Source organism: Eurosta solidaginis, chromosome 2, assembly GCF_040869045.1.
Source record: "Eurosta solidaginis isolate ZX-2024a chromosome 2, ASM4086904v1, whole genome shotgun sequence".
Classification (NCBI taxonomy): Eukaryota; Metazoa; Arthropoda; class Insecta; order Diptera; family Tephritidae; genus Eurosta; species Eurosta solidaginis.
In genome coordinates this window covers 74,325,057-74,613,414 of record NC_090320.1, presented here as the reverse complement: position 1 = coordinate 74,613,414, position 288,358 = coordinate 74,325,057, and the positions used below count along the sequence as shown (strand labels likewise).

Below are 288,358 nucleotides of genomic sequence, written 5' to 3'. Positions count from 1 at the left end.
ACGCAAATTGGAAGAGAAGCTCGGCCTTAGATCTCTTCGGAGGTTATCGCGCCTTACATTTATTTTTATTTTTTTATTATTTTATTAAATCTTATTTTATTTCATTTTATTTTTGGTATATTTAGTTTTAATTTTATTGTATAGTATTTTCTTTTTATTTTAATTGATCTAAAAAAAATTTTGTTATCTTTCTGATTTTAATAAATATTATATATATATATATTTAAATATATATTCCAAATATATGTATGCAGTACCGCAGTTAGGTATAGTAACAGGCTTAGTTTTTGGAGAAATGGAAATTTAAATTATTTCGCTCATTTAAAGGAGCATAAGAAGTTAGCAGCTGTGTCAAATATGCTTATCTACCCCAATTTTCTCATTTTATTATTTCGTCTGCTAACTATTAGTAAGTTAGTGTAAAAACTTGCTCGAAGGTATGTTCAAAAAGTGCTAGTAGATTATTCAATGCGCGCGAATGTTTTACAATTTAAATTATGCCATTGCCAATTTCGAAATTAACTTAGAAAGGCTTTTCAAAATTTTGAGCTTTCGAAGCTAGGTTCGTACAACTATTCAAATAATTTTAAACTGTCTAATATTAGGTTTGAAAATTCGAAATTAGGTTCGAAATGATAAAAAAAATTCCATTTCCTTATTCTGAAATCTTAATGTCATATTAGGTGAGAATATAACATAGTACTAACAAGGGTGTATGCACATACATAGGCTATGTTGCTGATACATATGCACATAAGTTTCGAGCAGTTCTTGTAATTGATATCAACTATGAGCCGGGGTGGGCGTGAGCTTAGCACCTGCTAAGCGACCATATATGTATACGATAAGCTAGAGCACAATGGCTACTTCGTCAAAATCAACGACAGCTCTTTTAGTTGGATTTCGATGGTCGAGCAGTGAGGAAGTGTAGCACGCGCGCTTAAAACGGAGTACCAAAGAGTGCGTGTGACACGTTTTCACCGTTCAAGCATTTAAATCAAACAAAATAAATAATTGATTTTGCTTCTGTGCTCGCTACGTGTTCGTGTTTACTAACACATTCTCAATTTGGTAACCGTGTAAATGTAGTGGTGCCCACCGCTGACTATGAGTAAAAGATGAAAGTATCGTTAAGCAGATGTACATACGTGAGTGCATCGAATGGTATTGTGTGTTTTTATTCTACTAGGTATGTATGTTTATAAAATATGCTAGAGCAACATTATAATAAAATTGAATTTTATTAAACAAACGCCATCAAAACCGAATGAATGAAGCAAATTTCGAAAAATTTACTGACAAATTTTAAAAATTAGTTTAAATTTCTGTGTTTTCATGTGCGTATGTTGGGTTGCTGGTACGCATGCACACAAATTTTAAGTATTTGTATAATTGAGAATAAGCATATTTAAAAGGTGACTGTATTTCTATGTCTATGTATATACGCAAGTGTATGATAAAGTATGGGTGAGTTGATTCTACTAGCAACTATGAATAGATATGTATGCTTATAGAATATGCTGAGTCAAAATTATAATAAAATTGCATTTTATTAAACAAATGCAATCAAAGCCGAAAGATTACTGAAGTAAATTTTGTTTGTTGCTGCCAACCGCAAAATTTACTTACAAATTTTAATCTAAGCCTTAGAAAAAAATTTGCCATATGCTGAATGCGAGCAGCGATTAAACACGCCTCAAGTTTTGCGTTTAATGTAACATAAAATTAGGCGTAATTCTTATTACATATTTGGATGTTAACTATACTTAAATTCAATTATTAATTTAAATTCGAAGAAAAAGAAAAAGGTGTAAATTCCTAACTCGCCCGTATTACGGAACGAACCCACCCCTTAGATGTTGTTCTCGTTGTCATAGCTGGTGCTGTTGTAGATGGATGGTGCTGCAGGAGGCCGTTTAGGTGGGCCTCTGCCTTATGATGTCACTGATGGTGTTGCAGGAGGCCGCGTAGATGGGCCTCTGCCTTATGATGTCACTATTGGTGGTGCAGGAGACCGCTTAGGTAGGCCTCTGCCTTATGATGTCACAGCCGATGCCGCAAGAGGCCATTTAGATGGGCATCTGCCTTTTGGTTGTCACTGTTGGAGTTGCAGGAGGCCTTTTAGATGGGCGTCTGCCTTTTTATTGACACTGCTGGGGTTGCAGGAGGCCTTTTAGATGGTCGTCTGCCTTACTATTGACACTGTTGGGGTTGCAGGAAACCTTCTATATGGGCCTCTGCCTTTTTATTGACACTGTTTGGGTTGCAGGAGGCCTTTTAGATGGGCGTCTGCCTTTTTATTGACACTGTTGGCGTTGCAGAAGGCCTTTTAGATGGGCCTCTGCCTTTTTATTGACACTGTTGGGGTTGCAGGGGGCCGTTTAGATGGGCCTCTGCGTTTTTATTGACACTGTTGGGTTTGCAGGAGGCCGTTTAGATGGGCCTCTGCCTTATGATGTCACTGATGGTGCTGCAGGAGGCCGTGTAAATGGGCCTCTGCCTTATGATGTCACTATTGGTGGCGCATGAGACCGCTTAGGTAGGGCTCTGCCTTTTGTTTGTCACTATTGGTGGTGCAGGAGGCCGTTTAGGTGGGCCTCTGCCTTATGATGCCACTGCCGATGCCGCAGGAAGCCGTTTGGATAGACCTCTGCCTTTTGGTTGTCACAGTTGGAGTTTCAGGAGCCCCTTTAAATGGGCCTCTGCCTTTTTATTGACACTGTTGGGGTTGCAGGAGGCCTTTTAGATGGGCCTCTGCCTTTTTATTGACACTTTTGGGGTTGCAGGAGGCCTTTTAGATGGGCCTCTGCCTTTTTATTGACACTATTGGGGTTGCAGGAGGCCGTTTAGATGGGCCTCTGCCTTATGATGTCACTGATGGTGCTGCAGGAGGCCGTGTAAATGGGCCTCTGCCTTATGATGTCACTATTGGTGGTGCATGAGGCCGTTTAGGTGGGCCTCTGCCTTATGATGTCACTGATGGTGCTGCAGGAGGCCGTGTAAATGGGCCTCTGCCTTATGATGTCACTATTGGTGGCACATGAGGCCGCTTAGGTAGGGCTCTGCCTTTTGTTTGTCACTATTGGTGGTGCAGGAGGCCGTTTAGGTGGGCCTCTGCCTTATGATGTCACTGCCGATGCCGCAGGAGGCCGTTTGGATAGGCCTCTGCCTTTTGGTTGTCACTGTTGGATTTGCAGGAGGCCTTTTAGATGGCCTCTGCCTTTTTATTGACACTGTTGGGGTTGCAGGAGGCCTTTTAGATGGGCCTCTGCCTTTTTATTGACACTGTTGGGGTTGCAGGAGGCCTTTTAGATGGGCCTCTGCCTTTTTATTTGCACTATTGGGGTTGCAGGAGGCCTTTTAGATGGGCCTCTGCCTTTTTATTGACACTGTTGGGTTTGCAGGAGGCCGTCTAGATGGGCCTCTGCCTTTTTATTGTCACTGTTAGGGTTGCAGGAGGCCGTTTAGATAGCCTCTGCCTTTTTATTGCCACTGCTGGGTTTGCAGGAGGCCGTTTTGATGGGCGTCTGCCTTTTTATTGACACTGTTGGGATTGCAGGAGGCCGTTTAGTTTGGCCTCTGCCTTTTGTTGCAGGTTTTGGTAGGTGTGGTAGTTGATGTTCCTGGGAAAAGGAAAAAAAGTAAAATAAGTGGTATTTATTATTGTAAAGTATTAAACCTTTTTATTATTAAATTAAAGGCTTTTATTTAGTTTCACTTTTGTTGTCTGTAATGGAATCTTGCAAGTTAAATTTGATACACTTCCCGGTGTCCGATTGAGCTGAAATTTTGCATACATGTATAACTCCGATGACAATGCAATATTACTTTGTTATAATTCGATAAATTAATCGATAACACAGTTATCGGAAAGATTTGTATTTACTTTGGCATAACAGCCTAAGTCCCATACAAACCCGCCGGTACCTATCTGTGGATTGTGATATTTGGACGTGGTGAATCACGCGTGTCACACGTGGTGAATCTCAACGCATGCAAAAAGCGGAGACACAACCCTCTGTTGTATTTCTGTGTATAACCAACATAGCTGAATTTTTAAGGCTGTTTAACTCTGTAAAATTTTCTGTAATTTATTTTGCTTTTGGAAAAATTACCTATTTGAAAAAAGCTGGCTGAAAAATATTGGCATAACAGCTTAAGTTAAATCAAGAATGGAAAAACTTGGAAAATTTGACCAGATGTGGTAATTTCGCGTGTCCGTTGAACGAAATATTGACAATCTATTGATCATCGCTAGGAAATTAGCGACATTCCATCAACTTAGCAGCACTTTAGCAATACTACTGTTATTATTTGGCCGCTTAAACAAACCCATATTAATTGTGCATTAAATTTAAAATATACAACTCAAAAATAACTCCGGTTGTTATGTCCGCAGCATTTATTTGGTGCAAATACAACATAATAATTTACACGGCCAAAGCCATAATAATTTGCACGGGTCATCAATTCTTTCTCTGGTTCAAAAGCTGAACTACCAGCGCTACCGCCATCAGCTCAGTGTCATCATTGCCAGTAGCGCCAATAACACCAAACTCGTGCCTGACACACAAAATTCGTTTCACTCAATAGCGCAAGTGAAATGTACTACGCACTCACTACTAAGTAGCGTCAAAAATTCGATTGGGGTCATTTCGCCAATGAGCTACCATTGAGCTGGCACCGCATTGGCTGGCGCCATGCAATTTACATCACTAAAATTGCGCGAATGTCCAGGCTCATGACTTTGTTAATTCAGATGGTGAAAACGAAGACTCAAAGGAATGCAACCTTACAAACAACAGCCGTCATTTTCAAAGTGTAAAAATTCTGTGATACAACGAACGCTAACGCCGTTAGGCTGTTATCGGTAAGTGTTGCATACTTTTCTGCGCACTTGATTTTGTTTTACAGATTTTTGGCGATGGAATTTTAGCTAAGCGAAAGTAGGAATTTTATTTTAAAACAGATTTAACCCACCGATGAGAGATCTGCAATAAGTAGTTGTAAATTGAACGCGGCATAGGCAAAGTTAAGTTATTTAACACTGTTTGACACAATTTTATATGTGCTCTCTGTCAAAAATACTTCAACTAACTTAGCCACATTTTATTTCGATTATGAATATGCCCCAATATATTCGGATTATGATATAATAAAATTAAAGAAAAAAATAAAATTAAAGAAAAAAAACTTTTTTTAAAACTAAGCTTTTATTATTGGTTAATAAAATTAACTTAAAAGTAAGTTGATGCATTAAAAGAAATGGATAGAATGAGAAACGTTACAAATAACTAAGTAAAGATTACGTAACTAATTTAAACAATATTTTACCCTACTAAAAATTTAAAAAAATTCCTATTTAAATTAAATTTAAGAAAAAGGATTTTCTAAGAACAAGCTTCTATTACTTGTTAATAAAACGAACTAAAAAGTAAAAAATAAAATTAAAGAAAAAAACTTTTAGAAATAAGCTTTTATTATTGGTTAATACAATTAACTAAAAAGTAAACAATAAATTGACTCTAAAGAAATATAACACTTTATAAGTTCATTGTAAGCTTTAACGATAATTAGGCTTTTTCGTCTGCGACAAAAGAATTCTATATTGTACATAATTATATGTTTTTAACATTAAAACTTTACACCTAAATTATTAAACCTTACAGTTTATATCACAGTCCTAATTGTTCTAATAAAAGCGTGTTACATTGCGATAGCAAGAAAAGGAGATCCTAAATGTTCTTAATTATACCATCAAAATTCAACACGTTTTTTTATTAGAACAATTAAAACTGTGATATAAACTGTAAGGTTTAATAATTTAGGTGTAAAGTTTTAATGTTAAAAATATATAATTATGTACAATATAGAACTCCTTTGTCGCAGACGAAAAAGCCTAATTATCGTTAAAGCTTACAATGAACTTATAAAGTGTTATATTTCTTTAGAGTCAATTTATTGTTTACTTTTTAGTTAATTGTATTAACCAATAATAAAAGCTTATTTTTAAAAAAGTTTTTTTCTTTAATTTTATTTTATAGGCACCTTCGCAAATTTTGTCGGGCTTCTCATTTGCCACAGCGATTTGCTATTTGGCCCTTTTGCCAGTGTTTTGCAAAAAAAAAACTTCGTTTCGATGGGACGCGTTCCCACGCAATGCGGTACGTAACACACACTGCAGAAGCCGCGTTTCACTATATCAGTGCCTCAGCCTCTACTTTTTTTTTCTTTTTGGTAGGCTTCTACGGAAATGTTTTTTTTTCGGATGGAATCTTTCTTTTTTTCTTTTTTTTCACATTACAAAACGATTCCACTTAGGGGCATTATTAGCACCTTATTGCATTATTCACAGGTTACTCGGAATATTTCGAATTTCCCGGTCGACCACGCACTTGAGCTACACGTTTCTTTATGATTTCTAAAATGGCGCTTTCGCCTTCATGCCGTTAGGAAGCCAAAATTTCTAGTCCTTACTGCGACTGCGCCATGGAGAACCGCCGTTAAGCATGATTTAACTGTGGTTGCCATGGTGGAACCATACAAGGTGGTGGCCACGGCGACATGCCTACGCCTTTATTAAAAGCTCCATGTACCCTGTTTTTGTGAACCGATGGACTAATGTCAAAATCATACTGCGCCAAAAGTTGATGTGTCAAATCCTATAAAAACTTGCGAGTGCGCTGCCACCTTGTATAATTACGCTATGGTGGTTGCCGTTAATGGGAATTTTTCGACACCATTGGTATCTTTGGCGATGCCTCCCACGCGAAATTAAAGAAAATTTGTTTTGGCCACCCCAGGAAGACATGAATGAGGGTGAATCCTACCTTTTTCCCTATCACTAGCCAACTGGTACGTTCCAAGGGTGAATCTCCAAAGTGGACCATAACAACTTGTATGAAAAATCTGTAAAAAGTAATTGAATTTAAAATGGCTCAAAAGTATGTAAGTATAAATTGGTAAAAATCTCAAAATGTGGTAATCACGGACGCACCGCTTTATTCAAAAAATCGAATTTGGTTTTTCACGGAACCACCGCATATATCAAAAATCTTATCTGGTTTTTCACGGAACCACCGCATGTATTAAAAAATGTTAATCGGTTTTTAACGGAACAACCGCATATATCAAAAAAATTAATTGATTTTTAACGGAACCACAGCATATATCAGAAAAAGTTAATTGGTTTTTACTAACAAACCACCGTTATATCAAAAATCCAAAATTTATATGAAATTCTATTGAAACAATCCAAGTATATTATATAAATTTTAAATACATACATATATATACTTAATTTTCGCTGCTGCTAGTTTCCGTTACTGCTTCTGCTGCGCTCGCAGACCGGAATCGCTGCTGGTATTGTTGCTGCTGCTGGTGGTGGTGACAAAATGGGGATGTTTTGGGTGGAGTGGTGTTTCGCGTTCCGTTATGCGTGACGTAGCGGGGCGTGACGTGGCGTTAAGTACAGCCCCGCTGGTTTTACCAAAGTTACTATTTTATTTTGGTCGATTAGATTTTGGAATTGCAGTTTTATTAAATTTGCTTTAGGTGTTAGTAGTTTGGTTAAGTTAGGTTTAGAAATTGTGGTTTTATTAAATTGTTATTTAGAAGTTGTAGTTTTAATGAATTTGATTTAGAAAATCGTTAAGTTTGCTTTAGAAATTCTATTTATATAGAATTTGGTTTAGAAATTGGAGCTTTATTAGAATTTTAACTTTTGATTTTGAAAATTGTTAAATTTGCTTTATTACTTTGGTTAAATTAGATTTAGAAGTTGTAGTTTTAATGAATTTGATTTAGAAAAAATGATAGTTTATTAAATTTGGATTTAGAAAATTGTCGAATTTGTGTTGGAAATTGTAATTTTATTAAATTTTTTGATTTTATTTAATTTTATATTGAACACCACGCACTTTATTCTTGATTTCGCTAGCAAAAGACTGTCCTCATTTTAAAAAATGTTCACACTCACCACCAGCCCTTCGTCAAAAAATCCGGTTGACTGCCGAGGCTCCAGCCACACGGTCGCCATGTGAGGTTCCCTTTTGGAACCTCTGCAAAATTGATGAATGTGCGCTTGGCACGTCCAACACTCACTCCACATAAAACACGAGTTATTAGTTTAGTTTCGATTCTTTATTAAGTTTCTTTGTAATATAATAAAATGTTGTCTTATAATTTACTTTAACTTATTTTAGTTTTTATCTTTAGTTTTTGCAAATAAATTATTTTAGGTTAGTCACACTTGAAGCCGAAAATTATTGTGTCAGTGTCTCATTTCTATTCAGTGACGTGGGCCGCAGTTGTATTTGACATGCGCGTTGCCACCTGTACGCGCCTGTCAAATACAACTTAAGGCCCAACCACATAGAATACTTTTTATATTTTGGCGTAAGGCTTATGTTCCTTATAGCTAGTACCCTGCTCTTGCCAGGATAAGACTCTAGCTATTAGGAGTGATACAGCTGTCAGATCTAGAAGCAGCAAGTGGCTTAAGTCCTAGGAAGCTTCTAGTATTTGCCAAGAGGACGGATTTATTTTATAACATAGGTCCTGGTTTTTGATAGGGTTTTTCAGTTTCGTCGTTAAAACAAACTTCTGGTAACACTGCGGACTCAATCAGTCTATGTGAGGTCCTCATGGACCGGCCAGTTTAACCTTACCTAACCTCACTGTGACATGGGCAGAAAAGCGTATTTGTACATTCAGAATTAGGTACCTGCTCTCATGTATTCATAAGGTGTGACGCAGTTAAACAAGTTTTACTGCAACCATACGACGGTCCTTTCAAAGTAATTTCTATAACCAATAAAATTTTCAAGATTCAAGTATACGGAGAAAGTAAAGTAATTTCAAAAGATCGTTTGAAGCCAGCTGTTCTTTTGGGTAGTCAAAAAAATTTTGAGGAAGATTTTAAACGTTATATTCCTCGTAGAGTTACTTTTAAAACAAAGCAATGATCATGGTACAATAAGCAGGTAAAAGCATCAGAGTTGCATTTTACATGTTTTTTCATTCGAAGGTGGTCATAAAATGTCAAATTTTGTTTATGTTTACATTTTTTGTTTATTTACTTTTGATGTGAAAATATATTAGGTAATTCTTTACTTTAGCTCACAACTACTAAAACTCGTCCAAAAATATCGGGAGAGGTGTCAAAAGACGCGCTTCGGACCCAGGACCACGAATCCGAAAACGGAAATTGAAAATTTTATTTCTTTCCAGATATATTTACAAAGTTGAAAATTTTCATGTGGCTGTTGTAATTTTGATGGTGTTGGGTACCCACAAAAAAACTGTGGGTAAAAGTGTTTTGCGTGGATATAGATTTGGTCTCCCATGATAATTTTTTATAAGTGCGGCCGAAGGCCGCTAACGCAGAAAGGTGTTCTGCGCAAAATTACTATGGATCCCACCCCCGGTTTCGGAGGTACCCGCGGGGCTTTTTTCGGTTTTAATATCTTTTGAACGAATTAAAATTTTTATTTTCCGCCTTCGGATTATTAATACTGATGTCAAGACGCGTCGTTTTACACCTCTCTTGATATTTTTGGTAGCGTATTAGCAGTCGACCCCTCAACTAGACTATTACCTGCGCAAAAATACTATGGATTCCACCCCCGGTTTCGGAGCGCTCCGGTGCCATTTTTCAGTTTTTTGGGAATATTTTTTGACAGAAATACAATTTTTAATTTTCGGTTTCGGATTAGTCATCCTGAGTCCAAAACGCATTTTGTTGAACCTCTCCCGATATTTTTGCAGTTGTGAGCTAAAGTAAAGAATTACCCCGCAAGATCAAGGAAGAGGAAAAATTTGAAAAAGCTTGTGGCGTTAGCTTCCCTAAAATGGCTTAATTTTTTCGCTCCGTTTTCAGGCCTGTGACCTTATTGTGGGAGCTCAGAGAGTAAATTTGATGCCCAACTCCACTCCATTGCTATATTTACCGTCTTTGATGTAAATATTGTTTCCCGAATGTTGTAAGATAAAAAATATAATATAATTTTATGTATGACTTAGCAGTGCTAATCAAGAGTTTGTAAAAAACGGAAGTTGTCTCATCGTCCCCAACGGTCATTCCTACAGTTATCTACCAAAATATCGGACAATACTTTCGCCGCTGTAACGTGAAGGAAGGACGAATGATAAATAATAAAGTCCCTTCTACATGTTGGTTTTTTCTTTTAAGTGACACCGTTGGAGCAAAAGGTCAATACTTCGCACGGAACAGCTGCAGCACACAAACGGATATGCATGATGTACCACGAATAAGCCGTGAAACCCAGACGCAGTAACCTCCCCTAGTTTCAGGGCCACCATTAGCTTACAAAGAGCGAAAATATGTTATACAAGTATACGCAAAACGGCCCTTATCAGGGCCACCACTAGTCAACAAAGAGAAAAAAATGCTAAACAATTATACCTACGAAAAGCTGCCCTTATCAGAGCCACAAACAGTTTGCGAAGAGAAAATATTGCGAGACAATTATGTTTTACATGCTATAGATTTACTTTTGGATTATTTATATCATCCATATGATGACAAGAAAAAAACTGGAGTATAACCGATACTGGAGTTGAAAACGGAAATATTCCAAGCCGAACTTTTACCGTAACAGGTACCGATACCAGATCCAACCTAAAGCCGAAATTGCTACAAAAGCCTCCTGGCTAGTGCCAGAAGGAAAACCCGGAACCGTAATTGAAGTCAGTACTACAACCGAACTAGTATCCAAAAATTAAGCCGAAAGAAAAATCAGTTCCGAACAGAGGAGCCAAAAGAAAAATTGGATCAAACCATCCATGCAATGGCGCTGAACCCGAAAGTTCTGTGGCATAGCGACTCATTTGAAATTTTCAACACAACCGTGCTTTTTTTAATTAAAAAAGATTACATCTAAAGACATGGAGTACATATCCTTCAAAGAAATCTGCACCTCAAATACCGACACGACGAGTTTCCAACGTTAGGTTACTAAATTACTTAATTTTTACTTTACAAAATACATGAAATTTTAAAATAAATCAGTACTTATTCATGAACATACTATTAACTCAGCATTTTATATACAAACTCATCCCAAATTTTCAACATCTCTTGGAGACAGTAACGTTAGTACTCATACATACATGTATTGAAAATAAGGTCCACTACAAAAAACATTTAGCAATAGCATTTCCCAATATAATTTTAATACTACAAAATAACGACCTTAGGCAGATAAAGTAGGAACAATATAATTCCTAAAAACTTGTATACACTAAAAGATGCATACAATACAAAACGGTCCCTTATTTACATATCATAAACAAAATTAATGTTGCGACCATTGGATATTTTTCAAATCAATTGGTTCTAGCACCATCTCCCATAATGAAGACATTTCACGTAAACGTTCGACATGTTTGATGCAGGTATCGGTAATATACCTCTTCAATGGTGGTAAAACAACCAATACAAAATCTTTAAAAATTTAACAATAAATTACTTTCAAATCAACTAAACAATTCAGTACGGTAAACTCGTATACCTTATTGAACTATGTGCCAAATCCTCATCAGTTCCAATCGCACGTAGGTTCCAGTGATGCAGAAGTACATGCTGAGGCACTAGAAAACGCCACATCTTTTAAGGCCATAAGTAATGATAAATTTAATAAACCACTATACATTTGCTCTGGATCACCACTACATATACCATGTGATAATCTTGAAGTGATGCGATCATATAAACATTTCGACAGAAAATCTATAAATTTCTTATCATATTCCATTTCTTTGAGTGCAAGATAACATGCAGAAACAAATCCAATAACAATAATCTGAAGGCGGAAAAGGAAAATTTTAGCTCGTTCAAAAGATATTCCCAAAAAACCGAAAAATGACCCCGGAGTGCTTCGAGACCGGGGTGGGATCCATAGTATTTTTGCGCTGGCGGCCTTCGGCCGCGCTTATAAAAAATTAATCTTGGTGGGTCCAACACCGGTTTGGAGACCAAAACTATATCTGCGCAAAACACTTATGTCCACAATTTTTTTGTGGGTACCAAATATCATCAACATCACAACGCGCACATGAAAATTTCAATTGAAAATTTTCAATTTCTTTTGCAAATATCTCTTGTCCAACACAAAATATTTTACCTCCGCCTTCTGATTATTGTTGTCGAGGTCAATGCGCGTCTTTTAACACCTCTCTCGATATATATGGACGCATATTATCAGTGTCATGCTGTCGTATACAATTACCAAGAGTTGATGCGCTGGAAACGTTGAAGAAGTGATTCAGCTGCTATATCTAAATAAATAATAACAATAAATTAAATGTATATCATTTAAAAATCAGCTAATTACCGTTATTTTCCATTAAAAATGCCTTTTTCCTCCAGCTTCATCAGCAAACCAACTTTTTTCTTTTTTTCTTTTGGCTTTGTTGACGACAATTACATGTGACATTTTTCTTCTTCCATCACTTTTGACAGAAGAAACTGAAAGAATGATTGACAGTTTATGTACAATCGGCAACAACAAAAATCACGGAAGGGTTGCATTTTCGCTAATGCTTCTACCTGGTAATTGTACAATGGCAATGTTGTAGATATATGTCGTTATCACTAGGAAGGCGGTACTGTGGCATACCTACCTGTTAATTTTCTACTTTAACAATTATTCGATTTAAACTAAAAAAAATTAAATTCATTTGCTGTCATAGAAGAAAATTTTTTCAATTAGTTGAAGAAAATTATTTTAGGGAACGGAACATTGATTAAATAAAAAAAGTGTTTTTATATAAAAATTAAATTGTGTAATAATTCAACTTTAGGCTAAGTTTATGGTCGAGCGTAATCGCATCGCGCGATGCTACGAGAATCGCTGTTAACGATCAATTATTTTAGTGCATATGGAGATGTTTATGACAAAGCGATTTAGCGTAAAGCGAATTGAGCGATTACAAGCGACAAAAGCGACGAAAATTTGCAACCAAAATATTTTGATTTAGTTGATCGAAATTAGCGAAACAATATGGATGTTTTTATTGAAAGCAGTGTTTGTGGAATTTGCGTCATGCAGTTTACCACAATCGCGATTGGATGCACTTGATATTTTTTTCTTATGTATACTTTTTAAATATTTTTTTCGTAACAAATAACTATTTTCTAATAATAAAATTTTACGTATTAATGTACGCATGTTACTTTCTCTACACTGCCACACCGTCAATGACCCTACAAGAATACTGACTATCATATGACTATCATTTGCTTGTCAGCAATGTCAACCTAACGATCAGCGCCTCATACAAACTTTCTATCACAAACTTAAGGGGACTTGCGCAAATGTGATGTAAACAACTGTGTACGTGTGAGTTTTTGTCTCCTTCTTATACACCAACATGGCCTACTGATTAAGTATATAGCCGTACTGCTCACTCTCATTCCTTTTCCTGGATCAGTGCTGACACTCTAACTATCAAAAAGTGTCATAAATGATAGTTTACTGTAGATATCAGGTTTGACTGTTATACTATCATAAATGGCCATTGTTATATCCGCCAAAAATGAAACAATGCTTTTTGCTTTTTATTTACTTTATTTCATTACGTTTTTAATTTTGTACGTGATAAAAGCACACGTGTTTCTTATTTGTTTAAAATAAATAGTTTTATAAGAATTCGAGTTCAGAATGTTCAATTTAAATTCAGAAAATAACAAACCAACAGAAGACCGCTTCCCTCATACGGAAACACATTTAAAAATTAATCACCACTAACCACTATTATTTTTCGCGTATCAATTTTTTGAGTGCGCCCCATACATTCCGACAGCTTTTGGTATTTTTTAATATTATTTTCGATTTTTTTTTATTTTAGCATGGAGCTTTGAAGTGCTCTCTTTTTCATTTTTTAAACTTATTTTTTATATGGTTTTCGTCGGTTGAAAATGGCGGAATTTAAAAATAACAAAACAACCGTGATAATCATTTGATTTTCATATGACAGTCAGTAGTGACAACATGATTAAATCGGATAAACTGTTGTCGCATACATAAAATTCCGTTGAGAATTATGTATCTGTCTCACATGCATAATGGTATCTGCTGTATGTTCTTTTGTTCTGTACCAGGTGTCCGAAGCTTTCCCAGTTTGAGTCCTTTTTCATGATTATGGGCTGTCGTTGGGTACATGCGGACATGCGTGTGCGAACAAAGGAACACACATAAATTTGAGTATCGACGTTTACGTCATCGCACGATCAGCATTGTCAATTACAAGTGTGAGTGTATTAGTAAAACTATCAGCGTTTCTTGTAGGGGAAAAGATGTTGAGTTATATCGTTGAGCATTCCATTGCTTGCGATTTCGCTCTACTATAAACACTAAATCGCCAACAATAACGCTAGCGAAAATGTAACAAGCGATGGAGCGTTTCTCGTCGCATCGCGCGATGCGATTATGCTCGATCATTAAATTAGCCTTACACGTCTATTATTTCACGTCCAAAAATGTCGGGAGGGGTACCAAAAGAAATGCTTTGAACTAAATAGCTTTCTTCCCAAGGCTGATATTAAAACTTTTACTTTGTGCACATTTTGTTGTGGTACTTGTACTTTTGATATAAATATGTATAGTTTGTAAAGATCATATTACGTTGAAGTACCACGAGTCACTCTATGGTTTAGAATATTAAGATATATGAAGTACCCTGTTAGTAAAAGAAACAACGCTGGTGTGTTATATTAATTAGACAAGGCACCCTGTGAAAAGCAACCATTCAGCCGGATTTGGACAGCTGCTTTTTTTCCGGTTTGATCAAGAAGAGGAGAAGACGAAAATAATGCAGCCAGAAAATAAAATCAACGTTTTACTGTTCAATCCTTTTTGCTTAAATTTGTTAAACTAGGGGATATTAAAAGTTTTTCTGTCAAGATTTAAATTGAATGTAATGTAATTATTTTATAGCCTTAAATTAGTTTTCAGACTTAAAGTTTAAATTTATGGGTTTTCGAGTGGAAAAATGTCAGGGTGGGTGTTCCCCACGTTTGGGCGTCTGCAAGATATACGCTACCTTGGACCGCTCGTGACGCATGGGGTGGGGTGGCCGTCATGGAAAAACACCAGGTTGATGTTGTTGTCACCTCCATGGCGTCTTATCCACCACCCAAGACAACATGGTCCATAATTGAGCTGATTGTAGCCGAGTTTACAGGCCATTCTGTTTTATAAGTCTTCAGACACATCAGTGATTCCACGTCAAATAGCTTTGCTGCTGCATCTTTGGATGCAGTAACAAACAGAATACCATTTTTTATTTACCTGCTTATCGTTTTTAACAGCCGTATGATCACTTATTGAGGTAATCTTACGACCACCCTCCCGTATATCCCAAACAGAAATTTGTCCATTTTCGTGCCCTATGATTGTTGTTTCATCCAAGGGTCTCCACAGCATAGATGTGATTGTACATGCCAGCATAGGTATACGTGGCAATGGGCTTTGCTCGGCAGTACTTTCATCGGCTATGCGTGCATTAATTGCGAGCCTCCGTTCTGGATTTTGTCCCGTGTCCTTGTCCGGGGAGGGGCCGCTGGTTTGCCGGAGTGACTGAGGCCGCATGTCCTCGTCTGCGACTTTGTATATTTTTACATATTTTATTTACTTGTTTTATGTAGGGTTTGTTTTTTTTTGCCGTGAAATGTCAAAACAAATGACAGCAACAACTTTCTCACCACAAGTAGGTTAAAAGCTCTATGCCAGAAGGTTGCCATATGACGAAATGTAGGTACGGTGGGCTAGGGCTTAGGAAAAGGATGGATATAGGGAGACATGGTCGTTGTTGGCTGGAATGTAAAACAATAGAAACGGCAACTAGAAACGGTGTTGCTGTTTAGCTATTGCCTATATAAAGGGGTTAGTTAACATTAAAAGAATAGAATAGCTGTGTCATTAAAGGTGATTATGTTGACTGTGCGCAGAATCGCGTAAACGATTTTTAATAATTTGTTTAGATATACATATATCCCTGGCGCGAGGTCCAGTAAGGACAAAATCGTAGTGTTTTTTTTTGTGGTGTTCAAAATTTATGTGCGGCGTGGCAAAACGTTCATAAAGAAACCCGCGGTCGTCCGGAAAAAGCAATTTTAAAGGCTAAAGGCCTAGGATTCCGGCCGGCATGAAAATTACAGATTTTTTGGCTAATGCGCATGATGGATGTGGAATACGCAGGGACAGCAGTTAAACAGTGGTAAGTCGGTGGATTTAATTTTTTTTTGATACATATTGTCCCTTCTTCTTTTTTTTTTTTTTGCGCCTTTTGGGGGTTCATGTACCTAAAGTTTTTATTGCGGTGACTTGTCACTAAATTTCTAATGTCTCTCTGCAAGCCCCAGGCAAACGTTTCATAAGTGTCTTCCTGTAAAATTCTTTTTGGTAAAATTTTTTTTGATAATTTTATTAGTTGCCGGGGTCACGAAATTCCCAACAAACAATTTAGTTTAATATCGACTCGATATGCCCTTGAGATCAAATTCCTTCCTCAAATCTTTAACGTTAATTCTCTGCATCATCGCAAAGACTATTCTCTATTTGGGATCGAAGGCCATTAATTTTCTTTGCTGGTATTCACTTTTGTACTTAGGGTATACTTATTTATGATATGCAGATTGTTCGAATAACAAGTGTACATATTTTTTTTGGCAATAAAAATGAACGAAAAATAATTTTATATATATGTATTACATATATGTGGAAGTGCGGTTAGAAAGTTGTTCAAAATTCCTCAACTTCACCTCAAATACCGCGTAAGGTGATAACTTATGTTCGAGAATAAACTTGGCTGTGTTTGTTGGGTGTCTTCACATATTAATGAGTCAAGTGCACCCTCGAAGACTACGCGAGGTGCATGAACGCCAAACGGGCGCAAAAGCACCAGCCTTTTTTGTACCAGTTTAAAATATAGTTTCTATCTGTTAGTTGAACACCACCTCGTCAATAAACAAAAGCTTTTGGTCTGCGCCAGGGAAATTTTTTTCGGAAATCTACCATGATCACTTTTCACCAGCATACAGGCATACAACAGTGCCTCTAAAACCACGTGAGGTGAAGACAGCAAAATTCGTGTAAAAAAGCTTTTGGTTAATGTAACCCAACAAGCAAATGAAGGCAGTTTCTGTTAAGATAAATAAAAATATATATATGTATGCGTAGTGTATTAATTGTTGTAATTTTTGGTATTTGATGTCAAATTGATGATAGTCGGACACATGAAATCACCAAACCGGGGTCCCAAGATCGCAAGAGTGTCCTTATCGCTGGAATATCCAGCTGCCCCAAATATCCATTTTCCACCGAAGAGAGCTCTTGTAGGTAGGCTGTAGGATTTGGGTGTTGTATTCAAAGTAGTGCTCATCTTGAGCTAGGCGAAGGGTTTGGTTTTTTTTTGTGCTAACACAGAAGAAAACAAACGATTGTAATATTTTATATAAGTTTTCTTTTGCATGACCATGGATGTAAAGTAATTTTTTTTGTTGCTGTGACAGAACTCATGGTTAATAAATCACATAAAGAAAATCCGTTGAAGAAATTTTAAAATAATATAAATATATGCTGTAGGATTGTAAATCCACTTATACATATGTGTTATGCGTAGGCATTTGTGATTAAATATAAATGTCTGTTTAATTTATAATTGTAAGAAGATAAATCTGTTAAGCATGTTTCTGGTCGTGTTAATATACCTGTTTGAAGCATGAAAAGAAACTGGAATATGGTTTGCTGATTTAATCGGTTGGGGATGGGGATGATGGCGAAAGGGTAGGTAGTGTGGAATCGCGAGGAGCAAAGGTAAGAAAGGGGACCTGCTGAACTCCGAACTAAACGAGCGGTCCGAGGTAGGGGGGGCTTCTGGTGGGATGTATGGAGGCGTATGAGGATGATGATTGTAACACCCGCCTCGCATCAATGTGGCAAAAGGGTTGAGGATCCCGCCTTTAAACTGAGCTAGCTGAGGGTAAATCCACATTGATCGCGCAAAGGGGCGGATGCACTTTCAAGGTGTACGTTACAAAAAATATGTTAAATATCGGAAACCCTAGTGATGATATAAGGATCATAGCATTGTTGTTGCATTTGCATGTGTAGTGTACGTGAGTATATCTACTGTAGTCACGTTAGATTATATCCCAGCAAAAATTGTTGGATTACGTGTTCCATTTTTTTCATGTTCGAGTATTGTTAGAGTAATATTGCTTTGCATTGCGTTTGCGGCCCACCATCAGCCGATCAATTCTCCTGTTTTAACAACCGTGATCACGCCACCATTGTACAGGTTTACAAGTATGATATGTATGAGAGGGAAACAATTTCTTTCCCTTTCTAACACACGGCAGTTTGACACTTCGGTCAGTGTCAAACTAGCGTGGAACCTGCGTGGAACATGAGTTTTGACACTGAACGAAGTGTCAAAATTACCGGGGTTGCTTCGTCGAAAGCGACACAGGGAAGCAAAAAAGGGATCGGAATATCAGATATGGGTTGCTGTGATGGTAAATTTCTTTTAACGAATTTAGTAGGAAATTTTAAGTGCACCCATGTGGGTCCTTCAGAAAATTATAAAAAAGTCTTCAATTGGGGTATATGAGGACGCGTAGTTATTTCAGTATTAAGAATACAAACACGGGAGTTAAGTTTTTCTACCCGTTCAAAAGTTCTCGGCGAAAAACAGTTTGAAACCGAGGTCGACTGCAATAACCCGTCCAAAAAAGCGGAAAGAAAAATGAATAGACGCGTTTTGTCCTGTTGTCAATAGTCCGAAGAGAAAAAGTATTCGAATTATTGGAAGCGAGGCAAAAACGCGTCTATTAATACCTCCCCCGACGGTTTTGGTCGTGTTTTAGCAATCGTCCCCGTAAAAAAGTATCACAATTTGTTAATTAAAATTGTCCAAAATATATGGTTATTAAAGAGAGATGTAATTAAGTGCTCGTTTGAAAGTAAATAAGTATATTTCTTTGTAATATAAGAAAAAAAAATTTTAAGCAGTTTTCGATAGCAGCTACTAAACTTTGTTTGGTCCTAAGAAGTACAACAGTGCCAAATAGCATCCACAAAAAAAACGAACAAGAACAAGCATTTTATCAGGTGAGCGTGGCTGTGTATGTGCGTGCTGCTACATATCCTACTTCCCAGCAAAAATGTGCCCGTAAATTGACTAGGAAAATGACTAACAGCTGTGTCGATGGAACACGTAAATCGCTAAGTAGCATTTGTACAGGGCAGCAGTAACATTTGTGACCAGTCCATTCCGTCGTACCTATTTATGTGATTGTCCATACTGCTCACACATATACGGTTTTAGGTTATCGAAAAGTAAACAGACTATAGTGCTGTACTGTTCTTACATTCACGTTCTGGCAATCATTTTTTGAGTTATATACCTGTAACTTTACGAGTATTTTTACGTTAATATGACCGTCTTTTGACTAGTGTTATGACCGTTTTTTTACTTGGATTATACTGCTATATAAATAAAATATTTCTTTAATTCAAATCTATTAACATTTCTTTTATTAAACATTTTTACAATATATTACATTATTTATAATAGTTGTAAATTATTAACTATAAGTCTTAAGGAATAGTTTTTCAGTCTTGTTGGTGACCCATAAATACAAATTTTATTGTATGCGATTGTATGCGATTGTATGCATACAAAGTTAAGGGAAACTTAAATAAATTAATTAATGATATAGAAAACAAAAGAAAAGAACTAACAGAACTATTTGTTGCAGTAAACCATCAAATCGTGAGTAGGCAATTCACAATTTGGGTAAGTTGACTTGTAATTCGCCAATTTTAATGCTATAACTTTTTTATTTTAGTTCAGAAAGCTGCAATTGAGGTTCGAAAGTTACAATTGAAGTTCAAAAATTTCAATTCAAGTTCAGAAAATTAAATTCAAGCTCAGAATTTCAATTTGTAGTTCAGAAAATTAAAATTGAAGTTCAGAATTTCTGTTTGTAGTTCAGAAAATTATAATTGAACTTAAATTGTTATTTTCTGAACTTCAGTTGTAATTTGCTGAACTGCAGTTGAAATTCCTGAGCTTCAATTATAATTTACTGAACTTCTATTGAAAATTGTGAACTTCAATTGTAATTATTTGAACTTCAATTGAAATTTCCGAGCTTTCAGAACTTCAATTGCAACTTTCAAATTTTTTTTACATAAAATGAACAATTTAACATTTTTTTGACAGTTAAATTGGTGAATTGCCTACCAGTGGTTTGAAACCACTTACATTCGTATTGGCGCTTCTCTATATCATTAATATAACAATATCTTTTTAATAATTCAATTAATACACAAATATAAATTTTTTCCCTTTACATTTTAGAACTGTGTACAAAAATATGTAATTTTACATATCACAACCTAAACCAAAAAGTATTTCAACTCATAATCAGAGAAGATTTGTGTTGAATGTTGATTTATACCACGAAAATAACAAAATTGGTAACAAAACCAGGCTAAACGATAACGTTAACTACCAAAAAAAAAGTTATTTCACGATGCTTTCATGGATCGATTTACACTTAAATACCGATCTGAAATTTTTTTAAGTTTTCATATTTTTTAGTTTAAAATGCGATATATGCATTCTGTGGCATAATTTTAGATTGAATGTACTTCATGCAATTTTCTTTCTTCGTGATTTTGCAATAATAAACGTAGGTACTCATAGTAATTTTTTGTTTTGAATTATGTGATTACAATATTTATAAGGACTATTTAGTTGATGGTATTGGTACTGTCAGTTAAATTCATCAGCAATTATTTATATTCAAAATATTTTTTTGTTATACATCTATTTTATAAATTTTGGTTAAAAATTATTGACAAATTCGTTGCAATTAGATTGCTTTAAAAATCTTTGCAAACTTTGTGCGATTGTTGAATATTCAGGCAGGTTCTGAAATTCGAGTATTATTTTAATTAGAGCATAAAAAGCTTAGTAACGTAGGAAAAAACTTAGAATTATTTCAGTTAAGTTCATCACAAATATTTATATTCAAAATACTTTTTTCTTATACATCTAGTTTATAAATTTTTGGTTAAAAATTATTGACAAATTCGTTGCAATTAAATTGCTTTAAAATTCTTTGCAAACTTTGTGCGATTGTTGAATATTATTTTAATTAGAGCATAAAAAGCTTAGTAACGTAGGAAAAAACTTAGAATTATTTCAGTTAAGTTCATCACAAATATTTATAGTGAAAATACTTTTTTTGTTATACATTGCATTTAAATTGCTTTAAAAATCTTCGCAAACTTTGTGCAATTGTTGAATTTTATTTTAATTAGAGCATAAAAAGCTTAGTAACGTAGGAAAAAACTTAGAATTGTTTCAGTTAAGTTCATCACAAATATTTATATTCAAAATACTTTTTTCTTATACATCTAGTTTATAAATTTTTGGTTAAAAATTATTGACAAATTCGTTGCAATTAAATTGCTTTAAAATTCTTTGCAAACTTTGTGCGATTGTTGAATATTATTTTAATTAGAGCATAAAAAGCTTAGTAACGTAGGAAAAAACTTAGAATTATTTCAGTTAAGTTCATCACAAATATTTATAGTCAAAATACTTTTTTGTTATACATTGCATTTAAATTGCTTTAAGAATCTTCGCAAACTTTGTGCGATTGTTGAATATTATTTTAATAAGAGCATAAAAAGCTTAGAATAGGAACGTAGGAAAAAAATAATTATTAGGTTCTTATATAATTTTTAATCAAGATTATTTCAGTGTGTCTTGTTCGTTTGTTGTAGGTAGGTTTATGCTGTTTCAGTGCTGGATTTATGGGTCAGATACCGCCTTTGTTTATGCCGATTGTGGCTCAGCGTTAAACACCGTCTCATGCTGTCTTCGAAGTCGATCCTGCCTTGCAGTTTGAAAACGTCTAAATTAATAGGAATGGACAATGTTAGTAATAACATTTTAAAACTATTTAAATTACACTACCAAAAAGTACGCTGTTCACGAGTTTCAGTTTAGATAAAGATCGTTTGCTCTGTACTCCGTCCCAGTTAAAATTGAAAAGAACGTTGTCAGAGAAAAATTTTCTCATTACTCCAATAATGTCTAATGATGCACCTTTCAGCATAAAGATATATGATTTCTAAATGAAAACCACCAATTTAAGTTATGAAACACAATTAAAAATATTCAAAAATACCATTGATTCTTGATAATCATCTGAGTCCAACTTTTTCTCAATGTCATAAACTGAATCCAGCGATGTTAGTGGCATAACGATAGAGAGCTCGGTGTGAGTATCATTTTCCGTTTCTCCGCTGATACGGCATACTATTTTGTGCGTTTTCTTAATCAGAACTTTTGAGTCACGCATGACCTTATAGATAGCCATGACTTCTGCCAATTCTGGAAGCTGAAATGATAGCATAAATAATAATTAAAGAGAATCAAGGTATTGCGGCTACAATTGCTAGGGTTTCACAAATAACAGTTCAATATTTCACTACGCACCTTTTCTTCAATCTTAGTCAATCTAAATTCCAGGTCGATATGCTTCTGTAATATTGTTTGTAGTATTGCCATTATATTTTCGTTTGTTGTAGGGAATGCTCCTTCGTTGGTTAAGGAAGTAGCCGCATTATTCAAAACGGTACTCGTTGTATTTAAGGAAGAGTGATAAGACGCGCTGTGTTGTGCTACATCGATGAAATCGGCGTTTGCTGAATCGGAATTGGAGGGAAGTAAATCAATCAATTTGTTGTGTGTTTGGTTGGTACTAGAGCTGGACGAATTATTGAAATTGTTTTTTATAGCTCTTGAGCTAGATGTGTGTCTGTCCACCATAGTCAAGGACTTTTCACCTCCTTCTCCACGTTGAGATTCCATGAAATCTGAATATCTAGAGGGATTACTATATACTTTTAAACTATAAGTTTGCGCACTTTAAAATATACATATATATTTGTGATCGGGAGAACTCCCTGGGGAATTCCGAAACCGGGGGTGGGATCCAAAGTAATTTTGCGCAGAACACCTTTCCTGGGTGGGTCCAACACCGGTTTGGAGACCAAAACTATATCTGCGCAAAACACTTTTACCCAGCTTTTCTTGTGGGTTCAACAAAAGCATCAAAATTACAACAACCACATGAAAATTTTCTAATTTGTGATTCTGGGCCCAAAGCACGTCTTTTGAGACCCCTCCCAATAATTTTGCACGAGTTTTAGCAGTGAGCTAAAGTAAAGAATTACCCTATGATTTAATCAAATTATATATTTGAAACAATGGAAACAACTGAAAATTTTACATGAATACCACTCTTATGATTTGCCCAAGTGAATCTGTAGATGGTGTTCTGGGGACATAAGAAGATAGCCCGTGGCGGTTCTGAGAGCAGTATTTTGGCAGGCCTGTAGCTTCTTCCAGTGAGTAGTTTTTAGGCTTGGCGACCATAGAGGGGACGCGTAGCATGCAATCGGCTGGCCAATTGCTTTGTATGTGGTAATGAGCGTTTCTTTTTATTTTCCCAAAGTACTGCCAGCAAGGGATTAGAGGATTTTTTTACTGCTCTGGATTTTAGGTATAATTGCGGCTGCATGCTCACCAAAACGTAGATCCTGATCAAACGTCACACCCAAGATTTTGGGGTGTGGGACAGTCGGCAGCCACGACCAGCGCTAGTACTTCAACCACTTACTCATCCATAACGTCTGCACCAAAGAACAATAAGATTAACTCCAATATTGAATTTTACGCACTACTTTGGTTGTTGCTTTTTTCATTTATTATTGAAGTTACTTTCCATTCCATAGCTCTACTTTACCTGCGTTGTTGCCGATGATACACCAGTCAATCTGTCAATGCCAACCCAATTTACAACTTTCAAGTTTTATTTCTATTATTTTCACTTTTTTCTTTTCTTTGTGTTAGCAAATTCACTTCAAATTTTCAACTCATTCTAATTCTTCTAACACCTTTTCATAAGCAGTTAATGCTGCAAATGCTAGTTTGTTGTCTATATTTTCATTTGATCACATAAATATTGTTTTTTGATTATAGATTTTTTCCTTAGCAAACTTACCTGCAAAGCATTAGAAGTCTCAGCAGAAGCATAAATTAATTTTGTCTCCACTTTCTGCGTAGCCGACAATTTCTTAAATTCTTCATCTGAACGACGAGCTACTTGTTTGAAATTATATGCTGCCTGCAAATTATCTGTACAATTTACTTGTTTGAAATTATATGCTGCTTGCAAATTATCTGTACAATTTATGCATACAATTTTTGGAAGATTATCAATTGATGTTGCGTGCAACTATGGTAAACGGAATGGCTGATTCGCAGAAAATTTTTGTGACGTATTTGAGGGTACATAGCATGTAAGAAAAGGCAAGCATATATGTATCGGGCATTTCAATTAGGCCATCTCATTCTGCCATACTAACAATTGTGGAACAATGTGGGATATTTTGTTGTTGGTCGCCATCTTTGGTCACTAGATTTTTGCTGGGTTGTAGACCTGTACAATGCACGCCAAGATGACGATCGAACAGAGTTGGCAAAAGTGAAATATTGCATACAAATAACTGCAACGGCGTAACTGGTTTTATGTATACATACCACCACCACAAATCACACACAGAAGATTGTGCATTCACAAGTTCAAAATTGCTTCGTTCTGCGCAACAACGTCACACTTCACTGCTTGAGCGAATGAAAAAGAGAGAGAAAAACAAGAGCTAAAGGAAAATGACGTAGAAATTGCCCATAAAAAACAGCTGATCTTTTGTTTACATGCGCAATGCGCAATCTTCGGTGTGTGATTTGTGTATATATACTATATTATAGAGAAATATTCAAAGGGGAATTGTGTCGGAAAGAATTATCAGAATGAATGAAATGAATGAATTAATCAAAATGAACTTTGGAACGTACTCTCACGTGTACAATGGAATACTCACAAACAAAGCGATAGTGGGATCACCTACTCCTCTCCTAGGACATCGCAATTTTAATTGGAGCACATTTTTTGTATGAATACAGATTAGTTTTGGAGCATTACTATACTCCTAAAGGAGTACACCTTAAAGCCCCGACACATAAGCACTTTTTCATATAGATGAGTTTAACACAAGCTTATGCATTATGAATAGATTATACGCATTTTTATCGAGAACGGTAGAATGAGCGACACTGGCGCCATCTGATATTGAAAAGTAGCCATCTCCCAAATTTTGTTACAAGCAAAGCATAAGAAGAAGAATGTGACATTTGTTTTGGTTAAAGGTATTAACACACTTCGCAAGTGAAATTATTTTTCCCACTGGTTGGTAAATTTCCAAAAATATTTCGCAAGTAAAAACTGTAATATAAGAAATGAATACGACACAAAATATGTTAGTAAGTATCTTTGTTGAATAGGGATAATGTTTATACCAGTGCTTTGCGAAATTTTTTATGTGAATGGGCAAGGCGAAATAAACTTCAATTGTCAAGCCTGAAGTTCTTTCATATTTACAAACGCAATATCTTGCTTGATTGTGGCGATGTTATTGGAATGCATAAGCTTGGTTTAGCGCATCTTTATGAAAAGGGTCATTGTGTCACGGCCTTTAGACTATGGAGTACTCGCGTTTTTTGAAGGGTAGTCTTTCTCACAAATCACACACAAAATATTGCGCATTCACGAGTTCAAAATTGCTTCGTTCTGCGCATCTACGTCACACTAGACTGCTTGAGCGAATTAAAGAAAGAAAGAAAAAAGCAAGAGCTAAGGGAAAATGACGTAAAAATTGCCCATAAAAAACAGCTGATCTTTTGTTTACATGCGCAATCTTGTGTGTGTGATTTGTGGGTCTTTCTAGATTGCCGTTTCATTTCACATGTTGCTCCGTTATTCACAATAGCTCCATTATTCACATTAGCCCCGTTATTCAATATTTAAATTCAGTTATTTCTCGAAATGTTAATTTTTTGGTTATTAAATGGCAGCACCCCAGGCAAAAAATCAACAGTAATTTGTTTTTTAAATGGCACTACGCCAGGCACAAAAAAAGCAATATGTGTTTCAAAGCTATTTGTCACACTGATTTCTGTTAGGAGTGCAAAAACCCCACCCTGAACCCAGGTCAGGGAAGCATTGCATCTCCCAACTCCGCCAAAATGCCAGAAGGAAGCACAAAGCCAACCTTGAAGCCTATTTAAATTTTCAGCTCAACCAAAAAACCCCAACAAATTGCAATTGAGCCGAGGATACTGCACGACCACTCCGACGAACTGACTAGAACGGAACGGTAAACGCTCTTCCTTATAGCGGAGTCATGGGTGCCGTTTGTCCTATCGCTGTAGTCGTATCCCTAACGTAACCCTATACGATACATTGTTATCGATTAATGGTGCCTTAAAAATGAAGTGAAAGTGAAAATTTCATAAAAATGAAGAAAACGCAAAAAATTACAAACATATTCCACAAAAAATAAGTATCCTAGTCATAACGTATCGTAAACAATGTGTTTAGGCCAACTGCCCAAAACCTCAACCTTGTGAGGTAGCCCACGTACTTTCCTATACGTATTTTTCTATACTTAAATTGTTAACAGAGGTGGTCGAACGGTGCTAGTTATCCATGTTAAAACATCGCACGAATAAATTAACCGTTCGACAGCAACCGGCGTTAACAATTTTTTAATGTTAATTCGATCACTTGGATTTCTTACCGAACGAGTTAACACGCATCCAGCCGCCGTCCTGTTCCTGAGAGTTTAAAGGTAACCTGAAATTAAATATATATATGTACATATTAATATATGATTAAGATTGACTTGTAGGTTATAATACTCACGTATATTAAATATTTGAATATTAACACGGGTCTTTTTATTTCTCGTTTTTCCTGCTAAACTTGAGCGGTTAAAATCCTGGAGATTTTGACTGTCGTGTCAAGACATTTTGGTCCATTCAGATCCGTCTTTTTTTAGACACCAGTGACCTATTTTGTGTGAAAATATTGCGAGCCATCATTATCTTCATCATTTGTGCACAGAAGCAGCTAACACAAGCAGCAGTACCAACAACAATAGCATCACATTCTTAAAACACCAGATACAGTCCATTCCCAACAACAACTACAAATAAAAGAAAGTGGTTTTAAATTTTCAATGTGCACAAAATAAATAAATAATTAGTGATAATTTGTTTAAATTAATTAAAAGTGTAACGCGAGTGATTTTGTGTGAAGTGGCGAAAGAACAAGTGAATTCAGTGAGTGTCAATTTGTACGAGTAACCCTTTGACCATCGAATATTACTCCCCACCAGTGGTAAAGAATATTTGACACGGTTTAAGGGTCGTCAGTGTAACAAGCACAAATATTCGTACAAATCAGTGTTGGGAAATTAAAAAATCAAGTTGCCAATAATTCTCTAGAGGATTCATTTTCATTTCATACGTGGCTTGGACTTCTTTTTTTTTTTATTAATTTCCCACAACAACAACACCGCACAGTGACCATAACCTCACTTTGTTCGTTAATTTATACTTCACAGTTCTTTGCACAAATACAACATAACCGAAATTCACTCGCTTGCTACACTTGTTAAACATTTATTTGAGGTTTTTTTTGCGTTGATTATAGAAATTGTCGTAGTTCAAAAAAAAATAATAATAAGCACTAAAGCTGCATTTTACACACTATAAATTGTTGCACTTGTTTTTTTGTCTTTCGTATTAAATACCACACACATAAATACATATATACCTTTTTTTGCTTGGCGAGCAATATTAACATATATATATAACCAAATTTTGAGTTTGGTACACCGCGCTAAGGGTGGAATTAATAATAAAATTTGATTGCGAGTTAATTCGAAATTTTTGAAAAGAAAAATTTACTAGAATACGGTGGGCAGCATTTGCTGATATTTTTGGGTTACCTAGTCACAGATTCTGTCTCTGTGCCTTCTTATAGAGTTTAAGTCCCGTGCATTTGCAATTTGGTTTGAGTGTAAGCACATCTTTTTATTCCAATATGGACCATGTCAATTCGTTAGCTGACATTGTCGTTGAATTCGAAGTCAAATTCCTCAGCATCCCCACAAGTGACCACTCCAAATATTCGCTGAAAATTCGGCAGGAGACATTGAAGTCAAAGTGAGACAAAGCCTCAGATGCTTTTGACAACCTGATAGCTGCAGGAGAAACCTCCTCAAAAGATTTAGCTATAGTGAAGAAGAAGAATAAGTCAGCCTATACAGTTTATGTGAGGTGCATGACTAAAATTAATGACCTCACCGAAAAAATAGAAAAAGTAGAAAAAGAAAAAGAGATTGTAAGTAATCCACGCAACCTACCACCTTGTGATACAGATGTATTCAAGGGGGATTATTTGTCATGGCCAACTTTTCGTGACATGTTCACGGCCATTTATGTACTTAACAAGGGGCTTACTCCAATACAAAAGCTATACTACTTGAATCTAAAGACTCAAGGCGAGGCCAGAGAAATTGTCAAGAAGTGTGACTTGACAAACGACGGCTTCGAAGTAGCCTGGAAAAATCTCTGTGAGCGGTATGAAAACAAAAGAATTCTAGTAAATACCCAGTTGAAGATTCTCTTTAACCTGCAAACAGTCGAAACTGAATGCGGCACATCAATAAAGAGATTACAGCGGGATATTAATAATTGTATATCCTCATTAATTAGTCACAAAATTGACATATCGAACTGGGACCCTATTATAATATATTTCTGTTCGACCAAATTACCTGACGTTACCCTTTCACTTTGGGAACAGTCAGTGGAAAATAAAACAGAAACCTCCAAGTGGGCGGATATGGACCGATTTCTATCAAATCGGTTCAAAACATTAGAATCCGTTTCTGGGTTAAGAGGAACTAAACCTTTAAAACCTTCGAAGGTACAAAGCCATAAACAGTCCTCTGATCCATCGCATAAAAAGCTTGGATCTTTCCAAGTCCGCGTATCTAAATACACGTGTAAAATGTGTCCAAGCAGTGAACATAAAATACAAACGTGCCAGAAATTCAAGAATCTCGCCATCGCTGTTAGAATTTCTTTTGCCAAAAGCAACAGATGTTGCCTTAACTGTTTATCTTCGGGGCAGTCTGTGTCAAGATGTCACAGCTCATACAATTGCAGCATTTGTCACTTAAGGCACAATACCCTTTTGCATTTGCAGCCAGCTAAGGCGACAAATACCCCTGCGACTGCGCCAACGGATGCCAATAACGATCCATGCACGTCCAAACAGGCTCAAGTTCGAAACGAGTCTGCGAAACAAAAGAAACCAAATAAAACAGTTAACTTAAAGTCCAATTTCGCCAACACAAGTAAAGGCGTATTATTAGGAACCGCTCGTATAGCCATTCATTACAATGGCACGAATTATTCGGCCAGAGCCCTCATTGATTCTGGATCTGAGTGCTCCTTCATCACGGAAAGACTCAGACGAAGAATCAACTTGCCAACTAAAAAGATGCATGCCCAAGTTTCGGGCATCAATAACACTGTTTCTGCGCAAGTCAAAGAGGCATGTGCCATACAATTGCGGTCACCCGTTGACCCACTTATTTCAATTGACGTTTTGGTATTAGTCTTACCACAGGTAACTGGAAACTTTCCCACTTGTGATGTTAGTGCTCTAACACAACAGGCGTTCCCAGACCTTGTACTCGCGGACAAACGATTTTTCGTCAATGATCAAGTCGATCTTGTTTTAGGCGGAGACATTTACCCGCAAATTATCTTAAGCGATATTAAGAAGAATATTCTTAATACTCTTCTAGCACAAGAAACGGTGTTCGGTTGGATACTGACTGGTCGTGCCGACGCAGCCAGCCCAACTAACCATAATCGGGTATCATTCTTCAATGAAGTAGCGTTAGACAAACAGCTAAGCTCCTTCTGGGAAATTGAAGAAATCCCTAAAGCAAAAGCCCTCACAGTCGAAGAAAAACAATGTGAGGAGTTATACAAATCCACAACGCAGCGTAATCTTGATGGTAGGTACATCGTGTCCCTTCCTTTTAGGACGGATTTCCCTGCCAACAATTGCCTAGGTCCGTCTTTAAGAATAGCGTGCTCTCAATTCTACAAAAACGAGACACGACTCAACAAAAATCCTGAATTGGAGGGCGAGTATAATAGGGTTATTATGGAATATGAAGCAATGGGGCACATGTCAAAAATAACCGGGCTTCAGTCGGCCGATGCAGTCGACTGTTATTATTTACCGCATCATGCGGTCATCAAAGCAGAAAGTACCTCAACGAAAGTTAGAGTAGTTTTCAATGCATCTTCACGTTCTTCAAATGGTACCAGTCTGAACGACGTTCTTTTCCCTGGGCCGGTACTCCAGTCTGATTTATCCATATTAATTCTTCGCTGCATACTTTTCAGATACGTCTTCAATAGCGATATTGAGAAGATGTACAGACAAATCTTAGTAAATTCCAAGCAAACCAAGTACCAACGAATAGTTTTCCACTCAAGCTCAAACGATCCAATCAATCTTTATGAACTCAAAACGGTAACTTTCGGGATTAATTGTGCTCCTTATCTGGCAATAAGGACTTTACTCCAACTAGCTGATGATTCAGAAGCTTCTCATCCAATAGCTTCGAATATTTTACGCAAAAATATGTATGTCGACGACGTCCTCTCAGGGTGGCATTCCATTGAGTCCGCGATAGAAGCTAGGGATGACATATCTACTGTTTTAAAATCACCTGGTTTCCCATTGCGCAAATGGACCTCGAATAACAACGAAATATTAAAAGGAATTCCAAAACCTCATCTTTTGAGTGAAGATTTTCTAGAATTTGAGGATTCAAGTAGCGTGAAAGCACTTGGAATTAGGTGGAATGCACATTCCGATAAATTCTATTTCACTATCAAACCAATAGAAGAAGATACAAGTCTCACCAAAAGAGCGATATTGTCGACGATCGCAAAACTTTTTGACCCGTTAGGTTGGCTGGCACCCACAATTATAATCGCGAAAATTATTATGCAAAATATATGGCTAGAGGGTACTGGGTGGGACGAATCCGTATCTCCCTTAACATTGGAGAGGTGGAAAAATTTTACCGGAACTTACAATGAACTCGAGAAATTACGAATTCGCCGATGGGTCTCCTATTCCCCGACAGAAAAAGTAGAAATTCACGGGTTTTGCGATGCTTCCGAAAAAGCATACGCTGCAACGGTCTATTTGCGGGTCGAAAAGGATGACAAAGTACTTGTCAACCTGCTTTCGGCGAAAACTAGAGTGGCTCCAGTTAAAACCATTCCACTTCCGCGACTGGAACTTTGCGGGGCGGTATTGTTAGCAGAAATCATCGAATCAATTTGCAGCAATCTGGATTTAGGTCATCTCAATATCCATCTGTGGACTGACTCGACGATAGTGCTGGCGTGGATCCGCAAACCCCCATGCTCCTGGTCCACTTTCGTATCTCATCGAATAATCAAAATCATCGATAAAGTGGGAAGTTCATCTTGGTACCACGTAGATTCAGATACAAATCCAGCAGATTTAGCCAGCAGGGGCATATTAGCTCAGGACTTGGTCGACAACTCTCTATGGTGGCAGGAACCGTCTTGGCTCCAAGAAGACAGAGGAAAGTGGCCAACTCAAGAAACGGACTTCACAACAAACGTAGAAGAAAAGCGAGTACAGGCACATGCAGCAGCAGTCGCAGATAACAGAAGTGACATTCTCGAAAGGTTTTCCAAGCTACCGCGCGCCTTGAGGGTACTATCATACGTTTTTAGATTCATTCATAGGACCCACCTGAAAGAGGAAGCTCCTATCCAGGAATCTCACTTCATCTCATCTGATGAAATTTAAAACCACGTCTATTTTTTACAGTTTTTTTTGTCTAGAGTAAGTCCATAATGAAGACGGGGAAGCTGTAAATAGTTATAAGTTAACCTTGGTGGAACACGACGGCTGAACTACGCGGTTATGTTTTCAAGGTTGCGTCACGCAACGGGGGCCGGCATGTTTAGGCCAACTTCCCAAAACCTCAAACTTGTGAGGTAGCCCACGTACTTTCCTATACGTATTTTTCTATACTTAAATTGTTAACAGAGGTGGTCGAACGGTGCTAGCTATCCATGTTAAAACACCGCACGAATAAATTAACCGTTCGACAGCAACCGGCGTTAACAATTTTTTAATGTTAATTCGATCACTTGGATTTCTTACCAACGAGTTAACACGCATCCAGCCGCCGTCCTGTTCCTGAGATTTTAAAGGTAAGCTGAAATTAAATATATATATGTACATATTAATATATGATTAAGATTGACTTGTAGGTTATAATACTCACGTATATTAAATATTTGAATATTAACACGAGTCTTTTTATTTCTCGTTTTTCCTGCTAAACTTGAGCGGTTAAAATCCTGGAGATTTTGACTGTCGTGTCAAGACATTTTGACGTTGCTCGAACGCATGACCACCATATCTCCTACCTTGATGTTTGATTTTGGATGTTTCCACTTTGTCCTCTTTTGTAGCTCCGATAGGTATTCGGTTTTCCATCTTTTACAAAAGTTTTGATGCAATGCCTTGAGTTTTTGCCATCGATTCACGATTGAGGCCGGGTTTTCGTTGATTTCTAGCTCTGGTGGAGCTAATAAATGTCCGCCGACTAAAAAGTGACCTGGAGTCAGGGGTTCTAGATCCGAAGGTTCGTTGGAGGCAGGGCTTAGAGGACGTGAATTAAGAGAGGATTCAATTCTGCAAAGTAGCGTGTTGAACTCCTCGAAAGTAAATTTCGAGCTCAACGCGATTTTTTTTTAAAATGTGTTTTAAAGCTTTTCACATCGGCTTCCCACAGCCCGCCCATATGCGGAGCGCGGGCTGGTATGAAATGCCAGGTTAATGCCTGATATGCAAATTTCGAGAGAATTTGTATTCGGGAATCGGCGAGAAAAGCCTTAAATTCTGCCTTTAGTGCGCGTGAAGCTGCGACGAAGTTGGTCCCATTATCTGAGTAGATATTCCTTGGGCATCCTCGTCTGGCTACGAATCGCGAAAACGCTGCTAAAAAAGATGAGATGCTCTAATCGTTAGTGGCCTCTAAATGTATGGCCTTAGTAGAAAAACAAACGAACAGACAGGCGTAACCTTTTGAGGTACGACAGCCGCGCCCCCTATAACTCTTTATGTCGAACGGCCCTGCAAAATCCACCCCTGTGTTAGTAAATGCGCGCGAAAAAGTTGTACGCTCTAGTGGTAAGATTCCCATGAGTTGACTTTGAACGTGCTTTTTGTAGATCGTACAGATCTTACAATTATGAATTGTGGCTCTGACCATGGTTTTTACCTTTGGGATCCAGTACTGGGTTCGAATAATTCGCAGCATTAGTTGGTTTTCACCGTGGAGAGAAAGTTCATGGACAAACTGGACGAACAGACGCGACAACCTACAATTGTATGGTAGTATTATTGGGTGCTTTTCGCCATATGCCATATCGGTGGATGCTCCAAGCCGCCCCCCGTCCTAATGACTCCGGTTTCATCGATAAATGGATTTAGGGAAAGTATTTCGCTCCTAGACTCAAGCGGCTCTTTGACTTTCGGTTTCGCTACTTCATTACCGTAATGTTTCTCCTGAGCAAGTTTAATTAAACAGATAGTCGTTGCGTTCATTTCTTTGCAAATATTTTTCACAAATTTTTTTTTGAAGAATGGAAAAGAAGGATATTACAATGGCAAAGGTAGCGTTACGTAGAAGAAAATTCATCCGCTACCAATTCCATTGCATTAACCCTTTCTAAACAAAACAGTGATTTAACAAAAATTTATCAGAAATCTAAAAAAGAAAGCGAAAAGAAAATTTTTTTCCTTGGTACACCCGAATGTACAATACACGCGCTACTCCGATCGTTTTTTTTCATGATGGATTATCCATCAACCTGAAAAACAATTACACACAAACACGAACAATTCAACACCACCTCTTGTATCATTTAACTTTTTTGAGGAAATATTATGAATAATTATTTATATTATTCTTCACTTTAAATTCATTTCCTCTTTTTTTCTTATACACTAACACCACACTTCCGACACTCCCGAAGTAACATTTTTCGCCCGCCTAGACGGCTTAGTCGTCTAGTGAAATTTCCATACGAGCCGGATAACTGGGTAAAAACAGTGAAAAATAACGAAATTGCAAACTTTTCCCAACACCAAAAAATTTTTTTCTTTTTTGAAATGACGCATTATCAACCAAACAATCCGCTCTTAATCTTAATGTAATATTTCGAAAATTTATACTTGACACAAACCCATGTGGAAAAATTCCGGTGACCGGAACCAAAAAAAATGTGCATTGTGGTTTGGCCTAATACCCATACCGTATTGTGCCTGTTTGTACAAATTAAACCGGCGTGTACCTACCGTATAATCGTTCTGCATGGGGGCATGTAAAAAGCCTCTTAAAGGTGAAAACGTGGTTTTGTAACCAAGAAACACGAAATGTGAATATGCAATAGAATATCACGCCGTGATTTGTACAAACATACACATGTACTTTAGGGCGGGTCGAAAAGAAAAAAAATTCTCCAAGATAATTTAGTAAAACTTCCGAAAAAACTCCTACACTCGTATTAGATATGAATTGTTGTTCACATTAGGCTGTGTCGACTAAAGTAAGACAAAAGTTTTCTACTTCTAGTTTTTTAAAGGGAATGATGTATTTTCTTTTTGGTTTTCTTCTAATTGTGAGATTGTTGGTTTTGAGTAGTGGTTAGATTTGTGTCATCTGTTTGTGAGATGGTTACTTTGCCAGATTTGTTTCTTCTGATTGTGAGACAAATGATGGTAATAATACCAGTTTGACAAGTGGTCTTGTCACTTGGCCCCTCTCTGTCCGAATGTCTACGACGCGTACCCGGTTGTCGTAACCAGGATAAACATTGACCACTCGTCCCAGTCTCCATTCATTTGGTGGTAAATTGTCCTCTTTGATGACCACCATATCTCCTACCTTGATGTTTGATTTTGGATGTTTCCACTTTGTCCTCTTTTGTAGCACCGATAGGTATTCGGTTTTCCATCTTTTACAAAAGTTTTGATGCAATGCCTTGAGTTTTTGCCATCGATTCACGATTGAGGCCGGGTTTTCGTTGATTTCTAGCTCTGGTGGAGCTAATAAATGTCCGCCGACTAAAAAGTGACCTGGAGTCAGGGGTTCTAGATCCGAAGGTTCGTTGGAGGCAGGGCTTAGAGGACGCGAATTAAGACAGGATTCAATTCTGCAAAGTAGCGTGTTGAACTCCTCGAAAGTAAATTTCGAGCTCAACGCGATTTTTTTAAAATGTGTATTTAAAGCTTTTCACACCGCCTTCCCACAGCCCGCTCATATGCGGAGCGCGGGCTGGTATGAAATGCCAGATTAATGCCTAATAAAATCTACAAAAAGTTATTAAATTCACCAACTCAAATATTTTTAGGTTATGGATATGGCGAAAAACCAAAAACCAATTGGTTGGATACGATACAATTACGATCTTAACCTTACGATATGGCACCAATAATCGATTACATTGGTTGGTCGAATCAGCTGTTATAAGGTTACTGATACGCGGTTACTGATAGCGCACAATTGTCTGCAGCTTTGAACGTCACAAATCACACACAGAAGATTGCGCATTGTGCATGTAAACAAAAGATCAGCTGTTTTTATGGGCAATTTCTACGTCATTTTCCTTTAGCTCTTGTTTTTTCTCTCTTTCTTTCATTCGTTCAAGCAGTCAAGTGTGACGTAGTTGCGCAGAACGAAGCAATTTGAACTCGTGAATGCACAATCTTCTATGTGTGATTTGTGTATAAACGTGTTGCGCGCCGTTCGTTGCGTTCAAGTATCTATCGTCAGCCCAAAACGGGTTGCCGATCCAGAAAAATGAGCATATTCCCACAGTAGCCCCCCAGGAGTTACTTCAATACACCTAAGAAGTCACGGATCGTTGCGCTGCCGTCTTCTGGAGTATTTCTGTGGTATATTTGGACTCATGGAGTTGCTCGTTGAGGGCACTACAGCTGAGTTACTTGTGCCATTCGTATTCTGATTTTCTGTTTAAATGCAGGCTTAAGCATTTCTGTTGATACTGTGGTTGCCTTACCATCGACGTCAATCTTGAATACATAGTCCGATATGCGCTCGAGCAAAACATATTGAGCTCGATACGGTTGTTCAAGTGGTTTTTTTACTTCGTCTACTCGCATGATCTATTGAGAAGAATTTAACACAAATCGCAATTCAACGGACAGATGATAGCCTCTGATGCTAGCGTTGCATGTTTTAGGTTGTACATATGTTAATTAACATTGTATAAGCTTTTATAATTAAAAAAAAAATGTGTTGCGCGTCGTGCGTTGCATTCAAGTAGCTGTCATCAGCCCAAAACGGGTTGCCGTCATTACGAAAAGTGAGCATATTGCCACACGTTAAATTTCTATTCGTATCTGGATCACGCTTCATTGGAACAAACTAATAGCCATCATCCGGTGGCAAAGAGCTTGAGCCGGATAAATAATTTTGCATGTAAATGCAACAACAATCTGAGCCAGATAAATCCAGATAGGAGTCTGGTTCAATTTGTAAGCCAGATAATTTGTTAATTACTTGTCTTTAGTTTGGCAACGCTGCCTTTAATAACCCTACTTTTTCAAAAATAGATGTCGCTACTTAGCCTTTCGCCGTATGAGTTAAATGAAAAACAGCGGCGACATCTGCCTATCACATTTTACGTGTGCGAAAACATCACGACATCTGCTTCTCAAGTCTCTAAATGATCCAGAACACTCCCGTGAGAATTGAGCGTGAGCCGGAGCTGTAAAACTCACTGGATCACGGCAAATATAACCATAGTGTCATGGCTCAATTATATGGTTGGCTCATCTCATCAGGTGATTTTATTTATTTCATTGCATGGTCGATGGGATTGTCAAAAGGAGATGGCGAACTCAAAATGAAGCCAACACATTGACAACATTTTCCTACACATGCAAAACCTGCTAAATTTTATGTTTCTATTCCATACCATTCGCACCAACATCAATACACAGATTTTGACAATTTGAACAGACATATTTTGTTATTGGATGTGTTGTTTTTCTCATCTATATACGTTTACGCTTAAACTTTGTATGGACTGCTAAGCGACAAACTTTAAATACACCTCTAAAATTGCTACGTATAAAATTAGTACTACTAAATTTCAATATGCATTATACTCAGATGTAACTGAAATATGTGTCTATGTCACACCCTCTGCACTAATTCTATGTATTCTATGCGCATCAACTATTTATCACAACTGATTCAGCTATATGTTATACACAACAGAGGGTTGTGTCTCCACTTCTCGGCACACCCTGTTGCTGTAGCTAGTTGTTTAACCACAGCCGCTAGATGGGTCTCCCAAGCATTATCTAAATGATAGGATTTTTTTCACGCGCAAACGAAACGTATACGCGTGTAAAAAAACACGGCTATTGTACAGATGAGCCAACAATATAATTGAACCATGCATAGCATTGTGAATGATAGCAAAGTGTGATATCTTCTGCATAGACGTCAAAATTCCAAAGTGATTGGATCACCTGATTTGTAATTGACTATCGCTATCTCATTCTGTATCTCTTTCTATCACCCGCTGAAGATAGGCGCCGCCATATTGAACACCCTGTTAAAACGCTAAAAAGTAACCATATTGAACAGCCTGTCAGGCAGTTGACAGCTAAGATCCCTGCAAAAATTGTTGGATTACGTGTTCCATTTTCTTCATGCTGGAGTACTCTAACAATACTCCTTTGCAATGCGTTTGCGGGCCACCATCATCCGATCATTGCTCGTTTTTTAACGACCGTGATCACGACACGATGACGATCGAACAGAGTTTCCAAAAGTAAAATATTACATACAAATAACTGATAATAAAATTTTACTATGACAACTCTGATAAAATGCAACCGCGCACTAGTTTTATGTATACATACTGTAGTATAGAGAAATATTAGTTTCTTATTCACGCAAATGCTAAATAACATAAGAATATTCGTAGTAAAAAATAGAAAAGTTGTATTGCCCCTCTTCATTTACTTTCATTTTAAATTAAATTCACTCCGATAATTCTTTCCGACACAATTCCTCTTTAGTACTTTGGCATATGATCCTCTGTGGGTGTCCATGGAGTACTACAGTGAAAGTACTTTGGAAACTACTCTCACGTATGTACTCTATGGAATACTCACAAACAAAGCGAGAGTGGGATCACCTACTCCTCTCCTAGTACATCGCAATGTTAATTGGAGCAAATTTTTTGTATGAATACAGATTAGTTTTGGAGGAGTATTCCTTACATTTTTTATGCAGTACTCGCGTTTTTGAAGGGATATCACATTTAGTTATCATTCACAATGACGCATAGTGTACAACATAGCGGAACGATACTAGGTGAGAGCATGGTGACATACCTACAAACATAAATAAAAATACCATGTACTTGTAAATTCGATGGACAAATGTCAAAATCGTACAGCGCCGGAAGTTGATGTAGCAAATCAAATAAAAAAAGTTTAAACTCAGTTGTTCCATGCTGCCACCTTGTATCGGTCCGCCATGGTGTACAATTACACAATGAATATAACACCCCGTGTTTGAGTCCCATAGTGTTCCAACATTTTTTTTACAGTATTGCTTGGCATTAATTATAGTTTGTTTTTACCGCAAGAGATCAATTAATAAAACAAAAATGAAGATGAAACTTATTGACTCGGTTATAAAAAGTTTTAAGGTGGCGAAAGTTTTTCGTGAAAATACCGATAAAATAAATGCGATTGACTTTTCTCCGAATGGCGAAAATTTGATTTCATGCAGCGAGGATGATCAAATTGTTATTTACGATTGCGAAAAAGGGACACAGTCTCGAACGGTTAATTCAAAGAAGTATGGCGTTGATTTAATACGATTCACCCACGCCAACAATACTGCAATTCATAGCTCAACCAAAGTTGATGATACCATACGTTATTTAAGTCTCCACGATAATAAGTACTTACGATACTTCCCTGGTCATACCAAAAAAGTAATATCCCTATGCATTTCGCCTGTGGAAGATACTTTTCTCTCCGGATCTTTGGATAAAACTTTACGATTATGGGATTTACGTTCTCCCAATTGCCAGGGTTTAATGAATTTACCCGGCCGCCCTGTTGCTGCATACGATCCAGAAGGACTAATTTTTGCAGCTGGTGTCAACTCGGAAAGCATTAAATTGTATGATTTGCGCTCATTTGACAAAGGACCTTTCGTCACCTTCAAACTATATCAAGAAAAAGAATGCGATTGGACTGGTTTAAAATTTTCAAGAGACGGTAAAATAATATTAATAAGTACGAATGGATCTATTATACGACTAGTGGACGCATTTCATGGTACTCCTTTACAAACATTCACTGGTTACCCAAACAACAAGGGCATTCCTATTGAAGCCAGTTTTAGTCCTGATTCACAATTTATATTTTCCGGAAGTACAGATGGTCGTGTACATATATGGAATGCTGACACAGGATGTAAGGTATGCGTCCTGAACGGAGATCATCCCGGACCCGTACAGTGTGTTCAGTTTAATCCGAAATATATGATGCTTGCATCGGCATGCACAAATATGGCATTTTGGTTACCAACCGCTGAGGAGGACCTATAAACCGGGATGGCCACAATAATAAAAAAAAACACTATTTGAACCTAAGCCGTTAGGTTAGTTGTAGTTATAGAAAGTTCACTGTATAAAAAATAAAATCAAAAGCTAATTATGCATATGTTTTATTTATTTATGGTGTTCGTAATACTCCCGCATAACAAATAACAGCGTTGAAATGTTTGAACCTGTTTTTGCACTGATCGGAATAACTTTTACATCGAGGTTATTTTGAAGATTTTCGTAGTTTTCTTGGGCTTTTGGTAAATCCATCTTATTTGCCACAACTATTTTAGGACGTTGTGCCAAATATGGACTGAATTGCTTTATTTCATGTAACAATTGCTCGTACTGGATAATAGGATTTTCTGAGCTGGCATCCAAAACAAAAAGTAATACTTTGCATCGTTCTGCATGCTTTAGAAATTTGATTCCAAGACCTCTATTTAGATGTGCATCGGGTATTAAGCCAGGTAAATCAGCAACTGCTAGTTGTGTGAAGTCATCATATTGTACCATTCCAATAAAGGGTCGAACAGTAGTAAATGGGTATGGTGCGATTTTCGGTTTTGCTCGACTAATTGCGTTGAGCAAAGTACTTTTGCCTGCGTTTGGATGGCCAATGAATCCTACATCAGCTATAGTACGTAATTCTAAGAAATATGTTACATCTTCACCTTCCGGACCATATTCGCAAATTTTTGGGCTTTTGTGAATTGCTGTTGCAAAAAAGCGATTACCCTTTCCTCCCATGCCCCCACGCGCAGCAACAAACATTAAATTCACTTCACTCAAATCGCCTACTATTTCCCCCACATTATCACGAACTATAGTCCCTACAGGTACTTTTACACTTGTGTGCTCTGCATTCTTTCCATGACAATTCTGACTACCACCTTTTTCACCAGGTATGCCACGAATTGTACTTAAGATATGGTTGAAATTGCTAACATCTGTAGAAGATTGCAAAATTACATGACCACCATTTCCACCATCTCCTCCATCTGGACCCGCACGTTCATTGCACCACAATTGCAGAAACGAAATACATCCATCTCCGCCCTTGCCGCCGACTACATGCACTCGTTTCGAATCCAAGAAATATATTGGCTAATAAGAAAGAACTAAATTAAAAAAAAAAGGTTAAAAGATAATAGATAACCTCTTTCCTGTTAGATTTTGTTTTTATGGGTCGCAGAGCATGTGGTGAAGTTTGTTGGCTTCTTTTTAATATACATAGTAGTAGCAGTTCCTTTCGTGGTGCAGCAATTGAAGTTGCCTTTTGAAAGGACAACAGAAATCGAGAAAAAACCATTACGAACTAGGGCCGCAAAACTACCAATGGTTTTTGTTTTTAAATCATCGATTTATTCTCTGTCGATATCGATTTCTTCAGAAAGTTTTTGGACACCACCACAAATCACACACCTTCTCTAATTCCATCATGGGACACCACCATCACAAATCATACCCCTACAAGACAGGTACCCGTTACCTAATCGATTTCTTAATCGTTACCAATAACTTGGTCACCAATTATCGTCTTAATGACTTTTACATTGCTGTCGTGAAAAAGGTTACGCATGCGCTCTCTCAAAATAGTGTACGTGTGACTCGCTTTCTCGCTCTTACCTATTGTTTTCGACATTCCTTCTCGCTCGATGTTATTTACATTTTTGAGTTACTTTATTAGGTATGCTTTTGTTATCGCTAACCAAAACATATGCAAGAACAACAATACAGGTAACTGGCCTATCGGTTACCCGTACCGGTTACCTTCTGTCAATTCGCTTTTTATATGAATGAAACGCGTCCCTTTTGTTTAAATAATATTTAATTATGAATAAATTATGTATACAATGGTTTTTACAAATAATTTCCTAGTAAACCTTACATATGTGCATATTTATATGTACAAACTACATATGTAAAGACATAAACTCATTCGTAGTCGTGCCCTTTCTGAAACCATTTTGAGTTTCGAAGCTCACACTGATGGTGCTCAATATTTCCTGCGCGGGTGGTGTTGTTAGTATCAGTTTGCGTAGATATGAGTGTTGTAGATATAATACCGGAATATATGCAGCCCCATTTCGTGCTATCAAAGTCGATTTGCAGGTGATGTTGAGCCTTTGAACTTTACCCTTTCCCATAATATGCGTGGTAGGGCCTTATATGTGATACTAAAAAGGCCGAGGGACAGTTGTCGCAGTTTTCTTGTAGTTTAAGTTTTTAATATAACCGGAAGTGCTTAATAAATACAAGATACTCAAGGGGATTTCAGATAAACAGAATCAGGACCTGTAAAGTAAATTCAAGTGAACCTCCACCATGCCAAGGCATCTTCCGGTAGCGGGGGTACCCGAAGATTATAACAAGGGATAATTGATAGATGTTGGGGTAATAGATAGTAAATTAGGCGTGCTACAAAAACAAAAACGAATAAATGCAGATGACTGTTTAATCCATTATGCGAAGTTCTTTGAATGGATGTGCAAATTGAAACGCTCAAAGTACTGCTAAACCTGCTTTCCCCGAGTAACCCGGGAACGAATTGATATGACTACGTCTATTCTTCTTTAGCAGCAGTGCCGAGCACCAATTCCCTTTTGGTCAGGAAAGTAAACATTTGGTTGTCTGCAAGTTTATCATATGCCAGTACAGAACATACTCGTTTGCTGGATCTGAGCAGTACATCTAATTTTCCCAGATTTTCTGGGCTCAGCGAGGGTATCCTTCGGAATGGTGCATGTGTATCCTGCTGCCTTGCCTGGCCGCTCACCCAACAACACCAGGCACGACGGAACTTGCCTTGCGACACCCAAAGTGCACTCACGCTTCTCATGGCTCCAGCGGGTTAGTGGGCTTAGAGTATACCCGTGGTAGCTATGCCTGTCGTAAGAGGCGACTAAAATACCAAATTGATTCAAGGGGTTTTGTAGCGCAATCCTTTCAATGGATTGCCAGCGCAATATATAGCCTCTCCAACCCAATTGTCAACGTCACCTACCCGTGGCGAATCCTGTTTCTTTAACAGCCGAGGCTCTGGCGACCTCATGTTCCTTATGGATCTACATTTGAAGGCGCTAGCTGACATCGCTTACTTAACCGGTAAATTCTAAAGTAAAAACCAAAACAAGAAATATAGGTTAGGTTGAAGTGGCCGGTTCATGAGGATCTCACATAGACTGAATGAGTCCGTAGTGTTACCAGAAGTTTTTTTTAACGACCAAGCTGAAAACCCTATCAAGAACCAGGACCTATGTTATAAAAAACTCCGTCCTCTTGACAAATACTAGAAGCTTCCTAGGACTTAAGCCACTTCCTGCTTCTAGATCTGACAGCTTTATCACTCCTAATAGCTGGAGCCTTAGCCTGGCAAGCGCAGGGCACGATATTTCTCAGCGGGCCCGGTATTTCTCGGGGGGCCCGCGATTTAGAGGTACTAAGACATTTTTTTTTAATTCAGGAGAGTCTTTAGTTGTTCCATGTGGAAATTTTAAGCCGAATTTCAAAAGCAACGAATATTGATAATGATTTTTTACCTGGTCCCTCGAACAGTGAGGAGACAATAAAAACATCAAACAAAAATATATGTTTACATGAATCCGAAATCGTAAAGTTTTCGTGGTAACACTGATGAAGGTTCATCTTCAAAAAGCCTTCCAACAATACCACCAACTCTGTATCAAAGTCTAGATTATTTAAACGACTTCGATATCGGTACCGTGAATAATGAGTTTTTGCGATCTGAAGAAGTCAACGAAATAATTCGTCGAGGTCATCAAAAGTGCTCTGTTATTTTTCCACGTGATTGTCATGACGAGGCATTTCCTACCTCGTTGTTAAACAGAATCTTGCCAAATGGAGAGAAAGTGGAGCGTCAGTGGTTGGTGTGGAGTGCCAGTAGCAATGCTTTTTATTGCCTACCATGTCGTCTGTTAAGCACCAATACTTTAAATCGACCTAAAATTTGTTGTCCTGGCGAATATTCGAAATTCCAGGTATGGAAGAAGCTATACGCTAAACTGCCATCACACGAAAATACTGAAGATCACATTAAATGTTATATTTAATGGCGATCTTTACAAAACCTAATTCGAAAGGAGGCTACAATTCATACACTTATCAATGAACAGCTAATCACTGAAACTCAAAAGTGGAAAGAAATTTTATATAGAATTTTGGACACAATTTTTTTTTTTTCAAAAAGCGAAAGGATGGACATTTTTTGGGCATCTAAGTTCTCATAAGCCATTATGATCCGATACTTAGAGATCATTTGGAGAAAGTTAGGATTTCACAATAGCAGTACAAACGTTTACAAGTTCACTCACTATCTTTCCCCAGACATTCAGAACGAGTTTATAGAAATTTGTGCAAGGCATGTGAGGGAAACTATATTAGATCAAGACAAGAAAGCTAAGTATTTTGCTATTATCGTTGATGCTATGCTTGATGCTAGTCACGTTGACTACGTTCATTTTGCGCTCACTCCATTTCAATTCGAAAGCAACAAATTTACAATTCCAGAACAGATTTTGGCTTTCGTGAATTGTAACCAAAAAACTGCTCAGAAAATCGCTGATCTTATTTGCCATACATGATTGAAGATTGTCGTGCACAAGGGTACGATAACGGCGCCAATATGAAAGGAGCTTACAACAAACTAGCACTACGTCACATTCTCGACAAAAACTCGAATGCTGATTACTCGCCTTGTGCAACCCGCAGCTGTGATACCGTTTTCTTTTCTGGATAAAGTGTTACGCAAGCGTTGTTGTTCTGTTCTAAAAAACAGGCAACGCCTTTACGGGGTATTTCGTTCTTTTGTGAAAATTCTTGCCTGCTCGCAACGCAAAAGCGTTACTTTTTTATCCTGTATAAAATGGCGGTGTGGCAGTGCAACTTTGTGGAACTCTCAATTCGCTCTTAAGTTCCACATATACTCTGTTAATATGAGTGAATTTGGTGAGTTGAAATGTTCTTTGTATGCACAATAAATGTTGACCATTTTCTGGGGTAGGAGTAACTCTATTGTTGTTGTTGTTGTTGTAGCGATAAAGTTGCTCCCGAAGGCTTTGAGGAGTATTATCGATGTGATGGTCCTTTGCCGGATACAGATCCGGTACGCTCCTGTACCACAGCACCATTAAGGTGCTAGCCCGACCATCTCGGGAACGATTTATGTGACCACATTAAACCTTCAGGCCATCCCCTCCCTCCCCATCCCAAGTTCCATGAGGAGCTTGGGGTCGCCAGAGCCGCGTCTGTTAGTGAAACAGGATTCGCCGCGGATAGGTGAGGTTGACAATTAGGTTTGGGGAAGCTATATATTGCGCTGGCAACCTGCAGGGTTGCGCTACACAGCCCATGGAATCTGATATTTTAGTCCCCTCTAACGCATACGACAGGCATACCTACAGCGGGTATATTCTGACCCCCTAACCCGATGGAGTAGAGTATTACCATTTACTTAGGCAACAATTTATTTCAGAAAAGAAAACGCTATCAATTTATGTGGTGTTGATGCTGCAGAATGTTGTACGGCTGCAATTATTTTCTTCGGTAGCACTCCACAACGATGTGACATCCTCAAAAAAATGTACCTAGCTCTCTTCATAGTCTTTCAGCCAAAAGCCAAATTTGACTGCGCAAGCATACGGCGATGTTACCGGCATTCTCAAGTACATCAACAAGTTCGAATGTATCTTGCTGTCCTCAATTTGGTTCAAAACCCTACCATTAATGAAAGAAGCGTGGTCCTCCAAGCGAGAAACGCCACCACAGATGTTGAGGTCCGACATCTAGATGCCTTATTAGCTGATTTGAAGTTGATCAGGAACCAATGGGAAACAATTTTAAACAAATGCAAGACAGTTGCTATTCAATTGAACATCTCACCAAAGTTTCCGGACATTCGAAAGAGAAAACCCAAAAGGCGTTCTGAAGATAATTTAAATGAGATGATTACGGATGATTCAGAGTCTGATTTCAAAAACAATACATTCTTGGTGATCGTTGATTCGGTAATCACTGGCATTACTGAACGATTTGCAGCTATGAGAAATTTGAACAAAAAGTTTTCCTTTTTGTGGAAATTTAAGACATGGATGAAACTACGGTTCGGGCGAGCGCAGCAAAATTTGTCGAAAAATACAAGTTGGATATTTCTCAAAGCTTAGAATGTGAAATAGTTCACTTGAAACATATTTACGAAGCAAATTTTGATAAAGGTCTGTAAGATACTGTGTCACATGATTTGATAAAATACTGTATCACAGGCTATGAAGTAGACTACGAAATTTGAATTTAGGTTTTGTCATAATTTTTCAGTTAATTGTTTTTTTTTCCAATTTTATGTTCAAGAGAATTTGCTGATTTCAATAAATAATTTTTATTAAACGTTCGACGTTCATCCTTGACAGAATCAGAAGTGGTTCGAACGCTCGTGAAACACTATTAGCCGTGTTTTTTAACACGCGTATATCCGTTTACGCTTAAACTTTATATTGACTGCTAAGAGACAAACTATAAATACACCTCTGAAATTGCTGCGCATAAATTTTGTCCTACTAAATTTCAATACGCATTATACTCAGATGTAACTGAAATATGTGTCTTTGTTTCACCCTGTACACTAATTCTATGTATTATATGTGTGTCCACAATTCATCGCAACTGATTCAGCTATATGTTATACCCTATGGCCATCAGAGCGTTGCGTCTCCGCTTTTCGGTACACCCTGTTGCTGTAGCTAGTTGTTTTACCACAGCCGCTAGATGGGTCTCCTAAGCATTATCTAAGCGAAGATAGGCGTTTTTTAACACGCGCAAACGAAACGTATACGCGCGTGTTAAAAAACACGGCTATTATTAAAGAAAAACGGTTAACGGTTAATGTGTAACGTATAAAACGGCTACGATTGTACGATGGAAGGTACATTCAGGCAAAACAACCAACGGCGTTGCAAAACCAACAGCAATCATTGGGGAATACGTTGGACGAAGCTCAACGTGAAAGAGAACATTCAACGTATTCAAAAGAACAATTCGTGAGTTTCACAAATTGTGCTCATAACGCACATTAAACATTTATACAACGTAAACGGTATAGTACGATGGTGAAATTATCCAGCTTAAATGTAGCTCAATAAACGCACTATTGCGTCAAAACGATATCGTGATTAGTGGTACTAAAACACATAAAGTTGCGGCTTTGTTGGAAGTGTTGGGTTCAGATGAAGTAGAGATTGAGGAGATTTCTTCAGCGGAGCCATGGGAGCAGCCATTAAATCAGCTACAGGAGTTAGTATGCAGTTTGGCAAATTCGGTGAAGGCTATTGAAGCTGCAATTAAGCCAGCAGCGCTAAGAAACGATGGAGTCGATTCGGTAGAAATGGCAAGTGCACAGGAAAGTGGGCGAATTTCTGATCCTTTATCGCAGCGTAGTTTATCAATGCATGTAGTGCATACTCAGAATGTTCAGGAAGTGGTAGGAGTTCTTCCTGAATTTGATCCAGTTCGGAAGACAATTTCAGCGCATCAGTTTGTGGTAAAAGTTGAGCAGTTACAAAAGGTGTACATGTGGAAAAATGAAACTGTGCTCCTTGCTGTGCAGCATAAGCTTAAAGGTGTTGCAAAAATGTGGTTGGATGCTCAACCAGTGTTCAAGTCTTGGACAGAGTTTGTCCAAATGTTGTTACGTGATTTTCCATATGCATTGACTTCAGCTGATGTTCATCGCGAGTTAGCAGCACGGCGACGTAAGCCAAATGAGTCCCTTATTGAGTATTATTATATAATGCTGACTATTGGAAGGCGAGGGGATGTTGATGAGCAATCAATAAACTCATACACTATCGACGGTTTAGACGACAGTGGGCTTACTAGAACGCTATTAGCGATGAGTTTACGAACCAGCAATGAGTTGAGACAATGTCTTGAAAGTTTACGCTCAACGGCAGAAAGAAGCGGACATCGAAACATACTATGTGGGAGTTCATCGGAGTACAGCCCGTTAACAGTCGACACTAAAGAAAAACAGGTGAAATGTTATAATTGTAATGTTTATGGGCATGTGGCAGCGAAATTCCCGCAACCTCAAAAGAAGCAGCGATGTACTAAGTGTTCAAAAGTTGGGCACGACGCAAAAAAGTGTTCAGCAGAATCTAAACATACTGTTGCAAAAATAGATGGAAATGAAAATATACAATGAATGGTTCCGCCAATTGTCGAAGAGGTCGAGTGTGAAGGACGGAAGTACCAAGCCCTTATAGATACTGGTAGTGATCATTCACTTATAAAGAAGTCAGCGGTGTGGTTTAGCGCAAATCGAATGCCAACATATCAACGATTGAAAGGTTTTGGTGGCTCTATAGTTGAGGTTACTTACGTTGTAAATACTAAGATTAAATTTGCAGACAAGGTTATCAGTGCCAAATTGTATGAGGTACCAGATAACATGCTCAATCATGACTTTTTGCTAGGAAGGGATGTGCTATGCGGTCAAGATCGTCGTTTGATAATTGACTCTGGATCAATAGTATTGGAAATTAAAAGCGGAACACAGTTCAATGTAAACAAGAACTTAGTTCAGAAGCAACAGCAGGAAGTACTCAAATTATTAAATGATTTTGACGAATGTTTTGCAGAAGGCATATCTACTCTGGGAAGATCCAAAACTACAATAATGGACATACGTGTTTCTACTGAGAGCCCTATTGTGGGTAAACGGTACCAGGTACCATTTGCAAAACAACATGAACTTTCAAGAATATTAAAAGAACTCTTAGACAATAACATTATTCGACCCAGTTCTTCTCCACACGCCGCGTCTGTAGTGATGGTAGCAAAGGCCAATGGGGAGAACAGGAGGTGCGTAGACTACCGTGCATTAAATACAGTTACTGTAAGGAAACATTTTCCCATGCCAGTGGTTGAGGAGCAATTGGCTAAGTTAAGTGGCGGACAATTTTTTACAACTTTGGATATGACTAGCGGATATTATCAAGTCCCGATTCAAGAAGATTGTAAGAAATTTACAGCGTTTTTGACGCATGAGGGATTGTATGAACATAATGTGATGCCTTTTGGGTTAGTTAATGCACCGATGGTATTTCAAGAAATGGTAGTACGAGTAATGTCGTCATTGAAGCACAGAGACAATGTAATCAGTTATGTGGATGAAGTGATCATAGCCACCCCATCATTCGAGGAAGGAATAATAGTTTTAAGAGAGGTGTTGGAAGCGATTAAGCAAGATGGTCTTACGTTACGACCTTCAAAGTGCCAATTCTTGGCGAACGCTGTTATTTTCTTGGGTCACGAGGTGTCTAAAGCAGGTATAGCTCCGGGAAAAAAGAAGACGATATGTGTTGAAGAGTTTCCTCAGCCGACAACTGTTACCCAGGTAAGGCAATTTCTTGGATTAACAGGATTCTTTCGCAAATTTGTTGAAGGCTACAGTCATATCGCAATTCCACTCACTATGTTGTTAAAGAAGGATGCCGGTTTTGAGTGGGGTTCTTCACAGCAACAAGCTTTTGATCAGTTGAAGGGTGCCATATCAAGCAAGCCAGTGTTGGCGTTGTACGATTCTCATAAGCAGCACGAGGTACACACTGATGCTAGTCATGTGGGCCTTTCTGGGATTTTATTCCAATATGGAGATGAAGGTATAAACCCAGTTTTCTTTTATAGTAGGCAATGTAGTGACCCTGAGTCGAAATTTCCGAGTCACGAGTTGGAAGTATTAGCGATAGTTGAAACGTTAACACGCTTCCGTATGTATCTTTTGGGAAAAACATTCACAGTAGTAACTGATTGCAATGCCACTGTTACAACGAAAGCTACAACACCACTTCTTCCACGTATTGCGAGATGGTGGTTGAGATTACAAGAATTTGATTTCAAAACGATTCATCGACAGGGTCATAAAATGCAGCATGTAGACTGTATGAGCAGATCACCTAGTTTACCACCAAGCGAATGCCAGACGGTTGCAGAGAATATTTTAGCTATCACAACAGAAGGAAGCCTTGATTGGGTGTATACAATGCAAATGCAAGATAAGAAACTTCAGGATATCGTGGAAGCATTGAAATCTAGTTCAGTATCAGCAAAGCAAATTCAACAAGATTATGAGTTACACAAGGGTAGGTTATACCGCAAAGCTGAAGGTGGACGACGTTTGGTAATTCCTCAGGCCGTAAGATGGCGTATCACGAAGACTTGTCATGATGATTCTGGGCATTTTGGTGTTGAGAAGACATTACAACGACTTCAACGAGATTTCTGGTTTCATCGTATGAGGCGTTATGTTAAAGGATACATAGCGGCATGTCCAGAATGTTGCATATATAAGGTACGTGGAGGCAAACCCGAGGGGCAAATGCATCTCACAGAGATAACACCAATACCGTTTCGGTCAATACATATGGATCATTTGGGGCCGTTTCCCAAGAGCAAGAAAGGGAATCAGCATATAATTGTTTTGGTGTGTGCGTTTTCAAAATATACAATTTTGAAGGCGGTGCGAAATTCCAAATCAGCTCCAGTTATTGGCATGCTACAAGAAGTGATGTCGACGTTTGGTCAACCAGTTCAGATAACTACGGATCGTGGTACAGCATACACTTCAAAAGATTTCGAGACGTTCTTACAAACATATGGTATTCGACATATTAAGATTGCAGTACGGACTCCGCGAGGAAATGGTCAAGCCGAACGTGTAAACAAGACCATTTTGCCAGCCATACACACTATGATGAAAACTACAAAAGAATGGGACTCTATATTACCCTCTGTACAATGGAGTCTAAATTCGCAGCTAAATGCAACGACAAAAGTGAGTCCGAATGATGTCATATTTAACTACGACATGCGTGACTATAGTTTGAATAGGCTTATACAGTCAATTCACGACGAGGAAAACCAGGAAACAAATACCAAACGAGGTGACTTATATTTACAAACGAAAGAGCAAATTGAAAAAGAGAGAATAAAGTGGCAGCAGCGATTTAATCAACGCCATCAGCAACCGACACGATATAACAAAGGCGACTTAGTTATGATTACCAATGTATCAACAGCCACAGGGGAATCACACAAGTTAGATGCAAAATACAAAGGCCCATATATGGTTATAAAGGTTTTGGATTATGACCGATATATTGTAGAAGATATTCCCGATGTACCTGTAACTCAAAGACGTTATTGCGGAATTATTTCAAGTGATCAAATGAAGCGTTGGTGCCAGCTTAGTCCAGAACTTGAGACAGAGGACAGCGATGATAGTTCAACCGACGATTAATCGAGGCCGCTTAATTGAAGTCAGGAGAGGCCGAACTGTAAGATACTGTGTCACATGATTTGATAAAATACTGTATCACAGGCTATGAAGTAGACTACAAAATTTGAATTTAGGTTTTGTCATAATCTTTCAGTTAATTGTTTTTTTTTTTCCAATTTTATATTCAAGAGAATTTGCTGATTTCAATAAATAATTTTTATTAAACGTTCGACGTTCATCCTTGACAGGTCTGTCACCATTGGTATTGCTAAATGCCGTCTATTTTCAAAATATGTATACAATTTTCCCCCAACTTTTGTATTGGTTTACGTACCTTATGCACTTTACCTGTCACTGTATCTAGTGCAGAACGTTCCTTCAACGTCCTTTCAAGAATGAAAGCCTTTCATAGATCGTGTTCATCTAAAGAGCGAGTTTTACGACTTGCCACGCTTTGTGTTGCGTCCGTTTTAGTTAAATTTTGATATTATTATAAAAAATTTTGCAGCGAAAAAATTACTTGCTATCCGAACATTCTATATTGAATAATTAAAATTTATAATCATCATTAAATTTATCAGAAATGTATGAAAATGTTACCAATAACTACATTATTTGAAATAATATGTGGCTGTTAAAAGAGAATTTTATTTCTACGTTACAATAAAATAAAACAAATAGTAAATATTCTGTGTTAATTTTATTGTCATCTCTTAGCCAAAAATCATTTAGTTGATGTGGCAAAAATCTTTTTTGATGTAATCCATCAATAATGATTTATGAATGAAACGTCATTAATTCACGTTAATCAAATGTATTAGTGGATTTTTTTATAGGAGGACCGTAAATTTTTTTAATCCCGGGCCCGGATTTTCTCTCTACGGCCCTGGTTCGAAGACGCCAGAGGGAATTGAAGCCAGAGTCTCCGGACCCAGAGCCAAAATATCAGTACCTCTAAAAGCACATACGAGCAGCTTTCAAGCGGAAGTATTCGCCATATGTTGGTGCGCTAAGCTGAACCTTCAGCGCTGATACTCCAATGAAACAATTGCCATACTCAGTCAGACAGTCAGGCCCCACTAAAGGCAATTGTGGCCTTCGAAATAAAGTCAGCACTGGTCCTTGGGTGCACAACGTAGTACTGTTGCACTGGGTCCCAGGCCACAGGGGAGTACAGGGTAATGAGCAGGCGGGCTCTAGTGTTTAGTTTGTTGCGTCCCTCCCACAAATTATCATCCTCCCAGCAGATCCATGCAGCGGGTCTGCGCCATACTCTCCTCCTCCGGGAGCTATCGAACCCAATCCGTGTCCTTCTCCTGACCCAGGTCATGAGAAATGGTTTTGCTGCGTTTGCCGGAAAATATCTTTTTAGGACGGTCATACTCTTGTCAGTGTGTCACGTACAAGGGATAGTTGCATCGGACAGGTTGCTATGGGCTTGATCCCAAAACCCGACGTCCTCGTAACTTTTACAAATCTTTTGTGGCTTCTTGTTGTTCACGCCCTCATTACATTATGAGAAAATACGGCACGTGAGAACACAGCCGTATGAAGCTGAAAAATACAAGCAGGTCCTGAGTGAACTCCACAAACAGGCGTCGGACCTCTATGCCAGGAATTGCCCGGTGAATCCTGTACTCAAAGAAAAAAAACTAGCAGATATTTATATTTATGAGCATAAAGGTTTTGAAAGATGTGTAAATTGTAAGTGAGAGTGCTATAGAAATTTGCTAAATTTGCAAACTTTAACATCAAATAACTCGTAAGCTATAAGTCTGCGCACTTTAAGTTATATATATTTGTGATCGGGAGAACTCCCTCTTTCATTTGATACCAAGTTTAACCCTGAACTCGGGTGGTGCTAAACTAAATCGCTGCCAACCTTTTATCGATAGCAATATATGATTTTTCCGTAATATTTTATTAAACGAACTGCAATTTTTTCCTTTTTGCGACCACCACCACCTTTGCCACACTTTTTGTTCTCCTTTTGGCCACACACGCCATTGTGTTGTGGAAAAAATTTCATTCCATTCTTGCGACTGCGCAGTGGAACGGCGCCGTTAAATCGCATGAATTAACTGTGGTTTTCATGGTAGAACCATACAAGGTGTTAGTTGCGGTGACGATCCTGCAGCTATCATTAAAAGTACGATATATTTCGTTTTTTGTGAGCCGATGGACTATTGTCAAAATCATACTGCGCTGAAAGTTAATGTGTCAATTCGTATGAAACTACTAGTCAGCTGTCACCTTGTATAGTTACGCCATAGTGGTTGCCGTTATTGGGAATTTCCCCACACCATTGGATTATTTCGCGATGCCACCTGCGCGAAATTAACAAAATTTTGTTTCAACCACCCCAGGCTGAACCCTCACTAGGGTAGGCACCTTGTCGTTGGTGTGAGGGCTTAGCCGAACTCCATAGCGCCCGACTATGAGGCGGAGCTGTTTAGGACTGACATCTTCGCCATTTCGCCTCATAGGAGGGCGGCGGGATGGCGGTGACCAAGAACTGCCAACCCCCTAATCCAGGGTGTTATGCGGACCGTGCCTATTGGACGATTTGCAGCCAGGGGATAAATTCGGCTGTATTCGAACGGAGCCTTCCCGATACCGGGCCATCTCGGGAAGTATTTATGGCCTTACCGCAGTAAGGGGCGCTGCTGTGGCGGACGGTTCTTTCCCCGTATATAATACTGGACCGCTGAGCCCGCCTTGTCGGGCAGGTGGTCGTACGACCAAGATGAACAACTCATTACCTGAATGTAATAAGGAGGATGTAAAGAGGGGGACTGAGTCGCAATCCAAGGACGACAAATACGAATTAAGCGATGCGTCGGACTTGGGGAGCGAGAGTAGTGCTGATTCAATGAACTCCGTGTTGGAGAAGCACACAAATGAAAACGGAGTAGAAGAGTGGAGAAGGGTACGGAGCAGAGGAAGTAAAAGAGCTCTCTCGCAGTACCGTGCAGCACTAAGAATTGTACAACGCTTGGGAGCAGTGGTCGACCCAACAGAAGTGGAGACCGAGCGCTTGGAATGGGCCCATGAAGCGGTAGAAGTAGGTCGAAGGCAGAATGAAGAGGCAACGTTCGGCAGAAGGCGACAAGCCTGCTTTCAAGAGGCAGAAAGGACCCAGTCCTAGAGCCGCGAGGCAGGGCAGTCGCATAGACAAGTAAGCCCAAAGCTGTAAGACAGATGGGTTCCAATAGCGAGGTAGCAACTACCTCGAAAGCTGCCAGTCAGAGGGAAGTTCCAACTACGGAAGTAGGAGATAAGCCAAAGGGAGATAACGCTAAGACTCCGGCTTTCTCGGAGGCGCTAAAGAGAGTTAACGCGAAGACTCCGGTGTTCTCAGAGGTTCCAAAGGGAGATAACACTAAGACTCCTGCTTTTCCCGAGAAGATGAGTGATGTGGCAAAGCAGTCACTGACTGTGGCGCTGGTTGATCGTAGCAGTCCGTTCGGACAAATGACTACTGAAAGGTGGAGATCTGTGGAAAGGGAGCTTATTAGCTTAATGCTTAAGATGAGGCGGGAACAACCAAGTAAGCCCCTTCCAACCTTTGATTCGGGGGGATGGTGTCGAAAAAGTCCTGGTCAAAAAATTTTCCTAGGTGAAAATGTTTGAGTTCCCAGGTATCCTTATAGCAATATCGTGTCGAATCATCATCCTTTTTATTTCTCGAACCTTTTCCATAAAAGTCCACATATGCAAGTAAAATCTGTATTTTTATTTTTTTAGTCCGATAGAACTAGTTAAACTCAGACTTTTAAAAATAAGGCCAAAATAAAAGTCCGGATTTAACTTTTATTTCCGGACTTTTATTTTTAAAAGTCCGAGTTTAACTAGTTCTATCGGACTCAAGAAATAAAAATCCGAAAATAATTTGTATCTTGATCCAAATATATTAAAAGTCCAAAATTAATGGTTTTGCAAGGAATTATATTATAAAAGAATAACAGTTTCGGCCCCTGGTATAGCAATAAAACGTAAGCGTTCGATGTCAGCGCCTAAAGGGCTAATTAAACTTCCTTAACCCTAACGCCATAGTCGTAACAATACCCATTTCCATAACCATCTCCAATGTGATCGATTAATGGTGCCTAAACTTAAAAATCGTGAAAATTTCATAAAAATGAAGAAAACGCAAAAAAATTATAAACATATTCCACAAAAAATAAGTCTCTTAGTCATATCGTATCCAAAACAATGAATAAAATCTAAAATCTAAAAGTTATTAAATTCACCAACTCAAATATTTTTAGGTTATGGATATGGCAAGAAACCAAAAACCAATTAGTTGGCTATGGTATGGTTATGGCGTTAGCGTTATGGTATGGCACCATTAATCGATTACATTGATTTCCATAAGGTAGGTTCGATCAGCTGCTTTATCTGGTTATGGCTATAACCCTGCAAAAATCGCGAGTACTCCATGCATGCATGTATGGAGTACTCGCTATGGACCAACAGAGTGCTCCAAAATTAACCACAATTCATAAAAAAAATATGGTTCAATTAATATTGCGATGTCCTAGGACTGGACCATATACTCCAGCTCCGCATTACATCAGAGTAATCCATGCAGTACCCACAGTCCAATAAACATCGTGTAGTGATTACAATCGTTATAAACGAGCAATGATCGGCTAACAATATGTTCGTGTAGAAACATGAGTTGGTACATTGCTGCATTACAGTTGTTGTTGCATTACATTGGAGTATAATGTAAGTACTCCAGTGGGCCACATAATCTAACGATTTTTGCAGGGAAGTCACCATTAATTGGTCTTTAAACGACGGGAAAGTGGAATGTGCTTGGGTCTTAAGGGCCAATTAAACTTCCATCCTAACGCCATAGTCGTAACCATACCCATATATATAACCATCTCCAATGTAATCGATTAATGATGCCTTAACCTCAAAATCGTGAAAATTTCATAAAAATGAAGAAAACGCAAAATTTTACAAACATATATCACAATAAATAAGTCTCTTAGTCATAAGGTATCCAAAACAATGAATAAAATCTACAAAAAGTTATTAAATTCACCAACTCGAATATTTTTAGGTTATGGATATGGCGAGAAAACAAAAACCAATTGGTTGGCTATGGTATGGTTATGACGTTAGCATTATGGTATGGCAACATTAATCGATTACATTGATTTTCATAAGGTAGGTTCGATCAGCTGTTTTAGCTGGTTATGGTTTCATGGTTATAAGTCACTATTAATTGGCCCTTTAACACTTGCTCACTTTGAGAGTTTTTGTTATGTTGTGTGCTGGGAATTATGTTCGCCAAATATTGCCGTCTTTCAGTGAGTTTTACAGCTCCGGCTCACGCTCAATTCTCACGGGAATGCTCTGGATCATTTAGAGACTTGAGAAGCAGATGTCGTGAAATTTTCGCACACGTGAAATGTGATAGGCAGATGTTGCCGCTGTTTTTCATTTAACTCATACGGCGAAAGGCTAAGCAGATATATCTATTTTTGAAAAAGTAGGTGTATTAAAGGCCGCGTTGCCAACCTAAAAAGAAGTAATTAACAAATTATCTGGCTCACAAATTGAACCAGACTTCTATCTGGATTTATCTGGCTCAAATCGTTGTTGTTGCATTTACATGCAAAATTATTTATCTGGCTCAGGATTTTGCCGCCGGATGATAGCTTATGTCATCTTTGAAATTTGTATGCAATCGCTTGGTACCACAAAAATTTCAGAAAATGATAATAAAGGCAGCTCTTATTGACTTGAGTGGCACATTGCACATTGAAGATTCGCCAACACCGAATGCCGTGGAAGGTTTAAGGCGGTAAATAATGTAAAGCATAAACTTTAAAGTAATTTTTAAAAATATTTTTTTTAGACTGCGTGAAAAAAATATTCATATTAAATTCGTAACAAACACCACAAAGGAGTCGAGAAAAACATTGCATAAACGGTTGAGGAAGATTGGGTTCGAATTGGAAGCAAACGAAATTTTTAGTTCACTAACCGCTGCTGCAAACTACGTTAAAAACGAGGGATTAAATCCATTTTTTCTTTTAAGCGAAGATGCCCGCTCTGAGTTTGATTTTGTAGACGATTCTCGAGAACTTGACTCTGTAGTGGTCGGTTTGGCGCCCAGAGAATTTCATTATGAAAATTTAAACAAAGCTTTCAAGTAAATGATTGTTCTATTATACTTTAAAGTTGAATAATGTTTATGTCCATAGTTTGCTTATAGCCAATAAGACCAATCGTCTTGTAGCAATACACCAAGGAAAATACTACAAGAGAAATGATGGTCTAGCGCTAGGCCCAGGAGCTTTTATTAAAGGATTAGAATATGCAGCGTCCACCAGTTCTGTGCTTATCGGAAAACCCAATGAATATTTCTTTCAAAATGCCATCCCCGAAGGAGTATATCCAGAGGAATGTGTAATGATAGGAGATGTAAGTACTAGATTTTTTTTACATAAAAAAGTACTATACTATATAAGAGCCCCAGCGGGTTAGGTGGCTTAGAATATACCCGCGACATGTATGCCTATCGTAAGAGGCGAATAAAATACCAAACTGAATCAATTTAGCTGGGCGGTATGGCCTAGAAGGATACATCTGGTCGTACTACACCGTTCCCGAGATTCTCGGGCTAATGCCTTAATGTTGCTTGTTACCGCAGATCTATATCCGACAAAGGACCATCAACATCGATAAAATTCCACAAAACCTTTCCACAAGACAGAAAAGTGGTGACATAATTTCCGGAGATTATTATAACTACATACGTATATACTAACCTGAATTTTTAATGTGGCCATATAAATCGTTCGTGAGATGGTCGGGCTAGCACCTTAATGGTGCTGTGTTACCGGAGCTTACCGGATCTGTATCCGACAAAGGACCATCACATCGATAGCACTCCCAAAGCTTTCGGGGAGAAACCTTATCGCTACAACAACGTATATACTATTCATTAACCGGAGTCGATTTGTATGGACGAAAGTTAACCGATATCGCGCCATCGATTTTTCGAAAGGATTTGGGCTCAGGAAAAAAGTTCCACTACGCATACCCAAAAAATTAATTTTGGAGCATGCGAAAAAAATGGCGAAAGGGTCAATTTTTCGACCAAAACACCCCAAAACCCCAAAAAATATTTTTTTTTTTTTAAACTGCTATCGCCAACGTTTTTACAACATAATATTTTTTGGATTTTGGGGAGTGTTTTGGGCGAAAAATTGACCCTTTCGCCATTTTTTTTTCGCAGGTTCGAAAATTATTTTTTTGGGTATGCCTAGTGGAACTCTTTTCCTGAGCCCAAATCCTATAGAAAAATCGATGGCGCGATGTCGGTTAATAAATCGACCCAGTCTACTATCCATACTATAAATAATTGGAAAATTTATCAAAATAAGCAATCTGTTTACAAATATCCGATAAGTACTGAACTGCAAATTCCTTAGAACAATCATTTTAAATTTTATGATGAATTTATTAACTATGCAGTGAATGTTGTTGTTGTTGTTGTTGTAGCAGTGCTTCGCCCCATCCAATAGGTGCGACCGATCACAAATTTTCATCAATATCATTCTAACGGGTGTCATGTGGGGGCACATTGCAAGCGGGGCATACATTTTGTATGTCGGGGTTGATTCTGGATAGGTAAGAGTTTAGCCTGTTACAGTATCCAGATCGAAGTTGAGCTAGAGTGACTCGTGTTTTCCTGGGGAGTGTGCGTTCCTTTTCCGCAATTTTTGGGTAGTGTTCTTTGGGTACTGATTCACCGGGCAATTCCCGGCATAAAGGTCCGACGCCTGCTTGTGGAGTTCACTGAAGACCTGCTTGTGTTTGGCTTCATACGGCTGAGTTCTCAGGTGCCGTATTTCCTCATAATGCTTATGGAGATGACTCCTTAAGCCCCTAGGCGGTGTTGGCTCATCAATCAGATACCTGTGGGATGCCCAGGTTTCTGGGTATTGTTGTTGTTGTTGTAGCAATGCTCGCCCCACCTAATAGCCGCGACCGATCACAAATCTAACGGGAGTCCAAGGAAACTTGCCGTTTCAACAGGGGTGGACCATAAGGAAAGGGGTGTTAGAGGCGTTGGTTCCACATTACAATTGAAGAGATGGGGACACATTGCAAGCGGGGCATACATTTTGTATGTCGGGGTTGATTCTGGATAGGTAAGAGTTTAACCTGTTACAGTATCCAGAACGAAGTTGAGCAAGAGTGACACGCGTTTCCCTGCGGAGTACGCGTTCCTCTTCCGCAAGTTTTGGATAATTTTCGGTAAGTACTGGATTCACCGGGCAATTCCCGGCATAAAGGTCCGACGCCTGTTTATGGAGTTCACCAAGGACCTGCTTGTGTTTTTTCACTTCATACGGCTGGGTTCTCAGGTGCCGTATTTCCTCAAAATGCTTACGGAGGTGACTCCTTAAGCTCCTAGGCGGTGCTGGTTCATCAATCAGATGTCTGTTGGGATGCCCAGGTTTCTGGGTATTCAACAGGAACTGTTTGGTCAGCATCTCATTTCTCTCCCTGATGGGGAGTATTCTCGCCTCATTATGCAGATGGTGTTCTGGAAGACAGCCCGTGGCGATTCTGAGAGCAGTATTTTGACAGGCCTGTAATTTCTTCCAGTGGGTGATTTTTAGGCTTGGCGACCATATGGGTGACGCGTAGCACGTAATCGGCTGCCTAATTGCTTTGTATGTAGTCATGAGCGTTTCTTTATCTTTTCCCCAAGTACTGCCAGCGAGGGATTTGAGGATTTTGTTACGGCTCTGAATTCTCGGAACAATTGCGGCTGCGTGCTCACCAAAATGTAGATCCTGATCAAACGTCACACCCAAGATTTTGGGGTGTCGGACAGTCGGTAGCGTAGTGCCATCGACGTGGATGTTCAAAATGGTCGACCCATTTGACCCCATCTAATTTGTTGTTTCTGGGTATTCAAGAGGAACTGTTTGGTTAGCGTCTGATTTCCCTCCCTAATGGGGGAGTATTCGCGCCTCATTATGTAGATGGTGCTCTGGCAGTATTTTGGCAGGCCTGTAGCTTCTTACTGTGAGTAGCTTTAAGGCTTGGCGACCATATAGGGGACGCGTAGCATGCAATCGGCTGGCCAATTGCTTTGTAAGTAGTAATGAGCGTCTATTTATCTTTTCCCAAAGTACTGCCAGCAAGATATTTGAGGATTTTATTACGGCTCTGGATTTTCGGTACAATTGCGGCTGCATGCTCCCCAAAAAGTAGATCCTGATCAAACGTCACACTCAAGATTTTGGGGTGTAGCAGTGCCGTAGTGAGCATTTTGGCGCCCGAGGCAAGCTTGTTATTCCCCCGCCCCCTGTTCAAAATGCAGGACAACAAAACTTGTACTATATAAGAATAAATGGCAAATTTTTTTGAACAAATTATTCATGCATATATATATATTAATACTGTAGTATTCACCATACAATACTGTGTTAAAAAAATGTTCTTCTAACATTTACAAGTGAATGTTTCTCGACTTAATAGAAGCGAATTCGTCAATAATATCGTCGAAATCAATTTTACTGGCTATTTCGTTTTCTATCGATAAAATAGCCAAGTTCGACAATCTTTCTTGGCCCATTGTTGATCTCAAATAATTCTTAACGAGTTTGAGTTTGCTAAAGCCACGTTCACACGTAGCGATTGTTACAGGAATCGTCGAAAAAATTCTCAAAGCAGTTTCAACGTTTGGGTATGATGCTTTTAAACCATAATCTTGAATCATTTGGAGTAGTTCTATAACAGTCGTGGATTCGAGACGATCAGGGATGATTGACAAAGCTGCGTGCTTGAAATCTGAAATTTCCTCAATAAATTCTGCGCCATTGATGTCTTTTTCGTATTTGATTGCCAAATCCATCGCTGCTTTATTCACTTCCGTGCTACTCATATTTTTCAAAGACTTACCAGACAAAAATCCGAAATCATTGGCCACATCCATTATCTTTTTATACCTCCAGTCAATTTCAACTATGAACCTATCAACTGCCTCGTTGATGTCAATGCGAAACTTTTGATTCTCCGGAATTTCGGGTGCGTCGTCTTCTCCTTCATACAATTCCAATTTTTTCTTCCTTGACCGCTTGCTGACATTGCTTGCTAGTAGACTAGTAGCTAATGTAGAAACACGCTTAAAATTTTCTTTGAATTCTGTGTCGCGAAGTTCTTGTAGTGATTTTTTCAAACCCTGAATCAAATGTGCAGCTTTTTCCAAAGTCAAACTTTTCGTTTGCAAAGCTTTCGTAACGCGATCAACCCAACTTAATATCTGATCCCAGACGTCGAGGAAAAGAAGAAACCTTAAATAAATATTTTTGATCAGATTTTCGCCAGATGATTTGGTGTCAGGATTATTTGGATTGGCGATTATATCTTGAAGTACTCCAAGAACTGCCTCAATTTGGGAATTCAATGATTTTACGGCATTAGCTTTTGATGCCCATCGTGTTTCCGAGTGCCCTTTCATTGAAATCTTCAATGTTTTCATGAGGATGGTGCAACGAGTTGTAGAAAGTGAAAAAAATTTGAAGATGCTTTCCACAATTTCGAAAACTGTTTCATTGCTGCATTGACTGAAGCGGAATGAACCCCTGTCAAATTGAGGCTGTGACTCGCACATGGTACATAAATCGCGAGATCATTTCCCTCCTGTATTTGTGCTTGCACACCACAATTTTTACCCGACATATTGGCACCATTATCGTAACCCTGACCTCTCACATTTAGAATTTCGAGCTTATCCTCTTCTAATTTCTTCATTATATCAGATGCCAATCCTTCGCCAGTTTTTTCTTCCGTGCAAATGAAGTCAATGAAACTTTCTTCTATAGAGACTCCCATTTTCAATGTAGACGTAACGAATTATTTCTGTCAACTGTTCGTTATGAGAGGCATCCGGCGTGCAATCAAACAGCAAACCATAATACTTGGATTTTCTTATCCTTGATAAAATCTCGTTCCGAACTTGCTGTCCCAATAAATTGATAAACTCATTTTGAATTTGTGGTGACAAATAGCTAACTGCTCCCTTTTTATGATCTGAGATGAGCTCTTTTAATGTTTTGTCGTACTTGCTGAGCAGTTCTATGATATCCAAAACACTCCACATTCTTGTGTGCCGATTTCCGTCGTCGATCCTCGAAACGCTAAATTGTTTTTGGCACATAACATGATAGCATTTAAAACAGCTCGAAGGATATGACGCCATCGCTCCTTTTCTAGAAGAATTTCTTTTTGCAGTTCATCAATGCATTTTGAGTTTCTCAATCTGGCTTCCAAAGTTTTACATTGGAGAAAAACTTTTCTATGAATTCTCGTGGTCTTCAATACGACCTACGTTTTTCCAATCCGAGAACCCTTTATGACGATTGGCGATTGCAGGTATTTGAGATGACTGACATTCAAATAAGCAGCAGGAAAAGTAGAATATGGCATTTTTTTTTCTCAGAATACATCATCCAATTTCTGTCAACAGTTTCACCGTTGGCCAATTTTTCTGAAACCCCTGAGGAAGAAATCGACGGCCATCCTTTTTGTCGATATTTCTGAAATCGATGTTTTTTCCTTAACCTGGGCCATGCAAAACCAGAGTTATTCTCATGTTATCTGTAATGCACGGCCAGGATGAAGGTTCGTTGAAATTGATGACTTGTTGAAGGACAGGAATAATGTTCGCTTGTTTTGATCCTGAGTTTTCGATGCTCTCAACAGTATCTGAAGGCTGTATTATACTCGAAGTTTCCTCCGATGTTATCAAAACGTCCAGTTCCGAGGTAGTGACAATAGATGCATCGTCCGATGTTTCTATACTAGCAGAATGAGCTAACGTGTCTTCATTTTCAGACTGAGGCTCGTCCAATTTTGAGGTTGATTTTAGGATTACATCATTTGATAATACTGTAATAAAATTTATTTGTCAATGTTTCGGAAGGAAAATGAGTCGGGCAATGCACTATGGTTTAAATGACCATGTTCTGCGGCCAAAAGTCGATTTTTATAGTTCCGAATTTTGGGAAAATTGTATTTTCTCTGAATCTAATATATCTAATATATATTATAAATGGCAAAGTTTGGATGTTTGGATGTTTGTCCAGACGTTTGTCTTTGTGACTCAATCACGCAAGAACGGCTGGACGGATTTGCATGAAATTTGGCATGCATATAGCCAATAGTCTAGAAGGATCTACTAGCTATATTGTTTTCAAAAGGGGCGTGGTCTCCGCCCCTAGCAACAGTTATAATTTAATTATTATATTTTTTTGTTTTTGCGACTGAATCACGCCAGAACGGCTTCACGGATTTTGATGAAATTTGGGACAGAGATAATAGGCTACTGGCGAAATTTTTTTCGAACATGGAAAGGGGGAAGGGGGTTCCACGACCCCTTCGAATAATTACTTTTTAACAATTTTTACACATTATAACTTTACGTATACTTCCTTCACCAATATTACAAACTCAATGGGTGAAATAAGTCGAGGGCTTACAAAGTGAGCAGTGATACACCCCCCTCCCCCCCCCCCCCCCCCTTTATCACCCCCCTGGTGTAAAATCTATAAATTGTTATAACTCAATATAAATTTTCTCCTAAATGAATAGTTTTTGGTATCTGGCACATACAGTTTCTAATTAGCTTCTCCTTATTTGTAATCCCGTAAGGGTCATATCGAGACCCTTCCGGGATCATTTCCGGATGGTTTTCGGGATCGGTCCGGGATCCCGCCGGGGTAATTTCGGGACTATTTCGGGATCATTTTGGGACCCTGCCAGGATCATTTCTGTATAGTTTTGGGGATCCGTCCGTGATCCCGTCGGGGTTATTTTGGGACATTTTCGGGACTATTCCGGAATCATTTCGGGAGTATTTCGCGATCATTCGGGGACCCTTCCGGCATCATTTCTGGATGGTTTTCGGGATCGGTCCGGTATCTCATCGGGGTAATTTGGGGACTTTTTCGGGATCATTTGGGGGCTCTTCCGGCATCATTTCTGGATGGTTTTCGGGGTCCGTCCGGGATCTCGTCGGGGTCATTTGGGGACTTTTTCGGGATCATTTGGGGGGCTCTTCCGGCATCATTTCTGGATGGTTTTCGGGATCCGTCCGGGATCCCGTCGGGGTCATTTCGGGACTTTTTCGCGACTAATACGGGATCATTTGGGAACCCTTTCGGCATCATTTCTGGATGGTTTTCGGGATCCGTCCGGGATCTCGTCGGGGTCATTTGGGGACTTTTTCGGGATCATTTGGGGGCTCTTCCGGCATCATTTCTGGATGGTTTTCGGGATCCGTCCGGGATCTCGTCGGGGTCATTTGGGGACTTTTTCGGGATCATTTGGGGGCTCTTCCGGCATCATTTCTGGATGGTTTTCGGAATCCGTCCGGGATCCCGTCGGGGTCATTTCGGGATTTTTTCGCGACTAATACGGGATCATTTGGGAACTCCTTTCGGCATAATTTCTGGATGGTTTTCGGGATCCGTCCGGGATCCCGTCGTGGTAATTTCGGGAAATTTTCGCGACATACGGGATCATTTGGGAACAATTTCGGCATAATTTCTCGATGGTTTTCGGGATCCGTCCGGGATCCCATCAGGGTAATTTCGGGACTATTAGGGGATCATTTGGGAACCTTTCCGGCATCATTTCTGGATAATTTTCGGGATCCGTCCGGGATGCCGACGAGGTCATTTCGGGACTATTTCGGGATTATTTGGGGTACCTACCGGCATCATTTCTGGATGGTTTTTGGGATCCGTCCGGGATCCCGTCGGGATCATTTCGGGACTTTTTCTCGACTAATACGGGATCATTTGCGGACCCTTTCGGCATCATTTCTGGATAGTTGTCGGGATCCGTTCGGGATCCCGTCACGGTCATTTCGGGACTATTAGGGGATCATTTGAGGACCTTTCCGGCATCATTTCTGGATAGTTTTCGGAATCCTTTCAGGGTCCCATCAGGGTTATTTCGGGACTTTTTCGGCAACATTTAAGATTGGTTTTCAGGATTCGTTCGGCATCCCGTCAGGGTAATTTCTGGACTTTTCCGAGACTATTTCGGGATCATTTTGGGACCCTCCCAAGATCATTTCTGGATGGATTTCGGGATCTGTTCGGGATCCCGTCAGGGTCTTTTCGGAACTATTAGGAGATCATTTGAGGACCTTTCCGGCATCATTTCTGGATAGTTTTCGTGATCCTTTCGGGGTCCCGTTAGGGTAATTTCGGGACTTTTTCGGGATCATTGAAGGATGGCGTTCAGGATTCGTCCGGGAACCCGTCAGGGTAATTTCCGGTATCATTTTGGGACCTTCCCAAGATCATTTCTGGACGGATTTCGGGATCAGTCCGGGATGCCGTCAGGGTCATTTTGGGACTATTAGGTGATCATTTGAGGACCTTACCGGCATCACTTCTGGATGGTTTCCGGTATCCGTTCATGATCCCGTCGGAATCCGGACGGGGTCATTTCGGGACTATTTCGGGATCATTTGGGGTACCTACCGTCATCATTTCTGGATGGTTTTCGGTATCCGTCCGGGATCTCCTCGGGGTCATTTGGGGACCTTTTCGGGATCATTTGAGGGCTCTCCCGGCATCATTTCTGGATGGTTTTCGGGATCCGTCCGGAATCACGTCGGGGTCATTTCGGGACTTTTTCGCGACTAATACGGATCATTTGCGGGCCCTTTCGGCATCATTTCTGGATAGTTGTCGGGATCCGTTCGGGATCCCGTCACGGTAATTTCGGGACTATTAGGGGATCATTTGAGGACCTTTCCGGCATCATTTCTGGATAATTTTCGGGATCGTTTCGGGGTCCCGTCAGGGTCATTTCGGGACTTTTTCGGGATCATTTAAGGATGGCTTTCTGGATTCGTCCGGGAACCCGTAGGGGTAATTTCTTGACTTTTCTGAGACTATTTCGGGATCATTTAGGGACCTTCCCAAGATCATTTCTGGATGGATTTCGGGATTTGTCCGGGATGCAGTCAGGGTAATTTTGGGACTATTAGGTGATCATTTGAAGACCTTTCCGGCATCACTTCTGGATGGTTTTCGGTATCCGTTCAGGATCCCGTCGGGACTTTTTCGGGATAATTTGGGGTCCCTTCCGGCATCATTTCTGGATGGTTTTTGGGATCCGTCCGGCATCCCGTCGGGGTCATTTCGGGACCTTTTCTCGACTAATACGGGATCATTTGCGGGCCCTTTCGGCATCATTTCTGGATAGTTGTTGGGATCCGTTCGGGATCCCGTCACGGTCATTTCGGGACTATTAGGGGATCATTTGAGGACCTTTCCGGCATCATTTCTGGATAGTTTTCGGATTCCTTTCAGGATCCCGCCAGGGTCATTTCGGGACTTTTTCGGGATCATTTAAGGATGGCTTTCAGGATTCGTCCGGGAACCCGTCAGGGTAATTTCTTGACTTTTCTGAGACTATTTCGGGATCATTTTGGGACCTTCCCAAGATCATTTCTGGATGGATTACGGAATCAGTATGGGATGTCGTCAGGGTCATTTTGGTATTAGGTGATCATTTGAGGACCTTTCCGGCATCACTTCTGAATGGTTTTCGGTATCCGTTCAGGATCCCGTCGGAAACATTCCGGGACTTTTTCGGGATCATTTGGGGTCCTTCCCGAGATCATTTCTGGATGGATTTCGGGATCTGTCCGGGATCCAGTCAGGGTCATTTAGGAATGCGTTCGACATCCCGTCAGGGTCATTTTATTTTATTTATTTATTTATTTATTATTACGGTCTTTAAGACCTAGTTTAGGTTAAAATAAGAAATTAAACATAACTACTCATGTCACATTTAGTGACGTACAATATAAAAACAATTTTTCTTTGAACTTACTAATATTTTCACAGTCTTTCAAATCAGAAGGTAACTCATTATACATTTTATACCCTAAATATTCAAGAGACCTTTTGGCGAACTCAGTTCTTATTCTAGGCAGTCTTATATTATTGCAATTTCTTGTTCCATAATTGTGGATTTCATGATTATAATGTATTTTACTACTCAGGTAATTCGGTAACATTCCTAACCTAAGTTGGTGTATAAATTTCAATGTGAAATAACTAACTGACTGTTTAATACTAAGCCAGTTTAATCTATTGAGCATTACAATTTTTGGCGTTCTTGGAGGACATTTTAAAATAAATCGCATTGCCTTGTTTTGCTGTATTTGAAGTTTCTTAATATATATATCATTACTTAATAGCAGAATAGTAGGACAATAAATAAAGTGTGGTTCAATAATTGAACGATATACCAATATTTTATGACTTTGACTGATATGTTTACATGTTCTATACATGAAGCCTATTTTCTGTGCAATTTTCCTTTCCAGATAAGTTACATGCTCTCCAAAATTTAGATTATCATCAATCAAAACTCCTAAATACTTAATTTTGTCTACTCTTTGGATTTCCATGTTTTTTACCTTCAGCGTAATATTATTTAAACTATTGTTACTTATGATATTGGTGTTTTTACAAAATATCATGAACTTAGTTTTTTCGACATTTAATTTCAGTTTTCTAAGGCATAACCATTTGTATAGCGAGTCCAGGTCTTCTTGTACTTTCAGCATGGCACATTCTGCATATTTTTCACTTATGATAAGCAATGCATCATCCGCAAATAGACGTATTTTACAATATTTTAAGCATCTTTTGATATCATTGATATACAATGTAAACAATATTGGCGCCAAGACCGAGCCTTGTGGTAAACCAATGTTAACATCCACCACTGATGAAACCTCCTTTCCAATTATCGTTCTCTGTTTTCTGTCACCCAAATAACTCCGGAACCATTCCAAAGCCTTTCCTCTTATACCAATTTTAAACATAACGTCCAATAGCTCAGATCTATCGACAGTTTCAAAAGCCCGTTTTAAATCCAAGAAGACAGACACCGTAAATTTTTTGTCCGCCATGTCTTCTTTCCAATCTGCAATTACCATATTCAACGCTGTTTCACAAGAATGGCTCTTCCTGAATCCCGATGGTTCTGGGATAATCACATTGTGCTTCTCTAAGTATGCCACAAGTTGATCCTTCACCACTGTCTCCATAATTTTTTCATCTGTAGGTAACGTGTTAATTGGACGTAGTTCCTCAGGTTTCATTGTATTTTTTACTTTTTCAACAGGTATTATTGTTGAAATTTTCCAGTAACTAGGTACAATACCGCTGTTTAAGGATTCGTTAATTATGTCTTTGTAGAAATTAGCAGTATATGTCATGGCATCTTTAACGACACCCTCCGATAAAAGCTTGTCGCCGCCATATTTGTTTTTAAGTGATTTTGTGATAATAATAATATCGTCCACTACAATGTCAGTAAATTTAAATGTTTCAAATGGATTACTATGATTTGCGCTTATTTCATCCCCATTTACAATTTCTTCGATGCTATCATTAATTTCAACAATACTTTGTATAAAAAAGTTATTTAGGGCATTAGCTATATCATATTCATTTTCCAGGCATTCACCGTTAATTACAATTTTAGTGATATGTTTTTTAACATCATTAAGCTCGACGAGGTCTTTTAGACACTTCCACATACGTTTCATATCGCCATTGTTATGATTTACTCTATCTTCCATGTATTTCTTTTTTTTATAAATTATGGTTCTTTTATATATTTTCTTAATGACGTTATATTCGTCCCAAAATCCAGTATTTCGAGCAGTTTTATAAGATTCTATTTTTCTTTTATGCAGGTTTGTTAATTCTCGGTCGTACCACTTATTTCTTATCTGTATTTGGGTCCTCTTTATATAAGTCAGTGCTTGCATAGCCACAGTTACAACTTCGTTTAGGGCTTTAGTTTTAGTTTCTACTCCGGAAATTGACATAAAGCTGAAATCGCATGTTCGTAGCAAAGTTAAAAGATTTTCAGCACTATAGTACTCCCAACATGTAACAGTAGCATACCTTCTCATTTTACAAAGCTTTGTTGTTGGCACTTCGAAGTGGATTGTCTCATGGTCAGAAATGCGATGTTCACCTATATTTACTGCTTTAACTTTATCATTGTTACTGAATAGCAAATCAATTCTTGTAGACGAGTACTCTGTTATCCTTGTGTCGAAGTTTATCCTTTGTATCATTGCCATTTGTGCAAATAAACTTGTTAGCTGGTTTGAGTATGTTGACGATACATTTACATTGATATTAAAATCACCAATTATTAAATTATTATCCGCCTCCTTGAGATGTTCAGTGATGATTTCATTTAGATAAGTAATAAAGGTGGAGTCACTGCTACTTGGTGAGTGATATAGTACACCGATTTTCCATTTTAACGCGCATTTGTTTATTTTTACAATAATGCACCACACATTCATGTTGATAGCTTTATTACAAACTATGCTAAATTGTATATTTTCATTCACATACATGACAACACCGCCAGTGTGCCTACTTTGAGAGTCGCAACGAATGCATTTGTATGTCGGAATACTAAGTTCAGAATCCAAGATATGTTCTGTTGTACACGTTTCCGTACATAACACAATACTTGGTCTTCTTATTTCAATAAGACGTTCCAGCTCGATTTTATTCGCTATGATACTACTAATATTAAGATAAATGCATTCCAAGTTGTATATATTGCTATCTCGATTTAAATAATATTTTGACTTTTGCGCTGCTGTAAGGATTTTCTTTGGTTGCTAATAAACAACTTTCCTTTTCCTTGCATCTAGCTTTTGTTGGTATACGGGACAAGTTCTATCCAGAGTATCATGGTTTTCGTCAAGTCCTAGATTCAGCTCCTTGTTTGCTCGTATGCAGTTAATGCACTTGTTTACTGCATCCTTTATGCATTGTGTATGTTTATGCTCACCCAAGCATTTTGTGCATACTTCCTTTTCCTTGCAGTCAGCCGCTTTGTGATTGAAGCCTTTGCATTTAAAACAACACAATACCTGCACTGCATCATATACTCGGCAACGTTCCCAACCTACATTAAGCCTCTCTCCAGCTAGTACATTTGTGAACGCTTCAACATTCATTTCTATCACAGCATTATAATAGTTTTTCGCGTTCTTTTTCACTTCATATTGCTTAACAATTTTGATGTCCGTTTCACTTAAACAAATGTTTTGTCGTTTAATTCTTTGCACCAGTTCCTCGTCGCTATATTTAAAATTTATACCAGTCACCATGACTGCTGGTTTCACTTTTTTGGGAATCTTAACCTCATAGTTATTTCCCAGATTGTTCTCAATGGCATTTTTTATTTTGTCACGCTCATGGTCATTTTCGCTTTCAACAATAACAACTCCGCTTTGCCTTGCTACTATATTAGTTATTTGCAGCCCTTTAGGATCAACTTTCGAGTTTAGGTCAGTTTTGGTTATTTCTATATTTTGCTTTTTATTCGGCTTGACAATTAGGGGATGATTCTTTCTAATGTCTGGTAACACTTCTTTTTTTTGTCCATCATTTTTTGTTATCGCTGCGTATGACACTTTGGCTTCAACACTATTAACATTTTTCTTTATTTCGGGACTATATCGGGATCATTTCTGGATGGTTTACGGGATCCGTCCAGGACCTCTTAAGGGTCATTTCGGGACTATTAGGTGATTATTTGAGGACCTTTCCGGCATCACTTCTGGATGATTTTCGGTATCCGTTCCGGATCCCGTCGGAATCAATGCGGGACTTTTTCGGAATCATTTGGGATCACTTCCGGCATCATTTCTGGATGGTTTTCGGGATTTGTCCGGATCCCGTCGGGGTTATTTCGCAACCTTTTCGGGGCTAAAACGGGATCATTTGGGGATCCTCTAGGGGTCGTTTCGTGACTTTTTCTGTTTTATATCGGGATCATTTGGGGACCCTTCCGGCATAATTTCTTGATGGTTTTCCGGATCCATCAGGGTCATTTCGGGACCATTTTGGGATCATTTGGGGACCCTTCCTAGATCATTTCTGGATCCATTCGGGATACCGTAGGAGCCATTTCGGGATTTTTTGTTACTTTTCCGGGATGGTTTTTGGACCATTTGGGGATCTGTGCGGGATCCCATCTGGGTCATTTCCGGACTATTTCGGGATCATTTTGGGATCCTTCCGGAATCATTTCTGTATGGTTTTCGCGATCCGTCGTGGATCCCTTCGGAGCCATTTCGGAACTTTTTCTGGAGTATGTCGGGATAATTTAGGGACCCTTCCTGGATGGTTTTCGAGATCCGCCCGGGAGCCCGTCAGGGTCATTTCGGAACCTTTTCGGGATCATTTTGGAACACCTTCAGGGATAATTTCTGTGTGGTTCTCTGGATACGTCTAGAATCGTGTTGTCATTTCGGGTTTTTTGGGACTATTCCGGGAACTTTTGGAGACCCCTTCGGGGCATTTCTGGATGGTTTTCGGGATCTGTCCGCGATAGCGTGGGGGTCATTTCGTAGCTTTTTCTGGATAATTTCGGGATCATTTGGGATCCTATCAGTTTATCAGCTCATTTAGTTCTTTTTTTTTACTCAATTACAAAAATAAAATGCATTAAACAGAAAACAAAATTTTAAACAGATAACTTAATAAGCAGGCTAACGCGAATAGCCCATATATTTAAATTTCTCCTTGCGGACGGGGCCGCGGGTAAAGGCTAGTCTAATATATATTATAAATGGCAAAGTTTGGATGTTTGGATGTTTGGATGTTTGGATGTTTGTCCAGACGTTTGTCTTTGTGACTCAATCACGCAAGAACGGCTGGACGGATTTGTATGAAATTTGGCATGCATATAGCCAATAGTCTAGAAGGATCTACTAGCTATATATTTTTCAAAAGGGGCGTGGTCTCTGCCCCCTAGGAACAGTTATAATTTAATTATTATATTTTTTTGTCTTTGCGACTGAATCACGCCAGAACGGCTTCACGGATTTTGATGAAATTTGGGACAGAGATAATAGGCTACTGGCGAAATTTTTTTCGAACATGGAAAGGGGGTCACACGACCCCTTCGAATAATTACTTTTTAACAATTTTTACACATTATAACTTTACGTATACTGACCTTCACCAATATTACAAACTCAATGGGTGAAATAAGTCGAGGGCTTACAAAGCGAGCAGTGATACACCCCCCCCCCCCCCCCCCCCTTTCCCCTCTCGTGCAAAATCTATAAATTGTTATAACTCAATGTAAATTTTGTCCTAAAATCAATAATTTTTGGTATCTGGCTCATACAGATCGAGATCTAAACAATTTTGGAAAAATGATCAGTGGTACTCTCCTCCTCCCGCCATCCGCCCTCCTTCAATTGCTTTTATTAGCACGCTTTTATTAGCTTTACCTGTATGTTTCTTTGTAACTCTTCATTCGCTCCAACGCGCCTGTTGCCTTATTAACATGGTTTTATAATTATCTTCACCCTATTTGTAATCCCGTTTGGGTCATCTCGAGACCCTTCAGGGATCATTTCTGGATGGTTTTCGGGATCCGTCCGCGATCCCGCCGGGGTCATTTCTGGACTTTTTCGGGACTATTCCGGGATAATTTTGGGACCCTTCCGGGATCATTTGTGTATAGTTTTCGGGATCCGTCCGGGATTCCGTCGGGATTATTTTGGGACATTTTCGGGACTATTCCGGGATCATTTCGGGACTATTTCGCGATCATTTGGGGACCCTTCCGGCATCATTTCTGGACGGTTTTCGGGATCCGTCCGGGATCCCGTCGGGGTCATTTCGGAACTTTTTCTCGACTGATACGGGATCATTTGGGGACCCTTTCGGCATCATTTCTCGATGGTTTTCGGGATCCGTCCGGAACCCGTCGGGGTCATTTCGGGACTTTTTCTCGACTAAGACGGGATCATTTGGGGAGCCTTTCGGCATCATTTCTGGATGGTTTTCGGGATCCGTCCGGGTCCCGTCGGGGTCGTTTCTGGACTTTTTCTCGACTGATACGGGATCATTTGAGGACCCTTTCGGCATCATTTCTGGATGGTTTTCGGGTGCCGTCCAGATCCCGTCAGGGTCATTTCGGGACTTTTTCTCGACTAATACGGGATCATTTGGGGACCTTTTCGGCATCATTTCTGTGTGGTTTTCGGGATCCGTTCGGGATCCCTTCAGGGTCATTTTGGGACTTTTTATCGACTAATACGGGATCATTTGGGGACCCTTTCGGCATCATTTCTAAATGGTTTTCGGGATACGTCCGGGATCCCGTCGGGGTCATTTCGGGACTTTTTCTCGACTAATACGGGATCATTTGGGGACCTTTTCGGCATCATTTCTGTGTGGTTTTCGGGATCCGTTCGGGATCCCTTCAGGGTCATTTTGGGACTTTTTCTCGACTAATACGGGTTCCTTTGAGGTACCTTGCGGCATCATTTCTTCGGGGTAATTTCTGGACTTTTTCTCGACTAATACGGGATCATTTGGGGTAGCTTCCGGCATCATTGCTAGATGGTTTTAGGGATCCGTCCGGGATCCCGTCTTGGTAATTTCGGGACTTTTTCTCGACTTATACGGGATCATTTGGGGACCCTTTCGGCATCATTTCTCGATGGTTTTCGGGATCCGTCCGGAACCCGTCGGGGTCATTTCGGGACTTTTTCTCGACTAATACGGGATCATTTGGGGACGCTTTCGGCATCATTTCTGGATGGTTTTCGGGATCCGTCCGGGATCCCGTCGGGGTCATTTCGGGACTATTTCGGGATCATTTGGGGTACCTTCCGGCATCATTTCAAGATGGTTTTCGGGATCCGTCCGTGATCCCGTCGGGGTCATTTCGGGACTTTTTCTCGACTAATACGGGATCATTTGGGGACGCTTTCGGCATCATTTCTGGAAGGTTTTCGGGATCCGTCCGGGATCCCGTCTTGGTCATTTCGGGACTTTTTCTCGACTTATACGGGATCATTTGGGGACCCTTTCGGCATCATATCTGGATGCTTTTCGGGATCCGTCCGGGAACCCGTTGGGGTCATTTCGGGACTTTTTCTCGACTAATCCGGACCATTTGGGGACGCTTTCGGCATCATTTCTGGATGGTTTTCGGGATCCGTCCGGGATCACGTCTTGGTCATTTCGGGGCTTTTTCTCGACTTATACGGGATCATTTGGGGACCCTTTCGGCATCATATCTGGATGCTTTTCGGGATCCGTCCGGGAACCAGTCGGGTTCATTTCGGGACTTTTTCTCGACTAATACGGGATCATTTGGGGACGCTTTCGGCATCATTTCTGTATGGTTTTCGGGATCCGTCCGGGATCCCGTCGGGGTCATTTCGGGACTATTTCGGGATCATTTGGGGTACCTTCCGGCATCATTTCTAGATGGTTTTCGGGATCCGTCCGGGATCCCGTCAGGTTCATTACGGAACTATTTCGGGATCCTTTGGGGTACCTTCCGGCATCATTTCTATATGGTTTTAAGGATCCGTCCGGGATTCCGTCGGGGTCATTTCGGGAATTTTTCTCGACGAATACGGGATCATTTGGGACGCTTTCGGCATCATTTCTGGATGGTTTTCGGGATCCGTCCGGTATCCCGTCGGGGTCATTTCGGGACTATTTCGGGATCATTTGGGGTACCTTCCGGCATCATTTCTATATGATTTTGAGGATCCGTCCGGCATCCCGTCGGGGTTATTTCGGGACTTTTTATCGACTGGTATCGGATCATTAGGGGACCCTTTCGGCATAATTTCTGGATGGTTTTCGGGATCCGTCCGGGATCCCTTCCGGGTCATTTCGGAACTTTTTTGGGACTATTTGGGGATCATTTGGGGTATTTTCCGGCATCATTTCTGTATGGTATTCGGGATCATTTGGGGTCCCTTCCGGCATAATTTCTGGATGGTTTTCGGTCATTTCGGGACTATTAGGGGATCTTTTGAGGAAATTCCGGCATCATTGCTGGATAGTTTTTGGGATCCGTGAGGGATCCGGTCGGGGTAATTTCTGGACTTTTCAGATATTGTTTCGGGATTACTTTGGGTTTCCAAGATCATTTCTGGATGGATTTCGAGATCTGTCCGGGATCCCGTCAGGGTCATTTAGGAGTCCGTTCGAGATCCCGTCAGGGTCATTTCGGGACTATTAGGGGATCATTTGAGGACCTTTCCGGCATTATTTCTGGATAGTTTTCGGAATCCGTCTGGGATCCCGTCGGGGTCATTTCAGGACTTTTTCGGGACTAATACGGGATCATTTTGGGACCCTTCCGGAATCATTTCTGTATGGTTTTCGCGATCCGTCGTGGATCCCCTAAGGACCCTTCCTGGATATTTTCTGGATGGTTTTTGAGAACCGTCCGGGAGCCCGTCAGGGTCATTTCGGAACTTTTTCGGGAGTATTTCGGGATCATTTTGGTACCCTTCAGGCATCATTTCTTTGTGGTTCTCTGGATAAGTCTAGAATCGTGTCGTTGTCATTTCGGGTTTTTTGGGACTATTCCGGGAACTTTTGGAGACCCTTCCGTGGCATTTCTAAATGGTTTTCGGGATCTGTCCGCGATAGCGTCGGGGTCATTTCGTGGATTTTTCTGGATAATTTCGGGATCATTTGGGGATCCTGTCAGGTTATCAGCTCATTTAGTTCTTTTTTTACTCAATTACAAAAATAAAATGTATTATACAGAAACATCTTTTTAAACAGATAACTTGATAAGCAGGCTAACGTGAATATCCCATATATTTAATTTTCTCCTTGCGGACGGGGCCGCGGTTAAAGGCTAGTATATTATAAATGGCAAAGTTTGGATGTTTGGATGTTTAGATGTTTGGATGTTTGGATGTTTGTCCAGACGTTTGCCTTTGTGACTCAATCACGCAAGAACGGCTGGACCGATTTGGATGAAATTTTGCACACATATAGCCAATAGTCTAGAAGGATCTACTAGCTATATATTTTTCAAAAGGGGTGTGGTCGCCGCCCCCTAGGAACAGTTATAATTTAATTATTATATTTTTTCGTCTTTGCGACTGAATCACGCCAGAATGGCTACACGGATTTTGATGAAATTTGGGACACAGACAGTAGTCTACTAGCGAAATTTTTTTCAAACATGGAAAGGGGGTCACACGACCCCTTCGAATAATTACTTTTTAACAATTTTTACACATTATAACTTTACGTATACTGACCTTCACCAATATTACAAACTCAATGGGTGAAATAAGTCGAGGGCTTACAAAGCGAGCAGTGATACACCCCCCCCCCCCCCCCTTTCCCCTCTCGTGCAAAATCTATAAATTGTTATAACTCAATGTAAATTTTGTCCTAAAATCAATAATTTTTGGTATCTTTTGGAAAAATGATCAGTGGTACTCTCCTCCTCCTCCCGCCATCCGCCCTCCTTCAATTGCTTTTATTAGCACGCTTTTATTAGCTTTTACCTGTATGTTTCTTTGTAACTCTTCATTCGCTCCAACGCGCCTGTTGCCTTATTAACATGGTTTTTATAATTATCTTCACCCTATTTGTAATCCCGTTTGGGTCATCTCGAGACCCTTCAGGGATCATTTCTGGATGGGTTTTCGGGATCCGTCCGCGATCCCGCCGGGGTCATTTCTGGACTTTTTCGGGGACTATTCCGGGATAATTTTGGGACCCTACCGGGATCATTTGTGTATAGTTTTTCGGGATCCGTCCGGGATTCCGTCGGGATTATTTTGGGACATTTTCGGGGACTATTCCGGGATCATTTCGGGGACTATTTCGCGATCATTTGGGGACCCTTCCGGCATCATTTCTGGACGGTTTTCGGGATCCGTCCGGGATCCCGTCGGGGTCATTTCGGAACTTTTTCTCGGACTGATACGGGATCATTTGGGGGACCCTTTCGGCATCATTTCTCGATGGTTTTCGGGATCCGTCCGGAACCCGTCGGGGTCATTTCGGGACTTTTTCTCGACTAAGACGGGATCATTTGGGGAGCCTTTCGGCATCATTTCTGGATGGTTTTCGGGATCCGTCCGGGTCCCGTCGGGGTCGTTTCTGGACTTTTTCTCGACTGATACGGGATCATTTGAGGGACCCTTTCGGCATCATTTCTGGATGGTTTTCGGGTGCCGTCCAGATCCCGTCAGGGTCATTTCGGGACTTTTTCTCGACTAATACGGGATCATTTGGGGACCTTTTCGGCATCATTTCTGTGTGGTTTTCGGGATCCGTTCGGGATCCCTTCAGGGTCATTTTGGGACTTTTTCTCGACTAATACGGGATCATTTGGGGACCCTTTCGGCATCATTTCTAAATGGTTTTCGGGATACGTCCGGGATCCCCGTCGGGGTCATTTCGGACTTTTTCTCGACTAATACGGGATCATTTGGGGGACCTTTTCGGCATCATTTCTGTGTGGTTTTCGGGATCCGTTCGGGATCCCTTCAGGGTCATTTTGGGGACTTTTTCTCGACTAATACGGGTTCCTTTGAGGTACCTTGCGGCATCATTTCTTCGGGGTAATTTCTGGACTTTTTTCTCGACTAATACGGGATCATTTGGGGTAGCTTCCGGCATCATTGCTAGATGGTTTTAGGGATCCGTCCGGGATCCCGTCTTGGTAATTTCGGACTTTTTCTCGACTTATACGGGGATCATTTGGGGACCCTTTCGGCATCATTTCTCGATGGTTTTCGGGATCCGTCCGGAACCCGTCGGGGTCATTTCGGGACTTTTTCCTCGACTAATACGGGATCATTTGGGGACGCTTTCGGCATCATTTCTGGATGGTTTTCGGGATCCGTCCGGGATCCCGTCGGGGTCATTTCGGGACTATTTCGGGATCATTTGGGGTACCTTCCGGCATCATTTCAAGATGGTTTTCGGGATCCGTCCGTGATCCCGTCGGGGTCATTTCGGGACTTTTTCTCGACTAATACGGGATCATTTGGGGACGCTTTCGGCATCATTTCTGGAAGGTTTTCGGGATCCGTCCGGGATCCCGTCTTGGTCATTTCGGGACTTTTTCTCGACTTATACGGGATCATTTGGGGACCCTTTCGGCATCATATCTGGATGCTTTTCGGGATCCGTCCGGGAACCCGTTGGGGTCATACCCGTTGGGGTCATTTCGGGACTTTTTCTCGACTAATCCGGACCATTTGGGGACGCTTTCGGCATCATTTCTGGATGGTTTTCGGGATCCGTCCGGGATCACGTCTTGGTCATTTCGGGGCTTTTTCTCGACTTATACGGGATCATTTGGGGACCCTTTCGGCATCATATCTGGATGCTTTTCGGGATCCGTCCGGGAACCAGTCGGGTTCATTTCGGGACTTTTTCTCGACTAATACGGGATCATTTGGGGACGCTTTCGGCATCATTTCTGTATGGTTTTCGGGATCCGTCCGGGATCCCGTCGGGGTCATTTCGGGACTATTTCGGGATCATTTGGGGTACCTTCCGGCATCATTTCTAGATGGTTTTCGGGATCCGTCCGGGATCCCGTCAGGTTCATTACGGAACTATTTCGGGATCCTTTGGGGTACCTTCCGGCATCATTTCTATATGGTTTTAAGGATCCGTCCGGGATTCCGTCGGGGTCATTTCGGGAATTTTTCTCGACGAATACGGGATCATTTGGGACGCTTTCGGCATCATTTCTGGATGGTTTTCGGGATCCGTCCGGTATCCCGTCGGGGTCATTTCGGGACTATTTCGGGATCATTTGGGGTACCTTCCGGCATCATTTCTATATGATTTTGAGGATCCGTCCGGCATCCCGTCGGGGTTATTTCGGGACTTTTTATCGACTGGTATCGGATCATTAGGGGACCCTTTCGGCATAATTTCTGGATGGTTTTCGGGATCCGTCCGGGATCCCTTCCGGGTCATTTCGGAACTTTTTTGGGACTATTTGGGGATCATTTGGGGTATTTTCCGGCATCATTTCTGTATGGTATTCGGGATCATTTGGGGTCCCTTCCGGCATAATTTCTGGATGGTTTTCGGTCATTTCGGGACTATTAGGGGATCTTTTGAGGAAATTCCGGCATCATTGCTGGATAGTTTTTGGGATCCGTGAGGGATCCGGTCGGGGTAATTTCTGGACTTTTCAGATATTGTTTCGGGATTACTTTGGGTTTCCAAGATCATTTCTGGATGGATTTCGAGATCTGTCCGGGATCCCGTCAGGGTCATTTAGGAGTCCGTTCGAGATCCCGTCAGGGTCATTTCGGGACTATTAGGGGATCATTTGAGGACCTTTCCGGCATTATTTCTGGATAGTTTTCGGAATCCGTCTGGGATCCCGTCGGGGTCATTTCAGGACTTTTTCGGGACTAATACGGGATCATTTTGGGACCCTTCCGGAATCATTTCTGTATGGTTTTCGCGATCCGTCGTGGATCCCCTAAGGACCCTTCCTGGATATTTTCTGGATGGTTTTTGAGAACCGTCCGGGAGCCCGTCAGGGTCATTTCGGAACTTTTTCGGGAGTATTTCGGGATCATTTTGGTACCCTTCAGGCATCATTTCTTTGTGGTTCTCTGGATAAGTCTAGAATCGTGTCGTTGTCATTTCGGGTTTTTTGGGACTATTCCGGGAACTTTTGGAGACCCTTCCGTGGCATTTCTAAATGGTTTTCGGGATCTGTCCGCGATAGCGTCGGGGTCATTTCGTGGATTTTTCTGGATAATTTCGGGATCATTTGGGGATCCTGTCAGGTTATCAGCTCATTTAGTTCTTTTTTTACTCAATTACAAAAATAAAATGTATTATACAGAAACATCTTTTTAAACAGATAACTTGATAAGCAGGCTAACGTGAATATCCCATATATTTAATTTTCTCCTTGCGGACGGGGCCGCGGTTAAAGGCTAGTATATTATAAATGGCAAAGTTTGGATGTTTGGATGTTTAGATGTTTGGATGTTTGGATGTTTGTCCAGACGTTTGCCTTTGTGACTCAATCACGCAAGAACGGCTGGACCGATTTGGATGAAATTTTGCACACATATAGCCAATAGTCTAGAAGGATCTACTAGCTATATATTTTTCAAAAGGGGTGTGGTCGCCGCCCCCTAGGAACAGTTATAATTTAATTATTATATTTTTTCGTCTTTGCGACTGAATCACGCCAGAATGGCTACACGGATTTTGATGAAATTTGGGACACAGACAGTAGTCTACTAGCGAAATTTTTTTCAAACATGGAAAGAGGGGTGGGGGTCCCACGACCCCTTCGAGCAATTACTTTTTAATAATTTTTACACATTACAACTTTACGTATACTGGCCTTCACCAATATCACATACTCAAGGGGTCAAATAAGTCGAGGGATTACAAAGTAAGCAGTGACACCCTCCGCCGCCCCCCCCGCCCCCCCTTTATCTCCCACTCTGGTGTAAAGTCTATAAATTGTTATAACTCAATATAAATGTTCTTCTAAATGTATAATTTTTGGTATCTGGCTCATACAGATCGAGATCTAAACAATTTGGAAAAACGACCGGTGGTGCTCTCCGTCTCCTCCCGCCATCCGCCCTCCTTCAATTGTTTTCATTAGCACGCTTTTATTAGCTTTACCTGTATGTTTCTTTGTAACTTTTCATTCGCTCCAACGCTCCTGCTGCCTTTTAAACATGGTTTTATAATTACCTTCACCTTATTTGTAATCCCATTAGGCTCATATCGAGCCCTTCCGGGATCATTTCTGGATGGTTTTCGGGATCCGTCCGGGATCCCGTCGAGGTCATTTCGGGACTATTTAGGGATCATTTTGAGACCCTTCCGGGATAATTTCTGTATAGTTTTCGGGCTCCGTCCGGGATCCAGTCGGGGTTATTTTGGGAAATTTTCGGGACTATTCCGGGATCATTTCGGGACTATTTTGCGATCATTAGGGGACCCTTCCCTCATCATTTCTGGATGGGTTTCGGAATCCGTCCGGCATCCCGTCGGGGTATTTTCGGGATCATTTGCGTAACTTTGAGAGATAAATTCTTGATGGTTTCCGGGATCATTACGGGACTTTTTCGGGGTTATTGTTGGTCCCTTGCGGCATCATTTCTGGATGGTTTTCGGGATACGTCCGGGATCCCGTCACGGCCATTTCGGGGCTATTTAGGGATCATTTGGGGTATCTTCCGCCATAATTTCTGTGTGGTTTTCGAGATCCGTCCGGGATCCCGCCGGGGTCATTTCGGGAATTTTTCTCGTCTAATACTGGATCATTTGGGTGCCCTTTCGGCATCATTTCTGGATGGTTTTCGGGATGCGTCCGGGATCCCGTCAGGGACATTTCGGGACTATTAGGGGATCCTTTGATGAACTTTCCGGCATCATTTCTGGATAGTTTTCGGGATCCGTTCGGGATCCCATCGGGGTAATTTCGGGACTAATACGGGATCATTTGGAGACCCTTTCGCCATCATTTCTGGATGGTTTTCGGAATCCGCCCGGGATCCCATCGGGGTCATTTTGGGACTTTTTCGGGATCATTTGGGGTCTCTTCCAAGTTCATTTCTGGATGGTTTTCGGGATCCGTCCGGGATCCCATCGGGGTCATTTTGGAACTTTTTCGCGACTAATACGGGATCATTTGGAGACCATTTCGCCATCATTTCTGGGTGGTTTTCGGGATCCGTCTGGGATCCCGTCGGTGTCATTTCGAGACTTTTCCCCGACTAATACGGGCTCATTTGGGGACCCTTTCGCCATCATTTCTGTATGGTTTTCGGGATCCGTCCGGGATTACGTCGGGGTCATTTCGGGACTTTTTCGCGACTAATACGGGATCATTTGGAGACCCTTTCGGCATCATTTCTGGTTGGTTTTCGGGATCCGTCTGGGATCCCGTCGGGATCATTTCGAGACTTTTTCGGGATCATTTGGTGTCCCTTCCGGCATAATTTCTGGATGGTTTTCCGGATCCGTCAGGAATCCCGTCGGGGCTATTCCTGTACTTTTTCGGGACTAATACGGGATCATTTTGGGAGCCTTTCGGTATCATTTCTGGATGGTTTCCGGTGTCCGTTTGGGAACCCGTCGGGGCCATTCCTGGACTTTTTCGGGACTAATACGGGATCATTTGGGGAGCCTTTCGGCATCATTTCTGGATGGTTTTCGGGATCCGTTCGGGATCCCACCGGGGTCATTTCGGGACTTTTTTGGGATCACTTGGGGTCCCTTCCGGCATAATTTCTGGATGGTTTTCCGGATCCGTCAGGAATCCCGTCGGGGCTATTCCTGTACTTTTTCGGGACTAATACAGGATCATTTGGGGAACCTTTCGGTATCATTTCTGGATGGTTTTCGGGATCCGTTCGGGGTCCCATCGAGGCCATTTCGGGATTTTTTCGGGATCATTTGGTGTCCATTTCGGCATAATTTCTGGATGGTTTTCGGGATCCGTCAGGAATACCGTCGGGACTGTTCCTGTACTTTTTCGGGACTAATACGGGATCATTTGGGGAGCCTTTCTGTATCATTTCTGGATGGTTTCCGGTATCCCTTTGGGAACCCTTCTGGGACATTCCTGTACTTTTTCGGGACTAATACGGGATCATTTGGGGAGCCTTTCGGCATCATTTCTGGATGGTTTTCGGGATCTGTTCGGGATCCCACCGGGGTAATTTCGGGACTTTTCGGGATCACTTGGGGTCCCTTCCGGCATAATTTCTGGATGGTTTTCCGGATCCGTCAGGAATCCCGTCGGGGCTATTCCTGTACTTTTTCGGGACTAATACAGGATCATTTGGGGAACCTTTCGGTATCATTTCTTGATGGTTTTCGGGATCCGTCCGGGATCCCATCGGGGTCATTTCGGGACTTTTTCGAGATCATTTGGGGTCCCTTCCGGCATCATTTCTGGTTGGTTTTCGGGATCCATCCGGGATCCCGTCGGGGTCATTTCGGGACTATTTCGGGATCATTTGGGGTTACCGGCATCATTTCTGGTTTGTTTTCGGGATACCGTCGGGGTCATTTCGGGACTTTTTCGGGATCATTTGGAGACCCTTTCGGCATCATTCCTGTGTGGTTTTCCGGGATCCATCCGGGATCATTTCGTGACTTTTTCGGGATCATTTGGTGTCCCTTCCGGCATAATTTCTGCATGGTTTTCGGGATCCGTCAGGAATCCCGTCGGGGCTATTCCTGTACTTTTTCGGGACTAATACGGGATCATTTGGGGAGCCTTTCGGTATCATTTCTGGATGGTTTCCGGGATCCGTTTGGGAACCCGTTGGGGTCGTTTCGGTACTTTTTCGATACTAATACGGAATCGTTTAGCGACCATTTGGGGACCTTTCAGGGGTCACTTCGTGACTTTTTCTGTATTATTACGGGATCATATGGGCATCATTTCGGGATGGGTTTTGGGATCAGTACGGGATCCCATCAGGGTTATTTCACGACTTTTCGGGACTATTTCGGAATCATTTTGGGACCCTTCCTGGGTAATATCTGGATGATATTCGGGATCTGTCCGGGAATTTTAGTATCATCTTGGGACCCTTCCGGGATCATTTTAGGTCTCTTCGCAACCGGTAGTTCAGCACACATGCCTTTTTAAATTATGAGCTTTTATGGCCGTAGATTTGCTGCTAATTATTCGTAATTAAAATTCCGTATGTTTTATCTTCAATCTAATACAGCTTTTTTGTTCTATTTTTGAGTTTTTTAAATGAATCGTGTAACGAACTGTTATAACTATAATTACACTTTTTGTAATATTTTAACCAACTAAATACCCGAAAAAGCAACACTATTTTCATCTAAAAAGTTATCTTTGGTTTTAGCTAATTGTAGGTTCACTCCTTTGTTCTATGAGTAGTAATTCTTTTACCCCTCCCATATCAGTTAATTTAATTTAAAAACAAAATGTATTTTTTTTTAATTCGAAAAAAACTTTTTTTGTTCTACTCATGAAAGCGTGCCTTTCAGCTTATCTTCTCACTTTGTTCTTTTTTTACTAAATTACAAAAATAAAATACATTAGACAAAAATAATTTTTAAACAGATAAGTTGATAAGCAGGCTAACGTGAATAGCACATATATTTTATTTTCTCCTTGCGGACGGGGCCGCGGGTAAAGGCTAGTACTAAATATACCATACATTGCGAATATACATTTTTTTGTTCTCTTTCAACTCTCGTATAAGATATAGCCACCCGAGTTGCCAACCTAGGGTTGCCAACTAATCCTATTATACTTATTTTTTTTTTTGCATATGGGTTATGATTACGAAAACAACTTGACTCATTTGGATGAACTTTTGAATAATAATACCAAATAATGTTATTAGGAGGAATCGAACCCCTCAATCCATACGATTTTCCAGGCCCAAAAATTTCTTCAGAAAAAAGTCGTAACAGTGATCAAATCACTTTTAGGGGTGTCAAATATGTGTGTACAAAATTACAAGTCTATATCTTAGCTGGTTGATTTTTGGCCGCAAAACATGGTCATTTAAACCATAGTGCAATGTCAGGATTTTTTTCTAAATAAACATTTGTCTTATTCCATTTTATTTACTTACCAATATTTTTCAACTCTGAAGAGTGCATTTTTGTGGGTTTTGAAAACCATTTTCCAAAAGTTTTCGCCAATTTTTTTTCATATTCTTTTCTTTTTTTTTTATCTCTACGATTTTCAACTCCACTTTTCTTTCTTTTCACAGGCTCGGACATGATTGAATATGACTATACGTACCAATCGAAATTTTCTCGCGATTTTCTAAATCGTATTGAACTTGCCGTCTAAAGATAGAAATATGAGCCCTTTTTCACACACTTTTTCATTTATTCACTTAGTTCAAATTAGAATTTACTTTATTTAAAATACTGCCGATACTATTTTCTAATCGAAACTATAACAATTTGAATTTGACCGGTTTTGACCAATCAGCGATGTAATTATTCGGACGTAAGTAGCTGGTTGTTGACAAACACGTGTCGCCGCTATATGCATATACAGTCGACTCCCTAATATTATCCTACATTAATGTTATAATAAATGTTCTATTTATCGAGATTTCTTGCTCTTATTACATTACTTTGCCAGTTTTTGCAAATGTACGTACCTTTTTTTTTGTACATGCACGCATGAGCGCGCTTTATCGGTAATCACAACTTTCAAATAAATGTATGAATTAATCGACTATCATAAGCATTCTAATTTAAATATTAATTCAATTTCACTACATTAAAAATAAAAGGCGCCCATATACATATTACTTTTGAAAAAAATTTACATATCTGATGATCAAGTGAGAACCTTGCGTGTTCCTGGCAAACGAACGCCTATTTTTTCATTATATTTTTTCAAAATACTTCTGCGAAATTTTGTTTAATATTACCGAAATTCAGCGCCCCTACTCTATTGGCGCCCGAAGCAAATGCCTCACCCTCGCTACGGCTCTGGGGTGTAGGACAGTCGGTAGCGTAGTGCCATCGTAGTGGATGTTATAAATGGTCGACATTTGGGACGTCCAAATTGTAAATAAGGCCGCGGATGATTTAGTCGGTGATAATGCCAGGTTTCACGAGGCGAAAAAACTGGAGAGATCAGGGAGGTAGCCGTTTATTCTGTTGCAAAGCTCATCGATCTGTGGGCCCGGGCCTGTGGCCATTATTGTGCAGTCATCGGCGTGTTGGCTCATCAATCAGATACCTGTGGGATGCCCAGGTTTCTGGGTATTCAAGAGGAACTGTTTGGTTAGCATCTCATTTCTCTCCCTGATGGGGGAGTATTCGCGCCTCATTATGTATATGATGCTCTGGGGACATAAGAAGACAGCCCGTGGCGATTGTAGTGCCATAGTAATTGCATTAAATTAAATTTAATTGTAGCTGGCAACTCCCTCTTTGGAAAAGTGCAAGATGCAACCATGCTTCAGATGCACTTGGCATCACTAAAAATGTTAGAGCCGAGCAACGCGGAGAGTTTCTGATTGGTTGAAACTGCCGTTGTTCGACGCCATGATAAATTTTGAAGCCATTATTAATTTCGTTGCTAAGCAACGTAAGGAAAAAGGTGCCGAGACACAGAGTTGCGTTAGCGGGAGTTAGTTAGAAATGAACCGGCACTCGATCAAGACGCGCACTTTAAAGTCGTGAAAATAAAAGCAATACAAGAACAAAAAAAGTACAGTGACAAATTGTTGTGGTACAAAAAAGAAACTAAAAGTGTCATTAACAAAATTTTAAATAAAAGAAAAACAATACACTAAAACCCAAACGAATTTATTTATTATAAAAACAAAAACAGAAGGACAAAAAGGAAAATATAAAAGTAAGTGCGTGGGTGTGCGAGCGCATTAGAGCGCTAGTTAATTTTCCACAGATCCACATGGATCTTTTATATGGCGACCGTGGGCCGAAGCCCTGTAAATGCGGCGAGTGGCCGGAAGGAGGCAAGCCTCCCAACTGGCGTGGGTGCTCAAATTAAAAGGAAAAAAGCCCAACACAAAATTTCAAAAATGTTGGAAAAATGAAAATTTACAAAAAAAAAAAATTACAAAAATATACAAGTTAAAAACCCATCTACAAAAAATTTTTTTACAAAATTTAATACGATTACAAAAAAATATAAAACAGAAAATCTACAAAAAAAAAATTACAAAACATTTAAAAATTCCTACAAAAAAAGTTTAAAATCAAAAATTTACAAAAAATCCAAAAACTGAAAAAAATTACAAAAAAAATACAAAAATTTTAAACAACTTCTACAAAAAAATTACTAAATTTAAAAATTTTTACAAAAAAAAAAAAATCCAAAACTCGGAAAAATCAAAAAAATACAAAGACAATACTGAATTATCGAGCGTAATTATTAAATTAAAATAATTATAAAAGATAACCTACCCTATAACTTTTTCTTGGATCAGGTTTTATTTAATTTAAATCTATAGTCTTTTCTACTGTGTATGATATTTTACTTTTAAGTTTTTGTAATAAGTAATTTTCACATAATTAATTTAATTATTTACATTGTTATTATTATTATTGTAATTTACTTTTACATTCCTGACTGGTACTATAAAATAATTTTGTAAAAATTTTAGTGCCAGGATAAATACTCAAATAAATACAAAATATGTATGAACATATGTACAGTCACTAACATAAATAAGTAGACACCCCTTTTTGGACAATTCTTACAATTTTCGCTTTCGCAAATTTATTTTAACTAATTTCCCATAAGTAAATTTGACACGATCTATAACAAAAACTAAATTATATTAAAAAAATGACATATAAAATATACAAAAATCTAATCATTTTCAAAAAAAAAAAAAACATGCAATAAAAAGCTTCAATTAAAGAGAAATCAGCTCAAATATGGCGGTAGTTGTGGCTAGTGAGAGAAAAATTTTTTTAATTGAAAGACATTTAAAGAAAATTTATATACGCATAACACAAAGAGTTAATAAAAACGGAAATAATAAGAGAAATTTCGGAATTAATAATAAAACAAAAACTAAACGGAAGCAGAAATAATATAATTCGGAAAACGAAAAACTAAACCTTTTGAATAGACTGTACACATTTCTTAGGGGAAAAAACAAAAAAACGGCACTAGCCACGCCACATTAATAACGGCACTAGCCACGCCACCTTCATAACGGCAAACTACCGTACACCATAAAATGTCGGAAAACGAGCGACGCACAGTGTTTCGTGCAGAACAAGCTAGCTGGACAAAAACAAAGTTCTTATTCCAAGAAAAGTGTAATGGGAAATGAAAGAAAACAAACAAAATAACGGGATTTTTGCTTTTTTTTTGATATTTTTGCTCATATATATTGAGTAATTAAAGTAAGAAGGTAGGAGTGGCCGTAAAATGCATTGATTAATTTGCAAAATTCTTGTTGAATATTAAGCTTCATATTTATTTTAAGTGAACACTTTTATATAATTTTTTTGATGGATTCTAAGCTCGAATGTAAGTAAAATTTTTTAATAGTAATTCTTTCGCAATTAGAGTACTTTCAATATATTTAACATTCCGTTATTAAGAAGAAAAGCTTTTTTTCTCTATATTTTTAAATTTAGGGACAAAAAAGTTACATACATCCGCAGACATCCGGGCTAAATTTTACATATGTTATAGTCGCAAGTATTCTCTAATAGTGGAAAGAAAAAACCATTGCGAATTCTTTGCACATCTATTTTTAATTTTTTTTGCAGATTTAGTTATCTCTACAAATAAAATAGGATGTATGTACGTACCAGCTCCGACGAGATATTTGAACCATTAAAGCTGATCTACAAACGGCAAAACCAATTCCTAGGTACAGGGAACAAACACGTAGCCATAAAACGCACAAAAATAAACGCGAAAGGTCAACAAGAGCACACCAAAAGCAAAAAGGCGAAGATCACTGACTTCAACCTGCCACAACCTGCCACAACCTACCGCACCAGTCACCAAGGCATAAAATCAGGTACATACAAAACAATCCTAATGCAGGTATAATCACACAGGAACGCTACACAAAACAACCCCATTTGGTAGCATCTACGCCAATACCTGAATGTAATATAAATACTGCATAACTTGGATTGATAGTAAATAAACCAAAACCAGGTTTCGGCAATACCAATGACGGCAATACTGCTCGTAGGTTTTTCGAAAATTCTGAGGCTAGTGCTGAGATTACGGGATTGGATGTTACGCTCATCAAAAGATTCGACACTCTCCTTCGCGCATTAGCATCTGGGTACAATATAAATATCAAAAGATTTGAAAAATTTGCGGTCGAGACTAAAAAACTATACATACAGTTCATAAAATCTTAGTGCATAGTACTGATATTATAAAATCAGCAATTTTACCTATTGGCCAACTTTCTGAGGAAGCACAGGAAGCCCGTAACAAAGATTTGAGACGATTCAGGAATGACAACACACAAAAGCAGTCGCGTGAAGCCACGAATAGAGATCTTATGAATATGTTGCTTATAACATCGGATCCTTTAGTTAACAGTTTTAGGGAGATACCTAAGAAAAAATTTTAAAGTCTGACTTCAGAAGTCTTAAATTTACTGTCCCCCGATAATGTTGAGGAGTCAGTAAATACCCCAGTTGTTTCAACCTTTCACAGTAGTGTTGCTGATGCTTATGACTATTCCACAAGTGACTCATCGAATGAAAGTGATGATAGCGAATAATAACATAATTATAAAAGATAACCTACCCTATAACTTTTTCTTGGATCAGGTTTTATTTAATTTAAATCTATGGTCTTTTCTACTGTGTATGATATTTTACTTTTAAGTTGTTGTAATAAGTAATTTTCACATAATTAATTTAATTATTTACGTTGTTATTATTATAAAATAATTTTGTAAAAATTGTAGTGCCAGGATAAATACTCAAATAAATACAAAATATGTATGAACATATGTACAGTCACTCACATAAATAAGTAGACACCCCTTTTTGGACAATTCTTACAATTTTCGCTTTCGCAAATTTATTTTAACTAATTTCCCATAAGTAAATTTGACACGATCTATAACAAAAACTAAATTATATTTAAAAAATGTTTGAAAAATTCGACGAATTTTCATAAAACATTTTAATTTTTTTTCCGAATTTCTAGAATTTTTTAGAGTATTGAGATTTGTAGTCCATTCAATTTAAGTACAATAAAGTAATATTCTTAAGTCCTTTAAATTTTTTTGGATCTATGTCACTCTTTCACATGAGTTACTGTATATGAAATAAGCAAATGTATGCATATGAAGTAAAATTTTCGAAAAAAATAAAAAAAGAACATATTGCTGAAAAAATGACGTAGTTGTAATAAATGACTGCATATGAAACGGAAAATCTCATAAAATAATTTTGTCCAGCTAGCTTGTTCTACACGAAACACTGTGCGACGCCATCAGCAGCAGAACACCAAGCAGCAGAAGCAGAAGAGGAAGCGCAGCAGCAGAACATACAGCGGTAAATCAAATCAAGCAGCAATTGGTATGGCGAAATAAAACTTCATACATATTTTCATATTTAATACATACATTTAAAAATTACATTTTTAAATTTTTATATCGAAATTAAAACATATGTCATTCACTTTTCATAGTTATTATAAAAATATTTTGCATTATAGTCAAAATCAAATTAAATTACTTACAGAAAAAAAATTAATTAAAACTCACATACTCATACATACATAGATATGTATATGTGTAAAACCATAGGTAGGCACTGTGGGACAGGGTCGGACAAAAACTGCATTAAAAACTTCATTCCTTCTTTACGTTATTACAACAATTGTGATTCAATAAATTTTCAATAAAAGTTTTCATTAGTTTAGTCCCACTCTGCCCTACAGTGGGCTCCATCACAAAAGAATACAAACAAAAATTTTGTTACTTTTTCAAAAGCGGTGCGTCCGCATATAAGCAGTTAAAAATATGATTACAATTTTTCTTTAAAGCGGTGCGTCCGTGTATAAACATGACATACATTTTTTTTTTAAAGCCCGGTGCGTCCGAGGACATTTATAGTACAATTTTGGAAAGATGCGGTGCGCCCGCATCCATAAAAATAAACACAATACAACTTTGATAAAAGCGGTGCGTCCGTTTAAAGCCTATACAAAAATATTTGTCATTCTATAATCTTTGCATTTAAATTCAAATAAAATAATAATTTTGCCATACATTTCAGATTCAAAATTTTTTCACATTCTGTACAATTAAAAATTCTTACACTTCAATAAATATACTCGTAAACAATATTCAACATCTTTTAAATTGCATGTGAATTCCAATTCTCACTTCCGTTTTGCATGGAAAATTTTCAGCTAATTCCAATCATTGGGTTTGGATTTGCGGACAACAAAAGGGTAAAGTAAATATTTTTTGAATCCTTTTCATTAACTAATCACTAACTTTAGTATTTCAATAAAATTCACTAACTAAAGTTTTTTTGCAATAAGTATTCGCTAACCAATTGTATAATTATAACTAAAATTTAAAAGCTTCCAAAAATACATACTTTCACAAATTTCTTTTAAAATATTTTCATAAATTCCCTTTAAGAATACTTTCATAATTTTCTTTTGAGCTCAACTCAACTCGTTCCAATTTAATTTCCTTTAAATTTCTATTCAATCTTCATAAACAAATTCCACATATCTTGCAACAAAAAAAAATTATAATATTTTGTCTATTCGTTTCAACACGTATGGACCTAAGAAGCGGGAAGGTTGTTTCTAAAAATTCCCATCCGAGTTCATGTTCCAAAAATTCAGAGCAAGATTTAGATTCCAAAAACTCAGCAAGATATAGATTCCAATAATTCAGATTCTGATTCATCTTCGAGTACATCGTCAACTGATACCTTAACAAGTGAACATAATTATAAATTATCCCTGAGTGCAGACTTTTTAGGATTTGATGATCAACCTGTAATTCCAAATTCTAGTTTTTCTATTCTAACTCCGATTCTTAACGTTACAACCATGGCCGAAATCGAGGAGAAAAAATCGTTTATTAATACTTTTGCCTCGATTATGAGAGACATCTACAGTGGAGACCCGTTAGCACTTGGCTCATTTATAAATAAAGTTGAATTAATGGAAGTATTCTCTAACGAAAATTTAACTCCTACTTTTATTGCATTTTTAAAATCCAAGCTCGAATGCAAAGCTCGCGGAGCCCTACCAACACATATAGAATCAGTCAGCCAAATTAAAGAAGCGCTATGTAGTAAAATTAGGCCAGACAACTGGAAAGTTGCCGCGGGAAAAATTGCAGCCTTAAGAGTAATCAATAACAATTTTTCAGAATTTTCAAAGCAGGTAGAAGAGCTTTCTGACTCCTTAGAGCGATGTCTAATCATTGAAGGTATGACACAGGCAAAAGCCCATGAGATGGCGGTTGAACAAACCATTAGCGTTTGTAGATTAAATAGTAGGTCAGATATGGTGAAATCAATCCTTGCGTCAGCAACCTTCAAAGATTCAAAGAACGTAGCAGCAAAAATGATTACACAAGTTTACAAATTCAGGTCAACTTTTGGATCTGAGCAGATAAGAGCGATTCTTAACTATATTTGATATGCTGAATTCGAATCTGCATTCAGTTTTTCAAGATTGATTCTAGTTTCCGAGATCTCGCATGATAGCACCATTGTGCTGTTATAGCAGCTTTTAAATCGTGGCACTGCTTGATAAGTAAGTAAAAATGGCAGAATGTTCATAAAAGTATGAACATATAACTACGCCGCTCTAAAATAAGTAAATTTATACAGTCCACTAGAATTTAAGATAATATTGTCATACATACATACTTACAAAACAAACAGGATAAGGTACCTAAACCTATCACACATACACACACATATGTACACACATACAGTCCACTTGAGGAAAGATAAGTATAAACAACCCTCATACAAAACCGATGGTTTCTTAATATTCAAGCAATGCCCTTGAACAAACAAACAATAGAATCAATAGAACAATAGAAGCAAACAATAGAATAAACTAAGAAGATATTAAAATTAGTCCTTTGTCTAACATTTGATACACAAACGCACTTACAAGTATAGTTACGTTTAGGAACATAGTTTTAAGATTTAGTATATAAGCAAATGTAAAATAGTTTAGTAAGACTCAGAATTAAAATATATTCTAAACCATCAACACCATTATATAAAAATAAAAATGCAGAGACAGTGTTGCAAAGTTGATCCAAAGTGTTTTTGTTACGTTTGTGGTGGTTATATGATTAAAAAAAGTGGCAAAATAATAACAAATGCGCTCAAAGATGCGTATCTGCACTACTTTGGTTTCAGAGTAGCAGACAGTCATAAGTCATGGATACCGAAATTTATTTGTAATGCATGCAAAACAAAGCTGTATAAGTGGTCATCGGGAGAACGTGAGTACTTTTCCTTTTCAATGCCAGCGCTATGGAGAGAACCTAAAAACCATAAAGATGATTGCTACTTTTGTTTGATGAAAGTTACGGGTATAAATGCAAAAAAATTAGCAAAATATAATTATCCTGATGTATCATCAGTATCCAAGCCAGTTCCACGTACTGCTAATGATCCATTGCCAGTTTATCGAAGTATAAGTGCAAACGTCCTGGAAACTTTAACTCCATCACCCCCGAGCAGTGAAAGCGACTTTGTCATGGAAGGGCCACATTTAATTTTGCAAGATGAACTAAGCGATTTGATTCGTGATTTGAATTTGTCCAAACAAAAAGCAGAGTTGCTAGGATCACGACTGCAGCAATGGAAAAATCTAGACTCTCGAACAAAAGTTACTGTATACAGAAACAGAAATGAGGCACTTCGACCGTTCTTCAAAAAAGAAGACAACATAAGTTTCTGTAACGATATTAATGGTTTATTTAATGAAATGAATGCACCCTACGATCGAAACGAATGGCGTTTATTCATTGATGGTTCCAAATACAGCCTAAAAGCTGCTTTTCTCCACAACGGGAATAACAAACCATCTATTCCGATTGCTCATGCAGTACAAACGAAGGAATGCTACGAAACAATGCGGAAGATCCCATGCTTCATCAAATACAATCATCATAACTGGAAAATATGTGGTGATCTAAAGGTATAAACATTAATTCCAATTAAATCGAAAACACTTATTTTTTATATTATTTCAACAGGTTATTGGCATCTTAACTGGGATGCAATCTGGATTCACCAAATTTTGTTGTTTCTTATGCCTGTGGGATAGCCGCGCAACTGAACATCATTATGTGAGGAAAGAATGGCATATTCGTACTCAATATGAGCCTGGAAATTGTCATATGCAAAAATGAAAGAAGGAATATTTGTCGGACCTGATATTAGAAAACTAATGGCTGATAAAGAATTTACAAAATGTTTAACGCCCGATGAAGGGGCATCTTTTCAAAATATCGTTCACCACTTTCTTGGTAATCACAAATCCCCTAATTTTGAGGAAATTATTGGCGATATGTTGGAAAATTATCGCAAGATTGGAGCTCGGATGTCTCTAAAGATGCATTTTCTGCATTCCCATCTCGATTTTTTCCCCGAAAACTTGGGTGATACGAGCGACGAACAGGGAGAGCGGTTACACCAAGATCTAGCCAACATTGAAAGACGATACCAAGGATTTTGGGATGAAGGTATGATGAGCGACTATTGTTGGACTCTAATACGCGAAACAGATACTAAACAATACAAAAGGCAAAGTTCCACCAATCTTCATTTCTGATTTGTTACTTTTAAGTTAATAAAATGAATATTATTTGACAAAAATCTTAAGAAATGAATTTATTGACTATATTAAAAACTAGAATCAATCTTAAAAAACGGAGTGCAGATTCGGATTCAGCGTCATAAATTGACTTAAAAACCACTTTTAGTTGCCCAGATCCAAAACCGTGTATACTTGTGTTATAGAGCGAGAACAGGAAGTTAAAGAGCGGCAAGTGTTAGCGTTTCGGTCACGTCCGATAAGATATAATAATTTCCGTGGAAATTCCAGAGGTAAAAGTAATTTCAGATATAACAACAATAGTAATTTTCGATTTAACAATAACGCAAATGGACAACAAAAGACTACAAATTTCCGAAATAACAATTAAAACAGAGGCAATAATCGCAATTACAATAGAGGCAGTAGCAATTCCAACAATAACAATAATAATCGGTCCGTAAATAACAGAAATTCCAATAATCAGGGTTCAAGTTCTAGAAATTCAGCTAATGTTCGTTCTTTAAATGCCGAAGCCCCTCAGGCGCGAACACTGAGGGAGCAGGAGCAATTCGACTAAATATTTCTCAGTCAATATATTGTTTAAATTTAAATTTTTCCAATTTCGTCGAAGTCGCTTGTAACGATTCTCATAAAATATGTTCTTTTCTAGTAGATTCACAGGCAGATATCTCACTAATAAAAATTTCCAGTTTGGCAAACGATGTAGAAGTAGACGATAGTAACGTAATAAATATAACAGGCGTAACAACAGACACGGTAACAACACTAGGAACAGTTAATACAAGTATAATTGCATCAAATACATTTTTTCCTCTGACTCTTCACGTTGTCAATGACAACTTTAATATTCCTTCGGACGGTATAATATGGAAAGACTTTCTAAAAACGAAAAAATGCATAATCAATTATGCTAATGACAATTACATTCGGACAAGGGACAGAAAAGGTAAATATTTCAATTTTGCATAGCACTTCGACAAATACTCTTGTAATTCCACCAAGATGCGAAGTTTTTCGTGTTTTTAGTTTGAAAAATTCGACAAGTCCAGTTTTTGTTGATTCTCAGGAACTTTGTAACGGTGTTTTCACAGCAAAATGTATCGTTGATACAAAAAATCCAATAATAAAAGTTGTCAACACCACCGACGAGGTCAAGTACGTAAAAGATTTCAATATTCAAACTGAAGACATAAAAAACTTCAATGTCTATCGCATAAATGAAACACCTATCGATTCAAAACGCATAGAAGAGCTTAAATCAATTTTAGCAAAACAAATGCCTTCTTATGCTAAAAAGAAATTACTTGATTTATGTTTGAAATATTCTGATATTTTTGCATTAAAAACCGACTTAATGACGCTTAATAATTTCTACGAACAAAAACTTAGATTAACTGACAAAACTCCTGTCTATATTAAAAATTACCGTTTGCCATACACACAACGCGAAGAAATAAATAAACAAGTCGAAAACCTATTACAGAATGATTTAATCGAACCTAGTTTTTCAAATTATAACAGTCCTTTAATTTTGGTACCGAAAAAAGATCCAACAGGCAAAAAGTCGTATCGTATGTGTGTAGATTTCAGAGCAGTCAATAAAAAGCTTATAGCCGACAAATTTCCACTAGCACGTGTTGATGACATACTCGACAATCTTGGCAGAGCCAAATACTTTTCAACTTTAGATCTTTTTTCTGGTTTTCACCAAATACCCCTTCACCCTAAATCTAGAGACGTAACTTCTTTCAGTACAGATCGAGGAGCTTTTCGTTGAAAAGTTTTACCTTTGGGGTTATATATAGCACCAAACTCTTTTTCTCGTATGATTTTATGGCTTTTATGTATATTGACGACGTTATCGTCATTGGTTGTAGCGAGACACACCACCTTAAAAATCTAGAAAAGGTTTTCGAAACCTGTAGAAAGTTTAATTTAAAGCTGAATCCAAACAAGTGCAACTTCCTTCGTTCCGAAGTAACTTTTCTAGGCCATAAATGCACGTCAAAAGGTTTGCTGCCAGACGATTCAAAAATAGACGCTATCAAAAGGTATACTAAGCCAAAAGACAAAGATGCGGTTAGGCGATTTGTCGCATTTGCAAATTATTACAGGCGATTTATACCGAATTTTGCGTCACTGGCCTTTAAATTGTTTAAATCGAAAAAAAGTTGAATTTGTTTGGGATGAAGCGTGTGAAAACGTTTTCGAAAAACTAAAACTAGCATTAATGTCTCCTCAACTACTACAATACCCTGACTTCACAAAGGAATTTATAATTACAGTAGATGCTTCTAAGAGTGGCTGTGGTGCTATATTAAGCCAACAGCATGGTGATAATGATTTACCAATTTGTTTCGCGTCAAAATCTTTTAATAAAGCAGAACAGAAAAAAGCAATTATCGAATTAGAACTCCTAGCAATACATTTCGCCATAAAGCATTTTCGTCCATATGTTTACGGCACAAATTTCACAGTAAAATCCGATCATAGACCACTAATTTATCTTTTTAACATGAAAGACCCTTCGTCTAAACTTTCTAGAATTCGATTAGAACTGTCAGAATATAAATTTACGATTGAATATATAAAAGGAAAATCTAACGTTGTGGCTGATGCTCTTTCACGCATTAGTATAGACGAAATAAAAGAATCTACAAAGCATGTTTTAGCAGTCCAAACGCGATCACAAACTAAACAAAAGGGATTACAAAATAAAGACGATAATTTTACTGATACTTTTTGCGAAACGCCTAAAGTACAAGTTTATGACAAATTTTCATACAATTTTCCAAAACAGATAATGAGATCTCCAATATACAAATTTATGCGCATTTAAAAGATAAAAAACTAAATTTACTTAACTTTGTGAATGCTAACGGAAAAACAAATTTAGATGAGTTATTTTCGAGGCTTGAAAAAGCAGCCGGCAGTCACAATATTAAGCAGTTAGAATGGCCAAAAAATGATATATTTTTCAAAGAATTTTCAATTACAAATTTTAAAATCAGCGGTAATAAAATTTTAAAATCATTACAAATAATACTAACAGACCCTGTAGAAACTGTAACAGAAACAGAGCAAAAACAAGAACTGATGACAATTTATCTTGAGGACCCTTTGTTAGGCGGTCATTGCGGTACAAAACGATTATATTCCAAATTAAGAACAAAATACTATTGGAAAAATATGACTCGTGACATAGCTAAGTTTGCCAAAAATTGCAATAAATGCCTTTTGAATAAAGTAAAACCAAAAACAAAGGAAAATCTTGTGTTGACTCCAACACCCTGCAAACCCTTTGCCATAGTAATTGTCGATACAATAGGTTCACTTCCGGAATCCAAATATGGTAACAAGTTCGCTGTTACTATGATTTGTGACTTTTCTAAATACCTGGTAACAGTAGCTGTACCAGATAAATCAGCAAAAACTATTGCTTGTGCTATTTTTGAAACCTTTATATTAACATATGGTACAATGAAAGCTATTAGATCCGATTTAGGAACGGAATATGAAAACGAATTATTCTCTGAATTGACAAAACTTTTAAAGATTGATCATGATTTCTCAACAGCTTACCACCACGAAACTGTTGGTACTGTTGAAAGAAATCATAGAGTCTTTAACGAATACTTGCGTGCATATCTAAATGAAACGTATTCAGATTGGGATACATATTTAAAATACTTTACATTTTTACACAATACTACAAGTAGTTCGGTTTTTGATAGTAAATTTACTCCGTTTGAATTAATATTTGGCAGAAAAACTACAATGCCAAATGAATTGCAAAAAGAGCAAATTGATCCGATCTATAACGTAGAAAATTACGCAAAAGAGCTTAAGTTTAGAATGCAAACATCGCATAAAATGGCAAAAAATTTGATTAATAAGCATAAGATTAGAAATAAAGATTTATACGATAAAACGGCTAAGCCTTTAGAAATTAAAATTAATGATAGAGTTTTAGTAGAAACAGAACCTAGAAATAAACATAAAAATATATATCAAGGTCCCTACATAGTAAAGAATATTGATGGACCAAATTTAACAATTTGTGAGATAAGTAATCAAAACGAAAAAATTGTACATAAAAATAGAGTACAAAAAATTAAATAAATTTAGTCTGTATTTATTCCTATAAAAGTTACTAAATAATCTTTAGATCTAAATATACAAGTATATTTTAATAATCCGCAATGAAGGCTAAAAAAAAAGAAATTTTATGAAAATGTAAATATAAATTTACTAACGTAGATCCTACAATAAGAATAGGAAAACCGGTTCATTTCAAACAAAATTTCTATTAATTATAAATCTCTGAAAATTTACTTTTCTTGCATATTCAATTTTCTTGGTAGTTTAAATTTTTCACTATATTTCCAAAAGTTGCACTGTTCTGAATGAACGAATCCTGGGTTAACACCGTTCATTCAAAACATTACAACAAATTACTGAAGCCCAAAGAAGAATGTGGCAAGAATAATTACTAATCTTACCAAAATCTTCTTTTCTAAAGGGGGATGATGTGGTGCCATAGTAATTGCATTAAATTAAATTGTAGCTGGCAACTCCCTCTTTGGAAAAGTGCAAAATGCAACCATGCATCAGATGCACTTGGCATTACTAAAAATGTTAGAGTCGAGCAACGCGGAGAGTTTCTGATTGGTTGAAACTGCCGTTGCTCGACGCCATGATTAATTTCGAAGCCATCATTAATTTCGTTGCTAAGCAACCTAAGGAAAAAGGTGCCGAGACACAGAGTTGCGTTAGCGGGAGTTAGTTAGAAATAAACCGGCACTTGATCAAGACGCGCACTTTAAAGTCGTGAAAATAAAAGCTATACAAGAACAAAAAAAGTACAGTGACAAATTGTAGTGGTACAAATAAAAAACTAAAAGTGTCATTAACAAAATTTTAAATAAAAGAAAAACAATACACTAAAACCCAAACGAATTTATTTATTATAAAAACAAAAACAGAAGGACAGAAAGGAAAATATAAAAGTAAGTGCGTGGGTCGTGTGCGAGCGCATTAGAGCGCTAGTTAATTTTCCACAGATCCACATGGATCTTTTATACGATTCTGAGAGCAGTATTTTGGCAGGCCTGTAGCTTCTTCCAGTGAGTGGCTTTAAGGCTTGGTGACCATATAGAGGACGTGTAGCATGCAATCGGCTGGCCAATTGCTTTGTAAGTAGTAATGAGCGTTTCTTCATCTTTTCCCCAAGTACTGCCAGCAAGAGATTTTAGGATTTTATTACGGCTCTGGATTTTCGGTACCATTGCGGCTGCATGCTCCCCAAAATGTAGATCCTGATCAAACGTCACACCCAAGATTTTGGGGTGTAGGACAGTCGGTAGCGTAGTGCCATCGACGTGGATGTTCAAAATGGTCGACATTTGGGACGTCCCAATTGTAAACGAGTACGGTCGAGTGCGGTTGCGGTCTTTGTTCTTGACAAGTAAAATTGGAGTTTAGAAGGATATTGCACGTATATTGAATGCAAATGGTATATTTCATGCAGGGAAGTTTCTTCCAAACTCGGAGCAATTGAGGTTTCCAGTGCGAGTCGCGTATTTGGCCAGAAAATAACAAAGAAATCAAATATTAGATTGCATTTAACATTTTTCATCAACGAGAATAACAATGGCGCCTAGCACAAGATGGAATAAGAAACAACAACAAAATAAAACAATTGTAACTAATTCAATTGAAACGAGTGACGAAGAAACAAGTAGCTTAACGACAATAATAGATGAATTACAAAAACAGTTTAAAGTGCAAGACAGAGCTATGAGCAAAATAAAAAGCTCACAGCAGCATATGAGTGATAGTTCCGACTCACTCAAAGCTGAGATAAGTAGACTTGCTGAAGAAAGCAAACAAATAAAAAAAGAACTAAATGAATTAAAAACAAAGAACGCAAATATGAAAACTAGTGTCAAAAAATGGAAAGAGACATACTGACAATTAAACAGCAAGAAAACAAAAACAATGTAATGATAACAAACTTGCCAAAAATTGCAAAAGAAAACTTAAAAGATGTCATCGCCAGTATTGGACAACAAGTAAATGCGGATGTAAATAAGAACGAAATAGTCCATATTTACCAAAAAGAAAATAAAAAGTTCAAAACATTTCCAATTATTGTCAAATTAAGTAATGGCAATTTTAAAAGAAAATGTATGGAGTTTAGGAAGCTTGGAAATAATATCGATGTCAGTAAATTTATCCCCAACACTAACATGATGGGTAAAAATGTAAATTTCTATCACCTGTTGGAGAAAGAGCTAAGTGAACTGATGAAGAAAACAAAACAAGAAGCAAAAAATAAGAAGTACCAATACGTATGGATGAGAGATGCCAGAATTTTAATGAGAAAGGAGGAAAATTCAGCAATTATAGAAATAGATTCTTTGGAAGATTTAAAAAAGTTAAAATAGAAAAATCCAAAACTTTTTATTTTTACATAGTGAGCTAATATATTGTTACGGGTTTTAATAAATGTATCCCTAGATTGCCAATCGAATAAATCGTAAATAAAATTTATGTAAGAAAAATTGATTCTTTATTCACCAACGAATTCAAAAACTAAAACTAATTAATTTTCTCAATGACATATATTTCAAAGTTCAGTTTCCAAAAATATTTTCGTCACATTACCCTCCTCCTAAGTCTGATCGCCCCGATCAGACTCATCATTCACTCCCAATGGTGCCAGTCTTTCTAAATGGACCACTTTCATTTTAGTTCTGGTTCCTCCAAGTTTCTTAATTCTATACACTACGTCGTTTATTGCTTTTATAACTTTATAAGGCCCTTCCCAATTGGACTGTAGCTTGGGCGATAACCCCTTCCTACGCTGAGGATTGTAGAGCAGCACCAAATCACCTTGCCCAAATCCTTCAAAATTGATTGCTTTATCATACCTCGCTTTCATTTTGTCACTCATGATTTTTGTTCGTTTCCTCACTTGATCGTGAATTTCATTCATTGTTTCTCTTAGCTTTTTAACATAATCATTGCTGTCATTGCTCGGTATGACACTTGAACCAAATTTTAAATCCGAAGGTAAACGAAGATCACTGCCAAAAATCACCGTGGCTGGAGTCTGACCGGTGGTCTCATGTACTGCAGAACGATATGCCATTAGGAACAAAGGAATGTGAGTATCCCAATCTCGCTGTTCTTTTTCCACCACTTTCCTCAAATGCTCTTCCAGTGTCCTATTAAATCTTTCCACCATGCCATCGGATTGAGGATGAAGGGCTGTTGTACGAGTTTTCCGAATTCCCAGAATTTTGCACACTTCCTTAAATACAGCGGACTCAAAATTTCTGCCCTGATCAGAATGCACCTGTAAAGGCACACCAAATCTAGATATCCAACTTTTCACAAAAACTTCTGCTACTGTTGTGGCTTTCTGATTGGGAATCGGATAAACCTCCGGCCATTTACTAAAACAGTCCATAACCACAAGCACATACTTATTACCAGAGCTACTGGTTGGAAACGGTCCGGCTACATCCATGGCGATTCGGTCAAAAGGAGCTCCTGAATTAAATTGCTTCATCTGTCCACGACTTCTATGCTTCGGGCCCTTAGCTGCCATACATTCACTGCAATTACCAATCCATTCAGCAACGGATTGATGACAGCCAACCCAATCAAATCTCTGCTTAATTTTGGCTAATGTTTTAGTGATTCCCATGTGCCCTCCACTAGGCCCATTATGTAATTCCTGAAGAACGTCTGGTATTCGCACTTTTGGGACAACAATTAACGATTTGGAGCTTTGGCCGTCTTCGCTTTCCCATATTCGATAAAGGCAGCCAGATACCATCCTTAAACTACTCCACTGCGCCCAATATGCTTTTGCAATAGAATTTTCCGATAGCATCTGCTCTTTTGTTGGCCGTTTGTTTATGTCCATGCCCTTCATTAACAAAGCCAAATCAACGTCTTCCTGTTGGGATTTACGCAAATTCGTCGCATTCCACTCTTCAGTTGCTTCGATACTCATTAACCGCACATCAATAACATCTTCTTTAACTTCAGCTCTCGAACAATGTTTACATTCCAGATTGCATGGTCGACGGGACATTGCATCCGCATTCCCATGTGAGCTACCCGCACGGTGTTCTATGGAAAAGTCATAAGTTTGCAGTCTTTCAAGCCATCTCGCTAATTGTCCCTCGGGGTTTTTGAACTGAAGTAGCCACTTTAATGCTGCATGATCGGTCCGTACATGGAAACGTTGTCCATAAAGATACTTGTGAAAATGTTTAATAGATTCGACTAAAGCAAGTAATTCTCTGCGCGTAACACAGTAATTTTTTTCGGGCTTTCCTATAGTTCTGCTATAATAAGCAATAACTCTTTCCTGCCCACTTTTCACTTGCGACAAGACTCCTCCAATACCATAACCACTCGCATCAGTGTCTAATATAAACCTCGCTCCAGGAATAGGGTATGCCAACATTGGTGCAGTACATAATCGGTCCTTCAAGGTCTGAAAGGCAACTTCCTGATCTTCTCCCCACTTGAAGTGTTGGTTCTTCTTAGTCAGATCATGAAGACTACTAGCTACATCCGCGAAGTTTGGAACAAATCGACGATAATACGTGCACAATCCAAGGAAGCTTCTTAGATCATGCAGATTCGCTGGCCTGGGCCATTCCTTTACCACTTTGATTTTATCATCATCAGTAGATACTCCTTCTGCCGTTACCTTATGTCCCAAATAGTTTACCTCTCTTTTGAAAAACGAACACTTGTCTGGATTTAACTTTAAGCCAGCACAAGCTATTCTTTGCAGTACATCTTCCAAATTCTTTAGATGATCATCAAAGCTTTTCCCTAGGACGATTATATCATCGAGGTAAACCAAGCAAGTTTTCCAGTGAAGTCCTTTAAGAACGTGCTCCATAAGCCTCTCAAAAGTGGCAGGGGCATTGCATAAGCCGAAAGGCATAACTGAAAATTGCCACAAACCCTCGCCTACACTAAATGCTGTCTTTTCCCTATCTGCCTCGTCAACCTCTACTTGCCAATAGCCACTCTTTAAATCAAGAGTTGAAAACCATTCCGTTCCAGTTAGTGAATCCAGTGTATCATCTATTCTCGGCAAAGGGTAACTATCTTTCTTGGTCACATCATTGAGTTTACGGTAGTCGACGCAGAACCTAATTTGTCCATCTTTTTTTTTTACGAGTACTACGGGTGGGCACCAAGGACTGGCTGATGGTTCGATAACACCATTCCCACTCATATCACTAATTATTTGGCTGACAACTTCACGTTTCGCTAAGGGTATGCTTCGCAGAGGCTGTCGAATTGGTCTTGCGTCACCGGTATCAATACGATGTCTTACGATATTAGTTCTACCTGGATTAGTACCCTTATCAAATATACTACAATATTTGCGTAGGAGTTGTTTGGCTTTACCAACGTCTAGCAACTCTAACCCTTTTGTCCAATTGCTTATCTCTTTATACATTTTACTTTCAGAAACATTTACATTTTTGGGGATTCCATCACAATTGACTATAACCTCGACTTCGTGACATTCCGCCAACAGAGCTCCTTTCAAAAGATTTTTAGGTGATTTAAATTCATTCAGAACTCTTACCGGAATTAGTCCGTCGTTATTTGAATTTATTAAAGTTTTAGCAACCAATACGTTTGGTGTAGAATTTTGTACAGCTTCAATCATCCATAACTTGTTTCCGCCTAAATTCCCATTAATTTTCGCCCAAATAACTGCCTCAGATACGGCTGGAATCTCTTGATTATTAACCACATGTACTTGCTGAACTCTGTGAGATCTGTCGTAATGGTAATCTAGCTTCACTTCAATATTGTTATACTTCATCATCATACTTCCCAAATCGATCTTGATCTCATGAGCCATCAAGAAATCGACGCCAATTATAATTTCGTCAGCAATATCCGCCACAATGAAATCATGTAAAGCTGTCATATTCCCAATCGTCACATCACAAGTAAGTTCACCTATTAAAAATGATTCCTCGCCAGTGGCAGTACGCAGTTTTGCTCCAATAAGTGGCTTCACATTCTTTTTAACCAACCCTGCCTTTATTATGGAATGTGATGCTCCTATGTCCAACGTCAGCATACGTTCTTCTCCGTCTATATATCCTCTCACCGTTATGTTACTGGATTCTCTACCTATTTGCGAAATTGTGATAATGGGGTACCCAAATGAGGGAACCAGCTTGACCCCCCTGCAGCTGGTTCGATTTAGTTTAACGAAATGTCTGCTGTGCTGTCAGTGCATGCTCTGTTTTGCTGTGGATTCGATAGCTCTTTTCCTACAACAAAACAACTTCGAGCCATATGTCCTTTCCTGCCACACTTAAAACAATTACCTTCAAACTTCCTCTGAGCTCCCGACGTTGGTAGAACAGATTTTAGAGCATTGCAAACTGTCTGCAACTGGTTTTCCTCAACATCTACCCGACGTGCGCGATACGAAGGTCTGCTCAAAAGTGTGGCTGTTTCTTGAGTCAATGCATGTGCAACTGTCTCCGCAAACGTTTTCTTTGGCATAGCGTAAGTTGCGCGCTTAGTGTCAATGTCCCGAATGCCATTCATGAACGCTTGAATTTTCATACGCTCGATAAACTCACTGGAAGCATCCTCGTTTGCTAAATGAGCCAACCGTTCAATTTCTGTGGAAAAATCCTGTAACGTTTCCCCTTGCTTCTGCCACCGATTCAACAATTCCATTTGAAAAATCTGTTTCCGGTGTCCACTGCCGAATTTCCTCTCGAGTGCATTCATTATGGCCGTAAAACTGCGCTGTTCCCCCGTAGGTACTATGTTCAAAACCTCTGTTGCAGAACCTTTTAACGAAAGGATCAAAGCCGTTGCTTTATCAGCTTCACCCCAGTTATTACTCATTGCTGCCGACTCAAACTGCTTCTCAAAAGTCTTTAAAGGAATAGTCCCGTCATAAGGAGGAACTTTAAATTTCATTCCACCAGAAACCATCGTTGTCGCTGCCCGAGTATTATCACGGATATGGTTTTCTAAACAACCAACTCTTTCTTCAATATATTAAACCTTCTCGACGACTCTTTCCTCAACAGATTTGACCTGCTCATCAATTGCTGAAACTTTCTCACCAATTTCCGCTGTATGTTTGTTGAAAGAAGCTAACATTTTCGATAAACTCTCAGATAATCTTTCAGCCAGCCGAGTTTCCAGGCTTTCAGCCATTTCCTTAGAGTTTTCAGCCATTTCCTTAGAGTTTTCAGCCAACTGGCCTTGAATAGCCATGAGCAAATCGTCGAAGTTTGTACTTACTGAAGGCGACGTTCCTTCTGCCCTCTCAGGTTTGGTGGTTAAATCTGAAACATGAAAATTATAAGCGTCCGCATCCAAACCATCGGCTTCTACAGCTTCCCTTAACCGTGTTTGTAGCTCTAGTTTATTTCCGTTTGTTGGAAAACCACGAATTTCGAGTTGTGCTTTAAGCTGTTGAATTCGCAACTCTTCTAATTTTACCATCTTGCAGTTCTTACTCGTTTAGCAATCTCACTTCTGACACCAATTGTTACGGGTTTTAATAAATGTATCCCTAGATTGCCAATCGAATAAATCGTAAATAAAATTTATGTAAGAAAAATTGATTTTTTATTCACCAACGAATTCAAAAACTAAAACTAATTAATTTTCACAATGACATATATTTCAAAGTTCAGTTTCCAAAAATATTTTCGTCACAATATATTATTATCTATGGATTGTTTTGATAATCAAATACCTAAAAAAAACGTTCAATATTAATGCAATGAGTTAAATTGTAAAATTGATGAAACTAACCTTAATATTCTTTATTTAAACATACAAAGTATACGAAATAAGCTTCAAGATTTAAAAACTTTGATTGAGGAAAATAAGAAAAAGAAAGGCATTGTTCATGTGGTAGCTTTAACTGAAGTATGGATCTATGAAAATGAAAATAATTATTATAATCTCCCCAATTACAATGCATATTTTGCCAATCGAGAACTAAATAGAGCTGGTGGTTGCATACTTTTTGTACACAAATCTATTAGCTCTTCACAAGTGTCTTGTAAGGAATTTGACAAAAGTAGTTTTTTAATAGTCAAACTAATCAAACTTGATATTCATCTTGCTTGCGTATATAGAAATTGCTCTTCTGATATTCCGTCGTTTGTAAATGCCTTTGAAGGTCATGTATTGCAAATAAAAAGTTGTATTATTATGGGTGACTTTAACATAAACCTTCTTAATGCTAACAACGATACGATAAATTATCTAAACAGTTTATATGGCAACGGGTTCTGTTGTCTAAATGAGCTGAGGCAGGAAATGCATACAAGGAAGGGCAATAGTTCAAGTACCATAATTGATCATATTATAACTGACAAAGTAAACTACAAATATGTTTTTGCGTTGGAAGATCACCCTATATCTGATCATAGAATTATACATCTATCTGTAAATTTAAATAAAAATATAAATCAGCCTTGGAGAAGCAATTACATGGATATATTGGATTATAATGCTTTTGAGAGAAACGGTTATATCAATGACATTATACGCAGTAGGACCTTCTCTGATTTTCACGCGTCCTTGTGCTCTAGCATATGTAAAGCAACAAAATCTATTTAAAAGTCCAGTGAAAAGTATAATAGTCCGTGGATGAATAGTGAACTTTTAAATCTAATTGGGAAAAGAAACCGGCTATACAAATTAAAAACTAAGTATAGAAATAATATTTACTTTGAAACGGAATTTAAAAGACTCAAAACTCAGTTCAGAAACTTAACACATTTCCAAAAGAAAAACTACTTTGGGCAAAAAATCCAGCAAAACCTTTACTCTGCAAACAGAACTTGGTCTATTCTTAAAGAACTAATTTATGGCAAAATACCTGACAGTGTTACGGAAATCAGTCAGTTATCGTACAAAGGAGAAATGGTAACAGACCCTATAAGAATAGCAGACTGCTTTAACGAATATTTCACGACTGTTATAGATTCTCCCTCAAATATTCAGTACGTTGACGAGCCAGCAACGAATATCAATACACCTTTTACCCTAAGTGAATGTGATCCATTAGAAATCGAGTTAGTCATAAGAAACTTAAACGTAAAATCTGCGAACGGGCCTGATGGCATTTCAGCGCGTCTTATGAATAAATATAGAGAGTATTTTAGCCACACCTTATGCCAAATTATTAATGAGTGCTTCCGAAAAGGTGAGTATCCTAAAGAATTGAAAATAGGCGCAGTTGTGCCAGCGCACAAATCTGGAAGTAAAGAAATGTGTGCAAACTACAGACCCATCACAAAATTAAGCACGATTGACAAGATTTTTGAAAGTGTTTTGCTCAATAGGTTGAAATCCTTTCTCCTTGAAAATAAAACCATTGACAAAAATCAATTTGGTTTCATGGAAAATTCGAACACGCTATCTGCTTGCATATCGTGTACTGAATATATTTATGAAAACTTAGACAGGAAGAAATATGTAGCATTACTGGCAATCGATCTTTCACAAGCATTTGACTCGGTAAACTTATATATAATGATTAGAAAACTGGCTGAGTTAGGTTTAAACGATAAGGAACTCAAAATCTTTGAAAGTTTTTTATTAGATAGAGAGCAATATGTTGAGTTAAACAACGTTAAAAGTGCGAGAAGGCAGGTAAAGACGGGAGTTCCCCAAGGTTCTAAATTAGCAGCCACCTTGTTTCTCATATATATAAACAACGCGCTAAAACTCAATCTTCACGGGACTCCGCAGTTCTATGCGGATGACGGTAGCTTTATGTATGCAGAAGAATCATTCGAAAATTTAATTACAAACATAAAACTAGACTTGGAAAAAATTAGTCAGTGGTTTGACAAAAACATGCTGAAAATTAACCTTTCGAAGACCAATTTTATTGTTGTCAAAAATTACAAACCTCTTCCGGAAATTAATGAGTTTTCTGGAATAATGTTTAATAATGTAAAGATTTCTAGAGTAGAAAAGCTAAAGTACCTAGGTATCTGGTTCGACTCCAATTTAAATTGGAGCGAACAAATAAATAACATTAAACTGAAATTAATTCCTTTTAACTTTGCTCTATACAGAAATAGGGGCATCATTCCACGTAAGCAATTGTGGCTCTTATATAATGCATATTTTATGTCCAAGATCAGTTATTTAAATCCAATTTGGAGTCGGTGTGCAGAACATAAAATAAATGAACTTCAGCGTTTGCAAAATAAAGTAATAAAGAATATTCTCTCGCTTCCAATACGAACTTCCACTACAAGTCTGTATGAAAATAGGCTTGATATTAAACAAATATGTATTCTGCAAACACTATTAGTGGTTTTCAAGATCAAAAATAATCTTATAAAGCATAACCTCAAGCTCAATACAATAGATCGTTCAGTATATAGTCTGCGTCAGGTAATGAGTATCAGAACCACGTTCTTTCGAACAGGAAAAAGTGCAAATTCATTACTCAATTATGGTGTAAAACTGTTCAACAAACTACCAGAGTATGTTAAAACATCTCACAACATTATCACTTTTAAACGTGAAGTGATTCTGTTGTTACTTCAAAGGCACGATTTCAGTATCGACCAATATTCATGATACAAGGCATTTAATTAACTGTGCTAAAAAATCCTTTCTTTCTCTTTTATCTTTTAATCAAACATTAAAAGAAACCAAAACCTTATATTTTATACTAACTCTACTGTATTTATCAATTTGTGTTGCATTTTTATATACCATTAAATATCTTTTATTTTTATTTTTATTTTTTTCTCTACATATAATTGAATAGCAACTGCATGACGGTATGCGTAGAAATTGTTAATTATCTTAGGTAAATTCTCACACAAAAATTAAATTTTTTTGAGAATGCATATGTATTATTGTATACGTATATCCAATGAATAAAGGAAAAAAAAATAAGGTCGCGGATGATTTAGTCGGTGATAATGCCAGAAATGTAGAAATTAAACAAAAGTGGGGATAGGACACCACCCTGTGGCACCCCTTATTTAACTCTTCTTGACTTTGATGTTTCGTTTCTGAATTGCACCGATGCCTGCCGACCTACCAGATAATTTGCGGTCCACCTTTTAAGACATGGTGAAAAGGTAGACCTTTCCAGGTCTTGCAGTAACGTGCCATGGTTGACCGTATCAAAAGCTTTTGATAGGTCTAACGCAACGAGTACTGTTCTATGGTGGGGCTTTTGATTTAAACCACAATTTATCTGGGTGCTAATGGCATTTAGCGCGGTGGTGGTATAGAGTTTTCTAAAGCCATGCTGATGACAGGCTAGCTGCAAATTTGCTTTGAAGTAGGGGAGCAAAATGGCTTCAATCAGTTTCTCCAACCCTTCTGTAATTTCAGACTTTGGAGTCTGAATTTGTTCTAAATTGTTCTAATGAGCAAAATGGCTTCAAGCGTCTTGGCTACTGGCGATAGGAGAGATATCGGGCGATATGACTCCTATGTTAGCTGGTTTCCCAGGCTTTAGTAGCGGGACCACCTTGGCCATTTTCCCTTTTTCGGGAATGACAAAGGTGGAAAGAGACAGATTGAAGACATGCGCTAAATATTCCCTAGGCTTTTAAGCATCGGCATGGCTATGCCGTCTGGGCCCACTGCTTTAGATGGTTTAGCATGACCGATGGAATCCCCAACCTCTTTGGCGGTGATAGTAATTGGCGACGCGCTGAATTTATGTTTATGTGCGTGTCTGTTGGCCCTCCGTCTATTTTTGTCGACCGTAGAATGCATAATATATTGTCGGCAGAAAGCGCTCGCACATTTTTTCGCATCCGACAGCACTTTATCGTCAAAGGCGGTGGTAATTTTGTCATTGTGCTTAGACGGATTCGATACGGACTTTACGGTGGATCAAAGTTTACCTACACCGGCAGAGAGGTTGCAACCGCTTAGGTGCTCCTCCCATTTCGAACGGTTGTGTTCATCCACAAGCAATCTGATGCGTTTGTTTATATCCCTTATTTGGGGGTCGCCGGGATCGAGCTGTCTTATAAGGTCACGTTCTCTCGCTAAATTTGCGGCCTTCGCCGGAAAGTGAGGCCCAATTTCGGGATTTCTACCGGCGGGAATGAAGCGAGCCGAGGTGGATTCAATGACCTTGCGGAAAGCACGCTCCCCTTGGCGAGCATCAGTCGGGATGGGGAGGGCAGCAAAGTGGTTGTCTGTAAAGGATTTGTTTTCGTCACATTTTGTTTTTTTAAAGTTTATGAAAGTGCGTTTTTGTGTGACAATGAAGTCGGCGGTACGCTCGAGCGAAATAAGTATAGGCAGGTGGTCGGATGCCAATGTTACCATCGGCTGCCAGTTGACGCAGTTTACGAGTCCTGCGCTCACGATATATATATCCGGCGAACTGTGACAGCTTCCTACCATACGCGTGGTGGCGTCTTCGTTTATTATGCAGAACGTCGTTTCTTCTATTTGATTAGCCAACATCTCACCCCTACTGTCGGCCTGCAAGTTTGAATGACATAGATCGTGGTGGGCATTGAAGTCGCCTAAAATAATGCGATTATTGCCAGTGAGTAAGGTGCTAATGTTAGGGCGGTATCCACTGGGGCAACAGGTGGCAGGAGGGATGTAGATGTTGATGATTTCTAGATTTGCATCTGACCGGACAGATAAGCCTTGACGTTCTAAGACACTGTCCCTGCGGCCGATGTCGGGATCAAATAAATGATATTGCACTGAGTGGTGTAAGATAAACGCGAGGCTGCCTCCATTTCCGCTCTCACGATCTTTTCTGTGGGCATTATACCCAGAACAGGTCTGCAGAGCAGATCTTGCTGTGAGTTTAGTCTCTTGAATCGCAGTGATGCGGATGTTGTGCCGCTTCATGAAATCGACTATCTCCGTAATCTTCCCAGTTAATCCATTACAGTTTAACTGCAGAGTTCTGAAGTGCAACGGGGGAGACGTCGTCACTCTAGGAGTAAGTGATGGGTGACTACGCCTGGGTTGTGGAAGGCTAGGACGCAACTGCTGTTGTGGCCCTTGGACTGGGTGTCCTTGGGTAAGCATTGAGGTTCCCGGTGTATTTGTGTTTGCGACCTGGAACATGGAACATGATACCCGTCGGGGGGTTGCCGACGCGGAGACCAGAACATCTAGGAAAGTGGCACCGTCCAAGGCAGGACGTTCGGATGTTACCTGCCACGATGGTTTTTATGTTTAAACCAAATCGTTGAAAATTATCTCCTGGCCGTCTTGGCGGACGCCGCCTCCAAATCTTCGCCAACTTGGTTGCTTTAAATAAGGTTAACGTGCCGGACGTCTTCGTCCAGTGTTAATTAAAATCAAAGGACACAATTTGATTTAATACTAAAGAACTCTCTTTATTAGCACACTCTTAACAAAAAAAGCAAAACACATCCGCAGAAGATTGGAATGTCTCTATAACACTTTTATCTCCGTGACGTGGGCCGCAGTTGTATTTGACAGGCGCGTGCAGGTGGCAACGCCCAACGCCCGCAAGGCCCAACCACATAGAATACCTTATAATGCTTTGATCTAATGCTTATGTTCCTTATATCACCCTTCCTTTTCAAAAGAAGAATTTGGCAAATTAAACACGTGTGCCATATTCTTCTTTTGTATTCTATTAATTGGTTCGGATGAACGAAAATATTAGACCGTCCTTTTTGAAAATCGTTCATCCGGAGCAATTTTACATTTTGTTGTACTATAAATTAAAAAAGTTAGAATTACATTAATATTTTTTGCTTTATGTTTTTTTGTAATTTTATATATAATGCAGTTCAATTTTGAATTTTAATTTCCTTTAATTAATTAATTTATATTAGAAAATAGTTGTGTAGACATTTTAGAAAATGTTTTTTTTTGTTTTACATTTTACATTGATTATACGCTAATACCGAAATTTATATTTGTATTTTTTTTCCACATTTAATATTGTATTTGTTTTGTTCTGCCTTCTTGGCTGTTTGTAAATAAATTGTATGTACATATGAATGTAATATTACTGTATTTATTAAAAATTCTATTTTTATGTACAGTCTTGTCTTTCTTTGGTGTTTCATCAAGAATTGTAACATTAGGGTCGTTAATTTTAATTACAACAAAAGGACCCTGGTATATATTTTCATGTTTGTGCCGTGGTTCTTTTTGTACAAGAACTTTATCGCCTATTTTAATAGCTAATGGTCGTGCCGTTCTATCATAAAACGTTTTAGATTGTATTTTATTTTTGATTATTAATTTTTTTGCCATTTCGTGTTTTTTGCAGTCTAAATTTAACTTCTTTAGCATAGTTTTCGGTATTGTAAAGTGGATAAATTTTTTCCTTTCGTAATTCATGAGGCAAAGCTGCCTTTTTACCAAATACTAACTCGAAGGGATAAAATTTATTGTCGAAAACTGTGCTAGTTGTTGTATTGTGTAGGAAAGTAAAGTATTTTAAGTAAATATCCCAATCATAAAAAGTATTGTTTAAATATGCACGTAAGTATTCATTAAAAACTATGATTACGTTCAATTGTACCAACAGTTTCGTGATGGTAGCTAGTTGAAAAATTATGTTTAATATTTAAAAGTTTAGTTAATTCTTCAAATAATTCATTTTTAAATTCTGTACCTAAATCTGATTTTATGGCGTTCATTACGCCGTAGGTAAAAATAAATATTTCGAAAATGGCTGAAGCAATTGTTTTTGCTGATTTGTCTGGTATAGCAACTGTTACAGATATTTGGTCATGTCGCAAATCATGGTAACTGCGGACTTGTTACCGTGTTTGGACTCAGGGAGAGGTCCTATTGTATCTATAACTAGTAGATCAAATGGTTTACAAGGAGTTGATGTTAAAACGAGTTTTTCTTTCGTTTTGGTTTAACCTTGTTTAAAAGACAATCATTACAACTTTTGATATATTTCAATATATCACGAGTCATGTTCTTCCAATAAAATTTTGTTCGAAGTTTTGCGTAAAGTTTTTTCATTCCGCAATGTCCACCTGAAATTGGATCGTTATGGTAAATTTTCATTAGTTTTAGTTTTGTGTCTTCGTCTGTTACTGTCTCCACTGGATCTGTTAGAATAATTTCTAATGATTTTAAAGTTTTATTTCCAATATCTTTGAAATTTGTAATGGTATAATGTTTGAATAAAATATCATTTTTAGGCCATTCAATTTTCTTAATTTTGCGTTTGCCGGTTTCTGATTCAAGCCTCGAAAGTAATTTCTCTAAAGTCATTATTTCGTTAACAAGCTCAAAACTAAGTAACTCGAGTTTTTTATGTTTAATATGTGCAAAAATTTTTAAATTTGTTGTTTTATTATTTTTATCGTACGTAATTTCAGATATTATCAGTGGAACTTTTTTCGAAAAATTAAATGAAAATTTGTCGTAAACGTGTAAAGTAAGTTGTTTTTCGTCGTTTTTGTCTGGTTCCCTATGTAAATTTTTGTCGTTTGCCTGTTTTGTCATTGCCCTTGTCTGTACTAGAGATATACGCCGCCGATAAACGCCGCCGCCGCCACCGATTTTGGTCGTTTTTCACACGCCGCCGCCGAATATCAAAAATATCGGCGTGGCGGCGCGGCGTCCGGCGCGTTACTATATTTTCTACTTGTTTAAGACTGTTTAGGCCATTTATTGTTCATGTCGAAAATTGTTCGGATATGGTCGAAAGTGGTATCAACGGATGCACATCACCGCCAGTTATAAGAAACTAATTGCGAAATTTAACTCTTTATAACTATTCAAAAGTTATTTAAAATAACAGGCGCTTTCGATGTCAGCTTAACACGGACTTTCCATCACCCAATTCACCAAGTTATTAAAACCAAATACTAAAAGAAAAGTTATATAATAAATTTATATGCTCACTTTGCATTTTTGAAAAAATTTGTAATGAACAATTAATTCAAATAAAATGACCCAAGGCGAACATGTTTTTAAACTGTCCTCAAGAATAAGCGAAATCAGTGATGCAAAATCCTTTAGTAGGTTCTAGGGGCATAAACACTCCTTTGAAATTATTTTTACCTCATACTTAAGTTGAGGATATATGTGCTTATGAGAAGGGTTTGAAAAATCACTTGGGCTTACATTCAAACATCTGTTGTTTATTTGCGAAACTATGCAATAGCGTCTGAAATGTTAATTTTGATTTTCACACTTCATCCTTCAACACCCAAGTCTCTCGGTTTGACATTTCCTAAAGTTGGCGGCCCTATCCAAAACTAGTCCCTTGGAGTGAATCACATTGATTATAGCCTATCAACCAAGTTTAAATATCACCTGCACGTTACGGCTCCTTTTACAATTGTGAATACGTAGGCACATATATTTACCAGGTGAAGCTTTGTCCTTCGCAAGAACACTCAAAGTGGTGAAGCAAAATCCCAAGACAGTGGAACTAATGACCGTGTGTGATATTACCCTAACGTAGCGGACAGTCGAAATGGTCTGAAAACTGAAGCTACGCGGTCATCCATAATGAGCTCCTATATCGTAAGGCCGGAAAACAGTAGTTAACAACTTTCAACTTAAAATCCGTCGACTTTCATTCTAAATTTGATTTAACGAAGACTATTGAAATCATTGGTCTACATTTTAAAAATTTTACCCAGGGTCCTTGTAAAATTTTAATTATGTAGATGCGCCGAGGATTATACGGATTTTCACCCATGACGCAATGACATCCACTTAGACTGCTTATGATTTCGAGGGCGGCATCTTTGGCCGAATAGTCACTCCCTAACGTTTCAAAGTGTAGCTCGGCAGCATAGCGCGACAAAAGCATCCGTTGGAAAGTCTTTGGAGCTACACCTAGAGCTTCTAGGAAAGTGACGTCGACGAAGGCATGAGTTCGAAGTCGCAGTCCTATAGCTTATGTACTGGCATATGGTGTGAGGCTCAGGAGGCGTGGTAGCGACTGGTGGTAGGGATTCCTACTGTTCGCACATCGGAAATTTTAGCTCGTAAAAACAGCCGAAAAAACTAGAGGCGCCCTGTGCCACGATAGTCATGAGTATTAATAGACCATTCATAGCAACCCTCAGTCGCCTTTATGCGTGACCGCAAAGGAGCGACAAATGATTTAAAGAAATTGTGTTCGCGACGATTATTAGGAGTTAACCCTAGGTGAAACTACGCTTTGCACGAGATATACAGGCAAAAGTGTGACTATTTTATGTATATCTATTTCTTTTCAGCAGACGCAGAAGTACCAATTCCAAAGACCGGGGTTAGGTTCGAAGCCTCTCTGGAGCATGCGAACGAGGGACAATCCCTTCGCAAGGAGATACTCCTGAAAATTTTCGAACGGTCTGCGAGATTTTGATGCAAAAACCCCGGATCTTTCCGAAATGGCCAACACGTTGATTTCCTTAAATACATATAAACAAAACCTTTCCTAAATATTATTTTTTTAAATAGAAAAATCAAGCTTTTAAAGTAAGAACACCGGCGTACGCCGGCGCGCAGCCTACGCCGCCGCCGCCGATAAAGTGATCGGCGTAAACCTCTAGTCTGTACTGCTAAAATTTGTTTGTTCGATTCTTTAAACTCATCGACTGTAATTCGAGATAGTGCATCAGCACCAACGTTTGATTTACCCTTAATATATACAATAGTGAAATTATATTCAGCTAGTTCCAGCCTTATTCTTGAAAGTTTTGAAGATGGGTCTTTCATGTTGAATAGGTATACTAGAGGTCTATGATTTGACTTTACAATAAAATGGGTGCCATAAACGTATGGTCGAAATTGCTTGATTGCAAAGTAAATAGCTAAGAGTTCCAACTCTATAATTGTTTTTTCTGTTCGGCTTTATTAAATGCTTTAGAAGCGAAAAAAATTGGTAAATCACTGCCCTGCTGTTCTTTACCCCAAATAACGCCACATCCCGTTGTTTAAGCATCAACGGTAATAATGAATTGTTTAGTAAAATCTGGATACTGAAGTAATTTTGGTGAAAGTAACGCTGCTTTCAAAGATAAAAATGCCCTTTCGCACTCAAAATCCCAACGAATTCAACTCTTTTTCTGCTTAATGGATTTGGCTGCCAGAGACGCAAAATTTGGTATAAACCTTCTGTAATAGTTTGCAAACGCGACGAATCGTCGTACCGCGTCTTTATCAGTCGGTTTTGTATACTTTTTGATTGCGTTTATTTTGGAGTCGTCTGGCAACAAACCTTTGGCTGAACATTTGTGACCTAAAAATGTGACTTCTGGTCGTAAAAAGTTGCATTTATTTGTGTTAAGTTTGAGATTGAAGGACCTAAAAGTATTGAAAACTTTTGAAAGATTTTTAATATAGTGTGCTTCACTACAACCTATGACGATAATATCGTCCACGTACAAAAATGCGACATTGGGTGGTATACCCGAAAAAGCTATTGCCATCATTCGTGAGAATGAATTTGGTGCTATATTTAAAATTCCATCTAAATGCACCTCGGTCAGTGCTGAAAGAAGTAATGTGACGTGAGTCAGGATGCAAGGGGATTTGATGAAATCCTGAAAAAAGATCTAATGTGGAAAAATACTTTGCCCTGCCAAGATTGTCTAAGATATCGTCAACTCTAGCTAGTAGAAATTTATCAGCAATGAGTTTTTTGTTTACCGCGCGTTGTCTAACAGTTTATTTACTTGGCGATTCATTTCTTCGCGTTGAGAGTATGGCAATCGATAGTTTTTAACATATACCGACTCGTTGTCTGTCAATCTTAATTTTTGCTCGTAGAAGTTGTTTAAAGTCATTTTGTCCGTGTCAAGAGCGAAAATGTCGGCATAATCTATGAAAAGGTCAATTAATTTACTTTGAGCATGTTGAGGTATTTGATTTTTTTAAATTGAAATTAGTTTTTTCGTACGTTTGTCTTCTGTTTCTGTCTTGTTAATTGTATAAACATTGTAATTTGAAAGTTTTTCTGTCCGAATACTGTTTCTTTTCACATACTTGACATCATCCGTGGTGTTTATGACTTTAATTATTGGATTACTGGAATTAACAATGCACCTAGCTGTGAAAACACCCTTTTCAATTTCCTGCGAGTCCACGAAAAGTGGTTCCGGTGAATCTCCTAAATCGAAAAGTCTGAATATTTCACATCTGGGAGGAATGATACAACTGTCGCTTACTGTTCCGTGCAGGATTGGTATCGGGACTTTTTCATTACCTATCCAAAAGGAAATACTATTTCTTTCATAATTAATAATGCATTTGTTAATTTTCAGCAAATCTATCAAGTATGCCATCGGATGAAATATTAAAGTCTTCATTTACTACATGTAAAGTATGTTTAATAGAAAAGTTTGAAAAATTTAGATTTGCTGCAATTTTACCTAAAGTAGAAACTGAATTAGAAGTGACACCGGTAATGTTAATAATGTCGTTGGTATTTAAGGAAATATTGTAACGTACACCTTGAAAGTGCATCCGCCCCTTTGCGCGATCAATGTGGATTTGCCCTCAGCTAGCTCTGTTTAAAGGCGGGATCCTCAACCCTTTTGCCACATTGATGCGAGGCGGATGTTACAATCATCATCATCATACGCCTCCATACATCCCACCAGAAGCCCACCCTACCTTGGACCGCTCGTTTATTTCGGAGTTCCGCAGGTCCCCTTTCTTACCTTTGCTCCTCGCGATTCCACACTACCTACCCTTTTGCCATCATCCCCATCCCCAACCGATTAAATCAGCAAACCATATTCCAATTTCTTTTCAAACTTCAAACAGGTATTTTAATACAAAAAGAAACATGCTTAACAAATTTGTCTTTTAACACTTCTAAATTAAACAGACATTTATATTTAATATCGAATGCCCTGGTACAATTCGAGAGTTCGATCGGCTATTAAGAAACGTCAAAAATATTATGGTAAGTGGCGTAAAAATAGGACAGATATTTCCTGGTGTCGATACAAAGAAGTGCGAAATGAAACAACAGCTATTATCATGCAGGCAAAGTGTAGGTACAGTAAATCAAAGCTAGATCCCTCACTTCCATCCAAGGAGTTGTGGAGAAACTTAAAAAGGTTTAAAATACATGGCAAGGATACTACTAAGTGTGAAATAGATGTGGATGAACTAAATGACTTTTTTGTTAGCACTAACAATGACGTCAATGCTCCAGCCCTGCTAAAAGATTACTCCTCCTATGTCGGCCCTGATAACAAATTTCAATTTGATACAATTGGCGAGGTTGATGTTTTGAAGGCTTTATTAAGTATAAAATCGAATGCTTTGGGGGAGGATGGAATCTCTCTAAGATTTATTAAGATCGTAATGGAGTTTATACTAGGTCCGCTTACTCACATCATAAATTTCTGCTTCACCTTTTCATGTTTTCCCACGATGTGGAAGAAAGCAATTATTCTTCCTATTGCAAAAAAAACTAATGCTACGTGTGCAGGTGATTATAGGCCTATCAGCATACTGCCTACATTTTTGAAAATTTAATGGCAGCACAAATTTCTTACTTTATCCAGCAAAATAAATTACTCAGTCCGTTGCAATCTGGCTTCAGACCAAAGCACAGCTGCTCTACAGCAATGGTTAAAGTATTGGATGATATAAGAACTAGTTTTGATACTGGCGACCTAACACTTCTTTGTTTACTAGATTTCTCCAAAGCATTTGATTCTGTGAATCATGAGCTGCTATGTACGAAGCTGCAGTATTACTTCGGATTTGAGGATAGCTCAGTCAAGCTTATTGCCAGTTATCTTAAGGATAGAACGCAGAAAGTTAAATCAGGAAATTCTTTGTCGCAGTCTAAACCTGTGTATGCTGGCGTACCGCAAGGGTCGGTCCTTGGTCCACTTCTGTTTAGTCTATTTGTGAATGATATTTTTGATGTGTGCCAGTATGTCAATATTCATGCATATGCCGATGATATGCAGTTACATTTGTGAAGTCGTATCGGTCTTGTTGAAGATTTATGTTTCAAAATTAATAATGATCTGTCTGCAATCTCTCTTTGGGCTAGTGAAAATTCGTTGTATTTGAATGCATCCAAGTCTTATGTCTTGCCTATATGTCATAGTGTTGTATATAATATTGACCTTCCTGCGTTGTATATTGGAACTAGTTCACTTAAATTTGTTGACAGAGTAAAAATTCTAGGTTTTATTGTGAACTGTAAACTTACTTGTAGTGACCATGTCAACAGGGTAGTTACCAATAATTATGCCATATTACGGAAGTTAAGAGTCTCGGCCCCATTCACACCCGTTGAAACCAGGCGAAAACTTGTGCTGCAGTTAATTATGCCACTTATAACGTACGCCGATACAGTATATGGTAAGATGGACTCAGTGTCATACAACAAAGTTGCTGTAGCGTTTAACAATGCTACGAGATACGTTTACGGGATTGGTAGATATCATCACATATCTGCCTGGCGAACGAAAATTCTTGGGTGCAGCCTTGAAAATTATCTAGCCGCCAGGAATTGTATCTTTATATACAAATTATTATTGTGGAAGACACCAAATTACTTATTCGAAAGGTTGAGACCAGTGAGATCACTGAGACATCAGAGTCTGGTCGTACCATCGCACAATTACTTAACTTCATCTAGACTATTTTTCATTAGTGCGGTTAAATTATGGAATTCAATCCCAGATAATGTGAAGGCTGGACTAAATAGATTCAACTACAAGGATGTAGTACTCAAGTACTTCAAAGCTGTATGAAAACAATGCAAAAACATTGTAAGGGTGTTTAAGATACCTGCTTCTCTTTTCTTTCCCCTTTTCCCACTTTGATCTTGACTATCTTTTCTTTCGTTAAGGTTAGATGTATTCTAAATTTGTTATTTAGATTTAAGTTAGAATATACATATTTACACTGTTTTATGTTTAATAACCTAGTTGAAGTACTTCTAAAAGACTATATCTGGTCTTACTCTTTACTACGTTGGTAAATAAATAAATAAATAAATAAATATAAATATATAAATAAATATAAAATATGCCTACGCATAACACATATGTATAAGTGGATTGGACAACCTTACAACATATACATATATTATTTTAAAATTCCATCAACGGACTCTCTTTATGTGCGTTATTCATCATGGGTTCTGTCAAAGCTAAAAAACTTACACCCATGGTCGTACAAAAAAAAACTTATATAAAATATTACAATCTTCTGTTTTCTTCTGTGTCAGCACCAAAAAAAATTAAACCCTTCGCTTGACTCAAGATGAGCATTACTTTTAATGAAACACCCAAATCCTACAGCCTACCTAAAAGAGCTCTCTTCGGTGGAAAATGGATATTTGGGATAGCTGGATATTTCAGCAATCATGAAACTATTGCGATCTTGGGACCCCGGTTTGGTGATTTTGTGAATTGTGTTAGAATCAATTAATTCGAGCTAATTTAATATCCAATTGCATTAGCAGAAGTCAATTAGATTTCTAATTATAAAGGTAACCCAATTTTTTTTTGCTAATGGCAACTAATTGCAATTAGATTTATCATTAGAATAAAAATTTCAATTATCTAATGGGAATTAGTTGAACTATTTCTAATTGTTTAATGAATTAGAGAATATAAACCAATTGCATCAGTTGCTAATTCTAATTGGAATTTAACTTGTATGGTATACACCAAGTACAAAATTGAATTACAGCAAAGAAAAATAATAGCCTTTGATCCCAATTAGAGAATAGCCTTTGAGGTGATGTTGAGAGTTAACGTTGAAGATTTGAGGAAGGGATTTGATCTCAAGGGCATATCGAGCCCATATTAAACTTAATTGTTTGTTGGGAATTTAATAACCCCGGCAACTAATAAAATTATCAAAAAAAAAAAAAAATTTTACCAAAAAAATTACCGGAAGAAAATTATGAAACGTTTACCTGGGGCTTGCAGAAAGGCATTAGAAATTTTGTGACAAGTCACACCAACAAAAATTTAAAGTACATGAACCCCAAAAAGGCGCAAAAAAAAAGTAAAAATCTGTCTGAAAAAAACATTAACTTCCCCGACTTACCAAGGTTTAACTGCTGTCCCAACTGCTATTCCACATCCATCATGCGCGTTAGCCAAAAAAAAACTATGTAGTTTTCGTGCCGCCTGGAATCCTAGGCCTTTGGCCTTAAAATTGCTTTTTTCCGGACGAACGCGGGTTTCTTTATGGGCGTTTTGCCCCGCCGCACATAATTTTTGAAAACAAAAAAAAAACAAACTGTACGATTTTGTCCTTACTGGACCTCGCGCCAGGGATATATGTATATATATTAAATAATAAAAACGTTTACGCGGTCCTGCGCACAGTCGACATACTCAACTTTAATGACACAGCTATTCTATTCCTTTAATGCTAACTAACCCCTTTATATAGGCAATAGCTAAACAGCAACACCGTTTCTGGTTGCCGTTTCTATTGTTTTACCTTCCAGCCAACAACGACCCTGTCTTCCTATATCCATCCTTTCCCTAAGCATTAGCCCACCGTACCTACAAATTCGTCATGTGGCAACCTTCTGACATGAAGCTTTTAACTTCCCTGTGGTGAGAAAGTTGTTGCTGTCGTTTGTTTTGACATTTCACGGCGCAGACCACGGCATCACAAGACAACAAACTTTATACTAAATGTATAGGAAAAATAGTGCAAAATGCGACCATTAATGCTGCAAGGTCGCTCATTCCATAACTGAAGTCAAATTCAATCGCGAGGGCGACCTACCATCTTCCTGCTCAAAAGATCAAAGGCCAAACGTCTGGCACTCGCCAAATGGCGAACGTCTTGGTACTTACGATGGGCATCAGGGAGCGGCATGGTGCTTAGATGTTGATTGGACCACGTCGAAACCTATATCGGGCGCAGGCGATATGACGACAAAAACACGGGATGCAGAACATGGCATTGCAATTGCATCCATACCTGCAAAGTCGTCGGCGCGAACATGCGGCTTCAGGCACTCTGGCAATCAAGCGACCCACTCCACGGATAAAGCTATGGGACAAAATCCATAACTGTTCGCGATTGATGCACGCACAGCATATGAAAGCACTGCCGAGCAAAGCCCAATACTCCGTATACCAATGCTGTCATCTAAAATCACATCTATGCTGTGGGGACCCTTGGATGAAACAATAATCACAGGGCACAAAAATGGCCAAATTTCTATTTGGGCTATACGGAAGGGTGGTCGTGAGATTAATTCAGTAAATGATCATACGGCTGTTATAAACGATATGCAGATGAATAAAGATGGTATTCTGTTTGTTACTGCATCCAAAGATACATCAGCTAAGCTATTTGACTCGGAATCACTGATGTGTCTGAAGACCTATAAACCAGAAAGGCCTGTAAACTCGGCTGCAATCAGCTCAATTATGGACCATGTTGTCTTGGGTGGTGGACAAGACGCCATGGAGGTGACAACAACATCAACCTGGTGTTTTTCCATGAAGGCCACCCCACCCAATGCATCACGAGCGGTCCAAGGTAGCGTATATCTTGCAAACGCCCAAACGTGGGGAACACCCACCCTGACAATATTACTGTCTATACATGATATTAAAGAGATGTCTGCTTGAGTGTCTACTAAGAAAGAACAAAATTTTTGTGACTCGTTAAGTTGTAATTCTATGAAATCTGAGTTATTTAAATTTAAACAATAGATGCCTATTGGTGAGGGAAGTTCGCTTACTCGCTTAGTTCATCCCCCCTCAGTGTTCGCTCCTGAGGGGCACTCGCGTTTAAAGCGCGGACGTTTGCATTTCTACCTCTACCGTTTGACGATCTAGAGTTGTTACCTCTATTGTTACTATTATTTGAATTAGAATTTGTATTTGAACGTGTATTACTATTGTTGTTATTTTGGTATCTATGTCTGTTATCATATCGATATCGCTGACTATTGTTACCGTTATGGTTGCTATTGTATGAAAATGAACTATTATTTCTATAACCAGTATAGCTGCAATTTGGGTAAAAGCCAAGGTAACTATTGTTACCACGCGATCGAAAAGCTAAAACCTGACGCTCTGCTACTTCGGTGTTTTGTTCTACAATTAATTTCGCTACTACGTCTTTCGGATCAGTAAATACCGTTGAGGCTAAAATGGCTTTGACTAAATTGGATTTTGCATTTAAACGACACACGTTAACCGTTTGTTCGACTGCCATTTCATGAGCTTTCGCTTGAGTGATCCCTTCAATAATAAGAGACCGCTCAAGTGAGTCAGCTAATTCCTCAACTTTTTTGGCAAAATCTGTATAATTATTATTGTTAACGTGCAACGCTGCAATTTTCCCTGCTACAACTTTCGAGTTGTCTGGTTTGATCCTACTACGTAGAGCTACTTTAATTTCGTAAACTGACGTTACTTGCGTCGGTATTGCTTCACGGGCTTTACCCTCTAGTTTTGATTTTAAAAATGCTATAAAGGTATTAGTTAAATTTTCAGTAGCGAACTCTTCAAGTAATTCAATTTTGTCTATAAATGTCTCAAGTGCTAGAGGATCACCGCTGTAGTTTTCTCTAATAGAATTAGCACACATTTTAATGAAAGTTTTCTTTTCCTCAAGTGTTGCCATGATTTGATCGTTAAGATCTGAAGCTGAATTAGAAGAAGGTGGGGCAACGTTGGTACTAATTGAATCGTTAAGATTTGACTTTAAATTAGAAGAAGTTGAAGTCAATTTTACGCTGTTTGAATCGTTAAGATTTGACTTTAAATTAGAAGAAGTTAAATTTTTGCTAGAAGAATCTTCGAAGCCTGTGAAATCTGCTGACAATGATAATTTATTTTCCTGTTTTGTGACTGTTTTGGTCGAAGATGAAGTTAAAATTTCGGAGCTTGAAGCTAATTTAGCGGAATCGGATTTTGAATCTGAAGTTTTGTGAACTCGTTTCCTATTTCTAAAGTTGTACATATGTAGTTATAAGAAGAGCAAAGGAATTTAGTTTAAACTACTATGGAATTAATGTAGTACTTATTTTAATATAGGAATTTATAGTTGAAGTTGAAATGTTGAGGAAAAAGAGAAAAAAAAATGTTGGGAAAAGGGAATTGATTTACAGTGAATTGTCGCTAACAAAATATTTAAAAATTTATTGGCAGAATTAATTGCAACTGAAATATAATTGTATGAAAAATCTGTAAGGAGTAATTGAATTTTAAAATGGCTCAGAAGTATGAATTGGTAAAAATCTCAAAATTGTGGTAAACTGTTCTAAAAAATCCATATATATTCACGGACGCACCGCTTTCTTAAAAAAAATCTCAATTGGTTTTTCACGGAACCACCGCTTTATATCAAAAACATTGTTTGGTTTTTCACGAAACCACCGCTTTATATCAAAAAAATATCAAATTTATAGGGTACCTGCAGACTGCTTATCTAGTTCACTCCGTCTTATATGGTGATATTTTGTTGGAAAATGTACGTATTAAAAAAACCATGGTATAAATATTACCAGGTAAAACCATTTACTCTTCTTGGCGGCCATGATGGTTTTTTGATTTTTAAAAAAATTTTAAAATCACTCTCTTAAACTTTGTGGAATTGCCAAACCAAAGAAAACACACACAAAATTGTTGGTATGACATTTTTCACTTTTTTTAATGGCAAAAAAATAAAATGCGTATGAAATAAGTGAAAAAATATTTCGAAAAGTTTTGAAATCCGTTTTTATGTATATGGAAAAAAAACCAGCGAACCCTGTTTCGCGATAACTGACGCCAACAGGGGGCAACAAGAGAGATCAAAGTCTTCCCCCACCTGATTCTCCGAACTCAGTCGAGATCTTCCCATAACTTTCCCACGCCAGCAAAAGCGCTGTAGCTCTTGGCAGCTTAGCTGCCATTTACCGGCTGAACGGCCAAAGTCTGCCGCCGTGGTCTAGAGCTAGTGTGTTGGCCTATCCATCAAAAATATTTAAGAAAATTTGTATAAATGGTATCGATTGTCTCTCGGCATTACATTGGCACCAAAAGTTCGCGGCCTTAGCAGATAAAGTTTTGGCTCGGCATAAAACATGTATTTAGGTGAGCCAGCTAGACCTTAATCTCCTCGGATATATGTCACACCAAATTGTTATTATTAGTAGGTATGTATCTATTGCGTACACCTTGGCACAACAAATTGTTGAAGAAAATTCCTCAGAAGAGGATCGTGGCCTGATGCTTCTTTTTGCGGGAAACCACAATACAATTCTGAATTGAAAATTCTAGAATGCGGCTGACCGTTGAGATTTCTTTCCCACCAAAAAAAGTTATTTCCACCGGTTTTGGATAAAATATCATATTAATGTTAGAACGCAAAAATATATGGTAATTCTATACGACAGCATGACACTGGTAATACGCGTTCAAAAATACCGAGAGAGGTGTAAAAAGATTCGTATTGACCTCGACAACAATAATCCGAAGGCGGAAAATAAAAATTTTAGATCGTTCAAAAGATATTAACGAAAAACCGAAAAATGACCCCGGAGTGCTCCGAAACCGAGGGTGGAGTCCATAGTATTTTTGCGCAGAACACCTTTCTGCATTGGCGGCCTTTGACCGCGCTTATAAAAAATTACCTTGGGTGGGTCCAACACCGGTTTGGAGACCAAAACTATATCCGCACAAAACACTTATGTTCACAATTTTTTTTGTGGGTACCACAAAATCATCAAAATTAAAACAACCACATTAACATTTTCAAAATTTCTTTTGCAAATATATCTTGACAGACCCAGAATTGTTTACCTCCGCGTCTTTTGATACCCCTCTTGATATTTTTGGACGTGTATTAAGAGTGTCATACTGTCGTATAGAATTACCAAATATATTACAGTTTGTTATATTTCTGTTATGAAAACAAAACCAAAATAAAAAAATTAAAATGTGAGAGCAGTGAGAATTTAAAAATTTTTTTAAATGTCATTTCGGCTCTCACCGGTTTTACCTTGTAATATTTATACCATGAAAAAAACTGAAGTAGAATGAAAATTTGAAAAATGGAAATTCAGGCATGTGAAACTTTAAATGGAAGATTTGTGAAATGATTTGAAAATTTGAAAAATGGAAGCTTGATAGTATGAGAATTTGTAAAATGAGTTGAGAAGTTTTTAAATTAGAAATTTGAAAATATGAAAAACTTGAAGAAAATGTAAATCTGTAAAATGAATTAAAACTTGAGAAAAAAATTTAAATGTAGATCTGCAAATGTTGAGATTTATAAAATGGTTCGAAAAAATTTTAAAATTGTTGAAACTGAGGTAGTTAAATTTAGACGCACGCACCGTTTTAGTAAAACAATCCAAGTCTTTTATATAAACGGACGCACCGTTGTTATCAAAAAAAATCCAAAATATTTTATACGAACGGACGCACCGTTGTAATCAAAAATAAAAAAAATTTATAATATTTAATGTGGTCGCACCGCACTTAATAAAAATTTTAAATTTTTTTTGTATACTTACGTAAGAAAAAAACCTTAGGAAAAATTTTATTAATACATACATATATCATATACTTATTTTTCTGCTTCTGTGCTGCTATGATAATGGCTGCCGCTGATGTTAATGCTGGCCTTCGCTGCCGACGGTGGTTGCTGCTGCTGGGCTTTGCTGTTGATGTTCGCCGCTGCTGGTGTTCGCTGCCGCTGGCGGTGGTACAGTTTATGGATCCGTTATCTGAGTGGCGTGGGTTTTTGCATGCCGTTATGTATATTATAATTAAATGATTTATGTTATCTTTGATCTTTTTAATTTAAAACTTTGTAGTTCGTAGAATTTAGTTATTTCCGTAGTGTTTAGTTTTTAGATAATTTGTTGTATTAGGAAATAGTATTTTGTAGATTTTTGTTATTTCGCATTTTGTTGTTAATTTTATTACATTTGTTAAGTTAATTTTATTATGTTCGGATCACACGCACTCACGCACTCACCTATACCACCACCAAAGACCGTCACGGTCGCCATGTGAGACACGTTCGGATGTTACCTGCCTCGATGGTTTTTATGTTTAAACCAAATCGTTGAAAATTATCTCCTGGCCGTCTTGGCGGACGCCGCCTCCAAATCTTTGCCAACTTGGTTGCTTTAAATAGGGTTAACGTGTCGGACGTCTTCGTCCAGTGTTAATTAAAATCACAGGACACAATTTGATTTAATTCTAAAGAACTCTCTTTATTAGCACACTCTTAACAAAAAAAAGCAAAACACATCCGCAGTTAAAGTATGCGAAAATTGGAATGTCTCTATAACATTTTTATCTCCGTGACGTCGGCCGCAGTTGTATTTGACAGGCGCGTGCAGGTGGCCCAACCACATAGAATACCTTATAATGCATTGATCTAATGCTTATGTTCCTTATAATATTCTGTGCTGGCAAACGGCGCAAACGGAGGTAGGGTGTAAGAGTCTGTTTCCCTGCCCTACACGATGCTGCCGAAAAAGAGGGGGGAAGAAGACGGGGAAGGGGCTGATGCTCAGCATTGTTACCACTACCGAGATAGTACTTATGAGTGGTAGTAGCCGTTTGAGTTATTGGCGCCGTGGGGCGCGAGCAGCAGCGGGTACTTGGTGTGGGTTCCTGAGCAGCGGTGCTGCTGGATGGTAGTGGTGGGGGGGGGGGGGGGACTAAGGCGTAGACTACGGGACGCCCTTGGGCGTGAACAGCAAGGAGCCACAAAACATTTATAAAAGTTACGTGGACGTCGGGTTTTGGGATCAAGCCCAGAACAAACTGTCCGATGCAACCATCCCTTACACGAGACACACTGAACAGAGCGTCCTAAAATGATTCTTTTTCGGCAGATGCAGCAAACCCATTTCTCAGGACCGGGCTCAGGAGACGGACCCGGATTGGGTTCGATACCTTCCCGAAGCAAGAGAATAAGGAGCAGTCCCGCTGCAAGGAGCTGCTGGGAGGATGGCAGTTTGTGGGAGGGACGCGACAAATTAAATAGGGTTACACTGAAATGACAGTCCTTGGTCGGGAAAAATCCCGAGTCGCTCCGGTACATAGAACCGACTGCCTTGGGAAGCGAACTATGCCGTGATCTATTAGTGTGGCTGAACATAGGTATTTTTATGAAAAGTACGGACACCAAGGAATCGTGCAGTTTCGAAAATATATGCACCATACGAAACCTAAACCAATTTAAAATTCATCATTCAACCTCAAAAACTCGACTAGTAAATCGATTCACGTAAAAATGTCATTAGTAAATAATGGAGATGCCTTAACGAAATGTACTCATTGAGCATGTTAACTTACTCATTCCGTATGTTCGGAACATTCGTGTCTCTATTTAAGAATTTGGGGAATCGTTTTTTATTTGGAATATTATGTATATATGTACTTATTTGGAATATTCGGACATCGTGAGGTAGCATCAAACCAACGTGTTCCGAATATTCTAAACTAACGGTTTATCCGGAACACTTCCATGAATACTTAAATGGAAAGGAGCTTTCCGAAATTTCAGAACAAAAAAGTAAATACTCCCTGTGTAGCAGGACCGCACTAAAGCTTAACTCGTCTGTCAAAGTCAATGCCGGTATATAAAGTTCTAAGACAATAAGCCATTGTCTTTTATTATTATTTTTTGCCAGTTCATTGCGGCTCCTGAGTAGAGTATCACCCCATGTCAGCTACCAGTTCGAAATCGTTTCAGTATTTGTCACAAAAACGGCCAATGTCAGAATTAGGTTGAAGAACGCCTTATGTTGTTGTAGCAATGCTTCGCCCCACCTAATGGCTACGACCGATCACAAATTGTCATCAATATCCTCTAACGGGGAGTCCAATGAAACGTGCTGTTTCAACAGGGGTGGACCATAATGAAAGGGGTGTTAGAGGCGTTGGTTCCACATTACAATTACAGAGATGGTTGGTGTCATGCTGGGACACATTGCAAGCGGGGCATACATTTTGTATGTCGGGGTTGATTCTGGATATGTAAGAGCTTAACCTGTTATAGTATCAAGAACGAAGTTGAGACAGAGTGACTCGCTTTTCCCTGGGGAGTATGCGTTCCTCTTCCGCAAGTTTTGGGTACTGTTTTTTGAGTACTGGATTAACCGGGCAATTCCTGGCATAAAGGTCCGACGCCTGTTTGTGGAGTTCACCAAGGACCTGCTTGTGTTTTTTTGCTTCATGCGGCTGAGTTCTCAGGTGCCGTATTTCCTCAAAATGCTTACGAAGATTACTCCTTAAGTCCCTAGGCGGTGTTGGCTCATCAATCAGATGTCTGTTGGGATGCCCAGGTTTCTGGGTATTCAACATGAACTGTTTGGTTAGCATCTCATTTCTCTCCCTGATGGGCATTATTCTCGCCTCATTATGTAGATGGTGTTCTGGGGACATAAGAAGACAGCCCGTGGCGGTTCTGAGAGCAGTATTTTGGCAGGCCTGTAGCTTATTCCAGTGGGTAATTTTTAGGCTTGGCGACCATATAGGGGATGCGTAGCATGCAATCGGTTGGTCAATTGCTTTGTATGTGGTAATGAGCGTTTCTTTGTCTTTTCCCCAAGTACTGCCAGCAAGGGATTTGAGGATTTTATTACGGCTCTGGATTTTCGGTACAATTGCGGCTGCGTGCTCACCAAAATGTATATCCTGATCCAACGTCACACCCAAGATTTTGGGGTGTAGGACAGCCGGTAGCGTAGTGCCATCGACGATGGATGTTCAAAATGGTCGACATTTGGGACGTCCATGTTGTAAATAAGGTCGTAGAGGATTTAGTCGGTGATAATGCCAGGTTTCGCGAGACGAAGAAACTGGAGAGACCAGGGAGATAGCGTTTATTCTGTTGCAAAGCTCATCGATCTTTAGGCCTAGTCCTGTGGCCATTATTGTGCAGTCATCGGCGTAGGAAATGATAGTAACTCCTTCTGGTGGCGAAGGTAGCTTAGATATGTAGAAATTAAACAAAAGTGGGGATAGGACACCACCCTGTGGCACCCCCTGTTTAATTCTTCTTGGTTTTGATGTTTCATTTCTAAATTGCACCGATGCCTGCCGACCACCCAGCTAATTTGCGGTCCACCTTTTAAGACATGGGGGAAGGGTAGACCCTTCCAGATCTTGCAGTAACGTGCCATGGTTGACCCTATCAAAAGCTTATGATAGGTCTAGCGCAACGAGTACTCTTCTATGGTGGGGGTTTTGATTTAAACCGCAATTTATCTGGGTGCTGATGGCATTTAGCGCGGTGGTGGTGTTATGGAGTTTTCTGAAGCCATACTGATGGCAGGCTAGCTGCAAATTTTCTTTGAAGTAGGGGAGCAAAATGGCTTCAAGCGTCTTGGCTACTGGCGATAGGAGAGATATCTGGCGATATGACTCTCTATTTGTTAGCCGGTTTCCCAGGCTTTAGTAGCGGGACCACCTTGGCCATTTTCCATTTTTCGGGAATGACAAATGTGGAAAGAGACAGGTTGAACACGTGCTAAATATTTGAAACCCTCTTTCCCTAGACTTTTAAGCATCGGCATGGCTATGCCGTCTGGGCCCGCTGCTTTGGATGGTTTAGCATGACCGATGGCATCCTCAGCCTCTTTGGTGGTGATGGTAATTGGTGACGCGCTGAATTTATGTTTATGTGCGTGTCTGTTGGCCCTCCGTCTATCTTTGTCGTCCGGAGAATGCATTATATATTGTCGGCAGGAAGCGCTCGCGCATTTTTTCGAATCCGACAGCACTTTATCGCCAAAGGCAATCCTAGACGGATTCGATAGGGACTTTACGGTGGACCAAAGTTTACCTACACTGGCAGAGAGGTTACAACCGCTTAGGTGCTCCTCCCATTTCGCCCGCTTGTGTTCATCCACAAGCAATCTGATGCGCAGGTTTATATCCCTTATTTGGGGGTCGCAGGGATCGAGCTGTCTTATAAGGTCACGTTCTCTCGCTAAACTTGCGGCCTCCGCCTGGAAGTGGGGCCGAATTTCGGGAATTCTGCCGGCGGGGATGAAACGAGCCGAGGCGGATTCAATGACCTTGCGTAAAGCATGCTCCCCTAGGCGGGCATCAGTTGGGATAGATAGGGCAGCAAAGCGGTTGTCTGTATAGGATTTGTATTCGACCCACTTTCCTTTTTTAAAGTTAATGAAAGTGCGTTTTTCTGCGACGATGAAGTCGGCGGAACGCTCGAGCGAAATAAGTATAGGCAGGTGGTCGGATGCCAATGTTACCATCGGCTGCCAGTTGATGGAGTTTACGAGTTCTGCGCTCACGATTGAAATATCGCTCGAACTGTGACAGTTTCCTACCATATGTGTGGGGGCGTCTCCATTTATTGTGCAGAACGTCGTTTCTTCTATTTGATTAGCCAACATCTCACCCCTACTGTCCACCCGCAAGTTTGAATGCCATAGATCGTGATGGGCGCCTAAGATAATGCGATTGTTGTCAGTGAGTAAGGCGCTGATATTAGGGCGGTATCCACTGGGGCAACAGGTGGCAGGAGGGATGTAGATGTTGATGATTTCTAGGTTTGCATCGCCTGACCGGACAGATAAGCCTTGACGTTCTAAGACACTGTTCCTGCGGTCGATTTCGGGTTCAAATATATGATATTGCACAGAGTGGTGTATGATAAACGCGAGGCCGCCTCCATTTCCGCTCACGCGATATTTTCTGTGGACATTATACCCAGAACAGGTCTGCAATGCAGATGTTGCTGTGTGTTTAGTCTCTTGAATCACAGCAATGCGGATGTTGTGCCGCTTCATGAAATCGACTATCTCCATGATCTTCCCAGTTAATCCATTACAGTTTAACTGCAGAATTCTGAAGTGCATAGGGGGAGACGTCGTCACTCTGAGAGTAAGTGACGGGTGACTACGCCTGGGTTGTGGAAGGCCAGGACGCGACTGCTGTTGTGGCCCTGGGACTGGACGTCCTTCGGTAAGCATTGGGGTACCCGGTGTATTTGGGTATGCGGCCTGGCAACATGGCGCAATGAAACCCGTCGGGGGGTTGCCGTCGCGGAGACCAGAACATCTAGGAAAGTGGCACCGTCCATGGCAGGAGCTGCATTGGGCGGATGTCGCAAACGTATATATTCTCTGCTGTCAAACGGTGCAAAGGGAGATAGGGACTAAGAGTCTGTTTCCCTGACCTACACAATTGCTGGCGGAAAAGAGGGGGGGGGGGGGGAGAAGACGGGCAGGGGCTGATGCTCGGCATTGCTCCCGACTCTACTACGGTGCTTGTAGGTATGAGTGGGAGCAGCCGTGTGAGTTGGTGGCGCGGTGGGGCGCGAGCAGCAGCGGGTACTTGTTGTAGCTTGCTGAACAGCGGGGTTGCTGGAAAGTAGCGAGGGGGGGGGGGCGCTAAGTCGAAGACTACGGGACGTCCTAGGGCGTGAACAGCAAGGAGCCACAAAAGATTTATAGAAGTTACGTGGACGTCTGGTTTTGGGATCTAGCCCAGAACAACATGTCCGATGCAACCATCCCTTACACGAGACACACTGCCAAGAGTATGACCGTCCTAAAAAGATTCTTTTCCGGCAGATGCAGGAAACCATTTCTCAGGACCGGGGTCAGGAGACGGACCCGGATTGGGTTCGATACCTTCCCGGAGCAAGAGAATATGGAGTAGTCCCGCTGCAACGCGCTGCTGGGAGGATGACAATTTGTTGGAGGGACGCAACAAATTAAATGGGGTTAAACTGAAATGGCAGTCCTTGGTCGGGAGAAATCCTGAGTCGCTCCGGTACATAGAACCGACGGCCTTGGGAAGCCTTATCTCAGAATGCTTTTCATTACTCCCTCTCATGTCAAAATGCATTGAACTTATGCTCAGATAGGAAGTTTTTGAAACAGATTTTGAGATAGTGTATATTTGAATAAAATTCTGACGTACGGCATTCCTCAAACTAATTCTGAAAAAATGACCAAAACAACATAATTCATTATCAATTCACGAAATATTTAGTAGAAATGAATTATATCCCCCAAAGCCTGTTGGCATTTACAAATTTATTATCACTACTAATATACTACTAAAGGTACTTTTCTACAACTTGCTGAAGGCGATTGAATTATTCCCCGTTTTCCTCACTTCGTAAAAGCAACCCGTTGAGATTTTTAAATTTGGGGGTGTCAAAACTCTGTCATCATGGGAGAACAAAAATGTCGAAAAGGGAAATGTCGAACATTGTGGAGAAGACATTCTGCATAAACGTCAAAATTACAAATAGAATGGATCACCCGATTTTTTATTGACTCTCGCTGTCTCATTCTGTATCTCTTTCTAACACCCGCTGAAGCCGGCTCCACAAATCACACACAGAAGATTGCGCATTCACGAGTTCAAAATTGCTTCGTTCTGCGCATCTACGTCACACCTGACTGCTTGAGCGAATGAAACAAAGAAAAAAACAAGAGCTGAAGGAAAATGACGTAAAAATTGCTCATAAAAAACAGCTTATTTTTTGTTTACATGAGCTATGCGCAATCTTGTGTGTGTGATTTGTGGCCGGGCCTATGCGCCGCCATATTGAACACCCTGTCAAAACGCTGCCAAACCGCTTAAAAGCAGGTATATTGAAAATCCTCTCAGGCACTTGACGGATAAGATATCACACTTGTTTTATCCAAAATCAATGCGTATCAGGTGCATATATAAGTTAAACTTTTAAAAATTGGAAACTCTTAAAAAATATATTTTTTACACGGGAGACGTGCTCCTTTATTGAATGCAAACTTATATATGATCTTTACACAATAATAATGCTTACAATGTAACCTAAGTTTGCCTTACCGCGATGAAAGTGAAAACTGCTGCTCATGCACTTTCCACAGGTGAGTTTGTTTATTTTGTTTCCATTTACCGCTTACTGTTCACACGGTTTGCTTTGCACGTGTTGCGGCTTCAGCAATTTTGTCAGTTTGCTATGTCTGGAGTATTATGTGTCTGAATATTTGTTTTTTTATATTATATAAATATGTGCCGTGGTAACAACCCACCGTATTTAAGAACATTAAAGAAACTAGGAAGTTGTAAACAAAGTTATAAAGAAACTAAAAAGTTTTAAATAAAGTTGAAATAGAAGGATAGAACTAAGTGTACAGAAAATACAATTAAATATAATTGAAAGAAAAATAAAAACAGTTTTTACTAATTTAAAATAAGAAGGAAAATTAAAGGGAAATTAAAGGTGAGTGTGTGCGCCTGGCAGCCGAGTGAGTGCATGCAGAACATTTTTGGCGGATCCATAAAATGGATCCTCAATATGGCGACCGTGGGCCGAAGCCCTGCAAATGCGGCGAGTGGCCATTAGGCAAGCCTCCCAACAGGCGTGGGTGTAACAGCGACTAATGCGAAAAAACCCACATAAAATTTACACAAAAAAAATTAATAATTAAAATTAAATACATATACATACAAAAAATATTACAAAAAAAGTTTAAAATCAAAAAATTACAAAAAAAGTATAAAACATTAAAAACCATTACAAAAAAATATAAAAATTTGGAAAATTTACACAAACCCTACAAAAAAATTTTTAAAAAAATTTAAAAATCTACAAAAAAATACAAAAATAAAAAAAAAAATTACAAAATTAAAAAACCATTTCAAAAAAATATAAAATTCAGAAAATCTACAAAAAATTTTTTAAAAGTATTAAGAACCTTCCAAAATTAAAAAATTTGGAAAACTTACAAAAATACAATGAATTCACTAAAAATCACAAAACTTTCAAATACTTAAAATATTACAAAATTTTCGACTAACTAGTGGTAGTGGTTCATGGCAGTGTTTTGGCAGTGGCAAGTGAGGAAAAAAATGATGAATTTTTATATGGATTGAAATAAGAATATTTGGAAGAAAATAATACACACGCATAATATAAAGACTTAATAAAAAAAAAAACGGAAATAATTAGAATATTCAAAATTAATAATACAACGAACTAATAATCAAAGCAGAAATAATATTATTCAAAAAAAAAAGAGTAAAAATTAAATATTCGTTTTGGCATAAACTGTACTAAATTCAGTAGAAAAACGGCACTAGCCACGCCACTTTAATAACGGCGCTAGCCACGCCACCAGCATAACGGCAAACCACCGTACATAAAAAAAGAACTAGCGGAAAAAGTAAGCGACGCCATCCAACAGCAGCAGCAGCGGTAGAACAGCAGCACCAGCAGCTGAACAACAGGTACAGCAAGTAACCAATCGAGGCCAGCAGCAATTGCTATGGTGTGCGAATATTTTTATACTCAGTTGAGCAGAGCTCACAGAGTATATTAACTTTGATTGGATAACGGTTGGTTGTACAGGTATAAAGGAATCGAGATAGATATAGACTTCAATATATCAAAATCATCAGTATCGAAAAACAATTTGATTGAGCCATGTCCGTCCGTCCGTCCGTCTGTCCGTTAACACGATAAATTGAGTAAATTTTGAGGTATCTTGATGAAATTTGGTATGTAGATTCCTGGGCACTCATCTCAGATCGCTATTTAAAATGAACGATATCGGACTATAACCACGCCCACTTTTTCGATATCGAAAATTTCGAAAAACCGAAAAAATGCGATAATTCATTGCCAAAGGCGGTTAAAGCGATGAAACTTGGTAGATGGGTTGACGTTATGACGCAGAATAAAAAATTAGTAAGATTTTGGACAATGGGCGTGGCACCGCCCACTTTTACAAGGTAATTTAAAAGTTTTGCAAGCTGTAATTTGGCAGTCATTGAAGATATCATGATGAAATTTGGCAGGAACATTACTACTATTACTATATATGTGCTAAATAAAAATTAGCAAAATTGAATGAAGAACACGCCCACTTTTTAAAAAAAAATTTTTTTAAATTCAAATTTTAACAAAAAATTTAATATCTTTACTGTATATAAGTAAATTAAGTCAACATTCAACTCCAGTAATGATATGATGCAACAAAATACAAAAATAAAAGAAAATTTCAAAATGGGCGTGGCTCCGCCCATTTTCATTTAGTTTGTCTAGAATACTTTTAATGCCATAAGTCGAACAAAAATTTACCAATCCTTCTCAAATTTGGTAGGGGCATAGATTCTATGACGGTAACTGTTCTATGTGAAAATGAGCGAAATCGGTGGAAGCCACGCCCAGTTTTTAAACACAGTCCACCGTCTGTCCTTCCGCTTGGCCGTTAACACAATAACTTGAGCAAAAACCGATATATCTTTACTAAACTTAGCCCACGTACTTATCTGAACTCACTTTATCTTGGTATAAAAAATGGCCGAAATCCGACCATAACCACGCCCACTTTATCGATATCGAAAATTACGAAAAATGAAAAAAATGCCATAATTCTATACCAAATACGAAAAAAGGGATGAAACATGGTAATTGGATTGGTTTATTGACGCAAAATATAACTTTGGAAAAAACTTTGTAAAATAGGTGTGACGCCTACCATATTAAGTAGAAGAAAATGAAAAAGTTCTACAAAGCGGAATCTACAGCCCTTGGAATCTTGGCAGGAATACTGTTAGTGGTATTGCATATATAAATAAATTAGCAGTACCCGACAGATGATTTTCTGGATCACCTGGTTCACATTTTGGTCGATATCGCGAGAACGCCTTCACATATACATCTAAGGGCCACTCGCTTTTAAAACCCTCATTAATACCTTTAATTTGATATCCATATCGTACAAACACATTCTAGAGTCACCCTGGCCCACCCTAATGACGATACCTCGAAAAGGCGTCCACCTATAGACCTAATGTCCACTCCCTCTTAAAATGCTCAGTAACACCTTTCGTTTGATACCCATATCGTACAAACATTCTAGAGTCACCCCTGGCCCACCCTAATGGCGATATCCCGAAAAGGCGTCCACCTATAGACCTAATGTCCACTCCCTCTTAAAATGCTCAGTAACACCTTTCGTTTGATACCCATATCGTACAAACATTCTAGAGTCACCCCTGGCCCACCCTAATGGCGATATCTCGAAAAGGCGTCCACCTATAGACCTAATGCCCACTCCCTCTTAAAATGCTCAGTAACACCTTTCGTTTGATACCCATATCGTACAAACATTCTAGAGTTACCTCTGGCCCACCCTAATGGCGATATCTCGAAAAGGCGTCCACCTATAGACCTAATGCCCACTCCCTCTTAAAATGCTCAGTAACACCTTTCGTTTGATACCCATATCGTACAAACATTCTAGAGTCACCCTTGGTCCACCTTTATGGCGATATCTCGAAAAGGCGTCCACCTATAGAACTAAGGATTACTCCCTTTTAAAATACTCATTACCACCTTTCATTTGATACCCATATCGTACAAACACATTCTAGAGTCACCCTGGCCCACCCTAATGGCGATATCTCGAAAAGGCGTCCACCTATAGACCTAATGCCCACTCCCTCTTAAAATGCTCAGTAACACCTTTCGTTTGATACCCATATCGTACAAACATTCTAGAGTCACCCTTGGTCCACCTTTATGGCGATATCTCGAAAAGGCGTCCACCTATAGAACTAAGGATTACTCCCTTTTAAAATACTCATTACCACCTTTCATTTGATACCCATATTGTACAAACACATTCTAGAATCACCCCTGGCCCACCCTAATGGCGATATCTCGAAAAGACGTCCACCTATAGACCTAATGCCCACTCCCTCTTAAAATGCTCAGTAACACCTTTCGTTTGATACCCATATCGTACAAACATTCTAGAGTCACCCCTGACCCACCCTAATGGCGATATCTCGAAAAGGCGTCCACCTATAGACCTAATGCCCACTCCCTCTTAAAATGCTCAGTAACACCTTTCGTTTGATTCCCATATCGTACAAACACATTCTAGAGTCACCCCTGGCCCACCCTAATGACGATATCTCGAAAAGGCGTCCACCTATAGACCTCATGCCCACTCCCTCTTAAAATGCTCAGTAACACCTTTCGTTTGATACCCATATCGTACAAACATTCTAGAGTCACCCTTGGTCCACCTTTATGGCGATATCTCGAAAAGGCGTCCACCTATAGAACTAAGGATTACTCCCTTTTAAAATACTCATTACCATCTTTCATTTGATACCCATATCATACAAACACATTCTAGAGTCACCCCTGGCCCACTCTAATGTCGACATTTCGAAAAGGCGTCCACCTATAGACCTAATGCCCACTCCCTCTTAAAATGCTCAGTAACACTTTTCGTTTGATACCCATATCGTACAAACATTCTAGAGTCACCCCTGGCCCACCCTAATGGCGATATCTCGAAAAGGCGTCCACCTATAGAACTAATGCCCACTCCCTCTTAAAATGCTCAGTAACACCTTTCATTTGATTCCCATATCGTACAAACACATTCTAGAGACACCCCTGGTCCACCTTAATGGCGATTTCTCGAAAAGGCGTTCACCTATAGAACTAAAGCCCATTCCCTTTAAAAATACTCATTACCACCTTTCATTTGATACCCATATCGTACAAACACATTCTATAGTCACCCCTGGTCCACCTTAATGGCGATATCTCGAAAAGGCGTCCACCGATAGACCTAAGGCCCACTCCCTCTTAAAATGCTCAGTAACACCTTTCATTTGATACCCATATCGTACAAACAAATTCTAGAGTCAGCCCTGGTCCACCTTTATGGCGATATCCCTAAATGGCGTCCATCCATAGAACTATGGCCCACTCTCTCTTAAAATACTCTTTAATACCTTCCATTTGATACACATGTCATACAACCACATTCCAGGGTTACCTTAGGTTCATTTTCCTACATGGTGATTTTCCTTATTTTGTCTCCATAGATCTCAACTGAGTATGTAATGTTCGGTTACACCCGAACTTAGCCTTCCTTAGCTTAACATCATTTCTGCTCAAAACCTTTGAGAGGCTGATAGATGTGTACATAAAGTCCAACGTGGATGAAAAGCTGCTCTCCACAACACAGCATGCGTACACCAAAGGCAAGTCGGTAGAAACCGCATTGCATAGGGTGGTAATAAGCATAGAGAAATCCCTGGAATATAAGGAGTATGCTCTAGGAGTCTTCTTGGACATTGCCGGGGCTTTCAATAATGTTGAAAAATGGGCGATAATGGATAGTCTTAATTACATTAAAGTACATCCTGCCTTAATCAGATGGATCGGCTGCATGTTAAATTGCAGAAAGATTACATCACAATGGGGATTGTACGAGGCCACGAAATCAGTGGACAGGGGCACGCCGCAGGGAGGGGTGCTATCACCTCTGCTGTGGACACTGGTCATCAACCAACTGCTCAGGCAATTCGATGAGGGACCCGTAAAACTTACGGCTTACGCAGATGACGTTGCAATTGTCATAAGTGGAAAATGCCTTCCAACGATTAGTTCTTTGATGGATCGGGCGCTTCGGGATATTCATACCTGGGCATCTAATGTCGGTCTGAAAGTCAATGCGGAGAAGACGGATATGGTCTTGTTTACAAAGAGGTACAAGGTCCCAAATTGGACCAGGCCTAAGTTAGGAGCGGTGACCTTACAGGAGAAACCTTGCACAAAATATCTAGGAATCATCCTAGACAGTAAGCTGTCATGGAAGCTCAACTTGGAGGAGAGGGTCAAGAAGGCCTCAACGGCACTCTATGCATGTAAAAGAATGCTGGGGTGTACGTGGGGCCTATCGCCCTCTCTTTCTCATGGTTTTTGCAGCGATTGTAAGCCCTATTCTATACTATGGAGTTCTTGTTTGGTGGAAAGCCACACAAAAAACAACATACCTCAAAAAATTAGAGGGGGTATGCAGACTATCGATGCTTTGCATTACGGGAGCCCTGAAAACAACCCCGACGGCTGCACTGTATGCCATTCTGCACATTCCACCTGTAGACCTGGTAGCAAAGAACAAAGCGTTAACGACCGCAACCAGGCTCGATGCTTCGGGGCAGCTTGAGCGCCGATCATATGGCCATAGTAGTATAGCGTCCTCAGTCACAAGACGAACAGACTACATGATTCCCTACCTGCACTTTGAGGGAGATCTTAAGGCCACAATAGAGGTGGACGGTTGGCGCAAGGGTGCGCAAATGGCGGACGAGGCGATACATGTGTACACCGATGGTTCCAAAATAGTGGAAGGAGTAGGGTCTGCGGTATACTGCGCTGATCCGGAATTAAGCAGATCCTACAGGCTGCCGGATTACTGTAGCGTTTTCCAAGCGGAAATATTAGCCGTAACCAAAGCAGTAGAAACCCTGGAAGAGAATAGCTTAAGCTGCAACCGTGTTAACTTTTATATTGACAGTCAAGCAGCAATTAAGGCAATAATCCCGCATAGCACAGCATCTAAATGCGTGTTAGAGTGTAAGCAGTCTCTGGAGAGAATCGGGACAGGGAGAAGCATACATCTATATTGGGTCCCAGGGCATATGGGAATAGATGGGAATGAAAAAGCGGACGAATTAGCTAAAAAGGGCGCATCCCTTGAAGCTTGCTCCGTAGACGTCCCAATTAGATTGGGCGAGATTAAGCGAATGCGAGAGGTGCACATGATCGACCAAGCAGAAAAGGCGTGGGTTCAAGCGCGGGGCTGTAAAGTGTCGAAGATTATGTGTAGGTCTTACAACCTTAGACTAACACAGTTGCTTCTATCATTAAAAAAAGAGGACTGTAGACTCATGACGGGTATTCTGACTGGACACTGCCTTCTGGCGTCACATGCCTTTAAATTAGGCTTGGTCAGTGATAGCAGGTGTAGGAAGTGCGGGTTGGAGGAGGAAACGATCGAGCACGTTCTGTGCTCGTGCCCTGCACTTGCCAGGCTAAGACTCCAGCTATTAGGAGTGATACAGCTGTCAGATCTAGAAGCAGCAAGTGGCTTAAGTCCTAGGAAGCTTCTAGTATTTGCCAAGAGGACGGAGTTATTTTATAACATAGGTCCTGGTTTTTGATAGGGTTTTTCAGTTTGGTCGTTAAAACAAACTTCTGGTAACACTACGGACTCAATCAGTCTATGTGAGGTCCTCATGGACCGACCAGTTCAACCTACCTACCTAGCCTTCCTTACTTGTTATTATTCATATTATTATAACATAATATTTTTCACCTTTCTTTATATAACTATTTTTCAAAACTTATTATAAAACTTACAAACATATTTTAATTAATTAATTTTCGATATCAAAAAAAAAATTTTAGTTCTCAATTTTCGATATCAAAAAAAAAATTTTTTTTTTTAAATAACATGATTACAATTTTTCTTAAAGCGGTGGTTCCGTAAAAACCAAAGAGATTTTTTTGCGTAAACGGTGGTTCCGTGAAAAACCAAAGATTTTTTGACTTTAAAGCGGTGCGTCCGTGAATAAACATGACATAATTTTTTTTTTAATCCCGGTGCGTCCGAGGACATTTATATTACAAGAAAGATGCGGTGCGCCCGTATCTATATCTAAAAATAAAACCATACAATTTTGATAAAAGCGGTGCGTCCGTTTCAGGCCTTATATAAAATTATTTGACATTCTTTAATTTTTGCAGTTAGATCATAAAAATTCAATTAAAAATTATAATGTTTGCCATACATTTCAAATTCGAAATTTATTTTCCAATTTCTGTACAATTAAATATTCTTACATTTCAATAAATATATTCATAAACAACATTCAACTTCTTTTAAATTGCAATTGAATATCGGGAAGTAGGAACAGTTTTGCATGAAAAATTTTCAGCTAATTCCAATCATTGGGTTTGGATTTGCGGACAACAACAGCGTAAAGTAAATATTTTTGAATCTTTCTTTTCATTAACTAATCAATCACTAGCTAAAGTTTTTGCAATAAGTATTTGCTAACCAGTTGTATAATTATAACAGCAAAAAAGCTTTCAAAAACACATATGATAGGTTAGGTGGTAGCTGCCCTGATAAGGATAGCTCACTTGGACAACACGAAGGTCCGTTTTGATACCACATACACCAAAAACACATACTTTCATAAACGTCTTTTTAAAATATTTTCATAAATTTCCTTTAAAATACTTTCATAATTTTCTTTTGAGCTCAACTCAAATCAGTTCTATAATCAAAATTCAGAATTTCGTTAAATTACCGGATAATTCTTTTAGTCTTACTCTCTCAAATCCCACTTGTCTTTCGATTCTGCATAACTTTTCTAATCAAGCACAGTCCATTTTCTAATAATTCTCTCGTTCAAATTCAATTTCCTTTAAATTATATTTCTCTTCAATCTTCAAAAATAATTTCCACATATATATCTTGCTCCAATAAAATTTTAATATTTCGTCTGCTCGTTTCAACACGTATGGACCTAAGAAACGGGAAGGTAGTTTCTAAAAATACACATCCAGGTTCAAATTCTAAAAATTCAGAGCAAGATTTAGATTCCAATAACTCAGATCCCGATTCAGCTTCAACTGCATCTTCAACTGATACCTTAACAAGTGAACATAATAAAGTATCCCTGAGTGCAGACTTTTTAGAATTTGCTAATCAACCTGTAATTCCAAATTCTAGTTTTTCTATTCTGACTCCGATTCTTAACGTTACAACCATGGCCACAATCGAGGAGAAAAATCGTTTATTAGTACGTGTGCCTCGATTATGCGAGAAAACTACAGTGGAGACCCGTTAGCACTTGGATCATTTATAAATAAAGTTTAATTAATGGAAGTATTCTCTTAACGAAACTTTAACCCCTACTTTCATTGCATTTTTAAAATCCAAGCTCGAAGGCAAAGCTAGCGAAGCCCTACCAACGCATATAGAATCAGTCAGCCAAATTAAAGAAGCGCTATGTAGTAAAATTAGGCCAGACAACTCGAAACTTGTCGCGGGAAAAAATGCAGCCTTAAGAGTAACCATTAGCGTTTGTAGATTAAATAGTAGGTCAGATATGGTGAAATAAATCCTTACGTCAACAACCTTCAAAGATTCAAAGGACGTTGTAGCGAAAATGATTATAGAGCGAGAACAGGAAGTTAAAGAGCGGCAAGTGTTAGCGTTTCGGTCACGTCCGATAAGATGTAGTAATTTCCGTAGAAATTCCAGAGGCAACAGTAATTTTATATACAACAACAATAGTAATTTTCGATTTAACAACGCAAATAGGCAACACAATAATACAAATTTCCGAAATAACAACTATAACAGAGGCAATAATCGCAATTACAATAGAGGCAAAAGCAAATCCAACAATAACAATAATAATCGGTCCAGAAATCCAATAATCAGGGTTCAAATTCTAGAAATTCAGCCAATGTTCGTTCTTTAAATGCCGAAGCCCCTCAGGCGCGAACACTGAGGGAGCAGGAGCAATTCGACTAAATACTTCTCAGTCAATATATTGTCTAAATTTAAATTTTTCCGATTTCGTCGAAGTCGCTTGTAGGGATTCTCATAAAATATGTTCTTTTCTAGTAGATTCACAGGCAGACATTTCATTAATAAAAATTTCCAGTTTGGCAAACGATGTAGAAGTAGACGGTAGTAACGTAATAAATATAACAGGCGTAACAACAGACACGGTAACAACACTAGGAACGGTTAATACAAGTATAATCGCGTCAAATACATTTTTTCCTCTGACTCTTCACGTTGTCAATGACAACTTTAATATTCCTTCGGACGGTATAATAGGGAAAGACTTTCTAAAAACGAACAAATGCATAATCAATTATGCTAATGACACAATTACATTCGGGCAAGGGACAGAAAAGGTAAATATTTAAATTTTGCATAGCACTTCAACAAATACTCTTGTAATTCCACGAAGATGCGAAGTTCGTGTTTTTAGTTTGAAAAATTCGACAAGTCCAGTTTTTGTAGATTCTCAGGAACTTTGTAACGGTGTTTTCACAGCAAAATGTATCGTTGATACAAAAAACCCAATAATGAAAGTTATCAACACCACCGATGAGGCCAAGTACGTAAAAGATTTCAATATTCAAACTGAAGACATTAAAAACTTCAATGTCTATCGCATACACCTATCGATTCAAAACGCATAGAAGAGAAATAAAGTTAGCAAAACAAATTCCTTCTTATGCTAAAAAGAAATTACTTGATTTATGTTTGAAATATTCTGATATTTTTGCATTAAAAACCGACTTAATGACGCTTAATAATTTCTACGAATAAAAACTTAGATTAACTGATAAAACTCCTGTCTATATTAAAAATTCCCGTTTGCCATACAGACAACGCGAAGAAATAAATAAACAAGTCGAAAATCTATTACATAATGATTTCATCGAACCTAGTTTTTCAAATTATAACAGTCCTTTAGTTTTGGTACCGAAAAAAGATCCAACAGGCAAAATGTCGTATCGTATGTGTGTAAATTTCAGAGCAGTCAATAAAAAGCTTATAGTCGACAAATCTCCACTAGCACGCGACAATCTTGGCAGAGCCAAATACTTTTCAACTTTAGACCTTTTTTCTGGTTTTCACCAAATACCCCTTCACCCTAAATCTAGAGACGTAGCTTCTTTCAGTACAGATCGAGGAGCTTTTCGTTGGAAAGTTTTACCTTTCGGGTTAAATATAGCACCAAACTCTTTTTCTCGTATGATGTCAATAGCATTTTCAGGCATTTCGCCAAATCGGGCTTTTATGTATATTGACGACGTTATCGTCATTAGTTGTAGTGAGACACACCACCTTAAAAATTTAGAAAAAGTTTTCGAAACCTGTAGAAAGTTTAATTTAAAGCTGAATCCAAACAAGTGCAACTTCCTTCGTTCCGAAGTAACTTTTCTAGGCCATAAATGCACGTCAAAAGGTTTGCTGCCGGATGATTCGAAAATAGACGCTATTAAAAGGTATACTAAGCCAAAAGAAAAAGATGCGGTTAGGCGATTTGTCGCGTTTGCAAATTACTACAGGCGATTTATACCGAATTTTGCGTCACTGGCAGCGTCTTTAAATCGTCTAAATCGGAAAAAAGTTGAATTTGTTTGGGATGAAGCGTGCGAAAACGCTTTCGAAAAACTAAAACTTGCATTAATGTCTCCTCAACTACTACAATACGCTGATTTTTCAAAATAATTTATAATTACAGTAGGTGCTTCTAAGAGTGGGTGTGGTGTTATATTGAGCCAAAAGCATGGTGATAATGATTTACCAATTTGTTTCGCGTCAAAATCTTTTAATAAATCAGAACAGAAAAAGTTAATTATCGAATTAGAACTGCTAGCAATACATTTCGCTATAAAACATTTTCGTCCATATGTTTACGGTACAAACATCACAGTAAAATCCGATCATAGACCACTAGTTTATCTTTTTAACATGAAAGACCCTTCGTCTAAACTTTCTAGAATTCGATTAGAACTGTCAGAATATAAATTTACGAATATATAAAAGGAAAATCTTGCGTTGTGGCTGATGCTTTTTCACGCATTAGTATAGACGAAATAAAAGAATCTACAAAGCATGTTTTAGCAATCCAAACGCGATCACAAACCAAACAAAAGGAATTACAAAATAAGGACGATAATTTTACTGATACTTTTTGCGAAACGCCTAAAGTACAAGTTTATGACAAATTTTCATACGATTTTTCAAAAAAGATACCACGAATAAAGTCGACTATACAATTTAATAAAAATAATGAGATCTCTTATATACAAATTTATGCGCATTTAAAATATAAAAAACTAGATTAATTTTGTGAATGCTAACGGAAAAACAAATTTCGATTAGTTATTTTCGAGGCTTGAAAAAGCAGCCGGCAGTCACAATATTAAGCAGTTAGAATGACCAAAAAATGGTATATTTTTCAAAGAATTTTCAATTACAAATTTTAAAATCAGCGGTAATAAAATTTTCAAATTATTACAAATAATATTAACAGACCCTGTAGAAACTGTAACAGAAACAGAGCAAAAACAAAAACTTATGACAATTTATCATGAGACCCTTTGTTAGGCGGTCATTGCGGTACAAAACGATTATATTCCAAATCAAGAACAAAATACTATTGGAAAAATATGACTCGTGACGATAGATGTTAAGTAATGATTAGCTAATGCTAATGATTGCTAATTAACCTTCATTTGCGAAATTCTCTAATTCATTAAACAATTAGAAATAGTCAACTAATTCCCATTAGATAATTGAAATTTTTTTTCTAATGGTAAATCTACTTGCAATTAGTTGCCATTAGCAAAAAAAGTTGGGTTACCTTTACAATTAGAAATGTAGTTGACTTCTGCTAATGCAATTAGATATTCAATTAGCTCGAATTAGAATCAATTATTTTGATAAAGATAAATTTTTTTCAAAGAATGATTGAAGTGAACGAATAATGATGTAAATAAATACAAATAACTGATTCTAATTCGAGCTAATTGAATATCTAATTGCATTAGCAGAAGTCAACTACATTTCTAATTTTAAAGGTAACCCAATTTTTTTTGCTAATGGCAACTAATTGCAATTAGATTTACCATTATAATAAAAATTTCAATTATTTAATGGGAATTAGTTGACTATTTCTAATTGTTTAATGAATTAGAGAATATAAACCAATTGCATCAATTACTAATTCTAATTGCAATTTAAATGTATGCTCGTGACATAGCTAAATTTGTCAAAAATTGCAATAAATGACTTTTGAATAAAGTAAAACAAAAAAAGGAAAATCTTGTGTTGAGTCCAACACCCTGCAAACCCTTTGACATAGTAATTGTCGATACAATAGGTCCACTTCCGGAATCCAAATATGGTAACAAGTTCGCTGTTACTATGATTTGTGAATTTTCTAAATACCTGGTAACAGTAGCTGTACCAGATAAATCAGCAAAAACTATTGCTTGTGCTATTTTTGAAACCTTTATATTAACATATGGTACAATGAAAGCTATTAGATCTGATTTAGGAACGGAATATAAAAACGAATTATTCTCTGAATTGACAAAACTTTTAAAGATTGATATGATTTCTCAACAGCTTACCACCACGAAACTGTTGGTACTGTTGAAAGAAATCATATAGTCTTTAACGAATACTTGCGTGCATATCTAAACGAAACGTATTCAGATTGGGATACATATTTAAAATACTTTACATTTCTACACAACACTACAAGTAGTTGATAATAAATTTACTCCGTTTGAATTAGTATTTGGCAGAAAAACGACAATGCCACACGAATTGCAAAAATAGCAAATTGATCCGATCTATAACGTAGAAAATTACGCAAAAGAGCTTAAGTTTAGAATGCAAAAATCGCATAAAATGGCAAAAAATTTGATTAATAAACATAAGATTAGAAATAAAGATTTATATGATAAAACGGCTAAGCCTTTAGAAATTAAAGTTAATGATAGAGTTTTAGAAGAAACAGAATCTAGAAATAAACATAAAAATATATATCAAGGTCCCTACATAGTAAAGAATATTGATGGACCAAATGTAACAATTTGTGAGATAAGTAATCAAAACGAAAAAATTGTACATAAAAATCGAGTACAAAAAATTAATTAAATTAATAGTCTATTACTAATAATCTTTAGATATAAATATATTTTAAAAATCCGCCAATGAAGGATAAAAAATGTAACAAATAAATACACATTTTATTAGGTAGATTCTACAATAAGGAGAAAAAAAAACCGGTTTACTTCAAACTGTAAATCAAATATTTCAAACTAACTTTTATATGTATATATTTCATTTTATTCAAAATTTTCTTTTCATTTTTAATCCTCTTTTTAGAAGTTGCACTGTGATGAACGAATGAGTCCCGGGTTAGAGCACCCTAATGCTAGCAAACTCATTAATTCATAACATATTAAAGCCTAAAGAAGAATGTGGCAAGATTAATTACTAATCTTACCAAATTCTTCTTTTCTAAAGGGGGATGATGTAGTGCCATAGTAATACACTGCATTAAATTGTAGCTGGCAACTCCCCTCTTTGGAAAAGTGCAAGATGCAACCATGCATCAGATGCACTTAGCATCACTAAAAATGTTAGAGTCGAGCAACGCGGAGAGTTTCTGATTGGTTGCAACTGCAACCGGCAAGCGCATCACTCGCGAAACCTAAAGTAAAAGCAAATAAGTGTTAACTAAAAAGTTATAGTTTAAGGATGTACAGTATTTAACAACATTAAAGAAACTAGGAAATTGTAAACAAAGTTATAAAGAAAGTAAAAAGTTTTAAATAAAGTTGAAATAGAAGGATAGAACTAAGTGTACAGAAAATACAATTAAATATAATTGAAAGAAAAATAAAAACAGTTTTTACTAATTTAAAATAAGAAGGAAAATTAAAGGGAATTTAAAGGTGAGCGTGTGCGCCTGGCAGCCGAGTGAGTGCGTGCAGAACATTTTTGGCGGATCCATAAAATGGATCCTCAATACTGGCAAGTAGGATTTGAGCGTTTGTTTACCTTTATTATGGAATTCAATATCCTTATTTTGCTTTTGTGTTAACTTTTGCATATCATCGGCCTAAACACCCGCGCTGTTAGTTCTGCTTACTCCAAACTGGAAAAAGAAGCGGTAAAGATGGGTTTGATGGTGAATGAGGACAAAACGAAGTACCTGCTGTCATCGAGCAAAGAGTCAGCGCATATGCGCCTTGGCAACCACGCTACTGTTGGCAGCCATAATTTCGAAATAGTAAAAGACTTCGTTTATTTGGGAACCAGCATCAACACTAGCAACAACATCAGCACTGAAATCCAGCGAAGAATCAATCTTGCCAATAAATGCTACTTTGGACTAGGTAGGCAATTGAAAAGTAAAGTCCTCTCTCAGCGAATGAAAATCATACTCTACAAGTCACTTATCGTACCCGTCCTGCTATATGGGGCAGAAGCAGGCATGCTTAACCAACGAACCGATATCATTTCGTTACGATAATTAACGTTAATAAACGAAACAAAGTCATTTCGTTTCGTTTATTAACGTTAAGAACGTCAAATTAACGAAATGATTTCGTTTCGTTTTCTGCCATATCAAAACGAAATCAAATCGTTTATGTTGATTATTAATTTCAAGCTATGCTGGCAAAGCTGATTGATGGCGGAGTCATTAAAGGTGAAAACATTAGCCAAGCTGATTGCAACTTTTCTCATGAATTTTGACAGTACGAACATTTCTCAGAGTATTTTGACATTACCACCAACGAATTACACAAACAAATTACATGGAGTTTGTGTGTGTATGTCCCCTCGCTGTTGCCACCTTACGGCTTCATCATGGCTATAGCATTGCCAGCACAATTCAAACATAAAGTATCACGTTTTTGTTAACGTTTTTAACGTTAACGAAAGCTTTTCGTTTCGGTTAAAAACGAGATACAATTTATCTTGATAATTTCTTTATCGATAATATTTCGAAGTGTTTCAACGGAAACGGTGGAAATTTTTTGATAAACAATTAGCTTAACGTTAAGGTGCATCCCTGGGCAGAAGCATGGACCATGACAACAGCAGATGAAGCGGCTTTGGGAGTGTTCGAGAGAAAAGTTCTTCGAAAGATTTATGGACCTCTACGCGTTGGCGATGGCGAGTACCGAAGAAGATTTAATGATGAGCTGTACGGGCTATACGCAGACATCAACATAGTCCAGCGAATTAAAACGCAGCGGCTGCGCTGGCTAGGCCATGTTATGCGAATGAAAGATGATGCTCCGGCCAAGAAAGTGTTTCTATCGGAACCCGCCTATCGAAGCAGAGGTAGAGGGCGGCCCCCACTCCGTTGGAAGGACCAGGTGGAAAACGATTTAAACTCCCTTGCTGTGACCAATTGGCGCCGGTTGGCGGAGCGAAGGAGCGACTGGCGCGCCTTGTTGGACGGCCATAACCGCTTAGACGGTTAAGCGCCAATTAAGTAAGTAAGTAAGTTAACTTTTGCAAATTCTCGTATCTTGTTTTCTCTATATCTTCGGGCGTGAAGTTCATATTTCTTCCGAAGAATATGTCGACCGGTCTTTTCTGTGTAGCTGAGTGAATGGTATGATTGTACTCGGATACTGCTCTTTCTAAAAGTTCCTCAAAGTTTCGATGTCCCCCATTATCTTTCACTCAGCGCATTATCTCACTTAAAGTGGAGTGGAATCTTTCTACTTGGCCGTTAGCCTGGCTTTTATATGGGAGAGTAGTATAAACTTCGATGCCTAATTCGTCTTTCATCATAAACTTCATTGAAATGGAATTTAACGATGGTTCATTATCGATCACTATCTCGGGACGCCGAAGGAAAATATTATATCCCTTAAGGGTCTCCTTACATCCTGTATGGCCCTACTATTTAGCATTCTTGTTACTGCATATTTCGAAAACTTATCTAGTGCAGTCATAACTCTCTTCCCTTCTGTTAAAAAGATGTCTATATGGACTGTGTGTCCTGGGAAGGTTGGCAATGGGGTTGCTGCTATTTTTGGGTTGTTAGGGTGCCTTTCATACTTGCTTTCTTTACATACCGTGCAGTTTGTTATTAGTTGCTTGATTTTGTTCATCATCCCGGGAAAATAAGTTTTCTCTATGATCTGTATTTTATTTTCAGTCGCGTTCCTATGTGCTCTTAGATGTTCTTTCAAAATAATATTTTCCTGCTCTTGCTCGTTAGTTATGTCCTCCACCAACTTCTGGGTGTACCTGCATTTATAGTTGCTAAAGTGTTGTGGATAGACGTTTTGTATTATACCCATAGTCCTCTCGTCGGTGTGGATTCCGTTGATTACGGATGGGTTTAGGTATCTTGTGAAGAAATCTATAATCTTATGCTCGTCGAAAAATGGTTCGTTAACTGTATGCCGGTGTACGGTTGGGAAGATTCTTTTGAATTGGTAAGATGGCGTTTCTGAATGCTCGAGGAAAATTTGGTTTTTGAACACTTTAATCGGTACCTCCGTGCAGGGTATTAGGTTGTGTCCTGAACTCTCATCACTATGGGTAGTGGGTGTAAGCGAATTTATTTGAGCGGGTATTCTTGATAGCGCGTCTGCGACTACATTCGATTTACCGGGCTTGTAGATAAGCTCATAGTTATGTTTTCATCTTACTGTTCGTATTTTTGTGGCTCAGGGCATACGTAAGAGGTTGGTGGTCGGTCACTATCTTAATTTTCTTAGAGCCGTACAGATAACTGCGCAAATAATTAAGAGACCAGATTATGGCGAGCATCACCTTTTCATTGACGGCATAGTTCTCTTCTGGCTTTCCATCTTGTGAAAGGACAGCTCCTATTGCAAAATGGGAGGCGTCAGTGGTCAATTCGAAATCTTTCTCAAAGTTCGGGTGAGCAAGGACAATATCCCTTGATATTAGTGAAGTTTTTAATTTGTTAAATGCATTTAAAGCTTCTTTGTCGAGTTTTATTTCGATCTTCCTAGACTGATTTTTTGAAACCTCCCCGGCTTCTCCTCGAAGGAGTGCAGTTAAACGTATGGCTAATTTGGAGTAGTCCCTAATAAAACGACGGTAGTAGCTTGACATACCTAGAACTGATCTTAGTTCCTTCAGATTCTTTGGCACTGGGAACTGTGCTTTGGCCTCTACTTTCTTGGGATTGGTTTTTATGCCATCGGGAGTGACGACGTATCCTAGGAATTCGACTTCCTGTTTTGGGAACTCGCACTTAACTAGTTGTATCTTCATGTTCGCTTCTTCTAATGTTTTAAATACTAATTTAATATTCCTTAAGTGCTCCTATTCGGTTTTACCGAATATTATAACGTCATCAATATAGACGTAGCATCTAATTCCGATGTGCTGGCGAAGTATGTCATCTAATGCTCTTTGGAACGTAGAAGGGCATTTTTAAGCCCGAAAGGTAATCAGAGAAATTCGTATTTTCCGTTATTCACGGAAAATGCCGTTTTCTCTATATTAGATTCACAAAGCGGTATTTGATGGAAACCGCTCTTAAGATCTATAACGGTAAATATTTTATTGTTTCCGAGGTTGGCCAGGACCTCGTTAATTTCGGGTATTGGATATTTGTCTGGGATAGTTACGGCGTTAAGTTTCCGGTAGTCAATGACCATTCGATATTTTTTTTTGTAAGGAGATTTAGATCTCCTTATTATTCCATTAGCAAGAAGTTCTTCGACTTGACGTTCTATTTCTCCTTTCAGAGCCATTGGGTATGGGCACGGTTTGGAGTAGACCGGGGTGTTTGTCGTTGTTCTAATTTCACCTTTGACCAGCGTAGTATACGTCAGTTTTTCGTCCTTGATTTTATCTTTTTGTTCTTCAGAAAGATGGGGAACCCTTATTACTCCGTTATTAACTTCTTCGGATATTCGTTGTTTTAGAGGTATGATTTTATTTGTAAGTATGGTCATAATATTTTTATCGGTATGGATGGTGGCTTTTAATTGTTTTAATGTGTCATTACCGATAATCCCGTGGAATGATTTTAATGACGGAAGTATAAAGAATTTTATTTGTCCTACCTCTGGTCCTAGAATGTCTATGAATGTGTGGTGTGTAACTTCGATGTCACCAGCTACCGACTTTACCTTAAAAGGGACTTCGTTTGGAATTGGGTTCCTAATTCTTGTAGATTGTATATAATTTTTGTTTGACCCGGTGTCTATCAAAAAGTCTAGTGCGTCTCCACTTCTAGATACGAATTCGTGATAAGGAAGTGAAGACGGGGTTAATCTAAAAAATGAATGGTGTCGAGGTTGTAGCATTCCTGTTCGCAATTCTCCATTCTATTTTGTCTCATTAAATTATCATCTGATTTTGGAAATTGTTTCGACGTTCCATAGCTATTGGGGTTTGTGTTCCCCCGTATATGTGGTCAGGATCTTCATATATCAACATTCAAGTTGATATTTTAAAAAAATCTTTTATTTTCGGTTTGAAATATAAAAATTTATTTTTGTTTATTTTTTAGTTTAAATATTTTCCAACTAATTAGAATTTTCTTTTTTTTGAAGTTATTCAAAAATTTTAAGTTAACACGAAAACTCAATTATTTTTAAAAATTAAAGTAAAGAATACAAAGTAGTTAACACTATATTTACTCCCCCTCCAAGAAAATTTTAAACAAACAAATTATTAATTAATATTAAATGTAACCTTTTTTTGTTTTTTGTTGTTTAATGTATTTGTATTTAAAGTAGTGTTAATAAGTATGTTTGCTCGTTTAAGTAAATAAATTTAAATATTTTTAATAGTATTTTTGTATTGAATTGTAAATGTTTTATGTTTCTTAGAGATAACTTTAAAAGGTCCTTCATAAGGTGATTCTAAATTAGATTTACGAAGAACTTTAACAAAAACATACTCACAATTTTCTAATTGTTTAGGAACGAAAAAATTTTCTTTGTTATGATGAAAAACTTTTGAACGAACAAGCGAAAAATATTCTCTTATTTTATGAAGAGCGTTATTAGAAAAATCATGTTCTTTATTACTATTTGAAATAATTAATTCACCAGGTATTCTAAGTGTTTGGCCATAAACAAGTTCAGCAGATGAACATTTTAAATCTTCTTTAATAGAAGTTCGTAAACCAAGTAGAATGAACGGTAAAATGTCAGACCAATGAATCGAGTTGTTTGATGCTATAATTGCTGCTTTTAAAGTTCGATGAAATCTCTCTATCATGCCAGTTGCTTGGGGATGGTAAGGAGATGTATGAATTTTATGAGAACCTAAAAGTTTAGTTAATTCTGTAAAAAATTTTGAGGTGAATTGTGAACCTTGATCTACTGTAATATTTAATGGTATACCAAATCGTGGTATATAGTTTTGAATAAAAGTTTTTACTATAGTATTTGTTGAAATATCTTTAAGCGGATAAGCTTCAGGCCAACGTGAAAATCTGTCAATAATTGTTAAAATATAACAATTTCCATTTGAAACTGGAAGAGGTCCAACAATATCCATATGAATATGTTCAAAACGGCCTGATGGTATTTGAATTTTTTGGATAGGAGATTTAGTATGTCTTGAAATTTTGGATTTTTGACGATTGATGCAAGATGAAGTCCAATCGTTAATCTCTTTACGCATGTTAGGCCAATAATATTTATTTCGAATTAATTTTCTAGTTGTTCTTATACTTGGATGAGATAATGAGTGAATTTTGTCAAATATAATTCTTCTCATAGAATGTGGAACATAAGGTCGAAAAGGTTGTAGAGAAACATCACACCATATGTTTAAATTAATAGGTTGAACTGGCCGGTCCATGAGGACCTCACATAGACTGATTGAGTCCGTAGTGTTACCAGAAGTTTGTTTTAACGACCAAACTGAAAAACCCTATCAAAAACCAGGACCTATGTTATAAAATAACTCCGTCCTCTTGGCAAATACTAGAAGCTTCCTAGGACTTAAGCCACTTGCTGCTTCTAGATCTGACAGCTGTATCACTCCTAATAGCTGGAATCTTAGCCTGGCAAGTGCAGGGCACGAGCACAGAACGTGCTCGATCGTTTCCTCCTCCAACCCGCACTTCCTACACCTGCTATCACTGACCAAGCCTAATTTAAAGGCATGTGACGCCAGAAGGCAGTGTCCAGTCAGAATACCCGTCATGAGTCTACAGTCCTCTCTTTTTAATGATAGAAGCAACTGTGTTAGTCTAAGGTTGTAAGACCTACACATAATCTTCGACACTTTACAGCCCCGCGCTTGAACCCACGCCTTTTCTGCTTGGTCGATCATGTGCACCTCTCGCCTTCGCTTAATCTCGCCCAATCTAATTGGGACGTCTACGGAGCAAGCTTCAAGGGATGCGCCCTTTTTAGCTAATTCGTCCGCTTTTTCATTCCCATCTATTCCCATATGCCCTGGGACCCAATATAGATGTATGCTTCTCCCTGTCCCGATTCTCTCCAGAGACTGCTTACACTCTAACACGCATTTAGATGCTGTGCTATGCGAGATTATTGCCTTAATTGCTGCTTGACTGTCAATATAAAAGTTAACACGGTTGCAGCTTAAGCTATTCTCTTCCAGGGTTTCTACTGCTTTGGTTACGGCTAATATTTCCGCTTGGAAAACGCTACAGTAATCCGGCAGCCTGTAGGATCTGCTTAATTCCGGATCAGCGCAGTATACCGCAGACCCTACTCCTTCCACTATTTTGGAACCATCGGTGTACACATGTATCGCCTCGTCCGCCATTTGCGCACCCTTGCGCCAACCGTCCACCTCTATTGTGGCCTTAAGATCTCCCTCAAAGTGCAGGTAGGGAATCATGTAGTCTGTTCGTCTTGTGACTGAGGACGCTATACTACTATGGCCATATGATCGGCGCTCAAGCTGCCCCGAAGCATCGAGCCTGGTTGCGGTCGTTAACGCTTTGTTCTTTGCTACCAGGTCTACAGGTGGAATGTGCAGAATGGCATACAGTGCAGCCGTCGGGGTTGTTTTCAGGGCTCCCGTAATGCAAAGCATCGATAGTCTGCATACCCCCTCTAATTTTTTGAGGTATGTTGTTTTTTGTGTGGCTTTCCACCAAACAAGAACTCCATAGTATAGAATAGGGCTTACAATCGCTCCAAAAACCCAATGAGAAAGAGAGGGCGATAGGCCCCACGTACACCCCAGCATTCTTTTACATGCATAGAGTGCCGTTGAGGCCTTCTTGACCCTCTCCTCCAAGTTGAGCTTCCATGACAGCTTACTGTCTAGGATGATTCCTAGATATTTTGTGCAAGGTTTCTCCTGTAAGGTCACCGCTCCTAACTTAGGCCTGGTCCAATTTGGGACCTTGTACCTCTTTGTAAACAAGACCATATCCGTCTTCTCCGCATTGACTTTCAGCCCGACATTAGTTTAAATTAATAACTGGAATATGAATTTCTTTTAAATTATTTTTAGAATTTGGATCAGAAAAGGTTTTTTGTAAAAATGTATCAGTTTGCTGTTGTTACGTACCTTCGGTTGACTGTTTGTGGTCTTCGGATGAACGCCATGTGGCGTTCCCTGCTCGGATATGGCTATCTTGGAGGACGCCGCCTCCAGATTGTGGCCAATTTATGGAACTTAATTTCGTGGCGGTCTTCTACGCCATACACCCATGTATGGAAGCTCGTAAATTAAATTAAAAATCAAAACGCTTCGACTTTTTAATTAATAATCAGTTTTTTTTATTTTAAGCAAAACTGTGCAAAGATAAAATTTATTCTTTTTAATTATATTGCCCGGACTTCTATTTTGTACGCTTGCCAAATTTATAATGATGGCGGTGAAACATGAAAAATGCCGATGTCACTCTTGCATGTCGTTTTTCATGTTTCACCCCACATATATCTTATTCTCTCTTACATACTATATTACAATGGATCATGCCATAATGTGTTGTGTCGTATTCATTTTATGTGTAACATTCACAATTAAATATTATTGTGAGCAACAATGTTGAAATGTTGCCAGATGATTATTAAAAAGTTAATTTGGGGGATTTTATCCTCACATCACCCTTTTTGGGGAAAAGAAGAATTGACAAAGTGATCAATTTTGTCACATTCTTCTTTGGCCATAACTTATAAAAATTGTTGCGAACAAACGAATATATATTTATATTAGGGTGTACCTCCCCTTTTTAATTCGTTGGTTCGTAACCATTTTTATTAATAATTGGAAAAAAAAATTTATACATTGAATATTTAAATTTTAGTTAGATTTTTATGGTTCATTGTAAATTAAATAAAAGGTATAAATAATAATAATGTTTTAATTTACGGCAAAATATGTTGAATGTTTCTTTTCTAAATAGTTACATTGTAATGTATATTAGATTTGTTAAAGTTTTACAGATACAATTTAAGGTTTTACATTTTGTATTACATATCAAATATGTATTTTTTTTTTTTTTGTTACGGTCCCTTATATAAAAAGTTTATTTGAATATATAAGATTTGTGCTCTTTTTTTTTGTTGTTTTTTTTTTGTGTTTAACAAATTTTTTTTTTGCCTTCGTGGCTGCTTAAATGCTAGTAAGAAAATTTTGGATTTGTTTTTTTTTTCAAATTTAAAGTAAAAATATTGAAGTAATGTTAGTTTACTTTACTTAGGCGATTTTTATGTACCACTTTTTCTTTGTTTTTGACTTCATCGAAAATAGTTACGTTGGGTTCGTTAATTTTGGTTATGATGAACGGACCTTGATAAATATTTTCGTGTTTATGATGTGGTTCTTTTTGTAAAAGCACTCTATCTCCGATTTTTACAATTAAAGGTCGTGCCGTTTTATCGTACAAATTTTTACTTTGTAATTTATTTTTGTTAATTAGGTTTTGTGCCATTTTGTGCGTTTTCTGCATCCTAAACTTAACTTCTTTGGCATAGTTTTCGACGTTATAGATCGGGTCAATTTTTTCTTTTGTCAATTCATTAGGCAAAGTTGCCTTTTTTCCAAAAACTAACTCGTAAGGCGAAAATTGATTGTCGAAAACTGTGCTACTCGTAGTGTTGTGTAGGAAGGTAAAATATTTTAAATAAACATCCCAATCAGAAAAATTGTCTTTTAGATATGCACGTAAGTATTCATTAAACACTCTATGATTACGTTCAATCGTGCCAACAGTTTCATGATGGTATGCAGTTGAAAAATTATGGTTAATGTTTAAAAGCTTTGTTAATTCTTCAAATAATTCGTTTTTAAATTCAGTACCTAAATCTGATTTTATGGCATTCATTGTGCCGTAAGTTAAAATGAATCCTTCAAAAATAGCTGAAGCGATTGTTTTTGCCGATTTGTCCGGTACAGCGACTGTTACCAGATATTTAGTCATGTCGCAAATCATGGTAAGTGCGAACTTGTTACCATATTTGGACTCAGGTAGGGGTCCTATTGTGTCAATTACTAGTATATCAAATGGTTTACAAGGAGTTGGTGTTAAAACAAGTTTTTCTTTTGTTTTAGGTTTAACCTTGTTTAACAGACAATCCTTACAATTTTTGATATATTTCGATATATCGCGAGTCATGTTCTTCCAATAAAATTTTGTTCGCAATTTTGCGTAAAGCCTTTTCATTCCGCAATGTCCACCGGAAATGGGATCATTATGGTAAATTTTCATAAGTTTTAATTTTGTATCTTCGTCTGTTACTGTCTCCACTGGATTTGTTAGTATAATTTCTAATGATTTTAAAATTTTATTTCCAATATTTTTGAAATTCGTAATTGTATAATGTTCGAACATAATATCGTTTTTAGGCCATTCAATCTGCTTAATTTTGTGTTTGCCGGCTTCTGATTCAAGCCTCGAAAATAATTTCTCTAAAGTCATTATTTCGTTAACAAGCTCAAAACTAAGTAACTCGAGTTTCTTATGTTTAATATGCGCAAAAATTCTTAAATTTGTTGTTTTATTATTTTTATCGTACGTAATTGCAGATCTTATTCGTGGGACTTTTTTCGAAAAATTAAATGAAAATTTGTCGTAGACATGTAAAGTAAGTTGTTTTTCGTCGGTTTTGTCTGTTTTTCTGTGTAAATGTTTGTCGTTTGCCTTTTTTGTCATGGCTCTTGTCTGTACTGCCAAAATTTGTTTGTTAGCTTCTTTAATCTCATCGATTGTTATACGCGATAGTGCATCAGCACAAACGTTTGATTTACCTTTTATATATACAATAGTAAAGTTATATTCAGATAGTTCCAGTCTTATTCTTGAAAGTTTTGAAGATGGGTCTTTCATTTTGAATAAGTATACTAGAGGTCTATGATCTGATTTTACAATAAAATGGGTACCATACACATATGGTCGAAATTGCTTGATTGCAAAGTAAATAGCTAAAAGCTCTAATTCTATAATAGGTTTTTTCTGTTCTGCTTTATTAAATGCTTTGGAAGCGAAACAAATTGGTAAATCACTACCCTGTTGTTCTTGACTCAGAATAGCGCCACATCCAGTTGTGGAAGCATCAACTGTAATAATGAATTGTTTAGTAAAATCTGGATATTGAAGTAATTTTGGTGAAAGTAACGCTGCTTTCAAAGATAAAAATGCCTTTTCGCATTCAACATCCCATACAAATTCAACTCTTTTTCTGCTTAATCGGTTTAGAGGCGATGCCAGAGACGCAAAATTGGGTATAAACCGTCTATAATAATTTGCAAACGCGACGAATCGTCGTACCGCGTCTTTGTCAGTCGGTTTCGTATACTTTTTAATTGCGTTTATTTTAGAGTCGTCTGGCAGCAAACCTTTAGCTGAGCATTTATGACCTAAAAATGTGACTTCTGGTCGTAAAAAGTTGCATTTATTTGGGTTAAGTTTGAGATTAAAAGATCTACAAGTATCGAAGACTTTTGAAAGATTTTTAATGTGGTGTGCTTCGCTACACCCTATGACGATAATATCGTCGACGTATAAGAATGCGACATTGGGTGGTATACCCGAAAAAGCTATGGTCATCATTCGCGAGAATGAATTAGGTGCTATATTTAAGCCGAATGGAAGCACTTTCCATCTAAATGCGCCACGATCAGTGCTGAATGACGTAATGTCACGAGAGTCAGGATGCAAGGGGATTTGATGAAATCCTGAAAAAAGATCTAATGTGGAAAAATATTTTGCTCTACCGAGATTGTCTAAAATATCGTCAACTCTAGCTAGTGGAAATTTATCAGCAATGAGTTTTTTGTTTACTGCGCGAAAATCTACGCACATACGATATGCTTTTTGACCATTTGTATCTTTCTTTGGGACTACAATCAAAGGACTATTGTAATTCGAATAACTAGGTTCAATCAAATCGTTGTCTAATAATTTATTTACTTGGCGATTTATTTCTTCGCGTTGAGAATATGGCAATCTATAGTTTTTAACATATACCGGATCGTTGTCTGTCAATCTTAGTTTTTGCTCGTAAAAGTTATTTAAAGTCATCTTGTCCGTGTCAAGAGCGAAAATGTCGGCATAATCTATGCAAAGGTCAATTAATTTACTATGAGCATGTTGAGGTATTTGATTTTTTAAAATCGAAGTTAGTTTTTTCGTACGTTTGTCTTCTGTTTCTGTCTTGTTAATTGTATAAACATTAAAGTTTGAAAGTTTTTCTGTCTGAATACTTTTTCTTTTGACACACTTTATATCATCCGTTGTATTTATAACTTTGATAATTGGGTTACTGGAATTAACAATGCACCTAGCTGTGAAAACACCTTTTTCGATTTCCTGCGAGTCCACGAAAAGTGGCTCGGGTGAATTTCCTAAATCAAAAAGTCTGAATATTTCGCATCTTGGTGGAATGATACAACTGTCGCTTTCTGTTCCGTGTAGGATTGGTATCGCGACTTTTTCATTACCTACCCAAAAGGAAATACTATTTCTTTCATAATTAATAATGCATTTGTTAATTTTCAGAAAATCTTTACCCAGTATGCCATCGGATGGAATATTAAAGTCTTCATTTACTACGTGTAAAGTATGTTTAATAGAAAAGTTTGAAAAATTTAAATTTGCGGTAATTTTACCTAAAGTAGAAACTGAATTAGAAGTGACACCGGTTATGTTAATAATGTCGTTCGTATTTAAGGGAATATTTCTGTCTAGACATGATATTTTTATTAAGGAAATGTCGGCTTGAGTGTCTACTAGGAAAGAACAAAATTTTTGTGACTCGTTTAGTTGTAATTCTATAAAATCAGACTAATTTAAATTTAAACAATAGATGGCTATTGGTGAGGGAAGTTCGCTTACTCGCTTAATTCGTCCTCCCTCAGTGTTCGCTCCTGAGGGGCACTGGCGTTTAAAGCGCGAACGTTTGCGTTTCGACCTCTACCATTGGCTGGTCTCGAATTGTTGTTTCTATTGTTACTATTGTTTGGATTAGAGTTGGTATTTGGACGCGCATTATTATTGTGATTATTTTGATATCTATTTCCGTGATAATTCCTGTATCTATGATTATTATTACCGTTATAATTACTGTTGTGTGAAAATGAACTGTTATTATTTCTATAACCAGTATAGCCGCGGTTTGGGTAAAAACTTCGATAGCTACCCCGTGAATTTCTAAATGTACTGTTACTACGTGATCGAAAAGCTAAAACCTGACGCTCAGTTACTTCGTTGTTTTGTTCTACAATTAATTTTGCTACTACGTCTTTCGGATCAGTAAATGCCGTTGAGGCTAAAATGGTTTTTACTAAATTGGATTTTGCATTTAGACGACACACGTTAACAGTTTGTTCGACTGCCATTTCATGAGCTTTCGTTTGAGTGATCCCTTCAATAATAAGAGACCGCTCAAGTGAGTCAGCTAAGTCTTCTACTTTTTTGGCAAAGTCTGTATAGTTATTACCGCTAACGTGCAACGCTGCAATTCTCCCTGCTACAACTTTCGAGTTGTCTGATTTGATCCTATTACGTAGAGCTGTTTTAATTTCATTGACTGAGGCTACTTGTGTTGGTATTGCTTCACGAGCTTTACCCTCTAATTTTGATTTCAAGAATGCTATAAAAGTATTGGTTAAATCTGCAGTAGCGAATTGTTCGAGTAATTCAATTTTGTCTATAAAAGAATCAAGTGCTAGTGGATCACCACTGTAGTTTTCTCTAATAGAATTAGCACATGTGTTAATAAAAATTCTCTTTTCCTCTGGAGTTGCCATGATTTGATCGTTAAGATCTGGAGCTGAATTAGCAGAAGATGAGGCCACGTTTGTACTAATTGGATCGTTAAGATCTGGGTTTTCGTTGGAAGAAGGATTAACTAAGTTTGCACTATTTGGGTCGTTAGGATTTTGTTTTAAAGTAGAAGAAGTTAAAATTTCACTATTTGAATCGTTAAGATTTGGAGCTAAATTAGAAGTTGAATTTTTAATGGAAGAATTTTCAAAGCCTGGAAAATCTGTTGATAAAGAAAATCTATTTTCCTGGTTTGTGACTTTTTCGGTCGAAGATGAGGCTAAACTTTCGTAGCTTGAGCCTGATTTGTCTGAATCGGATTCTGAATCTGAAGTTTTTTTCGCTTGTCTACCACTTCTAAGGTTGTACATATGAAATTACTAAAGCACTTGCTTGAATGTTGAATTTATATTCGAAGTTAAATCGTTGAGGAAAAAGAGCGAAGAGAAAAAAAAATTGAGGAAATATTTAACAATTTAGTAGAGGAATTAATTGAAACTGCAGTGAATTTTTATGAAAGATCTATGAAAGTAATTGATATTAAAATGGCTCAAAATTATGTATATGAATAGGTAAAAATCTTAAAATGTACTCACGGACGCACCGCTTTATTCAAAAAAAATCTCAATTTGGTTTTTCTCGGAACCACCGCATGTAATAAAAATTGAATTGGTTTTTCACGGAACCACCGCATGTAATAAAAAAAATTTGGTTTTTAACGGAACCACCGCATGCACCGAAAAATTGATTGGTTTTTCCGAAAACCACTTATGTATTGTCAAAAAAAATCCAAAATTTATATTGAATGAGAAGTTAATTTAGTTGGAATACGGAGATATTTAATATGAAATTTTAATTTTTAATATACATACATATATAATTTTAAAGAAAAGTACCCGTAGGCAAAAGAATGTTTAATACATATACATATGTATACTTATTTTTGTTACTGCTGCTGCTGCGCTGGCAGACCTGAATCGCTGCTGGTGTTGTCTTCGCTGTTGTTGTTTTATGCTTAAAGTTGGTGGTGGAGAATTTTGAGTGCCGTTAATTTCGCCGTTATGCGTGGCGTGGTGCGAGTGCCGTTATGGAAATTTATGGAATTTATAAAGTTTTCCGTTAGATTTTATTTATTAAATTGTATTTTAGTTTTGTTGAATTTGATTAGTAGAATTGTCTTTGTGGTTTATTAGACTCAATGTAGAAAATTTGTATTGTCGTTTGTACATTTAATATGTAAAATTGAATCGTAGAATTGTTTGAATTTGTATTAGAAGAGTATATTTTAGGTTTGTTAAATTTTAAGGAATTATATCGTAGTTTTGTAGATTTTAGATAGAAAATTATGTATTGTACTTTTATTGTTGAGTTGTAATGTAGGAAATTATATCGTACTTTAGTAGAATTTTATAATAGAAAATTGCATATTGAGGTTTTATTGAGTTTTAATTAGGAAATTGCACGGTAGTTTATTAAAAATGTCTTTAGAAAATTATGTGTTAAAAATTAGTTGAATTCCGTTTAGAAAAATATATCGTAGATTAGTGAAATTTTATTTTAGAAATTTTTAGGTTGAATTTTAATTAGAAAATTGTGTTGTAGTTTATTGAAAATTTATTTAGAAGGAATTTAGTTGAATTTGTTTAGAAAATTAAGCCGTAGGTTAGAATTTTAATTAGCAATTTAAGTATTGGAATTTATTAGAAATTGAATTTTTAATTTTGCACGTTTATCGCACCACACACACACTTTTGCCTTCTGTCCACTCGAAAAAAAAAATTTCTCACTCACCACTTACAAAAACGTCCGGCTGGTTCCGATGTTAAAGAATGAAGAAAATAAACGAACTATGACCGGGCTCCAGCCGTCACGGTCGCCATGTTACGTACCTTCGGTTGACTGTTTGTGGTCTTCGGATGAACGCCATGTGGCGTTCCCTGCTCGGATATGGCTATCTTGGAGGACGCCGCCTCCAGATTGTGGCCAATTTATGGAACTTAATTTCGTGGCGGTCTTCTACGCCATACACCCATGTATGGAAGCTCGTAAATTAAATTAAAAATCAAAACGCTTCGACTTTTTAATTAATAATCAGTTTTTTTTATTTTAAGCAAAACTGTGCAAAGATAAAATTTATTCTTTTTAATTATATTGCCCGGACTTCTATTTTGTACGCTTGCCAAATTTATAATGATGGCGGTGAAACATGAAAAATGCCGATGTCACTCTTGCATGTCGTTTTTCATGTTTCACCCCACATATATCTTATTCTCTCTTACATACTATATTACAATGGATCATGCCATAATGTGTTGTGTCGTATTCATTTTATGTGTAACATTCACAATTAAATATTATTGTGAGCAACAATGTTGAAATGTTGCCAGATGATTATTAAAAAGTTAATTTGGGGGATTTTATCCTCACACTGTTCTTTATATAAAGTTTCTAAATTTATATCTTGAGTTGAAATTGCATTTATTTCTGGAATACGGGAAAGTGTGTCAGCAACTATGTTGTCTTTTCCACGTATATATTGAATATCATTTGTAAATTGAGCAATATATTCAAGATGACGTAGTTGACGAGGAGATCTATCTACTTTAGAATTTAGAACATGAATTAAAGGTTTATGATCAGTATAAATTGTAAAAGTTCTACCTTCAAGAAAATGTTTAAAATGTTTAATTGAATTATAAATTGCCAAAAGTTCACGATCAAATGTTGAATATTTAGTTTCTGTTGTAGTTAATTTTCTTGAAAAATAAGCTAAGGGTTCTAGTATATTATTGCTAGTTTGTTGAAGAACTGCTCCAATAGCAACATTTGATGCATCTACTGCTAATGATAAAGTACAATTTTTGTCGAAATGTGTAAGTAAAGTATTTTTAGCAAAAAGTTTTTTTAACATTTTCGAAAGCTGTTGTGGTTTCATTTGTCCAATTTAATTGTTTGAGTTTGTTTTTAATTGCATGTGTTAACATTTCATGCAGAGGACTAAGTTCTGTTGCTAACATTTTAATATATCTGTGATAGTAATTTATCATACCTAAAAATTTTTGTAATTTATTTATAGAAATTGGTTTTTCAAAATTTGTTATGATTTCAATTCTATCTAAAGATGGTTTAATACCTTCGCCTGAAATTTCGTAACTTAAAAAATTTAATTTATTTACACCGAGAGTACATTTTGAAGGTTTGATATTTAAATTATATTCTTCAAGTATTTTGAAAACTGATTTTAAATGGTTTATATGTTGATCTTCATTATCACTGGCAATAAGAATGTCATCAATGTATGTAAATACAAAATCGAAATCAGAAAATACTTCATTAATAAAGCGTTGGAAAGTTTGAGCACTGTTTCGTAAACCGAAAGGCATTCTTACGAATTCAAACATTCCAAAAGGGGTAGTTATTGCAGTTTTATAAATGTCTTCTTCTGCCATTGGAATTTGGTGGTAAGCACGCACAAGATCAATTTATTTATTTATTTATTTGTATAAACAATTTGTACAAGTAAGACTAAAGTCTTTTAGGTAGTACATCAATCAGTCTTAAAGATTACAAAGGAAATATGACACATATAAATATAATTCCAAAGAAATAATACAAAGAAAACCATATTAATACTAATAACATTAATATCTTAAAAATAGCATTATACATTTTAACACAAAAACATTTTCGGTACACAGATTAAGAATCAAAGATCGAACTATCGTTTAGGATAAGTTAAGAGCTGAGGAAAGTTATTACTGCTTGTTTGAAACATCCTGCTTTTAGTATATCTTTTATCTTAGACGGAAGTGAGTTCCATAGACGGATTGAACTGACAAAGAACATTCTGGATGATGATGAGTACCTAAAGTTCGGAACCAAAGGATTCATAGTTCGAGTAGACTGACACAACTTTAGTTTTTTAAATAAGTAAGGTGGATTTTGGGAATACAATAGCTTATGCAAGAAGCAAAGATTTCTCATTTTTAAGAAATTATATACATCGCATCCGAGGATTTGTGTAGAAAATGAAGATATATGATCATACTTCCTTTTAGAAAAATGAACCGGGCCGCATTGTTTAAGGCCAATTGTAATTTCTTTAGCGATATCGAGTCAAGGTTACCGTATATAAATTCGCTGTAGGAAATATGAGGTACAATAAGAGATTTCACCAGCTTCATCTTGGTGTCTCGCGGCAACAAATAGGCAGTTATGTATAAACTTCGTAGAGACCTATAAATTTTACCAATGACACGGTTCATATGATCAACACAAGTCAGAGTGGAGTTGATTTTAAATCCTAAATTGGTAACCACATCGTGAAAGAATATTTTGTCTCCATTAAGCATAATTTCAGGAAGGTTGTTTAAGTCATACGAGGTGTTCGATATTGCTATTGCCTTTGATTTAGTTGCATTAAGAGAAAGTTTATTAAATTGAGCCCACTCTCCCATGCGTGCTAAATCTTCATTCAGCCTGAAAAATAGGTCTTCGGAAAGACCAATTGGACGAGACATGTATATTTGAGTATCATCGGCATAAAGATGAATGGAGGCATTGCGACAACAGGCGACTATGTCATTAATAAAAAGCGTAAAGAGTATTGGACCTAGGATAGATCTTTGCGGAACACCAGATTTTATGGAATTTAAATTTGAGACTTTATCAGCACATTTTACTTGTTGAAACCGGTTACAGAGGTAGCTTTGCACTAACTTTATGGCATATGGGCTGAAGTTAAAACTAGTTTCAAGTTTGTGAATTAGTACTTCAAAATCAACCATGTCAAAAGCTCTTGAGAAATCCAAAAGCACGAGCACGGTAAGTTCATTATTGTCAAAGGCCGGACGTATATCTTCAAGAATCTTAAGCATAGATGTTGCACAACTATGCCCCCTTCTAAATCCCGACTGGGCTTCGGATAGCAAATTATATTATATATATGGTGAGTTATTTGCATTGCTAATAGCTTCTCAAACACCTTAGATAAGGCAGGTAACAGACTTATTGGTCTAAATTTTTGTAAGAACACGGAGACCTCGTTTTAGGAACCGGAATAATATTTGCAATTTTCCATTGACTAGGAAACCTACTGGACATAATTGGGAAATTAAAGATATGTGTTAGCGAAGCGGTGGCGTAAGGTAGAATCAGTTTTATAAATCGTATGCTAATACCGTCAATTCCCACGGCATTAGACTTTATAGCAAAAATAGCATCCAGCACATCGCTTTCGGTGACCACTGAAAAATCAAAGGCACTTATATCCAGTCTTCTGTCTACACAGGTTACAGCGATTCTGTCATCGATATCATTCTTATTCACATCATTATTTTTTTCAATAAAAAATTCTCCTGGGGTCCCGAGAACTCGCGTAGGCATTTGACCATATCTGGTATTTTGTCTAATTCATTAATGTTATTTACGTTCACTGTCACATTATGGTCTGGTTGAGGAAAATCATTTATTGGTGGAGCGTTAATTCTCTCCATCACTTCTGTAACGATTGTTTCTACTAATGAGGAATTAGAGGTAGAGGGGTTTTCTTGTTGTGGGAGATTTCCCTGCTGGGAAGACCCATATTCTAACCTAAGTTGATTCAATTGATTAACCAATTCTTCCGCGGTATCCGGCATTTTTCTCAACATAGCAATTAGATTTCCTTAAAATGTTTAGTTTTTATTATTTTTACTAAACCGCTTTGATCTTTTTTTTTTTTAAATCTTTACCTTTCTAAAACTTGCAAGGACAATTCTTTAAATTTCACTTTTTGTTTCCTTTTTTCTAAGATTTCTTATTATTCTTCTTAAATTTTTTATACGAATTTTTCTTTCCTTCTTTTGTTTCCTTTTTTCTGAAAAAAATCTTTTCCTTTCAAAAATTTGCAAAGTCAATTCTTAAAATTTCACTTACTATTTTTACTTTTGTTTTTCTTTTCTCTAAGGTTTATTAGTATCCTTCTTTTTAAACTTTTGTATCTGAAGTTTTCCTTTTTACAGTTGTATCTTCGATAATAATTTTTTTTTATCTCACAATTTCTTTTACATAATAAAAACGATTTCACTTTTTGTTAATTAATTTTTGCTTTCTTACATAGGCGAAGAATTCATATTTTTGAAATGAAATAAATTCAAATATACATGTATAAAAATATACTTATACATACATCCCAACAAGCAACGTTTTTAAAAATAATTTTAAGTGAATTAGCTTGAACAAACGACGTATGGATAAACGTTTTCAAAATTTTACTTACTTTGAGTTTTTTAATGAAGTAAATTTTTGATGAAGTGAACAAAATATGAGTACTGGGCTGGCTGCTATTGTTGTTGAAATAATATCAATTTTGTAAATCTTACTTATAACAGCTGAAAATCTTACGACCGCTAACTAGATTTGTTTTCAATTTATGCAATTCGTGGCGCCTACGCATATTTTGTAACTGTTAATTCTGTGCATGAGAAATTCGTGGTTGTCAGTTGGCATTATTTGCCTTTTTTTATCGCTTTTTGGTCACTAAGGGCTCATTTACATACGTATATCTGCGCACTCAGCACAAATCGGTAATGCTATTCTGCGGAGTTCTTAAAACAATAAAAATTTTATAATACTAATGGAAAGCAAAAGCTTACTTTTTCATTTGGAGAACGAAATAGCCTAATGTACAATATTGATAGAAGCAAGACGGCTTGTGGAAATATACACATATTTAAGCCCCTCTTTTACAAAAATTTTACGACATCCTTGAGATTTTGTCTCCTTCTCGTTGTATATCTGTACTGTAATGTTTGACAGGCTGCACAGTTCAGTAATAGTGATATAGAAGTATTACATATATGACCAGGTGTTGTTATCCCATCAGCTGATTCCTTCTTCTTGATTATTTTCCATACAGCGCCTTGTATTTTAATATGTATGTGAGTTAATCGAAATCAATTAAAACTTTCTTTTGACTTGACATTCTTCTGCAAATTATCGTCCTCCTACTTTAGGAGGGGTTTTTTAAAAAATAATAAGAATTTGGTATGGTTAGTTACAGTATGTAACATTGACACCAAACTCAGAAACCAAACTGCCTTTATTTTCCACAATTGCTCTTATTTATAACTTAATTTAATATTTACAATATAAGCGTTGCATCGGATTTGCTAATGAAAACCGATGCGTGAGAAATGGAATATTTATTCAATGAAATGCCAGTGGCTTCAGCAAAATAATCTTTGTTTAGTCTGCTTACTGAAATGCCAGTGGCTTGAGAAATATAATCTTTGTTTAGTCTGCTTACTGAAATGCCAGTGGCTTGAGAAATATAATCTTTGTTTAGTCTGCTTACTGAAATGCCAGTGGCTTGAGAAATATAATATTTGTTTAGTCTGCTTACTGAAATGCCAGTGGCTTGAGAAATGGAATATTTGTTTATGATTGCCATAAGGGAACTGTGGGAAGTGTACTGTTAACTCCCCCCTTCCTCTTGTTTTATTGAATGTCTATTTGTTTTCCATCTCTCAACCATTTTGTTGATCTTAAAAAATATATATATTATAATTATAATACATGTTAATAAAATGACAATCCAATATACAGGATGTGATTGTATTTTATTTCTTACATAGCTGATCAAATTAATGTTTTCAAATTTCAAATTATAGTCTTTTGACTCAATGTAATCTACAATTTCAAAATTACTTACTTTACTATTCCTGACATACTGCCATATTTTTGAATCTATATTTTCATATGTAACATTATCAATATTTGTTTGATTTTCAATTGTAACTAAATAAATTCCATCTACTTCCTGATTATTGATAATATGCTTCCCTGAAACTAATATAGCACCTTGTTTTATTTCATCTATTTGTTTATTGCCTTCTTTAATTTTTTTACATTTAGCTTTATTTCCGGTTAAAATATCTGACAAGCAACTATTTGTATTATTAATTTTACAATAGGTATTTATCAATTCTTTTTTACAATTTTCAACATTAACGTATTTGTCGTTACATTTTGCAATTTCTTTTGCAATTAATAGCTTACCATCTATTTGGGCAATTGGCCTTACTTCAAACAATTTAAAATCAAAATGGATTTAAAATTCCTACTTTTGCCATTGCTATAGTATTAACGAGATTTTGTAATTCCGACATTAAAAATTCATTTCTTCGTTTTACAAGCAATTTAACGTACTCGTCTCCAGTTAAGCTACTTATTGTTTCAGTTAATCTATAAATCTCTTTAAAAATTTCCGAGTTTTTAGTGTACTGTTTATTATTATTATCCGTTAATTCGTTCAATTTGTTATTTACTAACACCAAATCATCATGGTCTGGTGATCCCGCTATCCATTTCCATATTGTCCCTAATTCATTAATACCCCTTTTATTTCTTCCAATCTTTCTTTGTAGTTGCCTCAATAAGATTTCTATTAAACCAGTTTCAAATTCTATGTCTGAGTTCTTAATATCTGGTGATTCAGACGTTTCCTCTAAATTATTGTATCTGAATCTTTTGTTGTACAATTTTTTATTTGCCATTATGAGATTTTCAAAATAAGTCAAATTTGTTATGTGAAAAATTGTTCCAAAGCTGCGGTATAAAGTAACATCACCATCTTCTATTAGTACATAATCCTCCCGTGTATAGTCTACTATGTCTGATATCGCCACAGCAATTAGTGATACAATTATTCCTGGTATCATCTAAAAAATGTATAATTAAGATTTTATATTATCTTTGTGCTCTATTCTATTTCTTTGATTAATCCTAACCCTATTGCCTAAATCCTCCTTTACTATCTGTTTCCTATACCTAGGTCTTAATTTATTTCTCTCTCCTATGATTTTTTCGTATATAATATCACCACATGAATACGTTTTCATTTTCCTGTTTTTGTTTTGTCTGTGTAACATCTTTTCTTGCGCCAAAGATTGAGCATAAAATATATCCATATGGATCTGTATTCCTTCCTCATCAGGTACAGGAGCCTCTCCAATCGGTATTTTCTTCGGGTGCCTATCATATTTATTTCCATTACAAATATCGCAGCTTCTAATATACTCTCTGAATTGCTTATGCATTTCAGGCCAATAGTTCATCTTACAAATTTGCTTTATAATTTCTTCAAAACTTCTGTGTGCTCTGTTATGTGTTTGTTCTATTATCGCACCTTGGTCCTCCCTGTTTGTTACATCTTTAGGGAAATTCCTGGCATACAAAAATTTATTTGTAAACGTTTCCTTTAACTTAGTTTTAATCTCATAGAGATCTTCTGGTGTACAGTGAATTGCAGTCACAAGACTGGGTTGTATAAATTCCTTTAAAATTGTTATCAAATTTTCCACCGTATCGTATTCAATAAGATGTCTTGTCTTACCAAAGTTTATCACTGACTCATGTATGGTAAAACGTCCTTTACTCAGCAATATCTGCTGTTTAAACTGATTCAACGGTTTTTTCGTCTCCGGAATTTCCACATTATCTCAGCTTTCCGCAGAATGCTGCGTAGCACGATCCGATGAGTCATCAGATATCTGATTTAAATATTGCCTAGATAACGCATCCGCTACTATATTCACTTTACCTGGCTTATAAATTATTTTTGGAGCATATTCCTCGATTATGGTGTGCCATCTTTTCATTTTAACATTAGGGTTTCTTGGAGAAACCGAAAAAGATAATGGCTGATGATCTGTGTGAATCTCCAGATCTGATACCCCATAAAGGTAATTTCTTAAAGATTTTAATGCCCAAACTATGGCATAAAGCTCCTTTTCGTTTGTCGCATAATTTCTTTCTGTTGAATTTAATGTTTTCGATATAAAAGTAATGGGCTTTCCTTCCTGACTTAATACTCCTCCCAATGCGTCATTTGACGCATCAGTTGTCAATATAAATTTTTTTGTAAAATCCGGCTGAGTTAGTTCGAGTAATTTCTTTAATCTTTCAAAAGCCATAATTGCGTCTTGTTCTAATCTAACCTCAATTTTTTTTAGACATGTGCTGTGACACATGTCCATTTTTCCCTGATAAATGCTTCGTCAATGGTTTCGCTATCGCTGCATAATCTTTAATAAATTTTCTATAATAACCTGTCATCCCCAAAAAACTACGAAGTTGTCTCACTGTTTTAGGTAATGGATATCTAGAAATCGCCTCAATCTTTTCCTGATCGGTTTTAATAATATTGTTAGCTACAATATACCCTAAAAATTCTACTTCCTTTCTGTAAAATTTCGATTTTTCCAATGAAATTTTCATATTTGCTTTCTTCAACGTATCAACAACCGTCTTTAAATGCTCCGTGTGCTCCGTAAATGTTTTGGAAAACACAATGATATCATCTATATATACGTGACAAAATTTGCCAACGTAATCTCTAAGGACGTTATCTATAGCTCTTTGAAAAATACTAGGCGCGTTTTTCGGTCCAAAAGGCATTCTTAGAAATTCATACTTGCCGTTATTAACTGAAAATGCTGTCTTCCACATCACTATCCTTCATCAAAATTTGATGAAATCCCGACTCAAGGTCAATTGTAGAAAAGTATTTAGAACCCCCCAAATTAGACAGTATGACATTGCTGTCTGGAATTGGATATTTATCCGAAACAGTTGCTTCATTTAATTTTTTGAAGTCCACAACCATCCTCAACTTTTGTGTACCATCTTCATTTATGCCTTTTTTTGGTACAACCCAGATGGGTGAATTGTATGGGCTTTTACTTGGACGAACCACACCATCTTGCAACAAAACCCTGATCTCCTCACTAACAAAGCTCTTTGCACCTAGCGGATATTGATACTGCTTACTCCAAACCGGAGTATTAGTCGTAGTACGAATCTCCGCTCTAACATCTGTCCTAAACGGTAAATTCATATCTATTCCAGAATGAATTTTCTTAATTTCCGCTATTATTTCCTTTTCCATAACAATAAATTTATTTGACCCTTTCCTACTACAAGGTTTGTAATTATCTTCTGCATTGCCGGAACATACATCGGCTGGTGCTTCAAAGGATTCTTCCTCCAAAGTAATTGTATTCAACGCTCCTTTTTCACTATTTATCTTGTCGGATAATTCAACGACTGGCTTTTCATGATCTTCTCCCGAATTTTTTGTATATCTAAATTGTTCTAATTCAAATTATTTTTATTAACGTGTTTTATTTTAAAACTTGCCGGAATTCTCTTCGGCTGGCGTCTCAGGATTTCTTTGTCCCGAGTGTTTTCCTTTTTATCTTCCTTTCTTTTGCCGGTATTACCATCGGCTGGCACTTTAGAAGTCCTTGCTCCCAAAGTATTTTCATTTTCTAAATTTTCCTGTCGCACGAATTCACTTCCCAAGCTAAATATTTCTTCTTCTTTATCGTTATTTATTTTCAACCTCTTCTTTTCAAGATTAATTACCGCTTTTATATCTCTCAAGAACTTACATATATCCGATTAGCAACCTGCTTCTAAATTTTCAATTTCATAAAAAACTTGCTTTTTACCGAACAAAGTTATAAAATGATAGCAACGTATTATTGAATAGCCGTTAATTGTTTTAACTCTTTTTTGTATAGCCAATTCATTTCTATTCTTGTAAATACCTGGCTTTATATAGCAGCTAGTTGCTCCTGTGTCAACTAATATTTTAAAATTTTTACCTATTGCTCTGCCATATAAGAAAATGTATGGCAAAGCTAATTTTGGTCTAAAAAATGATCCTCATTTATATCATTAACACGTAATGCCTTATTGCCTATATTTCCACTTTGATTGTTATTACTTTGGTAATTATAAGCAGGTTTTAGCTGCGGCCGATTTTGTACCCTGATGCTGGAATCAACATCCATTGGGGTCGGTCGTGGTTGAACTCTTTCAATTCTTTGGTCGAAATTTCTTTGAGGCTGTTCTTGTGCAAACCTCAGATTATTATTGAAGTTTCTTCTATGGTTATAATTATTTTGCCCATTATTTGCTGAAGGCGAAAAATGGGTCGGCCTACCGAACTGTAAAGCAAAATTTGCCCGCATATTGTTGGACTCCAATTCTTGGGCCTTTGCCAAAGCGTTCGGCAGATCACTTGGCGACAATGAAAACAGGATATTTGATAAATTCCCATTCAGTCAGGTTATAAATATGGGTAAAGCATCTCGCCTATTCTTGGCATTAAGTTCCCTAGTGACTGAACTTTCAGTACCGTAGGTCATGATCGTTTTATTTATCAACAACGTTAATTTCTCGTTAACCCTATTATAATAATCAATTATTGAATTAGAGCCCTGTCTCAAAATGCTCATCTCTTGTTCAATAATGTGGGCTGGCCTCTTGTCGGCGTATGCGAAATCTAATCGTCCAAACTGGCATCAAAATTAAGCAGTGTCCCATGATTTGATAGCAAATCATTGGCTTCCTGGGTGATTTTATTTCTTAATATCGTTAGTGCAGCGAAATACCTACGGCTGCCTCTAACGTATAAACTCATTGTGTTATTAGCGGATTCCCTCCAACTAACATATTTATTTTGCTTTCCCGTGAATTCGGGGGCACAGACTTTATTATCTCTAAAGACTCCTCGCACTTTATTTGCTGGTTGATGATCTCAGGCTTGTACTCCGCAATGGTAGCTGCCTGAGTCATCCCCTCGATTTGCCTGCGCAATTCCGCTACCTCTAATTTTAATGAAGCGTTAGTCGCGGCTATTAACCTAGCCACCAGGGCTTCATTTTCACTTTCTAACGACATACTTCTAAATACTTGTATCAACAAATCCACACTTAAATATTTTTAGTAATTGTTTTTAAATAGCGTAAGTAAAATAATGAATTCTTAGTCACTAAATAGCATAAAAGTTAATCTTACTTCACTGCCGTACTGCTGCTCTCACTGGTCCTGTAACATCAAATTTATATACAGCTTTTTTGATTCAAGAAGAGTGAAAATGTCTTACTTTGAGGAAATCGAAAGAGAAATTATTATTGAAATTTGAAATTATTGACGATTCGCGATTAATGAGAAAGCCAAAAATATATAAATAACGATTTGATCCATTTGTTTTAGGGTACAAGGTTTCTTTAAATACTAAAAAAACATAATTCGTTTTGCGAGCAAAGCTCATTATTTAATACAATTTTCTTTTTGATGTTAGACAAAAAGTACACACGGCGATGGTTACTAGAGCATGTTTCTGAATTTCACTTCTTTATCGGATGGCGAGCTTCGAAATCAAGTACCTGCATTTGAAAAACAAGCTGATAACGAAGTGAAATTCAGATACAAGTGCTTGTAACCATCTCTATAATATGAATAACAAACGTAATTCAATCTAAATATTTCAAATATACTACATGTTAACACCGTTCTATCATTTGGTGCCAACCACTTCTTATTGTATTTGTATCTGGATTTGTGTATAAAATAAATAACAATACTAATTACTACAAAATACTTAAATGGAATCATTCTTCCAAGCAGATATGCGTATATATACATATAAAGCTGCGAACAGAAAAATAGCTGTGCAATTTTTATTAAATTTCGTAAATTTTCTATGTGGGAGTTTTGTTTTCTTTTATTGTTCTGTAGTAATAAATACAAATTTTAATTAATTAACGAGGTTAAAATACACTTTTTATTAACAAATTGCTTACTTTTTGAATTTTTAGCGATCAGGCGCAAGAAATGAATAACAACAAGCAAACGTCAAGACGAGTGATTTGACAACATTGCGTAATAGATTTTTTTTATGTAATAGAATTTTGCCTAAAGTAGGCTCTCGTTACAGCATGCCACTAAACTGACTATGATATACTTAGAAATGAAATGTACTCTATCTTTTTAGTGCCGCACCAAGTGAAGCAGACTCTAACTCAGGACTATGAATATGCCCCAATTTTTTGTTGTTTTACTTGTTTTTTTGTTCTTTCTCGTCCAGTGACGATACTTATTTAAAAAATTTTGTTGTTTAACTTTTGTGTTTTTTTTGTTCTTTCTCGTCCTTTGACGATACTTATTTTTTACAACGCGTGCCCCACACGCCGGGCTCCAATTATCGTCCTCCTACTTTAGGAGGGGTTTTTAAAAAATAATAAGAATTTTGTATGGTTAGTTACAGTATGTAATATTGACACCAAACTCAGAAACCAAACTGCCTTTATTTTCCACAATTGCTCTTATTTATAACTTAATTTAATATTTACAATATAAGCGTTGCATCGGATTTGCTAATGAAAACCGATGCGTGAGAAATGGAATATTTATTCAATGAAATGCCAGCGGCTTGAGAAAAATAATCTTTGTTTAGTCTGCTTACTGAAATGCCAGTGGTTTGAGAAATATAATCTTTGTTTAGTCTGCTTACTGAAATGCCAGTGGCTTGAGAAATATAATCTTTGTTTAGTCTGCTTACTGAAGTGCCAGTGGCTTGAGAAATATAATATTTGTTTAGTCTGGAATGGAATATTTGTTTATGATTGCCATAAGGGAACTGTGGGAAGTGTACTGTTAACTTGCACGTCGAATTGGTTGAATTTGCTTTGCCACCACCTGGTATAGATTCGCCTTGATCCACAATGATGTCGAAAACCAAAAATGTTGAAAATTAAAATATCGAAAAATAAAATGCCTAAGAAAAAATTTCGAAACAATGTAATGAATGATGTGTCAAATTTGCGGGAATTTTACACATCATTCATTACATTCAGTCCAATTCTAACAAAAATTCCGTGCGAGTTTTTTCCCTTTCCCATTCCTCGTATTCTAAATAAAAATTCCATATGAGTTTTTTCACTTCTCCCTTTCCTCCTATTCTGAACAATGTTCGAAAAAGGGGAAACCGGTTATGGGAGAAAAGTAGGTATTATGAATAGGAGTTTTTTCACTTGTTAAATTAAAGGGAATGCATCGAAATAGTTAAAGGAAATTGTTTCTTTTAAGAAAGAACACTTTTTGTACAAATTTGTGCTAAAATATGTACATTCTACCACAATATTCTTTTTATACTCAGCTGAGCAGAGCTCACAGAGTATATTAATTTTGTTCGCATGACGGTAATCCGTAACGGCATAAACTAATCGAGATAGATATAGACTTCTATATATCAAAATGATCTGGGCGAAAAAAGAAATTCATTTAGCCTTGTCCGTCCGTCCGTAAACACGATAACTTCAGTAAATTTTTACGTATCTTAATGAAATTTGGTATGTAAGTTCCTAGGCACTCATCTCAGATCGCTATTTAAAATGAACAAAATCGGACGATAACCACGCCCACTTTTTCGATATCGAAAATTTCGAAAAATCGAAAAAGTGCAATAATTCATTACCATATACGGATAAAGCTATGCAACTTTATGACGCAGAATAGAAAATTGGTAAAATTTTGGACAATGGGCGTGGCACCGCCCAGTTTTAAAAGAAGGTAATTTAAAAGTTTTGCAAGCTGTAATTTGGCAGTCGTTGAAGATATTATGATGAAATTAGGCAGGAACGTTACTCCTATTACTATATGTGTGCTAAATAAAAATTAGCAAAATCGGAGGACGAACACGCCCACTTAAAAAAAATTTTTTAAGTCAAATTTTAACAAAAAATTTAATATCTTTACAGTATATACGTAAATTATGTCAACATTCAACTCCAGTAATGATATGGTGCAACAAACTACAAAAATAAAAGAAAATTTGAAAATGGACGTGGCTCCGCCCTTTTTCACTTAATTTGTCTAGAATACTTTTAATGCCATAAGCCGAACAAAAATTTACCAATCCTAGTGAAATTTAGTAAGGGAATAACTTCTATGCAGGTAACTGTTTTCTGTGAAAATGGCCGAAATCGGTTGAAGCCACGCGCAGTTTTTATACACAGTCGACCGTCTGTCCTTCCTCTTGGCTTTTAATACGATAACTTGACCAAAAATCGATATATCTTTATTAAACGTAGTTCACGTACTTATCGGAACTCACTTTATCTTGGTATTAAAAATGGGCGAAAATTTCGAAAAATTAAAAAAATCCCATAATTCCAAAACAAATGGGTAAAAGGTATGAAACATGGTGATCGGATTGGTTTTTTGACGAAAAAAAATTTAACTTTGGAAAAAACTTTGTAAAATGGGTACGACACTTAGTTGCACTTTTATTTGCGGTATTTTATTGGTTAGTTTTGCGACACGTAAAGCGTTACATTTAGTAATTGTTTCAAATAAAGATATAGGTCCGTTGGTAGGATCGCCAGTATATCAACATTCAAGTTGATATTTTAAAAAAATCTTTTATTTTCGGTTTGAAATATAAAAATTTATTTTTGTTTATTTTTGAGTTTAAATATTTTCCAACTAATTAGAATTTTCTTTTTTTTGAAGTTATTCAAAAATTTTAAGTTAACACGAGAACTCAATAAAAATTATTTTTAAAAATTAAAGTAAAGAATACAAAGTAGTTAACACTATACTTCATATACCTGTTGCTCACTTGGATTTACTGATCCCGTATCAACATGGAAGTTCCTTTGAGTCTTATTGGGTTGATGCATATGTTGAGATGAGAGGGGACGCTTCTGTGCGTAATTATTTTGATTGTTATTTGGCCTGTTTTGGTAATTTATCTGTATTGAGTGGATAGAATGATCTACGTCCATTGGGACAGGTGGTTTAGGGGGTAAATTGGGCCTATTCGTATTAGGATGGTTCGCTCTATTGTTATAACCGAATTGATTCATACGGAATCCTTGGTTGTTTTGAGGGTAATTGTAGTTATTAGGTGACGTAAATGGTTGTTGTTGACGATACGTTTGTGGTTGATATCTATTCGGTTGCCGATTAAATGTTTGCGTTCTTGGTATAAAATTAGTTCTAGGCGTCGTAGAATATGTCATTTCGGGATAAAATGGTCTATTATTATTATAATTTGTGTTTTGTCGAGGAGGTCTGGGTGGTGCGTAGTTGAAGGTTTTGTTCATGCTATGTGCATGATTCATACGAAATGCCATATTGTCAAGGTTCTGACATAGGTGTAATGCCTGTGGCAGTGTGGTTGGTTCGCGGATGCTAAGGAGACGAGGAAGGTCTCCGTTAAGTCCGCGAACGAAGGTATCGAGGGCTTTATCTCTGTACGAATTCGTCATGGTTCTAATTGATTCCTCTCCTAAGTCCTAAGTAGGCAGGATATCTTGTCTAGGATAAGGGACAGATGTTGGTAAACTTTTTGGTAAAACGACGGGATGTCGTCGTTTCTTTGGGTCAGAGTTGTCATTTGGTACTCGAGCGTACCAATGTCTCTTTTATCTGAGTAATGCATCATAAGGCATTTCCTAATTTGTGCCCAATCGAGCGGTGTACTATACGATTCTAGCGCAGTGTCGGCGTCGCCGACAATTTTATGCCTAACTGTATGGAGTATTGAAAAGTACTTTGGTGTATTCCTCAATCCTTCGTAAACCTTAAATATTCTGTCGACGCTTTTCCGCCAGGAGTTAAATTCTCCTGGGGTCCCGAGAACTCGCGTAGGCATTTGACCATATCTGGTATTTTGTCTAATTCATTAATGTTATTTACGTTCACTGTCACATTATGGTCTGGTTGAGGAAAATCATTTATTGGTGGAGCGTTAATTCTCTCCATCACTTCTGTAACGATTGTTTCTACTAATGAGGAATTAGAGGTAGAGGGGTTTTCTTGTTGTGGGAGATTTCCCTGCTGGGAAGACCCATATTCTAACCTAAGTTGATTCAATTGATTAACCAATTCTTCCGCGGTATCCGGCATTTTTCTCAACATAGCAATTAGATTTCCTTAAAATGTTTAGTTTTTATTATTTTTACTAAACCGCTTTGATCTTTTTTTTTTTTAAATCTTTACCTTTCTAAAACTTGCAAGGCCAATTCTTTAAATTTCACTTTTTGTTTCCTTTTTTCTAAGATTTCTTATTATTCTTCTTAAATTTTTTATACGAATTTTTCTTTCCTTCTTTTGTTTCCTTTTTTCTGAAAAAAATCTTTTCCTTTCAAAAATTTGCAAAGTCAATTCTTAAAATTTCACTTAATATTTTTACTTTTGTTTTTCTTTTCTCTAAGGTTTATTAGTATCCTTCTTTTTAAACTTTTGTATCTGAAGTTTTCCTTTTTACAGTTGTATCTTCGATAATAATTTTTTTTTATCTCACAATTTCTTTTACATAATAAAAACAATTTCACTTTTTGTTAATTAATTTTTGCTTTCTTACATAGGCGAAGAATTCATATTTTTGAAATGAAATAAATTCAAATATACATGTATAAAAATATACTTATACATACATCCCAACAAGCAACGTTTTTAAAAATAATTTTAAGTGAATTAGCTTGAACAAACGACATATGGATAAACGTTTTCAAAATTTTACTTACTTTGAGTTTTTTAATGAAGTAAATTTTTGATGAAGTAAACAAAATATGAGTACTGGGCTGGCTGCTATTGTTGTTGAAATAATATCAATTTTGTAAATCTTACTTATAACAGCTGAAAATCTTACGACCGCTAACTAGATTTGTTTTCAATTTATGCCATTCGTGGCGCCTACGCATATTTTGTAACTGTTAATTCTGTGCATGAGAAATTCGCAGAATAGAAAATTGGTAAAATTTTGGACAATGGGCGTGGCACCGCCCAGTTTTAAAAGAAGGTAATTTAAAAGTTTTGCAAGCTGTAATTTGGCAGTCGTTGAAGATATTATGATGAAATTAGGCAGGAACGTTACTCCTATTACTATATGTGTGCTAAATAAAAATTAGCAAAATCGGAGGACGAACACGCCCACTTAAAAAAAATTTTTAAGTCAAATTTTAACAAAAAATTTAATATCTTTACAGTATATACGTAAATTATGTCAACATTCAACTCCAGTAATGATATGGTGCAACAAACTACAAAAATAAAAGACAATTTGAAAATGGGCGTGGCTCCGCCCTTTTTCACTTAATTTGTCTAGAATACTTTTAATGCCATAAGCCGAACAAAAATTTACCAATCCTAGTGAAATTTAGTAAGGGAATAACTTCTATGCCGGTAACTGTTTTCTGTGAAAATGGCCGAAATCGGTTGAAGCCACGCGCAGTTTTTATACACAGTCGACCGTCTGTCCTTCCTCTTGGCTTTTAATACGATAACTTGACCAAAAATCGATATATCTTTATTAAACGTAGTTCACGTACTTATCGGAACTCACTTTATCTTGGTATTAAAAATGGGCGAAATCCGACTATGACCACGCCCACTTTTTCGACATCGAAAATTTCGAAAAATTAAAAAAATCCCATAATTCCAAAACAAATGCGTAAAAGGGATGAAACATGGTGATCGGATTGGTTTTTTGACGAAAAAAAATTTAACTTTGGAAAAAACTTTGTAAAATGGGTGTGACACCCACCATATTAAGTAGAAGAAAATGAAAAAGTTCTGCAAGGCGAAATCGAAAGCCCTTGGAATCATGGCAGGATTACTGTTCGTGGTATTACATATAAAAATAAATTAGCGGTACCCGACAGATGATGTTCTGGGTCACCCTGGTCCACATTTATGGCGATATCTCGAAAAGGCGTCCACCTATAGAACTGTGGCTCACTCCCTTTTAAAATACTCTTTAATACCTTCCATTTGATACCCATGCCATACAAAGAAATTCCAGGGTTACCTTAGGTTCACTTTTCCTACATGGTGATTTTCCCTTATTTTGCCTCCAAAGCTCTCAGCTGAGTATGTAATGTTCGGTTACACTCGAACTTAGCCTTCCTTCTTTTTTAGTCGAAAAGTATATCATAAGCAACGGAAGAGCTCTTGTCATATTTGATGCAGCCATCCAGAAATTGCGCAAGGATTTTTATAGATTTTGGCATATAACGAAAGACGAATTCAACTTGGCAGCCAGAAAATTGCTTTGCTGAATGGAAACAGGCAACTCGGGGGGATTTGTGTTATCCAGCCGTCTTCTTCTTCTTATGCTCCTATGTTGATGTTGCTGTGGCACCAATTCATTGCTCATTTCAATGAATTCCACATGAAATGCAATACTGTGCATTGTTTATATTTTATTTTTTAATTTCAAACAAATTCGCAACAATCATTAAACTTTTACATTTTTTAAAGAAAACAAGAAATGCTCAACGAAATTGCATTTGACAAAACTGCTGATTTCGAAATTCCTATTCCCCAATTATTGTTCTCCCTAGGAGAAAAGAATTGGAGAAATTTTTCCGCGGAAAAATTTGCGAGAACAAATTCCGAGGGAATATTTAGAATTGGGCTGATTGTTTCGACGTGGTTTGTATACATTTACTGTTTCGAAGGAAGTATTTTTCTTTCTGCTTTGCGTAGGGTTATTCATGTACATAAATGCTCCAACTAAATACATATATGCGAGCTAACGCTAAACCTATTGTGACGAATACTAGCAACACTAAGGGGTACTATCATCTCTAAGCCGATATTGAGCAGTGACTTGTATGCACATAACCAAATTAATCATTATGTCTACACATACATATGTACGTACACGCAGCGGAGAAGCAACGCACAACCACATGCATATATCTGAGATACTCCCGAAAGTATGCAATAATTGTGCAAGTATTACTCACATATACACGCGCATGGGCTATGAGAGAAGCTATAAAATAGTGCATCTGTAGTTATAGCTGAGAAATTTATAGCTGATCACTAACTAGTAAATTCTGGAAAAAGAAGCGCCTAGAAATATGTCGGCGAGGAAACCGGACAGTATAAAAGTGGCAACAGTAGAGGCACGACAATCAGTTTGATTTAAGCACGCTATCTGTCGAGCAATAGAAGTGTTATTTTGACAGTAGTCTAATAAAGACCATTTTGCATTATCGAATATTGGAGTTATTTATTCAACAGTTTAGTGATTCGAACGTTAGTAGAAGGTTGCAAATAAGAGGAAGTGCTCTAAAATCATTACAATTGGTGTCAGAATTGGGATTGTTGAATAAATTCCGAAGATTGCGAATACAACTTGGACATTGCAAAGTTGAGTGAATTGAGGATCCAGCAACTGAAGAAGGACTTGGAGAGCCGTGGTTTGAATACAACCGGCAATAAGATCGAAGTTCAAGCACGGCTACGAGATGCTATGGAGTCGGAAGGAATTAATGTGGACGATGATGTCTTTCATCCTGATGGGGACGAGACAACAACAAAAATTGAAGAGATAACGAAACATCGCAGACAGTTACCAGAACAGACTTAAACATAATATTCGCTGCAATATCGGCACAAATGTCAGACATGTCATCACAAATATCCACAAATATGTCAGCACAGCTCGAACTACAAAAGACAAATATAACATCTCAACTGGCAGGACAAAAGACAAATATAACATCGCAACTGGGATCACAGGAAACACGTATAACATCCAAGATGGAAACACAACTAGAATCCCAGGAGAACCGTATAACATCCAAGATTGAAGCCCAGGAAAGACAAATGTCATCTCAACTGGAAGTACAGAAGACATATATGACATCTCAGTTGGCTGAGCAGTTGAAAGCACAGGAGATAAGGGTATCATCGAAGCTGGAGGCCCAGGATAAAAAAATTTTACAGTTTGACGAAAAAATCGAGGCCGAGGTGGATGCTTTGAGACGACGTATCGAGCAGTTGCAACTAAATCGCCCAGCAGTTTCAACGAGTAATCCAAAAGTAAAAACACCATCCTTTGACGGTTCTGTTCCTTTCCAGGTCTTTAAGCTACAATTTGAGAAGACCGCAACAGTTAATAACTGGAATGCTGAAGATAAAGTTGATGCACTCTTCGTAGCATTAAAAGGACCAGCTGCTGAAATCTTACAGACTATTCCAGAGTATGAACGGAACAGTTATGACGCATTGATGGCTGCTGTAGAACGAAGGTACGGAAGCGAACACAGGAAACAGATATATCAAATAGAATTGCAAAACCGTTACCAAAAAGCTAATGAGACTTTGCAAGAGTTTGCTTCGGATGTTGAAAGGTTGGCTCATTTGGCAAATGCGGACGCACCCGTGGAGTACACCGAGAGCGTAAAAATCCAGAGTTTTATAAATGGCATACGGGACGTAGAAACGAAGCGAGCGAAATATGCAAACCCAAAACCCACATTCGCAGAAACGGTATCCCATGCACTGACTCAGGAAACGGCGTCACTTTTGAGTAAGCCCGCATACAAAGCTCATCGCGTGGAAGTGGAAAGGCCAGACTAGGTAGACACAATTTCTGAAGCATTAAAAGGAACGCAGCAGAAAAACGATGGTGCCGTCAAATGCCTTAAATGTGGAAAGCCAGGGCACATTGCACGTTATTGCAGTACCAATCCTAACAGTTCCAGCAATGTGAGTGGCCGTAAACGCAGATCTGAAGGAGATGAGCAAATCTCCAAATCCACTCAATCGTTAAACTAAAGCGAGTCAGCCGCAAGGGGCGGCAGCTGGCTCCCTCAATTGAATGCCCCATAATCTCTATCTCGCAAATTGGAAGAAGGTCAAGCAATCTTACTGTCGGAGTACATGTGAATGGAAAGGAACGTTTACTGACTGTAGATACGGGTGCATCCCATTCCATCATTCGATTTAGTCAACAAGAAGATAAGACCATTGCTTGGAGCAAGATTACGTACAGCCACGGGAGAGGACACCCATGTAATTGGAGAAGTAGCATGTGAAGTAGCAATTGGGAACGTCACGGTACTACACAATTTTATAGTGGCAGAGATTGCTGATGAAATCATAATTGGAGTGGACTTCTTAATCGACCAAGGCATCAAGATCGAAATGCAAAGCAAGATAATGCGATATAAGAACATGAATGTGCCACTTAATTTCGGCCAAAGATGACTTGGTACGAAACTCTCTCATTTTTTGCGCTCCACGAGGGATTTATCTCAAATTTTAGCTGGCAACAATCACAGATAAATCCCTCGCGCCAGCTGAAGCGGGTGCCAGAACAAAAAATGTGCCAGCTAAAATGAAAAACGGGCCAAAAATTTCGGTAAACTTTAGTTTGACCTACAACTGTAGAAATGCGTTCAAAAATTATGGCAAAAAGGATAAAAATACTTGTTTTAGTGCAAATATTATTAGTTCGAAGGCGGAGGGTAAATATTATTTCCTATTCAAAAGTTATCACTGAAAACAGGTTTTGTAAATATGAAGTACGAATGCAACCAGTCCATTTTGATCACAAAACCTGGAACGTCAGACATTGTTACGTGGTTGAATGTTTGGGTGGTGAGGAGCGGCGGCAAGCAGGTATGCTTGCGGGCCCAGGCTAGCTCGTCGTCTTGGGCGGGGTATTGCACCACCGACCTCACCCGCAGCCACATGAACAAAAAAAGGGTTCATACCTGCATGTGTATAGAAAGGAGGGAAAAAGGTGAAAAAGATAGAAATAAACGTGAGGGGCAAAGTTATAGAGGGGAAAGCATAAGGGGCAGAAAAAGATGTCAGGTGGAGTCTACCCTCCCTCTGCAGTGCAACTTGCACCACACCGTGGGCACTGTGCTGACTCCTATCTACTTACAGTGCCCCCAAACCTGACATGAGTCTGTTCCCTGTCACTCAGTCATTTTCCCTAAACACTTAACTTCACCTAACCTTTCCGCGCACAAGCGCGCCCTGCATTATGAAAAGATCTAAAATTTTCATCCAAACATAATTCTTATAATTTATTTACAAAGTTTTTGGCTTACAAATTATCAACTAACACCCTGCTACTACTTCAGTAATTCCAAAAAAAAAACTTTAAACACCGAGTTTAATACAAAATACTTTGACAAGGATTTCAAAAATTTACTCGAAATAACAATAAAAAAATTGCTCAAACTTAATGCTAAATTTTATTGCTATTGAACATTAAAAATTCATGAGAGCGCAAGAAGAAGTAGATACATTTCAAATTCAATTCAATACAAAATACCTACGACTAATAGAAAGAGTGTCTGAACTCAAATAAAAAATTAAAATTTGTGAGGCCGTCCTAATGTAATATTATTAATAGGAGCTAATTCTAAATCCTAAAGATAGGTAGGTAGGTTGAACTGGCCGGTCCATGAGGACCTCACATAGACTGATTGAGTCCGTAGTGTTACCAGAAGTTTGTTTTAACGACCAAACTGAAAAACCCTATCAAAAACCAGGACCTATGTTATAAAATAACTCCGTCCTCTTGGCAAATACTAGAAGCTTCCTAGGACTTAAGCCACTTGCTGCTTCTAGATCTGACAGCTGTATCACTCCTAATAGCTGGAGTCTTAGCCTGGCAAGTGCAGGGCACGAGCACAGAACGTGCTCGATCGTTTCCTCCTCCAACCCGCACTTCCTACACCTGCTATCACTGACCAAGCCTAATTTAAAGGCATGTGACGCCAGAAGGCAGTGTCCAGTCAGAATACCCGTCATGAGTCTACAGTCCTCTCTTTTTAATGATAGAAGCAACTGTGTTAGTCTAAGGTTGTAAGACCTACACATAATCTTCGACACTTTACAGCCCCGCGCTTGAACCCACGCCTTTTCTACTTGGTCGATCATGTGCACCTCTCGCCTTCGCTTAATCTCGCCCAATCTAATTGGGACGTCTACGGAGCAAGCTTCAAGGGATGCGCCCTTTTTAGCTAATTCGTCCGCTTTTTCATTCCCATCTATTCCCATATGCCCTGGGACCCAATATAGATGTATGCTTCTCCCTGTCCCGATTCTCTCCAGAGACTGCTTACACTCTAACACGCATTTAGATGCTGTGCTATGCGAGATTATTGCCTTAATTGCTGCTTGACTGTCAATATAAAAGTTAACACGGTTGCAGCTTAAGCTATTCTCTTCCAGGGTTTCTACTGCTTTGGTTACGGCTAATATTTCCGCTTGGAAAACGCTACAGTAATCCGGCAGCCTGTAGGATCTGCTTAATTCCGGATCAGCGCAGTATACCGCAGACCCTACTCCTTCCACTATTTTGGAACCATCGGTGTACACATGTATCGCCTCGTCCGCCATTTGCGCACCCTTGCGCCAACCGTCCACCTCTATTGTGGCCTTAAGATCTCCCTCAAAGTGCAGGTAGGGAATCATGTAGTCTGTTCGTCTTGTGACTGAGGACGCTATACTACTATGGCCATATGGTCGGCGCTCAAGCTGCCCCGAAGCATCGAGCCTGGTTGCGGTCGTTAACGCTTTGTTCTTTGCTACCAGGTCTACAGGTGGAATGTGCAGAATGGCATACAGTGCAGCCGTCGGGGTTGTTTTCAGGGCTCCCGTAATGCAAAGCATCGATAGTCTGCATACCCCCTCTAATTTTTTGAGGTATGTTGTTTTTTGTGTGGCTTTCCACCAAACAAGAACTCCATAGTATAGAATAGGGCTTACAATCGCTGTAAAAACCCAATGAGAAAGAGAGGGCGATAGGCCCCACGTACACCCCAGCATTCTTTTACATGCATAGAGTGCCGTTGAGGCCTTCTTGACCCTCTCCTCCACGTTGAGCTTCCATGACAGCTTACTGTCTAGGATGATTCCTAGATATTTTGTGCAAGGTTTCTCCTGTAAGGTCACCGCTCCTAACTTAGGCCTGGTCCAATTTGGGACCTTGTACCTCTTTGTAAACAAGACCATATCCGTCTTCTCCGCATTGACTTTCAGCCCGACATTAAATGCCCAGGTATGAATATCCCGAAGCGCCCGATCCATCAAAGAACTAATCGTTGGAAGGCATTTTCCACTTATGACAATTGCAACGTCATCTGCGTAAGCCGTAAGTTTTACGGGTCCCTCATCGAATTGCCTGAGCAGTTGGTTGATGACCAGTGTCCACAGCAGAGGTGATAGCACCCCTCCCTGCGGCGTGCCCCTGTCCACTGATTTCGTGGCCTCGTACAATCCCCATTGTGATGTAATCTTCCTGCAATTTAACATGCAGCCGATCCATCTGATTAAGGCAGGATGTACTTTAATGTAATTAAGACCATCCATAATCGCCCATTTTGCAACATTATTGAAAGCAATGTCCAAGAAGACTCCTAGAGCATACTCCTTATATTCCAGGGATTTCTCTATGCTTATTACCACCCTATGCAATGCGGTGTCTACCGACTTGCCTTTGGTGTACGCATGCTGTGTTGTGGAGAGCAGCTTTTCATCCACGTTGGACTTTATGTACACATCTATCAGCCTCTCAAAGGTTTTGAGCAGAAATGATGTTAAGCTAATGGGTCTATAGTCTTTGGGATACACGTGACCGATCTTCCCCGCCTTTGGTAGAAAAGCTACACGAGCAGTTCTCCAAGAGTGCGGTACATGATTCAGTCTTATGCACCATCGAATATTATTTGAAGCCATTCCACGACCGCCCTACTTGAGACTTGTAGCATGGCCGGGAATATACCATCTGGGCCCGGCGATTTAAACTTAGAAAACGTCTTCACTGCCCACTCGATCTTGGTATCGGTCACCAAGCCCGGCACTACTAGCTCCGTGTTCGAAGTGTGAGTGATGTCTGCTGGTTCTTCTAAACCGTCTACCGATGGGAAATGTGTATCGAGAAGCACCTCAAGGGATTCCTCACTATCACGTGACCATTCCCCGTTCTCTTTCTTTATTAGTCCCTGGACTATGTTTCCCTTTGCTAGGACTTTTTTCAACCGTGCTGTTTCACTGGAGCAATCTATGTCCGTACAGAAACTTTTCCATGAGTTTCTCTTCGCCCTGGTAATTTCACGCTTGTAGATCCTCAGTAGATCCCTGTACTCGTCCCGACACGCTTCGCTTTCCGCGGTCTTTGCGAGTTTAAACATTTCTTTTACCTGTCTTCTTAGAAGACTCAGCTCATTGCTCCACCATGGCGGCTTTGCTTTTCCTCTGAATCTTCTTAGAGGGCAAGCTTTGTTATACGCAGTCATAAGCGTCCTTGTTAGGAATTCATTCGACTCCTCCAGTTCCTCTACATTAGCAACCTCTTTGGGTTGTCCCAGTTTCGTTTCTACATGTTTCTGGAATTTAGTCCAATTCGTTGCCCTAGGGTTTCTAAAGGTTCCTCCCTTCTCTACCCTCTTTAGTGGGATGCTGAAGCTTATATACGCATGGTCGGAGAAGGATGGTCTATCGAGAACCATCCAATCATACCTTGATATATCACGCTCGCAGCTCAATGTAATATCCAGAACATTGCTGGATGTTGGACCAATGTATGTAGGAACATTTCCCCTGTTGGCTATCTGCAAATTGGTTTGCAGGATGTAACAAAATAGAGATTCGCCTCTCTCGTTCGTATCTGCTCCTCCCCACGCATTGTGGTGCGCATTTGCATCTGCGCCTATGACCAACCGCCCTTTGCGCCCTTCCTCCTGTACTAGCCTTTTGCACTCCATCGGTGGAACCTCCGCAGCATGGGCCATGTAGCAGGACGCCAGGATAAATGCCTGCTTATTCTTTTGCTCAACGGCCACCGCTACGAGATCCTCGGTGGTGTAATTAGGCAGCATATATGAATGCAGCTGTTTCCTTACCATTACTACAGCTCGCACCCGTCCTTCCGTTTGTGCGTAGTAAACGCCAAACCCGCGCGCGCTAAGTCCAGAAACCTTTCCTCCCGATGAGAGCCACGGCTCCTGGATCAGCGCCACGTCAAACGAACCCTCCTCAAGGGTTAGGAGTTCGCTCGACGCCACTTTACTGTGTTGGAGGTTTATCTGTAGGACTCGCAGCACCATTGGGCTGTTTGTCCCCCTCCAGCACCTTCGTCTTGACGTCGTCGTCCTCCTCTTGCCCTTTTGGTTTAGAGTATTCGAGGCGCCCTTCAGCCCCTCGTGAATGTTGTGCCGTGTGTTCCTCTGTGCGAGTCACAGCACCATTTAGCGTTTGGTCCTCTTCTAGCACGTTCGTGGTGACGTCGGGGACCTCCACCTGTCTTTTTTCCCTTAAGCTTCCGAGGTCCTTTTCGACTTCGCCCACTTCCAGCGTGTTAGGATTTTTATCCTCGGGACTTCTTTTCCTGAGTCGCATGTAAATTTTGCCAGTGCCAAAGGACATTTTGCCAAGCTGCGTGTACAAAATATCCTCCGCCTGCTTGTTTATTTGGAAGATGTAGAACTGACCATCCTCGGTAGGCCGAGATACAGTAAGTACCTTCCAATCCTGTGTCGGTATGTTCGGATTCTGATTCTGCAGAAGTCGCAGTGTATCCTCCGACTTCATCACGCATGGTATCCATACCTTAACTTTTGGTACCGTGGGGATTTGCGCTTTATCCACCACCTCAAACCGCGCGTTCGTGCCTTGCCTTTGGAGGTTTGGAACGACTTCCTCCAGCCACCGCAAGCTCGCGATGTTGTCGCACGCTATCATCTTCACACCATTATACCATCCCCCCGAATCAAAGGTTGGAAGGGGCTTACTTGGTTGTTCCCGCATCATCTTAAGCATTAAGCTAATAAGCTCCCTTTCCACAGATCTCCACCTTTCAGTAGTCATTTGTCCGAACGGACTGCTACGATCAACCAGCGCCACAGTCAGTGACTGCTTTGCCACATCACTCATCTTCTCGGGAAAAGCAGGAGTCTTAGTGTTATCTCCCTTTGGAACCTCCGAGAACACCGGAGTCTTCGCGTTAACTCCCTTTAGCGCCTCCGAGAAAGCCGGAGTCTTGGCGTTATCTCCCTTTGGCTTATCTCCTACTTCCGTAGTTGGAACTTCCCTCTGACTGGCAGCTTTCGAGGTAGTTGCTACCTCGCTATTGGAACCCATCTGTCTTACAGCTTTGGGCCTACTTGTCTTGTCTATGCGACTGCCCTGCCTCGCGGCTCTAGGACTGGGTCCTTTCTGCCTCTTGAAAGCAGGCTTGTCGCCTTCTGCCGAACGTTGCCTCTTCATTCTGCCATTCGACGCTTCTTCCTCCTCGTACCGGTTGCAGAACCGAGGGTTTCTCGCAGCAAACCTTTTGAACTGCCTTCGACCTACTTCTACCGCTTCATGGGCCCATTCCAAGCGCTCGATCTCCACTTCTGTTGGGTCGACCACTGCTCCCAAGCGTTGTACAATTCTTAGTGCTGCACGGTACTGCGAGAGAGCTCTTTTACTTCCTCTGCTCCGTACCCTTCTCTACTCTTCTACTCCGTTTTCATTTGTGTGCTTCTCCAACACGGAGTTCATTGAATCAGCACTACTCTCGCTCCCCGAGTCCGACGCATCGCTTAATTCGTATTTGTCGTCCCTGGATTGCGACTCAGTCCTCCTCTTTACATCCTCCTTATTACGTTCAGGTAATGAGTTGTTCATCTTGGTCGTACGACCACCTGCCCGACAAGGCGGGCTCAGCGGTTCAGTATTATATACGGGGAAAGAACCGTCCGCCACAGCAGCGCCCCTTACTGCGGTAAGGCCATAAATACTTCCCGAGATGGCCCGGTATCGGGAAGGCTCCGTTCGAATACATCCCCTGGCTGCAAATCGTCCAATAGGCACGGTCCGCATAACACCCTGGATTAGGGGTTGGCAGTTCTTGGTCACCGACATCCCGCCGCCCTCCTATGAGGCGAAACGGCGTAGACGTCAGTCCTAAACAGCTCCGCCTCATAGTCGGGCGCTATGGAGTTCGGCTAAGCCCTCACACCAACGACAAGGTGCCTACCCTAGTGAGGGCCTAAAGATACAAGTTCAAACAAAATAAAATAAGAAGGCGAACAAAAAAAAAAAAATCAAGAACCCTAATCCCTGACCTACCGCAACCACTCAAGTAAACATAAGATTAAATATGTACAAAGCAAAAGTAGGTCATCAAAGCAAAAGAATTTATATGTTTATGAAAACAGAAGGTATGTATGTAAGTGCAAATGTACGTTTGTGACGTTTTTCATGCATGTACATATGTTCGTTGCAATCTGTTTTTATTTTTCTGATTTGCTAATTCCTGTTCTAACACATGTACATACAACTAAACAGTCAAAACACTCACCAAGTTACTCTTCTTATCCAACGGCGCCGCTGCAGTTGAGTAGCTGAAAAAAAAAAAAAACTCAAACATACATATGTACAGATGACCACGATCAAACATTGATCAAGATCGATCGCTTACGATCTTGGATGTGAGCGTATTAATAGTAATAAAGTTATAGCCGTGCTGACAATATAAAAAAAAACGTGGGTAAGAAAAATTCGAAAGAAAAAAAATATGAAAAAGATTCAAACGATTTTTCAGGTGCTTAGAAGCAAGCTCCTGAGGCTAAATGTGCTGAAGCCAGGGGTAAGTTTGCCGGGAGCGTTCCGGCAAATAACTATGTATGTGCGATCTGTACAAACCAAATTAATAAAATAAGTTCACAATTGCATAATTTCGACTGAAAAAAAAAAAAAAAAAATAAATGTAAGGCGCGATAACCTCCGAAGAGATCTAAGGCCGAGCTTCTCTTCCAATTTGCGTCGTGCTCCTCTTGATTTTTCCCTACAAATTGGCCGGACGGGACCTACATGTTTTATGCCGACTCCGAACGGCATCTGCAAGGCAGATGAGTTTTCACTGAGAGCTTTTCATGGCAGAAATACAATCGGAGCGCTTGCCAGACACTGCCGAGGGGCGACCCCGCTTAGAAAAATTTTCTTCTAATTGAAAAATCTTATTTCTAAAATTTTGATGTTGCTTTGCCCGGGAGTTGAACCCAGAGCATACGGTGTGATAGGCGGAGCACGCTACCATCACACCACGGTGGCCGCACTTCGACTTAGTCCGAAAAAAAGCATGTGCGGAAGTGGAAATATGGGCAGAGACACCGATAAAGGTCGGCGTACTCAGAACATAGTAACTAACCGCAAAAAAGGGAATGTAAAGAATCAAAAATAGATGAATATAAATAAATGTCAGAAGAAAAGGAAAAGTGTGAGTGAAAAATTACTCAACAACAATTTAAAAAGTAAAGTTGAGTTACTTAAAAAAAAAATTACTTAGAAAAATTCTCAATTTAGAAACCACAAAAAATAAAGCTCGAAGCCCTTCGCTTTCTTCAAACCTTTTTCCCACCAAAATCTACATCCAAAAAGGAACATACATATGCATAGACACATACATATATAAAAAGGTGTGCGCTAAACACAAAAGTGTCACTTGTTAGAAACGACAGAAAAGAAATTTTGAAATTAAATTTTGGTGATAATTTCTGCTGCTGGCGTGGTGGTGTGTTTTGTTGTGAAATGATGTTGTTGTTGGCCTCTGGAGGCTGACCGAGCTGATAAAAATTTATTATGTTGAGCAGGGATGAAGATGGAGTTATTGTGGTTGTAGTTGTTGTGGCGATATATCGCCGATACAATAAAAAATGTTATTGTTGCTGCTGCCCGAGTCACAGGTGGTAATTGTAATTGCCAGCAGTAAAAAGGTGTCGTACTTATTGTTGGTGTTGCACAGCCGATGAAGAAAATATGTGATGTTGGGCTAGACTTTGTGTGCCGTCGGTGAAAAAAATTATATGTAGTTGTTGAATCCGTTGTGTGCCGTCCAAGAAAGCCAATGGGTGTTGCTGTAGTAGGCGTTTAAAAGGTGATGTAGTTGTTGTTGAGCGGCATGTCGCCGGAAAGCAAATGTGTGTATTTGTTGTATGCGCTGTGTGTTATCTGAAAGCAAAATTATGTGGTGTTGTTGTAGGCGTGGTGTGCCGTCGAAAAATAAATGTGTATGTGTGTTGTAGATGCAGTGAGCCGTCTAAGAACGCAAATTTGTGTAGTTGTTGTGGATGCGATGTGCCGTCGGCACGCTGTGCCCAGTGTATCCTTGCGTTGGCGAGGTGACCTGGAATACAAATGGAATTAGTTAAAAGTACTTATTTTTGGATCAAAACGCTTAGTGAATATGTACATTGGGGCTTTTGTGTTTGCATGGTTGCAGATTCATATACCCACATCTGCGTATATATACATCTTCATTAATGCAGTTTTCTATTTGGCTTGCTTGGGCAATTCGCTAGGTAGGAGCAAATTGCCTGCATGCACGCCAAGTAGCAGATGACTTCGACTTACCTCTATCCTTGGTTTCCCGGGCAGATTTTCTGATCCTCGTCTGGCACTTGTAAGGGTACGCGCGTTAACTTGCGGCGCGCACAACAAAAAACAACGCAAAGACCTTTTTTTCGATTTAAATCCGCGCATTTCACTTGTATTTTGGCCCCTTTTTTCTTTCGGTTTAAGTCGCGCACTTTACTTTGCTTTGGCACTTGCACTGGGCACTGATAGAATGAAACTTTATCCGTTGCCTAACATTGTGCCCTTTTATAGCTACCGCCGTGGCAGAGAACGTTACTTAGAACGGAAAATGTTTACCTATACGAGCATAACTATCTTTCGGCTTTCCCGTATTTTCATTTACCCATCCATACACTCATACATTCATACACTTAAACGCTTACACAAACTAACACCTACACAGATACATTTAGTTCGTGTCTTGACTGCAATGTTGCTACGCCATCAGCAATGTTGCTACGCCGTCTACTCCAGACACAATGTTGCCATTGTGCTGTTGGACCAGTCATTGCAACATTGCGGCCAACACACGAACCTGAACACAAAACACATAAACACATAGACACATACATATACATGATGCCACTCATTAAAGCCAGTATGGAGACAGGCTGTCGTTACAGGCTCGCAACCGCCGATGGTGCCTGCACTATGGAGCGTGTGCGTAAACAAATTCATACGCAGCCTGCAACATTTTGCTTCCCGTCCAACGTGTGGCCTCGACCCACGGGCTCAATTTTATTGTTAGCGCTTGGTTCTATTGCTACATCACTGGGTCACTTCCACTCGTTATACCATGCATAACCTATATCACAGATAGAATCTAAAATCTAGAATAATTAAAAAATAAAATATCACAGATAATAAAACTTAATAAAAACTATAAAATAAAATATCACTGGTAATAAAAAAGATGAAATAAAAGGATTAAATAAAATAAAATATCACAGATCATATAGTCAAGTAGAAAAAAAATATGTAAAATAAATAAATAAATAAAAAAAATCGAAAGAAATGCAAAAATAATCAAATAAATAAAAAGAAGTCAAGAAAAATAAAAATAATTTAATAAAATAATCACATACGTCAATAAATTAATAAATACAATTCGTCAATAAATAAATAAATAAAATACGTCGATAAATAAATAAACAACATAGAACAAGAGTACTAGCACTACAAAAAACATTAAACTATTTTGCAAAAGTATCTTTAGCGTGGTATACGCCGATCTTTTTCCCATTGCTATCGCCAAGCTCATATATTGAATTCCCTATGGAATTAAGTGCGATACATTTTACTTGTTTCGGAGCTAGCTTGGCGTTGTAGTTATCGACCTGGGAACTTTGCTTAAAGCTTCGGCGATATACCAATTGTCCAATTTGAAACTTAATATCCTTACTCCTGTGTCGTAGACCTTTTGACTTCTATCATGGACCAACTTCAGCTCCTTCATAACTCTTTTTCTGATGAGCTGCATTTTATCACCAGCCGTATCCACCTCCACGTCACCATCCTTCAGTGCCGCCAACTTTCGGTATAGCTCATATGATGCAGCATACTGTATCATAGGCATACCGAAAGTGGCATAGTATGGTGACATGTTGATGGCTGAGTGAGTAACGCTGCGCTAGTGCAAATGCGGCATCGCTGACGCATTTCTCCCAGTTCTTTTGGTTGCCCTTTATGAAGGACCTAATTATCTGCAGCACAGATCGGTTGACTCTTTTCGCAGCGTTACCCTGAGGTGAATAAAATGCAGTTTTCACGTGTGTCGTGCCGTACTTCTCCAAAAACTCTTTGAACATTTCCGAGACGAATTGTTTGCCGTTGTCCGAATGGACATATTCGGGCACACCAAACACGTTAAAGACTTCTTTCTCTAAACATTTTATAACCTCAGCTGAAGTGGCCCTTCTCATAGGTTTTAAAAACACAAACTTAGTAAAGTGATCTAGACAAACAAAGACATACACGTTACTATCACTAGAACGAGGATAGGGACCCATAAAATCAATAAAAAGACGCTGGAAAGGTCGCTCTGTGAGCTTTTGCTTTCCCATCATGGGTTGTTTAACACGTTTTGAGTTTTATTAACTTTAAAAATTTCGCAATATTTTACATGGGCGCATACGTCGGTGACCATTCCTGGCCAATAATATTTTTGACGTAGTCGGGACAGTGTCTTGTGGATACCACCATGACCAGCGGACGGTGAGCGTTAAGACGACTCTACCATCCCCGGTCGCAACTCCGACGGAACCCAGAGCTTCCAGGTCTGGTCCGCTAGAAGGTCGTTCCCTCCGTCGAATTGCATCCGTTTATAGACGTAACCGTCCGATATGCATAATTCTGGTAACTTGTCTTTGTTCTCGGTCACCGTCTTTTTCAACTCCGTATACTCCTCCGACTCGAAGCACGGTGACTCGAGACACACGTCGATGGCTCTGTCGTTCGTCTGTATTTCGTCCATGTGCATTCGTGAGAGTGTGTCGGGAACCACGTTTTGCGCACCTTTTCGATGTTGGATATCGAAATCATAACCCTGGAGTTTCAAACTCCACCTTGCCAGCCTCCCAGAAAGATCTTTCTGATTCATGAGCCATTTGAGGCTGGCATGATCAGTTATGATGGTGAACGGGGTTCCTTCCACATAAGGTCGGAATCTTTTCACACTCACGATAGCGGCGTAGCATTCAAGTTCTGTAATGCTGTAATTTATCTGCGCCTTATTTAGTTTTTCCGAAACGTAGGCAATCGGCCTTTCGTTCTGGTCATCGTCTAGTTGGAACAAAACCCCTCCCACTCCGTCAGTTGATGCATCACATTGAATATAAAATTTTCTGTTGAAATCAGGGTGCGTAAACACTGGTGCAGAAATCAACCTTTGCTTTAAAATTTCAAAAGATTTCATCGCTTCGTCAGTCATAGTGAATTTCTTAATTTTGTCTTTCTTGAGGCAGTCGTGCAGCGGAGCTGCAATAGTCGCATAGTCCTGTATGAAACGTCTGTACCAGCCCGACATACCCAGGAACCGTCGTAGTTGCTCCGGGGTTTTCGGAACTGGCAATTCCCTCACAGCCACCACTTTATTGACATCTGTCCTAATGCATCCATCCCCGACTACGTATCCTAAATAACGCGCCTCTTTGAAGCAAAATTTGCTCTTTTCGACATTAATTGTTAACTTAGCCTCGCGAAGACACCGAGCGACCCTTTCCAATAAACACATATGGGACTCGAAATCTACAGAACAAACTAACAAATCGTCTAAGTAAACAAATACACATTCACGTAAAGCGGCCGGAATGACCATGTCCATAAGACGACACATACGTTGTGCTGCATTGCACAACCCGAAAGGCATGACCGTGAATTGGTATAGGGGTCGGCCAGGGACAGTGAACGCAGTCTTTTCTCGCGACTTCTTCGCGGATATAAATCTTGTATTTTGTAGTCGGCTCAAAATTCCATCAATATGGGGTAAAGGGTATGCGTCCTTTATCGTCCTTTCGTTAACCTTCCTAGCGTCCAGGCATAAACGGCTTTTAGTGCCTTTATGACTAGCAATACGGGCGAACTCCAACTACTATTCGACTCCTCTATTACGCCCATGTCCAGCATTCGGTCTAATTCTGCGTATATAAGTTTTTGGATAGCGGGTGAGATCGGGTAATGGCGCTGCTTTACTGGCAGATTCTCCTCAACCACTTCGATGACGTGCTCCTCCTTATCTGTTTGGCCCAACCCCAATACCGCAAAGGACGGGAATTGGGCCTTCACACGCTCCAACATGTTGTTTTCTTCTGTCGTCAGGACATGTTGCACGGCATCAAAAGGAAGATCCCCCTCGGCCGGCACGAGCTCCGCCACACTGGCAACATTCACACTCCCATTCACACCTCTACTAACAACACTCATACCGAATGCTTACCAAAAGTCGACGCCTAGGTAGACTTCTTGTTGAAGGCCGGGAACGATTAAAAATTCAAGTTCTCTGGTGGTGTTATCCCACACCACAGGTAGCGTTATTACCCCTACCACGGCGGTTTCCTCCCCGTTCGCGGTCCGGATGTTTTGGCCCTTGATTGGCATAATCAAGGCCTCCTTTCCCCGAAGGAGTGCAGCTGAGTCTTTGCCTAAGCAGCTGGCACTCGCACCTGAGTCCAAGAGTGCCAGGACCTCGTGACCTCCTATATTAGTTTTAGAAAAAAACCTGTTATCACCTTTCACGGCGACGATGGTTGAAACAATTTTATTCTTTAGTCTTTTAAAAAATTTCCTTTTCTCCCTCATCTTTTCTATTTTTTGAAATGTCTCTTCTTCTTCCTATCCTTGTTCATCGACTCACAAAATATTCTTCGCCTAGCTTCCTCATATTCTAGTTTTCGTTGGTGTAAGCTCTTCAGTTCCTGCCTTTGGGTCACCCTTCCCTCTACTCTAATTACATTTTCCTTCTTTTCCTTCTTCAAAATCGTTACTGATGGGTTGCCGGGTTGCGTGTCTCCTGGCTGGAGTCCCCGGTCGACTCCGCCAGTCTCGGGTTTCCCGATTTGGATTTGAATACACAAAAGGACGAATCACTTCCACATGCAAAACAGACCATATTGTGGAACGCGGACGACCATTAATTTGGTTTTTGTGCTTCTGCCGGGTTTTTCACAAAGTGATCCATCGGCATACCACACGCAAAACACAACATTAAGTGGAAGGGAGAAGCACAAAAGGAATTCACAGTCGACTTAGATGCAGGACTAACAGAAGGACGAGCACTATGGGGATTGGCTGGGGTTTGGTGTAGGGGTTGAGGTTGTGGTTGGTATTGGGGTTTTCCGACGAAAGCTTTGACTTTTGTTGCCTCTTCTACCCTTGGCTGCTCAAAATCAACTTCATGAACGACCCTCGACCTACTTTTATTTTCTTTAATAAGCTTTTCGGCTCTCTCGCATTCCGACTTGAGCTCCGCCCACGAGTCCATTTTTATGGCGAAGGTCAAGTTGGCCAAGTACGGTTTGAGGTTGCCCCTGGTTACGCCAACCAACTCCCTCTCAGGGATCCTCTTCCGCAAACGGAACGTCATCTTGTGGACTTCGGCATAAAAGTCGTCGAAAGCTTCCGCGGGCAGCTGTTTCCTTTCCATGATTTCACGGATGATTTCATAGTCGGACTCAGCGGATTTGAAGTGGCTTAGCATTTCGGCTTTCAGTTCGAAGTAGCCGAAATCGGGTTCGTCTGCGTGGTCCTCAAGGACCTGCCAATACCACTTCAAAGCACCGCCGGAAACCAGATTATGAAAGTCCATGGAAGTAGGAAATATTATGCTGGTCGCGCATCTTCTCCACCCGAAAGATAAAGCTTTCGACGCTTATACCTTTACTGGTCTCATCGAATTTGATGTGTCACTTTTCTAAATCTAACTTTTTCCACCTTGGAGGGTCACTACCATCTCGCTCAGTAATCCGACTGCCACTCGGGATACCGTTGCGGGTAGCAGGCTCCCCCCTACGGTTCTGAGGCTCGGGCGTGGATGCCACAGCGGACCGATGTCCCACCGCGTGACTGGATGCCTCCATCTCTGCCACGCGACGACCAAGATGATCGACGTTGGTCTTGATGCTCCGCACTTCACCCGCCATTTGCACCACCATATCTTGTTGTTGCGCTATCATCGCCATCATGCGGCTCAGCTGTTCAACATTGGTTGCATGCTCACTGTCGTCGGTGCGAGGAGCATTTAGGCCGCCGTGAACCATTGCTGGTGCGTTTCGCGATGGAACATCGTTCCCCTGTGCACCCACGTTCCCGCTATTGGACATTTGGCACACCAAATCTATTTTCTGCGAGAAGTTCAAACTGTCCCTTGTGTCGTTAAACGACCCCCCGTTCGCAAAAGAGACCCTAATTGGACGCTCAGGGCCAAAAGATCCAAAAATCCGCGACGCGCACCTATTGAAATAATCCGTAGGTAGTTAAGCGCATATTAGAATCTAAGTTCCTCAATCCCCCAAAAGGTCTTTCCTCGGTATGTTTGCCCTGGTCTTGGTCAAACATTCACTGTCTACAGCAGCAAAAAAGACGTTAAGCAAAAGTCCAAACGAGAAAAAAAAGGTCCAGACTTACGTATAACGTATCCAAGGAAAGTAAAACCTCACAACTAACCGAGTAACAAGCGATAAAAATATGAAAAAGATATGTTAATCTGTTGTTACGAATATTAGCAAAACTAAGGGGTGCTGCTATCTCTAGGCCGATGCTAAGCAGTGACGTGAATTCACATCAATAATTCAATCATTATGTATCTACATAAACGAAACAATAATTGCGTCTACACATATGTACCATGTACGTATACGAGTAGCGGAGAGTCAATGCACAAACACATGCATATATCTGAGATACTCCTGAAAGTATGCAATGAGGGAAGCTATAAAATCGTGCAATTGTAGTTACAGCTGAGAAGTTTGAGAGCTGATGGCAACTAGTAGATTCTGGAAGCGCCTAGAAGATGCGAACGTTGAAATCAGTTTGATTTGAGCTATCAAGCAGTTATTGATTAAGCACGCGATCTGGCGGGCAATAGTAGAGTTTCATTTGAACTATCAATCAGTTTGGTTGTTAAGCAAGCTAGTTGCAAAGAATAAGTGTTATTGTGAAGTACTTTAATAAAGGCCATTTTTCCATTATTCAATATTGGAGTTATTTATTCAACAGTTTAGTGATACCAACTTAGCAAAAGGGCATATAAGAAGATTTGCAAGTAAATTCGTTACAATTGGTGTCAGAAGAGGAATTGTTGAATAAATTCCAGAGGACAACAAGGATATGGCAAAGTTCAGTGAATTGAAGATCCAGCAACTAAAGAAGGAGTAGGAGAGCCGTGGATTGAATACAAGCGGCGTTAAACTCGAACTTCAGGCACGGCTACGAGAGGCAATGTAAGCAGAAGGAATTGATGTGGACGAGTATGTCTTTTATCCTGATGGGAACGAGACAACAACAAAAATTGAAGAGAAAAATGAAACACCGCAGACAATGTCGAACACAGACCTGAACATGATATTGGCTGCAATATCGGCACAAATGTCCGAAATGTCATCACAAATATCTACCAATATGTCATCACAATTGGAAGCATAGGAGACACGTATGTCCGAAATGTCATCACAAATATCTACCCATATGTCATCACAATTGGAAGCACAGGAGACACGTATATCCGAAATGTCGTCGCAAATATCATCTCAGCTGGAATCGCAGGAGAACCGTATAACAGCGAAGATTGAAGCACAATTGGATGAACAGAAAACATACATGGCGTCACAAATTGCAGAACAATTAAAAGAGCAAGAGGCACGCATAACATTACAACTCGAAGCCCAGGAAGAGCGTATCTCAACGAAGCTGGAGGCACAGGAAACAAAAGTCTCATCGCAGCTGGAGGCTTTTAGTGAACGACAAGATAAAATGGAGGCCGAGATGGATGCTTTAAAAGATCGTATACAGGAGTTGCAACTAAATTGCCCAGCAGTTTCAGCGAGTAATCCAAAGGTAACAACACCATCCTTTGACGCTTCTGTTCCTTTCCAGGTCTTCAAGCTACAGTTTGAGAAGACCGCAGCAGTGAACAACTGGAATGCGGAAGATAAAGTTGCTGCACTGTTCGTGGCATTGAAAGGGCCTGCAGCGGAAATCTTACAGACGATTCCAGAGTACGAACGGAACAGTTATGAAGCATTGATGGCTGCTGTAGAACGACGTTATGGAAGCGAGCATAGAAAACAGATATTCCAAATTGAGTTGCAAAACCGCTACCAGCAAAGCAAAAGTAAATGAGACATTGTAGGAGTTTGCTTCAGATATTGAAATATTGGCTCATCTTGCAAATGCGGACGCACCCGTGGAATACACTGAAAGGGTAAAAATCCAGAGCTTCATAAATAGCATACGAGATGTGGAAACGAAGCGGGCTACATATGCGAATCCAAAACTAACATTTGCTGAAACGGTATCGCATGCACTGACTCAGGAAACAGCCTCACTTTTGAGTAAGCCAGCGTACAAAGCTCATTGCGTGAAAGTTGAAAGGCCAGACTGGGTAGACGCAATTTTGGAAGCATTGAAGGGTACGCATCAGAAGAATAATGATGCAGTCAAATGCTTTAAGTGTGGAAAGCCAGGGCATATTGCGCGTTATTGCAACATCAACCCTAACAGTTCCAACAATGTGGGTGGTCGTAAACGCCGAGCAGAAGGAGATGAGCAAATCTCCAAGACCACTCAATCGCTAAACTAAATCGAGTCAGCCGCAAGGGTCGACAGCTGGCTCCCGCAATTGAATGCCCCATAATCTCTATCTCACAAATTGGAAGAAGGTCAAGCAATCTTACTGTTGGAGGACATGTGGATGGAAAGGAACGTTTACTGACTGTAGATACGGGTGCATCCCATTCCATTATTCGAGCGGATCTAGTCAACAAGAAGATAAGGCCATTGCATGGAGCAAGATTACGTACAGCCACTGGAGAAGACAGCACAGTTCTAGGAGAAGTATCATGTGAAGTCGCAATTGGGAACATCACGGTAGTACACAATTTTATAGTGGCAGAGATTGTTGATGAAATCATAATTGGAGTGGACTTCTTAATCGACCAGGGCATCAAGATCAACATGCAAAGCAAGACGATGCGATATAAGAACATGGACGTACCACTTAATTTCGGCTACGAGAGAGGCTACAGCAGTATACGAGTGCTGGTGGAAGAGAGTCAGCAATACCACCAAAATCCGAAGCAGTCATCTGGGCAAAGGTTGATGGAGATTGTGGAACAAACAAATTGTGGGTTGTCGAAGCAGCGAATAAATCAGCACCGAACATACTTGTAGGAAAAACCCTGGCTATGACGAAACAAGATGGACGTATTCCGGTAAGAGTACTCAATGAGTTCAAGTCACCACTCAAACTGACCAAAGGAGCTATTTTGGGAAGATGCCAAGAGGCTGAAGTAATTATTAACTGTGAACAGCTCCAGGAACACGTTTCATCTAGTAATACTGATCTTTCAAATGACATCACGGCATGGACGTAGGGGCTAGAGGAAGATTATCAGAGTAAGGCAAAGCAACTGCTCCTAAAGTACGCAAACGTATTTGACCAGGATGGTGCCAAACCAGCCCGCACCAATGTTGTGAAACATCAAATTGACACTGGAGACGCGAGGCCGATACGTCAAGCTCCACGTAGTGTTCCACTGGCGAAGCGGGAAAGTCTGAGTCAAATTATACAAGAAATGAGCGACAGCGGCGTCATCGAACCATCAGCTAGTCCCTGGAGCTCACCGGTAGTACTTGTAAAGAAGAAGGATGGAAAAATGAGGTTTTGCGTGGACTACCGGAAGTTGAATGACGTTACGAAAAAGGATAGCTACACATTGCCAAGAATTGACGACACTCTGGACTTGCTCTCTGGTACGAAATGGTTTTCCACACTGGACTTGAAAAGCGGCTACTGGCAAGTGGAGGTGAAGGAGGAAGACAAAGAGAAAACAGCCTTCAGCGTCGGAGATGGTCTTTGGCAATTTACAGTAATGCCCTTTGGACTATGTAATGCACCAGCTACTTTCGAGAGACTCATGGATCAGGTATTGAAAGGACTACATTGGAAAACATGCTTGGTGTACCTCGACGACATCATCGTATTGGGCAAGAACTTTGATGAACATCTTAAAAACTTAGATGAAGTCTTCCAGAGAATAGCTGGCACTGCACAGTGTTTCGTGTAGAACAAGCTAGCTGGACATAATTATTTTATGAGATTTTCCGTTTCATATGCAGTCATTTATTACAACTACGTAATTTTTTTCAGCCATATTTTCTTTTTTTTATTTTTTTCCGAAATTTTACTTCATATTGTAACGAATTTACTTGCAAATCCTCTTATTTGCAATCCTCTGCTAAGTTCGAATCACTAACTGTTGAATAAATAACTCAAATTTGTAATAATGCAAAATGGCCTTTATTAAAGTACTTCACAATAACATTCAAACTGTGCAACGAATAGCTTGCTTAATAACCAAACTGATTGATAGCTCAAATCAAACTGAATTCCAGCGCCTCTACACTTGTTGCCTTATATACTGTCTGATTTCAACGTTGCACCTTCTAGGCGCTTCCAGAATCTACTAGTCCATCAGCTCTCAAACTTCTCAGTGTCACTACAATTGTATAATTTGTATAGCTTCTCTCACACCCCATGCGCTTGTATGTGTGAGCGACACTTCCACAATTATAATTGCCTTCATTTAGGAGCATCTCAATAAGATGTATGCATGTGTTTGGGCATCTCATCTCCGCTGCGTGTACGTACATATGTGTAGACATAATGATTGAATTATTGATGTGAATTCACGTCACTGCTTAGCATCGGCTTAGAGATAGCAGCACCCCTTAGTTTTGCTAATATTCGTAACACTGCCCTCCACCTAAGTCTGATCGTCCCGATCAGACAAATCTCTCGATCTAAACGCTGATAGCATCGCCAAATGTACCACTCTTCTATTTCGTGATTTCCCAATTGCTTGTATGCGGTAGATGACATCACTGATCGTCTTCACAACTCTGTACGGGCCTTCCCAACTGCACCGATATTTGGATGGAACACCTTTCCGCCGGTAAGGGTTGTATAGCAGTACCAAATCTCCCTCCCGGAAACCTTCCAAAGTATTTTCCTTGTCGTACCTGTGTTTCATCTTACTACTCATTATCCTGGATCGTTCCCTCGCACTCTGTTGCTTGGCCAATGAACTACTTCGTAGACCTTGCGCTTGACGGATTGGCTTCGCATAATCAGTATCGTTCCCACATTTCACAACAGTAGTGCGCTCCGGCTTGAAATTAGCCTCGCATTCTTTCTCGGAAATTCGTTGCTTCGTTTTCCTGCGTCTTTTAGGTTTTGTCAATGCCAGTGTTTCTCTCGCAGGTACTTTTGGTGTTGCTTTATTTGGCCCATTCGACCTATTAACCTTTGCCTTTGACTTCCGTGGTTTTTGTCGAGTCTTCTCCACCAGTACTCGGTTACTACTGAACCCTTTTTCCAAACTGAAGTTAAGTGGCACATCTTGGTTCTCAAATGCATCACCCTTCTCTGCATATCGATCTTGATGTCATGGTCAACCAAGAAATTCACTCCCAATATAACTTCATCAACAATCTCCGCCACAACGAATTTGTGTAAAACCATGACCTTCCCAATTAAGACTTCACAGATCACTTCTCCCCAGACTTGGTTATACTCGCCAGTAACCGTACGCAACCTCGCTCCAGGTAATGACTTTACTGTCCTGTAGACCAAATCAGATCGAATCAAGGCATGAGATGCGCCCGTATCTACAGTCAGTACACGTTCTTTACCATCCACATTCCCTCTGACGGTAAGACTGCTCGATTTTCTACCAATTTGCGACACAGATATCACAGGACATTCAATAGCTGGAGCTAGTTCTCGATTTTCCCATCTGGCACGCTCTTGCTCATCTCCTCCAGCTTTGCGTTTACGGCCACCCAAGTTGGAACTACCAGGACCAAGATCGCAATGACGTGCAATGTGACCGGGCTTCCCGCATTTGAAACATTTGATAACTTTTTCACTCCGCTTTTGCGATTCTTTCAGCGCCTCCAATATTGCGTCTACCCACTCTGGCCTTTCTACTTCCACACGGCGTGCTTTGAAAACTGGCTTACACAGAAGCGACTCTGTTTCCTGAATCAGAGCTTGTGACACCGTTTCTGCGAATTTTGGCTTTGGGTTTGCGTATGTAGCTCGCTTTGTTTCGACGTCCCGTATGCCATTTATAAAGCTCTGAATCTTTACCCTTTCAGTGTACTCCACGGGTGCGTCCGCATTCGCTAAATGTGCTAGCCTTTCAATATCCGACGCAAACTCTTGCAATGTTTCACCAGGCTTCTGGAAGCGGTTCAGCAACTCCATTTGGTATATCTGTTTTCTATGCTCGCTTCCATAACGTCGTTCTACAGCAGCCATCAATGCTTCATAACTGTTCCGTTCGTACTCTGGAATCGTCTGTAAGATTTCCGCTGCAGGCCCTTTCAATGCCACGAACAGTGCAGCAACTTTATCTTCCGCATTCCAGTTGTTCACTGCTGCGGTCTTCTCAAACTGTAGCTTGAAGACCTGGAAAGGAACAGAACCGTCAAAGGATGGTGTTTTTACCTTTGGATTACTCATTGAAACTGCTGGGCGATTTAGTTGCAACTGTTCGATACGTCCTCTCAAAGCATCCACCTCGGCCTCGATTTTTTCTTCAAACTGTAAAATTTTTGTATCTTGCGCCTCCAACTTCGAGGAAACACGTCCTTCTTGCTCTTCCAGTTGAGCAGAGATCTGCGATGATATCTGTGCTGAAATTTGCGCCGACATTTCGGATATTCGTGCCTCTTGTGCTTCAATCTTCGCTGTTATTTCAGATGACATTTCTGCAATACGTGTCTCCTGTGATTCCATCCTGGATGCCATATATGTCTTCTGTTCTTCGAGCTGTGTAGAAATTTGTGTTTCCTGTGCTTCAATCTTCGATGTTATGCGTGTCTCCTGCGATTCCAATTGTGATGACATATACGTTTTCTGTTCTTCCATCTTGGATGTTAAACGTGTCTCCTGCGATTCCAGCTGAGATGCCACTGTCGATGTTTGAGCAGTTATTGCAGCCAATATCATGTTCAAGTCTGTGCTCGTAACTGTCTGCGATGTTTCGTTTTTCTCTTCAATTTTTGTTGTTGTTTCGTCCCCATCAGGATAAAAGACAAACTCGTCCACATGAATTCCTTGCGACTCCATTACCTCTCGTAGCCGTGCTTGAAGTTCGATGTTATTGCCGGTTGTATTTAATCCACGGTTCTCCAACTCCTTTTCCAGTTACTGGATCTTCAATTCACTGAACTTTGCCATGTCCAAGTTGTATTCCCAATCTTCGGAATTTATTGAACAATTCCTCTTCTGACACCAATTTTAACGAATTTACTTGCAAATCCTCTTATTTGCAATCCTCTGCTAAGTTCGAATCACTAAACTGTTGAATAAATAACTCCAATTTGTAATAATGCAAAATGGCCTTTATTAAAGTACTTCACAATAACACTCAAACTGTGCAACGAATAGCTTGCTTAATAACCAAACTGATTGATAGCTCAAATCAAACTGAATTCCAGCGCCTCTACACTTGTTGCCTTATATACTGTCTGATTTCAACGTTGCATCTTCTAGGCGCTTCCAGAATCTACTAGTCCATCAGCTCTCAAACTTCTCAGTGTCACTACAATTGTATAATTTGAAAGCTTCTCTCACACCCCATGCGCTTGTATGTGTGAGCGACACTTCCACAATTATAATTGCCTACATTTAGGAGCATCTCAATAAGATGTCTGCATGTGTTTGGGCATCTCATCTCCGCTGCGTGTACGTACATATGTGTAGACATAATGATTGAATTATTGATGTGAATTCACCTCACTGCTTAGCATCGGCTTAGAGATAGCAGCACCCCTTAGTTTTGCTAATATTCGTAACAATATGTATACATTTGCTTATTTCATATACAGTAACTCATGTGAATAAGTGACATAGGTCCAAAAAAATTTAAAGGAATTAAGAATATTACTTTATTGTACTTAAATTGAATGGACTACAAATCTCAATACTCTAAAAAATTTTAAAAATTCCGAAAAAAAATTAAAATTTTTTATGAAAATTCGTCGATTTTTTCAAACATTTTTTAAATATAATTTAGTTTTTGTTATAGATCGTGACACATTTTCTTATGGGAAATTAGTTAAAATAAATTTGCGAATGCGAAAATTGTAAGAATTGTCCAAAAAGGGGTGTCTACTTATTTATGTGAGTAACTGTACATATGTACATACTTATTATTTGAGTATTTATCCTGGCACTACAATTTTTACAAAATTATTTTATAGTACCAGTCAGGAATGTAAAGGGAATTACAACAATAATAATAAAAATAAAAAAAAAATAAAAATAACAATAATAATAATAACAATGCAAATAATTAAATTAATTTTGTGAAAATTACTTATTACAAAAAACTAAGTAAAGTATCATACAAAGTAGAAAAGACAATAGATTTAAATTAAATAAAACCTGATCCAACAAAAAGTTATAGGGTAGGTTATCTTCTATAATTATGTTATTATTCGCTATTATCACTTTCATTCGATGAGTTACTTGTGGAATAGTCATGAGCATCAGCAACACTACTGTGAAAGCTTGAAACAACTGGGGTATTTTTTGACTCCTCAACATTATCGGGGGACAGTAAATTTAAGACTTCTGAAGTCAGACATTTAAATTTTTTCTTAGGTATCTCCCAAAAAATGTTAACTAAAGGATCCGATATTATAAGCAACATATTCATAAGATCTCTATTCGTGGCTTCACGCGACTGCTTTTGTGTGTTATCGTCCCTGAATCGTCTCAAATCTTTGTTACGGGCTTCCTCATAAAGTTGACCAATAGGTAAATATGCTGATTTTATAATATCAGTACTATGCACTAAGATTTTATGAACTGTAACAGGCATATTAAACCATGGATAGATATCTATATATAGTTTTTTTAGTCTCGACCGCAAATTTTTCAAATCTTTGGATATTTATATTGTACGCAGATGCTAATGCGCGAAGGAGAGTGTCGAATCTTTTGATGAGCGTTACATCCAATCCCGTATTCTCAGCACTAGCCTCAGAATTTTCGAACAACCTATGAGCAGTGTTCCGTCATCGGTATTGCCGAAACCTGGTTTTGGATTATCTACTATCAATCCAAGTACACTTTTAAATTTATTCTGGATTTCGTTGGAACGTAGCTTTACACTCTCTTTATCTGCCTCATTCATAAGCTGGCATTTTTTTACTTCGAGGCGATAACTTATGTGAAGCAAGCATTCAAAACATCTTATCCATGCATGGAGAGTAGACAAACCAAAACCAAGATTATCTAGGTTAGGCGTAAAGTCCCGTAACTCATTATTCATATCTTTTGGAGTGGCACCACAAATATAACACTTTTGTGCGGAAGAAGTTTCAGTCAAAGCATTGCAAACTTTTCTGTCAATCATTGTAAGAAGCATATTGTGATTTACGGAAACTTTGTATTCTTCGAGCATGTACTTTGTTGACAACAACGCACTTATCTCCTCTAAAACTTTGTTCATTTCAAAAAGAATAAAATCTTTTGTTTCTTTAGAAAAAATAAATTTAATTGGTAGAAGAAGGTCGAGGATTCTGCCAAACAATGTTACCTTTTTTATCCTGTAATTGAAGAGGAACGAAAGAAAATATAAACAAAAACTCATGAGTGTCAGAACTGCATGTAAACTTTTGCTTATATGTGCTATGGCCAGAGCTTCCATCGCAACCCCACTTGCTATTAAAGTATACGTCAAGTGTGTAGGTAATAAACTAACAAAAACTTCTTAATTTGCTAGAACTAAACGCTCAACAGTTTTATCTAATACGGACTGGACTTTAATTTCCGCACGTATTTCACCCACATCAATTTCATTTGGATAGCATTCTGCCTTAGCTTTTCTTAGACTATAAAATGATGGATAAACCTTATGGCCTGCCTTGATGCTCCACTTCCAAGTCGTTTTGTACCCATGAGTCGTCGACTTCCTATCTACGTAGTATGCTAAAGCTTCTACATTGCTCAATTATCTTGCATCTGGCTCACATGTCATCTTTTTGCCGGATATTTGAGTGGTTTCCTGTGATTTTTTTTTTATAATGTTAGCAACATTTCTGTTGCCGGACATACGCGTTGATACTTCTGCCGCATAAAGTAACTCACCAGGACTTCTAGATTGCAAGAGGTCATCCACTCGACGCCGTTTGGTTTTTTCACTGCAGCTAACAAAGTCATTCTTTCGTTTTCCGGGGTCGGGGTTACCTGAAGAAGTGGTTGGTTGGTCTGATGGCAGCTTTGAATCCACCGTTATTGTAAATGTGAAGTCTGGACTCGAAAGCCACTCCGAGTTTTTATTCAAAAATCGCTCCTCATGTCTTCCAGAAGTGTTCCACTTTTGATCCAGCTTCGACGAATATGCCGATATTTGTAAGCTTAAACTTTTTATCGAATACTTGGCTGCTTCGCTTAAATCGTACTTAAGTACAACAAAACTCAATAATTCTTTATATCTGGTTTCCTTCGAATGTTGAACCCAAATGTCAAAAAACTCCGTCCTTGGTTAGGTTATAACTAAACTGCTTTGTGTTGTTGATTTTCCGACGGGGTGAATAGCTGATGATTGTTGTGCTGCCATCTTAAGTGTCGTTGATCGTTCTGATTTGTTATCAGTTGTGCAGTATTTATATTACATTCAGGTATTGGCGTAGATGCTACCAAATGGGGTTGTTTTGTGTAGCGTTCCTGTGTGGTTATACCTGCATTAGGATTGTTTTGTATGTACCTGATTTTATGCCTTGGTGACTGGTGCGGTAGGTTGTGGCAGGTTGAAGTCAGTGATCTTCGCCTTTTTTGCTTTTGGTGTGCTCTGGTTGACCTTGCGCGTTTATTTTTGTGTGTTTTATGGCTACGTGTTTGTTCCCTGTACCTGGGAATTGGTTTTGCCGTTTGTAGATCAGCTTTAAAGGTTCAAATATCTCGTCGGAGCTGGTACGTACATACATCCTATTTTATATGTGGAGATAACAAAATCTACAAAAAAAAAATTAAAAATAGTTGTGCAAAGAATTCGGAATGGTTTTTTCTTTCTACTATTAGTGAATACTTCCGACTATAACATATGTAAAATTTAGCCCGAATGTCCGCGGATGTATGTAACTTTTTTGTCCCTAAAGTTAAAAATAAAGAGAAAAAATACCTTTTCTTATTAATAACGGAATGTTAAATATATTGAAAATACTCTAATTGCGAAAGAAGTACTATTAAAAAATTTTACTTACCTTCGGGCTTAGAATGCATCAAAAAATTATATAAAAGTGTTCACTTAAAAGAAATATGAAGCTTAATATTCAATAAGAATTTTGCAAATTAATCAATGCATTTTGCGGTCACTCCTGCCTTCTTACTTCAATTACTCAATATATATGAGCAAAAATATGAAAAAAAAGCAGAAATCCCGTTTTCTTGTTTGTTTTCTTTCATTTCTCATTACACTTTTCTTGGAATAAGAACTTTGTTTTTGTCCAGCTAGCTTGTTCTACACGAAACACTGTGCGCTGGTCTGAAGTTAAGTCCCAAAAAGTGTGCGCTGTTTAAAAAGGAAGTAAATTATTTGGGTCACAAGGTAACGACAGAAGGTATCCTTACAGCGAATAAAAAGATAGAGGCAGTACAGGATTGGCCAAGACCACAGAATCTGCATGAATTGAGAAGTTTCATTGGGCTGTGCACATATTACCGCCGATTTGTACCAAATTTTGCCAGAAAAAATAAAATTAAATAAAAATTGGAAGAAGGAGCAAGAAGTAGCTTTCCAAACATTGAAAGAGCGTTTGTGCACTGCTCCAATGTTGGCATATCCGATTCCAGGAGCAACGTTTATTCTAGATACAGATGCGAGCGGATATGCTATAGGAGGCGTTTTGTCACAACTGGTCGTTGGACAGGAGAAGGTAGTTGCATATTACAGCCGTTCGATTGGAAAAACAGAGAGGAACTACTGCGTTACGCGAAGAGAGCTGTTGGCATTGGTAGACTGCATTAAACATTTTCACAAATACCTCTACGGCCAGCGATTCCGTGTCAGGACAGATCACGCAGCTTTAAAATGGCTTCTGCAATTCCGTAATCCGGAAGGACAATTGGCACGGTGGATCGAGCGACTACAAAGCTATGACTTTTCCATTGAGCATCGAAAAGGTAGTACCCATGGAAATTCCAATGCAATGTCACGAAGACCATGTAGTTTGGAATGCAAGCACTGTTCAAAAGCCGAGGGTAAAGAAGACATTATAGATGTCCGGCTAATGACTATAACATGTACAGATGAATGGGACAAGGAACAGCTAAGAAAGTGTAAGCTAGAAGATACAGATCTGTCACGTGTTATGCAAGGGCTCGAACGAAACGAAAGACCAAACAGAGAAGAGATGTCAGCAGAGAGTCCCATTGCGAAGTCATATTGGGCACAGTGGAACAGTTTAGAATTGATATCCGGTTGCCTTCATCGAGTATGGGAGAGTGAGGATGGTAAATGCAAGAAGAAACTGATAGTTGTTCCCAGAAAGAGGATTCCTGACGTGCTCAGCGAGCTGCATAATGGTCCAAGCGGAGGTCATCTTGGAATCACGAAGACGCTCGAGAAGATTAAGCAGAGATTCTATTGGATTGGTTGCCGTCAGTCGGTCACTGAGTGGATTGCGAAATGCGAACTGCAGAGCGAAAGGGCCCAGAACCCGAAGTCATGGCCAGATGAAGCAATATAACTCTGGTGCGCCATTTGAAAGGATCGCTTTGGATGTCGCCGGTCCATTTCCTACTAGCAACGGCGGAAACAAATATGTACTGGTAGTTATGGATTATTTCAGCAAATGGCCAGAGGTATACCCAATCCCAAATCAAGAAGCGGAAACGGTAGCAGAAGTGTTTATAAACAATTGGGTTGCAAGGTATGATGTACCAATGGAGTTACATTCTGACCAAGGCAGGAATTTCGAATCAGCTGTGTTCCAGGAAATGTGTAAATCATTGGGCATTCGAAAAACACGGACAACTGCAATGCATCCTCAATCCGATGGTATGGTAGAACGATTCAATAGAACATTGGAGGAGCACTTAAGGAAAGTAGTAGACAAGTACCGTAAAGAGTGGGATACCCGCATACCATTATTCTTGATGGCTTACCGATCAGCAGCATGAGACAACGGGCCAAGCCCCTGCAAAAGTAATTTGTAATGACCTTGGACTGCCAGCTGATTTGAAGTTTGGGATAGATGCCAATGCGAAGAGAAATGTCAAGAAATCCACTAGTGATTTGGAAGAAGAGCTAAGATAAGGCAGGACAAAGATTATGAGTCACAAGATGAAAGCCAGATACGATAAAGCAATTAATTCGGAAGGTTTTCAGGAAGGAGATTTGGTGCTGTTATACAACCCACAACGTAAAAAAGGTTTGTCCCCGAAATTGCAGTGTAATTGGGAAGGCCCATACAAAGTTGTAAAACGGATCAACGATGTAGTGTACCGTATACAAACCATCGGTAAACCACGAACCAAAAAGTAAAGTGGTCCATTTGGAAAGGCTGGCAACGTTTAAATCGGCAGATTTGTCTAATCGGGACGATCAGACTTAGGTGGAGGGCAGTGTTACGAATATTAGCAAAACTAAGGGGCTGCTATCTCTAGGCCGATGCTAAGCAGTGACGTGAATTCACATCAATAACACTGGTCGACGGCCAAAATTTACCAGAGACGCCGTTATGAAATTCGTATGTAAAACCACCCCCTGATTTCGAAAAACGAGTTCATTTTAATTCTATGGTACCGTTTCTGAGATATTTGTAATTTACCGTTATTCGAAAAAACCAAAAAGATGGCTCCCTTTAATCACGTATATCTCACGCATTCTCAAGCAATTGCAAAAAGGTTCACAGAATCGGAAAGACGATAAAATTTGCTATAAACGCATCACACATTGTTTTTTGCTCAACCAGATAGTTTTCCAGATATTAGCTTATCATTTCAGATTTTTGTTTTTTTTATGAAAAAATATGAAACAAAATTACTCTTTGCGAGGGCAGCATTCCAAACCCACAACTTTTTTTCCAGATATTTTTTCTTTACGTAAGGCTGTGTTTAATTAGAAAGCTATCATCGAAGAAAATCGATGCAAAACTACGTAAGTTATAAGCGATCAAATAAAAATACCCAGGTTGCGCAATTTCAACGTATACCTCAAAACGTATGTATGGTATAAAGAAGAGTGAAATATCTAGCTATGCTCTGCTTCTATTTAGTTAAAAGTTCAATTTATGAATGAAATTACCCATATTTTCAACTTTTTTTTAAATTTATTTATGTTTATACTATATTCTAACAATCTTTAACTTAATTTGATTTTACTATGTAGTCGAAATAATTATGTGTTCTACTTTGACGCTTATTCAGTTTAGGATCGGTTTCTCTTATGAGAATCCAGCAGTAATCACCCATCATTGCAACGTCCCAGAATCCTTGATATCGATTCTCAATTAATTTCATTTGCTGATGAAACCTTTCGCGATGTTCGTCACTTTCGTCGCCAAGATTTGCCGGAAAAAAGCTCAAATGTGAGTACAGAAAGTGAATTTTTAAAGACATATTTACTCCTGGAAAGAAAATATTAGTTAGGTAAACAAGTTATAGAATTTTGGGAAATTAATTTTAATAAGCCTTTAATATTTACCCATTTTCGCATAATTATTGATCAAGTCGTTCACTATCTGCTGTTGTTGTTGTTGTAGCGATAAGGTTGCTTCCCGAAGGCTTTGGGGAGTGTTATCGATGTGATGGTCCTTTGCCGGATACAGATCCGGTACGCTCCGGTACCATAGCACTATTAAGGTGCTAGGTCGAACATCTCGGGAACGATTTATGTGGCCACATTAAACCTTCATGCCATTCCCTCCCTCCCCACCCCCAAGTTCTATGAGGAGCTTGGGGTCGCCAGAGCCTCGTCTGTTAGTGAAACCGGATTCGCCGCGGATAGGTGAGGTTGACAATTGGGTTTGGAGAAGCTATATATTGCGCTGGCAACCTGAAGGGTTGCGCTACATAGCCCCTTCAATCTGGTATTTTAGTCGCCTCTTACGACGGCATACCTACCGCGGGTATATTCTGATCCCCTAACCCGCTGGGGGGTTCACTATCTGCTCGTAGTTAGGGCTTTTGTGTCTACCGAGAAAAGAAGCAACGACCTTTTCAAAGGATTCCCACGCTGCTGCCTCAACTGATGAGAGTAGTCCTTTGAATTGATTATTGTTGATCAACTTTTTTATATGTGGTCCAACAAAAATACCTTCCTTTATCTTGGCTTGAGAAATATCTGGAAAAATTGTTTTCGAATAGTCGAATGCTTCGCCTTCTTTGTCCAAAGCCTTAACAAAGTTTTTAATGAGACCGAGCTTGATGTGTAAGGGTGGAAGTATGATTTTCTCTTTCTTGACAAGAGGGGTTATCCACACCAACGGTAAACTCGACTCTTTCCGGCCAATCCTTTCTGACGTAGTGGTCCTTACGAGCTCGGCTATCCCACTTGCAGATGAAGCAGCAGTGCTTGGTGTAGCCACTTTGTAGACCGCATAGCATTGCAACGACCTTGAGATCAGAACATATTTTCCAATCATGCTCTTCATATTTGACAAATTTTAGTACTTTTTGCATTTCCTCGTAGGTTTCCTTTGTATTTACTGCATGTGCGATCGGGATAGAAAGTTTTTTGTTACCAATTTGCAATAATACAGCCTTCAAACTCAGTTTATTGCTGTCTGTGAACAATCGCCACTCTTTTGAATCATATGCTTGACCAAACTCTTTGAATAAACCAGGAATGTCGTTGCAGTAGCATATACTGTCTTTCTTGGTATAGTGTTTGGAAATAGGTTCGTGACGAGTTCTACAATATATCACCTTAACATCGGATGACACAAATTTAAATTGTTGCATACGAGAAGTGTGGATCTCGGCCTTTTCCTTGGGTAGTTCCAAATCTCTTATCCAATCATTAAGTTGTGCTTGTGACAGAACGTTTCTCTCGTTTCCCATGCGAAATTCAGTACAACTTGATTCCCCGCACTCAGATATTACTGTTGACAATAGAACTGAATCCGCAACTGCCGTTGAATGTAGTACTGGTAATGTCACTCTAGGTACGCTGGCATAGGTTACTCTTCGTGATCTTCCAACGCCAAGTACTTTTGTTTGACAAATATAACACTCTATTGAATGGCAAGTAGGTTCTCTCCATATTATTGGTGTATCAAATTTTATTTGTTGTCCTGATTGCGACTGAATCAATTCTACTCGACACGATGTACACAAAGTGTTCGGTGTCCATGGTTTTTCATCATTTTTAGGCTCAATGGAGTATAAAGTTTTGATATGATCTGAGAACACTCGTCGTCGCCTTATGATAGTATATTGGCCACACATGAAACAGAACATATCTGGATCGTTATTATACTCAAATTCTCGCGTCCTTTTACTCATTTTATTTTTTTTAATAAATCTCGGTTTTGAAATTTGATTTATGAACTGAACTATCTCCGGCGAGCCTTGCTGATGTTATGAAGTTTCAAGGCGCATTAACTTATATTTATACTCGGAACAAGAATAAAATTGAAAAAATCAAATCTTACCTAGACAGAAGGTTCCTTTTTATACGAAGCCGGGAAAAGAAAATACTACTTGCTTTAGATGTAGGCTTTAAAAATTTTCTGTGCCTTATTTATTTTGAAAATCTACCTGCAAACTTACCCATAAGTGACGGAAATACATGTTTATAACTACATGCCTACAGCAGGTTTCGAACCCAACCACTCTTCCTTTCGATGCAACCACTCTACCTACTATAAAACAGTTCTAGTATTAAAAGAACTATTTGATTTATTTAAAGAAAAGGTATTATCATTGTGGTGTTATTCGTTAATCCGGATAATATCCCATTTGCACTTTATACCTTTAATATATGTATGTATACATACTTTGAAGTTGCGCAACCTGGGCATTTTTATTTGATCGCTTATCGATTTTCTTCGATGATAGCTTATCTTTTTTCTAATTATACAGAGCTTTACGTAAAGAAAAAATATCTGGAAAAAAGTTGTGGTTTTGGAATGCTGCCCTCGCAAAGAGTAATTTTTTTCAAATTTTTTCATAAAAAAACAAAAATCTGAAATGATAAGCTAATATCTCGAAAACTATCTGGTTGAGCCAAAAAATAACGTATGATGCATTTATAGCAAATTTTATCGTATTTCCGATTCTGTAAATTTTTTGCAATTGCTTGACCCGTTCGTGAGATATACGTAATTAAAGGGAGCCATCTTTTTGTTTTTTTCGAATAACTGTAAATTGCAAATATCTCAAAAACGGTACCATAGAATCAAAAATGGACTCAATTTTCGAAATCAGGGGGTGATTTTACATACGAATTTCATAACGGCGTTTCTGATAAAGAAAAAAAGTTGAAATTCGTGGTCCAGTGTAATTCAATCATTATGTATCTACATAAACGAAACAATAATTGCGTCTACACATATGTACCATGCACGTATACGAGCAGCGGAGAGTCAATGCACAAACACGTGCATATATCTGAGATACTCCTGAAAGTATAATGAGAGAAGCTATAAAATCGTGAAATTGTAGTTACAGCTGAGAAGTTTGAGAGCTGATGGCAACTAGTAGATTCTGGAAGCGCCAAGAAGATGCGAAGGTTAAAATCAGAGAATATAAAAGGCAGCAAATGTAGAGGCGCTGGCATTCAGTTTGATTTGAGCTATCAAGCAGTTATTGATTAAGCACGCGATCTGGCGGGCAATAGTAGAGTTTCATTTGAACTATCAATCAGTTTGGTTGTTAAGCAAGCTAGTTGCAAAGTATAAGTGTTATTGTGAAGTACTTTAATAAAGGCCATTTTTCCATTATTCAATATTGGAGTTATTTATTCAACAGTTTAGTGATACGAACTTAGCAAAAGAGCAAATAAGAGGATTTGCAAGTAAATTCGTTACACTATATATTTTGGTGTTAGGTGATAGAAGAATGGACAAAATTTAGCAAGAAAAGAAATTTATATATAAAAAAGTTATTTATTGTAAATAATGTGTGTTAATAATGGATGTGTATTTCAAATATGTGTGAATGTGTGTAAAAATCCAGGCAATGTGTGTATGTGTGTATCTTAGAGATAAGAAAGAATTCAGTTAATTGCCTTAAATGTCTGTGAACCCAAAACCAAAAATGAAAACTTAAATATTTTTGTGTTTGTGGAATAACTAAATATATAAGCAATGTATTGAGGTTGTATGCATGGATAGGGTGTATAAAAAGAAAAATCTATCGAAAACCCCACGATTTAAAATTGCAAAATAAACAAAATTAATAAAGGGAATAACAGGTAAGCATGTATGTATAAGCCGTGTAAAAAAAAATCAATGCTAAAGATGCGTGTGTAAGTATGTATGTGCGTATGTGAGAAAAAGAATAATTTCCACTATAGATTAAATATATAAACATTTAAATGCAATATAAAAAAATTGCTATTTAAAACCAAAATGAAAATAAGACGGTAAAAAAAAATAAAAAAAAAATCAACTAGAAAAAAAGGCATGAAGGATATATAAAGAAAATTATTGAAAAATTCCAAACCTTCCGACAGAAACGGGAACAGAACTATTCTTGAAAATAATCTTAGTGGTTGGAAAATAGTCAATAACAACAAATTTTTTATACCAAGCAGAAATTTAAAAATATGAAACTTAAAGTTTGGATATGAGTTGAAACTGAATTATAATATATATATAAGTCTTGGTGTGTTTGGTGCTGCCTTGGCGAAGGTTCGGTGAAGGCGGTATCTTCGTCCGTATCTAATTACTGTCAAGTCAGTTTTCGTGCTGTCCGTGGAAGTGTGGCACATCACGCTCAAGAGCTAGTCCCTAAGAGTGGATGCCACATCTCCTCTCCTAACTATCGTGGCGACGACTGCAAACCTCACTTACCGGCAGTGCTGGACTCCCGGCAAGGTAGCTTAAACAGCTCGCCACGACCTCCTACTAACGTCCGTCTTTTAGCTGAGTGTCATACCAGGTACCACTTAGTCAAATTGCAAGAACCCGAAGAAGAAACCCTGGCATGAACACTTCGCTAATCCCTATCTTATTGTCGTGATGACACTTGTCTACCAGGCGAGCCCAATCGACGTTGCCATCATGGCGGTCCCTGTCCTGTCAAAAGACGGAAATAGGGACTGGGTTTGGATGGAACATGGGATAAAAAAAAATAAGAAAATCTGGAAGAAAAGTGGGAAGATTAAAGATTACTTGAAAAATGTGGGAATGAAAGAGGATCGGCTATTATTTTGGAAATTAAAAAGAATTAAAGCGGAACTTGAAGCGTTAATGTAGATCAACAAAAAAAAAAAAACAAACCGAAAAAATTTAAAAATGACAAAAAAATAAATAAATGGAAAGACAAAAAACTAAGAAGATTATCGGGCTATTAACGTTGGGCGCCATTGTTACGTGGTTGACTGTTTGGGTGGTGAGGAGCGGCGGCAAGCAGGTATGCTTACGGGCCCAGGCTAGCTCGTCGTCTTGGGCGGGGTATTGCACCACCGACCTCACCCGTAGCCACATGAACAAACAAAGGGTTCATACCTGCATGTGTATAGAAAGGAGAGAAAAAGCTGAAAAAGATAGAAATAAACGTGAGGAGCAAAGTTATAGAGGGGAAAGCATAAGGGACTGAAAAAGATGAAGGCCTGTCCCGTCAGGTGGAGTCTACCCTCCCTCTGCAGTGCAACTTGCACCGCACCGTGGGCACTGTGCTGACTCCTATCTACTTACAGTGCCCCCAAACCTGACATGAGTCTGTTCCCTACCAGTCATTTTCCCTAAACACTCACCTTCACCTAACCTTTCAGCGCACAAGCGCGCCCTGCATTATGAAAAGATCTAAAATTTTCATCCAAACATAATTCTTGTAATTTATTTACAAAGTTTTTGGCTTACAAATTATCAACTAACACCCTGCTACTAGTTCAGTAATTCCAAAAAAAAACTTTAAACTCCGAGTTTAATACAAAATACTTTGACAAGGATTTCAAAAATTTACTCGAAGTAACAATAAAAAAATTGCTCAAACTTAATGCTAAATTTTATTACTAATGAACATTAAAAATTCATGAGAGTGCAAGAAGAAGTAGATACATTTCAAATTCAATTCAATACAAAATACCTACGACTAATAGGAAGAGTGTCTGAACTCAAATAAAAAATTAAAATTTCTGGGGCCGCCCTAATGTAATATTATTAATAGGAGCTAATTCTAAATCCTAAAGATACAAATTCAAACAAAATAAAATAAGAGGGCGAACAAAAAAAAAATTCAAGAACCCTAATCCCTGACCTACCGCAACCGCTCAAATAAACATAAGATCAAATATGTACAAAGCAAAAGTAGGTCATGAAAGCAAAAGAATTTATATGTTTATGAAAACAAAAGGTATGTATGTAAGTGCAAATGTACGTTTGTGACGTTTTTCATGCATGTACATATGTTCGTTGCAATCTGTTTTTATTTTTCTGATTTGCTAATTCCTGTTCTATTTTTGCAAGAGCAGGCATCTGTGCTAACACATGTACATACAACTAAACAGGTGTATGTATTTTGATAAATTTTAATGTTTCACTCAAAACACTCACCAAGTTACTCTTCTTATCCAACGGCGCCGCTGCAGTTGAGTAGCTGAAACAAAAAAACTCAAACATACATATGTACAGATGACCACGCTCAAACACTGATCAAGATCGATCGCTTACGATCTTGGATGTGAGCGCATTAATAGTAATAAAGTTATAGCCGTGCTGTCAATATAAAAAAACGTGGGTAAAAAAAATTCTAAAGAAAAAAAATATGAAAAAGATTCAAACGATTTTTCAGGTGCTTAAAAGCAAGCTCCTGAGGCTAAATGTGCGGAAGCCAGGGGTAAGTTTGCCGAAAGCGTTCCTGCAAATAAGTATGTATGTGCGATCTGTGCAAACCAAATTAATAAAATAAGTTCAAAATTGCATAATTTCGTCTTAGTCCAAAAAAAAGCATGTGCGGAAGTGGAAATATGGGCAGAGCACACCGATAAAGATCGGCGTACTCAGAACATAGTAACTAACCGCAAAAAAGGGAATGTAAAGAATCAAAAATAGATGAATATAAATAAATGTCAGAAGAAAAGGAAAAGTGTGAGTGAAAAATTACTCAACACAAATTTAAAAAGTAAAGTTGAATTACTTCAAAAAAAATTACTTAGACAAATTTTTAATTTAGAAACCACAAAAAATAAAGCTCGAAGCCCTTCGCTTTCTTCAAACCTTTTTCCCACCAAAATCTACATCCAAACAGGAACATACATATGAATAGATACATACATATATAAAAAGGTATGCGCTAAATACAAAAGTGTCACTTGTTAGAAACGACAGAAAAGAAATTTTGAAATTAAATTTTGGTGATTATTTCTGCTGCTGGCGTGGTGGTGTGTTTTGTTGTGAAATGATGTTGGTGTTGGCCTCTGGAGGCTGACCGAGCTGATAAAAATGTATTATGTTGAGCACGGATGAAGATGGAGTTATTGTGCTTGTAGTTGTTGTGGCGATATATCGCCGATACAATAAAAAATGTTATTGTTGCTGCTGCCTGAGTCACAGGTGGTAATTGTAATTGCCAGCAGTAAAAAGGTGTCGTACTTATTGTTGGTGTTGCAGAGCCGATGAAGAAAATATGTGATGTTGGTCTAGACTTTGTGTGCCGTCGGTGAAAAAAATTATGTGTAGTTGTTGAATCCGTTGTGTGCCGTCCAAGAAAGCCAATGGGTGTTGCTGTAGTAGGCGTGCCGTGCCATCAGTTTAAAAGGTGATGTAGTTGTTGTTGAGCGGTATGTCGCCGGAAAGCAAATGTGTGTATTTTTTGTATGTGGTGTTGTTGTAGGCGTGGTGTGCCGTCGAAAAATAAATGTGTATAGTTGTTGTAGATGCAGTGAGCCGTCTAAGAACGCAAATTTGTGTAGTTGTTGTGGATGCGGTGTGCCGTCGGCACGCTGTGCTGAGTGTATCCTTGCGTTGGCGAGGTGGCCTGGAATACAAATGGAATTAGTTAAAGTACTTATTTTTGGATCAAAACGCTTAGTGGATATGTACATGTTGGTTTTTGTGTTTGCATGGCTACAGATGCATATACACACATCTGCGTATATATACATCTCCATTAATGCAGTTTTCTATTTGGCTTGCTTGGGCAATTCGCTAGGTGGGAGCAAATTGCCTGCATGCACGCCAAGTAGCAGATGACTTCGACTACCTCTATCCTTGGTTTCCCGGGCAGGTTTTCTGATCCTCGTCTGGCACTTGTAAGGGTACGCGCGTTAACTTGCGGCGCGCACAACAAAAAACAACGCAAAGACCTTTTTTTCGATTTAAATCCGCGCACTTCACTTGTACTTTAGCCCCTTTTTTTCCTTCGGTTTAAGTCGCGCACCTTACTTTACTCTGGGCACTGATAGAATAAAACTTTATCCGTTGCCTAACATTGTGCCCTTTTATAGCTACCGCCGTGGCAGAGAACGTTACTTAGAACGGAAAATTTTTACCTATACGTGCATAACTATCTTTCGGCTTTGCCGTATTTTCATTTACCCATCCATACACTCATACATTCATACACTTAAACGCTTACACAAACTAACACCTACACAGATACATTTAGTTCGTGGCTTGACTGCAATGTTGCTACGCCATAAGCAATGTTGCTACGCCGTCTACTCCAGACACAATGTTGCCATTGTGCTGTTGCACCAGTCATTGCAACATTGCGGCAAACACACGAACCTGGACACAAAACACATAAACACATAGACACATATACATGATGCCACTCATTAAAGCCAGTATAGAGACAGGCTCTCGTTACAACAGGTAGGATAAGCCCTATCCATTAAATGATGTTAACTATCATATCATAGGTCCGATTTACTGAATTTTCAAAAGAATATATGGTTTTCACTGTGAGTTAAATGCGTTACAAAACTTGACTAATTAATTTAATCAAAATGTAAATTTTACTTAGATTTGTTTATATTTGACTGTAACCAGTCGTATTATTGTAAAATAAGTTTAAAGAAATGAATATTTTACTACTATCATTTTATTAAATGATTGAAAATATAATCGCCGAAATGTATGTCAAAAATCCCCATATTGTTATAAAAAATGTGCATTTTGACAGCGCTCTCTCGAAACAAAGAGTTGCAAATCCATTCATCTATGATTTCGGCTACGAGAGAGGCTACAGCAGTAAACGAGTGCTTGTGGAATAGAGGCAGCAAACACCACCAAAATCAGAAGCAGTCATCTGGGCTTGATGGAGATTGTGGGACAAACAAATTGTGGGTTGTCGAGGCAGCAAACAAATCAACACCGAACATACTTGTAGGAAAAACCTTGGCTATGACAAAACAGGATGGACGTATTCCGGTAAGAGTACTCAATGAGTTCAAGTCACCACTGTGAGGACCAAATATAACACCATTAATTTGGCCCACACAAAGCGACCCCACATCATATTCGATACAGCACTAACACAACAGCCAGTCACAAAAGGCTATAGCAACAGACCAACCAACAAGTTCAATACAGCATACATCATATTCGATACAACACTAACACAACAGCCAGTCACAAAAGGCTATAGCAACAGACCAACCAACAAGTTCAATACAGCATACATCACATTCGATACAACACTAACACAACAGCCAGTCACAAAAGGCTATAGAAACAGACCAACCAACAAGTTCAATACAGCATTAACACAACAGCCAGTCACAAAAGGCTATAGCAGCAGACCAACCAACAAGTCTCAGCAACACAACGGGCAAGCACAACACTTTAATGCCAACACAACAAACTAACAAATCTCAGCAACGCAACGAGCGTTCGCAACATCGAACAGCAACCATGGCAACGCAACCATTTGAGCCAGCAATACCAAACAAAGCAATAAAAGGAGCAACACAGCAGGACAGAAGTTAGTTAGCACGGAGCTGTGGCCGTGACCAGAGCTACTTGTGGAGCGTCCCTTGAAGTTGTCGGTTCTACCATGCGGACAGGTCGTTTCACAGGAGTAAGTCGTGGCCTCAAGTGGTGAATGTGTCGGTTATACCACCAAACACCGCTTGAGACTTCGCCAGCAACGGCACTACCACAGTAACGCGCACCCGCGAACAGGCAGCGTCCGCCCGCCTGCGCCGACAGTAACAGAGCCACAAACAGCGCTACGCAAGCATATACGTTGGCCGCAGCAACACTACGCAGACATACAACGCTAGCCGCAACAGCATCATAGGTAATACTACGTTGGCTTCAGTACTGTGCCGATCTACTACGCTGACCACGACAGCGCCCCGATAATATACTGCGTTGACACAGCAAAGTTACGCAAACCTACTACGTCAACTGTACCAGAGTTACCCTCGTGCCGAAGCACGGAGCTGTGGTCGTGCCCAGAGCTACTTGTGGAGCGTCCCTTGAAGTTGTCGGTTCTACCATGCGGACAGGTCGCTTCACAGGAGTGAGTCGTGGCCTCAAGTGATGAATATGTCGGTTATACCACCAAACACCGCTTGAGACCTCGCGAGCAACAGCACCACCATAGTGACGCGCCCCGCGAGCAGGTGACATTCGGCAGCCAAACTACCACGCTGGTCACAATCGCAAACATACTACGTTGGCCATAGCATTACGCCAACCACTACGCTGACCCCGACCGCACCACGCTAACATATTACGTGGACCGCATCACTCCGCAAAAATACGACGTTGGCCACAGCATTGCGCCAACCCACTACGCTGACCGCAAGCGCCAACATACGACGCGGGCCACAACAGCGCTACGCAAGCACATTACGTTGGTCACCGCACCACGCTGGCCACAACAGCACTACGCACACATACTACGGTGACCACAGCAGAGTCACGCAAATACACGACGTCAACCACACTAGGGTTGCGTACATACACGCCAACGCAATGCGTCACCGAAACACGTTTTACACGCACTCAGGAAACGACCAGCCGGGCGTCCTAACGGGACGTTCCTAACGGGACACGCACGCCGACGCAAGGCGTCACAAAACACATTTACACACACACAAGCAACGACCATCGAGGTGTCATAACGGGACACGAGTACCGTTGGCCCACCACGCAGTATAGAGCAAGCATACAGCGAAAGGAAAACAACAAATATTTCTTCTTTTGATTACGTAAGATTTTTCATTTTAATTATAGTGTACATACATATATAGAATTAGAGAAATAAAGTGAATTCTTATGAAAACGATTTGCACGGTGTCCCAAATTTACAAATCTATTGTAAGCGAACCTTGGACACGGCGAGTATAGCCCTAGCACTTATTGAAGAAGCGCCGGGACGGAAAAAGCTCCGTTACAATTGGCGCCCGAGCAGGGACCCTGCAAATCGTTACCGCGTCAGAAGGAACATTCCTGACGAGAAACCTAACCACAAAATGGTCGACCAGATCGATACCACGTGGTTAGACACAATTTCAAAGGAACAGCTGATAGCCATCACACAGGAATTGGGTATTGAGCAGACAGGTACCACCCGAGAAATCCGAAAGCGCATAGCAGCACTGGCCTCAAAGGCAAATACGGACTCGGAAATCCACGAAAAATTTTTATCCCTACAAGCCACCTACAAGGAAACTACGCACATGAGCGACGTAAATGTGGTTAAGACACCGACTCCGTCGAACGGAGGAGGCACACCGAAGGTCGCCGTTACAACAGTAGAACAAACTCAATTCGCGCTTCCTCCCAGGAATACAGTACCCACACAACAGTACTTACCATCAGGAATAGCGGTACCACCCAACGGTACATCTCAGGCACCTCCCAGGAGTACAGTACCCGCACAACAGCACGTACCATCAGAAATTACGGCATCATCAACTGGCACATCTCAACCCACGCAACCGTACTTACCAGCTGGAATGACGGCACCAGCCATGAACTATACATGCCAGGTAACTCAAGCACCGACCGTGGTGTTCGCGCCCATCATCGACCAGGTAAGAAAGTGGTCCGTAAAGTATGAAGGTGGACGGGACCCGTTAGCGTTCATCGAACGGTTAGAGGAGTTAGCCGAAGTATACGCGCTAAACATGGACCTCCTGCCAAAAACCAAGCCCGAGCTACTAGGGGGCGCCGCGCTACAATTGTACCGCAATAACAATGCGCACTGGGGAGAGTGGACAAGCTTCAAAAAGGATTTTTTACGTTTCTTCCTACCAATCAGGTACTTCGAGCGGCTCGACGACGACATACGCCAACGAAGGCAGCACAACAAGGAGAGGTATAAGGACTACGTACTAGGAATCCAGAGCTTGATGAGACACGTAGGGTACACCAGCGAACAACGGCTGGAACGAATCTTCCGTAACAGCCACCCCGATTACCAACTTTACATCCGTCGGAGGGACTTCACTAATCTCGCAGAGCTCCTGACCCTTGCCGAAGAATACGATAACATACGCAAGGACTATCGAAGATCATCAGGCGGACATCACCGCGAAGTTACGCGACACATCGCCAGTGACACAACCCGGGTGTCACCATCAAAACCTGCAACACAACCACCACCACCACCGAACCTAACGAACCGCACGCCTCCAGGCAATCAGAGATACGACCCCAACGGCGTATGCAGGAGATGCGGCGAACGAGGACATGACACCAATAGGTGCCGAAACCCACAGAAAATTTTTTGCTGGGGATGTGGCCGCAATGATATACGAACCATCGAATGCTGCCGCCGACGTCAGGGAAACAACAGAGGGCTCCACGAAGAAGAAGGCGCCGTGAGCCCAAGGGACCTAACGCCGAAACGGCAGTAACGATACCCAAGGAACCCAGCGCTGAAACGGCAGTAACAATGTACCAAGAGCATGGTCGCCTCTACGCCGTAGCCAAGCTCGGCGCGGAATCAGCCGAGGCGGTCATCGACACAGGGGCATCAAGAAGTTTCGTCTCGAGCAGCTTAGCAGAACGTGTGGTGAACTCGGGAAGCGGAGAAATGGTGAGAGTGGCCATCAAAATAACGATGGCAAACGGGACTAGCACTACCATCTTCGACGCCATAAGGACTCAGGTACGCCTCGGAGAAGCGTCACTCCACACAGTTTTACACGTCATGCCCGGAGCGATCGACGACATCATACTGGGCCTAGATATGCTAGGAAGCATGGGAGCCACCATATCATGTGGAGAAGGACACCTCGTGCTAACCAGACCCCTTGCCCAGCACACACCGAATCCTGGAGCTGCGCCAGAAACTATTCAGAGAACAACACCAGCAAGAACGAATATCGCCATGTACGACAGCCCTGGGACTATTCCAAGTTCAACATCCTCAAGAACGGATATCGCCAGGTACGACACCCCGGGGACTAATCAGAGTATAACACGAGCGAGAAAGGGTAACGCCGGGTACGACACCCCTGGAGCCCCATCTGGAACCATTCAGAGTGTAACAGCACCGAGCAGTAGTAACTTCAAGCACGACGGCATTATGCAAAACAACGACGACGACATACAAGAAGAAGCGGAACGAGTGCGCGGTTTTCTGACAAAAGAGCTCCGAAAATTCGAGAGCATGAGTGGAGAGACGACAATAGCCGAGCACAAGATTGTCCTGACGGACGAACGTCCCATCAAGCAACGTTACTTCCCACGCAACCCAGCCATGCAGACAATCATCAAAAGCGAAGTTGACGAATTGCTCCAGAAAGGATGCATCGAGCCATCCTGTAGCCCACACAACGCACCGATCGTACTGGCCAAGAAGAAAAACGGGAAGTGGAGGTTATGCGTGGACTATCGGCATCTCAACGCCCGATCCGTACCCGACGCATACCCCTTACCCAGAATACAACACATCCTGGACAAACTACGACGAGCGAAGTACATCAGCAGCTTGGACTTGAAGAACGGCTACTGGCAAATACCACTGGAGCCCAAGAGCCGGCCCTACACAGCTTTCACAGTACCGGGACGCGGATTATTCCAGTGGCGCGTTATGCCTTTCGGCCTACACTCTGCACCCGCAACGTTTAAAAGAGCACTAGATCAGGTTATTGGGCCTGAAATGGAACCCCACGCCTTCGCATACCTCGATGACATAATCGTCATAGGATCCACTGTGGAGGAGCACAATCGCAATCTGAGAGAAGTAATGCTACGACTACAGCGCGCCAACCTCAGAATAAATCCGGAGAAATGCGAATTCTTCAAGAAGGAAATCCGATACCTAGGACACCTAGTAAGCGACAAGGGAATTCACACCGACCCCGAGAAAGTCACAGCCATCAAAGACTTGAAGCCACCAACGAACGTGAAAGAGGTACGCCAATATCTCGGTATAGCATCCTGGTACCGACGTTTCGTACCCGACTTCGCCACCATCAGCCAACCACTCACAACCCTGCTGAAAAAGGGCAAACACTGGAAGTGGGGGGCCGAACAACAGGAGGCCTTCGAGGTCTTAAAGCAAAAGCTCACGGAAGCACCGATACTTGCCTGCCCGGACTTCACCAAGACCTTCACCTTACAAACGGACGCCAGCAATTTCGGGCTGGGTGCCGTATTGACACAGGACCTGGAAGGCGGAGAACGCGTGATCGCCTACGCCAGCAGGAAACTCAACAAGGCGGAAACCAACTACTCGCCCACCGAGAAGGAGTGCCTCGCGATAGTATGGGGAATACGCAAGATGAGGCCATACTTGGAAGGATACCGATTCAAGGTAATCACGGACCATATGTCTCTAAAGTGGTTAAACTCCATCGAAAGCCTTTCAGGCCGTATAGCACGATGGGCCTTGGAGCTTCAACAACACACTTTCGACATCGAGTACAGGAAAGGGAAGCTGAACCTGGTAGCGGACGCACTATCACGGCAGCCACTGGAGACCCTACGCCTAGCAACGACAACAGAGCCACAATGCAAGTGGTGGCACAAGGGCGTCGGCGAAGTACGCACTAACCCCGAGACATTTTCTGACTACATGATACAAGATGGGCAACTGTGCCGCCATATTCCCTGCCGGTCACACGATGAGGAAACGGTCCCTTGGAAATTTTGTGTAACAACACCACTGCGACAACGAGTGTTAGACGAAAACCACAACATCCAAAGCGCTGGACACATGGGCATCCGCCGGACGGTAGCACGGATTTCCAACCGGTATTACTGGCCCGGCATGTTTCGGGACATCAGTCGATATGTACGGCAGTGTGAGTCTTGCCAGAAATACAAGGAGGCACAGCAAAAACCAGCAGGAAATATGCTCACACAGGTGGCCCAAGAACCATTCGCCACGGTATGCGTCGATTTCGTCGGACCACTCCCACGATCCACACACGGGAACACGATGTTATTAGTATTTTTCGACCGCTTCAGCAAATGGGTGGAATTGGCCCCCATGAGGCGTGCGACAGCAGAGGGCCTTGTAAGGACCACATATAACACCATTAATTTGGCCCACACAAAGCGACCCCACATCATATTCGATACAGCACTAACACAACAGCCAGTCACAAAAGGCTATAGCAACAGACCAACCAACAAGTTCAATACAGCGTACATCATATTCGATACAACACTAACACAACAGCCAGTCACAAAGGGCTATAGCAACAGACCAACCAACAAGTTCAATACAGCATACATCATATTCGATACAACACTAACACAACAGCCAGTCACAAAAGGCTATAGCAACAGACCAACCAACAAGTTCAATACAGCATTGACACAACAGCCAGTCACAAAAGGCTATAGCAGCAGACCCACCAACAAGTCTCAGCAACACAACGGGCAAGCACAACACTTTAATGCCAACACAACAAACTAACAAATCTCTGCAACGCAACGAGCGTTCGCAACATCGAACAGCAACCATGGCAACGCAACCATTTGAGCCAGCAATACCAAACAAAGCAATAAAAGAAGCAACACAGCAGGACAGAAGTTAGTTAGCACGGAGCTGTGGCCGTGACCAGAGCTACTTGTGGAGCGTCCCTTGAAGTTGTCGGTTCTACCATGCGGACAGGTCGTTACACAGGAGTAAGTCGTGGCCTCAAGTGGTGAGTGTGTCGGTTATACCACCAAACACCGCTTGAGACTTCGCCAGCAACGGCACTACCACAGTAACGCGCACCTGCGAACAGGCAGCGTCCGCCCGCCTTCGCCGACAGTAACAGCGCCACAAACAGCGCTACGCAAGCATATACGTTGGTCGCAGCAACACTACGCAGACATACAACGCTAGCCGCAACAGCATCATAGCTAATATATACGCTGGCCATACCATTATGCCAATCTACTACGCTGGCCGCAACAGCACCATAGCTAATACACTACGTTGGCTTCAGTACTGCGCCGATCTACTACGCTGACCACGACAGCGCCCCGATAATATACTGCGTTGACACAGCAAAGTTACGCAAACCTACTACGTCAACTGTACCAGAGTTACCCTCGTGCCGAAGCACAGAGCTGTGGTCGTGACCAGAGCTACTTGTGGAGCGTCCTTGAAGTTGTCGGCTCTACCATGCGGACAGGTCGCTTAACAGGAGTGAGTCGTGGCCTCAAGTGGTGAATGTGTCGGTTATACCACTCAACACCGCTTGAGACCTCGCGAGCAACGGCACCACCACAGTGACGCGCCCCGCGAGCAGGTGACATTCGCCAGCCAAACTACCACGCTGGTCACAATCGCAAACATACTACGTTGGCCATAGCATTACGCCAACCACTACGCTGACCCCGACCGCACCACGCTAATATATTACGTGGACCACATCACTCCGCAAACATACGACGTTGGCCACAGCATTGCGCCAACCCACTACGCTGACCGCAAGCGCCAACATACGACGCGGGCCACAACAGCGCTACGCAAGCAGATTACGTTGGTCACCGCACCACGCTGGCCACAACAGCACTACGCACACATACTACGGTGACCACAGCAGAGTCACGCAAATACACGACGTCAACCACACTAGGGTTGCGTACATACACGCCAACGCAAGGCGTCACGGAAACACGTTTTACACGCACTCAGGCAATGACCAGCTGGGCGTCCTAACGGGACACGCAAGCCTACGCAGGGCGTCACAAAACACATTTACACACACACAAGCAACGACCATCGAGGCGTCATAACGGGACACGAGTACCGTTGGCCCACCACGCAGTATAGAGCAAGCATACAGCGAAACGAAAACAACAAATATTTCTTCTTTTGATTACGTAAAATTTTTCATTTTAATTATAGTGTACATACATATATAGAATTAGAGAAATAAAGGGAATTCATATGAAAACGATTTGCACGGTGTCCCAAATTTACAAATCTATTGTAAGCGAACCTTGGACACGGCGAGTATAGCCCTAGCACTTATTGAAGAATCGCCGGGACGGAAAAAGCTTCGTTACACCACTCAAACTGACAAAAGGAGCTATGTTGGGAAGATGCCAAGAGGCTGAAATAGTTATTAACTGTGAACAGCTCCAGCGTGCAATTACTGGCATATGCTGATGACATTGATATCATCGGCCTAAACACCCGCGCTGTTAGTTCTGCTTACTCCAAGCTGGAAAAAGAAGCGGTAAAGATGGGTTTGATGGTGAATGAGGACAAAACGAAGTACCTGCTGTCATCGAGCAAAGAGTCAGCGCATATGCGCCTTGGCAACCACGCTACTGTTGGCAGCCATAATTTCGAAATAGTAAAAGACTTCGTTTATTTGGGAACCAGCATCAACATTAGCAACAACATCAGCACTGAAATCCAGCGAAGAATCAATCTTGCCAATAAATGCTACTTTGGACTAGGTAGGCAATTGAAAAGTAAAGTCCTCTCTCGGCGAACGAAAATCATACTCTACAAGTCACTTATCGTACCCGTCCTGCTATATGGGGCAGAAGAATGGACCATGACAACAGCAGATGAAGCGGCTTTGGGAGTGTTCGAGAGAAAAGTTCTTCGAAAGATTTATGGACCTCTACGCGTTGGCGATGGCGAGTACCGAAGAAGATTTAATGATGAGCTGTACGAGCTATACGCAGACATCAACATAGTCCAGCGAATTAAAACTCAGCGGCTGCGCTGGCTAGGCCATGTTATGCGAATGAAAGATGATGCTCCGGCCAAGAAAGTGTTTCTATCGGAACCCGCCTATGGAAGCAGAGGTAGAGGGCGGCCCCCACTCCGTTGGAAGGACCAGGTGGAAAACGATTTAAACTCCCTTGGTGTGACCAATTGGCGCCGGTTGGCGGAGCGAAGGAGCGACTGGCGCGCCTTGTTGGACGGCCATAACCGTTTAGACGGTTAAGCGCCAATTAAGTAAGTAAGTAAGTAAGCTCCAGGAACACGTTTCAACTAGCAAGACTGATCTTTCAAATGACATCACGGCATGGACGGAGGGGCTAGATCAAGATTATCAGAGTAAAGCAAAGCAACTGATCCTAAAGTACGCAAACATATTTGACCAAGATGGCTCCAAACCAGGCCGCACCAACGTTGTGAAACATCAAATTGACACTGGAGATACGAGGCCGATCCGTCAAGCTCCACGTAGTGTTCCACTGGCGAAGCGGGAAGTTGGTCAAATCATACAAGAAATGAGCGACAGCGGCGTCATCGAACCATCAGCTAGTCGATGGAGCTCACCGGCAGTACTTTGAAAGAAGAAATGAGGTTTTGCGTGGACTACTACGTGGAAGTTGAATGACGTTACGAAAAAGGATAGCTACCCATTGCCAAGAATTGACTATACTCTGGACTCGCTCTCTGGTACGAAATGGTTTTCCACACTGGATTTGAAAAGCGACTACTGGCAAGTGGAAGTGAAGGAGGAAGACATAGAGAAAACAACCTTCAGTGTCGGTGATGGTCTTTGGCAATTTACAGTGATGCCTTTTGGACTATGTAATGCACCAGTTACTTTTGAACTCATGGATCAGGTACTGAAAAGACTACATTGGAATACATGCTTAGTGTACCTAGACGACATCATCGTATTGGCAAAGAAATTCGAAGAACATCTGAAGAGCTTGGAGGAGGTTTTCCAAATAATAGCTGGTGCTGGTCTGAAACTAAGTCCCAAAAAGTGCTCGCTGTTTGAAAAGGAAGTAAATTATTTGGGTCACAAGGTAACGACAGAATGCATTTGTACTGCCAATGAAAAGATAGAGGCAGTAAAGGATTGGCCAAGACCACTGAACCTGCATGAATTGAGAAGTTTCCGTGGGCTGTGCACATATTACCGCCGATTTTTACCAAACTTTTCCAGCGTAGCCCATAGCCACCATGAGCTTACAAGAAAAAATAAAGCTTTTGAATGGAAAAAGGAGCAAGAGTTGGCTTTCCAAACATTGAAGGAGCGTTTGTGCACTGCCCCAATGTTGGCATATCCAATTCCAGGAGCAACATTTATTCTAGATACAGATGCGAGTGGATATGCTATAGGAGGCGTTTTGTCACAACTGGTTAATGGACACGAGAAGGTAGTTGCATATTACAGCCGTTCAATTGGGAAACCAGAGAGGAACTACTGCGTTACACGGAGAGAGCTGTTAGCATTGGTAGAGTGCATTAAACATTTTCACAAATACCTCTATGGCCAGCGATTCCGCGTCAGGACAGATCACGCAGCGTTGAAATGGCTTCTGCAGTTCCGTAATCCAGAAGGACAATTGGCACGGTGGATCGAGCGGCTACAAAGCTATGACTTTGCCATTGAGCATCGGAAAGGTAGTACCCATGGGAATGCCGATGCAGTGTCACGAAGACCATGTAGTTTGGAATGCAAGCACTGTTCAAAGGCCGAGGCTAAAGAAGACATTATAGATGTCCGGCTAATGGCTATAACGTGTACGGATGAATGGGACAAGGAACAACTAACAAAGTGTCAGCTAGAAGATACAGATCTGTCACATGTTATGCAAGGGCTCGAACGAAACGAAAAACCAAACAGAGAGATGTCAGCAGAGAGTCCCATTGCGAAGTCATATTGGGCACAGTGGATCAGTTTAGAATTGATATCCGGTTGCTTGCATCGAGTATGGGAGAGTGAGGATGGTCAATGCAAGAAGGAACTGCTACTTGTTCCCAGAAAGAGGATTCCTGACGTGCTCAGCGGGCTGCATAACGGTCCAAGCGGAGGTCATCTTGGAATCACGAAGACGCTCGAGAAGATTAAACAGAGATTCTATTGGGTTGGTTGCCGTCAGTCGGTCACTGAGTGGATTGCGAACTGCGAGGTTTGCAGCAGAGTGAAAGGGCGCAAAACCCGAAGTCATGGCCAGATGAAGCAAAATAACTCAGGTGCGTCATTTGAAAGAATCGCTGTGGATGTCGCAGGTCCATTTCCTACTAGCATTTTCCTACTAGCACAAATATGTACTGGTGGTTAAGGATTATTTCTGCAAATGGCCAGAGGTATACCCAATCCCAAACCAAGAAGCAGAAACAGTAGCAGAAGTGGTTAAAAACGAATGGGTTGCAAGGTATGGTGTACCAATGGAGTTACATTCTGACCAAGGCAGGAATTTTGAATCAGCTGTGTTCCAAGAAATGTGCAAGAAGGTGGGCATTCGAAAAACACGGACAACTGAATTGCATCCTCAGTCCTTTGGTATGGTGCAACGTTTCAATAGAACATTGGAGGAGGATTTAAGGAAAGTATTAGACAAGTACCATAAGGAGTGGGATACACACATATGATTATTCTTGATGGATTATCGATCGGCAGTGCATGAGACAACAGGCCAAACTCCCGCAAAGGTAATTTTTGGCAATGATCTTCGACTGCCAGCTGGTTTGAAGTTTGGGATAGATGCCGATGCGGAGAGAAATGTTAAGAAATTCACTGGTGTCTTGGAAGAAGAGCTGAGAGAGATACGCGATCTGGTAAGGCAACGAGCAAAAATTATGAGTGACAAGATGAAAGCCAGATACGATAAAGCAATTAATTCGGAAGGGTTTCAGGAAGGAGATTTGGTGCTGTTATACAACTCACAACGAAAAAAAGGTTGTCCCCAAAATTGCAGTATAATTGGGAAGATCCATACAAATTTGTAAAGCGGATCAACGATGTAGTGTACCGCATACAAACCATTGGCAAACCACGAATCAAAATGAAAATGGCTCATTTGGAAAGGCTGGCAGCGTTTAGATCGAGAGATTTGTCTGATCGGGACGATCAGACTTAGTTGGAGGGCTAGTGACGAATACTTGCAACACTAAGGGGTATTATCATCTCTAAGCCGATACTGAGCAGTGACTTGTATGCACATAACCAAATTAATCATTATGTCTACACATATATACGTACACGCAGCGGAGAAGCAACGCACAACCACATGCATATATCTGAGATACTCCCGAAAGTATGCAATAATTGTGCAAGTATTACTCACATATACACGCGCATGGGCTATGAGAGAAGCTATAAAATCGTGCATCTGTAGTTATAGCTGAGAAATTTATAGCTGATAACTAACTACTAAATTCTGGAAATAGAAGCGCCTAGAAATATGTCGGCGAGGAAACCGGACAGTATAAAAGCGGCTACAGTGGAGGCACGACAATCAGTTTGATTTAAGCATGCTATCTGTCGAGCAATAGAAGTGTTATTTTGAAAGGAGTCTAATAGAGACCATTTTGCATTATCGAATATTGGAGTTATTTATTCAACAGTTTAGTGATTTGAACGATAGTAGAAGGTTGCAAATAAGAGGAATTGCATTAAAATCGTTACACTATGTTAGGTTAGGTTGAACTGGCCGGTCCATGAGGACCTCACAACGACCAAACTGAAAAACCCTATCAAAAACCAGCACATATGTTATAAAATAACTCCGTCCTCTTGGCAAATACGAGAAGCTTTCTAGGACTTAAGCCACTTGTGTCAGCTGTATCACTCCTAATAGCTGGAGTTTTAGCCTGGCAAGCGAAGGGCATGAGCACAGAACGTACCCGATCGTTTCCTCCTCCAACCCGCACTTCCTACATCTGCTATCATTGACCAAGCCTAATTTAAAGGCATGTGAAGCCAGAAGGCAGTGTTTAGTCAGAATACCCGTCATGAGTCTGCGGTCCTCCCTTTTTAATGATTGAAGCAACTTTGTTAGTCTAAGGTTGTAAGACCTACACATAATCTTCGACACTTCACAGCTCCGCGCTTGGACCCACCCATTTCCCGCTTGGTCTATCATGTGCACCTCTCGCCTTCTCTTAATCTCGCCCAGTCTAATTGGGACGACTACAGAGCAAGCTGCAAGGGATGCGCCCTTTTTAGCTAGTTCATTTGCTTTTTCATTCTCATCTATTCCCATATGGCCTGGGACCCAATATAGATGTATGCTTCTCCCTGTCCCGATTCTCTCCAGAGACTGCTTACACTCTAACACGCATTTAGATGCTGTGCTATGCGAGATTATTGTTGCTTGACTGCAAACCTAAATATGCACAACAAATCATCAGCTTTTCTCAATAATTAGTACTGAAAATGCAACAAAACGTAAAAAGTATATCAAAAGAGAAAAGAACGCATTCGAAATATTCTTGATAAAAAGACAGAGAGTATACAAAAGTTGAAGTTTTGAGAACGCGTCCGTAATTTATTTGTAACTCTAGATACTTCCATAGATTTATGGTTGTTAAAATGCAACTTTGAAATAAACTTAGTTTGATCGCGGGTTCGAATCGAGCTCAAGGCCTAACAATATTTTTTTATCATTATTATTGTTATGATAAATTTTTTCTTAACTGAAAAAATTTTTAAATTAGAATAGAAGAAAGAAAAATTTAGACAACTGCCAAAGCTCGTTGTATAGATCCATTTCGGGAACTGCTAAATTCCTTCATCGGCAACGTTTAGGCGCCGCTGCTATAACCATTCAGCCATCACAGCGGTTTTTTGTTTGTCTTCATTAATCCTACTTCTATTCTGGTTCGTGCCAATTGATATTCACAACACTGCGACATCTGTTGCAGAATGGATGTGAAAATTGGACTTGTTTGATGGCAATGCTGCCATAGTGTCATATTTTATTGACACTTTTTTCCCCGTGCTCTGGGATGTATTAACAATTTTTGTTGTTATATCGGCCTACTGATTTGTAAGATCGCGGGTTCGAATCGAGCTCAAGGCCTAACAATAATTTTTTATCATTATTATTGTTATGATAAATTTTTTCTTAATTGAAAAAAATTTTAAATTAGAATAGAAGAAAGAAAAATTTAGACAACTGCCAAAGCTCGTTGTATAGATCCATTTCGGGAACTGCTAAATTCCTTCATCGGCAACGTTTAGGCGCCGCTGCTATAACCATTCAGCCATCACAGCGGTTTTTTGTTTGTCTTCAATAATCCTACTTCTATTCTGGTTCGTGCCAATTGATATTCACAACACTGCGACATCTGTTGCATCATAACAATAATAATGATAAAAAATTATTGTTAGTTGAGCTCGATTCGAACCCGCGATCTTACAAATCAGTAGGCCGATATAACAATAAACTTAGTTTGTTTAGTAAATCCGAAATTATGTTATGTAATTTGTGTCTAATTTGAAATTAATGAAAGCAATTTTCTGTTATAACCAAACAATTCAACATGCATGTATGTATGAATATACCATGTAGAGTGAACCAAATATTTATAATGAGCTATAAATTTTGGCAAAGAATTTTCGAAGTTTGATAAATTTTTGTGAGTTAAGTATAACTCTTTATTCTTGTTTTTTATTATCTATGTACATATATACTATATATGAATACTAAGGGGACTCATTAAACGTTATAAATGCCTGATATGGTTCACATTGTTGTTGCATTTGCATGTTAAAGGGCGAATTAATAGTGACTTATAACCATAAAGCCATAACCAGATAAAACAGCTGATCACACCTACCTTATGAAAATCAATGTAATCGAGTTAGCGTTATGGTATGGCACCATTAACCGATTACATTGATTTCCATAAGGTAGGTTCGATCAGCTGTTTTATCTGGTTATGGCTTTATGGTTATAAGTCACCATTAATTCGCCCTTAAATCTCTATGCGTATCTGGTTCATGTTTCATTGGATCACGAGGGGCATTTGAGAACGATTTTTTCCCTTACTTCGCATGCCTCGAGCTTTTTTTCATTCACAAACGAATTTTTGTGAATTTGAAAAACGCAATACCTTCTTTTTTACATTGGTATTTTGTATTTGAGCATTTCCAATACACACAGCTAATTTTCCCCCGTTTATTTAAAATAACTATTAAAACATTTGGCTCGAATATGTTAATTTCAAATCCAACGAAATCATGGTATAACAAGTAAGGAAGGCAAAGTTCGGGTGTAACCGAATATAACATACTCAGCTGAGAGCTTTGGAGACAAAAAAGGGAAAATCACCATGTAGGAAAGTGAAGCTAGGGTAACCCTGGAATGTGTTTGTGTGACATGGGTATCAAATGGAAGGTATTAAAAAGTATTTTAAAAGGGAGTGGGCCATAGTAGTTCTATAGGTGGACGCCATTTCGGGATATCGCCATAAAGGTGGACCATGGGTAACTCTAGAATGTGGTTGTACGACATGAGTATCAAATGAAAGGTGTAAATGAGTATTTTGAAAGGGAGTGGGCCTTAGTTCTATAGGTGGACGCCTTTTCGAGATATCGCCATAGAGGTGGACCAGGGGTAACTCTAGAATGTGTTTGTACGATATGGGTATCAAATGAAAGGTGTTAATGAGTATTTTAAAAAGGAGTAGGCCTTAGTTCTATAGGTGGACGCCTTTTCGAGATATCGCCATAAAGGTGGACCAGGGGTGACTCTAGAATGTGTTTGTACGATACGGATATCAAATGAAAGGTGCTAATGAGTATTTTAAAGGGGAGAAGTCTATATCTATATCGATTCCTTTATACCTATACAACCAACCGTTATCCAATCAAAGTTAATATACTCTGTCTGCAAAGCACGCTGAGTATAAAAAATAAGGTAGTTCAACTTGAAATTTTTTGACGTATTTAGGGATTTTTAAAGTTTCACAATTTTTTTGGATTTGCTAGCAGAGTTGCCATACCGGTACTGTTAAAAGCAAAGTTGTGGTGTTTCGGGATGGGAATTTCTTTCAGGATGAAAACACAACGGTCATCTGAGACAATAATTATATGCTTTAGCACGATTTATGTGTACACATTAGGGTGGGTCGATTTGTATGGACGAAAGTTAACCGATATCGCGCCATCGATAGGATTTGGGCTCAGGAAAAAAAGTTCCACTACGCATACCCAAAAAAATAATTTTCGAGCCTACGAAATTTAATTTTTTTGATTTTTTTCGACTTTGATTTTTAAGGTTTTTTTCATGACCTACTAAAAAATTGTCATATGTATACCCTGTCGGACTCAAAAATGTCCCCTAAAAGCGTTGCCGATAACAGTTTTTTGAAAAGAAAAAGAAAAATGACATGAAAATTTTACAATCAAATGAAAATTTTTTATTAGGTCATGAAAAAAACCTTAAAACGCAAAGTCGAAAAAAGTCAAAAAAATGATTTTCGAGCCTGCGAAATTTCATATGCATAGTGGAACTTTTTTTCCCTGTGCCCAAATCTTATCGAAAAATCGATGGCGCGATATCGGTTAATAAATCGACCTAGTCTAATACACATATCTGTTAAAAATAAAGTAAAATATTTATTTAATAATTTGGGAAAAATTTAAACAACGTGACATCAGGACGGACAAGGCGACAGCTCTGTTTCGAATATACCTTGTAAATCTATTTAAAGCCTTTTCTCCCGGGAGTGCCTTAAAAGATTTAATTTCACTTTGAAAAAAAAAAAAAAATAATAATAATAATAATAATGGTACCTCCACCCCATAGAAGTCTATATCATATATGCCGTTTATAATTCGTTGATGTCGTTACGACGTACCGTTAGCCAATAAAATTAATATACCCTGACCATCTTAAAACAAATTATGAGGGAAACTGTTTTATTCAGTATAATATATAGTATATATATTCACCGTTTTTGAGTTAAAATATATTTTCCAAAATCGTGTTATGGAATTTCATTACATTATGTGCCCCCGGCGTTTACGTCCAATATATTATTTTATTTTTAATAGTCAAGTCGAAATTGCAAAATGTTATTTGCTCTACTATGACATCCTTTGAAAGGGATATATTTTGAAACATAAATTTCATCAACAAAGTGATTTCACAATAATTTCATGAGGTATGGGATATCAGGAAACACATAAACTAATTTTGAACTGTCAGAAGGATGTTTGAAAAAAAGGTTCGCCAATTTCGATTTGCATCGTTTTCGATAATATTTGGTTTTCAGGACAAAGATCACTGACCATTTTAACAACCGTATGGCAGCTCATGTATATTTAGATTAAAAGTACTTGCTGTAATCTTCGTATCAAATTTATAAAATATTGGACGTTTCCAATTTCCACGTAATGGCCGCAACATAGCGAACTGAACCTTTCGAGAAGGATGCAAAATAGCGTCTTATTTCCGACCGGTGTTTTGTTTTACACATTTCAAATGCACGCAGCTCATTTTTTTCTTTTTTATTTAAAATAACAATGAAAAAAGTTTACTCGTATTCGTTAATGTGAAATTCATCAAAATCAGAAAAAATCGTAACATTTTTCAATCTGGTGGCGCGAGTTTTATGAAATTGTCATTGTCTCCGCAAAATTCAAGTGGCTAACGTCACATTAAGGCAAGGTGCACACGAGGCTACGCGTCATAGACGCGTATTAGACGATACACGCGAAATCTGTACGCTTTGATGTCGAACACATGTACTTGAATGGAGAGCAGCTGCAGGAAAGCGACAAAGCATGAAAGTTTCATGTAGCTAGGCGTAAATACGCGTAGAAAAGAGCAAGAAGAAGATGTTTGTTTACAATTTTTCGTTTGCAAACTTGTGAAATTTCTTTTTTTCACTTATGCGCGGTGGTAAAAACTCCCCTTTGTACAATGGCAATTTTACAGCATAAATTAATTTGTTTAAATTTTTTTAGAAATATTTTTATTTTTGTGGCGACGCTTGGAAGTAGCTACATATGCAGATCTTGAAGCGTAGAGGAATTGTAGCTACATGAAATCTCTTGTACACGTCTATGACGAGTAGCCTCGTGTGCACCTTGCTTAAGTGGAATTACCTCCATTTTTTGTATCATGATCAAAATCACAAAAAAGTTTAATAATGTTTCAATCTGGTAACTAAATTTTGATGAAATTGTCATTAGTAACGCTGCATTGAGTCATCGAGCTCTGGATTACGATCAGATATCATTGGAACGATCAGGATCAGTACTATGAGAGCTGGCATCACTCAACGAATGTGTACACATAATAGTTACGTTCCAATGACGCGTTAACCAGATACGGATAGAAATATAACATGCAAATGCAACAACAACGTTGTGATCCTGATATTTATCTGGTTCAATTTCTGAGCTATATAGCAGTTCTGTTCGTTTCATTTTCTGTAGCAGATTTTTTGACAGTTAACCACTTTTGAGTTGATAGCACTCATGGCTCAACTATATGGTTGGCTCATCTCTACAGCAACAACATACCTTTGTTCAGATTGTCAAAATCAGCATGTTGGTGTTAGACGAATGGAATGGAAAGAACACATACAACTTAGCAGCTTTTGTGTGTAGTAAGAAAATGTTGTCAATGTGTTGGTTTCATTTTGAGCTTGCCATCTCCTTTTGACAATCCCTACACCAGTTAAATGAAAAAAATTAAATCAGCTGATGAGATGAGCCAACCATATAGTTGAGCCATGGTAGCACTGAAATAAATATGTGTACATATGTGTATACATAAAAGATTCGCCATGACAAACACGGAACGAGTAAACAAATTGAAGAAAATGTAAGGAAAATAAATAGTTTGTTTACGTGCGAACCTATTTAGTTGCTAATAATTCTATCAGTATCTTAAATTTTTGTGTACGGTTCTTCTTCTTATTTTCAACAAAACAGATGTTTTATATTAATGCTGCCAGCTCTCATAAAGTTAATCCAGATCGTTCCAATGAGATTTGATCGTGAGCCAGAGCTCGATAACTCAATGGAACGCTCCTAATAGGGTACCTGTTATTTTTAACCATTTTTCCCCGAATCGCTCCATAAAATTTTAGTAAAAAAGTTAAAACAAATTACCAAATGAATGTAATGTAATTATTTTATGGCCTTATTAACTTCTTCTTAGACTTGAAGTTAAAATTCATGGGCTGTGGAGTGGAAAAATATATCCACAATTGAGCCGGGGTTTGGCGCCAGGGTACAGAAGTGGCAACATACTATTCACGTGTATACCGATGGCTCTAAGTTTAGGAAGGGGTGCGGAAATAAATTCTGGAGGAAGCGTGCTTAAGCTGCAGTCGCTGCAGTCAGGCGGCGATTAAGGCAATAATCTCACACAATACTTCATCAAGAAGTGTTCTGGAATGCAAAAAGCATCGGAAAAACTTCGCTCAGGCCAGACCATACATCTATGCTGGGTTCTCGGTCATGAAGGGATCTACATTTTGGTGAGCATGCAGCCGCAATTGTACCTAAAATCCAGATACGTAATAAAATCATCAAATCCCTTGCTGGGAGTACTTGGGGAAAAGACAAAGAAACGCTCATTGCCACATACAAAGCAATTGGCCAGCCGATTGCATGCTACGTGTTCCCTATATGGTCGCCAAGCCTAAAAACTACTCACTGGAAGAAGCTACAGGCCTGCCAAAATACTGCTCTCAGAACCGCCACGGGCTGTCTTCTTATGTCCCCAGAACACCATCTACATAATGAGGCGAGAATACTCCCCATCAGGGAGAGAAATGAGATGCTAACCAAACAGTTCCTGTTGAATACCCAGAAACCTGGGCATCCCAACAGACATCTGATTGATCAGCCAACACCGCCTGTCCAGTACTCAAAGAACAGTACCCAAAACTTGCGGAAGAGGAACGCATACTCCCCAGGGAAACGCGAGTCACTCTAGCTCAACTTCGATCTGTATACTGTAACAGGTTAAACTCTTACCTATCAAGAATCAACCACGACATACAAAATGTTGCCCCGCTTGCAATGTGTCCCCATATGACACCAACCATCTCTTTAATTGTAATGTGGAACCAACGCCTCTAACACCCCTTTCATTATGGTCCACCCCTGTTTAAACAGCAAGTGTTGAACTCCCGTAAAAGGATATTGATGACAATTTGTGATCGGTCGCACCTATTGGGTGGGGCGAAGCACTGCTACAACAACAAAAACAATAACAAGGGATAGAAGTTAATGAAAAGGCCGATGTGTTGGCAAAGGAAGGTGCAACACTCGCTGAATCGACGATAGACGTTCCAATCCATTTGGAAGAAATCAAAAGGAGACAGGAGTTGCATATGATCCATCAAGCAAGAAAGGCGTTTCAGATGGCGTACATCTTCTGTCTTTTGCTATTACCTTCACCTGTCGATTGCACTACGATCTACATAGTTCATTAAAAAACAAAGATCCAGTTTGTATTGCCATAGATTTTTTTTTACCTTCTGCCGTTTTTTCTATATTTTTGACAAATGAAAATTATTTTTTGTTTCGAAAATTTTGTGTACAAAGACATAAATATATAACGGAAATCAGCGAGCTTGTGAAATAAATTAACCAAAAGATCGTGCAACACTTTTCCGCTCTTTTTTTTCATTGTGAAAAAATTTGATGAAAGGTAAAATTAAAAAAAGTCAACAATAACATGTGAATCTAATTTTTTTTGTGGGCAATACTGGTGTCTCTTGCTTTGGAAGTTGTTTTTGTATTTTGAAGTTCCGATGACACAGCCAAATCTAAAAGTCAGGATGGGTTGCTTTTACGAAGTACGAAAACCGTGGAATAATGCAATCCCCTTCCGCGAAAATTGTAGTAGAAATCTACCTTTAGTAGTATAGTAAATGTCAACATGTTTTAGGGACATTATTCATTTTTTACTAAATATTTTGAAAAATGTTCTGGTATAGCGCGATTTTTAGACAAATCCTGAAATGGGGAGTTTTTGAAAAATATTTTGAGAGCCGACATAGGATACTTAACTCGGTAGTCGCAATGCACTCACAAAAAAAATAAATAAAAATAGCTCATTGTCTGAGAACCTTATACTCCGGCCTTGACAGAAGGGCTAACTTATGTGCTGTCTTGCTACACAGACATTTTTTACCTATTTATTCTGAAACTTCGAAAATCTCTTTTCCGTTCTGGTAAACTGTTAAGAATACTCAGAACATGTTCGTTTGAAACTACGTCACGAGGTCCGAATGTTCCAAATACGTACATAAATAAAATTCCAAACATAAAAACGATTTCATAAATAGAGGCGAATGTACCGAAAATACAGAACAAATAAGTAAACACACTCAATGACTAAAACATTTCATTATGGCATTTCTAATGCTATTTTCAAATGAGTCCATATTCTTTTCCAGTTTTTGACGTTCAACCATGAATTTAAATTTCGATTTGGGTATTGTATGTTCGCAGGCTAAGTTTTCAAACAAATTTCCTTTGCTCAGCCCACGAATAGATTCACACATTTAATAAATTTACCATAAATTCGAAAAAACTAATACTAAGGAACTATGCAGTTCAGCCCGTATCGGGCAATTGTAAATTGTTTCCAAATTTTCTTTACATTTGCGAAGAAACAACACAGTTAATGGATGTCAATGCGATTTGGGAGCAAGATGGCCGCAATTGACAACCATTTTGTCAACCGAGCAAACCTCTTGTGATTGTATCATGGACGAGACCCAATATCTCGATAACTGAGCGGAACATTCAAATACAAACCTTATCTTATTTACCATCGTTTTGTGACATATTTGTGATCATAAGCGATAACCATATAGGACTTAGGATATTTTTCTTATAACCACAGATATTATAATAAGCATATCATCATATAATGAAGATAATTGCAGGATCCAACAGATGATGTCGCAGGAGCAATGAAGCTGGGTATAAAAGGCGTTCAAGTAAAAACAGGAAAATATTTACCAAATGCAGATATTCCACAAATACCAACAGCTGTCGTGGAAAACTTCTCGGAGGCCGTGGAATGGGTTATAAAAAACAATTCTAAATATAACGACAAATAAAAACCAATCGGAGAATCTACATACATAAACATTCGGAAAGTGCTTTTAGTAATAAATAGCAACAAAAACAACAACGGAGCGTTAAATTACTTTAGAAAATTACACGTATTATAATTTTTTAAGTTGAGGAAAGCATATTTCATTATAAGCATTTAACAGCGTAAGAAATAGTGAAAACGAGTCGGCTTTAAGTTTAAACAAAAGAGTTTTTATTTTCTAAGAGCCGCCACTCGATGCTTTGGCAACAACAAAGCAACCAATTCGTGTCGAATGTTTTCTCAAGAAAGTTTTGGTTAGTTTTCTTTAACTGCCTCCTGTATGTATTGCTGGCTGGCAACGAACAAACAAAGCTGCTGGTAACCATAGCAATCGGCGCGAGTGGCGGTAGTTGTGCTCACACGTACTTGTTGTCGGCTTCGCGTTGCTGAAAATCAAAATTCTTAGATTTTTTCGCTTGACAGCTGGTCTATTTGATTTGATCCTGGCCAACGTGTTTGACAAGCATTAAGGTCCCATTACTCATACTTAGCATAGACTTGACTTGACTTGAGAACTGTCCCTTACAGTTCTGTTAAATGAACATTGCATGTTACTGATTACTTAAAACTAGGCAACACTTAACTTGACTTAGAAGTCTGTTGAATTTTGATTTTCTATGTAAATTCTAAGTGACGTTTACATTTTGAGATGCCATTTGTTTGTTTCCATTTCATTTTGACATTTTGTCATACAAATTGACATTTATTTAAAAATAAATTTCAAAGCGCTGTATGCGCTAAGTGGAGCATAATCGTGGCTAAGTTGTCAAGTTTACGCCAAGTCAAGTCAAGTCTATGCTAAGTATCAGTAATGGGCCCTTTAGTGTGTTAGTTTTGTGAGAACGTGAAATGAGCAAGTTCGCGGAAAAAAAAGATTTTACGTTGCGGTTTATTGAAACCTACGAATTCTTATCAGCATTGTGGAATGTAAAGTGTGAAGCATATTCCAACCCTGATGAAAAAAATAAACAATGTGATATTCTGCTTGAATTGTATAAACAAAGATACCGCAATGCAACAAAAGAAGATGTAAAAAAAATTTTTAATTTTCTTTTTTCCGCCAAAACAACTGCAGTTACAAGCAATAAAAAATCGTCACCCGATGACATGTTTACGTCTGCACGCTAGTAATTACACTGGTCGACGGCCAAAATTTACTAGAGACGCCGTTATGAAATTCGTATGTAAAACCACCCCCTGATTTCGAAAATCGAGTTCATTTTTAATTCTATGGTACCGTTTTTGAGATATTTGCAATTTACCGTTATTCGAAAAAACCAAAAAGGTGGCTCCCTTTAATTACGTATATCTCACGAACGGGTAAAGCAATTGCAAAAAAGTTTACAGAATCGGAAAGACAATATAAATACATAATACATTATTTTTTGCTCAACCAGATAGTTTTCGAGATATTAGCTTATAATTTCAGATTTTTGTTTTTTTTATGAAAAAATATGAAAAAAATTACTCTTTGCGAGGGCAGCATTCCAAAACCACAACTTGTTTTCCAGATGTTTTTTCTTTACGTAAAGCTCTGTCTAATTAAAAAAAAGATAAGCTACCATCGAAGAAAAGCGATGCAAAACTACGTAAGTTATAAGCGATCAAATAAAAATACCCAGGTTGGGCAATTTCAACGTATACCTCAAAACGTATGTATGGTATAAAGAAGAGTGAAATATCTAGCTATGCTCTGTTTCTATTTAGTTAAAAGTTCAATTTATGAATGAAATTTCCCATATTTTAACTTTTTTTAAATTTATTTATGTTTATACTATATTCTAACAATCTTTATCTTAATTTGATTTTACTATGTAGTCGAAATAATTATGTGTTCTACTTTGACGCTTATTCAGTTTAGGATCGGTTTCTCTTATGAGAAACCAGCAGTAATCACCCATCATTGCGACGTCCCAGAATCCTTGATATCGATTCTCAATTAATTTCATTTGCTGATGAAACCTTTCGCCATGTTCGTCACTTTCGTCGCCAAGATTTGCCGGAAAAAAGCTCAAATGTGAGTGCAGAAAGTGAATTTTTAAGGACATATTTACGCCTGGAAAGAAAATATTAGTTAGGTAAACAAGTTATAGAATTTTGGGAAACTAATTTTAATAAGCTTTTAAGCCATTTTCGCATAATTATTGATTAAGTCGTTCACTATCTGCTCGTAGTTAGGGCTTTTGTGTCAACCGAGAAAAGAAGCAACGACCTTTTCAAATGATTCCCACGCTGCTGCCTCAACTGATGAGAGTAGTCTTTTGAATTGATTACTGTTGATCAACTTTTTTATTTGTGCTCCAACAAAAATACCTTCCTTTATCTTGGCTTGAGAAATATCTGGAAAAATTGTTTTCACATAGTCGAATGCTTCGCCTTCTTTGTCCAAAGCCTTAACCAAGTTTTTAATGAGACCGAGCTTGATGTGTAAGGGTGGAAGTATGATTTTCTCTTTCTTGACAAGAGGGGTGTATTTGATGTTATCCACACCAACGGTAAACTCGACTCTTTCCGGCCAATCCTTTCTGACGTAGTGGTCCCTACGAGCTCGGCTATCCCAATTGCAAAGGAAGCAGCAGTGCTTGGTGTAGCCACTTTGTAGACCGCATAGCATTGCAACGACTTTGAGATCCGAACATATTTTCCAATCACGCTCTTCATATTTGATAAATTTGAGTAGTTTTTCCGTTTCCTCGTAGGTTTCCTTTGTATTTACTGTATGTACGATCGGGATAGAAGGCTTTTTGTTACAAATATGCAATAATACAGCCTTCAAACTCAGTTTATTGCTGTCTATGAACAATCGCCAGTCTTTTGAATCATATGTTTGACCAAACTCTTCGAATAAACCAGGAATGTCGTTGCAGTAGCATATACTGTCTTTCTTGGTATAGTGTTTGGAAAATTGTTCGTGACGAGTTCTACAATATATCACCTTAACATCGGATGACACAAATTTAAATTATTGCATACGACAACGTAGATCTCGGCCTTTTCCTTGGATAGTTCCAAATCTCTTATCCAATCATTAAGTTGTGCTTGTGACAGAACGTTTCTCTCGTTTCCCATGCGAAATTCAGTACAACTAGATTCCCCGCACTCAGATATTACTGTTGACAATGGAACTGGATTCGCAACTGCCGTTGAAAGTAGTACTGGTAATGTCACTGTAGGTACGCTGGCATAGGTTACTCTTCTTGATCTTCCAATGCCAACTACTTTTGTTTGACAAATATAACACTCTATTGAATGGCAACTAGGTTCTCTCCATATCATTGGTGTATCAAATTTTATTTGTTGTCCTGATTCCGACTGAATCAATTCTACTCGACACGATGTACACAAAGTGTTCGGTGTCCATGGTTTTTCAGCATTTTTAGGCTCAATGCCAAAATACTTGGAGTATAAAGTTTTCATATGATCTAAGAATACTCGTCGTCGCCTTATGGCCACACATGAAACAGAACATATCTGGATCGTTATTACAAACAAATTCTCGCTTCCTTTTACTCATTTTATTTTTTTTAATAAATCACGGTTTTGAAATTTGACTTATGAACTGAACTATCTTCGGCGAGCCTTGCAGATGTTATGAAGTTTCAAGGCGCATTAACTCATATTTATACTCGGAACAAGAATAAAATTGAAAAAATCAAATCTTACCTAGACAGAAAGGTTCCTTTTTATACGAAGCCGGGAAAAGAAAATACTACCTGCTTCAGATGTAGGCTTTAAAAATTTTTTTGTGTCTTATAATTTTGAAAATCTACCTGCATACTTACCCATAAGTGACGGAAATACATGTTTATAACTACATGCCCACAGCAGGTTTCGAACCCAACCACTCTTCCTTTCAATGCAACCTCTCTACCTAATATAAAACAATTCGAGTATTAAAAGTACTATTTGATTTATTTAAAGAAAAAGTATTATCATTGTTATGGTGTTATTCGTTTATCCGGATAATATCCCATTTGCACTTTATATCTTTAATATATGTATGTATACATACATTGAAGTTGCGCAACCTGGGTATTTTTATTTGATCGCTTATAACTTACGTAGTTTTGCATCGATTTTATTCGATGATAGCTTATCTTTTTTCTAATTAAACAGAGCTTTACGCAAAGGAAAAATATCTGGATAAAAAGTTGTGGTTTTGGAATGTTGCCCTCGCAAAAAGTAATTTTTTTCATATTTTTTCATAAAAAAAACAAAAATCTGAAATGATAAGCTAATATCTCGAAAACTGTCCGGTTGAGCAAAAAACAATGTATGATGTATTCATAAATTTTATCGTCTTTCCGACTCTGTAAACTTTTTTGCAATTGCTTTACCCGTTCGTGAGATATACGTAATTAAAGGGAGCCATCTTTTTGGTTTTTTCGAATAACGCTAAATTGCAAATATCTCAAAAACCGTACCATAGAATCAAAAATGAACTCAATTTTCGAAATTAGGGGGTGATTATACATACGAATTTCATAACAGCGTTTCTGGTAAAAAGAAAAAGTTGAAATTCGTGGTCCAGTGTTATCAATACAAATGGCGCTTGATGCTTTCTGCTTGTGTGGTGGCCGGGCAAGCGACAATCACCCGATACGCACACAACCACCCGTTGCTATGGTTACCAGCAGCATTTATTGTGCTTGTGCCAGCCAGCATATATTCCATGGTAAAAATATTACAAGGTAACACCGGTGAGAGGCAAATGACGTTTAAAAAAATTTTAAATTCTCTCTGCTCTCACATTTTTATACTCAGTTGAGCAGAGCTCACAGAGTATATTAACTTTTATTGGATAACGGTTGGTTGTACAGGTATAAAGGAATCGAGATAGATATATCTAATCTAATCTAATATATATTATAAATGGGAAAGTTTGGATGTTTGGATGTTTGGATGTTTGTCCAGACGTTTGTCTTTGTGACTCAATAACGCAAGAACGGCTGGACCGATTTGGATGAAATTTTGCACACATATAGCCAATAGTCTAGAAGGATCTACTAGCTATATATTTTTCAAAAGGGGCGTGGTCCCCGCCCCCTAGGAACAGTTATAATTTAATTATTATATTTTTTCGTCTTTGCGACTGAATCACGCCAGAATGGCTACACGGATTTTGATGAAATTTGGGACACAGACAGTAGTCTACTAGCGAAATTTTTTTCGAACATGGAAAGAGGGGTGGGGGTCCCACGACCCCTTCGAGAAATTATTTTTCATAATTTTTACACATTATAACTTTACGTATACTGGCCTTCACCAATATCACAGACTCAAGGGGTCAAATAAGTCGAGGGCTTACAAAGTAAACAGTGACACCCTCCGCCCGCCCCCTTTATCACCCCCTCTGGTGTAAAATCCATAAATTGTTATAACTCAATCTAAATTTTCTCCTAAATCAATAGTTTTTGGTATCTGGTACATACAGAACGAGATCTAGACAATTTTGGAGGAACGATCAGTGGTCCTCTCCTCTACTCCCGCCATCCGCCATCCATCAATTGTTTTTATTAGCACGCTTTTATTAGCTTTACCTGTATGTTTCTATCTAACTTTTTATTCGCTCCAATGCGCCTGATGCCTTATTAACATGGTTTTATAATTAGCTTCACCTTATTTGTAATCCCGTAAGGGTCATATCGAGACCCTTCCGGGATCATTTCTGGATGGTTTTCGGGATCGGTCCGGGATTACGCCGGGGTAATTTCGGGACTATTTCGGGATCATTTTGGGACCCTTCCGGGATCATTTCTGTATAGTTTACGGGATCCGTCCGGGATCCCGTCGGGGTTATTTTGGAACATTTTCGGGACTATTCCGGAATCATTTCGGGACTATTTCGCGATCATTTGGGGACCCTTCCGGCATCATTTCTGGATGGTTTTCGGGATCCGTGCGGGATCTCGTCGGGGTCATATGGGGACTTTTTCGGGATCATTTGGGGGCTCTTCCGGCATCATTTCTGGATGGTTTTCGGAATCCGTCCGGGATATCGTCGGGGTCATTTGGGGACTTTTTCGGGATCATTTGGGCGCTCTTCCGGCATCATTTCTGGATGGTTTTCGGGATCCGTCCGGGATCTCGTCGGGGTCATTTGGGGACTTTTTCGGGATCATTTTGGGGCTCATCCGGCATCATTTCTGGATGGTTTTCGGGATCCGTCCGGGATCCCGTCGGGGTCATTTCGGGACTTTTTCGCGACTAATACGGGATCATTTGGGAACCCTTTCGGCATCATTTCTGGATGGTTTTCGGGATCCGTCCGGGATCCCATTAGGGTAATTTCGGGACTATTAGGGGATCATTTGGGAACCTTTCCGGCATCATTTCTGGATAATTTTCGGGATCCGTCCGGGATGCCGACGAGGTGATTTCGGGACTATTTCGGGATCATTTGGGATACCTACCGGCATCATTTCTGGATGGTTTTTGGGATTCGTCCGTGATCCCGTCGTGGTCCTTTCGGGATTTTTTTCGACTAATACGGGATCACTTGCGGACCCTTTCGGCATCATTTCTGGATAGTTGTCGGGATCCCGTCACGGTCATTTCGGGAATATTAGGGGATCATTTGAGGACCTTTCCGGCATCATTTCTGTATTGTTTTCGGAATCCTTTCGGGATCCCGTCAGGGTCATTTTGGGACTTTTTCGGGGCTAATACGGGATCATTTGGGGATCCTCTAGGGGTCGTTTCGTGACTTTTTCTGTTTTATTTCGGGATCATTTGGGGACCCTTCCGGCATAATTTCTTGATGGTTTGTCGGATCCATCAGGGTCATTTCGGCACCATTTTGGGATCATTTGGGGACCCTTCCGAGATCATTTCTGGATCCGTCCGGGATGCCGTAGGAGCCATTTCGGGATTTTTTGTTACTTTTCCGGGATAGTTTTTGGACCCTTCCGGGATCATTTCTGGATCTGTGCGGGATCCCATCTGGGTCATTTCCGGACTATTTCGGGATCATTTTGGGATCCTTCCGGAATCATTTCTGTATGGTTTTCGCGATCCGTCGTTGATTCCCTCGGAGCCATTTCGGAACCTTTTCTGGAGTATGTCGGGGTCATTTGGGGACTTTTTCGGGATCATTTGGGGCTCTTCCGGCATCATTTCTGGATGGTTTTCGGGATCCGTGCGGGATCTCGTCGGGGTCATTTGGGGACTTTTTCGGGATCATTTGGGGGCTCTTCCGGCATCATTTCTGGATGGTTTTCGGGATCCGTCCGGGATATCGTCGGGGTCATTTGGGGACTTTTTCGGGATCATTTGGGGGCTCTTCCGGCATCATTTCTGGGTGGTTTTCGGGATCCGTCCGGGATCCCATCAGGGTAATTTCGGGACTATTAGGGGATCATTTGTGGACCTTTCCGGCATCATTTCTGGATAATTTTCGGTATCCGTCCGGGATGCCGACGAGGTCATTTCGGGATTATTTCGGGATCATTTGGGATACCTACCGGCATCATTTCTGGATGTTTTTTGGGATTCATCCGGGATCCCGTCGGGGTCATTTCGGGACTTTTTCTCGACTAATACGGGATAATTTGCGGACCCTTTCGGCATAATTTCTGGATAGTTGTCGGGATCCGTTCGGGATCCCGTCACGGTCATTTCGGAACTATTAGGGGATCATTGGAGGACCTTTCCGGCATCATTTTTGGATAGTTTTTGGAATCCTTTCGGGATCCCGTCAGGGTCATTTCGGGGCTTTTTCGGGATCATTTAAGGATGGCTTTCAGGATTCGTCCGGGAACCCGTCAGGGTAATTTCTGGACTTTTCCGAGACTATTTCGGGATCATTTTGGGACCTTCCCAAGATCATTTCTGGATGGATTTCGGGATTTGTCCGGGATGCCCTCAGGGTCATTTTGGGACTATTAGGTGAGCATTTGAGGACCGTTCCGGCATCACCTCTGGATGGTTTTCGGTATCCGTTCAGATTCCCGTCGGAATAATTGCGGGACTTTTTCGGGATCATTGGGGTCCCTTCCGACATCATTTCTGGATGGTTTTTGGGATTCGTCCGGCATCCCGTCGGGGTCATTTCGGGACTTTTTCTCGACTAATACGGGATCATTTGCGGGCCCTTTCGATATCATTTCTGAATAGTTGTCGGGATCCGTTCGGGATTCCGTCAGGGTCTTTTCGGAACTATTGGGAGATCATTTGAGGACCTTTCCGGCATCATTTCTGGTTAGTTTTCGTGATCCTTTCCGGGTCCCATCAGGGTCATTTCGGGACTTTTTCGGCATCATTTAAGATTGGTTTTCAGGATTCGTCCGGGTTCCGTCAGGGTAATTTCTGGACTTTTCCCAGACTATTTCGGGATAATTTTGGGACCCTCCCAAGATCACTTCTGCATGGATTTCGGGATCTGTCCGGGATGCCGTCAGGGTCATTTTGGGACTATTAGGTGATCATTTGAGGACTTTTTCGGCATCACTTCTGGATGGTTTTCGGTATCCGCTCAGGATCCCGTCGGAATTATTGCGGGACTTTTTCGGGATCATTTGGTGTCCCTTCCGGCATCATTTCTGGATGGTTTTTGGGATTCGTCCGGCATCCCGTCGGGTTCATTTCGGGACTTTTTCTCGACTAATACGATATCATTTGCGGGCCCTTTCGGCATCATTTCTAGATAGTTGTCGGGATCCGTTCGGGATCCCGTCAGGGTCTTTTCGGAACTATTAGGTGATCATTTGAGGACATTTCCGGCATCATTTCTGGATAGTTTTCGGGATCCTTTCGGGGTCCAGTCAGGGTCATTTCGGGACTTTCGGGATCATTTAGAGATGGCTTTCAGGATTCGTCCGGGAACCCGTCAGGGTAATTTCTGAACTTTTCCGAGACTATTTCGGGATAATTTTGGGACCTTCCCAAGATCATTTCTGGATGGATTTTGGGATCAGTCCGGGATGCCGTCAGGGTCATTTTGGTATTAGGTGATCATTTGAGGACCTTTCCGGCATCACTTCTGGATGGTTTTCGGTATCCGATCAGGATCCCCTCGGAATCATTGCGGGACTTTTTCGGGATCATTTGGGGTCCCTCCCAAGATCATTTCTGGATGAATTTCGGGCTCTGTCCGGGATCCCGTCAGGGTCATTTAGGGGTGCGTTCGAGATCCCGTCAGGGTCATTTCGGGACTTCTTCGGGACTATATCGGGATCATTTCTGGATGGTTTATGGGATCCGTCCATGACCCTTAAGGGTCATTTCGGGACTATTAGGTGATCATTTGAGGACCTTTCCGGCATCACTTCTGGATGATTTTCGGTATCCGTTCGGGATCCCGTCGGAATCAATGCGGGACTTTTACGGAATAATTTGGGATTCCTTCCGGCATCATTTCTGGATGGTTTTCGGGATTTGTCCGCGATCCCGTCGGGTTATTTCGGGACCTTTTCGGGGCTAATACGGGATCATTTGGGGATCCTCTAGGGGTCGTTTCGTGACTTTTTCTGTATTATTTCGGGATCATTTTGGGACCCTTTCGGCACAATTTCTTGATGGTTTGCCGGATCCATCAGGGTCATTTCGGGACCATTTTGGGATCATTTGGGGACCCTTCCGAGATCATTTCTGGATCCGTCCGGGATGCCGTAGGAGCCATTTCGGGATTTTTTGTTACTTTTCCGGGATAGTTTTTGCACCCTTCCGGGATCATTTTTGGATCTGTGCGGGATCCCATCTGGGTCAATTCCGGACTATTTCGGGATCATTTTGGAATCCTTCCGGAATCATTTCTGTATGGTTTTCGCGATCCATCGTGGATCCCCTCGGAGCCATTTGGGAACTTTTTCTGGAGTTATTCGGGATAATTTAGGGACCCTTCCTGGATATTTTCTGGATGGTTTTTGAGATCCGCCCGGGAGCCCGTCAGGGTCATTTCGGAACCTTTTCGGGATCATTTTGGAACACCTTCAGGGATCATTTCTGTGTGGTTCTCTGGATACGTCTAGAATCGTGTCGCTCTCATTTCGGGTTTTTTTGGGACTATTCGGGGAACTTTTGGAGACCCTTTCGGGGCATTTCTGGATGGTTTTCGGGATCCGTCCGCGATAGCGTTGGGGTCATTTCGTAGCTTTTTCTGGATAATTTCGGGATCATTTGGGATCCTATCAGGTTATCAGCTCATTTAGTTCTTTTTTTTACTCAATTACAAAAATAAAATGCATTAGACAGAAAACAAAATTTTAAACAGATAATAAGCAGGCTAACGCGAATAGCCCATATATTTAAAATTTTCCTTGCGGACGGGGCCGCGGGTAAAGGCTAGTATATATTATAAATGGGAAAGTTTGGATGTTAAGATGTTTGGATGTTTGTCCAGACGTTTGTCTTTGTGACTCAATAACGCAAGAACGGCTGGACCGATTTGGATGAAATTTTGCACACATATAGCCAATAGTCTAGAAGGATCTACTAGCTATATATTTTTCAAAAGGGGCGTGGTCCCCGCCCCCTAGGAACAGTTATAATTTAATTATTATATTTTTTCGTCTTTGCGACTGAATCACGCCAGAATGGCTACACGGATTTTGATGAAATTTGGGACACAGACAGTAGTCTACTAGCGAAATTTTTTTCGAACATGGAAAGAGGGGTGAGGGTCCCACGACCCTTCGAGAAATTATTTTTCAAAATTTTTACACATTATAACTTTACGTATACTGGCCTTCACCAATATCACAGACTCAAGGGGTCAAATAAGTCGAGGGCTTACAAAGTAAGCAGTGACACCCTCCGCCCGCCCCCCTTTATCTCCCCCTCTGGTGTAAAATCCATAAATTGTTATAACTCAATCTAAATTTTCTCCTAAATCAATAGTTTTTGGTATCTGGTACATACAGAACGAGATCTAGACAATTTTGGAGGAACGATCAGTGGTCCTCTCCTCTACTCCCGCCATCCGCCCTCCATCAATTGTTTTTATTAGCACGCTTTTATTAGCTTTACCTGTATGTGTCTATCTAACTTTTTATTCGCTCCAATGCGCCTGCTGCGTTATTAACATGGTTTTATAATTAGCTTCACCTTATTTGTAATCCTGTAAGGGTCATATCGAGACCCTTCCGGGATCATTTCTGGATGGTTTTCGGGATCGGTCCGGGATTACGCCGGGGTAATTTCGGGACTTTTTCGGGACTATTTCGGGATCATTTTGGGACCCTTCCGGGATCATTTCTGTATAGTTTACGGGATCCGTCCGGGATCCCGTCGGGGTTATTTTGGAACATTTTCGGGACTATTCCGGAATCATTTCGGGACTATTTCGCGATCATTTGGGGACCCTTCCGGCATCATTTCTGGATGGTTTTCGGGATCCATCCGGGATATCGTCGGGGTCATTTGGGGACTTTTTCGGGATCATTTGGGGGCTCTTCCGGCATCATTTCTGGATGGTTTTCGGGATCCGTCCGGGATCTCGTCGGGGTCATTTGGGGACTTTTTCGGGATCATTTTGGGGCTCATCCGGCATCATTTCTGGATGGTTTTCGGGATCCGTCCGGGATCCCGTCGGGGTAATTTCGGGACTTTTTCGCGACTAATACGGGATCATTTGGGAACCCTTTCGGCATCATTTCTGGATGGTTTTCGGGATCCGTCCGGGATCCCGTCGGGGTCATTTCGGGACTTTTTCGCGACTAATACGGGATCATTTGGGAACCCTTTCGGCATCATTTCTGGATGGTTTTCGGGATCCGCCCGGGATCCCATTAGGGTAATTTCGGGACTATTAGGGGATCATTTGGGAACCTTTCCGGCATCATTTCTGGATAATTTTAGGGATCCGTCCGGGATGCCGACGAGGTAATTTCGGGACTATTTCGGGATCATTTGGGATACCTACCGGCATCATTTCTGGATGGTTTTTGGGATTCGTCCGGGATCCCGTCGTGGTCCTTTCGGGACTTTTTTTCGATTAATACGGGATCATTTGCGGACCCTTTCGGCATCATTTCTGGATAGTTGTCGGGATCCCGTCACGGTAATTTCGGGACTATTAAGGGATCATTTGAGGACCTTTCCGGCATCATTTCTGTATTGTTTTCGGAATCCTTTCGGGATCCCGTCAGGGTCATTTTGGGACTTTTTTGGGGCTAATACGGGATCATTTGGGGATCCTCTAGGGGTCGTTTCGTGACTTTTTCTGTTTTATTTCGGGATCATTTGGGGACCCTTCCGGCATAATTTCTTGATGGTTTGCCGGATCCATCAGGGTCAATTCGGGACCATTTTGGGATCATTTGGGGACCCTTCCGAGATCATTTCTGGATCCGTCCGGGATGCCGTAGGAGCCATTTCGGGATTTTTTGTTACTTTTCCGGGATATTTTTTGCACCCTTCCGGGATCATTTCTGGATCTGTGCGGGATCCCATCTGGGTCAATTCCGGACTATTTCGGGATCATTTTGGAATCCTTCCGGAATCATTTCTGTATGGTTTTCTCGATCCGTCGTTGATTCCCTCGGAGCCATTTCGGAACCTTTTCTGGAGTATGTCGGGGTCATTTGGGGACTTTTTCTCGACTAATACGGGATCATTTGCGGACCCTTTCGGCATAATTTCTGGATAGTTTTCGGGGTCCAGTCAGGGTCATTTCGGGACTTTTTCGGGATCATTTAGAGATGGCTTTCAGGATTCGTCCGGGAACCCGTCAGGGTAATTTCTGAACTTTTCCGAGACTATTTCGGGATACTTTTGGGACCTTCTCAAGATCATTTCTGGATGGATTTTGGGATCAGTCCGGGATGCCGTCAGGGTCATTTTGGTATTAGGTGATCATTTGAGGACCTTTCCGGCATCACTTCTGGATGGTTATCGGTATCCGATCAGGATCCCCTCGGAATCATTGCGGGACTTTTTCGGGATCATTTGGGGTCCCTCCCAAGATCATTTCTGGATGGATTTCGGGATCTGTCCGGGATCCCGTCAGGGTCATTTAGGGGTGCGTTCGAGATCCCGTCAGGGTCATTTCGGGACTTCTTCGGGAATATATCGAGATCATTTCTGGATGGTTTATGGGATCCGTCCATGACCCCTTAAGGATCATTTCGGGACTATTAGGTGATCATTTGAGGACCTTTCGGCATCACTTCTGGATGATTTTCGGTATCCGTTCGGGATCCCGTCGGAATCAATGCGGGACTTTTACGGAATCATTTGGGATTCCTTCCGGCATCATTTCTGGATGGTTTTCGGGATTTGTCCGGCATCCCGTCGGGGTTATTTCGGGACCTTTTCGGGGCTAATACGGGATCATTTGGGGATCCTCTAGGGGTCTTTTCGTGACTTTTTCTGTATTATTTCGGGATCATTTTGGGACCCTTTCGGCATAATTTCTTGATGGTTTGCCGGATCCATCAGGGTCAATCCGGGACCATTTTGGGATCATTTGGGGACCCTTCCGAGATCATTTCTGGATCCGTCCGGGATGCCGTAGGAGCCATTTCGGGATTTTTTGTTACTTTTCCGGGATATTTTTTGCACCCTTCCGGGATCATTTCTGGATCTGTGCGGGATCCCATCTGGGTCAATTCCGGACTATTTCGGGATCATTTTGGAATCCTTCCGGAATCATTTCTGTATGGTTTTCGCGATCCATCGTGGATCCCCTCGGAGCCATTTCGGAACTTTTTCCGGAGTTAGTCGGGATAATTTAGGGACCCTTCCTGGATATTTTCTGGATGGTTTCTGAGATCCGTCCGGGAGCCCGTCAGGGTAATTTCGGAACTTTTTCGGGACTATTTCGGGATCAATTTGGTACCCTTCAGGCATCATTTCTGTGTGGTTATCTGTATAAGTCTAGAATCGTGTCGTTGTCATTTCGGGTTTTTTGGGACTACTTCGGGAACTTTTGGAAACACTTCCGGGGCGTTTCTGGATGGTTTTCGGGATCCGTCCGCGATAGCGTCGGGGTCATTTCGTGGCTTTTTCTGGATAATTTCGTTATCATTTTGGGATCCTATCAGGTTATCAGCTCATAAAGTTCTTTTTTTTACTCAATTACAAAAATAAAATGCATTAGACAGAAAAAAAATTTTAAACAGATAACTTTATAAGCAGGCGAACGTGAATAGCCCACATATTTCATTTTCTCCTTGCGGACGGGGCCGCGGGTAAAGGCTAGTATATATTATAAATGGGAAAGTTTGGATGTTAAGATGTTTGGATGTTTGGATGTTTGTCCAGACGTTTGTCTTTGTGACTCAATAACGCAAGAACGGCTGGACCGATTTGGATGAAATTTTGCACACATATAGCCAATAGTCTAGAAGGATCTACTAGCTATATATTTTACAAAAGGGGCGTGGTCCCCGCCCCCTAGGAACAGTTATAATTTAATTATTATATTTTTTCGTCTTTGCGACTGAATCACGCCAGAATGGCTACACGGATTTTAATGAAATTTGGGACACAGACAGTAGTCTACAAGCGAAATTTTTTTCGAACATGGAAAGAGGGGTGGGGGTCCCACGACCCCTTCGAGAAATTATTTTTCATAATTTTTACACATTATAACTTTACGTATACTGGCCTTCACCAATATCACAGACTCAAGGGGTCAAATAAGTCGAGGGCTTACAAAGTAAGCAGTGACACCCTCCGCCCGCCCCCCTTTATCTCCCCCTCTGGTGTAAAATCCATAAATTGTTATAACTCAATCTAAATTTTCTCCTAAATCAATAGTTTTTGGTATCTGGTACATACAGAACGAGATCTAGACAATTTTGGAGGAACGATCAGTGGTCCTCTCCTCTACTCCCGCCATCCGCCCTCCATCAATTGTTTTTATTAGCACGCTCTTATTAGCTTTACCTGTATGTTTCTATCTAACTTTTTATTCGCTCCAATGCGCCTGCTGCCTTATTAACATGGTTTTATAATTAGCTTCACCTTATTTGTAATCCCGTAAGGGTCATATCGAGACCCTTCCGGGATCATTTCTGGATGGTTTTCGGGATCGGTCCGGGATTACGCCGGGGTAATTTCGGGACTTTTTCGGGACTATTTCGGGATCATTTTGGGACCCTTCCGGGATCATTTCTGTATAGTTTACGGGATCCGTCCGGGATCCCGTCGGGGTTATTTTGGAACATTTTCGGGGCTATTCCTGAATCATTTCGGGACTATTTCGCGATCATTTGGGGACCCTTCCGGCATCATTTCTGGATGGTTTTCGGGATCCGTGCGGGATCTCGTCGGGGTCATATGGGGACTTTTTCGGGATCATTTGGGGGCTCTTCCGGCATCATTTCTGGATGGTTTTCGGGATCCGTCCGGGATATCGTCGGGGTCATTTAGGGACTTTTTCGGGATCATTTGGGGGCTCTTCCGGCATCATTTCTGGATGGTTTTCGGGATCCGTCCGGGATCTCGTCGGGGTCATTTGGGGACTTTTTCGGGATCATTTTGGGGCTCATCCGGCATCATTTCTGGATGGTTTTTGGGATCCGTCCGGGATCCCGTGGGGGTCATTTCGGGACTTTTTCGCGACTAATACGGGATCATTTGGGAACCCTTTCGGCATCATTTCTGGATGGTTTTCGGGATCCGTCCGGGATCCCGTCGGGGTCATTTCGGGACTTTTTCGCGACTAATACGGGACCATTTGGGAATCCTTTCGGCATCATTTCTGGATGGTTTTCGGGATCCGTCCGGGATCCCATTAGGGTAATTTCGGGACTATTAGGGGATCATTTGGGAACCTTTCCGGCATCATTTCTGGATAATTTTCGGGATCCGTCCGGGATGCCGACGAGGTCATTTCGGGACTATTTCGGGATCATTTGGGATACCTACCGGCATCATTTCTGGATGGTTTTTGGGATTCGTCCGGGATCCCGTCGTGGTCCTTTCGGGACTTTTTTTCGACTAATACGGTATCATTTGCGGACCCTTTCGGCATCATTTCTGGATAGTTGTCGGGATCCCGTCACGGTCATTTCGGGACTATTAGGGGATCATTTGAGGACCTTTCCGGCATCATTTCTGTATGGTTTTCGCAATCCTTTCGGGATCCCGTCAGGGTCATTTTGGGACTTTTTCGGGGCTAATACGGGATCATTTGGGGATCCTCTAGGGGTCGTTTCGTGACTTTTTCTGTTTTATTTCGGGATCATTTGGGGACCCTTCCGGCATAATTTCTTGATGGTTTGCCGGATCCATCAGGGTCATTTCGGGACCATTTTGGGCTCATTTGGGGACCCTTCCGAGATCATTTCTGGATCCGTTCGGGATGCCGTAGGAGCCATTTCGGGATTTTTTGTTACTTTTCCGGGATAGTTTTTGGACCCTTCCGGGATCATTTCTGGATCTGTGCGGGATCCCATCTGGGTCATTTCCGGACTATTTCGGGAATAGTTGTCTGGATCCGTTCGGGATCCCGTCACGGTCATTTCGGAACTATTAGGGGATCATTTGAGGACCTTTCCGGCATCATTTCTGGATAGTTTTTGGAATCCTTTCGGGATCCCGTCAGGGTCATTTCGGGGCTTTTTCGGGATCATTTAAGGATGGCTTTCAGGATTCGTCCGGGAACCCGTCAGGGTAATTTCTGGACTTTTCCGAGACTATTTCGGGATCATTTTGGGACCTTCCCAAGATCATTTGTGGATGGATTTCGGGATTTGTCCGGGATGCCCTCAGAGTCATTTTGGGACTATTAGGCGAGCATTTGAGGACCGTTCCGGCATCACTTCTGGATGGTTTTCGGTATCCGTTCAGATTCCCGTCGGAATAATTGCGGGACTTTTTCGGGATCATTGGGGTCCCTTCCGACATCATTTCTGGACCCCGTCGGTGTCATTTCGGGATTTTTCTCGACTAATACGGGATCATTTGCGGGCCCTTTCGGTATCATTTCTGGATAGTTGTCGGGATCCGTTCGGGATCCCGTCAGGGTCTTTTCGGAACTATTGGGAGATCATTTGAGGACCTTTCCGGCATCATTTCTGGTTAGTTTTCGGGATCCTTTCCGGGCCCCATCAGGGTAATTTCGGGACTTTTTCGGCATCATTTAAGATTGGTTTTCAGGATTCGTCCGGGATCCGTCAGGGTAATTTCTGGACTTTTCCCAGACTATTTCGGGATAATTTTGGGACCCTCCCAAGATCATTTCTGGATGGATTTCGGGATCTGTCCGGGATGCCGTCAAGGTAATTTTGGGACTATTAGGTGATCATTTGAGGACCTTTTCGGCATCACTTCTGGATGGTTTTCGGTATCCGCTCAGGATCCCGTCGGAATTATTGCGGGACTTTTTCGGGATCATTTGGTGTCCCTTCCGGCATCATTTCTGGATGGTTTTTGGGATTCGTCCGGCATCCCGTCGGGTTCATTTCGGGACTTTTTCTCGACTAATACGGGATCATTTGCGGGCCCTTTCGGCATCATTTCTAGATAGTTGTCGGGATCCGTTCGGGATCCCGTCAGGGTCTTTTCGGAACTATTAGGTGATCATTTGAGGACATTTCCGGCATCATTTCTGGATAGTTTTCGGGGTCCAGGCAGGGTCATTTCGGGGCTTTTCCGAGACTATTTCGGGATCATTTTGGGACCTTCCCAAGATCATTTCTGGATGGATTTCGGGATTTGTCCGGGATGCCCTCAGGGTCATTTTGGGACTATTAGGTGAGCATTTGAGGACCGTTCCGGCATCACTTCTGGATGGTTTTCGGTATCCGTTCAGATTCCCGTCGGAATAATTGCGGGACTTTTTCGGGATCATTGGGGTCCCTTCCGACATCATTTCTGGATGGTTTTTGGGATTCGTCCGGGATCCCGTCGGGGTCATTTCGGGACTTTTTCTCGACTAATACGGGATCATTTGGGAACCCTTTCGGCATCATTTCTGGATGGTTTTCGGGATTCGTTCGGGATCCCATCAGGGTAATTTCGGGACTATTAGGGGATCATCTGGGGACCTTTCCGGCATCATTTCTGGATAATTTTCGGGATCCGTCCGGGATGCCGACGAGGTTATTTCGGGACTATTTCGGGATCATACCTACCGGCATCATTTCTGGATGGTTTTTGGGATTCGTCCGGGATCCCGTCGGGGTCATTTCGGGACTTTTTCTCGACTAATACGGGATCATTTGCGGACCCTTTCGGCATCATTTCTGGATAGTTGTCGGGATCCGTTCGTGATCCCGTCACGGTCATTTCGGGACTATTAGGGGATCATTTGAGTACCTTTCCGGCATCATTTCTGGATAGTTTTCGAAATCCTTTCGGGATCCCGTCAGGGTCATTTCGGGACTTTTTCGAGATCATTTGAGGATGGCTTTCAGGAGTCGTCCGGGAACCCATCAGGGTAATTTCTGGACTTTTCCGAGACTATTTCGGGATCATTTTGGGACCTTCCCAAGATCATTTCTGGATGGATTTCGGGATCTGTCCGGGATGCCATCAGGGTCATTTTGGGACTATTAGGTGATCATTTGAGGACCTTTCCGGCATCACTTCTGGATGGTTTTCGGTATCCGTTCAGGATCCCGTCGGAATCATTGCGAGACTTTTTCGGAATCATTTGGGATCCCTTCCGGCATCATTTCTGGATGGTTTTCGGGATTTGTCCGGAATCCCGTCGGGGTTATTTCGGGACCTTTCTGGGCTAATACGGGATCATTTGCAGATCCTCTAGGGGTCGTTTCGTGACTTTTTCTGTATTATTTCGGGATCATTTGGGGACCCCTCCGGCATAATTTCTTGATGGTTTGCCGGATCCATCAGGGTAATTTCGGGACCATTTTGGGATCATTTGGGTACCTTTCCGAGATTATTTCTGGATCCGTCCGGGATGCCGTAGGAGCCATTTCGGGATTTTTTGTTACTTTTCCGGGATAGTTTTTGGACCCTTCCGGGATCATTTCTGGATCTGTGCGGGATCTCATCTGGGTCATTTCCGGACTATTTCGGGAACATTTTGGGATCCATCCCGGCGATCACTAGCGAAAATTGCCATGAGTTTCCGGCCGCAAGTAAAACAAAAAAGACGTGAAAAATTTTAGAAACTAAGAAAAGAAAATTTTGCCACGAGTTTCTGGCCGCAAGTAAAACGAAGAAGACGTGGAAAAATTTCGAAAAAGAAAAGCAAAAAGATAGCACGTTTTTCCGGCCGGGAAAAGCAAGAGTTGGCTTTTCTTTTGCGCAGTTAATCGGAAAATTTTATAAACCAAAGAGGCAAAGGCGTCAAGCACAGCTCCTGCTTCATTAACAGTATTGCTTATATCAACTGCACATCCCCGACTATATTCAACTCATCGGAAAACACCCTCGCCGTGCTGTGCTCATATTCAAGAGAGTATTGTGAAGAACCACAAGACCGCAACGAGGAATTGCAGGCCGATTCCTTCACCCAACTACCAAAATAACAAACGGGACCAGTTCATTCCGACAAGCCTCGTTTTTACTCGTCTATTTTGGATGGTAATAAACCTTACAACGGTTGTGTTGTGTGGACACAAGCTCCACGTATAGAATATCCAGTTGAAGTAGGTCGGCGTTTCACAGTCACACCTAGTGAGGAAAGTTCTAGTGATTCCCATTCGGATTCGGACAGCACTAAATTAAATGGTGATGAGAACCCCTGTTATCCGAAGATAAATCCCGTTCTCTACGTTTACGAAGTACACTACCACCTTCGGAAAAGCGTCCGACACCACCTCCGCCTCCAGGGCCAGCAGTACACTGCAGCGTAATACAACGAACGCCAAAGTTAGCACCAAGTCATCCAGATCGTAAAGGTCAACACGAATTTTTATTGCCACCAGGTTCACTTGATCACCTCGGACCAGAGCGCAACAACCACCAACAGTAGCAACACAGCGCGCCCAAGACCGCGCGCCATAACCAACAACAGCGACAACTTCACCAGCAACAACAACATCACCAGTAACCACGCCGGCAGAGGCCCACGGTACGTACTCTGGCGGCCATGTAAGTAACAGCCATGTATGAACTTCAAAATAATTACCCTACAAAAAAATTTGGTCATAAAACTTACCCACGCCCACGCAAATGTGACTAGGAATATAACCTATGACGGTATAATAGCTAGTCAAATGACGCGGAATGACGAGAGCGTTTTTGCAGGGTAGTTAAAGAAACTTCTAAGCAGTACCTAGAGAGTTTTATACAGCCCGGTTAAACCACTTAACAAGGGTCGATTTTTTTTCGTCAAATTGTATTATTGAATACTCGAAATTGTTAGCTATACAAGAAGGAGCATACATTTCCTTTTTTTCATTTTAATGATATTTTTTCTTGCTTTAAAATTATTGAAGTTAGCTCTATAAATTTTATTCATAATAAGCCGTCTTCATCACGTGAAACGTTTTAGCGATCCATTTTTGGAGCTCAACCATAAATTGTTAGAAAAAAAAAAATTTGCGACCGCAACCATTGGTCGATTATGCACGAATTGGCTAAAAGATTTAAATTTTTTTTCTTATATCATACAAATACAATATATATATATATATATATGTATACATAGGAATCAATATTGCTAGCAATATCGTTCGAACAACCAGAAGAAAATAATATACGTGCGTAGTACTATCACAATTTGATCTTTATTGCTTTTATAACAAATTTTCTTAGCACATATTACATATTATTCTCATCGTACTATGCCATCATACCAAATTGATATTTTGTGACACTCAAAAATAAGTTCTACTACAACATAATAATTTTGTAAGAGAGCCCCAATTATCAGAATTTGTATCCAAACTTTATAGCCCTAAAATATGTTTTGTGAATGAAAAAAAAGGGTATTCGACCATATTATTACTTTGTATGTAGTACATTTACTATACATAAGTACATTTAATTACATATTTTTCTCACACATAGCGTTTATAACGATTATATCAAAAAAAGGGGGAGACATAAATAATTGTATAATTTAAAATATTACGAGCAAAAGTAAGAGAAAAGAAAAGAACCCCCAATAAAACAAGCTTAGTCAGACTTAAGTATTCATATTAGATTTCGTTTCGATTTCGGCCCAATAAAGTGTGATCTGTTGGATCATTTTTTTTCTCTCACTTATGCACTACCTACATTTTCATAGTGTAATTACCCTGCAAAAATCGTGTGACCAAAAACGCACACAGCCACACGAATTTTTGACAGGGGTGACGATTTGGAATGAAAAATTGTGCAAATAAAATAGCATACTGACAAATTTTGCTTTCCCACAATGTATCGTGCTCTCTCGCACCTATTATTTTCATAGGGATAGCAAAATACGTCATTTTTGCGTGCAAAAAATCCGCCATTTCTAATTCTGCAGAAAAGTGGAAAATTTTTTCAGTTTGTGTGATTTACATTTTGCAGAAATTAATATAAGCATTCTTTAATATTTTTTGGTCTACTAAAGAGTGTTTTAGCAAAAAAAAACTCATATCAATGTGTGCATGTTTATAAAGAAAGAAAGTGAAATATGTAATTGCATAGTATAAATAATCGTGAGCAATTCTAATGCAGAATAGTAAATTTTGATTTCCGCATACATACAAGAAAAAAAATTCTTGTTACCATTAAGATTTATTATCCAAAATTGAAAAAAAAAGATTAGAAAATTCGGTGTAAAAAAACGGCTATGTGTGCAATAAAATAGCCTCTCTTGTTAAATACCCCTCCATGGTCTCCATTAATTATTGTGACGGAGGTGTGTTTGCAGCAGCAAAGTGAACCCAAACAGTGTAGGTCGTGGTGGTTGTTGTTCGTGGTCCGCATCAACTGGACCAGGTGGGGCAATGACGCCACATCCAGTTATACCAAGGTATATACCACAACAGCAACCGGGTAATGCAAGGCCACGATAGCAGAAGCAACAACCTCCCAAGGCTGGCTATCATCGTTGATTTATAAAAAAACAGTGTTGTGCATCTTTAACGCTTAAATATTTCCTCTGTTGAAACAGTTTCCACGATTCACTGTTCAACGAAAGCAGCAGCCAGCGTATGCCACCACCGAACAGCTGATAACAAAAACTTGGATGCACAGCAGTTTAAAGCCAAAATGGAAGTTGAGGAAATATCTGAAAATAAGGTAAATATATGTTTCGCGTTATTAACAAAATCGCCATAAATTTTATGAATTAACAGATTGCTACGAACGACAAAGCATCCGAACGTGTGATCAAAGAAAGCACTAAAGAAATTATTGCCGGCGGGGCCGTATTCTACAATCCAGTACAAGAATTTAATCGTGATTTAAGTATTTCAGTACTTAATGTATACTCAAAGCGGTTGATAAGAGAGCGGGAAGCGGCGGCGCATAAAAATCCACAAAATAAAAAGGAAAGCAAGCAATGCTAATGACAAGAAACCATACACGGCTGGTGGTGTAAAATACGACGATGGACTGCGAATATTGGAAGCGCTTGATGCAGGAGGTTTACGTAGCATAAGTTATGCAAAAGAAGTAGCAGGCGTGCGTGAAATTGTTGCAAATGATCTATCTAAGGTGGCAGTAGATTCCATTAGCGTAAATATGCGACACAATGGAGTGGAACATTTAATTTTGCCAAGCGAAGGGGATGCAATGTAGGTTTGATATACGAATCAATAGCTAGTGATTTAACTGTAATATTCAATAATAAAATTCGCAATAGGACTCTCATGTACCTTTCAACTTCATATGAGAAGCGTTTCGATGTTATAGACCTAGATCCTTATGGTTGTCCGAATCGGTTTCTGGATGGCGCTATACAATCACTGACGAGTGGGGGTTCATTACTTGTAACTGCGAATGATATGGCTGTGCAAATATAGTTCTGTGCCTTTGCGTATGAAATGCTGCCATGAGATGGGATTGCGTATACTATTGCACTGCATTGAAACGCACTCTAATCGTTATGGAAAATATATTGAGCCACTTTTGAGCATTTATGCCAATTTTTATATACGCGTATTTGTGCGTATGCATAGTAGTCAAGCGAAGTGTAAATATAGCATGAGGTTGGTATACAGCATTTTGGCCTTTTACCACAATCCAATTACTTACCATATCTTTATATTATGAACACAGCAAACAATGAATGGTATTTCAATGCACTGGTTGTGATACCTATACGCTACAGCCTATGGGTATTGTAAAAAGCAAGATCTCAGATAAAGGCAATGCGGAAGTAAAATTCGGTATACCAACTGCACCAAATGTTAATACAAATTGTGCGCATTGCGGTGATAAACATCATGTAAGTTTCAACTATCCCACTTAAGTATTTAAACTTGAATAAATCAAATTATTTCCTTCTTACTTAATTGGTGCTTAACCGTTTAAACGGTTATGTCCGTTCAAAAAGGCTCGTCAGTCGCTTTTTCAGAGGGTTATAGATGGGCGGTCCACTTTGGTCGCATCCCATACATGATCCAACGTTTGTTGAAGAATTGCTACAAATCATAGAAGAAAAACCGCTAAGTGATTTGGACACACAACGTCGTTTAAAAGGTGTGTTATCGGCGGTATGCCTGAACTTGTATTGGGTACATGAGTTTTTATGTAAAAAATATTCATCATATCCAACATCAATACCTCGCATTCAATTGTGGACGCTGTACGCACTACATTGGGTTCACGTAATATGGACAAGCATATTGTTGATTCCAGTGGTAAGGCCACAATTTCAAATGATGGGACAACCATTAAGAAACTATTGGATAAAATAATAACACAACGTAGCGTGCTCAAGAGGTATAAGCTTATCTGGAAAAGATATTTCGTAACGAAAACCCTGGAAGATTACCGCGCCTTGTCTGCTTTGGTTCAACAAAATATAACTTGGATGTTTGTTGCTCTTTTTCAATTTTCCTGAATACAAATGTCTGGATTGGAAAAATTTCAAGCAAATAAAGCTTGGCGTGCAAAAGTCAAGAAATTACTTGTCATGCAACGGTAAATGCTTATAAATATATCATTAAAATTGTATGCTTGTTTATGATGAGCCATTCGAGTGAGCACGGAGATGGATGTTTTAAATACTGTAGACTAAAAAGTAGCTACTAGCTTGTAGAACTTTATTACTTTACTTTTAAAAAGATAAATCACTTTAGCATGGTAATATATACCTATTATTACAAACTTTGCTAGAAGCACGCGCAGCTCCTCGTGTAGCGAATGTGGATCAACACGAAAGTAACGTTGCTGTTAGCGGAAATGCAATGAACAAAATATTTGAAATGGAGGATGAAAATAAATCCAACAATGCAAACACTATAAAGAGGATTCCTTATAATTTTTCAACTAAGGCATCTTGTGACGAAAATATATTCGAATGCCAACAGCAACGTACGTCTGATGAAAGTTTTATTGCTTTGGAAAAAATGTGTGATAAAACAGCATCCGATCCTGACAGCACACTATTTAAGTACATACATAGCGAGAACAAGGATATGGTTAGAGAAGATGCTAAAAAGCGCAGCGCCGATGGAAACTATTTTAAAATCCCTTGTAAACAAGGTAAGTGAATATACAACATATTGAAAGTTGATAAGATTGCGTGGTATAAATTTAATAATATAATCTTAGAACTACAAGAAATAGATGAAGAAGCACAATCACTGCAACGTCTATTGCATGACTTAAATAAAAAAAATATATAAAAGCAACAAGTGGTATAAATCCTAGAAAGCTTCTAGTATTTGCCAAGAGGACGGAGTTGTTTTATAACATAGGTCCTGGTTTTTGATAGGATTTTTCAATTTGGTCGTAAAATAAACTTCTGGTAGCACTACGGACTAATTCTGCCTATGTGAGGTCCGCCTGCAAAATCACAATTAAATCCATGCAAAAACTCTTTATACACAAAATGTTTTTTTAGAAAGCTTCTAGTATTTGCCAAGAGGACGGAGTTGTTTTATAACATAGGTCCTGGTTTTTGATAGGATTTTTCAATTTGGTCGTAAAATAAACTTCTGGTAGCACTACGGACTAATTCTGCCTATGTGAGGTCCGCCTGCAAAATCACAATTAAATCCATGCAAAAACTCTTTATACACAAAATGTTTTCCTGTGTACAGCAACCACAAAATTGTCTGTCTTCAGATTATTGTTTGTGGAGGTCAATACGCGTCGTTTGACACCACTCCCGATATTTTTCAGAATTTCAAAACGCCATATCTGAGCATAAATTCAATACATTTTTACGTGAGATAATAAATTATATACTTGTTTTACTTTATTATCTATATAATATACAGGCACCTTCGAATGCATCGTCTCAATAACTGTGAAGATAAGCCTTACGTATGTCCCTACTGTCCACTGAGATATACTAACAATCCTGCCCTGGTCAAACACAAAGAAACTCATGAAGGGATCAAGCGACAACCGTGCGATATTTGTGGTAAAAATATTGTGGTATTGCATTTAAAAACACACAAACTAATTCATAGTAATGAAAAGCCGCATAAATGTAAATTTTGTGAAAGGCGGAAGGTTATAATACAGACATCATCTTAACGTACCTTAATTTATTTCAACTTTTCATTTTGGTCCCGTTAAAAAGCTTTACCTACGCTCTAAATCTACGCCGTCATATACGTACTCATACCGGTGGAAAACCATACAAATGCGAATACTGCGAATGCACCTTTGCTGTAAGCGGTCCAGTGCTGTCGCATTTACGTACACATCTGGGCAAAAATATTTATAGATGTGAGTTTTGCCCATCAACTTTTCCTCACTTTACGGAGTTACGTACGCATTTAACTACGCACAAAGACGAAGATCCAGAAACGCGGGAGCGAAATATGACAGCCTTAAAGGAGGAGGAGGCTAAATTAAAGCAAAATTTGGCCACTAAAATTCAGCAGCCGCCAAAACCCAAACGAAAATATACGTGCAATTTCTGTAACAAGGGTAAAGGTTTATAAGACAGTGTGATTGTAAATGATATTAATTTTACTGATTGTTAATTCACAGATTTTACAACTTCATCTAAGCTAAATCGCCATATACGTATGCATACCGGCGAGCGACCATACTCGTGCTCAGAGTGTGGGAAATCATTCTCATTGAAATCGTAAGAATATACAATAGGGTTCAGAGTTTGAACGGCCGGCAGTTAAAAATGGATTTATTTTAAAAGTTAATAAAAAAACCTTATATCTAAACATATCCGTAAAACGAAAGACACAAAAAAAAAAACTCAGTAAAAATGGGACAACTAAATGAAACCTTATATCCATATCGCCTGCTGATTGGAATATCACCCGGTTGTTGTTGTAGCAGTTAGGTGGGGCGAAGCACTGCTACAACAATATCACCCGGTCTCGGGTGCCGTTTCGAAAAGCACCTTTCTCAGAAAACATTTGAATAACCCCGTATATTAGAAAAGCCCTATCACAGAATTCGGTTGAAGAATGCCCTAACTCAGATTTGGCTTCAAAAATGACCGATCTGAGCTCAAATACAACACATTTTGACAATAGCTGGAGTGTTTATGAAACAAATTCGAAGATAGGGCGTTCTTCAAACGAATTCTGAGAAAGGAAGTTTTTGAAACGGCAGCCGAGATTTGGTGATATTCCACTCAGCAGCCGATATGAATATATGGTAAGTCTCATTTTTACCGACCTTTCCTTTCCTTTTTAAAAATGTGCTTAACAAAACTTTTTTTCTTTTAATGCACTCTTAAAATGAATCCATAAGCACTGTAACGTTAACAACTTTTTCATACTTGTTTTTTGATTTGTATTGAGAGTGGCGATTTTAATATTAGAACGGCTAATTTAGACAATTAAAATAACAAAAATTACTACAAAGCCAAATTTTAGTGAGGACCTCTAGTTTACCATAAAAACATTAAAATTAAAAGTCCCCATCTATCCTAATCGAGCTAAAAAAAAATTACTCGAGGTCAAAGGTCATTGCCTTAATAGCACCGCAGAAAAATTCCTCCAATTCTTTTCTCCTAGAGAGAACAATAATTGGGGAATAGGAATTTCGAATCTTCGAAGTCAGCTGATTTGCCAATTGAAATTTTGTTGCGCATTTCTTTTTTGTTAACAAATTAAAAATTGAGGAAAAAAAAATATAAGCAAAGCAACAGGGAGCAACAAACGAATGATGCAACCATCTTTCACACGTTGTTATTGTAGCAGTGCTTCGCCCCATCCAATAGGTGCGACCGATCAGAAATTATCATCAATATCCTCTAACGGGAGTCCAAGGAAACTTGCTGTTTCGACAGGGGGGACCATAATGAAAGGGGTGTTAGAGGCGTTGGTTCCACATTACAATTAAAGAGATGGTTGGTGTCATGTGGGGACACATTGCAAGCGGGGCATACATTTTGTATGTCGGGGTTGATTCTGGATAGGTAAGAGTTTAACCTGTTACAGTATCCAGAACGAAGTTGAGCTAGAGTGACTCGCTTTATTCTGGGGAGTATGCGTTCCTCTTCCGCGAGGTATAGATACTTTTCTTTCAGTACTGGATTCACCGGGAAATTCCTAGCATAACGGTCCGACGCTTGTTTATGGAATTCACCAAGGACCTGCTTATGTTTTTTCGCTTCATACGGCTTGATTCTCAGGAGCCGTATTTCCTCAAAATGCTTACGGAGATGACTCCTTAGGCCCCTAAGCGGTGCTGGTTGACCAATCAGATGTCTGTTGGGAATCTCATTTCTCTCCCTGATGGGGAGTATTCTCGCCTCATTATGCAGATGGTGTTCTGGGGACATAAGAAGACAGCCCGTGGCAATTCTGAGAGCAGTATTTTGGCAGGCCTGTACCTTCTTCCAGTGGGTAATTTTTAGGCTTGGCGACCATATGGGTGACGCATAGCACTTAATCGGCTGGCTAATTGCTTTGAGCGTTTCTTTATCCTTTCCCCAGGTACTGCCAGCGAGGGATTTGAGGATTTTGGTACGGCTCTGATTTCTCGGAACAATTGCGGCTGCGTGCTCACCAAAATGTAGATCCTGATGAAAGTCACACCCAAAATTTTAAGGTGTAAGACAGTCGGTAGGGTAATGTCATATGGTCGACATTTGGCGCGGCCATGTTTTAAATAAGATCACCGATGATTTGGTTGGTTACAATATCAGGTTTCGCGAGGCGACAAAACTGGAGAGATTGGGGAGATAGCTGTTTATTTTATTACAAAGCTCATCGGTGTAGGAAACAATAGCATAGGTGTAGAAGCAATAGTGACTCCTTCTGGTGGTAAAGGTAGCTATTGATATGTAGAAGTTAAACAGAAATTTGATGAATATGAGTTTTTTTTAAGTTATTGCAAAAAAGCGTTGAGGATTTTTAATATCTTACGAGGTACCTTCGTACATGTTTCTAAGAATGAAGAATGAGACCTATTCAAACTTCGCTATACTTTAACATACGATACTTTACCCCATTTTAACACAACTATCATTTATTGATTTTATTAAATTTTATAAAATGTTTCTTCCTCCACAGTTCCATTTCCGCATTGGATGGTAAATATGGCTTTCGCATTTTCTCCATCAATAACTGACAAGGTGGAAAAAATCTATGCGCGTAAATCGCAACATATCTTGGTCGAGCGTTTCTTCAGTAGCTCTCTAGTGGTGATGGTGACAGCAGAAAAACCCAACTGTTTACAAATATTACAATATATCAATTGCGTCTACGGCTCAAATACCCACAGTATATGAATGAATCGAACGCACCTAATTGTCTGCCTAACGGATAGTATACATATTCATCAAATCGAAAATATTGCATCAAACGAACTGGGTCTGAATACTGAAACAGTACACATATTCAAAATCGATGAGGAGGCTGTGATGATGGTATAGGGTGAGTTGTTGAATAACATACGAAAACCACTTTAACCCATCTATATATTTGCATTACAGCTAAAGCTTTACAAACAGCAGAAATTGCTGGCGCCAAGCAATTGGAAAAGGCAGTGAAGCATTCATCACACTGTACGGATGGTGTAAAGTTAGAAACTGCTGTTGTAACAGCTGCCACCAACACAACGGTCATCTCTACTTCGCCGAGTAACGGCTCGTCCGACTATCTATCGAAGACAGTATAATCATATCTTTTGCCAACACAGGTTAGCGATGTGCTTGCACAGGAAAAGATTTCAATTGGAAAACAAAAACCAATTAAGAGAGTTTATTTATTATTAAAGTATTTACTTTTCTTTATATCAACAGTATTAATTTAAGTTGCAATATCACGTGCATATATAATAAGGGATGTGATACGATTGCTGTCGGAATTAGATTTGAAACCAATCAATACTCCTGCTAAGGGTTGTAGAATTATTGCTTGAATAATTAGATTTAGAACAATAATAAGTCTGACTTAATTACAAGTCGTACATTTTTAAATTCATCAATTACGACAGCAATCGGATTCTACGACACCTTTGAATATTCTTGATCTGAAAAAAGAGTAAACCTAATCTGAATTTCTACTAAGCTTTCAGTTGTAGATTATTCAAATAATTGTTTCTCTGTTTTATATGAACTGGATTAATATAAGTTCCAATTTCATGCACATATATAATAATATTGAAAATAATAAATATTGAAAATTCAATTTTTTGGTTCATATTTTATTCATATGGCTGCTCCAGGTAAAGTAAATCTGCAGGTAAAATTCACGTTATATGGCGGTTATATAAATGGTAAAACCGCAGTAAAATTGATTGTCAAATGGCTCGAAAATGTAGAGTTAAATGACGGAAAAATGACCGCCATTTGACGAGCATTGTGACGTGTGTGAGTAGCACAGTGCTATGCTCACATCCTATAAGTGGGAGCGGAATGCACGATCACATCAATAGGAACGAAACGGAAAATTTGGTCACAAAAGTTCATCACGCCCATGCAAACGTGACTATGAATATAACCTCTGCAGAAAGTCACAATGACCGTAAAATGACTAGTAAAGCGTGGAGCGTTTTTGCAGGGTAGCTATTCGTAGTTCAACAATGCTGTAGCCCTGGTTAAGAAACCTGCACTATCGCATTTTTTTTGTTGCATACATACGTTAATATGAATTGTGAATAAATTGTGTAATTTATAATGGGAATGCTGACGTCGCCCTTTATTTAGAAGGCATAGGGTAAACCAGGTAAGGGGCCACCGAAAAATAGGTGCGTCGGTGGCCATGGATTTTGAGGGTGGGCATAGCACCGGGCGTCGCAACACCACCCGCGGCGCCCCCTATATATATTCGGCCCTCTTTGTTTATTTTCCTTTTGTTTTCTTTTAAATTTCAGCGGTTTTTTTTATTGATTTTCAGAGTTTGGTAACCGGTCGTTTCCGGTTCGGTGATTTTTTTTTTGCGTTTAGTTTTTTTTGAATTTCTTTTTGAGTTTAAATTTTGAATGTTAACGGTCTGTCCGTGACATCCGGTTCGGCCGGATGTTGTTTTAGTTTGAATTTATAAGCGTTTTGAGTCGGTCTCTGCGCTTCTTTCAGGGTTTTTTGATTTTGACAGCTTTCAGTTTTGATAGGCATGATAGGAACTTTTTTCTGTTTATGGCGCAGGAACAGTAAGGTTGGCAAGGACCCGCCCCAGCCGACAATGACTAGCCACTGTGCACCACCACATCATGCCGACCGCCTTCCTTACTGCTTCCACAGAAAATGCAAATCCATAACAAAGACAAACAAAAAACCACTGTGTAGGCTGAATGGTCAAAGCAGTGGCGCCTAAACGTTGCCGATGAAGGAATTTAGCAGTTCCCGAAATGGATCCATACAACGAGCTTTGGCAGTTGTCTAAATTTTTCCTTTCGTCTATTCTAATTTAATAATTGTATCAATTAAGCAAAAAATTTATCATAACAATAATAATGATAAAATAATTATTGTTAGGCCTTGAGCTCGATTCGAACCCGCGAAAAAAAATTGATTCAGCCATGTCCGTCCGTTCGTCCGTCTGTCCGTTAACACGATAACTTGAGTAAATTTTGAGGTATTTTAATGAAATTTGGTATGCAGGCTCCTGGGCACCCATCTCAGATCGCTATTTAAAATGAACGATATCGGACTATAACCACGCCCACTTTTCGATATCGAAAAACCGGAAAAATTCGATAATTTATTACCAAAGACGGATAAAGCAATGAAACTTGGTAGGTGAGTTGAAGCTATGACGCAGAATAGAAACTTAGTAAAATTTTGGACAATGGGCGTGGCACCGCCCACTTTTAAAAGAAGGTAATTTAATTTGGCGGCCACCGTGGTGTGATGGTAGCGTGCTCCGCCTATCACACCGTAAGCCCTGGGTTCAACTCCCGGGCAAAGCAACATCAAAATTTTAGAAATAAGATTTTTCAATTAGAAGAAAATTTTTCTAAGCGGGGTCGCCCCTCGGCAGTGTCTGGCAAGCCCTCCGATTGTATTTCTGCCATGAAAAGCTCTCAGTGAAAACTCATCTGCCTTGCAGATGCCGTTCGGAGTCGGCATAAAACATGTAGGTCCCGTCCGGCCAATTTGTAGGGAAAAATCAAGAGGAGCACGACGCAAATTGGAAGAGAAGCTCGGCCTTAGATCTCTGCGGAGGTTATCGCGCCTTACATTTATTTATTTTAATTTAAAAGTTTTGCAAGCTGTAATTTAGCAGTCGTTGAAGATATCATGATGAAATTTGGCAGGAACGTTACTCATATTACTATATGTATGCTTAATAAAAATTAGCAAAATCGGAGAATGACCACGCACACTTAAAAACAAAAATTGTTAAAGTAAAATTTTAACAAAAAATTTTATATCTCTACAGTATATAAGTAAATTATGTCAACATTCGACTCCAGTAATGATATGGTGCAATAAAATACAAAAATAAAAGAAATTTTCAAAATGGGCGTGGCTCCGCCCTTTTTCATTTAATTTGTCTAGGATACTTTTAATGCCATAAGTCAAACAAAAATTTACCAATCCTTGTGAAATTTGGTAGGGGCTTAGATCATAGGACGATAACTGTTTTCTATGAAAAAGGGCGAAATCGATTGAAGCCACGCCCAGTTTTTATACACAGTCGACCGTCTGTCCTTCCGCTCGGCCGTTAACACGATAACTTGAGCAAAAATCGATATATCTTTACTAAACTCAGTTCACGTACTTATCTGAGCTCACTTTGTATTGGTGTCAAAATGGCCGAAATCCGGCTATGACCACGCCCACTTTTTCGATATCAAAAGTTACGAAAAATGAAAAAATGCCCTAATTATATACCAAATACGAAAAAAGGTATGAAACATGGTAATTGGTTTGGTTTATTGACGCAAAATATAACTTTAGAAAAAAAATTTGCAAAATGGGTGTGACACCTACTATATTAAGTAGAAGAAAACGAAAAAGTTCTGCAGGGCGAAATCAAAAGCCCTTTGAATCTTGGCAGGAATACTGTTCGTGGTATTACATATATAAATAAATTAGCGGTACCCGACAGATGATGTTCTGGGCCAACCTGGCCCACATTTTGGTCAATATCTCGAAAACGCCTTCACATATACAACTACCACCACTCCCTTTTAAAATACTCATTAACACCTTTCATTTGATACCCATATCGTACAAACAAATTCTAGAGTCACCCCTGGTCCAACTTTATGGCGATATCTCGAAAAGGCGTCCACCCATAGAACTAAGGTCCACTCCCTTCTAAAATACTCATTAACACCTTTCATTTGATATCCATATCGTACAAACAAATTCTAGAGTCACCCCTGGTCCACCTTTATGGCGATATCTCGAAAAGGCGTCCACCTATAGAACTAAGGCCCGTGCCCTTTTAAAATACTCATTAAAACCTTTCATTTGATACCCATATCTTACAAACAAATTCTAGAGTCACCCCTGGTCCACCTTTATGGCGATATCTCGAAAAGGCGTCCACCTATAGAACTAAGGCCCGTGCCCTTTTAAAATACTCATTAACACCTTTCATTTGATACCCATATCTTAGAAACAAATTCTAGTCACCCCTGGTCCACCTTTATGGCGATATCTCAAAAAGGCGTCCACCTATAGAACTAAGGCCCGTACCCTTTTAAAATACTCATTAACACCTCTCATTTGATACCCATATCGTACATACAAATTCTAATGTCACCCCTGGTCCACCCCTATGGCGATATCTCGAAAAGGCGTCCACCTATAGAACTATGGCCGACCCCCTTTTAAAATACTCATTAACACCTTTCATTTGATACCCATATCGTACAAACAAATTCTAGAGTCACCCCTGGTCCACCTTTATGGCGATATCTCGAAAAGGCGTCCACCTATAGAACTCAGGCCCGTGCCCTTTTAAAATACTCATTAACACCTTTCATTTGATACCCATATCGTACAAACAAATTCTAGAGTCACCCCTGGTCCACCTTTATGGCGATATCTCGAAAAGGCGTCCACCTATAGAACTAAGGCCCGTGCCCTTTTAAAATACTCATTAAAACCTTTCATTTGATACCCATATCTTACCAACAAATTCTAGTCACCCCTGGTCCACCTTTATGGCGATATCTCGAAAAGGCGTCCACCTATAGAACTAAGGCCCGTGCCCTTTTAAAATACTCATTAACACCTTTCATTTGATACCCATATCGTACATACAAATTCTAGAGTCACCCCTGGTCCACCTTTATGGCGATATCTCGAAAAGGCGTCCACCTATAGAACTAAGGCCCGCGCCCTTTTAAAATACTCATTAACACCTTTCGTTTGATACCCATATTGTACAAACGCATTCTAAGGTTACCCCTGGCCCACCTTTATGGCGATATCTCGAAAAGGAGTCCACCTATAGAACTAAGGCCCACGCCCTTTTAAAATACTCCTTAACACCTTTCATATGATACCCATATCGTACAAACAAATTCTAGAGTCGCCCCTGGTCCACCTTTATGGCGATATCTCCAAAAGGCGTCCACCTATAGAACTAAGGCCGACCCCCTTTTAAAATACTCATTAACACCTTTCATATGATACCCCTATCCTACAAACAAATTCTAGAGTCGCCCCTGGTCCATCTTTATGGCGATATCTCGAAAAGGCGTCCACCTATAGAACTAAGGCCGACCCCGTTTTAAAATACTCATTAACACCTTTCATTTGATACCCATATCGTACAAACAAATTCTAGAGTCACCCCTGGTCCACCTTTATGGCGATATCCCTAAATGGCGTCCACCCATATAACGATGGCCTACTCCCTCTTAAAATACTCTTTAATACGTCCATTTGATACACATGTCTTACAAACACATTCCAGGGTTACCATAGGTTCATTTTCCTACATGGTGATTTTCCCTTATTTTGTCTCCATAGCTCTCAGCTGAGTATGTAATGTTCGGTCACACCTGAACTTAGCCTGCCTTACTTGTTTTATTTTATTTTGGTTTTGTTTTCATTACAAAAAAATAAACAGAGCAATATTTTTATAATTAATTGCACTCAATATTGTTGGAACATAATTGCTTTTAAAGGGAAAATAACGGGCACACATGATCCTCAAAACTTTCGCTCCCGTCCTGCATTAAGGAAAACTTTAGCTACGTTTTCGAAGGGCAGGAAGCTCCATGCCTCATTTTTTATTAAGTAACGTAGAATATTTCCTTGGTAAGGCATGCCCTGCGTATAGGACAACTAAAATCCCAGACTCGATTTGTTCGTCAAGTTAATGTCCTGTCGGATGCAAAAGCTGGCATTATAAGAAAATACTACGGTACTCCAGAATAATCTTTTGCCTCCCTTCTCTCCAGATTTTTCACCCCACGTAACTTAACAGTGTTGCCGAACATATCTATTTCATGAAGTGCACATGAACACCCACCGACGAAAGTTGAAGACCAGTATGTCTCCTTTTGAATCTGAGGCGGAAGACCTCTATATTAAACACCGTTAGGAGAAGCTGAACAAACAGTTCCTGCTAAATTGTTTCCAACCGAGGCATCACTGAAGAAGAAAGCACACTTCTAAGAGAGACGCGCTCTGCTTTATTTTCAGTCTGAACGCTGTGGTGATGTTTCCCAACATAACACAGTTATATTCAAGCTTGGATAATTGTGTAATGTGGAACCAGCACCTCTAAGAGTGACTCCTTCATGGTCAACCACTGTTGAAATTTGTGGTTTCCTTGGAATTTACTAAAATAATTTGATGTATACAGTGGAGCGAACCATTGTTACAACCATGATAAAAATATTACCAGGCAAAACCGGTGAGAGGCAAATGACAAATTTTTAAACTCTCACCGCTCTCACATTTTTATACCTTTCATGAACATGAAATGGTATATTAACTTTGGTCCGATATTTGTAACATTGAGAAATATAGAAGATAGACTCACCATTAAGTATCCCGAATTGATCAGGGCGACGAACTGAGTTGATATAGCCATGTCCGTCTGTCCGTCCGTCTGTCTGTTTGAACGCAAACTAGTCCCTCAAATTTTGATATATCTCAATGAAATTTGACACAAGGGTGCATTTTTGTATTATATTAGACATTTGTCGGATCCGGTAGGATCGGACCACTATAACATATATCTCCCATACAACCGATCGTTCAGATAAGACGATTTTGGTCATTTCTGCCGCAATTTAGAAAGTATAAACGTGAAACTCGGTGATATATATTCTAATATATCATAGAAGATATCCTGAAAAAATCACTTAAATCGGAGCTATATATAGTATATATCCCATACAAGTGATCATTCAGATAGAAATATTTTTGGCAATTTCTTCCTTAATTTCCAATATAAAAATGTTAAACTTGGTGATATTTATTCTAATATATCATAGACGATTTCATGAAAAAATCAATCGATCGGAGCTATATATAATATATAGCCCATACAATGGATCGTTCAGATAGAAAGATTTTTAGCCATTTCTCCCTTAATTTCCAATATAAAAACGTTGAACTTGGTGATATTTATTCTAATATATAATAGAAGATTTCATGAAAAAATAATTTGGATCGGAGCTATATATAATATATATCCCATACAACCGATCGTTCAGATAGAAAGATTTTTGCCATTTCTCCCTTAATTTCCAATAAAAACGTTAAAATTGGTGATATTTATTCTAATATATCATAGAAGATTTCCTGAAAAAATCACTTTGATCGGAGCTATATGTATATAGTATATACCTATCCCATACAACCGATCATTCAGATAGAAAGATTTTTGGCCATTTCTCCCTTAGTTTCCAATATAAAAACGTGAACCTTGGTGATATATATTATAATATATCATATAAGATTTCCTGTAAAAATCATTTCGATCGGTGCTATATATAATATATATCCCATACAACCGATCGTTCAGATAAGGGGGTTTTTGCCATTTTTTATTTTATATTTATCTTAAAAATCGTTTAGGTATGTACATCTGTTCACTATATTTCCTATTTTATGCATCCTATTATTTGGAGATTACGAACGGGATAAGATTATTGTTCAGCCCCATTCATGTAGGTATGAAGTATTCGGCACAGCCGAAGACAGTCCCGTCTTACTTGTTTATTTTGATCTTGTTTTCATAATAAAAATAATAAGAAGATATATTGTATTTGCATTTTATTCAACTAAATGATTTTTACTTAAAAATTCTTTAGCGGTAGAAACATATATGCAATACTCCTATATTGCTACAAAAGGCTAGGTACATTCCCAAACATCAGAGCGCCGATATATTGCTGTTTAAACGTTTTTGTTTTTGTATTCAATAATCGAATGTACATAAATTAAAATTTTTTCTTGTCACTTATGCTGCTACCTTTGTGAATACATACAAGTGAAAAATCTCTTTTTCCTCCATTGCCTTACCTACCTGTCAAATAATAGCTGACAGGGAGAACGGCTGTCGCGAATGCCCAGGGAGTGAAAGAAAGGCTTGTGTTCTGCTCGCGGTTATTAAATTGAAGTGCCATGAATTGAAAATTTGTGTTTCAAATCAGCCTTTCTTTTAAATGTGTCTACAGAAAATCAGACTACTTATTATTATTCATTTCTAAAATCTAGTTAATAGCTTAAATGTAAGCAGCGAGTTAAACGATTATCTAATCTAATATATATTATAAATGGGAAAGTTTGGATAAGATGTTTGGATGTTTGGATGTTTGGATGTTTGGATGTTTGTCCAGACGTTTGTCTTTGTGACTCAATAACGCAAGAACGGCTGGACCGATTTGGATGAAATTTTGCACACATATAGCCAATAGTCTAGAAGGATCTACTAGCTATATATTTTTCAAAAGGGGCGTGGTCCCCGCCCCCTAGGAACAGTTATAATTTAATTATTATATTTTTTCGTCTTTGCGACTGAATCACGCCAGAATGGCTACACGGATTTTGATGAAATTTGGGACACAGACAGTAGTCTACAAGCGAAATTTTTTTCGAACATGGAAAGAGGGGTTGGGGTCCCACGACCCCTTCGAGAAATTATTTTTCATAATTTTTACACATTATAACTTTACGTATACTGGCCTTCACCAATATCACAGACTCAAGGGGTCAAATAAGTCGAGGGCTTACAAAGTAAGCAGTGACACCCTCCGCCCGCCCCCCTTTATCTCCCCCTCTGGTGTAAAATCCATAAATTGTTATAACTCAATCTAAATTTTCTCCTAACTCAATAGTTTTTGGTATCTGGTACATACAGAACGAGATCTAGACAATTTTGGAGGAACGATCAGTGGTCCTCTCCTCTACTCCCGCCATCCGCCCTCCATCAATTGTTTTTATTAGCACGCTTTTATTAGCTTTACCTGTATGTTTCTATCTAACTTTTTATTCGCTCCAATGCGCCTGCTGCCTTATTAACATGGTTTTATAATTAGCTTCACTTTATTTGTAATCCCGTAATGGTTGGATGGTTTTCGGGATCGGTCCGGGATTACGCCGAGGTAATTTCGGGACTTTTTCGGGACTATTTCGGGATCATTTTGGGACCCTTCCGGGATCATTTCTGTATAGTTTACGGGATCCGTCCGGGATCCCGTCGGGGTTATTTTGGAACATTTTCGGGACTATTCCGGAATCATTTCGGGACTATTTCGCGATCATTTGGGGACCCTTCCGGCATCATTTCTGGATGGTTTTCGGGATCCGTGCGGGATCTCGTCGGGGTCATATGGGGACTTTTTCGGGATCATTTGGGGCTCTTCCGGCATCATTTCTGGATGGTTTTGGGATCCGTCCGGGATATCGTCGGGGTCATTTAGGGACTTTTTCGGGATCATTTGGGGGCTCTTCCGACATCATTTCTGGATGGTTTTCGGGATCCGTCCGGGATCTCGTCGGGGTCATTTGGGGACTTTTTCGGGATCATTTTGGGGCTCATCCGGCATCATTTCTGGATGGTTTTTGGGATCCGTCCGGGATCCCGTGGGGGTCATTTCGGGACTTTTTCGCGACTAATACGGGACCATTTGGGAACCCTTTCGGCATCATTTCTGGATGGTTTTCGGGATCCGTCCGGGATCCCATTAGGGTAATTTCGGGACTATTAGGGGATCATTTGGGAACCTTTCCGGCATCATTTCTGGATCATTTTCGGGATCCGTCCGGGATGCCGACGAGGTCATTTCGGGACTATTTCGGGATCATTTGGGATACCTACCGGCATCATTTCTGGATGGTTTTTGGGATTCGTCCGGGATCCCGTCGGGGTCATTTCGGGACTTTTTCGCGACTAATACGGGACCATTTGGGAACCCTTTCGGCATCATTTCTGGATGGTTTTCGGGATCCGTCCGGGATCCCATTAGGGTAATTTCGGGACTATTAGGGGATCATTTGGGAACCTTTCCGGCATCATTTCTGGATAATTTTCGGGATCCGTCCGGGATGCCGACGAGGTCATTTCGGGACTATTTCGGGATCATTTGGGATACCTACCGGCATCATTTCTGGATGGTTTTTGGGATTCGTCCGGGATCCCGTCGTGGTCCTTTCGGGACTTTTTTTCGACTAATACGGGATCATTTGCGGACCATTTCGGCATCATTTCTGGATAGTTGTCGGGATCCCGTCACGGTCATTTCGGGACTATTAGGGGATCATTTGAGGACCTTTCCGGCATCATTTCTGTATTGTTTTCGCAATCCTTTCGGGATCCCGTCAGGGCCATTTTGGGACTTTTTCGGGGCTAATACGGGATCATTTGGGGATCCTCTAGGGGTCGTTTCGTGACTTTTTCTGTTTTATTTCGGGATCATTTGGGGACCCTTCCGGCATAATTTCTTGATGGTTTGCCGGATCCATCAGGGTAATTTCGGGACCATTTTGGGATCATTTGGGGACCCTTCCGAGATCATTTCTGGATCCGTCCGGGATGCCGTAGGAGCCATTTGGGGATTTTTTGTTACTTTTCCGGGATAGTTTTTGGACCCTTCCGGGATCATTTCTGGATCTGTGCGGGATCCCATCTGGGTCATTTCCGGACTATTTCGGGATCATTTTGGGATCCTTCCGGAATCATTTCTGTATGGTTTTCGCGATCCGTCGTTGATTCCCTCGGAGCCATTTCGGAACCTTTTCTGGAGTATGTCGGGGTCATTTGGGGACTTTTTCGGGATCATTTGGGGCTCTTCCGACATCATTTCTGGATAGTTTTCGGGATCCGTGCGGGATCTCGTCGGGGTCATTTGGGGACTTTTTCGGGATCATTTGGGGGCTCTTCCGGCATCATTTCCGGATGGTTTTCGGGATCCGTCCGGTATATCGTCGGGGACATTTGGGGACTTTTTCGGGATCATTTGGGGGCTCTTCCGGCATCATTTCTGGATGGTTTTCGGGATCCGTCCGGGATCCCATCAGGGTAATTTCGGGACTATTAGGGGATCATTTGTGGACCTTTCCGGCATCATTTCTGGATAATTTTCGGTATCCGTCCGGAATGCCGACGAGGTCATTTCGGGATTATTTCGGTATCATTTGGGATACCTACCGGCATCATTTCTGGATGGTTTTTGGGATTCGTCCGGGATCCCGTCGGGGTCATTTCGGGACTTTTTCTCGACTAATATGGGATCATTTGCGGACCCTTTCGGCATAATTTCTGGATAGTTGTCTGGATCCGTTCGGGATCCCGTCACGGTCATTTCGGAACTATTAGGGGATCATTTGAGGACCTTTCCGGCATCATTTCTGGATAGTTTTTGGAATCCTTTCGGGATCCCGTCAGGGTCATTTCGGGGCTTTTTCGGGATCATTTAAGGATGGCTTTCAGGATTCATCCGGGAACCCGTCAGGGTAATTTCTGGACTTTTCCGAGACTATTTCGGGATCATTTTGGGACCTTCCCAAGATCATTTCTGGATGGATTTCGGGATTTGTCCGGGATGCCCTCAGGGTCATTTTGGGACTATTAGGCGAGCATTTGAGGACCGTTCCGGCATCACTTCTGGATGGTTTTCGGTATCCGTTCAGATTCCCGTCGGAATAATTGCGGGACTTTTTCGGGATCATTGGGGTCCCTTCCGACATCATTTCTGGATGGTTTTTGGGATTCGTCCGGCATCCCGTCGGGGTCATTTCGGGACTTTTTCTCGACTAATACGGGATCATTTGCGGGCCCTTTCGGTATCATTTCTGGATAGTTGTCGGGATCCGTTCGGGATCCCGTCAGGGTCTTTTCGGAACTATTTGGAGATCATTTGAGGACCTTTCCGGCATCATTTCTGGTTAGTTTTCGGGATCCTTTCCGGGCCCCATCAGGGTAATTTCGGGACTTTTTCGGCATCATTTAAGATTGGTTTTCAGGAGTCGTCCGGGATCCGTCAGGGTAATTTCTGAACTTTTCCCAGACTATTTCGGGATAATTTTGGGACCCTCCCAAGATCATTTCTGGATGGATTTCGGGATCTGTCCGGGATGCCGTCAGGGTAATTTTGGGACTATTAGGTGATCATTTGAGGACCTTTTCGGCATCACTTCTGGATGGTTTTCGGTATCCGCTCAGGATCCCGTCGGAATTATTGCGGGACTTTTTCGGGATCATTTGGTGTCCCTTCCGGCATCATTTCTGGATGGTTTTTGGGATTCGTCCGGCATCCCGTCGGGTTCATTTCGGCACTTTTTCTCGACTAATACGGGATCATTTGCGGGCCCTTTCGGCATCATTTCTAGATAGTTGTCGGGATCCGTTCAGGATCCCGTCAGGGTCTTTTCGGAACTATTAGGTGATCATTTGAGGAAATTTCCGGCATCATTTCTGGATAGTTTTCGGGATCCTTTCGGGGTCCAGTCAGGGTCATTTCGGGGCTTTTCCGAGACTATTTCGGGATCATTTTGGGACCTTCCCAAGATCATTTCTGGATGGATTTCGGGATTTGTCCGGGATGCCCTCAGGGTCATTTTGGGACTATTAGGTGAGCATTTGAGGACCGTTCCGGCATCACTTCTGGATGGTTTTCGGTATCCGTTCAGATTCCCGTCGGAATAATTGCGGGACTTTTTCGGGATCATTGGGGTCCCTTCCGACATCATTTCTGGATGGTTTTTGGGATTCGTCCCGGATCCCGTCGGGGTCATTTCGGGACTTTTTCTCGACTAATACGGGATCATTTGGGAACCCTTTCGGCATCATTTCTGGATGGTTTTCGGGATTCGTTCGGGATCCCATCAGGGTAATTGCGGGACTATTAGGGGATCATCTGGGGACCTTTCCGGCATCATTTCTGGATAATTTTCGGGATCCGTCCGGGATGCCGACGAGGTTATTTCGGGACTATTTCGGGATCATACCTACCGGCATCATTTCTGGATGGTTTTTGGGATTCGTCCGGGATCCCGTCGGGGTCATTTCGGGACTTTTTCTCGACTAATACGGGATCATTTGCGGACCCTTTCGGCATCATTTCTGGATAGTTGTCGGGATCCGTTCGTGATCCCGTCACGGTCATTTCGGGACTATTAGGGGATCATTTGAGTACCTTTCCGGCATCATTTCTGGATAGTTTTCGGAATCCTTTCGGGATCCCGTCAGGGTCATTTCGGGACTTTTTCGAGATCATTTAAGGATGGCTTTCAGGAGTCGTCCGGGAACCCATCAGGGTAATTTCTGGACTTTTCCGAGACTATTTCGGGATCATTTTGGGACCTTCCCAAGATCATTTCTGGATGGATTTCGGGATCTGTCCGGGATGCCGTCAGGGTCATTTTGGGACTATTAGGTGATCATTTGAGGACCTTTCCGGCATCACTTCTGGATGGTTTTCGGTATCCGTTCAGGATCCCGTCGGAATCATTGCGAGACTTTTTCGGAATCATTTGGGATCCCTTCCGGCATCATTTCTGGATGGTTTTCGGGATTTGTCCGGGATCCCGTCGGGGTTATTTCGGGACCTTTTCGGGGCTAATACGGGATCATTTGCAGATCCTCTAGGGGTCGTTTCGTGACTTTTTCTGTATTATTTCGGGATCATTTGGGGACCCCTCCGGCATAATTTCTTGAGGGTTTGCCGGATCCATCAGGGTAATTTCGGGACCATTTTGGGATCATTTGGGTACCATTCCGAGATCATTTCTGGATCCGTCCGGGATGCCGTAGGAGCCATTTCGGGATTTTTTGTTACTTTTCCGGGATAGTTTTTGGACCCTTCCGGGATCATTTCTGGATCTGTGCGGGATCTCAGCTGGGTCATTTCCGGACTATTTCGGGAACATTTTGGGATCCTTCCGGAAACATTTCTGTATGGTTTTCGCGATCCGTCGTGGATCCCCTCGGAGCCATTTCGGAACTTTTTCTGGAGTATGTCGAAGTCATTTGGGGACTTTTTCGGGATCATTTGGGGGCTCTTCCGGCATCATTTCTGGATGGTTTTCGGGATCCGTCCGGGATCCCGTCGGGGTAATTTCGGGACTTTTTTTCGACTAATACGGGATCATTTGGGGACCCTTTCGGCATCATTTCTGGATAGTTTTCGGGATCCGGACGGGGTCATTTCGGGACTATTTCGGGATCATTTGGGGTACCTACCGGCATCATTTCTGGATGGTTTTCGGTATCCGTCCGGGATCTGGTCGGGGTCATTTGGGACCTTTTCGGGATTATTTGGGGGCTCTTCCGGCATTATTTCTGGATGGTTTTCGGGGTCCGTCCGGTATCCCGTCGGGGTCATTTCGGGACTCTCTCGCGACTAATACGGGATCATTTGGGAACCCTTTCGGCATCATTTCTGGATGGTTTTCGGGATCCGTCCGGGATCCCATCATGGTAATTTCGGGACTATTAGGGGATCATTTGGGGACCTTTCCGGCATCATTTTTGGATAATTTTCCGAATCCGTCCGGGATGCCGACGAGGTCATTTCGGGACTATTTCGGGATCATTTGGGATACCTACCGGCATCA

The 288,358-nt window shown here is 39.3% G+C and overlaps 4 protein-coding genes, 1 long non-coding RNA gene and 1 pseudogene across 12 annotated transcripts; 4 read left to right on the top strand and 2 right to left on the bottom strand.

Moving 5' to 3' along the window:
- Nucleotides 1–21,461: 21,461 nt before the first annotated feature.
- LOC137242208 (uncharacterized) lies at nucleotides 21,462–24,736 on the bottom strand. 2 transcript variants are annotated; one of them, XM_067769580.1, is made up of 6 exons: nucleotides 24,655–24,736; nucleotides 24,116–24,553; nucleotides 22,546–22,945; nucleotides 22,235–22,447; nucleotides 22,021–22,177; nucleotides 21,462–21,958 (listed from the first exon to the last, which is right to left on the bottom strand). In XM_067769580.1, exons 2-6 carry the CDS (start codon nucleotides 24,145–24,147, stop codon nucleotides 21,834–21,836), a joined length of 927 nt encoding a protein of 308 aa, XP_067625681.1. In that variant the 5' UTR covers nucleotides 24,148–24,553; nucleotides 24,655–24,736; the 3' UTR covers nucleotides 21,462–21,833. The 2 variants fall into 2 exon arrangements, with proteins under 2 accessions (XP_067625681.1, XP_067625682.1); XM_067769581.1 differs by having other exon boundaries at nucleotides 22,546–22,933.
- A 13,973-nt stretch (nucleotides 24,737–38,709) lies between these two features.
- On the top strand, nucleotides 38,710–39,889 carry Wdr82 (WD repeat domain 82). Its single transcript, XM_067765738.1, has one exon. The coding sequence runs from the start codon at nucleotides 38,827–38,829 to the stop codon at nucleotides 39,778–39,780; it is 954 nt and encodes a 317-aa protein (XP_067621839.1). The 5' UTR covers nucleotides 38,710–38,826; the 3' UTR covers nucleotides 39,781–39,889.
- On the bottom strand, nucleotides 39,884–41,127 carry LOC137239930 (mitochondrial ribosome-associated GTPase 2). The gene is made up of 2 exons (XM_067765737.1): nucleotides 40,937–41,127; nucleotides 39,884–40,884 (listed from the first exon to the last, which is right to left on the bottom strand). Exons 1-2 carry the CDS (start codon nucleotides 41,087–41,089, stop codon nucleotides 39,904–39,906), a joined length of 1,134 nt encoding a protein of 377 aa, XP_067621838.1. The 5' UTR covers nucleotides 41,090–41,127; the 3' UTR covers nucleotides 39,884–39,903.
- A 15,277-nt stretch (nucleotides 41,128–56,404) lies between these two features.
- On the top strand, nucleotides 56,405–274,519 carry LOC137239928 (haloacid dehalogenase-like hydrolase domain-containing protein 2). 7 transcript variants are annotated; one of them, XR_010949554.1, is made up of 9 exons: nucleotides 56,409–56,891; nucleotides 56,946–57,242; nucleotides 57,295–57,514; nucleotides 269,119–269,487; nucleotides 269,557–270,174; nucleotides 270,228–270,888; nucleotides 270,952–271,051; nucleotides 273,450–273,812; nucleotides 273,872–274,519. XR_010949554.1 is itself a non-coding variant. In XM_067765732.1 (4 exons), the coding sequence occupies exons 1-4, from the start codon at nucleotides 56,749–56,751 to the stop codon at nucleotides 90,115–90,117; spliced, it is 864 nt and encodes a 287-aa protein (XP_067621833.1). In that variant the 5' UTR covers nucleotides 56,405–56,748; the 3' UTR covers nucleotides 90,118–90,285. The 7 variants fall into 7 exon arrangements, 5 of the variants coding, with proteins under 5 accessions (XP_067621833.1, XP_067621835.1, XP_067621834.1 ...); XR_010949553.1 differs by lacking the exon at nucleotides 269,557–270,174; XM_067765732.1 differs by lacking the exons at nucleotides 269,119–269,487; nucleotides 269,557–270,174; nucleotides 270,228–270,888; ... (1 more) ...; nucleotides 273,450–273,812; nucleotides 273,872–274,519 and adding an exon at nucleotides 89,914–90,285 and having other exon boundaries at nucleotides 56,405–56,891.
- Nucleotides 121,986–122,913, top strand: LOC137239071 (eukaryotic translation initiation factor 3 subunit I-like; annotated as a pseudogene).
- Nucleotides 266,082–269,015, top strand: LOC137239929 (uncharacterized). The gene is made up of 4 exons (XR_010949555.1): nucleotides 266,082–267,572; nucleotides 267,641–267,986; nucleotides 268,057–268,225; nucleotides 268,365–269,015. It is a non-coding gene; the product is annotated as an uncharacterized lncRNA (long non-coding RNA).
- Nucleotides 274,520–288,358: the final 13,839 nt, after the last annotated feature.

What these genes read in the sequence shown, in the direction of transcription:
- LOC137242208 (XM_067769580.1), bottom strand. Translation starts at nt 24,147, where the DNA reads ATGCTTCTGCTGAGACTTCTAATGCTTTGCAG. An exon ending in AGACTTCTAATGCTTTGCAG is followed by an intron (nt 22,946 to 24,115) that starts GTAAGTTTGCTA and finishes AAAAGTATATAG; the next exon opens with TAATCCCTCTAGATATTCAG. An exon ending in CGTGAACAGCGTACTTTTTG is followed by an intron (nt 21,959 to 22,020) that starts GTAGTGTAATTT and finishes CTATTAATTTAG; the next exon opens with ACGTTTTCAAACTGCAAGGC.
- Wdr82 (XM_067765738.1), top strand. Translation starts at nt 38,827, where the DNA reads ATGAAGATGAAACTTATTGACTCGGTTATAAAAAGTTTTAAGGTGGCG.
- LOC137239930 (XM_067765737.1), bottom strand. Translation starts at nt 41,089, where the DNA reads ATGGTTTTTTCTCGATTTCTGTTGTCCTTTCAAAAGGCAACTTCAATT. An exon ending in CAAAATCTAACAGGAAAGAG is followed by an intron (nt 40,885 to 40,936) that starts GTTATCTATTAT and finishes CTTTCTTATTAG; the next exon opens with CCAATATATTTCTTGGATTC.
- LOC137239928 (XM_067765732.1), top strand. Translation starts at nt 56,749, where the DNA reads ATGTCATCTTTGAAATTTGTATGCAATCGCTTGGTACCACAAAAATTT. An exon ending in GCCGTGGAAGGTTTAAGGCG is followed by an intron (nt 56,892 to 56,945) that starts GTAAATAATGTA and finishes TATTTTTTTTAG; the next exon opens with ACTGCGTGAAAAAAATATTC. An exon ending in AATGTGTAATGATAGGAGAT is followed by an intron (nt 57,515 to 89,913) that starts GTAAGTACTAGA and finishes TTGTCCAGCTAG; the next exon opens with CTTGTTCTACACGAAACACT.